Source organism: Caretta caretta, chromosome 1 (genome assembly GCF_965140235.1).
Source record: "Caretta caretta isolate rCarCar2 chromosome 1, rCarCar1.hap1, whole genome shotgun sequence".
Taxonomy (NCBI): Eukaryota; Metazoa; Chordata; order Testudines; family Cheloniidae; genus Caretta; species Caretta caretta.
In genome coordinates this window covers 229,047,014-229,335,371 of record NC_134206.1, presented here as the reverse complement: position 1 = coordinate 229,335,371, position 288,358 = coordinate 229,047,014, and the positions used below count along the sequence as shown (strand labels likewise).

The 288,358-nt window shown below is 41.8% G+C and overlaps 4 protein-coding genes across 8 annotated transcripts in view; 3 read left to right on the top strand and 1 right to left on the bottom strand.

Moving 5' to 3' along the window:
* The window catches only part of PRR5 (proline rich 5), a 128,852-nt gene extending 20,197 nt beyond the window's left edge, over positions 1–108,655 (top strand). For 2 of the 5 annotated variants that reach the window (XM_048825094.2, XM_048825104.2), the window contains exons 2-10: positions 19,738–19,874; positions 38,363–38,616; positions 53,900–53,980; positions 60,675–60,723; positions 61,724–61,781; positions 65,024–65,115; positions 67,874–68,014; positions 103,823–103,961; positions 107,257–108,655. In XM_048825094.2, the coding sequence (XP_048681051.1) occupies positions 38,486–38,616; positions 53,900–53,980; positions 60,675–60,723; positions 61,724–61,781; positions 65,024–65,115; positions 67,874–68,014; positions 103,823–103,961; positions 107,257–107,807 (1,242 nt within the window). In that variant the 5' untranslated portion in view covers positions 19,738–19,874; positions 38,363–38,485 and the 3' untranslated portion in view covers positions 107,808–108,655. Of the gene's footprint in view, positions 1–19,737; positions 19,875–28,826; positions 28,844–38,362; positions 38,617–53,899; positions 53,981–60,674; positions 60,724–61,723; positions 61,782–65,023; positions 65,116–67,873; positions 68,015–103,822; positions 103,962–107,256 lie in introns of those variants that run through there. The other 3 variants (XM_048825109.2, XM_075121325.1, XM_075121324.1) reach the window with 3 other exon arrangements.
* Positions 108,656–136,159: 27,504 nt separating this feature from the next.
* LOC142070650 (myb/SANT-like DNA-binding domain-containing protein 7) lies at positions 136,160–137,406 on the top strand. Its single transcript, XM_075124509.1, has 2 exons — positions 136,160–136,750; positions 137,338–137,406. The coding sequence occupies exons 1-2, from the start codon at positions 136,177–136,179 to the stop codon at positions 137,388–137,390; spliced, it is 627 nt and encodes a 208-aa protein (XP_074980610.1). The 5' UTR covers positions 136,160–136,176; the 3' UTR covers positions 137,391–137,406.
* A 21,478-nt stretch (positions 137,407–158,884) lies between these two features.
* Positions 158,885–286,756, top strand: ARHGAP8 (Rho GTPase activating protein 8). The gene is made up of 13 exons (XM_048825080.2): positions 158,885–159,197; positions 191,706–191,819; positions 201,325–201,465; positions 227,388–227,475; positions 229,961–230,092; positions 233,098–233,184; positions 238,227–238,325; positions 239,424–239,534; positions 253,568–253,641; positions 277,558–277,635; positions 278,299–278,427; positions 282,306–282,409; positions 285,727–286,756. The coding sequence occupies exons 1-13, from the start codon at positions 158,900–158,902 to the stop codon at positions 285,922–285,924; spliced, it is 1,653 nt and encodes a 550-aa protein (XP_048681037.2). The 5' UTR covers positions 158,885–158,899; the 3' UTR covers positions 285,925–286,756.
* Positions 219,398–221,481, bottom strand: LOC125624431 (uncharacterized). Its single transcript, XM_048825120.2, has 2 exons — positions 220,545–221,481; positions 219,398–219,956 (listed from the first exon to the last, which is right to left on the bottom strand). The coding sequence occupies exons 1-2, from the start codon at positions 221,125–221,127 to the stop codon at positions 219,415–219,417; spliced, it is 1,125 nt and encodes a 374-aa protein (XP_048681077.2). The 5' UTR covers positions 221,128–221,481; the 3' UTR covers positions 219,398–219,414.
* Positions 286,757–288,358: the final 1,602 nt, after the last annotated feature.

Sequence of the window (288,358 nt, the reverse complement as noted above, 5' to 3'; positions counted from 1 at the left end):
ATTTAAACTGTGGGGAATCAAGCTCATTTGTGATTTTAATACAGAACTTCTTTAATATGATCCAACATCCTTACTTCTGCGCTGCTGGTGGTGGTGGCTCTGCCTTCAGAGCTGGGCTCCTGGCCAGCAGCTGCCACTCTCGAGCTGCCTAGTTCTGAATGCAGCACTGCAGCAGCGCAAAAGTAAGGGTGGTAATACCGTGACCCTCCTACAATAACCTTGAGGACACCTCCCCCCTGCCATTTTGGGTCAGGACCCTTATAATTACGACACTCTGAAATTTCAGATTTAAATATCTGAAATAATGAAATTTACAATTTAAAAAAATCTTATGACCATGAATTTGTTAGGGCCCTCAATATCATACAAAGTGTTTGTAATGGCTTGGAGCTGATTTGGGCAATATTTATTAGAACTGGTTAATAAACCTCTCTTTTTTTTTCTTCCCTCCCCCCACCCCCGTGTGAAGATTTTGAATGAAAATGTTTCATTCAAAAATTTTTGTTCTCTCTTATTATTTTTTTTCGTGGAAATGTTTGTTCTAACATTGTCATTTCAATTCAATTAATGTTCATTTTGTTTCAATTCCAATAAAAATTTTGGTGTAATCAGTTTTTAAAAACAGAAATGAAACAAAGATACAATTCAAAATTAAACAAAATTTGTTTAATTTCTTTTTGAAATTTCCCATTGCAAAATTGAAAAATTGTTAGGTCCTCTGGAATCAGAACTTGCACCAGTTTAACGTAAATCAGTTGTTAAACTAATTTAGACAAACAGGTGGAAACCTGTTCTGTAGATATTCTTATTTTCATTTGAGTGGTTGATTTTGGTTTAGCTTAAACCAGCAGTTCTCAAACTGTGGATTGGGACCCCAAAGTGGGTCACGACCCTGTTTTAATGGGGTCTCCAGGGCTGGTTTAGACTTGGTGGGATCTGGGATCGAACCCCGAGGGCTTCACAGTGGAGCTCAGGTTACAGGCCCCCTGCCTGGGGCTGAAGCCCTTGGGTTCAGCTTTGTCCCTTCCCTCCCTCCCGGGGCAGCAGGGCTTGGGCTTTGGCTTTGGCTTTGGCCTCCCACTCAGGGCAGTAGGGTTCAGGCAGGCTCAAACTTCAGTCCCGTCCCGTCCCCCCTCCCCTTCTGGGGTCATGTAGTAATTTTTGTTGTCAGAAGGAGCTCGTGGTGCAATGAAGTTTGAGAACCCCTGGCTTAAACCTATTCCCAATCAGTTTAAGGGAAACAGGCATAAGAGCCCCAGAAGTGGTTTGCATTGGTTTATCTAAATCAGTTTAAAATCATTCACATCTTAAGTTATACTGTACAACTTCCTTGTGTGGGCAAACCCTGAATATTCCTATTGGCCTGATTAATGGAGTTATTTAGTGCATACTGCTGAAAGCAATGGAATTTGTTAATTCTGCCTTCAGGACACTTTGAAACTTTTACATGTTGCCTCACCTCCACCTCTTCTCTCCTTACCTAACTGTCTGGAGGTCTAGCACTTGGGGCTTCCTTTGTGAGTTTAGTCTGCTTACTTTTTGTGCCTGCAGTGTCATTGATCCCTTGTTGTGTGTTATGGTCCTGTGCAGTCCTTTCACATGCTCTCTTAAGACTCTCAACAGAGTTAAAGGCCTCAATTCTGCACCTTCTGAAGTCAGTGCAGCTCTGTGTGGAAACAGATGCCTGCCTATATACCAGTGATTGGCAACCTTTGGCACACGGCCCATCAGGGAAATCCACTGGTGGACTGGGACGGTTTGTTTACCTGGAGTGTTCGCAGGTTCGGCCGATCGCAGCACCCACTGGCCACAGTTCGCCATTCCAGGCTAATGGGGGCCGTGGGAAGCGGCAGCCAGCTCACCCCTCGGCACACACCGCTTCCTGCGGCCCCCATTGGCCTGGAACAACGAACCATGGCCAGTGGGAGCTGCGATCAGCCGAACCTGCGGACGCTGCAGGTAAACAAACCATCCCAGTCCACCAGCGGATTTCCCTGATGGGCTGCATGGCAAAGGTTGCTGATCCCTGGTATATACTGTCACTTGCAGGATCAAGCCCTACTTGTTCACTTGCTGTTTTACTCAGTAACCTACTTGCATGCAAGTAGATCAAAATATCAGAAGTCAGTGGAAACTTTGATAGACAGGAATACAAAAAGACGCGAAAGTCATGGAATCCATCTCTCTCAGGAATGCCATGGCAAATTAGCATGGGGAGAGGAGGATTATCCGCCCACCAAATTTAAAGAAACAGCTTGAAAAAGACCTTGTATGACAAAATCGTGATCTAAAAAATTGGTGTGAAACTTGGGCCATGCTGGGAATTAAGCCGGTAAGTCCACAATGGTTAATTGCTTTTAGACTTTTTTTTTTTTAACTGTTCAAGTATTGAATGTTCTTCGTGGATCAGATCTTCCAGTCCAACTGAGAGATGCTCAGTACCTGAGGGGGCTTTTATACATCTTGCTGCCCCGGGGTTCTGGGGCACCTCAGTGCTGACATCTACCGTCGTCTGATGCTGATGCTGCTCCAACCCTCTCAATAATGGGTTGGAGCAAAATGATGCAGTCATGGTTGTCTATAAAGGGCATGCTATCTAGTCTGTCTGTCTGTCCTAGTTATCCCTGTCATGGTCCAAGGCTCCATTATGCTAGGCACTATACAAATGCAGAACAAAAGGATGGTCTGTGCCCTGTTGAGTTTACAGTCTAAGTAAATGAAATGTTGCTGGTCTGGGGGTTACTGCTCTCTGTTTCCAGTGAGAGACATGAGTTCATTTCCCTCAGGTCTCTGTTCCCCAGACTGTCAGGTGGTACAAGTGCTGGTTATGGAGCATATTCAGCCCCTGGAAGCGGGAAGGAATTTGAGCAGAGTGGCTGAGTGCAGAGTTGTGTTGACTAGCTTTGAAAGTAGCCTTGTGTGGTTATTCTTAGTTGAGGATAGAAGGTGGTCATGCCTACAGTTGCGAGCATGGGGAGGTGAGCGTGGGGAGGATCTTGTGGGAAAGTAGAACGCTATAAAAGAGACACCATGTTAGAGTGCTTGGATCAAACTCCCTTCAGTGCTGCCTTTCCTTCGCACTGCTTATTTTTTCCTGTCCCTGTCCTCCCTCTGCCCCACCATCTAAAAAGAATTTTTGTGCTTATGAAGGTTGTGATTTCCACAGTCATGCAGCTTAAAGTCCTCTATTTAGCCACAGAATAAATACAGCGTACGGAGTAACATTACAGGCTATCCCATAACTACCCCTTACCTCACTCATCCGTGGGTTTGAGATAATCATCTCTAGGGGTAAGAGGTTAGTTCAGTTTTCATGCCCATTGATTTGTTAGCATCTCTACTGGGACTGCCAGTAATGGTGCCCACTTGTGCCAGTCATAATAGTGATGTATGCTGAAGTGGATGCTTGTCAACTGGGAACTGGACTGAGACCATCACACTTGTTTTTCATGGGCCACTCAACAGTCCTCAGTTGGTAACAACTTCCAGATTCAGGAACTCCTCACTTAAGGTCCCGGTTAACGTTGGTTCATTGTTACGTTGCTGATCAATGAGGGAACATGCTTGTTTAAAGTTGTGCAATGCTCCCTTCTAATGTCGTTTGGCAGCTGCCTGCTTTGTCCACTGCTTGCTGGAAGAGCAGCCCGTTTTAGCTAGCTGGTGGGTGGGTGGAAACAGGGTGGACCTGCAGCCCCTCTATCAGCTTCCCGCTCCCCTAAATTCACTGTGCAGCTGCTGCCCAGCAGGCTATCAATTGCTGGCAGTTCAGCTGTCCCTCCCCCCACTGCCCTGTGCTGCTCCTGCCCTCTGCCTTGGAGCTGCTGGGGGGGGGCCCTGCTTGCTATGCAGAGGAGGGGGGAAGAGGGAGGCTAATGTCAGGGTGTCCCCCTACTCCTGCCCACCCCGCTTACCCCTTCTCCATATAGAGCAGGGTGGGGACAGGACAGGGCTCAGGATGGAGAGAGCTTGCTGGCTGCAGCTGCTGTCTCAACTTCCTCACCTTTTTAAAGGCAATGCATTTAGAGTGGTGTCAGTGTACTTTAAAGGGGCAATGCGCGTCTCTCTCTCTGCCACACACAGGGGGTGTGTCTCTGTCTCTGTCTGCCATGCTGTCTCCCCTCCCTCCATTCCTGCTGCCTTGTAGAATGTGAGGATACTTTAACAACAATGTGTTAACCGCTCAGCCGAGTGCTAGTTCATCATTTAGCAGTAAGGCATTCCCTGGGAAATATCCCACCCTCTTCCACCCTCTAACTTTACCACTTCAACCAAGCTTCACAATCATCATTGCTTTGTAGAGTATTAAATTGTTTGTTAAAAACTTATACTCTGTGTGTGTGTGTGTGTATATATATATATATATATATATATAGTTTTTTCTCTGGTGAAAAAAATTTCCCTGGAACCTAACCCCACGCCCCCATTTATATTTAATTCTTATGGGGAAATTGGATTTGCTTAACATCGTTTTGCTTAAAGTCTCATTTTTCAGGAACATAACTACAACGTTAAGTGAGGAGTTACTGTACTATTACCCTCAGTTGCTTGGTTGGTTTGTGGGGTTTTTGTTTTTCAGTTTTAGTTGGCAATCCAAAGCACCATCACACCTGCCTGTCGCTCATCTGTCATGCTTGCCACCACCAGAACAGCTGTGCAGCAGCAGTAACCATCTGTCTGGCTGAGGACTGATTGCTAATACACAGATTCAGGAAGTAATTATAAGGAGAATTTAATTTGCTCTCTGTGCATGTCAAGGCCTAAGTAATGCAAAAAAGCCCCCACAAAGACAGACAGACAGAAAAAGTCTCCCTGTACCTCACCATCTGGCCATATAAAACTATGCAGCTGCTCTGTTAGTGACAGGCTGATGTCTCTCAGAGCAGCTGAGGCAAATGAACAGCATGGTGAGAATAAACCAGTGCACGTTAAGATTAGCGAACAATCCTGTCAAAATAAAGTGGAATTTAGGACAGAACCTCCTAAGTGCTCTGAAACATTAAAATTTCCTCTGTGATTTGTTTGCCTTAAGCCTAGAAGCCAAATAAGGTTTCAACACACACAAGCTTCCGGAATCAAGTCCTATACCTTTAAGTCTACAGTGGTTGGTTTTGAAAAATTAAACCGACACCAACTAGTCAAAGGACTATGATCTGCACAAGACACAGTGGGACTGCTCACATGCTTGAAGTTAAGCACCTGCTTTACTGCTGTGCTGGATTAGGACCTAAATCTAGTAGCCAGCATTGTCAATTCTCACAATTTTATCATGAGTAATGTGATATTTTATGTTTTTTCTGATCGCCCCATCTTCTGGAATCATGTGACTATAAGAGAATCTTAGCATTCATTTTTAAAAAGAGTATGTTTCTAGCCTTTATGGTTGCAGAGAATAGCTAGAAAATGTGAACCCTAAGATTTTAGATACTAGAGGGAAAATAAACCCCAAATTTAGTATTTTTAACCCAATCTCATGATTTTTGAGACCTGACTTGTGACTTCTGAATTCTTGGGGTTGGCAATACTGTGATATGGAAGATGGAGGGGGCGTACACCACAGGCCCTGGGGCATGGTGAAAAGATCTATGCAATCCTCCTTTTGCCTCCTGTCCACTGCAAGGGGTGGTGGGCCCCTAGACTCCTCTGAGAGGTTTCATTTTTATATTGGCCTACGGGCTGATCCAGCGTCCACTGAAGTCAAAGGAAAAGTTTCTGTGTACCCAATAAAAATCCAGACCTTTGCTAATTTTGATTTTTACTTTGTAATACCAGTAATGAGTTTAGCGCAGAGCATTTGTCAGGGATTGATGACTGGCATGGAGTAAATGGCCCCCTACTGCTCCAAGGGCCATCTACTCCTCCCATGCAGTCATTAATCCCCAGGAAATGTGTTGCACCTCTGCTGTTGTTGCTTAGTCTAATACTGTTTAGAACCCCATAAGTGCCTGTATTCAATTGACCGGCCAGGTGATTATTGAATGACACTAGGCACTACAATCCCTCAGTGCTAGCTTTGCTGTGATTTTATTCCTTGGTGGGAGAGGGAGCATGAGGATCTACCCAACTGTCAGTGTTGAATTAATAGTTCCTCTTTATTTTCCAAATAAATCATAAGTAATTCTTCCTCTACTACTGTATTTAGTCCACCAGTTCTGGAACTGTTGCAAAGTCCTGCCCATGGTTGTCATCATGGAGGTAATTCTTGAAAATTTATGGGGCCAGGGATTTCCTGACCTATGTCAGGCAAACAAACCTAAACTCCTTGTTCATTTCAGCCTTGAGTTTGGCCACTCCAGAGATCTGGTAGAGAATGTGAACTCCAGATGATACTCTACAATTAACACCCTGCTTTGTTCTACATTTGTAGGCAGGTGTGCCCTGGTGGGTATCCTCCTGACCAAAATTTTGATCAGGGATTTCCTTTTATTTTCTTTTATCTGGTTTCAAAAAGGTTTGAATGTCAGGAATTTATGGATTCAGGTGGCAGCATTAGATACTTCAAAAATCGTTATGGGGAAACAAGTCCTGGCAGTTTATCCTCATATTGCTAAGGTTTATTTATAAAGTCAAGAGGTTCAGACCAGCCTGCTGCTGTCCCATACATAGTTGGAAACTTAATCTGGTCTTTTTTTGTCATGTCTCTATGTGACACTGTGCCAGAAAGGGTTAAGCAACTATCAGGCTAAATGACCCATATTCAACCTTTAAAGACATATTAGAAAAGTACATAAGTGATAATTTTTAAGGAATGGCCCTAACAAAGCCATGTGAGATAGACTAGAGCTTTGAAATGCAGACCTGTATTGTTAGAGAATTAGAGGTAAATATTAATGATATTTGTGTTTGCCTATATGCTTTTTAGATGTTAACAATGTGATTTTTTTTTAAGCTTGTAGATGGTAAAGTGCTATTCCTGTCTTACTATGTTCTATTGATTCAGAGATCACAAGGGACTATTTAGATTGTAGATGAAATTTGGGAGTAATAATATCATTGTCTATATTTCTCTTTAAAGTTTGTTGTAAGCTGTCTATGAGCTGCTTAATGGATAATTACTTTATGCTGATGAATGCAACTAATTACATGTGTATACATAAGAAATAGGAGGTTTTGTGGTCAAAGCCACAATTTTTCACCCAAGGAATATCTGCTGTCGAGAGGCTTTCAATAGCCTGCCAAAGATCTATAAAAGAACTCTAGGGCCCCGATCCTGTCATCTCAAGTCTGCTTGAACCTTATCAGGGGAGGTTTTGAGTCATAAGACTGAGGTCTCCAGGTATCCTGGAGTGTTCCTGCAAATTCTTATGGAACAAACTCTATACATGAACTGCCTATTTGGATTATAACCTGTGGAATTGATTCTGAAAGAACTTTTTGCAACTCAGCAGCTCACCATCTCTACTATGAAACTGACCTAAGAACTATATTCGTATCTGTGTGCATAATGATCTTTTAACCACAATACTTGCTCTCTTTTTTCTTTTTAATAAATCTTAGTTTAGATAATAAGAATTGGTGCTAATCGTATATTTGGGTAAGATCTGAAATAGTCACTGACCTGGTTAGCAATGTGTCTAATCCCTTTGGATTGGTAGAACTTTATATATGATGAACAAGATTTTTATTAATCCTCATCATCTTTGACTTGGCTGTCTGGGTGGGGAGCCCAAGGCTGGATTGCTTTAAGGGAGCTGTGGGTAACCAGTAAAGAACAGTAAAAAGCTATTACCAGCAGGAGAGTGCGGTGGGAGGAGGTATTGTTTCATGGTCTCTGTGTATATAATGTCTTCTGCAGTTTCCACAGTATGCATCCGATGAAGTGAGCTATAGCTCACGAAAGCTCACGATCAAATAAATTGGTTAGTCTCTAAGGTGCCACAAGTACTCCTTTTCTTTTTGCGAATACAGACTAACACGGCTGTTACTCTGAAACCAGTAAAGAACTGCAGAAGCTGTTTTGTTGCTGGGTTGGTGAATGTAATTAGTAGAATAACCAACTGTTTAGAGGATCGTCTGCCCCATTCTTTGCAGTTTGCCCTGATTGAGCAATCTCAGTGTGGCACCACCAGTCACCGTCTATTTGAGCATATGAGGAGCTGTTTGTTGTGGGGTTTTTTGGGTCTTTTTTCCCCCTTGCCTTTAAAAGCAGCTGGCCATTACCTCTGCTCACCAGATATGTGAACATGTAGTCCTATCCATTAAGGAGCATTTCCTACACAGTCTTCTTGAACAAAATTGAGAACGGGCCTGGAATATCTACCAGTGGTGAACTCAGCCTTTCACAGGATGCTTCCTTTCCCTTTTTTCCTAATCCACACTGCCCTATTGAAATTTGCCTTCACTCTCTGGTTGTTATGAGGGCATTTTTGCTTTTAAGACCCTACAACATGCAGTACCTGCATGCATCTGGTATCCTTTTGCACCTCTTTCTTCTCTCTACCAGTGACACCAGCCTTGCTGCCCCTTTAATTTCATTCATTCATGCATTGGTGCTTTCTCCCATGCAACCTCTTATGCTGGACATGCCCTTTACTAATGCAATCTTTACTTACTTTACTAAGCCACCCCCCTTTGTCTTATATTCGACCTAAGAACTCATATCTCTGCTGTCTTGCCAACAAGAAGAAGGGGAGGAAATCAAAACAAAAAGAAACAAACCACAAAAAAAGCAATTTTTTTTTAAACAGGAACAGAGCCAGCAAGTTATGTACTTTCCTAACTGCATAATTGAGTGCTCTTATTATCACGGCTTTTTCCTCCTTCAGCCTTATTACCCTAACTTGTTGTGTTTTGCATTGTAGACTCTTCACAAATCATTCAAAGATATAATTCCTGTCCTGAAGTGCTTAATATATTCTGACCGATTTAACAGTAATCCCTTTATAGCTATTTATTAATTAATTAATTATTACCTGGACAGAACCAAACCCTTCCTCAGATCAAACAAAAGTTATGAAAAGGGTTTAAAGCAACCACAGCCAGCACAGTGAAATGTGGGTGCTTTTTGCTATTGCAAAGGCCTAAGAGTTAGCAGACAAAATCCCTACATCAGTTAGGACATGATCCAGAAACTCACTGACGACAGTGGAAAGACTCCCATTGATGTCAGTGGGCTTTGGATCACGCTTTTAGAGCACATTCAACTAGATCCGTTGGTTCTTAGGATGATAGGAAATGGAGCTTTTCAAGGAGATTTGTAGTGTCATGATACTGGTGGTCAATTCTCACATTTACTCAGCATTGCAAAAGTGATATTCTCTCTGTTTTGCCCCTGATTTCCATAGGATACTATCCGTCTCGCCATCTCTTATTTTCCCCAGTGTTTGTTTGCTAATTCCCAGCAGTACTGGGAATGGCAGATTGGATGAGAATGGGATAATTTGGTTCTTTAACTGTAACTGAGTTTTTCAATTATCCCCACTCTACCAAACCTTTAATCTCTCCATAAAGTTATCGTTATGGGTTGCTGCTCTTCTTGATAGGAAGCTCCTGTTAGCTGCAGACGTTAACCTTTGGAAGAATCTACTTGGAGTGTGGTCTGACACCTCGGTCAACAGAAGCTGAGCACTGGGATTCATGGATCTTTTAGAGAGCTGTTATGGTGATGATAGTTGTGGGCAGGACGGTCGAGAAGACCTATTTGAGGTAACAAACTGTTCCATTATAACCTTCCTCCACACAACTATTCATGGGAACTAGAAAGGAGATAAATAAGGAACAGGAATGTCTGTAATTCACTAAAAAAGAAAGACATTCAAAATGGAAAGACTTTCACCATTCCCTTTTTAACAAATCCATCCCAGTGCAATTTATGTTCAGCCTCTGGATAACCATATATGTCATTTTCTTTGTTTGTGTGTTGTTGGACTGTTGTGGGAAAAATTCTAAACAGGCAGAGCTCTCAGGTGCAGGGGATAACTCAGCTGGCAGTCTTTGTAAATAATACTGTCAATGCACCTTGAGATATCAGAGGAGGCTCAGCAGTTGCTCCATTGATTCCTTCTCCCCCCCCCCAAGATGCAGACTTTCCTTTAGTTTACTCTCAGCTGCAAGCTGCCTCATTTACCAGCAAAACTGTTAACACACTGCGACTGAAATTCTTCAGTTTTAGTTCCTCAGATGGATGCAAAGCAGAGGCCACTTTGCCTCTTCCCTAAATAACTAACAGACTATTCAAAGGAAACATCTAGAGTGCTTCATTATACTACCTTTTAGGGTCGAGTGCTTGTGCCTCTCCATGAGTGGTTTAAAGTTTGATTCTCTTACTGAAGTCACTGTGGGCCATTGACTTTATTGTGAATTCCATACACAGGCTGACTGCAAAACCACACCCTCAGATAGCAAATGTGTATTGAGCTAAATTAGAATATGCCCATTATCAGTGAATTTTGAAAAGTGCTGGGTGTTGGCCTGACTCTGAGCCCACTGAAGTCGATAGTCAATATTACCATTGTCTAAAGTGGAGGCAGACTTTTCAAAACAGACTCTAGAACCAGGTGTCCCGTGGTTCTGATTCTTGACTTCAGCTTGGCTCCACTCTAACCTCTAGACCTGGCCACTCCCTTGGCTCTGACCATTAGGCAAGACCGCCCATGACCCCAGTTGTGATCCTGACATCTGTGCTCATGGCTGCTGCAGGCAGAGGAGAATACAAATTTAGATTCAAATCCAAATATGTCATATAAGCCAACAAAAAAAACGCATCAAGGTGATTTGCTCAGCCCGGTGGCCAGATGTTTGACACATCTATCAAAGGGTAATTCTTCACTGCAGAGGTAACTCAGGTCATTGACAGCTGCATCTGAGCACTGGGGTAACCTAACCCAGGTGTGAGCAGCCACGCTGCAGAGCCACGCTTGAATTACTGTGTCCTCAATGGTGCTGTACTCATTCATGTGTGTCAAGTAGGACTTCGGGGGCATATCCATTGTGCTTCAATAAGCTGAGTTGCTTTATGATTCTTTCCCAGTGAACTGTGGGTGAATTTGTCTGTCCTTCTGGGTATATGGCAGGAATTGTGGGAAAGCATTGGAGTGATTCAGCCTGTGTCCTCGCTGCAAAGTGGGTGCGTTACTAGCCTGAGCAAAAGAGCATCTCCAGATGAACACCACCAAACTCGGGTCATAAGTTTGTGTGGACAGCAGGAGGGAGTTACAAGCAACACTCAAGTAAGAGTGCAGGCTACAGGGGTGCTGGAACAATTTTTATAGTGTGGGTGCTGATGATGGAAACCATGTATTTGGTGTGTGTTATTACTACTTCAAGCCAAGGGGTGCAGCAGCACCCCCAGTACCTCTAGTTCCAGCACCACTGTCAGGCTAACTCTTCAGTGAAAATCTATCCTTAGTGAATCTGTATTTCTCTGTTCTGTGTTGATTATTCCTTCCTGTCTAAGAAGGATGCTGTGGGGAGTGGGATAAGAAGAGGCATTAGCTAAGGAGAAGAATTAGTTGAGCTTGGAGTGTGGAGAGAGAGCTTGAGGTGGCAAGGAGGATCTATAGCCTCTGCCCCTGCCCTAGCTATGGACTAGATTAATGCTGCTTTTAGCTTTTTAAGGGTTTTTATAGTTCTTGCTCCAGATCTTTACCACTTGCTTCTTTTTCTCTGTCTCACATGTAATAAAAAGGTGACATGTTTTTATACAGAACTTTATGTGCCTCCCTTCTTTAGATGGGTCACTGGGGAATAAAACTAAGAGTTTTGAGAAGAAATTGTTCCCTTCAGGTTTCCATCGTCACCAGTTTGCAAAATTCAAGCTCCAGAAGCAGTTTATCTTAACTACAACAGCAGAAAAGGAGCTCAGAGAGAGATGGTCTTGGAATGGAGACAGGTTGTCATCACTAATTTTTAAGAAAATAAAAAAAGCAAATCGTATGATTAATTCCAGGTGCAATCCTGGCCCCGGTGAAGTCAATGGGAGTTTTTCCATTGATTTCAGTGGGGCCAGGATTTTAGCTTTCAATTATAATTTTCATGTCAATTTACAAAGTTGGTTAAGGATATGTTATTTTTAGGAAAAAAGTAGGGATTCCACCCAGGAGGAAAACCCAAATCTCATGTGTCACTCTTGAGCATAAATTCATTTTTGGAGTTATTTTGCAGCAAAAATAGTCATCTGCAAATGTGTTTAGGGCCTGGTCCAATGCCCATTAATGTCAATGGGAGTCTAGGAAAGGACTGAACTGAAAAAATTGAGGGCCACACTTGACTTCTTATAATCTTGGCTGTGATGGCTCAACAAGGTGCTCATCTGGGCGCAGTATGCACTACAGGGGGTCCCTGGTATAGGTCTCCCCCTTATCCATTGTTTCACACATCCGTTGCTCATCAATAGGGGAACGTGTTCCGATTTCACGTTGGTCCTGATCTGCATATCCATTGTTTGCAATTTACTTGCTTCACCTTTTGCATTGCTTTTCTGTGGGTGCTTACCACCCACTAGCAGCCAGTGCCCCTCTGGCCCCCCGTGCCTCCTGTCTGCCATGATCATCTGTTCAGCAGCGTATAAGAGGCACAGGGAGGAGTGGGTGGAACTGGGCGGGAAGGGGCGGGGCGACCATGAGTACAGTACTGTACAGTACTACGCATCATGAGTGGAAAATGTGTTAAAAGTGTTGAGTGGGCCTGTGTCTAAGAGGCAATGTAAAAGTGTAACATTAGAAGTGAAATTAGATGTTATACAGCGTGTTCCCGGTATACGTCGGGGATATGTTCTTGAAAAGGGCGACAGATACTGGGGACCCACTGGTACAGCAGTGGCGTAGGCAGGAGGGGACACTTGGGTGGGCCGTGGGTGGGTGGGCAATGATGGGGGGCGGAGAGGTAGGAGCGATCTGGCTGCCTTTCCCCCTCTCCAGCCAGCCTTGCGGGGGGGGGCAGGAGGGATAAACACTCTGGCCAGGGGCTCCTGGAAAAATGGGGGGGCCCCAGAAAAATGTGCGCCCCTGCATCCACACCCACTCCTCCCCCACACTTGGAGCTTGTCCTATTCTGCCCACCCAGTGCTCCTGCTGGGGAGCAGGATTAGGGCGCAGGGGCTTGCCCAGCTCTGGCGCTTCAGCCAGAGAGTGGGGGCCTGGGAGCCCCCATACACCAACCCCACTCCCTGGCAGGAGGGCTGGGCGAGTGGAGCGGGGCAAGCCCCTGACCCTGCTCAGTGCCAATGCTGGGCAAGCCCCCGCACCCTCACCCCGCTCCCCAGCTGGAACGCGGGGTGGGTGGTGTGGGGCAAATGTTGGGGCGGGCGCAGAGCCAGGATTGGGGGTGGGTGGGCCTGGATGTGAAGCGGGTGGGCTGCAGCATATCCGTCGCTCATCAATAGGGGAAAGTGTTTCGATTCACATCAGTCCCAATCTGTATATCCGTCATTTGCATTGCAAATGACAGATATGCGGATCGGGACTAACGTGAATCAGAACATGTAAAGCATATTGAAAGAGGTGAGCATGCAGCTGACATTGCTCATAGTCTCAGTTTTGCCTGCTACGACAGTACGCATATTTTTTAAGAGTGCTGATCGAATTCATGAAAGCGCTAGAAGTGCTACGAAATTGTCATCAATGAAGATAATGAAACAGAGAAACAGTACAATGGAGAAGATGGAACGTTTGCTGGCTGACTAGATTGATGAGCTCCATCAAAAGAAAATGCCTGTGAGTTTAAGCTTGATTCAGGAGAAGGCCAAAAGCCTGTATAACGGTTTAAAAGAGGGAGAGAGCTTGAGAGCTCAACAGTGGAAAAGGAGACCTTCAATGCTAGTCGTGGGTGGTTCCACAGATTCCAGAAGCGTGCCAATCTACATAATGTAAAACTCACAGGGGAAGCGGCTAGTGCAGATGAAGAAGCAGCTGAAGTGTTTCAAAAGGTGGCTAGTCTCCAAAACATTGACAGGATTGGCCTTCACTGGAAGAAGATGCCAACAAGGACTTAAATTTCTCGTGATGAGAAGACTGCTCCTGGATTCAAAGCCTCAAAAGGCCGTGTAACCCTTCTGCTTGGGGGAAATGCAGAAGGTGATTACAAGTTGAAGCCCTTGCTTGTCTACCACTGTGAAAACCCAAGAGCAATGAGGGGCTACATCAAGTCTCGTCTCCCCATAATTTGGAAGTTGAACAGAAAGCCTGGATGACACGCAGTATTTTCTGTGAGTGGTTTGTAGACCATGCTGCCCTTGAATTTAAGGCTTACTACCTACGGAGGACCATGCTAATTAAGGAGACGGCAGGTGAAGGAAAGCCCAGTATAAAGGAGTTTTGGAAGTCCTACAACATCTTGAACAGCATGTAAAATATTGATGCATCGTGGGGAGAGGTCACTTCACAATGTATGAATGGTGTTTGGCGCCATGCATGGCCAGATGCTGTCCATAGCTTCATGGGTTTTGATGCCGTTCCTGCTCTCCAGCAAGAAATCGTCAAGTTGGCGAAGGATGTCTGCTTCAAGGAGGTGGAGTTATTGGAGTCTCACGCTGAGCAACTGACAAATGAGGAACTGATTGAGCTGGACCAACAACGGATATCCGAAGAAAGTAAGGACGATGATGACGACAATGTAGGGCAGGAAGTCAGGAGTTTGACGACAAAGAATATCTCCTGTTTGTTTGGATTGCTGGATGATATGACAGAAATCATACAGACTGTTGATCCTTTTCGTGAATGGTCTGCCAAAGTCTCCAGGGCTCTCAATGATGCAGTGGTTTGCTACAGAGAGATCTGTCGTTCAGAGATTCATGCAGGAGAGCAGACGTTGATAAAATCCTTTTTTAGGACTTCTGCAACTGAAAAGCCAGCCATGGAAAAGCTAGCCCCCACCTAAGTTAAGCGTAATTGACACTTTTATATTACTGTATTTACTATATTAAAATGTTCTGTGTGTTTCAAAGGTGTTAGTAGGGTTCTACATTACTTAGTCAATGTTTTATGTGTAAAATGTGTACTGTATAACTTGTCATTGTAAAAAGGTACACTGTTTAAGCAAAAAGAGCATTGTTGTAGACGAGTGTGGAGACGTGAACGCATCTCCTCCCCTTATTCATTTATTTCTTATGGGGAAAAATTCCCCAGTATCTGTCATTTCGGTATCATCGCCCTTTTCAAGAATGCAACCTCAACTTATACTGGGGACCCCCTGTAGTTTATTAGAAGGCTTTTGAAGGTCAGCAGCAACAGGAGGCATGGAAGAGCTTGTGTGCTGGTCACTCCTTGTTGGACTGAACATCAGATACACTAACACCAGATGGCAGAAATTAGAAACTATGTGATTGCTCTGACTACTAGAACTAGGTAATAGGCCTAGTGTGCAGCACTTTCAATTCAGCTCAGTGCTGATTTGCAACACTTCTTGCTTAGTCCAGTCCTGGGAGGGACTGACACCAGCCAAGATGGAATTAGTTCATGCTGAAAAAATAAGCATGGTTCAACCAGTCAAAGAATATTATGCACTTGTAGTTGATTTTCAAATATAGACATAGTGATTTTATATGTATGTATGATTGTGTGTGTATATGTATATATGTGTGTGTGTGTGAGTGTATAGATAAATAAAAACACATAAGATATTGAACCATGTTCATATATCATATATTGTACTTTTGAATGCCTCCTCTCTACTCTGCCCACTAATCCGTCTCTGCTGGAGTTACTTCTAGTGGTCTGAATCTGAGCAACTTTCAAATAAATGCAATTTAAATAAAAATTTATTGTCATTTACTGTAGCTGGAGGTTCAGGATGGCCATTGCTCAGTCCTGGACTAGCGAGAGCTCTAAGGTCCTGTAGTTTTTGAACCACCAGGGCTGGAAATGGGTTCTTTATACCATTGAAGATCTGGGGATTTGCCCCCTCTGAGGTCGGGCACTTGTTTCTTTCCTTAGTTGGTCATGAGTTATTAGGTCTTAAATCCACAACATGGCTATGCCTGGAAAAGGTATTTTAGATGATTCTGAGCAGTTTGTAAAACACAGTAGTTCTCATTTTACAATTCTTCCAGTCTTTGTGCTGTTGGACTCCTCCTGGTGCTTTGGCAGTTTGGTTTTAAGGTGGAAGAATATATAAATAGTACCAGGACAATTTTAAAATGTTTTAAAACATTTCTACAATAGTTTCTCTGTAAATTATATAGAATAAAAGAAAAGATTTGATGGGCTTTATGGATTCTTTTTTTTATATGACCTGAGTGGTACACCATTTGATTTGCAACTTGTTCAGATGTGCTTAACTCCAATTTATGCCCACTTGTACCACATCATCATCATATTCATTCTTTTTCTCTCTCTCCTTCTGCCTTCACACTTAGGCACTTGGAGAGGAACAGGAGAGAAGATGAAAAGGGTTGCAATGATACATATTTAACTCACAAGAAAATTCTGATCATAAATGTACTGGCAGAATTGCTGAGCTATGATAATTAAAGTTGTTTGCTTAATTTAAATGAAAAACTAATGTAATGTTCTACTCTAAAAAGTGACTAAAATTGACAATGTGGCCTTATGTGTTTATTATCTTGCTTTGGCACAATTTCAGATTTGCTCAAGAATATGTAAAATAGAAAAGTCAAGATAGCATCTGTAAGCCAAGCTGTGTTTTTTAACCCATAAGAAGTAGACATTATTGTATACTTTTCTGACCAGAACCTATTTTAAAATAATAGCGGTTGTCATGAATTCTCTGTGCTTTTCCTGCTTAAGCAAAACAGGAAGGAACTTAAACATGTGCTTAAGATTAAGCATGTGAGCATTCCCGCTGAAGTCAATGGGACTACCTCAGGTGCTTCAAGTCAGGAACATGCTTAAGTCTTGTCCTGGATAGAGGCCTAAGTTGGACTCGTATTTAAGGAGTTTCTTTTATAGTAAACAAAAGAGAGCTCTCTCCCTGTCAAGACACCTGTGCACAACGTAACAGAGACATGAAATGACACCCCTTTAGCTTCACTGCTTATGAATAATAAGTAATGAAATAAATGCCATTTAAAATATATTAAATTTAAAAATGGGTATAAAAATCACAAATATAATAATTTCTCAAACTTGTTGGGAACATCCTATTTCCTTTACAGCAACATCTTCGAAAATAAGATCTGGGATCATCCTTAACTTACCTCTCTAAAAATGCCGAAGACAGCGTTATGTCTGTATAATTAACCTTACAGAGGACGGAAGAACTTTGGGAGGCAAATTTTCATATCATAACTTGAAAGCTGCAAATTATGTTTTAAAGAAGCCATGCCCCTTGAAAAAAATTCTTTTCATATCTGAAGAAAATCAAATATCTCTAAATTCTACTTTTTAATATAAAACAAAAATGCAAAAAATCCTCCAGTGGTTGCTTGAGAAGGAACTAAGTTTGTAGAATAAATTATACTTGTTGTTAAATATATAAATGTTATGGGCCTGATTTCTCCATTGCCATGCATCTTGTGTAGTCATTGACAAATGCCACTAAATGACAGCTGATAATGTTTTACAGCTACTTTTGCATTCACTTTACCCCAAGTATAAAATACTCGCATTCTGACTTAGTAGCATTTGATACCCACTTTGCACTGGTGTGAATGACTACACAATGTTCAAGGCAATGGAGAATCAGGCTCAGAAATATATATAAATATGCAGCTGCAAATGACAGGCAAAAAGTGAGGGCATTAAAAGAATGTAAATCTTTCATGCCAGAGTCTCAAGTAGCATAATAAAAGGCGATAGGATTCCATTTCTATAGATAAAACAGAGGAAGGGAAATCCAGACTGGGACTGTGGATTTTGTTAATAGCAATCTCAAAGGGGAGTGTAAGACCTACTCAAGAGAGGCAGGGCTCAGAATGCTGGGTCTGTCATTGCTGATAATAGAATTTCAAACAGCTTTTTAAAATACATTTATGCCTTCTCAACCATCAGACCCACCTCAAAGGTCTGTCTGTCTTGGATTTTTGGTTTGGGCCTGTGATCCCATACAATTCAGTCTGTTTTAAACTGGGCATCTGCCACCTCTTTGTTTTTGGAACATATATTATTTCCCATGTGTGTGTTAATGGAAACTGGTCTTGTCTTTACCAGTGGGTATAGCTATCAGCATTGGTATTAATGAGCCAATCTCCAGTAAAGAAGACAAAGCAAGAAAGGGAAAAGCAAACAGAGAAATGTCCATTTGTATCAGTGTTAATTAGGCTTGGCAGAATTTGATATTTATTAGCTTTTAATTTTGTTGGATAATTAAACCCACCAAGGTAGAGGAACTTCGTCACACTGGTTATAAATAAACCCAAGCGGGTTTATTTATAATCAGTGTGACAAAGTTCCTCCTCTACCTTGGTGGGTTTTGCGCTTATTGGCAGCTTTGCTCTCATTGGAGCTTCACGGCAGCCCTCAGTTTGGCTGTTTTCGTGAACCCACAGTCCAGGTCAACTCCTTCTGTGTCTGACCAGGAGTTGGGAGGTTTGGGGGGAACCCGGGCCCACCCTCTACTCCGGGTTCTAGCCCAAGGCCCTGTGGAATGCAGCTGTCTAGAGTGCCTCCTGGAACAGCTGTGCGACAGCTACAACTCCCTGGGCTACTTCCCCGTGGCCTCCTCCCAACACCTTCTTTATCCTCACCATAGGACCTTCCTCTTGGTGTCTGATAATGCTTGTACTCCTCAGTCCTCCAGCAGTACGCATTCTCACTTTCAGCTCCTAGTGCCTCTTGCTCCCAGCTCCTCACACGCGCACCACAAACTGAAGTGAGCTCCTTTTTAAACCCAGGTGCCCTGATTAATTGATTTTAGCAGCTTCTTGATTGGCTGCAGGTGTTCTAATCAGCCGGTCTGTCTTAATTGTCTCCAGAAGGTTCCTGATTGTTCTGGAACCTTCCCTGTTACCTTACCCAGGGAAAAGGGACCTACTTAACCTGGGGCTAATATATCTGCCTTCTATCTGACCCTGTCACACCAGTTTTTAGATTTTTATCAATTTGTATTTTCAAAGTAGGACAGTTTTGGGGTTTTTAGTATTTTTTTTTATTATTTTTATTGATTTAAATGTTCACGGTTGCTGGAAATCGGGTGGGGGATCAGACATTTGCTTAATGACAGTAAATGTTGAGATTCAAAAACTTAAAGCTTTATAGGCTGTTTAAACACAAATTGTCAACTTCACATGTCAAAATATATAAAGTAAATATCCTTAAATCAACAAATCATATGGTTTGTACTATTTATTCGCTAGTCCACTGGATTTTGAACTCAAGTTCTCAAACAACATTTTTCATGCTTTTTCTATCTGTGAACTTTGCTTATCGATGGAAATATGTTTGTTGGTTTGTGTGTATGCTGAAATTGATGTTGATTGACATTTACCTATAAAATTTTAAACCTTCCAAGCTTAGTGATGAAGCGTTAGAGTGGTGTGACACATACAGATTCCAAGGTCAGAAAGAGGCCACTGTGATCATCTTGCCTGACCTCTTGTATAACACAGGTCATAGAACTTCTTCTCCAAAATAATTCCTAGAGCATTTTTTTTTAGAGCAACATCCAATCTTGATTTAACAATTGTCCATGATGGCGAATCCACCATGACCCTTAGTAAATTGCTCCAATGGTTAATTACCCTCACTATTAAAAGTTTATGCCTTATTTCTATTCTGAATTTGTCTGTCTTCAACTTCCAGCTATACTCTACTCTGCACAATGGATATGAGCCTTTATTCATACTGTTGAGATATAATCCGCATCTTAGAACATGTGCAATACATTCTTTTTCATCTTCTTTTGCAGAGCTGCCTTTTTTTCAAGTTGCTAATCTTTTCCACCAAATTTTCTTGACTGTTGGAATTTTTCTGTGACACTTGGGAATATATTGCAGAGGTGCTGGACATCTGCTATTCAGTCCTGTGTTCTACACCCTTTAGCAGGTAAGCTACTGTCATTGCAACACCAATTATTTGCTGTTAAAATGTTTCCACTTCTCAAACATCCCTGCAGAGGGCTCAGCTTTGAAATGAAGAGCTGACAGTGCAATATAGAAGTTAAGCAGAATCTCCCACAGCAACTCCACATTGTATTATCTGCCATTGAAGAACTAGTGCATAACATGGCAGTATCTTGTAATGTTGGAAGTCAGCTCATGTCAATATGTATCTTTCTAGCCTTCTAGCAATTAAATATTGCACCAGTAACCTCCCAATTGTGAATCCATTCGCAGCTGAATTAGAGCTAACTCTATGAAAAAGCAGCATACGTGATTGGTTGAGGCCTTGCACTCTGGGGGGCGCCTCTGCATAAATTCAACTCATGGGCTGAGAAGCCCTATAACATGGAGCTGGAGAGGGAGGCCCTGTAGCCATAAAGCCAATCTTGAGTTGGATTAAAGATTTCAGACACTGTTCACCAATACACGGTTCATTCATGTGCATTGCTAAAACTGAGTCGAAGGGATTAACATTTGGGAATAGGGTTTTCAGGAGGTAGGGTATTTTATGGATTTCTTGAAATAATTTTCAGAAAACACCAATCATTGGGAGTGGGAGGAGAAAGAAAAGGGGGCGGGAGGGAGTAAGAGAGAGCGCATGTATGTGTGTGACAGAGAGAAATATGCTGCGGTTCCTTACCAATCCTTTTCAGCTTGTTAGTTCTTTTAACAATGATACCACATGTAGTTATCCTGATTTTTCTAGGCAATTAAATATTGCTCAGACAAAAGCTTTCCACTAACCACTTTCAAATTACTTTTCTTCCCAAACCATCTAAGAGATTTTCTCATCCCTAAGAAGACCTTAAAGAAAGTTTATCCCACTGATTTGACTAAACTTCATCAGCAAACTATAGGATCTAAATTTTGCAGTGGCTTCATTTTTTAAAAATAATGTGGCAGACTTCCCTGAAGGTTCTCACTGTAAAAATATTTAAACATTTTCTTGTAATACACAACCCCATAGGTGATGTTTTATTCTGAATTTATACCAGGCAATAAATGCTGGGGTATTCCTGGTGACATTTCTTATCCAGATTGTATTCATTCTCTGTTGTTTAATTCCAATGGTGAGGATTAGATTTCCATATATGAGTCTTATATTGTTATGTTCAATTAAATAATTTAGGGCAGATTGTGACTGCGGGTTTTCCAAGTAGGAGCCTCCTCAACCCCGTGTGCATTCCCCATGAGAACTAGATGCAATCATAGTCCCTGCATTCAGGGAAAAATGATGAAGGTCCACATTGTGTCTGGCCCTTGTACAGTGGGAGCAGTCAAAACCCCTCCCTTTCTTGTAAACCCCAAGCTATAGTAATAGTCCTTGTGTGCTCCTGACTGAAGGACTGCTTCTGGTTACTGCCAATAGCAGTGCTGGCTAAAGGCAGAGTGATGCCTCCAGTCCCCGATACCAGCAGACAGAACTTGCCAGCTGAGGAGGATTTCTCCCATGCCCAATACAGGGTTGTGGCTTAAAGCCAGAATTTAGCCCCTCAGGCCTGAGAATCTAACTCAGACTTCTCAGAGTAATAGTAATATTTTGCACATGTATTGTACCTCTCATGTGAGGATTTCAAGGCTACTGCCAGCCCAGTGGCCCCATGTGAAATGAGTTGGCACTGTGAGTAGCAGACAGATGGAAGTAGACAGGGGTCCATGTCACAGCTGGCGTTTATTGGTAGTCTCAGGTCAAAGACAGAATGGGCATGGACCCTCTCACCCTTAGAGGTGATTCCTCCAGACAAGGCTTGAGGTGGGACAGTATTGACAAGCCATTATGGGAAAAGTTTTATTTCTGCTGTCCATGCTGATCCTGTTCTGTGAGAAACCAGAGAACTTTCATTTCCACGTCTGCTAGTCTTTCAACTTTCTCCAAAGCTAATATTCACTGTAAAGTTTAAGTAAAAGCAACAGTGATGGCATATATTGTTGCTACCAGAACTCAGTCATTACTGGGTGGACTAAATAGGGACCTAGTCTTGTACTTATCCTCTACCTAGCAGTGATCTCCTTTTGAATGGTTTTACTATGAACAGACCGCCTTTGCATTATTTTGTTTTGAAACTTTTTGCATTTAAAATTGTTCTTTCATGATTAACTGTGAATCTCACAGTAAACAAACAGGCATATAAATGCCATCTATCTCTACCGTAGCATGCGTGAAACTAGTTAATTTATCATGGTTCACAAAAACATTACAGTGATGGACTATCAAGAGGGATCCCTGTTAAAGTGGGACATTATTTGACTGTGTGTGTTAAGTAAATTACCCTGCTGATGTGTTTGTCTAGTAGATGTACCAATAGTTGATGAAAAGACAGACTGCCTCCTGAGAATCCAGGAGTTTACAATCAGTTGTTTTCTTCATTGCAAAGACTGTAATTTCTCACTTGCTGGCAATACAATAATAGGCCCAGGCATTAAGTGATGCTTGTGGTATTAAGTGCAGCATTATAAGAAGATCTTATTTCTTACTCCTGCACATATTTTCATAGTTGTATTTATTATTATTAACTTGTTGTATGGGAGGGCCTCAAAGTCCCAATCAAGATCAGGGTCCCGTGGTGCTAAGCATTGTACAGAATACATATCTGAACCAGGCAGGCATTTGTCCAGTGTTAAGCCCAACAGCCCTGCTTTTCTAAGGTTTGTCCTCCATTCTGTAGTGAAACAAAACTGGACGTAGTTTTGAATGGTATCAAATAGGGGACACCCTTTTGTAAAGCGCGCTGCCCTGCCCCTACTAGCATGCATGTGAGGTCACGCTGGTGGGGTCACGTTGTCGGGTGTGGATCCATGCCATTCCCGGAAGTACCAAAATGTCTAGTATTCTGGGGATGTGTGAGTGGCCTCCCTAATAAAAACCTGGTCTCTGTTCCCATTAGCTTACATTCTAAGGTCCTGACCCTTACAAAGACTTACGCATGTGCTCAACTTTAAGCAAGTGAGCAATCTCATTACCTCAATGGGACTATCACGTGCTTAAGGTCAGGCAGGTGCACGACTCTTTCCAGAATAGGGGCCTAATTAGAAACAAGACTGCACCATGTTTCTTCCATTCACAAAGGCAGGAGGAAGGATAGTGTAACAGTAATAAATCATACGCTTGGTTTATATAGCTAACATAGTGCACAGTTGGATGATTGACATCATTTAATCTCTTATTATTTGATATCTTTCAAATTCCATTTCAAATCCTAACCCCTTGTGCTCCCTTAACATTTCCCCCACCCAGAAAAAGTGACCTTGGACTTACTGCCTTTTTTTATTTTATTATTTGTTTTCCTCCCTTCTACAGAAATTATACCCAACCAACCTTCTCCTAGGAAGTTCCATGGGGGGGGTCCAACCCACACAGTGCTCCTTGCTGGGTGCTCCAGTGCTCCCAGTGTCCTAAATCTGCAATATGGGTGAGGAAAATTCAGCTAGCCCCCCTCCCCTTACCTCTTTGTGCTGCTGGCAAATCACTGCTGCTGAATCTCTTGAAATAGCAACTAAAATATCTACCTACTTGAAATACCAGTTCAACCTGTTGACCAAAAAACCACCCCAAAGACAAAACAGTGCTCAACTAAGGTTGGAACAATTGCATCAGAAAATGATGCGAAACATTAACTGTGTGCATGCCATGACAGGTAAAGATATTGCTGTCATGGTTAGCCGAGCAGAAAAGCAGGCACATAACAGCCATAGGACCCGCATCCGGGTGCTGTATTTGCTCAGCTTGAAAAAGGGAAGCAGGATTTGAGATGCTGAAATTTAACACAAGAATTTTTTAACTACCTCTTTCAAAACAGGGATCTCACGTCACTGAACTGAATTGCCATTCCATCCAGCAGCCTCCCAGACACACTCTGGCTCTTTAGAACCCTTCTGGTATGACTACCCTGCAGCTGGGGATGAGATTTCCGACTTGGGTAGGCGTACCTGCACTAGCTTTGATTGAGCTAGTGCACTAAAAATAGCAGTGTAGTGGTGGCTACATGGGCAACAGCAGAGGTTTGCCACCCAAGTATAATCCCACCCAGCCCCCTGTACTCAGGTGGCTAGCCCTGATGCTGCCCATTTAGTGATGGCTACATTGCTATTATTAGCACACTGGCTCGATCAAAGCTAGCATGGGTATGTCTACCCAAATTGGAAATTATACCTCTGACTGCAGAGTAGTTGTACCCTTTAGGTGCTGTGTAACCATTAGGAATGGGCAGATAAAGAGTGTTCTTCAACATCATTCCAATTTGTCTCAATTTACCTTATTCATTTCTTCTCAAATACTAACTATAAAGCAAGGAGAGAAAAGTAGTATGATTTCCACATTTTTCTCCAACTTCAAACAGGATCTGTACAAGCAACTTTTGTAGGGTTATAAAGAAGGACAAATTGAGGCACAGAAGGGTTAAATAATTTGCCCAGAGTCAAAAAAGCAAGTCACCAGTAGTGCCAACTCCAAACCTTCAAAAATCATATTGGGGCTCAAAAAGTCGTGAGATTGATTTGAAAAATCACAAGATTTAAAAACAAACAAACAATTGGGTTCTTTTAATTTGCCTTCTGGTTTTTGATCCTTTTAAGGCACAGTTTTTCAAGCTTTTCTACAGAACCATGAGGGCTAGAAACACATTTTTTTGATAAAAAGTAAGAATCTCAGGGAATCCTAGGACTCCAGGAGGTGGAGCTTTGATGCCAAATATCGTGAGACTCATGATGAAAGCACAAGAGTTGGGGCACTCAGTCAGTGACAGAGTTGGGACCATTACCCATGAATCATGACTCTCTCTCATCCCCTAGTCTAATCACTAGACAATACTTTCTGAAATTTAACAATTTTTTAAAACTTAAAATAAATAGATAAATAAACATAACATTTTGAGGGGGTCAATTCATAGTTTGAAAAACCTCTTGACTAAGATTTTCAAAAGCTACTAGTGATTTTGGATGTCTCAGTTCTTAAGTGCCTTCCTTCTGGCACCTTCAAGCCACCTGAATATTTGTAAAGTATGGAACCATGCACCTTTTAAAAATTAAGGCCACTTTCAGGTCTTTATAGTTGCATGCCCCAAAATTGAGTCATCCAAAATTCCTAGCCAGTTCTGCAATGTTTTAAATTGCTAAAAAGTTTGAAATGGGAGGTTTTCTGTTAAAAGTGTGTGGTGGGGAAAGGATGGTGTTACGGTAAAACAAATGTTTCAGCTTTCAACTTTGCTCATGTGGAATAAGTTTGGTGGTTTGATCTGAGATTTGTATGTCACTTTCAAATGGCATGTTAATTTTTTGTACTAAATAAAATAAAGAAAATCAAATAGAGGAGCATGAATCAAAATCCTGGATCTGAATTTTGAGGAAGGGAGCAACTGAAATCTACATTTGAAATCATACAGCTGAATTCTACAAATGGCCTCTTGGCTTTATTACAGATTAAGCTATAAATTCATATTGAACTTGGAGTGTTTCTTTCTGAGCCAATCTCTAAAATATGTGAGTAATCAAATAAACATGATCTAAAGACGTTTAACATTTGGGGGATTATTTGAGGGTGTGTTGCATTTTGCTTTTAGATTTATTTCACTTTATAAGTCATCCCCTCTCCACCCTACTCATCTCTTCAGGCTGTGCTGTCTCATTGTGTTGACTATACACAGAAGCTGTAGAATGGGGAGAAGTGATGCTTTTACAGGAATGGAAACATTTTATTTTTAGCAGCTGTACTGGTCAGTCTGACTAAACAGGTTTCCTAAAGGCTGCTGCAAGCTGTAGTCTCTTATAGAGTCCTAACCACCTGCTGTAAGTTTATATTCAGCTATAATTACAGTTCTTGGTCCTTAGAGTCCCACCTGTCTGGGAGGAATGGAACAGCAACTCAGCAAATTCAGTTGAATTCATCTTGCAAGCAATATTCCCAGCAAAACAGTAAGAATTTTATGGCTGCAGGACTTTTTTAGTCTAAAGCAGGAATGGATTGAGCTCACATGGAATAAATATGAACTGAGCCAAACCACTGCACAGAACTAAAATCAAAACGAAACATGACCCAAGGTTTGGAAAAATATGGTTGCCTCCCTTTTTCTCCCCTTTCACTTTTCTTCTCTTTCCCCCCCTTTCCTTTTCCTCTTTTCTTGGCCTAGAAACAGGGAAAGCAAAATGTCATGAGAGAGGCTGCTGTTTAGGTATGCCTGGCGTCACTAAAATCAGGAAGAACTGAAAATCTTGCCAGAACGCTTACCTCATGTGAATTCCAGTATCAAAGATGTATTCTGGGAGTCCTTACTCAAGCAAAACTCTCATTGATTTCAGTGGGAATTTGACTAAGTAAAGATCACAGGGCTGAGACCATTTTCAGAAAAGCTTTGGGAACTTATTTGACAAGGATCTCTGAACCTTTTGATGTTTGGCATCGCTAGTCTGAAGCCTTTTGCAGCTTTATGAAATTGGCCAATTCATCTAGCTGCGCTGACTCATCTAGCAAACTATTTGAAGTGGCCGTGGCTGACGGAGCTTAAATAAGAAAACCAGAATTTAAAAGTAATGCATTTTATTGTGAAGAATTTAGAACAAAGCAATAATGAAATGAGGTTTGACAAACATGCTAGTTTTTCACTGAGGCACAGGAACTTCTAAGTTGTGAAGTTTAAAGGAGGTGGAGCACCCAGCTTGTGAATGTAGGCTCTGAATCATTGGGGTGCTTGCATGGGGTTAGAGTGTAAGTAGTGTCTGCCCTGAGTAGAGGCTAACATGCAGTTGCACCACCTCCAAAGTATAGCAGAGAATGAATACATGACTCAGACATTCTCTGTTCCTCCTCCACCCCCCTCTTGCCCTGATGTGGTGGGGGAGGGGAGGCACTCACTCCCCTTTTTGGAGCAGTTTACTCCTCCCTATTCATCTGGCCAGCTATTCTGGCCGAGCAGGAAGGAAGTGGGGCTGAGCCTGTGTTCCACACACTCCCCACCTCTTTTGTGCGGAGCATGAAACAAGTAGCGCCTACTCTGTTCACTGCATCCAGAATCACAATCTGAGCAGGGGCATGTGAGGGGCTTCCAGAGCACAGCAGTCCTTTGACACCCAAGCAACTGGAGAGTTTGAAACTTGCTCCACTAGAAGGAACAGCTGTGCTTTGACTCTGCAGCCTTCTCTTACCCATGCCATTAGGTCACTCTGACTGAAGAAGCTGTTTTTTTAGGAGCCATCGTAAGCTTTTAGATTGGTTCTTAAATTTCAATGCGTTTAAAAAATAAAATGATAAAGGCAATTATTTCAAAAGCAAATAAAAGACCAATTGCTTCCAAAAAGTGTAAATATTTACAACAAAATTAAATGACTGGTTTGATGTAATATGTGGTTTCATTTACTAGAATAGGTCAGGCTGAAGTCATCACTGGTGTGACTTCATTGGCTTCAGTGCACTTTTGGGCCTGAAATTTGGTCGGTCTTAAAACTGTTATTTGGTGATTAATTTGTTTTCTGTGTAATTGTCCACTATGACGTCTGTGCATCTCATCTATATTAACAAGGCAAGCAAGTATTATTTTTCCATTTTACAGATGTTGAACTGAGGCATAGAGAGATCACATAGCTTGTCCAAGTTCACAGAGGAAGTTCTATCCCACTGTGTAAATTACAAGATTAGCCTTCCTTTCATGTCCTCTGGACTATGAGATGCAGGGTTTTCAAACGCACTCTGTATTGGCCTAGCTCTATTCCACTGAAGCCAAAGGGAGTTTTACACTGATGTCAGTGGGAGCAGATTTAGAGCAAGGCCAAGCACTTTTGAAAATCCCACCCTAACTGTCATTTTCTTAAATATACAACATTGTGATCAAGAAATTAAAAAGCAAAACCATTAGGCACTCAAAGGTTCATCTACACCAGCGGTTCTCAAAGTGGGTTGGGACCCCATTTTAATGGGGTCGCAAGGGCTGGCTTAGACTTCCTGAGGCCCAGGGCCAGAGGTGAAGCCCAAGCCCCACCACCTGGGGCTGAAGCCAAAGCCTGAGGGTTCTTCCCTGGGCGGCGGGGCTCAGGTTACAGGCCTTCTGCCTGGGGAGGACTTCAGCTTTGTGCCCGCCCCCCTCCCGCGCTGGGATGGTGGGGATCGGGCTTTGGCTTTGGTCCCCCTGCCTGGGGCAGTGAGGCTTGGGCAGGCTCTGGCTTTGGTGCCCCCTCCTCGGGTCATGTAGTAATTTTTGTTGTCAGAAGAGGGTCATGGTGCAATGAAGTTTGAGAATCCCTGATCTACACAGTGGAGTAACGTGCACTGAAGAGTTTCTAAACTGGTATGTTAAAGGGTGCTGCTAGGGAACCATTAGTGTGCACCAGTGAGGTTTACATGGATCAGATGATGCTCAACAGAAAGAAAAGGACTAAATAGACCAGGAAAGAAATGCTAGTGTTAAACTTCTAAGTAGATTTTATAAACAGCGGGGAGCCAAATAAAAAGTTAAAACCCATTTGACAAAAAGGTACTTATTGTTGTCTCTTTAAATTAGTTTTTCTTATAAAACAAGTAAGGGCAGGGTATAGGGTCTTAAAAACTCCTGCTCTAATTGTTAGGTGCTACAAGCCTGCGTCTTATGTGTGTGGCTTTTTTATGACTGCACACCCTGTCATATGGGTGTATAAAATAGCATAGTCGTGGAGCCCAGTAGCACTGCTGTAAGTAAGGATCTGCTAGACTTCCCTTCCTAAACCCTCCTATTTGGTGTTTAATCATGTTTGTCATTTAATATCCTAGCCACTTCAGATATCATCAGGCTGAAACTTGTCACTCAGCACAGCTGCATTTTTAAAGATGTAAACTAATTCTAATTGGTTTGTCTGGTTTTGCTTTAGAAATTGGCACAAGCCTCAAATTTCTCAGGATTGAAGAATGCTTCCCACCCTCCAGTGACTTAAATATATCAGCTTGAAAATGTAAAGGTCAGTTAAATGTGGTACCAAATTACTTGACAATGTCTTTAAAGACAGAGCAGCTACGTATGTTTAACAAATTAAGAGACAGATTCTGAGCCCCCTACTCATTGTGAGTAGTACTTTCCTCCATTTCAGTGGGACTGTTCAGCGAGGAAGATGCTATCCAAGGGGAATAAGGGTATCAGAATCTGGCTCTTACCAGTAACTTCTGAGAGAATTCCTTTTGGGGAGAAATTTCCCCTTCTCAGGAACCATGGACATCTCCATACTTTGCTGTCCCCCATCCTGCACAGAAAGGTGTGGGGTTACTGCCTTTCCCCAGTCCCAGGGCTGAAGGAAAGGATTAGAAGGGAGGCTGTGTTCATTTTATAGAGGGCACGAGGACCTAAACCAGTTGTCCTTTAACGGGTAGGAGAATCCTCTCCTCTGCCTGACTGAACAATCTATGTCAAGCTCCAGCCGGGAAACCTCATAGGGTTTTCTTCACCTCCTCAGGCTTCCACACTTGGGTTTCTCTGTGAGAGAGGAAGTTCTGCTCCCTGGATAAAAATGCAGGATTGGAACTTACAGAAATGCAGGTTTTCTTCCAGGCTTTTTTTTTCTTCTTTTTCTTCTTCTCCATGTACCCTGATGTTGACACTGGCTTCCACTCTGAATGACAACTTAGTATGCACAATACTGACCATATATGCACTACACTGTCAGCCACTGCGACATGTGACTGGAGTTTGAGGCTTGAGGCTGGGCCTAAGGTGTGGGAAGGAGGGATCAGATAGTTGTGTAAATTGACAAACACAGCCAAAGGCATTGTTAAGAATTTTCACAAACCTTGTTATATAGTTTTCTAAATTTCCAGCTCTTACCTGACCCTCTCAAAGTGAGATGTGGGCTTTTCTTGAGCTTCGTTAGTGGTGTGACATGATGACCACAGTACATGCTGGGATGCCACAGAAAATGAGATCTGCTAATATTGTGACATCAGGGAACATGAAAGATTCAAATGTGGAAGTTTAAAATCAGTTGTGTGAGTCTGCCTTTCTTACCTTTGGTATTTTGAGCACCAGCATTTTGCTCTGTAGTTATTATTTAACCTGTATATAGGTGCTGTAAGTTAGGCTAAAATCCTGTGGGTGGTATCATTTGTATGAAATGGTTGTACAAGGTCATCACTTTAAAATGTGGCATACCACATCCTGCACTGCAGGAGTTGCAAAATCTCACCACACTGCTTGTGGCTGCCATTTTGGAGTTGCTCTCTTCAAGAAGCAAGACTTCTTTGGTAAGTTTTAAAATGTTTGGTTTCATTTATAAAAGAGGGTTCAGTAGAAGCTGTACTTTCCTCATAGGCCATCCTTCACGCAGACTATTCTCAAATGTAGCTTTGCTTTTGAAAAATAAATCTTTCCAAGGCCAAAGGGAAATTATATATGTTCTAAAAAACTAATCCAGATTGATGGCCAGGCTTTCGTAGCTCTTGTAGTACTCTGCACTTTGTTCCAGAAAGCTAAAGTACTTTTAAGGAAAAGCACTATGGGACCCAGAAAAAGAAACTCAAAGTGTCCTTCATATTTTTTGTCTCAAAGTATAAAGTGCTCCCACTTCATTGGTTAGTACTGTGCTGACCTACTTGAATTTCTCATGGGGATTGGCAGTAATCTTAAAGCAGGGCCTGTATTTCCAATAATTCTCATATGAACATGCTTTCATGCTGTTAACGGCTGGCTACCACTGCAACTTATTAGAAACTCAGCTATTTACCAAAGTGGGATCTTTGTCTTGGAAGGTCACCAAGATAATCAGAGCCTTCTTGGAAGACCTTGAATCAGAATTGTTTGGATGTAAGAAGGGTAATGCGGCACAGCACACAGCTCAGATCTCCCAGGATTCATATATTTGGAAGGCACTGTACCATGTATAACTGTAGAAGATAGTACAATGATACTTGAACTGCTACATCAAGGTCATAATGTTCAGAGATCCTATTAATATCATGCATGGTAAGCAATTTATAAAGAATTCACACAGCATTTGAAAAAAATCATAAACATTATTATCTTAGTTGCTTTTTAAGATTATTTTTCTACTATACCATGATCTTGTAAAAACAGATAAAAAACATTTTAAATAATGCAGTTATTTATTGGACAGAACTTTGAAACATCAGTTTATGTATCACTTTATATTCCATTTATTAACAAAGCCATGTGCTTGGTTTGCCATTCATACCATTTACACAGTTTAGAATGGGTTGTACTACAGTGGCTTTGGGTGAGTGGGTAGCACTGAGACCTTGAATTGGTGCTGCCCAGAGGTCTTAGTGCTGATCAAGAAACCCCTCTGTAAGTTATTAAAGTGAAGGATGATCAGGAGAATTACAAATGAAGATCAGTGCCTTAGTCTGCATCATCTATGTCACTTCCTCTTCCTCCTGTAACATTCCACCATGTTCATTCCAATTACAACTCTCACTTTAATTCTCAAACCCTACAAGGAGATAATGAGCAAACAGAAGAGCTGCTGGCATTGCCCCTTGATGGAAACACTTGGCACTTTTTGGTTGCAACATAACAGACAACAGCTTCAGGAACATGGCCTGATTCTTATTCAGTCAGAATATTTCCTGGGTGGAGGGGTTGGCGCAGAAGAGAACTAGCAATTATGTGTTGCACACTTTAAATATCAGCCCAAAATTGCTGTTTGGGGAATGAAAAGGGATTTAATGGAAATTTTAGCTATGGATGTTTTACAGTCATTTTTATGTATTTATTTTATTTGTATTGTATTATGGTTGAGTGTAGGGACCTCATCAGAGATCTGGACCCCATTGTGCTAGGCACTGTACAAACAAAGTAAGCGACAGGTTTAAGGTGTTAGGCTTCAGTGCAGCACTACGAACGAAGAGCGTAGAACCTGCAGCCATGTAGAGCCTCACTAAGGTGAAAGGGGGCTTTACCCAGTAGAGGGTTCATCTGTGCAGTTGGCAGTGCAGGATCAGGGCTCAATCCTTACATCCTTTCAGCTGGCCTGTGAATCTGGTGTGTATTATCACATTTTATGGATGGAGAAACTGAGGCAGAAAAATTACGTGAGAGCCTAAAGCCATAGAGAGAGTCCAGAGCTGGAACAGGAATTTAGGAATCCATGGCCTTTAAGTCCAACTGTTGTGCTAGACCACATTTCTCCACTTTCGTGCTCTTAGAGCTTGTTCATTTGTGCACGTACAATAATTTTGTTTTTAAAAAGTGAAGAGTATTCTTATATCCAGAACCCTGGCTGTTTACTTGGTAGTGTCCCAATACGTTTTCTCACAGACACTAATAATGAGCCAGATCCTCATGTGAGGTAAATTGATGTAGCCTGATGGAAGTCAGTGGAACTGCACTGACTTGGACCAATTGAGGAACACATCTAATATGTTTAAAGAGTGGTTGCAGTTATAAAAGTTAGTGCAAAATGGCAGCATGACCCAGACTGTCCCCTCTAATGACATCAGTGGAGGGGATCCTTCACAGGCTCATTTCCTCCTGCTTGGCTGGAAGGCGGATGCCACCTGTGCAGCAAAGTCTCTCCCTGCTCCCACCATGACTAGGCAAAAGCCCCTCATGTGGGGCTCTGCAAAGAGCTCCAGGGGGTTATGGGAATAGAGCTGAGGTTAGAAAGTGATGAATCAGAGGACAAGCCACTCTCTACAGTAGCACTTTATTGCTATCCTAGGACCAGCCGTGGTAAATGACAGCAGGAACTGCCCTAGTGAGCTGCCTTTATTTTCAGGTTCTTTATCATGGACTAGTTGCAAATTTGGTTTTGTACTTTCCTTACTCTCAACTGTTCTTTTTTTCCTACCAACAAGGGAGCATTAAGGGGAGATTATCTCCAAAGAGTTGATGTGTTCAGAGTCATAGTGCTTCCACTCCTCCTTCCTGCCAAGCAGAGTTTTCTTTCCCCTTTCATCTGCTGACTGCTGGTAGAACAAGATGCACTGTGCCTTTAAGAAGTGTGGTTTTTCAGAAGGCTAATTCCTTGGCTTTGGCATATGTTGAGGCATGTTCTCAGTTGGGCTGTCTGGTTTATAAAATCTAAAAGTGCATTCGTCTAGTGGGGTTTTTAACTATTTTCTGTAAAGAGGTGGCGTTCAACTTTCTGTTATTTAGTTGTACTCAAAAGAATAATCAGCATTTCTAGGGTAATTCCCCTTTCTCCCCCAACTCCCCCTAAAACGTGGGGAAAATAAAAGGAATTTGTATTTTTTTTATGAATTAAAAAGATATCTTTCTCTAATGCCAATATTTAATTAAAAAGACCCTGCAAATCTCGAATGAAATAACTGACAGGGCAAATTCTGTTCTGAGTTATGTTCCCATACATGCATCAATATCACTGCTGTGTTACGTTGTCATTGTGGTGGCATGCTTGGAACTGAGGGGAGAATTTGGCCCAACACAGTTGTCAGCTTGCTTTTATTTCATTGTGAATCTCCTGATATTTGGAGTGTTTGATAAAGCTCCTGCTCCTGGAGCCATGTGAATAATATGAAAATCTCACCTTGGTACTTTTTAAAAGTACCAAAAAACCAAAGTTTCTGGCCCACTTGGTGGTTCAGAAAAGCTTGAAAATGTGACCCAATTGTATCCAAAAAGCTCAAAAACTAAAAGGCAAATAAAAAGAACCCAATATTTATTATTTTTAAATTAATCTCATGATTTCTTTGTGGGGCAGAACCTGACTCAAGATTTTTGAATCTTTGGGATTGGCAATACTATAATTAAAATACAGCATTCAGTTGCAAAGTAACATATTCTACGAAGAATAGATACGCTTTAGGGTAGTACTTCAGTGATTTTTTTTTTTTTTAACTATTTTCCATGCAGGGCCCTGGCACTGGACTGCAGCAACAATGCAAATCATCTAGGACTGTCCACGTGTACTGGGAGACTAGTCTCCCTTCAATAAACTCACATAACTGTCATTACTCTATATCAAAGTGGATTTTTTAGATCCTGGTCCTGCAAGTGACTCATTGTGAACAGACCCTTGCACTCACACCAAGTCCCATTGACTTCATTAGGGTTTTGTGCAAGCTCTGGAATCCACCCATGCACAGTCACAGATTGGGTCCTCCTGGAGAGAAGAATACGTTTCCGAATATCAGACCAAGAAGAATGGCTGAGTGGCAGTGTTGTGTTTTTTTTTGTTAGCATAGGAGACTGGACTCAAGGGTTCAATTCCTACTCTGCGACCACCTCGCTGTGTGGTGTTGGTCAAGTCACTTAACCTTTAGGCTGCAGTCCCATGTGAGTTAAAAAGGGACAGTAATACTTACCTGCTTCACGGCTGTGAGCTGGGATTGAATTACTTAATGTCTGTGAAGTACTTGGGGGATGGGGGGGGGGCTTGGCTGTATAAAGTGTCAGGTTTTGTTGTTTGTATTTAAGATTAATTAATTATTCATTATGGAGCCATGGCAACTCCCCTCCCTTTCCTGTGTCACTAGTTGGTTTTGGTGATCTCATCCCTGCTCTTGTGCAATACTTAAGCCTTCAGAAAGTCCCTTCTATTTAAACCCTTTATTCTGAATTGAGTGGGGTTTTGGGGGCTGCTGCTTTTTTAGTAAGAGGTTGCAGAGCAATGGCAGCACCCCGTCCTTTTATCTCTCAAAGGCTACAGATATACTTACAGCAGTGTGTAGTGTAGAGACACTGCACACCCAGCTAGCATGTGTGTAAATAGTATAGATGGAGAGGTACAGCTTAGGTGAGTAAAGCTTCCTACACACCTGAATGCCCAGAGAGCTCCTGTGTGGCTCTGTACATGCCAGGCAGTGCCTCCCACCTATATGCTACTGTTTTTAGTAGCGTAGTGTGCTGCATTTAGTAGCGTAGGATCCAGCAGTGAGGAAGTGGGGAAAGTCCCTGGCAGCAAGGAAAGGCCTGCCGCCAAAGCGTTTCCCCACTGTGGGACCCTTTCCCTGCTGCTAGAGCCTTTGCAAGGTACATGTGTAGTCCCTGTAGTCTACACACCACTTTTTAAGAGTAGATGCAGCCAAAGTCAGCCAGGGAGCACTGTAGCTCCTCCCCTCTCTCCTAACCATACCTTCCTTCCTCTCTGCCTCTTACGCCAGGTGGCACTATGCTCTTCCTAGCATGCAGCTTCATGGCCTAGCAGCCAGTGGCTAGAGTATGGGACTGGGAATTAGAACTCTTGGGTTCTATTCACAACTGTGCTCTGGCTCACTGTGTGATCTTGGGCTTTCCCCTGTGTGCTTAATTTTAAATGGGTATAATACATTTTGCCTAATTCCCAGGGGCTTTCAGGCGGAATTAGGACTTGTCTACATGGGGCTGTTAGTGAAGTAAACTAGGAGGTTAATTTAAAGCTCACTAGCTACTCTGTTTTTACACCAGGTAGACAAGCCCTTAGTTAGTGCTTATAAAGTGATTGAGCTCTGTGACTGAAAGGTGCCATGTAAGTGCTAAATACCTTTCTGTTGTTATGAATGTAGGCAATCTTCATTGAAAGCAAAGTAGCTTATCTGTAAATCAACATTTGATCAGGTGGAGGCATAGATTCCATGTTAGTGGGAGGGAGAAGGAGTGTAAACAAAGCCTGCCCACTTCTACTGAACAGAGAAAACTGTAGTGGAAGTAGAAATGATTCTCATCCCTTGTGGTTTGCTTTGTGTGTAACACAGACTTTGAATGTAGTATTCAAAAGCAGAGGCCAGTTATTGAGACTGTTGGATAGAAGTGAGTGCAGTTCAGCTATTGATGTGGAATTTGAAGTTACAGAATGAGAGCTGTTTTCCTTATGTTAGCAAGTTTCCAAGGTTTAGTGTGATGCTGGGTACTGCTTTTTTCAGCAGCACTTCCTCTGGGCAGTTGAAAACATATCACAAGCACTGAGATTACTTAAGTGAGCAAGTGGAGCATTCAAAGGAAGAAAAGCAATTGAGAGAGGAGTTTTAAAATGATCATTGCATTAAAAGAATTGCTAATAGCTAATATACAGGCATAACCAATGTGCAGTTGCAAGCTTTCTTGTGCTGTCAAGAAAGGAGAAGGAACTAAAATTCCAAGAAAGATTTAATCCACATTTTGTAAAACCTATCAAATTCACAGCAGGTGAGAAGCGGTAAATGTTTGCCTCCAAAGGAGATTAGAAACTGAAACAAGGCAGAATTACATTAGCACAGATTAACCAGGTTATCAGATAGTCATTTAATTAAACAGAGTAAATCCTTGCTTAGCTGAACCACCTCACCAGAAAAACTCACCTTAATACAAATTATGTTTCCCAATTTCCCTCTTTGTTCATCCAGATAAATCAAATATCCTTCACCCTATTTGAACAAACAGAGTTCTGATTTATCTGTTTTAGGTCACTGATTTATATGCTGTAGAAGCTATCTCATTGTTTAGAATTCAGTGATATACTGTTGTGGGTGTTTTCCCTTTGCTTCCTTGTACATGGTGAATTGTTTGTTTGTTCCAAACGTTTAAACCCCTCAAACAGAGTAGAAATAACCAAGTCTTTGTACAAAGGTAGGTTAGATTTAGATCTTTGTCTTAAATGAATTTTTCTGTTTTATACATTATGATGCCCTTCTCCCATACATCAAGTATTTTGGGTGGGAGGGGCAGCCAACAGAAAATTAAACCCAGTCTTCGCTTGACCATTAATATTAGCCCAAGATAAAATGTGTTTTTTTTCCTTGTGATATCTGATCAACGCCCCCTCCCCCCACAAACAATATGCAAAAAGCTGAGTCAAATTTCAGGCAGGGGCAGGGCGGAGAAGGAATAAATAAATTCAGATTTTGACAGCGCTTACAAATGACTGATTCAGATACGGCATCTGTGAATTTCAAAATCTGTTTTCACTCCTCTAACTTATATTAATTTGTTATTAAAGACATACATATACTTAGGTATGGCAGAATTTGAAGGATAATATCAATGTTTATTTTTAAGCATTTTTTTCTCTTTTTATTGTTTACAGTTGTAGGAAATTATGGGTGGGGGTGTCGGACAATGGGCAGGGCAGGCAATAATTATTTAATGACAGTAGACATTAAGATTCAGAAAGTTAATGTTTGTAACCGTTAAAACACAGATTGTCAACATCACATGTCAAAATATGCAAAGTAAATATCCTTAAATCAAACTCTAAGTTCTCAAGTAGCATTTTTCTTCTGTACATTTTGATAAGTATCGATGGAACTATTTTTTCATCAGTTTACGTGTGTATGGTGAAATTGATGTTTACTGACATTTGATAATAAAAATTGAATCCTTCCAAGCCTACATATACTCTAAATGTATTCACAGATCTAGGCGGCTGACATTCATATACAAGAAAAACAAATGAAACAAATAATTATAAATGTTCTGTGCAATTTTATCCCACAAGAAGGTCCAAATTCTGATACCCTTATGCTGAATAGTATCTTACTCTGCGAGTAGTCCTTTTGGTTTAAGTTGGGCTGTTTGATGAGTAATCTGTTACTAACATGAATCTGGCCCCAAGTGTTGTCTAATCATGCTCACCTGATGCATGTCCAACCTGATGCTATATTACAAGCTATTTTCTTTATAGAAATCTTGTTACAAAGGTCCGTCAGTACTTAACTGATAATGAAAACATTTGTGATTTGAAACAAAATCTTGGTGCAACAAGTCAGACATTGGCTAGGATCTTCCAGCATCATTTTCATAAATATTACAGTGTCAGAGAGAGCAGGATGTTCATCCCTTTGAAGATAACTGAACTGGGGCTTTTGTTGAGACTAGTCATGCCCCGGATTGTGAAGCTGTTATTTCAGTTTAAAAAAATTAAGAAATCCCAAATAGTTAATTCTCATGTTCACTTTATTTATCCTCTGAAGTTCCTCAAAATGAAAGCACCAGTTTCTACTTTTTGGTCTGTATTCATTTTTCTTTCTTTTTTTTAATACTCTCTCTCTTGTGGCTTATTAGATGCTTTCAGCTTAAACAGCCTCTGACGCAAACAGTAGGTTTGTGCCGTGTGTGTGTGTGCGCGCGTGAATATGTGTGTGTAAGTATTGTAACGTGGCGGGGCATAGGGAGTTATGAAACTTTCCAATAAAGTCTCAGTGCGTCAGTATTGGTTGGTTGTTGTTTTTTTCCATTGCCCTCTGATTTCATTTCCAGTTATGAGTGAAGAGAGAGGGCTGGGGGGAAAAACCTCAAAAAACCAGTTGACTGAGGAAAGAAGCAATTCCCATGACAGGTGGAGTATGCAGCATGTTGAATGAGACTCTTCATTTTTGGTGCACAGGGGCTGGGGGAAGGGGAAATCTTTCCACTTTGGGCAGCTGCTGGTTTAAAGGGGATCCAGCAAACTGTTAAAGCAGCAGCAAGAAGTTTGGCTTTAATTTTTTTAAAGGACTGGAGAAATTATTAACCACGGTTTATGACATCACAGTTGATCTGATTAAAGGTTTGTTTTCTTGCTGGCAGAGGTGTGCTCTGTAGAGACTGGTTCTCTCTTCTTCTTTTTTTTTTTAAGTTTCTTTTTTGAACAACAAACGGAGAGAACTGCTCGCATTGCTGCTGCTGCTCCAGCTGCGCTTGTGTGTGTGTAAAAAGGATGGTGTATCTGTAGCTGCCACGCACAAACACACATTTGACCATGAGGACTCTTCGCAGGTTGAAGTTCATGAGTTCGCCCAGCCTCAGTGATCTGGGCAAGAGAGAGCAGGCAGCCTTGGATGAGCGGGGGACCCAGCAGCGACGGGCCTGCTCCAACGCTACTTGGAACAGGTAAGGTCTTGCTCGATGCACTTCCTCACCTGGAGCCTCTAAGCTCTCCGACAGCAGCTGGCATGATTAATTCCACAATTACCCTCTCTTTGTTTCACAGTCTGGGATAGTTTGTTCCTAACCGTACTTTATTTCAGGAATGTAACAACACATTGGCTTCTGCATTAATGTATTACTAAACGTGTCTCTGGTTACATGTAACAGACAGAAGCAACTCTTTGAGGCTGCTATTAACCTTTCTCTGAATGCCGACAGAAAAATAGACTTGCCCTCCTGAAGATGGTTCAACCTATTCTGACCGGCAGGAACTTTTTTCAAAGCACCAACATACAAATATGTTCTTACACCTTGCTAGACATTTTATTTCAAGGTTGATTTGGTTTTGTTTAAAAGTGTCTCTCTGTATATTCTGCTTTGCTGTGCTTTCTGTATGTTTTGGAAGGGGGAAAATAATCTATCAGGTTTACTTTTTTTTGTGTGTGATTTCTATGTCTATCGCTGTTTGTCAAAATATATAGCGGAACATTTTCAAGTAACTTAGGGGAACATTTTCCAAAGTGAGTGACTTAGGCGTTTGAGAACCTAAGTCCCATTGACTTTAATTGAGACATTGACTGCTAGGTGCCTAAGGCACAGATTTTTAAAGGTGTTTAGGTGCCTAACTCCCATTAAAATCAAAGTGCCTAAACACCTTTTAAAAAGCTGGCCTTAAGTCAATTTTTTGAAAATGGGACTTAGGCGCTTTTGGAAAATGTTACTGATAGGTATTTTTAAAAGCACTAAGATATATTTACAGCAAGATAGAAATCACTGGAGCGTCCAGGAGAACCAATTTCCTAATAGGATTGTGTCATTGTGCAAAAAAGATTCCAAAAAAAATCACATCTATCACTATGACTGTGCTTCGATCCATCCTTTAAGTGCGAGCAGCTTGTTAGGCATTGTAACAATACAAGACGCGAAGGAGACACTGTCCCAGCCCTGAGAAGCTTGCATCTTAAATAACACAAGCATGCACAGAGAAACCCAGATGAGGGTGTTAATTCAAGATCTGATATTGCCACCCTTACTCAGGTTGAGTAGTACTTCACTTGGCCCGTTGTCCCACGGGAAACAGTAAGGCTATTTGCAGAGTAAAATACTGCTTGGTGTGAGTAAGGGTTGCAGAATAGGGTCCTCGGAACTTTTTCATAATGGTGTGCAGACAGCTTTCACTGGCAGGGATTAGCATTTATGGGACTCCTGGGAGAAGTGAGTTGTCAGGACGGATTTGAAAGGAGAGGGGGTGGCTGCCTGGCCTAGTTGGATAGGGAGGGTTTAGGGGATGGTATGGAAGGGGACTTGTGGTGCTGCATGAGTACTGAGAAAAGGCAAATCTGTTCACATTTGCTGTCTCTGCTGTTGGTGCAAACACAGTCCAAGAACTGGTCAGTTAAGATGGGGTCTCATATATATATATTTATTTATTTTTGAATTTGGAAAAGGTGGGTACAGTTATGACCAATGGGTATTTGCCATCTGTGTGTGGGAGACTTGTTAGATCTCTTGTGCATTTAATCAATCACGCATCATGTATTGTTTAACCATGCATGTGTGAGTAATTGCTTGACTGGTTTGTGAACTCAGTGACCGACCTTTCGTTTTTGCCATGAGTCATCTTTCCCTTAGCTGTGAATACACTGGCATCCTGAACTTCCATAGCATTCATCTTTGAAATCCCTCTGGAGAAGCCAGTGGAGATGCTGCTTTGTAAGACCCACACTGCTTAATTCTGCAGACAGAGTGAGCATCTGTGTATGTGTGCCAAGGTGCTCTGAAGTCGTGATAAATATTACAAAACATGAGTGATTTTTAGAGACTGCAGCCTACGTGCAGGCTCTGCATTTCATAGTAAATAATAGAAGGCCCTCTCTGCAGCAAAGCAAGGGGATAAACGTAGCTTTTTCTTGCAACTTAATGCACCTCATATCCTGTCTTGGCTTTAAGGATCTCAGTACCTTAGCAGATATTCTACACACTCTGTAAAATTTATCTTCATAATTTCATCTCAGGACAGTTGAGGCTTCAGTAATGGGTTAGCTATTCATACTCTGAAACAATTCTCTGAAATCTGGTTAAGATTTTCAGATGTGACCCAAAAAAAATGCAAGATTTTGAAAAGCGACCTGTGACTTTGGGTGACTCAAAGTGTAGGTGCCCAACCCGAGACACTTTAAAAAGGGGCCTGATTTTCAGAGTGCAGGTGTTCAGCACTCTCTGAAACGCAGGACTCAGGAACTTTTTTAAGGCATCTCCAGTTGGGCACCTAAGGTTTGGGTCACCCAGAATAACTGGTTACTTTTGAAAACCTTTGCCATGCATGTGTTTCGTTTGTTTAGTTCCTTGGGTTTGGTTTGGTTTTCTGTAAAACAAAAGTGCCTTGTTTAACAAAAGCATTTCTAAGTACTGTCCTCAGACATTATCCTTTGGCTTACGGAAAGGTACTGCCTTCCTTATAGGAGAACGATTTCTGCTATTTCAATCAGTGAACTATTAAACATTCTTACTAATCAGGGAAGTGATAGGAAGCACCAGAAATGCCTTCCATTTTCATCAAGCCAGAATCTATTATGGTTAAACATTAGCTGCCATTTCCCCCTTAACTTTAGCATCTGTGCCTGGGTGGCAGTTTGTGGGTGTGTGTGTTTGCAAGAGGCTATGAGCCTGATTCAGTAAAGCTGATGCAGGGAGGTGTGAAATACAACCCCTCAGAATGCCCCTGCTCCAGCCAAACCCATTGCTCAAGAGAGGATACTCATCCTTTGGGAGGACAGGCAATGACCCTGACTCTGCCCTGTGTCAGAGTACTGTGGGAGGCCACATTTAGTTTTCCCAAGGTTCTCTATAAGCTTTGCCAGTGGGAGCTTCAGAAGAGAGCCACTCAAGTCAGTGCTCTCTCTAGTCATCCTCCCCGCAGACCATTTTCTGGCTGTGTCACCCACTTTTGAGCCCATGCTGCCTGCTCCAGAAGTAGAGTTTTGGCTACTTCATGTGCCAAAATGAACTGTCCGGCAAAATGTCCTTCATTAAGTCTTCTATGTTGATATCCGCTTAAACCCTTGGGATTGTATTTTTGACAGGGTGAATTCTGCCCTTTGTAGCTAGGTGAGGGCAAATTACAGGAGACTGGTTCCATGACTGTCATTGCCCAGCTCCCCGCTGGCACATTGCATTCCTAGCAAGGTTTCTTCCTCTGCAGGGATTTTCCTTCATCTCCACAGCTACAGTACTGTAAAACAGCATGAAACTGTCAAATCAAATGGAAGTAAGGCACTGTTGAGCTTCTGCCTACTACTACACAAACTGGACTTTGAGGGCACAGCCTCTTCTGTCCCTGCTTTCTCATGATCCCCAAAAGCAGTGTGTACCAACTCACCAGCCAGCCAACACATGTTAACTAGCAACTAGCAGCAGCATAATTGAACAATACAACTTCATGAGAGCTCACAAACTTTGCATTGGATTAAAATAATTTAGGTTCTTTTACAGGCATTGTCTTCAACTGCTTGTTTTCTGCTGCAGCAGTAAAGAGGGCTGAATACTGACTAAACCGATTGGACTGAGAAACCCAAGGTTTATAATCTTTATAATCTGATAGCCAAGGTGGGGCCCCTCTGAGGGCAAAGGAAATCCAAAGAGCGGTTTTCTTTATGACTTAGCTCGCATTGACTGCCTAATCAGTGGTTAATACTGGCTGGGTTCTGCTGTGGAAAAGCCTATCGTGAAATGACATATATTCTCCTTGGTGTTAGGAAAAAAAGGGAAAATGATGACAAGTTGAAGTAGGAGGTAGTGAATAAAATAAGCCAAAATATAAGGAGGAGGAGGAGATGTTTCTTACAATAATGAAATCAACAGTAAATCCAAGCTGAGAAACATTATTAGGAACAACCTGAATTAGTTTTTGCAGGAATATAGTATGCACCGTAGCTTGCCATTAAGTAGTGCTCTGTGGAGGGTGCAATGTTTCATCTTTAATTAAAAATCCCTGTCTCTTCAGATTACAGCAGGGCTTTACTAATGGAAGAAACCTTGAAATGTGTCAAACTGAAAGTACTGAGCTTTCAGTTTTGTTAGGACATTCTTCCCTTTCCCACATTGGCTAATTATTCATATATTCAGTATTTGTATTGACTTAGCTCCTTCTTCCCGGACCTTCTCAATGGGATCCCCTTAGAGAGAGAGTTTGGTTTGAACACAGGAACAAATGGGAGCCCAAAACTCCTTACTTCTACTCCTGACTCCGACACTAACTCTTTTTGTTTCAATTTGGGGAAGCTTCTTAACCCTCTGTGCCTCAGTTTCCCCATCTGCAAAATAGGGATAATAATGTTCATCTCCCTCACAAGTGGGTTTACAATTGATGCAGTTAATGAATGAATGGTTGTAAAGCACTTTGAAGACTTTCTGTTTAATAAATTCATTTATTTTCATTAAATGTTAGACTGAAATTAAGTTGTTTGTCAATGGGTGTTTGCAAATTGTTCCCTTTGAGCACAATTTTCAGAAGTACCAAAGTGACTTAGAAGCTCAAAAGTGATTTATGCACTTAGAAGCTTAAGTCCCCTTGACTTTTAGTGAGATTCACATGGTACTGTTTTTGTTCACTGATTGTTTAACTGGAACTTTTTGAACACGAGAATTACAAATAGCAATTACCGAATACTTGGGTGTACTCTCTCATACCCTTCTTTGCATATGAATTCGGTATTCATTTACAGACTAGCAATTGCCTAAAAATGTGCACAAACAAAAACTCATTTACACACCTTTGTTTGGAAATATAAAGTGAAAAGGTGGTGGTCAAAATGAACAGGTGGTCAAATTTCAAACTAAAGTTAATAGAGTTGGATGAGAAATAGTTTTCCCGTCTGTGAATGTTTTCAAGAGTTTGACCTTTTTACCTGTATCGAATCAGGATGAAAACTAGAAATCTTGAAAATATTCAAAACCTGAAAAACCAGTTTTATTTTGAGTCAATCAAAATTTTTTTTTACAATTTCTAAATATTTCATTTTCAGTTTGACCGTTTTTTCTTTGGTTCACCTTTTTTTCAGACTAATTAGTTTAAATTTGGAAACAAAAAGTTGTGTAATACCAGAAATTTCTCAACCTTTTTTCCAGTCAGAAAATTTGGTAAACCCGACCCTGTTGTACAGAGTTTCACTTGTGATGAATTGGCATTTTTCAACAAAAAACATAATTCACTGGAAAAATTCCTGACCAGCTCTGTTTGTGCGCCCAGGTTTGCAATAGTTCCTCAGCTCGACATACAGCTTTTGCCCATTGGAAAGAGAGGTATTTAATCTTAACTACATCTGGTTTTAAAACAATACAAATTTTAAATTTAGGATGATATTTTCAGATTTGCTGAGCACCCATTGAATCAATGGGCAGCTGTGGGTGCTCAACAACTCTGAGAATAAATCCTGTCCTGTCGGATAGCCATTCAACAGCGCAAGTGAAATGAGTTTGTTTGGTCTCAGGCTAGTTACACAATGGCCTGGAGTCCATATCTTTTAAAAAAACATCCCTTCTGCCTTGGTGCTAATTACAATGCTGGTTAGGAGCATCCGCAGAGACTCAAAGAACGAATAGGCTAGAATGATACTCTTAACCGCTTTGGGGTCCCTTTACTTTAAGGCATAGTGTTGGGGAAGCCAACCCTGCTCTTGTTTAATAACCTATCGCATGGCAATTGACTATGGCAATAGTCAGTGGAGCTACACTGATTTACACCAGCTGAGGAACTGTCCCATCAATCCATATGTATGTGCTGTCTTTCCGAAACTGTGCAACCCCCTGCAGGGTAAGGATAGGTGCTGACTCCGTGGGTGCTCTGGGGCTGTAGCACCCACGAAAAAAAATAGTGGGTGCTCAGCACCCACCAGCCACCTGCCGATCAGCTGTTCTGTGGGCCCCACTGATCAGCTCTTCCCCCCTCCCACCCAGCACCTCCTGCCCACCACCAATCAGCTGTTCAGCGGTGGGCGGGAGGCGCTGGGGGCAGGGGCGGAGTGTGAGTGGGAAGAGGCAGAGTGAAGGTAGGGTCTTGGGGGAAGGGGTGGAGTGGGGGCGGGGCCCCGGGGCCCGGAGAAAGCTGAAAGTCAATGCCTGTGAGTGTAAGTAAATGGTTGGATTTTTTTACTTCGTGTGGTGCTCAGATACACCCACGCGCATATGTGTGTGCACGTATACTCACACATACTACACACCTTTCTTGCACCCCATTCTCCCACTACATGACACATGAAACCACTTTGAAGTTAAAGAGAATTGCTTGTATTCTGAAGGAGAAGAATCAGTCCATGAGCAGTTGTGATGTATGAGAGAGAAGAAGCCACATCTTTGTACCTCGACACTTGGAGTGCATCAGTAGACTAAAACGGTTTTGAACTTGTACATGCAGTAGTATAAACAAGTGGGTTCTCATCTGAAGATTACAGCATTATTCAGCATTGGGGAGTTTATCTGTACACAGCAAGTGCACAGGTGGTTCAAGAAACAGATGGATTTTGTTGTCTTTTTTTGGGGACTGTGGTTTGGGTTCTTCCTCTGCTTTGCTCTTGTAAATATTTTATTTACAGTCCCAAAATATTATATATATCTAAGTTTAGTGCATGACAAGACATGATAATGGCTTTAAAAAGTACCAAAAATGAAAATTGTGTGTAGCATTGTGTACTATTCTATGGATAATAGCATTTGGCATTGACTTGTGAGGATGGCAGTCATGTTGCAAGGATGAGATAGCAGACAGTCATGAAGGTCATTAGCTAGAACCAAAGAGGATCTTATGTGCCGTTGTGCCAATGGCTCATGGGCCTGTCTGGCTTTGTATGTATCCCATTACCAAACTTCTGATGCATGCAGTTTGCCCGTATTTTGTATTCTTAATGAATTTCATATTATTGCTAAAAGCATAACCATTGCTTGACGACACTTGCAGTTCCGTATTGGCAATGTGTAAGTGACCAAATAACCAACCGTAGCCAAATTTATTGTCTAAAGTCAAAGCAGAACTATACAGAAAGGAATGAGTTAATAGCACACCAATCCTTCTGAGAAGCTTGTTTCTCGCAGCATGCAGTTCATCTTACACAGAAGGTGTGCTTTGAAATATGTATTCAAAACCACCTCCTTTTATACTAGACCTATTTACAAGTTAGAGGTCTTTCTGTGCACATTACTGAGTTCTAACCCACCAATCTGTATTAGTCCAGTACCTTTCCGATCTCTTGTTTTCTTCCTGGTGCTATCAGCCTGTGACAGTACCTCCCAAGCTTGTACCAGTGCAAAACATTCACGTATCTTGTCTTTGCCAGATTTTGTATTTCCCAGTGCCAAAGCTGACTTCAGCTTTGCAGGGTATTGTGGGATACATATCTCTTGATATAAGTAACCAGATCTGTGGAAAAAGTATGATACCATTCAGTTAGCGTAACTTTCAAACACCTGTATCTGCAGTGTAGCCCTGTCAGTCCCAGGATATTAGAGAGACAAGGTGGGTGAGGTAATATCTTTTACTGGACCAACTTCAGTTGGTGAGAGAGACAAACTTTCAAGCCACGCAGAGCTCTTCAGGTCTGAGAAAGGTACTTAGGCTATGTCTACATTGGCAGTTTTGTCGCTCAAGGGTGTGAAAAAACACCCCTCTGAATGCCAGAACTTCTAGCGATGAAAAGCGCCGGTGTGGATAGTGTCCCTTGTTGGGGGTGGTTTCATTTTGTCGATAAAGAGCAGCCACACAGCGCACCTTACAGTGGTGCAGCTGCAGCGGCAGAGCTGCGCCATTGTAAGGTGTGCTGTGTAGACGTAGCCTGCGAGTGTCAGTGCTAAATACAAGATGGAACAGATTGTTTATCATAAGTCATTAGCACTTACTCTACTGTTACCCAAGTAGAACATAAGTGGTGCGTAGTCCTTATGCTACTCTTGCACAGACTGAACTTTACCCTGTAATGACAATAAGTACTGATACTTAGCAGATCGTGGGCAACATTAAAATTCAGAATTTTCTGCTTTACAGTGATGGCAGAATCTTCTGTTCTAAAGATGCTACAGTCACTGCAGGTACCTGGCAAGGAATGTTGATTTATTTTTCTTAAATTTCAACTTTGTGATGTTATGTGCAAGGGGCTCAGGGCAATATCAGTGAATGTATGCATGCTTCAGAGACAGGTATGTTATAAAAGGGATTGAGGAATACATTTTATAAAGCATTTCCAATTTAGGTTGAACTGTTAAAATGTGAGCTGAGATTACTCCAGTATAGCGGCATTTTACGTAAACTGAATGACATAGATTACAATATAAAACCCCCTGAGGATCTGCACAGGTCCACCCAAGTGGAACAGCTTGTAAGATCAGGATCTCTCTGAGTAGAAACAGCATCCTTTCTCTGCCGGAGAAAGTTGAGCCAGTTTAACTAAGTGTGATTTTAAACCAATTTAGAAAGCCGGTGCAACCCCCATGGGACACTCATAGTTTGATTTAAACCAGGTTTATTTCAGGTTAGCTTAAGTCACTTATGAACACAAATTGCCACAAACACACGTAAGCCACTCTCAAACTGACATGAATGCCCACACAGCCTTTTTTACCTGTTTAAATAAATTGGTTTAAAATCACGCCTCTAATTAAACTTGTTTGACTTTCTTGTGTCGACAAGGCCTACGCGTTCTGTTCAGTGTCATTAATTAGGGCTTGCAGAACTTTCAGAAGAGAAATAAAGAAGTTTAAAAAGATTAATATAATAATGGAAGAAAATGAGGACACAAATACATTGAAAAAACACCACAACTTACATATTGACTGGGGTAAAGTTTTCAAAAGTGCTTAGGTCCTGTTTTAAAAGGTGACAGAGGCTTACATTTGTCAGCAAAACATAGTTAACACTGCTTGTTGGGGGCGGTTTAATTATGCCAGCGGGAGAGCAGCTACACAGGAGACCTTCCAGTGATGCAGCTGTCCCGCTGTAAGGTCCGTAGAGATACCGGAAGTCATTTAGAAATCTAATGGCTTGTCTGGTATAGCTAGAAATTGACTGGCATAGCTAAAGCGGAATAACTACTGCTCTCTAGCTATGTTGGTATAACTCCTCTGTGGGGACACTCAGAACACTTCACAAACAGCAACTCAGTCTACAGATAATAGCCCAGGTTAGGAGTGGCCTCCATGCAGTCACTCAAAGGCAAACAAAACCTTCTCCCTTGAGCAACTACGCAGGGTAGCTGTCCCTGTGCTCCCTGCATTCTGGCGCTATTCACTCTTGCTCCCTGCCAGGAAGCAGGACGATTAAAAAAAGGGGTCAGCCCCCTCACCAAGCTCACAGAGCAAAGCCAGTGTACTCCAGAGGGAGCCATCTGCCCCATTTGATGGATGGAGCAGATTGTACTCCCTTCATCCTGGCAGACTGTCTCTGGTACTCCTCCTGGGGCGGAGGAGGGGGCAGTATCTTAAAAGCCACAATCTGTGTCTGTCAATGTTCGTTGAGAGTCTTGCTCCATTTGAGAGAGCACCCTCTGTGGAGTAAGAGGCCTGCTGAGAGTCTGGTTAGAAAAGCCTCCCCCTCATTCAGACAAGATCTCCGAAGCGAGAGAGAGAGAGGGAGAGCTGTAGCGGTAGCCGATTTTTGCCGCAGAGAACATTCCAGAGTACATTTCCGAACCAGAAGAGTGTGTAGAGAGTGCTGGTTTTATTCACTACATTAATTGAACCTCACATCTTACTCCTAATATTAAACATGGCCACGTTGCTTCACTGTGTGCTAGGGACATTTGGCTACCAATTTTCAAATGATTGTAAATTGAGTGTCTGTTCAAGCCAGCCAAGATCAACTGTATTGGATTATTAATGCGTACGTGCGAGGAGAATTCAAACAAGGGGTACTTAATATCTTGAAAATGTCATCAAATGAATAGCAGAGGGAGAGAGAGGGTGTTGTTTTCTGTTTTGGTCAGCTTATACATTTCTGCATGGCTGGATCATATGCTCACTATCCCTAACACACCACTTTTATTTTCCTTTCCCCATGCTGATGAGGCCAGAGATGTTTAGCTGTAGGTCTCTTCACTGTTAAACACTCTGGCTGTCTCTCTACTATGAAAGTGAACCAGAGTTTGAGAGTGGTTGCCAAATCTCCTTCCTCCCAGTGCTTCACACTCAGCCCACACTCAAAGTGTTTGTCTTGTGGTGGACTTGACTTCTACACAGGGTCAACCATGCTTAATACCCAGTAGTAGTGCCCTACCAAATTCACGGCCATGAAAAACGCATCACGGACCATGAACTCTGGTCTCCTACCATGAAATCTGTCTTTTGTGTGCTTTTACCCTATACTATACAGATTTCTTGGGGGTTCTGACCCAAAGGGGAAATGCAGGGGGGTCACAAGATTATTTTAGGGGGGTCCTGGTATTGCCCCTCTTACTTCTACCCTAACTTCACAGTTGGGCAACCAGAGAGCAGAAAGCAGCGCCCTGCCAGCAGCAGCATAGAAGTAAGGGTGGCAACACCATACCATGCCACTCTTACTTCTGCGCTGCTGCCTTCAGAGCTGGACGGCCGGACAGTGGCAGCTGGTGACTGAGGGCCCAGCAGCACAGAAGTAAAGGTGGCAATACCAGACCAGGCCATCCTTACTGCTGCGCTCGCTGCTGCTGCTGCTGCCAATGGCTCTGCCTTCAGAGCTGGGCTCCCTGCCAGCAGCCACCGCTCTCCAGTTGCTCAGCTCTGACAGCAGTGCCACCAGCAGCAGCAGTGCAGAAGTAAGAGTAGCAGTACCAGCTCCCCCCGCTCCCCCCCCGCCCCCGCAATAACCTTGCAACCCCCTCACAACTCCTTTTTTGGGTCAGGACCCCTATGATTATAACACCTTGAAATTTCAGATTTAAATAGCTGATATCATGAAATTTATGATTTTTAAAATCCTATGACCATGAAATTGAGCAAAATGGACCGTGAATTTGGAAGGGCCCTACTCACTGGAGCAAAATATCTGAGATATTTTCTAGACTTTCTCCAGTAGTATGTGTATCTCTCTCCACTTGCTGCAACAGGTGTTGAACTCTGTTGGCCCAGTCCACACCAGTAGAGTAACCGTTTTCAACACCAATTTTGGGGGAAAGAAGATATCCCCAAAACCCGATTTTGATGTCTGCTCTCAAACATGGCTCATTTTTCTGGTGCAGGAGCAGCTGGTACTGGAGCCTTTTAAACCATGTAAAGGAACCAAGCACAAGCTTCACAAGGCAATGAGCCTCCTTGTTTATTAGCTTGTCAAATACCAACTAGCACACTTAGGCTAGGCAGATTTGATCCAAACTTTACATTCTAGAACTCAGAAACTTGTCATTTTTCCATTGTACCAGGTACACTGTAGTGTGACCTGAAGGAAAATCAGCCGCAGAGCTCTAAAAAAACATGCTTGCTAAGTCAGTGGTAAAACCAGAAACACAGGGTGGAGGTGTGTGTGGTGGTGTTTTCAGTTTTCTCAAAATCTTTTCCATCAGGTATTCTAAGGGTGAAATTCAACTCCGTGACCTACAGTGGTGGTCTGTTAGTACCACTGTGGATCTCTATTGCTATTCTGCACATTCTGTGTGCAGAAATGTCAGTGGGAGTTTGGCATGTAGAATAGAGATGCACTCTGCAGATTAGGGAGGAAAATTCAGCCTTGTGTTTTCAGACAAGCTGTGAGGTTTTTTGCCTGGTGCAAAATCAAACAGAAAGAGTTTCACTTTGTAGTTAGTAATTCCTTTTTTGCTTGGTAGGGTTAAGAAAGAAGAAAAGTGACACAGTGACAATTTCGAAGAGCCTGTTCCATAACCACAATAATCATGTGCTCTTATAATAATACTCAGCTCTTACATTGCATTTTATATCCACTGATCTTAAAGCACTTTATGGAGGTGGGCAAGTATCATTACCCCCACTTTAAATATGAGGAAACTGGGGCCCAGAAGCTAGCCAACATCACACAGTGGTAGATCCAGAAATAGAACCCAGCTCTCGTGACTCACAGTTAAATGTCCTATCCACTGGGCCAGAATACTTCTCGAAGGAGAAGTGTGCTACTAAAATCCTTCCTTTTTCCTCCCTGCAAAGGGAACTGAACTGTTCAGACACGTTTTTTTCTGCCAGGGTAACACTAATGTGTATGCATATTTTTCTGTCTGTGTTGGAAGTGATTACTCTTGGTGTATTTTTCATTTTTAAAGATAAACTGAGAGAGTTGCAGTTGAATTTAAAACCCTGGAGCTATGTCAATTTACATCAGTTTAGAATTTTATATTTCTTTACTTGTGTTACTTTCATTGTTAAAAATGAAATAAGTGTTGTAATCTCATTAACATTTTGCCATTAATCCTATCTGTTCATATTGTGCATTTGTATCCATCTAGAGCAGTGGTTCCCAAACTTGTGCTGCCGCTTGTGCAGGGAAATCCCCTTTGTTTACCTGCCGCCCCTTGCCACTTCAAGCAGCTCCCATTGGCCTGGAGCAGCGAACTACGGCCACTGGGAGCCACGATCGGCCAAACCTGCAGACACAGCAGGAAAACAAACCGGCCCGGCCCACCAGGGGCTTCCCCTGAACAAGCGGCGGAACAAGTTTGGGAACCACTGCTCTAGAGAATTAAACTAATCTCGTCACTTTCATTTTTATTCAGCCTTTAGTTTAATTTAACCAGCCAAGTCACTTCCAGTTTGTGACTCTCTTGCTGTAGCACAGTGCTGCAATGTTTGGGTGGCAAAATTTAAAAATAGTTGGAGAAGACATAACTGTCCAGGCTGTGTGCAGGAAACTTCCTCCCGCTCTTGCGCAGCTGCCTGAAGGCTATCTACAATAGCATTTGCTGTGTGTCCCAGTCTCTAGGGAGGGCAGGGACTGTTCACGTCTGCTCTCCCCACCCCCAGGAGTAGGTTCCCCAAAAGAGGACAGGGAATGGTGGGGATGAGTCAGGCTCATAATTCACCTCTCCCATGACTCCTCTTCACCCGAACCAATGCATAAAGCAGGGCTGGGGTGATGGGGGTGGGGAAAGCAATCTTCTCCATAGGATGGAGCATATGGTACACAGAGACACCCCTGTTGTGCAGAGATTCCCCAGAAGAGACTGTATGCCTGAAGTATAGTCTCCCCAGTGTTCCTCCTGGGATAAAGCTGCTTGGGGCAGAGATGTAAATGCCACAGACTGGACCGACATACATTTATTATTTTAACCAAAATATTTTCATGAGTGAAGAGCCGCTTTTCTCTCCATGTTAAACTGATAAGGAGAGCCTTCTGTGGGCAGCACAAACGGTCACCTTAGTAAGAATGACTCTATTAGGGAAAATGGTGTCAAACTGTTGTGGAATCATGTGGCAAAACAACAGGAGTAGCAGCTGATAGATATAAAGTCCATCTACATTTTGAGCTGGAGGTATAATGCCCAGCTCAGGAAGGCATATTTGTGCTAGCTCTGATCTAGCAGTGTGCTAGAAATAGAAGTGTAGCTGCAGTGGTGTGAGCGACAGGAGGGGCTAGCTGCCCCACATACAATCCTGTCTGAGACACTCGGTACGTACTCAAGTGGCTAGCCCCTCCCGCTGCTTGTGGTGCCATGGTTGCGCTCTATTTTTAGTGCGCTAGCTCAATCAGAGCTAGCACAGGTATGTCTACCCAAGCTGGACATTACAGCTCCAGCTCGAAGGATAGACATACTATTTGAGTTAACTTTTCAGCTTTGTCCTCAGAAACAAATTCTTTAAATTGTGATGCATGCCTCATCGCATCAGACTCAATCTGAACCCTTTATGTATTTCAGGACTGTGCTGGAGTCTGATCCTTATTCCTCTGAGGGCAGGTCTACTCATAAAACACTGCATCGGCACAGCTGCGCTGCTGTAATACTTTAATGAAGATGCTCAACACTGACAGGAGAGAGCTGTCCCGTCAGCATAGTTAATCCATTTCCATGAGAGGTGGTAGCTGTGTTGATGGGAGAAGCCTTCCTGTTGACAGAGCACTGTCTATACCGGGGGTTAGGTCGGTGTAATTATGTTGCTCAGAGGTATTTGTTTTTCACACCCCTAAGCGACGTAGTTATACCAAAGTAATTCTGTAGGATAGACCTGTCCTGAGTAACCCTTATGTGTGGAGGCCTCTTAAAGTCAGTGGGATTCCTAAGCATCACTAGTGGGAGTAAGGGCTGCCAGATGAGGCCCATTGTGTTTTGCAAATTTTCAGATCAGCCCTTCAAATTTGGGCAGACATGAAAATTATGATAGGTGGCAGCCTTAAGCAGTGTGAATAAATGTTAAGTGCCCACTTACACTTCTAGGCTGAGCTTAGTGAATTTGGAGGTTTCTGCTTTGTGCGCAGTCGATGTTGATCACAGCAGAAACACACAGGCAACATTGACAGTCTCTAAACAGCCTTTGCGTACAAGAGAAGTACAAGTGGAATTAAGAGTGGGTGCTGAGCAGGAATTATACCTGTACCTGGTTCATCACTATCTCTGTTGATGGCTAACTTCCATAAACATTAAATATCCCCTATTTTTTTTCAACTGGTTTTCCTCTACCTGGGGCAGGAGCATAAATCTTGGGGTGGGGCAAGTAGCAATGAATTGGTCTGTGTTACTGATGCTTTTCTGTCATAGTACTGTTATTTTTCTTAAGAAAAATGAATGAGAGATGTCCAGTGAAATTAGCCAAAAACACATCAAAGAGAGAACAGGCCATATTTTTTTCTTTGAAAGCTCTAAGCATTCTTGTGACTTGAGTAAATATATTCTAGTGAAATAACATTATATTTTTGGTCTGAACTTTGCTTTATGTTTACTCTTAAACTACTAATTATTGGTAAAGGAATCAAATAACCATAGTTTAAATATATATATATATATATAAATAATACATAGATACCATCACCTAAATTATAGTAATATATTTCCTCTGTGATGGGGCCTCTATTCTTGTGATTAAAATATATAGGCTTATATTTTCAAAAGTGTCCAGTGATTTTGGGTACCTTAGTTTTTGGGTGCTCATATTGAGACTTCTTAAGGGCCCTGATTTTCAGAAAGGCCATCTGCCTCTGGAAATCAGGCCCCTTTAAAGTGTCTCAAGTTCAATACCAAACATCACTAGTCACTTTAGGCCATGAGGTCTCTGGGAACTGACGTACAGCTTATCGTGGATGTGGTTACATTTCCAACGTATGAATAATGACTCGTTTCCTAATTTCTGCTTGCAGTATCCATAATGGAGTAATAGCAGTGTTCCAACGTAAAGGGCTCCCAGACCATGAACTTTACAACCTCAACGAAGGAGTTAGGTGAGTAACACAATCAGTGAGACGTTGCAGCAGAGTTTTTAGCTGCTGTTGTTGGCTAGTGATCATTGCTGACGACTTCCACAGTGAGGCCTTCTTTCTTCAGTTGTTTGTGTTGGAACTGATAAAGAATATCATTAATCTGTCCCTACTGGTTAGGTGTTGGTTCCTGGTCAGCTGTATTTACTGCAGGACTCTTGTCTGCACATCAGAGGGAAAAATTAAATGTAGTGACCTGCCTGTGTCATGGAAACAAATACAGTCCTATCTCAACCAGTTTGTAGCAGTCTAGATGACATTTAGAAAACCAGAGTGTAAATCCAGAGCAACTGTGTTAACCCGTAGTGGAAAGAAAAGGAGTACTTGTGGCACCTTAGAGACTAACCAATTTATTTGAGCATAAGCTTTTGTGAGCTATAGCTCACTTCACTGGATGCATAAAGTGGAAAATACTAAAGTGGAAAATACAGTGAGGAGATCTCCTCACTGTATTTTCCACTTTATGCATCCGATGAAGTGAGCTGTAGCTCACGAAAGCTTATGCTCAAATAAATTGGTTAGTCTCTAAGGTGCCACAAGTACTCCTTTTCTTTTTGTGAATACAGACTAACACGGCTGCTACTCTGAAACCCTTAGTGGAGTTACTCTTGATGTGCTCCCTTATACCTGGGACCAGAATTGGGTCCATGGTTTTCTTTTAACAGCAGGTTGGCTATTAATAATTAGTTTATTGATAAACCTGCTTCATATGTTTTGCTCAATTGATCATTTTGATGTACTTGCGGGAGAACAGTTGCTGATGATTCATACCTGAGCTGATTGAGGGCACATTGCAAAATCTAGACCAAAAGCTTCTATCATAAACAACACATCAGCAGGTCAAAACTTGTGGTGTAAAATATTGCATACTGTTGCTTAGAGGTTGGAAATTCCAGTCATGGTAGCATCCTCAGGGCTCCTGACCATTTGGAAATTGTTCCCATGGCTGCGGCAAAACACAGTCCAAAATTATCATCAGTTTCAGGAAATGTGTAGACCTTTCCTTTGTGAGGCTGTATTGTGCCTTTAAGGCACTAATTTGTGTTGGGGGTTTGTGGAGACCTTAACCAGTAGGAGCTCCGGGAGTAATACAGAGCAAGCATGGCCATTGGGCCACCCTGTAAGAGGATGTAGTGTATACTGGCTGGGGCAAGTGTAGCACCAGCCTCTGCACGCATCCCTCAAGATGGCTAGCAGGATTATCCTCACACAGTCCATCAGTGTGAGTAAGTGCAAGGTGGTGCCTGGACATTGCAGGAAAGGGCGGGGGATGAAAAGTAGGAATGATTCACTGCACATCCATCCAGTGTACATGCAGAGTCTGCTCCATGGATCTGTAGAGTCACCAAGCATAATCCAGTTTAGTCTTGCATAGCAAGAGCTTTCCTGCAGGGTTCACTTGTCAGAAAAAATTAACAGATTAAAAAGCCATGGTTGGGCTAAAACCCAGCTAGCCTCTTCACTCTTATTTAGAGGTTTGCTTCCTCTTAGACGCCAAGTTAGGTTGACCATCCTCTAACAGCAATCCTCCTTTTCTGTGACTATCCTGGAATTGTTTTTTACAAAGCTCCTTATATGCCCAATGTTCCTTCATAAAAACACTGCTGTGAGGGGAGTATAAGTGGCTTGGAGGGTTGTGCAGGGATCAGGAATATCTGTATCAAGAGGAAGCATTTGTACAAACGCCAACTGCTAGACAGTCTCTTAAGCAGATTAGGACACATTTGTGCACACGGCAGCAGCAGCTGTCTCTCCTGAACTGTCCACTTTCTGACTTAACTATTTTTCTACTGCACATCGTCAATACGCAGTTTCTGAATCCTTGTGACTATTTAAAATGAGAACTTCTTCTTTTTTCAAATTTAGTTAAGCACAATGAGGACTATTTGCATGCCTTGGTTCAAAGTTCATACGTCAGATATTTTTGCTGTAGCTGTGTCCAAAAATTGAAATTAATATTATTCTGAAGTGGGGAAAATGTAATCACCCTCTCACAACTCAGACATCGCTGCATTTTTTTCCCCCCCACAAAAAATATTTAGGCAAAGACCGCGACTGGAAAATTTCCCTTCAGATGCTGTATTTTCTTCACAGTTACAGGATAATAAGAGAAGTTATTTTCCAACTATAAATAATGCAGGTTCTACTGGCAATTATTGTAATTAAATCATGGAAAGAATTGAGTTGCATCATAACACAAATATTAATATGTGGGGAAATAAGTTACACCTACAGCATTTGTGCATCTTCCTGTTGACTCCCAAACCCGTGGGTGTGTTTGTGCACATGAGTACTTACATGTGGCATAATCTGTTTTGTACATGCATGTGAAGGTTTTCTGTGTACACACAAATATCAGATCCTCAGCGTATTTAAATTTGTGTAGGACCATTTCCTTCAGTGGAGCTACGTTGATTTACACCAGATGAGGATCTGGCTCATAAAATGTATGGGTACCACTTCATGTTTGAAAGTTTGACACAAGTGTCACTGGATAGGCCTTTCTTCCTTCTTTCCCACCTACCCTTTTCTTCCTCCTCCTTTCTCAGGGAAGATGCAGAAAACATCACAATGGATCAAGGTGATTTTTTAATAAATACAACATACAGCTGTAATAAGATACATGTCTTCTCTGCAGTATTAGGGCTTGTAATTAATACAATTTGAATAAGATATATTTTTGCAACATTAGATCTCGCATACCAACATGGAAATATTTTCCCTTTAGTTCAGTATGTAAAATTTCTGTTCTCCATGATTTGCAGTTTTCCCTCGCCAAAATCACCATTACATTTGACACTGATTGGTCTCTGGGTTGGCAGTCTTGGCAGACCATGTAGCAAGTTACTAGCAGAACCAGAACTAGAATCCAGGTCTCCTGGTCCCACATTGTAAACCTTGGTTCTCAATCTTTTCCATACCGTGATCCCCTTTTCCATACATCCTGGGACTCCCCATCCTATTCAGCAATATGGGAAGAACTGGGTAGGTCTGACTGCCCTCCCCCTCCCCCAGATCCAAACTTGCCCCCTTCTGATCTGGGGTTTTGTTTTGGGTCAGCTGCACAAAATAAAAGTTGTTGGGGTTACAAATGAAATGCACACTATGGTGATAAAGCAGATGGTTCACCAAGTTAAGTAGCTATAGCTCTGAGTGCAAATACATTCCAAGAAAATGATAATCAAACCCAATAGTGTTCTGAACCCTGAATACTGCTATTAAAGAACCATAGAGGGCCTGGCTTCATTTATACCAAAGCTCCGTTCCACCACCATGGAAGTGTAAAGATGCCTTAAAGAGGACGTAAATTACGTTTAGAGCCAAAGGGACTGATTTTACTTCACTTGCACTATTGTAAATGATGAGTGACTCTAGTGGAGTTACATCGTTGTAAAACAGGTTTAAGTGAGGGAAGAAATAGCTCAAAAATATAATTGATTTACATCCTGAACTCCTTAACACAGCTTTTATTCAGTCCTTATCAGTTGGTTCAATGGGAGTTTGGCTGAGAAAAGGCTTAAGGTAATGTCCCATAATTCATAGACTATCAGGGTTGGAAGGGACCTCAGGAGGTCATCTAGTCCAACCCCCTGCTCAAAGCAGGATGAATCCCCAATTTTTGCCCCAGATCTCTAAATGCCCCCCTCCCCCCAAGGATTGAACTCACAACCCTGGGTTTAGCAGGCCAATGCTCAAACCACTGAGCTAGTATACTCACCTTAATTTTCAGCCAAGTTAAAAAAAATAAAAAATCATTCATGAAAACCTATATATAGAATCTCTCTGCTTAACTCTTTTTTGTATCTGTGACTGTGTGATATTAATAACCATATAGTGGAGACCTGCGGGAGTTCTCTTTTCTTATTCCTTTAGTTGGACGTCATTATTTACACTCCTCAAAAATTAAGGAAGAGGAAACTGTGAGGAAGCAGGATAGCCAGTATTAAAGATGATGTATATCTGCCTCTCCTCTGAGCTTCAGGATGCTAATTGGATACAAGCAAGGCAAATTTCAGCAGCATTTCCTTAGTTGTTGAAAGATTTTGTACCTGATAAAAGAATCTTTCTTTGCATCTTTCATAATTTAATAACTAATAAAGTAAAGGTCAGCTATAATAAAGAACTAGATTTTTTTCATTCTGAGTAGCATTTAGGAGTTAATTTCAGAGTCAACCAAAGAAGAAGCAGCAGGAAGATATAAAAGTGTATTTTATGTGAGTTTATATTAGCATCTTAATTTGTAAAGTCTTTAAACAGACAGAGTAGATTTAGAGCCAAAAAGATACAAGCCTCACAGGAGTGCAAAATGGCTCTTGGTAAAATCAGAGCTGTTTAAAAATCAGGTCTCATATCTGATCAGCAATCTCATTTGAATTTAATCAGCATTTTTACCTGGACTCCATCACAGAAGTATGTGTAGTCAGACATAGCTGTTCAGTACTGACCATTGCCCATGGCCTGATGGATTAGTACAATATATTTTGTTAAAAAAAAGAAAAGAAATACATTTTTGCAAACAACTTTGTTGGGTTCGGTTCTGCTTTGGTTCTGCTAGTAAGCACAGGTACTGAGAACATCAAACACTGATGTTCTAACACTGCCCAAGGACCTCAGCGTTTCATGGATAATTAATTGAAGTCAGCAACAAAGTACCCGTATTATTAGAGATTCAAAGGGGAGAAAGCACTCTGTGCTCTCAGTTCTGCCTTTACCCTGTAAGCAGAGATACTAACGCATCCATAATGCTGCTTGGCATACTGCTTTTCACTGCTCATGTAAATGCAGGCTGTGTACTTTTTAGCTTTATTTCTTTCTCGTTTGAACTATTAAGTACCAAAATTTTAGTTCATCAGAGCCTAGGGTTAGTTTTCTAATCAAGAGAATGCCATTTTATAATCAACATTTGGAACTCCAGTAATTAGCCATCACATCTAATCAAGGTATGAAGCTGCCTATGAATTAGCTATTTACAAACCACCTAATAGAATCAACAAGGAAGCTGGGACTGGAGTTTGAAGAGCCAATAACTTGAAGGGAAGGTTGAAATAAAGCAAGAGATTGCCATATAACGTCTCCAATATTCTTTTTCTGAGCTGTGATACCAAGGTTATATTGCAGAGTGAGGTCTGGAGTGGTGGTGTTTCTTTCATATGAGAAATAAAATCTCTGTGGAAATTTACTGTCCTTTCATTATAGACTAGATTCAGCCAACCTTATTTATACTGAGTAGTGCCTTATTCCATGACATGTCCTATTGAGTCAATGGGCCTGCTTGGAAAGTAAGCTACTCACCAGGAGGCAGAATCGGGATGGGGGGGGGAGGGAGATAGGGCAGAAGAGGAGCATATAGAGGGGAGTGGTCTGGGCTTCAGAAATAGGGCATGTTTTTTTTAAAAAATATATATATATATATATATTTAATTATTTTTCAAGGCCAGAAGAAGAGAATAAATGAAAGGGAAAGGTGACCATACACAACAATGTCTTCATTCACATACAATGAAACTTGTTTTGTACAACCACAGTAAGGACCAAAATATTTAATTGACGTGGGTCTTTAACCTAATTTCACATAAAGTCGTACTGAGCTCCTTCAGTGATTACATGGGGCCAGATTTTCAAGTGTTCAGCAACCAAAGGTGTGACTAGATTCTCAGAATTGTTCAGCACCCAACATGCATCATGGGACTTTGCTGCATAGGCCTTGTGCTGGTTCTCTACACAAGGGCGAATTTCACCTTACATTGGTTCTGGCATTAGAGCTGGTGGAATTCAGTTGTTTCATTTGATGGTGGTTTATGGGAATTTTATTTTGTGTAGGTTGGCACTCCCACAGTTTGGTTTAGAGGCTCTCATTTGGAGGAGTCCCCGAACTCAAAGTGATATGCTGCATTTTAACCTGATTTTGCACTGACGCCGTGTGAAACTTGGATTTTTAATTTAAATGACCCAGATTCACTCTGGATGTTTGTGACACTTGGCTCAGTTTCAAGCTTGTCACAAAACCCAGAGAGTTTCACTGGGGTTTCAGGTTTCTTTATGAACACTTTGCACAACTTTGTTATTTAAGTCTCTTAGGGCCCAAACTTGCAGTCCAGAGCTCAAAAAACTCAGAGCGCACCTCATTAAGGCAAGCCAAACTCTCATTCCTTTGGAATTACATCATTTCTAAATTGGCCAGATTGCTCAGAGCCACATACCAGCATAGAATGCTAAGATTTTTCATATTCTTCCATTTCTGAAGTGGAAGTGAAGTGAAATTCTGGTCTCAGGTACATAGGCGTAAATACAGAGTAACTCCAGTGACTTCAGTGGTGTGATACTAAATTTTCACCGATGCAGCTGAAGGCAGAATTCAGCCTCTCTTCTTTCAGTTAAGAAAATGACTCCAGACATACGTGTATTTGTACCATAACTATATTCATTAATATGTCTAAATCTCCTACAATAAATATTTCTGAGCATTTAGAGATGTTGGTTTAAGGGTTTATTATAGAGTGTTATCCCTGTTTAATATGCTTCTAATTAAACATTTTTGGAAGGAAAGATATACAACTTAAAACACTTTGTAAGATCAGCAGTCTTCCTCTCTTATACACAATGTACATTGGGTACAATTTGTTGATTGTATAAATTCTTTTTTTATTCTCTAATACAGGCAACTACTGAAAACTGAGCTGGGATCCTTTTTTACTGAATACCTGCAGGTTTGTGGGGTTTTCGTTTTTCATTTAGCTTCTTACATTTGTCAGTGCTGCTGAGTAAAATTGTTTGTCTGAACAAGTAGTAGGCCAATCCTTTATCTTTCTGTTATCTTAAAGTTAAGGGTAAAAATAGGATCTGTTCCCCTTCCATCAATTTTCATGTCACATTGGTTGAAATTTCATACCAGGTCAGATACTGAAATACTTGACCAGAGGTTTTGTACCACATGTATTTTAAGGACACTATTAAGGAACTTTATTGGGGTCACTTATAAAGGAAGGATTCAGATCATGGCTACAAAATGGATAAGATTTGCCCCTAACTGTTACAGTGGGATTCCTATAAATACTATTTTATCCAGTATTCTGACGTGATCTATTATCCTGATTCGAAGCTCTCTAAAGGCTGTGGAAAGACTCCTGTTGACTTCAGTGGCTTTGGATCAGGTCCTGTTATGAGCATTTATTGACTGATGAGATTTGGTTGTAATATTTCATTTTATAGTGAAAGCCCACATCTAATATAATAAATCTCAGCCTAATACAGATTTTTATTAAACGGATCCTTTTCAATAGGGTCCAAATATTTAATGTAGGTAAAAATTCTGTGGGATTCCTCAAGTTTCTTGTGGTATAATTAATCAGGAAGCCATTTATTAATAATTATACATGATCTTACTTTTAAAATACAATTTACTACCTCCCTTGCTGATTAAATGTTGTATGGCTTATGCTAATGTTTGTAAAAAGCTTTGATATCCCCAGATGGAAGTTGCTATTCGCTGGAAGGGCTAAGAATATGATCATCATCATCATTTTACAAATGTCCTAGTAGATTTAAACAAGAAGATGGACATAGAAGTAAAACTCCATTAATCAACAGCAACCCTTAAACCAGCTTTCTTGTGGGAACAAAACAAAACAAAACAAAACAAAAAATCCGCAATGGCTTCCAAGAAATACGGAGTTGTAGAAATAAAAGGTGTGTGTATTTTATTTACAGAATCAGCTGCTTACAAAAGGCATGGTAATACTGAGGGACAAGATCCGGTTTTATGAAGGTAACTCAGACTTCAGCAATGCTGCAGCTGTTCAGTGGGCTTGATCTAAAACAGTGGTTCTTAACTTGGGGTGCACGCATCCCCTGGGGGTGCAAGATGTCCTTTCTGGAGGTGCGAGACATGCCTGATTATTTTTTTTTTTAGAAGGTAAATCATTGAAAACACAAATTAAGCACAGGCACGCAAGTACAACTACTTTGTTTCATCAAACCTCTGTATTTATTAACATTATACATTTTTTAACGATTACTGTAATATACAAACAAAAAACAGATCTAGGTTTAAAGAACTGACCTACTTCAACAATTTTTGATATGGGGTGTGAGAACATACTTTTAGAACCAAAGGGGTGCAGGCTGCAGTAAAGGTTAAGAACCACTGATCTAAAGCATACTGAAATCAATGAGATTCCTTTCACTGACTTCAATGGGCTTTGGATCAGGTCCCATAACAGCAGGTTGTTCCAGTGTCACTTACAGTTTCATGTTCCTATTGGCTTCCACCAAGGAGAAATGTTTGTCTAGCACATCAGCTAACCAAACTTCCTGTTCGGATGTTTACATTTTCATCCAGTTATAACCTGTTTAAGATTAAATGACTGTGGAAAACTGAATACAATATTTTATTAAATGACAATGTAAACCGTGCAATCTCAATTAGCTGAAAAGTCATGGGAACACACTCTGATCTCACTTACACCTGTGTATATCCTGAGTAATTCTGCTGTCTTGAGCAGAGTTACTCTGGGTTTACATTGGCATTAATGAAGTCAGAAGCTGGCCCTTTGTGTTGTCGTGGCTCCATTTGCCTCTGTCTTCAGTTAAAGTGGTTATAAATGTCACCTAACTGAGGCAGCTATTATTGAGATTTCTTTCATATTTGAAAGAATCAATCCAAGTATTAAGTAAATTAAATGCATAGAGAAGGAACAAAACTTCAGAGTATTGGCCAGATTCTGCTCACCTGTACACCAGTATAAATCTCGAGTATCTCCACTGAAGACAGTTTTCCACTGGAATTACTCCAGATTTACATCAGTGTAACTGGGAGTAGAATATGGCCCTATCTCTTCACACAAACACTCTAGTTTCTCTCACTTGTATTCACTAGAGATATGTAAATGTGGCAGAAGAGATGTTGTCAGATCAGTCTTTTAATGAGTCTACATGAATGCAGAAAGAAAAAAAAAACTCTTAAAATTGCTAGGACAAATTCACTGGCAGAATTATAGTATGGTCAAATACATTCTGCTTACCTAGCCTCCAGCTGCTATTTTACCTGAATACAGTATTCTTCATTCCATGGCCTACACTGTTGTGCAGCAGTTAGAGGTGATTTTTAAATTGGCTGTGTCACCCAGAGGCAGCTATATTTCATTAGCGGGTGAAGTAATTTCTGAATATAGATTATAAAATAAAACATCTGAAAACCTTTTGGAATCCAAGACAGTTTTAAAGAAATGTAGTTTTCTTTCAACTGCCCCACAATGTCAAAATGCCTCTTAGTCTAAATACACCATTTGATCAGTTTCCTGGTGAAAGCCATTGGCATTACTTACAGCTATCTCTGAATTTTAAATGTGACCTTTCATTGCTGTCTGCTTATTTGATTGGATCAAGACTGTTATTGAACCCAAATCTGTTAATGAAAAGACAATTCCCCTGACCACAGCAAACAGAAAACATATTTGACATTACATTCCTCAAACTCCTCTAGAGCTGAACATAGAGTGCTTTAATTATTTAACATAACCCCTACAAAATCACAGACAACTGGACTGTAAGGATTTCAAGGTTTTCACAGCTTGCTTGCAAATTATAAATCAGATTTTTCAATCTCAAACTGGTAAATCAAAAGGAGAAACCAGTCAATTTTTTAAATCACACTGTATAGGTACATTTTTAAAAAGTTGATATTAGATTTATATAAAATATCATTAATATTTAAGATGCAAAACTGAGAAACAAACATTAAAATGCAAGGTTTCTGAGTTTCATTTCAGTTACAGGAGAAGCTAGCTGCATGTGTAAAATGTCAACAAACTCTTAGGCTAGATTGCTAATTTGATTTAATGCCATATATAGTTTACTTAAACAGGTCATTAAAATGTGTGTGGTGTAAAAATACTGTGGGATCATGGAAAATATTATGTGTCTGTTTCATACAAGAATGACCACATCAGGCCTATGTTTACATGAGCTGAGTTTCCTTTATCCCTGCAAATACTGTAGGAAATCCAACGGCCTTTGCTTGACAGTAAAACAAACGTTCTCAGAGGACATGAAAGTCAAATTCTTTTGTGTGAAATATGCTAATCACCAATTGATTCTAAGCATGCTTCCACATCCCACAGTAAAAGGCCTGTCTGGAAAAATGCAGTTTACTGTTCAGATAGAGGAGCAGCTGTTCTGAGTCACTGTTGTTGCTGCATTGAAATTCATTGCTTTACAAAGTAGACAGTGCTGAGCAGACTGCCCACAAAATATAAGAGATGAGCTAAGGTAAAGACACATTTCCAGCAGGAATAGGGTTGCCAACTTTCTAATAGCAGAAAACCGAACACCCTTGCCCTGCCCCTGCCCTGCCTCTTCTCCTAGGCCCTGCCCCCTCTCACTCTATCCCCACTCCCTCTCTCATTCGCCTTTCCCCACCTTCGCTCACGCGCTCATTTTCACCAGGCTGGGGCAGGGGATTGGGTTGTGGGAGGGGGGTGTGGGCTCTGGGGTGGGGCTGGGGATGAGGGGTTTGGGCTGCAAGGGCGAGCTCCGGCTGGACACAACACAACCACACGGACAGCATTGCACTGCTTCCTACAGATCCTGGAATTTTCAGACCGTCCCCGCGGCTTATTCCTTGCTGGGGTAGGGGTGGAACAATGTGGTGGAATCTCCATGTGGGGATCTTCAGCGATTTAATCCCCTATCTTCCCTCCAGGGAGTTTTACTGCAGGAGGCGGGGGCAGTCTGGCTTTGTTATATTCTGTACAGGAGCTCTCTGACTAAGCTTTGTGCAGGAAGTCCCTCTATTCAGTCAGAGCGTTTAATTGTGTGATCCAGAAGACACACATACTGACTGATCCTATGTACAGGCGGGAGAGATACTTCTAAAATAACTGTCAGTGAGCCCCTTTTGTTCTGCAGGAACTAGTATATTACACATCATTTCCTGTGTTGCTCAGTCAATGCCACTGACTAACTGTTCACAACATAAAACAAGTTAGTGAAGCGCTTATGTTTTTACAGGACAGAAGCTGCTGGATACCTTAGCTGAAACCTGGGATTTCTTTTTCAGTGACGTCCTGCCCATGCTTCAGGCTATTTTCTATCCTGTGCAGGTGAACTGTTATTTTGTTACTTTAGAATCCAGAAAAAGCCGTTTGATGGATTGATCAACAAATTGGCACAACTGTCAAACTATCCCAGAGGGGCCAATCTGTTAGTGCAGGTGTTCTGTAAAGTCAAGTCATTTGCATGAATGGTGAAGTACTCATGTGAAAAACATGAAGGGGGAACTTTGAAAAGAGGAACTGCATGCATTGAGGATGTTTAGTCCTTATGTCAGCTCACACTACAGCAAAAGGATATGAATAGTAAAATGAAGATGGGCAATCAGTGAAGCAAGCACAGCTGTGTTGACTTCAGCATGTACATCTCCAGCTAGGCCTCCTGCATGTATAATCTGAAGTGCCTGCACTTGGTATAGTGTTAAAAATGTCAATGGAAAATTTTATACTCTGTAAGTCATTTTCAGACACTTCCAGTTTTGTTATTGCTGTACTTCGTTGCTGGTGTAAATTGGCTCAGATTCATTGAAGTGAGTGGAGTTGCACTAATTCACACCAGCAGAGAATTTTACCTGAAATCATTTTATACACACTTAAGGCATTTGAGTTCCTTGTGGGGAAAAAGGGCCTGGTTTTCAGAAACATCCTCCTGTTTTTCAGGGTTAACTTTGCATCTACAATTAATTGATAAATCAGTTAATTGGGTGTCTAAATGCTATCACTATGATCATTTGCACTTGCAGGCACAAAATCCTAGTTCTGTGGAAAAGTTGAAACTATAAATATGTTGTTTCTGCAAGTAAAGGAAACATCTGAAAAATTCCTTGAAGCATGTAAAGTATACAGGGCCACATTGTCCACTGACTTGTGCCATGTGTAGCCATTTAAACCAGTACAGTCACCAACTAATCAGAATATTGGGTGGAATTTCAAAAGTATTTTGGCACCTAGTGGGATTTTCAAAAGCTGCTAGGTAAATCAGTTACCTATGTCCCTCTCAAATCAATGGAAATTAGGCACTGAACTCACTTAGGTGCTTTTGATAATCCCACTAGGCACCTACTTACATCTTTAGGTGCCTAACTTTCTTTGAAAATCTGCTCCTAGGTAAGTTAGAAACACAAGTCCCATTCTCTTTCTGTGGAAGTTGTGACTGGGATTTTCAGAGGAATCTGAATGTGTATCTGAGGACCTGTATGTCCTAGGGATAAGCCCGTATGTCACCAACTGAAGTAACTACACTAGTGCAAACCCTAGTGCCCTAGTATAGACAAGGAAATGGGGGCTAATCCCTAGTACAGACAAAGCCAGAGGCTGCTATTGCTGCTAGAAACATGTTTTTTGGGCAGAAGCTGAGGTCTTCCCTAGAGAAGAAGTAGTTGCATGGCATCATGATGTGAAGTATCAGCTCTGCTTCTGCCTTGTATGCTGAGACAGTAGCACAGGCAGGTTTTGAGCAGTGGAGGAACTAGGGGGCCGAAGGGCCTTTGGTGGTACCCACCTGCAGTTATACCTATTGACTTGAAAAGGTGCCCCACACAAACCTAAAGGCTATCCGCGGGCTGGTCGCCCCCTCTTCATTAGCTCTGCCACTGTGCTGAGTGTTCCCTGAATTTTAAAGAAGAGTGGAGCCACCACTGGGCAGGGCTGGGAAGTCCCAAACCTAGACAAAGTGTGAATTCCCACCCTGCACCCAAGTCAGAGGAAATAAACAGGAATTCAAACGTTGCCCTTGTTAAAATACTCTTAAAACTTTATACTACTGTATTTAGGATTCCAAAATATTCTTACAGGGTGTAAATTCAGGAAAGAGCCCCGATTACATGTGTATCCAGATGTGGCAAAGTTACCACTAACACACTTCTTCCTGGCTGGATGTCATGCTACAGCAACATTTGCCTCAGGTTCCCCCACTGTCCTTTGGCCGTGCCTGGACTCTCTGACAGTCCTCGTCTGTCCCTCTGGCGCTGGACAGCCACCCCAGCCCTTCCAGCTGAAGTGCAACCCAGCTCTTCCCTGAGGGAACCCCCGCAGCCTCTCTCCTGGGAGCATCCCTCATTCCCTCTGCCCCTTCACTGTTCCTCTGGGTCCAGCTCTCTGGGTCCAGCTCTGGCTTTGGAGAAGTCAGCAGGTAAGCTCCTCTGCAGCTCCCCTGCCTTCAGTTGTCTTTGGTCCTTGGCTCTGGCTGTCTGGCTTAGAGCCAGCAGGCAACTGCCTCTGGTGCTCTTTGACCTTCAGCCCTCTCCAGCCCCGGTGCTCTGGCTTGGGGACACCAGTCAGCAAACCCGTCTTGCTGCTGTCCTGCCTTCAGCCTTCTCCCAGGCACCACATAAAGTCTCCTGGCTCTGGCAGCTCTCCCCTCCTATCCTTCCCCTGACTGACCCAGGCCCTGACTCACCGGGTCTCTCCTCCCCTAATATCAAGAAGTGCCCTCTTGTAAACACAATTAATTGACCAAACTGGAGTGTGCTGATAAGGCTCTAGCACACCGGCCCTGCTCCCTCTCAAAGGGCCAGTATCACCCTGCGACGCCAGGTCTTGGACGGATTTGTGGATTACAGACTAAATAATTCAGTCCATGGCAATGATAGACAAGTCATACGAAAGTATCATGTGAGTCCACACAAAGATTGTGGATCTACAGATTGGTTTGTTTTGTTTTTTGACTATCCCAAATATTTCCTTTGAATTTGCATTGAATTTACCATTGCTACTACTCGTAAAGATTTAAGAAAAGCACTTATACTTGGGATTCTGACCGTTATTTTTAAATGGCTCATCATCCTTATTGTGGTGATTCTGTTCATAGGGGAAGGAGCCCTCGGTTCGTCAGCTGGCTCTCCTGCACTTTCGGAACATTATAACCCTCAATATTAAATTAGAAGATGCCCTGTCACGTTCCAGAGCCAGGGTTCCACCTTCAATTATTCAGATGCTGCTAATACTCCAGGTAAGGAGTTTGGGTTATATTTTAAAAATCTCTCTTTCTTTGCTGTGTTGACAACATTTTCAAAAGTGGCCGCTGATTTTTTGGGTGCCCAGTTTGAGACATCTCGACCCTGGATTTTAGAGGCACTGAGCATCCACTAGTCCAGGTGAAGTCATGGAACTGTAGTTCTCAACATTGCTGAAAGTGGAGTTTGTGGAAATTCAAACTGTGCAAAGCAAAAATTAAGGGACCCAAAAGTAGAAGCCACTTTTGAAAATTGAGCCTAAATGCATAAAGTTTTGGTATCAGGTTCATATCTGTGGCAGTAACACAACTTTCAAGGAGTGCTATGGGCTGATGCACTAGTATTTCTGGAGATTGGTGGTTTCATCATAATGCTTAGTACAGATTTGATCATGTCAACAAATTCTGTCAAAATTGCTTGCTAGTCACAGATGTAAGATTCTAGGTGTTGGTGTTTTCTTTAAATATTTATCAAGTCCTTGGTCAAGAAACTAGGGATAAGGAGAAAATTACATAGATACAAATTAGGGCTGTCAAGCGATTTTAAAAAAATTAATTGTGCGATTAATCGGGTGATTAAACAATAATAGAATACCATTTAAATATTTTTGGATGTTTTTCTACATTTTCAAATATATTGATTTAAATTATAACACAGAATACAAAGTGTATAGTGCTCACTTTATTTAAAAGCACTGTAAAAAACAAAAGAAATAGTGTTTTTCAGTTCACCTAAGTACTGTAGTGCAATCTCTTTATCATGAAAGTTAAACTCACAAATGTAGAATTGTACAAAAAAAAACTGCATTCAAAAATAAAACAATGTAAAACTTTAGAGCCTACAAGTCCACTAAGACCTATTTCTTGTTCAGCCAATTGCTCAGACAAACAAGTTTGTTTACGTTTGCAGGAGATAATGCTGCCCACTTCTTGTTCATAATGTCACCTGAAAGTGAGAACAGGTGTTCACATGGCACTGTTGGAGCTGGCATTGCAAGATATTTACATGCCAGATATGTTAAACATTCGTAGGCCCCTTCATGCTTCAGCCACCATTCCAGAGGACACGCTTCCATGCTGATGACCCTTGTTAAAAAAATAATGTGTTAATTAAATTTGTGACTGGGAGAGATTTGTATGTCGCTGGCCCTATTTTACCCGCATTCTGCCATATATTTCATGTTATAGCGATCTCGAATGATGACTCAGCACATGTTCATTTTAAGAACACTTGGCTGAATGAGAAGTAGGACTGACTGGAGTTGCAGGCTCTAAAGTTTGCATGATTTTGTTTTTGAGTGCAGTTATGTAACAAAAAAAATCTACATTTGTAAGTTGCAGTTTCACGATAAAAAGATTGCACTGCAGTACTCGTATGAAGTAAATTGAAAAATACTGTTTCTTTTGTTTATAATTTTTACAGTGCAGATATTTGTAATAAAAAATAATATAAAGTGAGCACTGTACACTTTGTATTTTGTGTTGTAATTGAAATCAATATATTTGAAAATGTAGAGAAACATCCAAAAATATTTAATAAATTTAAATTGGTATTTTATAGTTTAACGAAGCGATTAAAACTGCAAGTAATCACGATTAATTTTTTAATTGTGATTAATTTTTTTGAGTTAATCGCGTGAGTTAACTGTGATTAATCGACAGCCTTAATACAAATAAATGAAACCAGGGAAACTGTCAGAAGAAAAATAAGATATCCAGAAAGAAAAGCAGCACCTAGTTTGAAAAATATTCAAAGAATGTGTATGTTGGTGAACACTTGATGAAAGAAAAAAATCACTACAGAATGCGTGTTAAAGGGAAAGGTGGCACTTCTTAAAAACTGGGGCAATTGAGACGTTGTGGTTAGTAAATTTTTATATACAGATGAATTAAGAACAAATGAAAGGAAATACTTTTTCACTGCTGTTAGGGGTCATTGAATCAAATACTGTGGCTGATCGTATTTTAAGGGCTGCATAATTTAACAACCAATGATACTACCTATATTACTCTGTTATGGGTAATACTGAGATAAGTGTAACCAAATCCCATGCTTCATGACCTCTGCTGGATCAAGAACAGGTATTTTTCCTCAGTACCATATTGCACAGTTGTCTAGGTACATTATTTCAGCAGGGCTTAAAGTTGGGGAGGTCGCACACCTGGCAAAAGATAAAAATTAAGCTGGGTCACTGAGAGCACACTTTAAGCACTCTTACCAAAGCTGGTGCTCCCAGATTATGAAACACCCCTCACTTTTTTTCAGACTGTGTTAAACACTGGTTTTCATTTTTTTCACCTTCCCCTTTAAGAATCAAATATTAGCCGCTGCTAGGATCCTGCTCCCATTGAAGTCAGTGGCAAGACTTTCATTGACTGCAATAGGAGCTGGATAACATCGTATATTAGAAAATTCAAAGGAGGTGATGGAATGATCTGCCAGGAACAGTGCTGCAGGGAAGTTTATTGCACCCCTCCCTTGTCCTCCAGCAGGAAACATTCACAGGATAACAAGCGCTGTTTTTTTTATTTAAAGGAAAAGGCCGAATTCATCCCCTGTGCAACTCCACTGATTTAAATCTATAATTACGTGGGGATGTATTCCTCCCTGGATGTTTATTCATGTAAATCTCTCACTTATAATCATACAGCAGGAAGATAGTGACAAAAATTGTTGTTTGCCAATAGTTGCCTGGCTTTGCGGTTTAAAATCTAGGTGAAACCAAACCAAAGGCTTAGTGTCAAAGAGGATCAGGGAATGAGTCAGTTTCTCTGTTTACATTTATAAAAGCTCATAGTCAATTCAGAAGGAAGAATGTTTCCCAAACCGAAACATCAGAGAAAACAAAAGCTATTTTTTTGTACATTTAGAGGCAACTGTGCAGTGTTTTAAACTTGTTGAGTAAGATTCAACCCTGTTGTGGGTAGAGGTGGGGCAAGGATAACAATGCAACTGTCTGGTTCTCATGCAAGATTACAAATCACATGATAAAGTTTTATGCTCAGACTTCCCAGAATGATGGAGAGTATTACAGACCTGTCTGAGTCACCCTCATGGATCACAAGTCTGTTCTAATTGGACTCAGCCTTTGTGCTTCCAAGCCAGCTGGGACTGGGCAGCATCAAATCAGTTTCTAGATCTGGACCTCTAAGGGTGTGTCTACACAGCAAAGAAAAACCCATGGCTGGCCCATGCCAGCTGTCTTGGGCTCATGGGGCTGTTTTATTGCTTTGTAGACTTCCAGGCTCAGGCTGGAGCCTGGGCTCTAGGACTAGGGTGACCAGATGTCCCGATTTTAAAGGGACAGTCCCGATATTCGGGGCTTTGTCTTATATAGGCATCTATCACCCCCCATCCCCTGTCCTGATTTTTCACACTTGCTGTCTGGTCACCCTGTCTACGACCCTGTGGCGTGGGAGGGTCCCAGAGCTTGGGGCTCCAGCCTGAGCCTGAACATCTGCCCAGCAGTTTTTCAGCTCCTAAGCCTGAGCCCTGCGAGCCCAAGTCAGCTGACCCGGGCCAGCCCCGGGTGTTTTATCCCTGTTCAGACATGTCCTAAGGTACACTCCTTACAGGTCTTTAGGCAACACACAAAAGCCTGTATGGTCTCTCCACTTGAATCCGTGCTCAGTTGTCTGAGCCCTTGGACCCACTCCATGTGTCAGTCAGGAAGGCCCCTTCTGCGGTCCTTCCATTCTCTGGCAGTGATCAGATTAGGGGGTGGAGAGAGACGTGGCAGATCCTGCTTTTACAGAATGTTTCTGTTCCCTCTATCAGGTGACCAGCTAATCAGCTGCAGATTCTAGTCCCGTGGTTAGTTGGGAAGTTCCAGCCATCTAGAGTTCAAACTGGGAAAAGCAATTCCCTCCGGCTGGCTCCTCTCTCTAGCAAAACGTTGGTCCAGGGGGTGGGCCCCCTTGGTTGGAACACAGTTACTTACCACTGATGACTCTTTTGTGTTAGTCCTTCTGGGAATTAGGCATTACACTAAGCTTCCCTGTCAGTGGAAGGCCATAATTTGATACAGACATGTACTAATCCATTACATCTGGTTGGATCAAAGACTAGAAGCACTCTGAAGGCAATGGGATTTGTTTGTGGTGTGGGGTAAATTTGGTATTGGTCATGTACCTTTCTTCATTGGTAGCTGGAGCCCTGTCTGGCCAGAGGAAGACAAAATAACACAGGACTTTTTCTTCATGGAGGGGCAATGTAGGTTTATAAAGAAGAGTGGGAAGTCATGAGAGACTCTGACGCTTATTCAACATATAGGCCCCAATCTAACAAAGCATGTAAACACATGCTTAACTTTGACCACATGAGTAATCTCACTGCCTTCAGTGGGACTACTTGCATGTTTAAAGTTCAGTACATGCTTAAGTGCCTTGCTGGATTGCAGCCAACCCAGAAGACTTACCACAAAGGAAAAAATAGTCCCTTTGGAGCATTTCTCAGTGAGAAGGTCTGGAATGAAGTTGGTCCCTGCATTTCCTCCTAGAGAGTAAACTTTTCTTTCAATCAGGTCTTCCAACCTCTGAGCCATAGGCTACATTTATCTTCAGCCCACCCAGCAGCCTCATCCTAAGGAGTGCACCCCAGCCTGTGATACAGTTTCTGCACCAATTCCCTGGGATAAGATGGCATAAGATGGTATATGAATTGGGATAGAAAATCTCACAATCCACCCTGCCACATCCCTGCCCTTCAAACACATGTGTAGATACCACCATTTCTCTGTGAGTAAGGCATCAGAGATATGAAACTCAGGAGCAGAAAAAGGAGAAGAAATTAATGAAAATGTAGTTCAGGAATCTGAATTTGGGAGTTGAGACAAACTGGAGTAGCTAGATTATCTAAAGAGCAACAAAGCATATCAAGGCATTATAAAAGGTCAGATACCCAAGTGGCTCATTCTGTGGGTGCCACATGACAAAATCTTATATCCCTTCAGCACTTTGAAAATATGCCCATGGAAATGTGGAAAGAAGTATGTTCACTTTTGGAATAAAATTGTAGGGTGCCATCACACAGCAGTAGCAAACAGCACAGCTAAGGCTAACATTTAAGGATCAGAAAGTATTCCTAGAGCTAGGTTTTCTACTGGATGTATGCACCACACCATCAACCTAATCTGGTCCTACAGCCAGTTTAACTAACCCTGGAAAGATCACCCCAGTATCATCTGGTGGCCAAGAAAGAGTTGATTAGATGGTGAAATCCTTGCCCTATTAAGGTATTCATCCAGAGGCTCTTATGGCACTCAACTTCTCTGCTGTCAGCATGACAGGAGAAAGTGTGGCCAGTTGCTCTGCACTAATCCTTAACTGCAGTGTTAGCCCCCATAGCCATGTATAGACAATGTAAATTAAAGCAGCCCTCAGACAGCTCTAGTTGGGCTATTGGGCCTGCAAGAGCAGCATCAGGATCAGGGGAGTGCAAAGAGGAACTTAAGGCACCTTTACATGCACACAAATAGAGACACTCTCAACCTCCACTCTCTGGCCCTTTGTGTGGAATTAGAAAGCAGGAGAATGAGTCAGAAAGGAAGCAGGAAAATGGGGGTGAAAAGCACAGAGATTAGGGAAGAAAAACTCCCAAAACACCAGAGAGACAAAGTGGTCACTGCGTGATTTCCAGAAGTATTTATACAGAGGACTAAAAAAACCTCTGACTTATTTTGAAAAACATGTTGTATACAGGCCCTTTGTTTGCCACTGTGACTGGAACATCTTATCACTAAGTGTCCTAGTTTAGGCCTGAGAAAGTCTGCAAAGAGTGGTAAGAGAATATTGAGCTGAACATCTCTCATTTGACATAAGGATAATGTGGAGTCCATACAGAGGGTTAAAAAAAAAAAAACCTCTCTGGGCAGCACAAACTATTAAAAAAGATATAGAATACAAAGTACAATATCTCTCGTATTGGGGGATGAGGTCTTTTTACACAGCAGGTCCTAATAGAAAAATAAAACCCTGTGGTGTCGTGTGGCTTCTCTGAGCTTCATTGAACTCTTGGGTCGGTCATCTTCATGTAAAAGCAGACAAAATAAATAAATACATCTGCCCAGTGGGACCTATTTCTTGTCTCTGTAATGTGCCTAAATGTTCTCTATATCCCATCTCATTTCAGATGGGTGCAAAGGGCATTTCAAAGGCTGTAATCAAATACAAAGAGTGCTGTTTTCCCAGCTGGGCAGCAACACAGCAAACTAATGACAATGTAGCAGTTAGAGAACAAAATGACCTGCACTCTCCTGAGCACGGCTGTTCTTCGGAACTCAAGCTTTTCCAGCACTGAAGGGAGTATCAGTTGAGGCCACTTCATTACGGCCTTGAGGTTTATAGTTTGGCAGTCTTTTGTCAGGAGTAGCCTTGCTGAGTCTTTGAGACTGCATTATGGGAGACAGGCAGGTTATAAGCCAGTCAGGGTCGCAGGTGGTTTGGGGTACCAAGATGTTTATAACTCTTTGTTGGTGGTTTTTGAAATAGGGAACCTATAGTGTTTAAGGATATGAGAAATGGATACATACAAATACACTACAGGGCCTAAATATAAAACAGCATTTCTTGAAGTGTACCTTTTCCCTACCTTTTGGGAAATATGATCCTCTCCTCCTTTCCCACAATGGAGACCTCTGTCTGTTGCCTTCTTTGTGTTGTTTCTCTGGGCTTTCAGCCCCATAGATAAAGATGGCAGTGATTGCTACCCATGTAAGAACTATCCCAGCCAGATCTGTAGCTGGTTTAAATTGGCATCACTCCAATTGACTGCGACATCAGTTGATTTACATGAACTTGAGACTATACCCTCAAATTTCCACTTCGGAAGACTTTGTATGTAAAAACTATGTGCACTTGTGAACTGTGGCCAGTGTAATGCAGTGTAATGCTCTCTATTAGCAAATACAGAGGTCATACACAGTAGGTATGGCACTGTTTCATGCCCTGTGATGGATCATGTGTTGCCATGCAGTTATTTGTGTCTTTGCAGAGAGAGAATTTTTTCAAAGAGAAATGTGACTTTTTCTCCCTGCAGAGTATATTATTTCTCTTTGCTTTTGCTTTATTCATTAACGCTGTAATTTTTCTATATTAATTTGCTAGATTTCCAGTGATGAGAATTTTTTTTGCTCACAGAATTAGAAGTGACCTTGTGATACTGGCATTGTTTCACTTACAGCTTATTATATGACCTCAGTCCTTCACAGTTCAGGCCAGGAATGCTGCATGTATAAATGCAAAGGAAAAAGCTGTGATTTAGACATTGTGTGCAAGAAAAATTGACCTGACAGTACTAAGAGCACAACTTAGAGTAACCCAGATGCTGCTCTAAGTTGTGCCTTAGGGCTGGACTGTCACCCAGTGGCCCCAACCTCTGGGAAGCATAAATGTACCTAGCTCTTATACAGCATTTTTCATCAGTAGATCTCAAAGCACTTTACGAAGGGGGTTCAGTATCATTATCCCCATTTTACAGATGGGGAAACTGAAGCACAGAGAGGTGAAGTGACTCGCCCAAGGTCACCAAGCAGGCGAAGAGCAGCTCTGGGGTTAGAACCAGGTCTCCAGAGTCCCTGTCCACTGCCCTATCCAGTAGGCTATCCTCTCTTAAAACTACCTTCACATTCCTCTCTCCTGAGCTGTGCCCCGCAGTGAAGAGCTGGCCCTAAGCAACTGGTCCCTCGAGCCAAGTTCTGCTTTCAACTACACCAGTATAAATCGGGAGTAATTCCAGTGAAGTTAATGGAATGACACTGGTGTAAATGAGATCAGGATCAGGCCCTGAGCTCTTGAGGATGTGACTTAATGATAGTGGGTGGCTAGCAATTTTCCGCTTGCAAGCTGTAGTTTTATATTTAAGGAGGGAAACCACTCAGAGGCATTTTTCCCCTGGTATATATTTAGCTCTGTTTTCACAAGGCTTTGAAAAGACGATTTTCTTATTTCAGGAGTTATCACAGCTGAGTTCAGTGCTATGCCCTCAGGCACTGGGGTGGGGGAACAACTGTGGTTACTATTAGCCATTCTACAAGCTATAATGAAAAAACCCAGATTATTTCTCAGAGGTAATTCAACCTGAACCAAAATTCCTGTGACAAACTCTAAGAGAACCAGGCCTGTTCTACTCATGTGGACTCTGCTTAAACCCAGGCCAATGAAATTCGCCCACAACATGGGTAGGTTTATTTTCCTTTTTAAATTGGATCTTCACTGAAAATTAGCAAGCAGCGCATACCAAAACACAGTCGGTTTCCTTTGTTCTTTGCTTTAACCAGGACGGAAAGAGGAAAAGGAATACAGATTGTCCTCTGCTCTTTGTTCTGCGAGCAGATGACGCACATGCACCTGCTTCAAGTGTGTTGTGCCATAATATTTTAACTCTGCATATTCCCCGTTCTTTTAATGCAAGAAGAGCAGTGTGGCCTAGTGACTAGTTCAAGGGAATTAGACTTGGGCCTTGTTTACATGAGAAAGTAGCTTCTACTTAATGAAGTTGGTTTAGAAACCAGTTTAAATCAGTGCAGGCTCCTCTTGTATAGACACTTCTTATGTCCCCTAAATATCAATTTAGCTTATGTGCTTACCTACACAGTTGCATTGATCTGATTTAGTTAAACCAGTGCAAAAGGCTGTGTGGACATCATAAAAGTGGCTTATTTCGGATTAGCTGCAGTCCATTAGAACAGGTTTAACCTGAACCAAAACAAGCCACACTTAAACCAAAATAAGTGTGTCCATGCAGGAGTTTGCATCAGTTTAACTAAACCAGTGCAAGTATGTGTGTAGACAAGTGCGAAGTAGGTAAAAAATCAGCTTATGCTAAAGCAATATAAACCACTCTGAAACTGAAGTAAGAGTGTCTGCTCAAGGGTTTTGCTCCAGTTTAACTAAATTGTTTTTTGACCAGTTGAGTCAGTTGGTACAAATGTGTCTGTAGAAATTTCTTGTGTAGTCGCATTTTGGTCTGTATTCCACAACTGGCATCAGAAATAGTATCGGCGCTTGGGGCACTGGAAAACCCTGATCTAACCAAGGTCCTATCACCTGGCAAGGTTATGGTTTGAAGAATGAAAGAGATTCCAGCAAAGTGAGAGGCTCTTTTGGGGTGTTGCGGTGGGGATAGTAATGCTGTAACCCAGAGGGGAATCTGGACTGTTGAATTCTTTTGAGGTGAATAGCCAGATTGATTGAAATACTGGCTGAGGTCAATATTTACAGTCCCGTGCACCAAGGTACATCCCATTCTAGGGCAACCCCATTCACATGACACCATTCACCTGACATGAATAATAACCAAAAACACATTTGCAGCAGTAAAAATGCAGGCTCATGCTGTTTGTAGGTTTTTAATTTTAACAGGGTATAATTCACATTCGCCTAGCATTTCTGAGAGGAATCCCATCGATTTTCCAGGGAGATCTGCTTTCAACCCCAACTGCATGCAGAAAGAGTTCTTACATCTCCTTGACCTTGCACTGTAGGGGCAACAGGGCAATACACTGCTTAGTACTTTTCAGTTTAGCAGAAAACAAGAGAGCTTTCAGCAGCAAGCTTTTTCTGGGGGGCAGCTCACCATTTTTTTTCTCTGAATATCTCTCAATCTCCTATTGCAGCTGTGGATAATGGGTAACATTATGTTTTTAAATCAAGGTTGCATGTTTTTTCTAAAAGAGACACTCTATTTCAAATAAGAATTAAATCAGGGAAGGTCTATGGCCTGTGTTATGCAGGAGCTCGGACTAGATGATCACAGAGCTTCCTTCCGTCTGTGACTATGAAATATTACAGATTCTGAAACGTGAGATATACTGCACCGAGCTGCATCGTCTCTTCCTTCTCCTTCCTTCTCTCATTCGCTCCCTTACATTCTCTCCTATGCTGCTCTTTTCCTCTTCTCTTCCCACATACTCCATAGGCCATAAGGGGAGATGCAGACAGGAAAGCTGCTGAAAATGCAGGATGGCTGAAAGCTGTGCTTCTCTGCAGGCAGCTCTTTCTCGGATCCCTGCCGATTTTCTCTCTCTCCTTTTCTTTGAGCATGTCTGTAAAAGTGGGTCAGAGCCCGGCGGAGGCTCTCTGCACAGCTACCACTTGCATGGAATGGGAGCTGAACACAAAGGCTGCCGTTAGTTGCTGTGGTTAAAAAGACTTTTTCAGTAATGCCGGTAACTGCTGAAGCCTCACAGAGTCAGGAGTGACATAAGCTAATTACAGTGGAACCCAATTGTAGATAGTGAACTTGGCTGTAATGAAACTCCATTTACAGTGTCTAAAATGAGAGTCCCAAATTGTTTGCATGGCAGGGGGTCAGGAGCAGTTCTGATTAGATGACTCTGCTTAGAGGGGCAATTCCAGCTCCCCTGGCCAGGGAAGGGGTTGTCCCCCAGCTGTGTAGTTTGCCTGCGCTGCACTGAGAGTGGCAAACGTATGGGAAAATCCTACAGTTTCAGAGGAATGAAACCAACAGGCTCCTATAGAAATATGTAGGGTTCTTTGCAAATGTCTCTAAAATTATGTGGCATTTAATCTAAGAATGAAATTCTCTCTGTAGGTCTCTAGAACCATCCTATAGAATTTCATAGCAGGGATACAACTCTATGTGTATTCCATAGGGACAGGATTTGAGGGAGAAAGGATCTGCTCTCCTTTCATGACCCTATCTGCCTATCTATCATCTGTCCCATGCCTTTCCTACCCCCATGTTGCCTGGGAGGGAGGCCACTGGCATGGAACAGGTAATGCTTGAGGCCAAAGGTTCCACCACTATTTGGATTCTCCTGTCCACTATCCCACAATGGGAGCACATAAGGGGTGTGAATGGAGGCCAGTCAGTAGTCTGGTACAAGTAGCCTCTGTTGAACGGCTCTACAAGCTTGGAGGGAGAGGTCTGTGAAATCATGACTGGTGTGGAGAAAGTGGATCAGGAAGCATTATTTACCCTTCAGATGGCACAAGAACTAGGGTCACCCAATGAAATTAATAGGCACCACGTTTAAAACAAACAAAAGGAAGTACTACTTCACACAGTGAACAGTCAACCTGGGGAATTCATTGCCAGGGGATGTTGTGAAAGTCAAAACTATAACTGAATTCCAAAAAGAATTAGATAAGCTCATGGAGGACAGGTCCACCAATGGCTATAAGCCAACATGTCTGGGATGCAACCCCGTGCTCTGGGTGTTCTTAGGCCTCTGACTGCCAGATGCTGGGGCTGGACGGCAAGGGATGGATCACTTGACAATTGCCATGTTCTGTTCATTCCCTCTGAAGCACCTGGCATTGGCCATTGTCAGAAGACAGGATACTGGGCTAGATGGATCATTGGCCTCACCCAGTATGGCTATTCTTATGTCCCCCTTTTTGCCCCCTCTGCATGTGCCCAGCATCCAGCCCAACCAACTAGAGCTGGCAGTGGGCATGATGATTTTGTTCAGAAAGAAGCTGTATTGTTGAATTATCATTATTTTATTTTATTTTTTCTAGAGAAGGCTCCACTGCACTTATATGGTGATCAGTAAAGGGCATAGATGTGATATATTAGATATATCATTCTGTGTAAGTAATGTTTTGTTCCATGGTGAGTGTGTAGGGTTAACTCTTATGCAGTAGTAATTATACATTCTTGCCCTTAGCTCCCTAGGTGCAAAAGTAGCAAACATATGCCGCTCTGTGATATGTGAAACGTACTGTGTAATTCATTACCTTGCTGCTACCTGATAATTACAGGCAATTAAAAGGTAAACAGTTAACCATGTGACTGAACAGTGCTTAGATTATGTGAGTGTTCTTTGAATTAAATCATTACCAGAAGTGAGACTGCCTGCTTTCCCATTGTTTCCAATTTAGTTAGCATCTAGTTTCAGCAAAATATCCTGTAGTGGTTTTTAGCCACCTTTAAAATTGATTGCCGCTGACTAACTGGCATGCTACCACAGAGTTTTTTTTATGGTAGATGGTCATTCTCAGATTGACTATCTCTTCAATAACAGGATGGGAGTGGTTTAACAAAAGGAAAAAAATTGAATTACCTTTCTCATATGTAATGAGCTGTGTGCTGGAACCGACAGCTCTTAACTATGGCACTTAGCAGCAGCCCTTAAAACTAGATCTTTTAGTACTACCAAACGCATCGTTTTGCACATGTTATGTGAGGAATTGTTCTTTAGTTCCTAATCCAGATACAAGTTTGGAAAAAAGCAAACCAATCTTTGCAGCCAAGCTGCCCACCTGCAAGGGAAGCACTGTATTTGAACCGGATGAAGTCACCCTCTCAATCAGCTTAACCCTTAGCAAAGTACATTAGTTACTCTCCAGGTATGTTTCACTTAAGGACTGTCTAATTTCCTGGGTTTTACCTAGGATACTAGGAGCCAGGGGTCGGATGGGGGGAAGGCATCTATTGTTGCTTAAAGTCAGGGTAAGCTCGAGACTCTGGAGTTCTGAGTGATCTTTCAAGAATCTCCTTTTTCTCTCCAGCCCTGCCTTCTTGCTGTCATGGAACAAGACTTCACTGTACAAATATAACAAAAAGACAGTCCCTTCCCCAAAGATCTTACAATCTAAGTAGAACACAAGAGACAACAAGTGAATATAGAGAGACTGACGGGGGAGCACAGGGAAACAAGGCAACACTAATAACAGAATTTATTTTGTGACAAATAAATAATGTGATGATGCTAATGATTCAGGAGTAGTCTTGTGATCCAATAGCATCCTGGTACTATGGGATCCTTGATGGGCTCCGAGAAGAAAAAGATAGACATGTCATTCCTCCTGTATACACTCATCTGCCCTTGATGTGGCTTCTCAGTATGTAACTCAAGAAAACAAGAAACTCTAATAAGCAGTGGGGAATTTCCAGTGTTTTTCAACATTTCTGAATCACAAAGGGGCCAAACCACAGCTGGTATGAACTGTAGTTCTGCTGAAGTCACCAGTTTCCAGCAGCATAGGATCTGGACCAGTAGTTTTGTCTCAAAAATAATAGAATGAGCTATATTTATGGTAACCTTGTAGTTTACATGAATAAAGGCAGAAAAGTTGCTCCTTGGAGGCAGCCTTTTCATACTGTGCAGAAATCAATAGGAAAATCAGTCAACTTTGAACAAAATGTTACATTGATTTGTAAAGCCATATTCTCAGCTCGTGTACATTGGTGTCATTCCGTTGATTTCAGTGAAGCTACACTGATTTATACCAGCTGAAGATCTGGCCCAAGTTGTGCAGTGTAGCAGTAGCTACTGACCCTTGTTGTATGACGGGGGGGGGGGGGGGGGGGTTACCTTTTGTAGCCTTCATTCCTGTCAGGTGACTGCAGCCAGGAAATAAGGATCAATCTCTTATCACCACTCATCCATATGTACCCTTATTACATACAATATTTACATTTTTGGTGTTACATGTAGTTTGGTTGCAAATTAACTTGCTTGTCCTTACTTTCTAAGGCAGATGAGCTCTAGGATTCATAGATGAAGATAGAAAACTGTTTCCCATTCCCCAGACATGCTAATGTTTAAAAGGGATACTCGGGAGAAAGTTTCCACACTAGAGCTGGTTGAAAATTTTCGGATGCAACATTTTGCTGTTGGAAAATGCCAGTTCGTCAAAATCAAAATGTTCTGAGGAAATATGTTGACTTTCATTAAACTTTTGATGGAAACCAGGCAGGCTGCTATGGGGCCAGGGATCCCACAGCTGCCAGGCTCCTGGACTCTGTGGCAGTCCATCTGACAGGGAGCTTGGGCTTCTTTGGGAATTAGGCAACCCAGAAGGACGATTGCCTGGGGAGTCGGGCAGCTAGCTCCCTGATTCTCCAGGTAGATGGCTCTCCAGGCTTTCCAATTTCCTGGGCAGCCAGTTCTCTGGGCTGCCTGACTCCCTAGCTCACTGGGCACTGGTATCCGGGCTGCACAAATGCCCAGGGAATTGGGCAGCCTGGGGACAAAACCAAGAAATTCCATTTCAGTTTTCCCAAAATGGACTTTTTTCCAGCCTTTCCCTGCAATGAAAGTTTGTGCATTTTTTTGTGGGAGGGAAAGAGTGTTTCCAGCCAGATCTAGTCCATGCCTTCTACTCGAATGCATCTGAAATACATTGGAGTAGGAGAGAGAGTTTTGGGTGGGATTTAGTGGGGAAAATTTGTAATTACTGGGCTATAGAAATAAGAACTGTCCTAGTTTAATAGGAGCATTTGATATGTGTACATTCTCTCTGAGAACTGGGATCCTCAGATCTCCTTCTCCCTCCCTCAGTCCTTCACTTCCATCTCCTAGTTTCTCTCCCTGCCTTATTTTGATCTAGGATAAAATTTTCGAAACTGCCTAAGTCCCATTTTTCCAAATTGACTTAGGTTAATTTTATAAGTACGTCAGAACCTAAGCCTCATTGAAACTCATTGTGATGTAGAGACCCAGGTCCCAGAGTCACAAAGGTATTTAGACACCTAATTCCCTTTGATTTCAGTTGGATCTATGCACCTAAGTACCTGTGTGTATCTGGGCCCAAGTGCCTAAGTCAGCTTTGAACCTGGGACTTATTTTTTTCTAAATCATTCAGATGCTTCTGAAAAGTTTTATCCTAAATCTCACTGAAAGTGAGCATAAGGAGTGGAAGAGGTGTGAATAAAGGAAATGAAAGAAACAGTAACACCTTATGGTGTGTTAATAAGCCACACAGGTCAGGATTTGTTTGTATTTTAAACGATGTCCCTTCACTGCGCACAGGGGTGTTGTTAGTGGGAATCATAATGAAATTTTGTGTAATTATCAAAATGGCAAAAATTTTAAATCTAGGTGGACAAAGAGAGATCTCCCATTAATCTTTTCAGACAAACTTCAAAGGGCAAGAAAATCAGTGGGATAGATTTAGTTATTCACGGAGGATGAAGCAGCAGAGTTCCTTTCGAAGGCTGAAATCCATCAATATAAAATACTCATTAATGTTTTAAAGGGGAAGCGTGGGTGTGGAAGGCATGAGTCTGAAGTCTTCACAAGTCCTTGGCAGCAGTCAAGTTTGCATTTGCAGCATTTCCAAAGTACTGCTTTGGATATCTCTTCAAAAAGAATCTAAACAAACTGAGGGAGGATTCTTCCTTCAGAACTCTGCAATCATCCCTTCTCTTTGGACTCCTACCCAAACCCAAATGCAAGATGTATTTTCTTTAATTAGTGTGGAATGACAATGTCTTGGAGCCCAGAGTGGGTGAAAGACTTGAGAGCTTAAAGTCAAAATGCTTCAATTCATTAGCAATGGCAGACAGGCATACTAGGTATGAATTAGCCTGAACCTCAGGAGGAACCTATAAAGAGATGATGAACTTTACCCTCTGTCAGGGTCTGGGGGTGCAATCCAGATCAGTAAGGGGTTGAGACACCTCTTATCCTGTAACCCTGGGTTCCTCACAATGCTTTGCTGCTGTAGCTCCCAGCCTGGACACTCACAGCCAGCCTATCAGTATGCAGGTCATACCCTGCATATGTGGGTGCTTAGACAGCCCTGGTTCAGCAGCTCTGACCCCAGCAGCCTGTCTACAGTCCCACAACCCCACTCTGGCTTCCACTAGCCTTGGCTACAACCAGCAAGGTGACCCCAACACATTGCCAGTCCTGAATTTCTCTGAAACAGTGTGCTCTGTAGCATCCAGTCCATTACAGCGTATTAACTTAACTGGGGTAAATATACCCTTCCATTCAAACACAGCACTGAGCTGGTTTATAGTAAAAATAAAACAAATGTATTAACTATGGGACATAAGCTAAGTGATGCCAAGTAAAAGGAATAAAGTTAAAAAGGGTTACAAGCAAATAAAAGTGAAAACATGAATCTAAAATCTAAAACTTAAGCTAGCAAGGTACAAGCTTTAGTCAAGATGCTTTCTGTCACCAGTCATTCTTCTTGTAAGCTGTGGTTGACTTTCCCTCAGTCAGGACCTTCCACAGAAGTACAAGATGCTGGCTTCCCTTGTCTTCCTAGGCAAAAGATCTTTGACTAAGTAGGTTTCTCACTTATATTCAGTTCCCAGAGACTTCTACACACACCCCCTTTCTCAGCTTGTAGGAAAAGATGTTGTATGCACTGTAGTTGTAGCCATGTTGGTCCCAGTATATTAGAGAGACAAGGTGGGTGAGGTAAAGTATTTGATTAGACCAACTTCTGTTTGATGAGAGAGGCAAGCTTTCAAGCCACAAAGAGCTCTTCTTCAGGTCTGGGAAAGGCACTCCCAGCGCCACAGCAAAATGCAAGGTGGAACTGATTGTTTAGCATAAGTAGTTCCACATATTGTAAGGGACCATTCAAGGTAGAGTGGCCCATTAACACCTCTGCAGGTAAAGGACAACAAGAAGGGGGTAGTGGGTAACAGATTGTTGTAATAAGCTGTAAAACAAGTGTCTCTGGGCATGGCCACACTCGAAACTTCAAAGCACTGCTGCAGGAGTGCTCCCGCGGCAGCACTTCGAAGTGCGAGTGTGGTCGTGTGCCAGCGCTGGGAGAGAGCTCTCCCAGCGCTCATGGTACTCCACCTCCATGAGGGGATTAGCTTAGAGCGCTGGGAGCAGGGCACTGTTTACACTGGCGCATTACAGCGCTGTAACTTGCTGCGCTCGGGGGTGTTTTTTCACGCCCCTGAGCGAGAAAGTTGCAGCGCTGTAAAGTGCCAGTCTAGCCATAGCCTCTGTTCAGTTCATGGTTTTTAGTGTCCAGCAGAGTAATGAGTTTAAGCTCCCAGGCTTGTCTTTTGAAAGTGTTGTGCAGGTTTCCTTTGACAATGAGGACTGATAGGTCAGATGTAGAGTGACGGCTTTGTGAAGTGTTCACCCACAGGTGATAAGGTGTTTTTGTCTTGTATCATTTTCCTGTGTGAGCTCATTCAAGAGAGTAGTGATTGTCTGGTTTCACCCGCATAGTTGTTGTTGGGGCATTTAGTGCACTGGTTGAGATACACCACATATTGTGATAGGCATGTGTAGGATCCATGGATCTTGAAAGGTGTGTTTATGAAGAGGTGGTGTTGATCATTGTGGCACTGGAGATATGTCTACAGGTTTGCATGTGTTGCTCGGGTAAAGTCTCATGCTGCTTTGAGTTGGTGCATTCTGGTACGTGGGGAGCTTGCTTCTGATGATGAGCTTGGGGATTGTTTGAAGGCCAGCAGTGGGGGTTCGGGAAAGCCTCATCCTGAAATAATTCTTTCCCAGACCTGAAGAGGACCGCTGTGTGGCTCGGAAGCTTGTCTCTCTCACCAACAGAAGTTGGTCCGGTAAAAGATATTATCTCATCCACTTTGTCTCTTTGTTTCAAGGGCAGAATGACCTCATGCTGTTCTTCCCTTCCTGTGGATTTTTCATCCCATTGCGGATTTCTGTGTAAATGGGGATTTCATTGTTTTTGGTCACACCTTGCTTAATCTCTTTGGAGACAGGTAGATAGCTGCCTTCTCTTGTGTCTGGGAGGGAACCTCTTTCTCCCTGTTTGGCCACTGACTTTAAAGTATAATATCATTAAGTATCCATAATTTCTCAATGTTACATTTCAGAATTATCTTAATCCCCAGTGTGTCATTAGCTTTCAGAAAAGGCCTCACTCTATACACTTTTATTGTAATGTAATATTGTATGCAATCAGTTCATTCAGTTGCTTATCACTTGAGTATCAGCCCCCTGTCTTTATAGATTAATAAACCTTTGTAATGTATTCTTTGAAAAGTAAATATTAGACCAACCTTCTCTCTCTCCTGCTGTTAGCTTGATATCTTTGTTTACCTGGTATGTATATATACACCTTTCATTGTGTCTGCCTGATGACCAGGCTACTGGTCAGAGAAGAAACACATTCCTTTGTCTAGGGCAGACCTGTTTAACAACTCCCCCTGACATACCTGGTTTACACACTTTAGTCATAATTCTGGCATATATCCATAACTCTTAAAGCACACTGCAGACATACATCATGGAAGAATATTAATGATCGGTGATTTATTAGTTTTCAAAAGATACATCACGAGTAATATTTTTTTAACAAAATATGCCAATAGTGTATTGGATGTGAATACAGGGGTGCTGGGTGTGTGTGTGTGTGTGTATGGCCTGTAATACAAAAGGATCTATCTGTGCAGAGACCAACTTGATTGCACCTGAAATGTATTTCACAAACACCTCTGAAAGATTTGGGGACATAGATCGGTTAGCCTGGGTATTGCTATGGTGAAAGATCCACACGAAGTCACCCAACTATGCATAGCTTTATTTAATGTGAAGTCACGTTAGTTATTTGATTGTAATTGTTGTAGTCCTATTCGCTGCCTAGAGGAGACACTTGCTTAGGAATCCGAGACCCTCCAGCCTAAAAACTATATATGGCAGAAATGTGAACCATTATTTCTGGTGGCTCCTTAGCAGGAAAATGGCTGCTCATCTTCTAAAGGATTATAACTACTCGTGTATTTAAGGTTTCAGTATAACTTCCTTGTTTTTTAATTTTCTTATGTTTTTTTACCAGTCTCACATCTTTTCCTTATCTTCTGTCTTCATAGTGTCATATTGTCTGAAGTGTTTAATAAAATGTGAGGAAATGTTTTCTTGGATTTCCATAGATAAGGGGAAAGCTATTTTTTCCTTTATGTGCCCGATCCTGCCTGAAAAAATCCCATTGCTATCCTTTCTTCTGCAGAAAAGCCATTCTGAAAAAAACTCCTCTCTGACTTTATATAAACTATATCTGGGAATTCCATTTTCCTTATCTTTTGCCTCTGTCTCAGTGTCACCAACTAATGAATGAAAGCGCAAGAGCAGCTGCTTATATTGAAATTAGAGAGACAAGGTGGATGAGATAATATCTTTTATTGGATCAACTTCTGTTGGTGAAAGAGACAAGCTTTCATACTTATTCACACCTCTTCTTCAGGTCTGGGAAGTGTACTCAAGTGTCACAGCTAAATACAAGGTAGAGAAGCTTGTTTACCGTAAGTATTTCAAGGGATCACTCAAGGTGAAGGCAAGTGGCCCGTTAAACAATGGCTGAACAAGCTGTTCCAATTGGTCTTTAGCTGTGACACTCTGAGGGCATTTCCCAGACCTGAAGAAGAGTTCTTGTGCAGCTCGAAAGCATGTCTCTTTCTCTCCAATAGAAGCTGGTCCAGTAAAAGATATTACCTCACCCACCTTGTCTCTCTAATATCCTGGGACTAAGATGGCTACAACCGCACTGCACACACAGTGAAATTGACATAACTCTGCACTTCCTGAGAATAAAGTGAAAATGACAAGATCTTTATTTCTGCAGCAGTTGCAGGAATCTGGAACACTTACTTCTGTCAATATCACCATGCCCAGCCTGTCTGCTTCTCCACTTTTGCTACATTGTGACTATGAGAGAGGCAGAGATTAAAACAAACATGTAACATTAAACCCTTCATGTACTAGCCTTTTCCAGGATACCAGCTACTTAGGAGAAAGTGTAAGGCCACATTTTTAGTGGGCTTCTAAAAATGTGACCAAACTATTTGTGGATGCATCTGTATACATGTGCAAAAAAAGGGTACTTGTATCTTCAAATGAGTAGTTAGAGTAGTCCTACATGCAGCTAAACTGATCTGTGGCATGCGGGGAGGCAGTGGGAGGGTCTGATTGGTGGGGCCACCAGCGGGCACTGGGGAGAGGGGGAGGAGCTGATGGGGGCTGCCAGGAGGTGCTGAGCACCCACCATTTTTTTTCCCCCGTGGGTGCTCAAGCCCTAGAGCACCTGTGGTTGCAGAAGAACCCCAAGTATGAAAAACACATTTTAAGTGGATTAGGTTTAGCTCACTTATGGAGAAGAAGCCAAAGTTAAGATTTTGGCTTGGAGCTATTTTGTTGTTGCTACTGAGAGTGTAGTTCCTAAAGGTTAAAAAATGTCAGTGTCATCTGCTTTGGATGAAAGTGAAATGAGTCAGCAAAAAGAAAACATAGAAGAAAGTAACTGAGAGTTTCTTTCCAGGCTGGGGAGCATGGACGAACGGTTAGAGGAGGGAACTGGGAGTCAGAACTCCTAGCCTCTTGACCCATCTCTGCTCCTGATTAGCGTGATGGGCAAATTCCTTTACCTCTCCGTATTTCAGTTTCTCCTTCAGTATAAATGATGCTTACAGTTCCTCGTAGATAAGTTATGAGGTTTAACTCATTTTTTAATGCCTTGCGATCCTTGATGGAAGGTGCTCTGGTTGAAATCTGGACCCTACTGAATTCAATGGCAAAACTCCCACTGACTTTTATAGGGCCAGGATTTTACCCAATGTGTGTGAAACTATTATTATTCCCTTTAAGATATGGCCTGCCCAGGTTTCCAGCCCTGCATTTCATTGGGCCAGATCATCAGGTGGTGTAATTCAGTGTAGCTCCTCTGACTTCAACAGAGCTATGCTGATTTACACCAGGTGTGGATCTGACCACTTATCTGGTATTGCACCCCCTCAATACATGTATAATTGTCATGCAGCTACATCAATGAAAGCAGTTAACAGCTTCATTCTCTCACCCATCAAGAGGGTTCAGTTCTTGAGCTCCTTCCTCTCACTGATACCAGTAATCCTATCAGCCGTTGTTGATCTCCTGCCAATATTTACAGCATGGGTAAATAATTACACTCATGTTCTAGAAGAAACTAGAGATATATCATTAACTCGTTAGATATGCCAAGTGTTGTTCTTGGTTTCAGAGATTACAAAGGCAGAGAAGAATCTGTTTAATATATCATGTTGTAGTGAAACCACTTGTGAACAATAGCCACTGAAAATTCTGTCTTTTCACAACCATCATGAGTTTCCTTTTTATGGGTTTGTTATCATTAAACTTTTATGGGTGAGTGTTTAGAAGAGGGAATATTGAATATATTTAATATGTTTTTAGGGCCTGATTCAATGCCCGTTGATGTTGATAGAAGCCTTTCATTTGATTGCAGTGGACACTGTATCAGGCCCTCTGTCTTTTGCATTTCAGCACTGTATGAATGCAGAGTGTATAGAGGCACAAAAGGTTGGTAATATACTCTGTGGCTTAGATAATGTTTTGACTTTTCAAATTTGGGGCCCAGTCCTGCAACCTTTAATCACATAAGTAACCCTTACCTATGAGAGTATGGCTTTAATAGCAGTACTCTTGTGAGTAAGGGTTGCAGGAGTCATTCTGGATGCATTTTCTTGGCTTTTAATTTTATACTAGAGATTTATATTGAGAAGCTAGATACCAATTCAACCAGATAAGAATAAATTCTTTGTGAAAAGCAAGTGGACAGTGAAAAATACGTACACAGTTGCATACCTGTTCAGAGATCTGCATGGGGATTTAGACTCATGATTCCCACTAACATGAACAGTATATTCAAGAACACCCCACTTTTGTTTCTCAACCAAGAGAGTAAGTTGTTCTGAGCATTGACTATGTACCTTGGAAATAATTTTCATTGGCACTAAAAATTATTTAATGGAAAAAAGTGTTTGTAAAAGGGAAATTCTCTGCGTCTGATTCGCCCCTGTGTTATTCCAGTTGTGTGTTGGTGTAACTTGAAATCAATGAAGTTACATGCTCAGAACAGAGATAACACAGCAGTGAATCAAGCCTTGTAATTTTAGACCATCATATGTCATTTTAACTACAGTGCCTTCCTCTTTTCTTACAATCAAATCCATCCCTATCACTTTGATAGGCTGTTTATTTCAATCTTGTTATTTATGTGGTCCCAGAGTGTACATCACAGCTTGCATCACTATAGCAGTGATATGCTAATAACCATGTCTGAATAACAGAAGTTTTTACTGTAGATGTTGTTTTGGGTCTGCCTTGCAGGTTAAAACTGAAGACGAGATAGAAGACAATCTTTCTTTAACTGAATAGCAGCTATTAATATCTCGTGTCTGTCTGTCAGGTAATCATTAAGTGTGTGTGAGTGTGCGTGTTATCTCTGTAGTTTCTGACAGTCATATTAGCCTGCTCTGTTAAGAATTTGCAGTCATTTCTGTATAAATATTCTCTCTCCCCCTCCTGGGATCTGCTGCCCTTAAAACCTATGTAAGGCAGGAAGTACTTATCTTCCTTACCTTCTTTCCTAGGTGTTTAAGGCAAGATAGGGGACTAGCTAACTCAGTAGATAGCAATGTTAGTCTGTATCAGCAAAAACAATGTGGAGTCCCTGCCTTACCAAGTGGGGGGTCAGTGCTAACGAGGCCAATTCAATTAGGGTGGACGTGGCCCACTTGGTAAGGCAACTCCCATCTTTTCATGTGCTGTATATTTATACCTGCTTACTGTATTTTTCACTCCATGCATCTGATGAAGTGGGTTTTAGCCTACAAAAGCTTATACCCAAATAAATTTGTTAGTCTCTAAGGTGCCACAAGGACTCCTCGTTGTTTCTTCTGTATCCTGTTACTAGTCACTTCTAGGGCAACTGTTGAAATCTGGTGCAGGATGGTTGTAGACTGAAAGTTGTTAAAGCTGGTGGCACTAATTTGTGTATTTGGGCCTGATCCTGCAAACATTCCCGACCTAGTATTTTCTTCCTCTATCACATAGTCCCATTAATTTCAACAGTCTGTAAGACTGAGCCCCTCAGTGGCAGGATCAAGATGGAGATCAAGCACTGAAGGGTGAGTAACCTTTTCATGCCTAGACGTGGATCCTCTCCAGGGCAGGAGTGAGGCCTGTTGACAGGAGTAGTGTGAGGTGAAGCATGCACTGTTGCAACCTGTTGTTCTATGATAGGACTTTGTTCTCCAGGACTGTCAATCCAACAATAGTCATGATTGCTATATTGACTTAAATAATGGAAAGCCTGGCTTTTGGTCCCATTGTTTCTCTGAGCTTTAGTTGAGAGTCGTCAGGTACCTGGGATATGATTCTCCTCTGCTTCAGCTTCTTTTCACCTGTGATGGATCTGCAATGGGCATTCTTCAAAGCATTACGAAATACACTGCATTCTTAGCCATCTTTCACATCGTCCTGTGACGAGACTGAGAGCCTGCCGTTGGAATTCCTGCTTGCTTTGCCCAAATGGATCTGGTAAAAGGCCATTTCAAAAAATGTCCTTTCAGTTTATTAAAAATGTATCTGGCAGTTGGTCATTGTTGAAATCTGAGACCATCTCCTTTTGCCGGTGCTTTCTTGTAAAAACTCTGTAGTCAACTAAAACATTAAAAGTTCAAGTAAGAGTCCTATAAATACTTAATCAATGGCTAATGTACACATCAGTGCATCTAAACGTGCAACCTATTGATGCCCAGTGATTGGAGGATACTGTAATAACAGAGCTTTAGTCCAGAGCTGCTGGTCCTTGGTACAATATGTAATTAAAATAGTCATTTAATAGTTTGTTTAAAAGGCAAGTGAGGGTGACTGAATGAAGAGTCCTCTTTGGACCAAGATGTGGATACAAGACTACAGGATACTTTTAGGAAATGATGTCCCTTTATAAATATAAGCCAAAAAGTTAGTTGTTATTGATCAGCCATGACCATTTGAAATTTAAAAGTGCTTCACTAATATTTTCATTAATAAACCTCAGTGTGGGGTTGAGGGAGGATCCAAGGAGCAGCTGTGTAGGCAGCCTGGGAAAGAAGCCAGGAAATCAGGGGGAGCCAGGAGCTGAGACGTGGTGCGAGGTAGCTGGGATGAGCAAGGGGCTAGTGGATGGAACCCAGGAAGTAGCCGGCGGGGTTAGGAAGGTGAGACCCAAGACGTGAGGAGTGGGGTGGGAGGGGGCAGACAAGAGCTGAGCACTAGTGTGACGAAGCCAGGAGGAGCAAGGGAAAGGAGCCGGTAGACATTCTGGTCAGTGTGTGTTATGCATCTCACTCAGGTGTGCCATAGAGGATGAGGATCTATCACAGCTCTCACTTTGAGAGCCTGGCTGTTAGTTCAAGTGGTACATTCAATCCCCAGTTCAGTCCCCGGTGTTAGCCAAGATGGTGGCTGTCACTTAATTTTTAGGGTCCATCAGTTTCTGATCAGTGTATCCTGTTAATGCTAAAGGCCCCTGCGTCGGTGAATCAGGATTTTTACCGTTCCTTTCAATATATCTGCCCAGGCAATACCATGCCTATGAGGAGTATCTGAGGTGAAGCTTGGACCTTTTGTGCTCCATTACTTGGGCCAAAAAAGCACAACATGAGCTAGGTGAGAAGTGTTGGGGGATGAGACACTTGTTTATATTTCCTTGTTTTGGCCTAGACAGATGTAACTGAGTTATGTATGTGGAGTGAAGAGCAGTAGACAGTGGTCTCCCATTTAGGATGTGGGTTATTATGGGGTCATTCAAAAGAAAGCAGCAAAGCATATTAATCATACTGAGGCACACTGGCTAAAAACTTTTATTCCGAAGTATAGAGGGGATTGATTATGGAGGCACAGAGCGATGTGTGGTGAGGAGAGAATAGAGCCTAGGGTTTGATTTTATGCTTGGTGGAGAGAACCAATTGTGTGTGGGGATTTGTTTGAGGAGGGATATTGTGCAGTGACAAATAGGAGTGAAATGAGGACTGTGCAATGAGATGATCCACATTGTGGATCCCCGTGCTTGGAATGGCCGGGCTCACTGAGGCAGTAATTCACAAAAGGGAACCATATGGGGGCTGGTGCAGCAAACTCCACTTCTCAGAACCACTCAGTACTTTTAGTTAGTGCTGACACTCTTGGGGGTGGGTTTACAACACCAGTGCCTTCCCCTCACAAGGGAAATACTTAGGCCTTTGTCTCTCTTCATAAAACAAGTTCCCTAATACAGATAATGATTAATCCCCTTTTTCAGGGGATGTAGCAGTCCCTTTCCCTCAGGTGTTAAACAGCATAACCCTTGTCCACTGGATAAGAAAAGCTACAACTGGTCCCTTTTTACACAGAGTAAATAGTGCACAATAAAATAAACCATCTTCCTTTTTGTCACTCTGCAGAGTTTCGCAGATCAGCTCCCCTCAGAGAGAGATTCTGTGTGTGCTCACTAGAACACCGCCTACAGCTCTCTGTCTTCTTTCATCCTTTAACAAGCCCCAGGTGATTGGCAACTCCCAGGCATGCCTTCCCCACGCAGACTTTATGGCTGGGGTTTTCAAAGGAGCCTAAGGAAATTAGGTGCCTGGCTCCCATTGAAATATGATGCCTGATTCCCTTAGGCTCTGTTGAAAATCCCACCCTGAGCCCCTCCCTGCTGGGCTGGGGATGGGGCACATACATTGTTTATTTCTCACATTTTGTCTTGACTAGGAATATTGAAACTTGGGTGAAGCTAAGAACTTGTCTCACAGTCTTCTTTTCTAGCACATCACTTTTGGCAGCTGGGATGCTATTGGGTCATCTTTTTAATTTCTTTGTTTCGTAATTTAAATAGGTTTTTTTCTTACAGTAAGAAATGAGTAGGGAAAGAATGGAGAAAAGAGAGGTAAACAAAAATTACAATACAGTTACACATGGTCGGATTCTGCCATCCTTACTCAGGGCTTGTCTTCACTACAGTGCTACATTGGCGCAGCACGTCTTCACCAGGAGACACTCTACCCTCGAAGTAATTACTCCACCTCAATGAGAGTGTAGCCAGTGCTATAAGTCGATATAACTTACAGCGCTCAGGGAGTTGCTTTTTCACCCCCCTGAGCAATGTAAGTTACATCGACGTAAGCAATAGTGTAGACAAGTCCTCACGCTGAGTACCACCTTACTCCATGCGTAATGCCACAGATTTCGACGGGACTGCTCAAGAAGTAAGGTGCTACCCATTGTCATTCAGGGTGTCAGAAGCTGGCCTTTTACAAACATAAAGGAATACTGCGTAGTTTTTAAAAAAAAAAAAAAAGTAGAAATAAATGTCTTGATTAAGATTGGTTGGTTGCCATGGTAAAAAATAAGGGAAAGTCATGACTTCGATTTTTTTTAATGAAAAATCACAGAATCCATTTAATAAATATCAAGTTCATGGCATAGTTACAAGTCATATATCCTTTATTTTACTATAAAAATTGCTTTAAACTATTTAATACTATTCAAATAGTAGTTCAAAACCATTAAATGAGCCCAGCTTCTTCATATTGGACACACAGAGAGCTAAATTTATAGAAGAACCTTAGGCCAATTCAGGAAGGCATTTAAGCCTGTGATCACATTTGAATTTAGGCACATGCTTACATGCCTTCCTGAATCGGGGCTGTAATTGTGACCGTTATACAGACGTTATACAGATCTAAAACTAAGCATAATAAATCCTTAAATCTTCGGTCACCCTTCTGAGTACGTCTGCGCATTATATTCTCCAGCTTTACTTACTCACACAGTCCATGGTAGTAAATCCATGTGTCGCTTTTTCAATTCTTTAAAATGGATCAGTTTCTACCTTCTGCCTGTGAATTCCTGTTGATTTTGATCGTAGTTGTGCTTCCCAAAGAAATAATTTGCTTTTCCTTTCCTCTGTGTTTTGCAAATGAAGGCCTCATATACTCTTATAAACTCAATGGTTGGTAGTTAATCCACTGGATTTATACCAGTTGACACACAAACTGCCACACTAGCCATGCTTAACTGTGTTCTACGGGTCTGCCGTTCTTACTCTGGACAGTTTCTCCACGGTGCTAACTGGCTGTTCGCTCCACCCCCCTCTTGTCTCCTCCCTCACAGTCTCTTCTCTTCCCGTGACTCCACCCATCTTCCTCTTATTCCCACACGCTTTTCCTCCCTCCCTTCAGTGTCCTCTCTCCCTTCTCTCTCAGTTTAGTTAATTGTCTCCCAACAAAATCCCACCCAAAAGACTGAAAAACACCCAAACAAAATGAGAATAAGTATCTTGGCACTAACATGGGAGACACAAACCATGACCGTGTTCACTCTGCTTGTGTATCATGTCTAGAACCGGTCAGAAATTTTCTGACAATGTTTTTCCATCAGATATCTGCCTGGTCATCTCCTAGGCTCCTCCAGGCTACTGGCTCCTTAGCATCCTGGACTCCCAGCTTACATACTCCCAGCTGCAGGGCAGCCTGCCAGGCTCTCTGGGGCAGGGACTGTCTCTTTCTTACTTGGTGTTTGTACAGCCCCTAGCTTATGGGGACCCAGATCTCGGTTGCGGTCCCTAGGCCCTGTCATAATAGAAATAACAAAAAGTTCTCTGTAACTTCTGGGGAAGGTGCAATTAATGATTTAATCTAAAGTAGTGAAGTATGGATTTTGATAATGTTATTAAACTTTGAAAGATGTGACTCTTTCCTTGATGCTGAGTACAGATCTTTTCCACTTTCAGTATCATCCATATCTTCAGGAATTAAATCTCCATCATCCATCCTTCAAAAGATGATTGAGAATCTGACCTGAGTTTATCAGAGTAATCCCACTGAAGATGCCAGAATTACTTTTGGATTTCACAATGGTGTAACGCAGATCAGGATTTGGCCCAGTATGAATGCTCCCTCTTTTTCTTCAGAAATTTTAGCATGTTTGCCTCTGTATGACATTACAATATCTTGGTCCTCAAACTGAGAAACAGAGACCTTTGAAAGGAATTAAATAGATGCATCTTACACTCAAAGAAGCACAAAACTCTCCAGATAAATGAGACTGGGTTCATGAAAAGTAACAATTATGTTTTAAAGAAAGATGTTTGCATAGTTGCAGAGCAAATACTGTATTAAAGAGCAGATCAAAGCTACTGTTTTACTGATGATGATCAGCATTTTAGTCTCTAAAAAGAAAAGGAGTACTTGTGGCACCTTAGAGACTAACCAATTTATTTGAGCATGAGCTTTCGTGAGCTACAGCTCACTTCATCAGATGTTTACCGTGGAAACTGCAGCAGACTTTATATACACACAGAGAATATGAAACAATACCTCCTCCCACCCCACTGTCCTGCACCAGCACCTGCACCAGGTGCCACAAGTACTCCTTTTCTTTTTGCGAATACAGACTAACACGGCTGTTCCTCTGAAACCTGTCATTTTAGTCTCTCTCTCTAATGCATGGAGCACCAGCCTGTAATATTATTGCCCACTGGATAAAGCAGGCCAGTTTTTAGCATCAGGATCTATCTTTTGTTTTATTCTCATGCATTGATGTGATACACAGCATGGCATAACATGGTAGCTGGAAGAATTAAAAGATGCCAATCCAGGTACGTACTCTTAAGAACCAGAAACATATACCATACCTGGTTATTTTGGTGAATATTAAACCATGCTGAGAGGCACTGTGAACACAGCAGTTGCCTGATATTTCAGTAATAAAGCAAAGAGAGTTCAGAGACATCATCTGATCTAATGGGATTATGGAAGACCTCTCATCACGGTTTTTCTTATGTCTTAAACTAGCCTACTGCATGCTGTAGTACATGCCTGCAGCCATACCACTTCTGGGCTGTGATCTTGTCAGCTCTCAAAAGCTAAGCAGGGATAGGTTTCAGTAGGACTTAAATAGGAGTTGGACTCGTAGGTGAGATGTAAAACTGCTGTTGTGACCATTGTGGTCATTGGAGAGTGCTCTGAATTTTTTGCAAAAGAAAGCTTGTGAACCTGCAGTGTTACTAACCAAACCGCAATCTGGATTATTGCATCTTGCCTAACTAGATTCCCCCTCCATTTACAGTTAGATACCTGTGGGCTGATACTCCACTGGTGTAAACTGTAGCTATGACAATTTACACCCACAGAAGATCTGTCTCCCCTTCACTTTCTGTCTTAAACTGTTCTCCTTTGTTGCTTTGTGCTGTTACACAGCCGCTGCTCCCTGTCCCAGAGGTAGTTGCGTTTCAATGCTGCCTGAAGCCATTCCAGTATGTAGCAATCTCTGCAAAGCACTCTGAGATCTCACTGTTTGAAAATTGCTAAATATAAATATAAGACATTCTCACCACGTTGCCAACTTTCATGATTTTATCATGAGTGTTGTAATATTTGATGTTTTCTTGAACCCCAAGCTCCTGGAGTCAAGTCATTACATGAGAATCTCAGTTTTCAAACATATAAAATAGTAAGGTTCTAGCTCTCTTGAAAGTGTGGCCCAAATATACCCTAAAAGCTAAAAACCCAGAAGGGAAGAAAAAAACCCCCAAATATATCATTTGGCTTAAAAATCATGAAGGTTTTTTCATCTCTTGATATTGGGGACAAGGAGGGTCTGACTCAAGATTTTTCAGTGCTTGGGGTGGACAATACTGCTAACACAGTTTTTAGTCAACTCAGAATTAACAGCAGACATCAACATATCTATATAAACTGCACTATACACACTTCATTTAAAAGAAGAGAATGTTCTTCACACGTGGTATTTCCATTCTCCTTAAAGAAGTGACTTCATTGAGGTGCCTTTGCCTGCTCTCTCCCCTCGTCTCCTGTGTGTCCCCCTGGAAGGCTGTAGACATCAGGCTGCACAGGATATTTAATATTGTTCATTCTTTTTATTTCAGTCGTGCTTAGAGATCCAAACCACGATGGGTCCTGTTGTTCTAGGCATGATACAAATACACAGTGTGAGACAGACTCTGTTGTGAAGAGCTTGCAATCTAAACAGACAAGACAGATAAAGGGTGGGAGAAAGTTAGTCTTATTCCATTTTACAGATGAGGAACTGAGGCAACAAGAGATCCATTGATTGCCCAAGGTCACAAAGGAAGTCTGTAGCAGAGCCCGGGATTGAATCTGAGCCCTGGTTCTGTGCTTTAACTAGAAGACCATCTATCCTCCCTCTCCGTACCCTTTACTGGCACCAGCAGTGCAACTCCTTAGCAGGTTTTTGCAGTCTTGAGCTGGTGGTTTCAACATTTTGTTGGGCTCTCTCTCTTGAATATTCTAGGAGTTAGGTGTCTGGATTTTCATTTTCCCACGTATATTAGTAAGACAAGTGTAACTTATCTCTGGAAGTAAAGGACCCCAGACATGGCTCAATGTCCAGGATAAGAACATGCATAGTCAAATGGATACATTACCTGTTTCAGTGGATCAGCTGAGAGTACACTGACTGTAGATCTATACTGTGGTCACCTATCCAGACATTAAAATATACAATATGGACTTCCCCACATATAACTAAATATAAACCAAATCCCTCCAACCTTCAGCCCACTACAAAAGCCAGAGGAAATTGTTGGTCTTCATAGTTTTTCCAGAAGGTTAAACAATTTAAAACAGCCAGCTGTCCCCTAGAAGCCACAAGGATCAGCACAGAGATGGCTCAGCCACTTGCCTCCTCAGGTGCCAGAGTGAGACTGAGGATCTTGTGTTTAGGTGACCCTTATGAAATGAGTTGGGTCCTCTGCAGGCAGTTTTCAGTGGACAAATGTCACCTGACCAACTGTATGCAACAGAAGTTGGTCCAATAAAAGATATTACCTCACCCACCTGACCAACTGACAGTAATTGCAAGCCTTGCTGGCAGACTCAGAGAGGCCTGAAAGTACCATGGTGTCAGAAAGCAAGAGATGGAGGGTCTGGTCTAGTGGTTGGAGCAGTGGAAGCCTTGCCTAGTGGTCAGTGTGGTGGCAGCCAGAACAGAAACTGGAGACATACTCAGGAGCAGGAAAGCAAAAGTAGGGCTGGGAGCTAGGCTAGAGCAGGCTAAAACCTGTGGAGTCTGTCTCCACTGTCAGGCAGGGGAGAGTTCAAAGTTATGAAGTGATGCTGTGCAGACTGAGCTGCTGTTTCTCCTTTGAGGCTTGTGTATCTGTCCTGAGAGTCACCAGACCAGCTCTTAGCTTTTGGATTGGCTGCAGCCTAGCTCAAAAATGACTCCTCGCCGCATGTGGCTTAATCAGGCTCTAGTTCAGGGACAACTCATCCCCACACACATGGATACTGCAACACCCCCTCTCACATTGAGGAGGTTCCCTCCAACACATACAGGTATATTGGTGGTCCAGGGCACATGCTTATGCATGGTGCTGTGCCTGTTCTTTGGATAAATACAGGGCTCTGGAGCATTCAATCTGGCACTTTTTCACACACCAAAAATAAATAGTTTTATGAATTCATCGTATAGCCTGAAGTCCATCATACTTCTGGTATTGAGAGAGACTACATACAAATTGCACCACGGAAAATAGTGTATATATAGTCTGCTATTTAATCTCTAAAGGCACAATCCCCTCTCAGAGAATTCAGGAAGTTCTGTAACAATAGTTTGGGAGGGAAGGATCCTGCAGGTGGTAACAATGTATTTGTGCCAAGAGACAAAATAAAAGAAAGGTCATCACATCTCCAGAGGGAGCCAGATGCTCTTTGGCTATTCAAAAAGTATTGAAAAATGTCTGACGACTGAATACAGAGCTGAGGGCTAAGACTAATTGCTGCCTATGTAAACAGCTGGAGTTTTAACCTCATTCAAAGGTAACGGCACTTTGAGGTCTCCATGCTTGAAAAGTGGGGATGCAAATAAACTAAAGTAAAAATGAGGGCTGGAGATTAATGTCCTTCTAGTTCTTGCAAGTGAAAGAAGGAACTTTGTGACTGAACTGGCGGTGAAATTGAACTGTCAGATACTGTTGTGAAAGGGCTTGTGGGAGGAGAGAAGATCTCATAGTACTAGTGAACTGATATTTTTCAAGTGCTTTTTACAATAGCAGGCAGAATCCTTCTCCAATCCCAGGGGAGAGTAGCAGTGCTATGACAGAGTTGTAGGGCTGCTACTCTCCCCCAGGATTGGAGAATAATTGCTAATGGCTCAGATACCTCCTCAGTCAGCTCCTACTCAGGAGGTACTGAGGAGATATCTGAGCCATTAGCGATTATCTTCAAAAAGTCATGGAAGACGGCAGAGATTCCAGAGGACTGGAAAAGGGCAAATATAGTGTCCATCTATTAAAAGGGAAATAAGGACAACCTAAACAATCAATTTGCAAACATCTAGAAGATAATAAGGTGATAAGTAACAGGATGGATTTGTCAAGAACAAATTGTGTCAAACCAACCAAATAGTTTTCTATTGACAGGGTAGCAAGTCTTGTGGACAGGGGGAAGTTGTAGATGTGGTATATCTTGACTTTAGTAAGACTTTTGATACTGTCTTGCATGATCGTCTCATAAACAAACTACTATAAGGTGGGTGCATATGACTGGTTGGAAAACCGTTCCCAGAGAGTAGTTATCAGTGGTTCACCATCAAGCTGGAAGGGCATAATGAGTGGGGTCCTGCAGGGATCAGTTCTGGGTCCAGTTCTGTTCAATATCTTCATCAGTGATTTAGATAATGGCATAGTGAATACACTTTTAAAATGTGTGGACGATACCAAGCTTGGAGGGGTTGAAAGTGCTTTGGAGCAGTAGTTCTCAACCAGGGGTACACGTACTCTGGGGCTACTTAGAGGTCTTCCGGGGTTATATCAACTCATCTAGCTATTTGCCTAGTTTTACAACAGGCTACATAAAAAAGTACTAGCCAAGTCAGTACAAACTATAATTTCATACAGACAATGATTTGTTTATACTGCTCTGTATACTACACACTGAAATGTAAGTACAATATTTATATTCCAATTGATTTATTTTATAATTAGATGGTAAATATGATAAAGTCAGCAATTTTTCAGTAAGTGTGCTGTGACACTTTTGTATTTTTATGTCTGATTTTGTAAGGAAGTAGTTTTTAAGTGAGGTGAAACTTGGGGTTCAGAAGACAAATCAGATCCCTGAAAGAGGTAGAGTAGTCTGGAAAGGTTGAGAGTCACTGACCTAGACCATCCCTGACAGGTATTTGTCCAATCTGTTCTTTAAAACTTCCAGTGATGGAGACTCCACAACCTCCCTTGGTAACCTGTTCCAGTGCTTACCTAGCCTTGTAGTCAGAAAGTTTTCATAATACCTAACCTAATGTTTGTGTTGTTCCTCTCTCTCTCTCTCTCTCTCTCTCATTATAGCTTTTTGAGTGTTTTTCCTCTTATTTTCTGTCTGCTCAGATATCCACATAATTGGTTGAATAGTGTAAAAAAGAGATTTGCAAATGTACATGATGAGTTCATTCTGATGTTACTCATGAGGTCACATTATGAGTTTTCAGATTGCTGGTGGACTCTGTTGTAGTTAGTAAAATGACTCTGAATCCTGATAGCTTCACAGAATTTAGCCCGACTGGATATTTAACGAGAAATTCATCTCAGAAGTTTATTCTTTATGGGCCTTCTCTAAAACCCACTGAATAGGGATGCAGCCCTATTTGCTCTTGATTAGTCGTCATTTATTATTTTCCTTTTAAAAACTTTCAATCATCCAGTCAGGGAGCAGAGGTAATACCATGTGACTTCAGTTATTAATCACACAGTACAAATAGCAGAGTTGAAGTGAACCATTCACAGACATTTTTACAGGCTGAAATTTGTTCTCAGAAGCTATTTGTTGAATATTGACAGATAACAAATACATCTACAAAAATGGGGGATCATTTCATGAACAAGAAAGAGTATCCATTGTGTAATTTGGGAGTTCTCAAACTTCATTGCTCCATGACCCCCTTCTGACAACAAAAATTACTCCATGACCCCACAAGCGGGGACCGAAGCCTGAGCCTGCCCCAGCCCCGCCACCTGGCTCGGGGGGGGCGGGGGTTGAACGAAAGAGCTTCAGTCCCGGGTGTGGGGCCTGTAAACTGAGCACCATCACCAAGGCTGAAGCTTTTGGGCTTTGGCTTCAGCCCCAGGTGGTGGGGCTCGGGCTTCATCTTCAGCTCCCGGCCCCAGCAAGTTTAATACCAGCCCTGATGACCCCATTAAAACGGGGTCGCGACCCACTTTGGGATCCCGATGCACAGTTTGAAAACCACGGGTAATTTATTCAGAGTTAATAGTTCAATCTGCATATTTTTGTTTCCTTGTTTTCCTTTGAGAACACTTTTTGTTGATGTTTTTATGATTATTTCAGGGTTACACCAGAGACACACACTGTAATACTGGATTGATTTCTGAAATCTTTACTCAGGCAAAACTTGCATTGGCTTAAAAGTTTATGCTAGAAGACCTCGTTCCTGCCATGAGATCTGTGTAGGCACAACCCTATGCCCATGTGGAACCCCAATGAAGTCAGGGAGTGGGCCTCCACACAGATGTAGTTGTAAGGTCAAGAGCTAAGAGTGAAATTCACCTTTCTGCACAAAGCCTCTGCCACAGATGTAAATTTCAGCCTGACTGACTTGAATGGGAGTTTTGCCTCAACAGTAACAAGATTTGGGGGAAGGGGAAGTGCGTGGAAGACTAGAAACAACACTTTCTTACAAGTATTTTTGATGAAAATCATAAAAATCTTTGACTATGTATTTTAACAGGTTCTGTGTTTTACTTTTTTGTCTTAGACGTCACATTCCTGTTTGTATTGCTTTAGATGACAGGGACACCTTGTGGTACTGGCCACTCAAGCAGCATCTCCAAGGGTTTACTAAGCATTCAGTCAGTTGGTGCTTGTAGGTCACAATTTAAAAAAAAAAATACAGTGACAGTTTTAATCATGATCCACAGTGTCTATTCTTCAGCCTTGGTTTCTGAGAGACTATAGGTCTGATTCTCAAACTGCAGAATGTGAGCAGCTCCCATTGAAGCCAGTGGCTGTAGAGTCAGAACTCCCATGTAACAAATGCATCAGCTAGTTTGTCAAAACCTTAATGTATGAATTTTGGTGCAATATTTGCAGTATGTGAAGCTATCAGTGAGTGTTACAAATTTTGAGGGCATCAGACGTCTTTTACGAGATGCTCTGCAACCACGTAGGTTTGGGCCCTTGTTTAGAATCCGTAAACCTTTGCTCACCTAGGAGAGGGTCTATGGCAGTGTGTGGAGTACAGACATTGCACGCCTAACTGGCATGGGAATAAATGACAGTATGAATAGTGAGGTGCTGGTTAGATGGACAAAGTAGAGCGCTCTCCATTCCTGATTCCCAGGGTATGTATCTTACATGGCTCTCTACAAACCCAAGCCCTGTCTCCCTCATTTACACTGCTGTTTTTAGTAGCGTAGCATCCCGCTGCCTCCTTGCTGATGGAGCCTTTCCCCACCGCAGAGAAAGTCTCTGTCAGCAAGGAAGGCTCTGGCAGGGGGAGGCAGTGTGGAAAGGCTCCAGCCATGGAGAGCCTTTCACTGCCACGTGTAGCTACAGTCTCCAGTGAGTGTGAATGCAGCCTGCCCCTCACTGCAGCATATAGCTACGTGTAGCCTACACGCCACTGCAAATGTAGATTAGGTCTTAGAAAGCACAGACGGTGCCACTTGAGTATGTAACCAGAGTCCTGGACGGGTGGGGCTAGTCTGTGCAGCCGTAGTTTCACTGCTATTATTACTGAAGCTAGTTTGAATCAAAGCTAGCTCAGGTAGGTCTGCAAGTCCTGCAATCACACCTCCCGGTTGCAGTGTAGCTATACATACCCTAAGGCCTGGTCTACACTGGGGGGGAATCGATCTAAGTTATGCAACTTCAGCTACGTGAATAACTCGTCCCCCGTCGACTCCGCTTCTCACTCTGGTGGAGTACTGGAGTCCCAGAGTCGACGGGAGAGCGCTCTGTGGTCGATTTATCGCACTAGACTAGATGCGATAAATCGACCCCCGCTGGATCAATTGCTGCCCGTCGACAGCCCTTAGACTGTAGGCTCCTGGCAGCAGTCTTTTTGTTATGTGTTTGTACAAGTGCCCAGCACAAAGGGGCTCTGGTGTATGATTGAGCTCCCCACACACTACTGCAATACAAATAATAACCATAAAATAAACCAATGTAATACAGCATGTGTACTTTTGGCATATAATGTAATCAGAATACCTGCTAGCTCTCTGCTTTTGTGAGCAATTTGATCTTGAGACTTGGGAGACAATATTAATCTTCAGTTTTGCTCTTTCTTTCAGGGGGTTCACGAATCTAAGGGAGTGACTGAAGACTATTTGAAACTGGAATCCCTGATACAGAAGGTGGTTTCCCCTTACTTGGGCACATATGGTCTGTATTCCAGTGATGGACCCTTCACACACTCTTCTTGTATTTTGGGTAAGAATAACAGGGGCTTTTAAAATGTCATCAATTTGACATAGTGCAGATGGCTAGCCAAAAAGCTTTGTAAATACATCATGCTGACGCCCATAAAACAGGTGATTGTCGATGCCAAAAAAACGGACACGTCATTTTCTTTATGGTGTGTTGTGGGCACACAAAATTCCAGCTAAGCCTGACCAAGCCTCCTCCAGCTTTCAAAATTCTGAAATAAAATTTGTTATAAAAGAAGTTTTATGTTCTATGGCTTGTGTTATGCTGGGGGTCAGACTAAATGATCATAATGGGCCCTTCTGACCTTAAAATCTATAAATAAATTTACATCTCTCTGTATACCGCTTTCAGTTATAAGAGTTGAACTCAGGGTGCTTTATGGACAATGTGAGATAAAAGGAGAGAGGATGTGCAGACACAAGAAGTGCATGCAGATATCACTTTGCCTAAATGTAGCCAGTGGGGCATTGTGCCTTTTTCTCAGTACCCAGCAACCTTATACAACTGTTTAGGACAGAAGGTGACGGTGAAGGATTATCAAAAGCACTCAGTGTCTTCCATAGAAGATTCCAGCTGATGTCAGTTGAGCTGGAGTTAGGCCAATACTGAATGCTATTCCATTTGAGTAGTTTATACTGTTGAAACTATAGGGAAATACACAAGCACTGCAAGACAGAATAGAAAAGTAGTAATTGTACCTATAGTTGTAAAAACAAGTAATTTGCTATCCAGTTTGGATATACTTTAAATTGTGCATTTTCTGGGCAATTGATTTAATCCATTTTCTAGTATGAAATTGTCAATAGGGTAGTTCATGATTTGCACATGAAGCTGAACTGGAAATGGATTGTGTTGCAACAGGCATTTAAAGAAACAGATCGATTTTACGTGAGTCAGTCTAGGCTGGTTATCTTCAAAAAATGATGATTCAAAAGAACCATTTTGTATTCATCACTGCTATTAAAGGGACATGAAACAGTGTAATAATTGGGGCTGCTTATAACACCAAGCACCTAGGGTGCCAGTAGCATGCCCCGTGATCCTGACTTGGAGTCAAGCAGTGTAGGTGCTTCAGCAGTTAGGTCTCGTGGGCACTAGTCCTGGTGGGTCCCCAAAACCACTCAGACACATGGCTAAGGTCAAGGGTATTTTTCTAGGCCTGGAAGAGGGAAAGGTTGCAGATATCCTATGTACAGAGCCTAAAACAGTTCAAAGTGAGCAAGGATCGCATCTCTCCTTGGGGCCCCTTTGCACAGGCTACCTCCCCAGCCACTGCTGTTTCAGCTTCCCTGCAGCGCCTCACTAGCCATGCAGCTGCCACTTCCAGTCAGAAGTGGACCACTTCCTTATCTGACCTGGAGGAAGGGGATGTGCAATGGGGAGAGGGCTGAGCGGAGCTGTAGTCTCTTGCTGAGCGGATCCATCACAGTGGCCCAATCTGACATCTTTTGAACACCAGCTTTTACAAAATCCAGGAGCAATAGAACTATTCCCACAAAAAATTGATAAAATTCCCATGAAACAGTTTTTAAAATCAATAAATATTCCACTACTCTATTTGAAACCCAAACGTTGAAGCGCTAAGGCCTTATCTACACTGGGGATTTGCCAGTGCTGTTGCATTGTAGTGATACTCCTGGATGAGTCATCTGCAGGAACTGAACCCAGGTTCAATGGATTTAAAAGCATAAGTGTCTACTGCCTTTCAGCTAATAGACCTGGACCTGGTCTCTATACTAAATTAGAGCAGCCGTAAGCCTTAATTTATGCCTAGCTGCCAAAAGCCCCATGGGGACATTCTGGTAGGTGGGGAATCAATAGAGCATAGTTTCACTCTTTTCCGCAGCCATAGCCCCCGTACATTGAGATGGTGAAGTGACAGGAGCAGCAGGGCAATCCTTTGAGGACCAAATGCAGTAGCTGTATGATTGTTCCCGCTCAAAGAACAGTGGAACCTCTGGAAGGATGCTTAAAAATCATTTCAATCTTGTATGAATGTTTCATGAAAACGGCACAATTCCAAAAGGTTCTTAGGTAGTGTCAAGAATGCAAAATTGTTGCCACCTAGTGGTCATTGTAAGAAAATGGAGGTGTGGATTAACTGAATTCTAACAAAAAGAAAAGGAGTACTAGTGCATCCGATGAAGTGAGCTGTAGCTCACGAAAGCTCATGCTCAAATAAATTTGTTAGTCTCTAAGGTGCCACAAGTACTCCTTTTCTTTTTGCGAATACAGACTAACACAGCTGCTACTCTGAAACCTGAATTCTAACAATTAGCTGTAAAAATCTAGAATACTGTGAAACCGAGTTCAGATTTCTTAGCCCAGTCATGAGATAGGTTCTGATATTATTTTGGGTCACACAGCACCAGGGCAGTACATTTAATCTCAAATTAAGTTTTTAAACCAAGATTTTCCACAGTGTTTACTCATTTGGGGTGCCTTAAAGGGACTTGATTTTCAGAGGACAGGTGGCTGGTGCATAAATGCTCTGCATGGATTTTATATAATTAAATAGCTTAATTATAGTTAGCAGCACCATCTTCTCAGTGCACTTTTTTGCTCATCCTGGAGGAGCTGATTTGATGAAAGAACAAGCTCAATTAAACCAAAAGAGAGCTCAGCCGCAACAGACACAGGACAAAAAGCTGGGTCTCAGATCCTCACAGTAAACTTTGACTCCCGTCCTCTCTTCTCCCTACATGTGAGGAACTTCCAGTCACATCCATAGCCATGCACGTCTAAGAGCAGAATTTCACTTCTGGTTTGTCATTAAATAAAAGCACTGTCACAAACTCTTCCAAGTTTATCACAAGTCGCACAATAGCTGGCATTCTTCTTAAACCCCTAGTCCTTGGAATCATGTGAATATTAGAAAAGGAGGACTTGTGGCACCTTAGAGACTAACCAATTTATTTGAGCTGTAGCTCACGAAAGCTTATGCTCAAATAAATTGGTTAGTCTCTAAGGTGCCACAAGTCCTCCTTTTCTTTTTGCGAATACAGACTAACACGGCTGTTACTCTGAAACATGTGAATATTAGAGAATCTTATTTTTTTAAGTTAGTTTTTAGCCCTCATGGTTGTGGATAAAGCTTGAAGATACTATCCATAAAGGTTCAAAAACCAGAAGGTAAATAAAAAGAACGCAACATTGATTCTTTTAAAAAGCTTATGATTTTTATGTCAATCTCATGTTTTTAGGGCCCTGACTCATTATTTTTGAATGCTTGGGGTTGGTGGTGCTATAAAAAACATAGACTTCAGAGATTTTAATTGAGATTTGTGTCTGTTTACAGAGAAGCGGTTCTTCAGACGTTCCAAATCAGGTGACATCCTCGCCAAGAACCCCGTGGTGAGATCGAAAAGCTACAATAACCCACTGCTGACTCCCGTAGCTGAGTATGAAACAGAGGGTATTGCAGCCAATGGGACTGGCATCCGAAGGCACTCAGTTTCTGAAATGACCTCATGCATGGAGCTACAAGGGTACTCCAATCTCACAACCATCGTGGACAATGGTTCCAAAAGCTCTATGACAACCACGAAGAACTCACTCTCAGGAGAACAAGAAAGGCCCACTGCCAGTTCAGTGCAATGTTCCAGCAAACTCAATGCAATTGAGCAGCAGCAAGGACTCTTTCACACCATGGGTGATCAAAACAGGGCTTTTGAGCTGGCCAGGGACCCTGCCTTGATTCCAGTCCCTTCTTCCAGCCCCGAGAATATAGTGGACCAGATTTTGGAGTCAATTGACTCCGATTCTGAAGGAATTTTCATAGATTTCGGCCGAGGTTGTTCAAATTCATCAGCGTACAACGTGGATGTGAGCAGACAGAGCATCGTGTGACGGACAGGAGACAAAACCTTGGTTTTATTATTATATACAAGTAACTGGTATGTTCGGCTACACAGCAGGGAATAGATATACATACAAGGCCAAAACCTCAGCTGGTGTAAATCATCAGCGCAGTATTAAAAATCAGTGGAGCTACAGTGATTTACCCCAACTGGAGATATGGCCCCTAATATTTTTTTAAACCACCAACTATTTTCTTCTCATCAGTCTGCAGTAAGATTTCTTACGGTCTTTGTAAGATTATGGATTGTTTGTGTTCGTTTGTTTTCTGAATGGAAAAGAGTCTAATAGAAAGCTGTTAGTGCAGCTGGATATGTACATTTACTAGCATAGTCCATTGTATGGCTGCATTCACCTTTATTTGTAGTTGTCTTGAAAGATTCCTGTAAAAGTGGAGGTTGCTCTTTGAACAACACGATTTTGGCTGGAAAAAAAACCTTTAAAAAAAAAAAAAAAAAAAAAACCCCGAACAAACAAACAATGATGTGGTCATAAATGTAGCAGAATACAATGATTTATAGTGACTTTTTTTTTCTTTTCTTGGTATGTCTTGTATGGACTCCTCTAACCACTGTGAGTTAGGATTATTAAGAAAAAAAGGTAAAATAAACAACAGTGTGCTACATAATGTGATGCAGGGCCTGGCAGCCAATACAGTGTCTAGGTGAGAGAGAGATGTCCTAAAACTGGATTTTAGGACTGTGTTAATTTGCTTTTAATGAGACACTTCAAAGAATTTTGTGCATTGTAAACTCTTGGACCACTCTCCACTCTATGCTGAGGTCCCAGCGGAACACAAGTTACTTGTTTCCTGTGTAAATAAAGTTATGGGCTTTCAATGGAAATCTTTATTATTTATCTTAAAGGAATACTATGCAGCAGGTATTGTAATTAGGCACTGACATTTAAAGGATTGGCGTATGAATCAGCAGCGCTTCTGAGGATGCAGTACCTTCTCATACCAGTAGTCCCGTGGAGTTAATCTGTTGAGATGTGTGAAAATGATCTGCGGATCAAGCCCCCAGAACGGTGCAAAGGAATTTAGCCACTTGACATCCAATGACATTAATGTGCACTGGGCAGTTGCATCCCAGTGCCACCTAGGGTTTTGACCTAATGGTTTTAAAGTAAATGTGGAGACAACATTACAGTTATCACATTACAATTACCTGTCCTGGAGGAGTGAAGTCCTATAATTAACCACAGAACGTGGTCGATAGTCCAAGCAGCATTTGTGAAAGCTTCCCTAACTACTTCATCGTCATGCCTTAGTTCTGGTTCAGGAGACACCTGCATAGTTGCTTAGTCTCTTACTGCTATGGCTGATCTGTCAAGGCTGAGGTATATTTGTAGGGAGGTGCTCCGGACATTGCACTGCTGCCACCCACCCTGCTTGTTCTGCAGGTAAAAAGGACTTTTCACTCGCACTAAATTTATTTAAAAGGGGAAAAAAGCATTTTTTTCCTAGACAAAGCTTTCCTAGGGTGGGATGTCTCTTTAAGGTAGTCAGGTTTAGCCCTAACTGTGACCAGTGAGCTGCCTCCCAAGTGAGGGGCCTAAGCCCAGGTGGTAGCCTGCAAGTCACCTGGCCTTTACACGAAAGGCCAGCAAGCCACTGAGTTGAGAGTGAGACCTGCAGGGAGCAGGTAAGTTCTTGGAGGAAAGGCTGCCTCAGCAGATGGAACTTGGTTTGTTTGATTTATGTTGAACTGTTTTTGATATGGAGAAATAAAACTCAACCCTGAAGCGAGAAGAGATTGAAATCCTGCTTTTCTTGGGAGTGTCATTTGATGTACTGGCTGGGGAGTTAGCCCCACTGGTGAACAGCAGCAAAACTTGGTCTGTGGGTCTATTATTACTGTGGGTGATGCATGACAAGGAAAGAACCCAACTTACTGCCATTGTTATCAGGGCTGACAGTTAAAATAAGTATTTATTTTTACTTATAAGCTGCATATATTTGCTATGGGAAAACACTGACATACAATAAACATGGAACCCCGTGGTAGTGTTTTGGTAGAAACACTTCTCAGTAGAGAATCATGCTTTACATTTGTTCAGTGCTGGTCAAACTACACAGCTTTTTCCAAGCTTAAGGTCACTCAGGTGCTCAAATGCAGAACTGGGATATGACAATGACCAAGCTAGGTACATACGATAACTGGGCTCTGTATCTCTCTAAAGCTAGAGTTCCCCTGGAATTTCACTACCCCGGAAGCGGGACTTAAGGATGTCACTAGGATGATGTGTTTGAGTTCAGCAGGGCCAAGGTGGAGCAATGGTGCAGCTCTGCAAGATGAGTACCTTTTGCTGAATGATACAGAGAGTGGCATGGAGTTCAGACTTGCAAGTTCACGCCTGTCTCTGCCTCATGTGAAGATTAGCACTCTATGTGGGGAGGAGGGGGAATGTTGGCTTTTGGGATCAGAACTGAACCAGCCTGCACTTGGAGCCCCACAAGGTGAGCAAGAACCTATGTTCTAATGTACAGCCCCCCCAAATGCTTTGTAAATTGACTGACTCTTGAGATCATTGTAGCTTAAGTATGACCTTTTTTTCACTTCCTTCCCACTGAGAGACCCATTTCAGAGAGAAAGCAGGGAGTGCATCTAATATCTTATTGGAGGGGGAAGAAGGGAAATCAGAGACTTGTTAAAAAGAAAAGCTGAGCTGAATCTTGAAAAGAGTGAGGGCAGGTGACACAGAAAGCAGCAGAGACCAACTAAGTGCCACCTTGTTAAAGGATATTTACAAGGAAGTGGTTTCTAACTTTGTAAATGCTACTACAGCACAGTGTTTCTAGCACTGCATGCTCTCTTAGGTCATAAATAGTCTTCTGAGACACACACTCAACTCACCAGCAAAATATATTGCACCCCCCACCCAGCGTTTTCTGTTCTGAATGTTGCGTCTCGTACACCCTCTTCTCTATACACTGACTCCCTCTGAAAAAGAAGCACAAAAGTCTCAGAGGAGGAATGGTCCCATGTACCCAAGGGGAGCTAAGATACAAAATAGTACAGGTGGGGCTATGTGACGCCACTGATACACAATTAAAAGTCCTATTAATGTTGGCTGACATGCAGAAGAATGTTAGGATGTGGAACCCCACACAAGCAAAAAGAACTGGTGGAATAGCTTGAGAACGAAAGATGGGCTGTGTGGTAATGTTAGGTAGTGCCCTTTCCTGCAATCAGACTTGGCTGAATAATGTTCAGTCTAAAATCAGGGTTTGTTTTACCTAATAATAACCTGAGAACTATTTTCATTATTTAACCAGCTCTTGGCAACTGGTAGGGTTTTACTAAAACAAGGGCATAGCTGTGCACCTTTACACGGGCCCTTAAATAGTTACTCCCAGGACAGCTGAGGGAGATCTCCAGTCTCTGGCTAAAGATCTGACTTAGAACTTCCATGCACTGCCAGGGACAATATGACTGAAGAACCAGGAAAGGTCATTTTCTTGTTTGAAATAATGGGCAAATCACCAAAATAAAATTAAAAGTATCACTCAGTTTAAGGAGTTGCCTGTTGTTATGCAGTACTAATGAGTATTCAAAATCCTTCCATCAAGTCACTACTAGACACGCTTCTGCCTGATCATGGTTAAACTCGGCTAGAAGAGACTCCTCTTTGTTCTTTAACTAAGCTTGTTTAACATCAGCTGCTCCCCCAGGTCCAAAACAATTTCCTGTGTTTGAAACTCCCCCCCCACCCCACCCCCATATGCTGCAAACATATTGCATAACTCATCACCAGCCCCTTATACAAACTTTTCCTTGCTGATTTTTTAGGTAAAGAACCTTGCCTTCCACAAAATGGCCACTCAGCCACTAGACTACAGTTCCCAAAATGCTATAGGCTTAAGGTGAAAGTTCACACTACCCTGCCAGGCTATAAGAAATCCTAACTTGTAGGTGTGCTTTAAAGAAAGCTCCATGCTACGAGGGGGATGCCCAGGGCAAGTACTAGCTTCCAATCTTGCTGCTTACACTGTTGTATAAAGCAAGCCTACAATTTATAAATACAATATTGCCAGCCCCAAACATTCAACAATCATGAACCAGGCCTCCCAAAATCAGGCAATTGGCCTAAAATTCATGAGCTTTTTAAATGTTAACAAACATGTGGCTCTCTTTATGTGCTTTCTGGTTTCTGAGCCTGTAGGATACCATGTTTTCCAGCTTTTTCGCCCTGATTTTACCCTGGCCTTCCTATTCCCGAAATACTTTCTTGCCTACCAAAGACCTTGGACTGAGGAAAAAGAACTACAGGCAATCATCCAAACCAAAAAAGCCGTCGAAGTACTACTACTATTTGTATTACAGCAGCAACAACAGTTGGAGTCCCATTATACAGGCCATGTAGCAGCAGCTAGTCAGAGACAGGCCCTGGCCTGTAGCATTATGTTCTAAACAGACAAAGGGTGAGAGGAGAGACAGCAGCGCAGAGAAGGGATGTGAGCAGCAGGCCAGTGGCACAGCTGGGACTAGAACCCAGGTCTCTGAGGCCCCAGCCCCTGGACTATACTGCTTCCCTAAGCAAGGTAGCGTTGCTAATATATTATTCTTTGCTGTAGAATTATAGGTGCCTATTTCAGCATAATTCTAGGAAAAGTAAACGTCTCCAACAAAACAAGAAAAAGCCATTCGCGCTAACATACTTGAATAGTAGGTCAGACTAGAGCCGGGTGAGGGGGTGTCAAGGAGGTGGTTATGGCTGCTGTGTCTAAGCTCCCACCTGAGTTACAACAGTTTGCCCCAGCTGTCTGTGATCCTCAAAAGCCCATTTACCAACTGGGGGTAGCTGGAGAACCGTGTGCTCCTGCCTTTTTCCCTCCAACCCATCCTCTGCGCTGGGGACTGTTGGGAAGGAGGCCAGTTACACCAGCTCTTCGCTCACTGGGACTGCACTACAGCAGAGGACTCCCCGGCAAGGCCCTTGCAGTCCCTTTGCATGGCCTGAGTCATGCGCCAAGAGTGGAACGAGACAGAATCTATCCCGTTAGCTGATGCCAGGGAGGGATTCATGGATATCACTGGGAATGGGATTTTGCAGTTGAGTCAGATGGCTAAATTCCTGAAATCTGAGCTACGGAGAGAGAAGTGGATGGTCGTGTTTTGAAGGCAGCGATGCAAATCTTGTGTCCAAGGTGAGGCTTTTTAGTGTGTGAACAATCAGACATGAACTCTGAGGGGTGTTCGGTGTTGGCCTAATTCTGATCTCACCAAAGTCAGTGGTAAAACTCCCATTTGTTGAAATGAAAGCAGAATTAGGCCAATGCTGAGCAGTCTTGAAAAATCCCACCCTCAGCCCTGGTCTACACTGGGGGTGAATAACGTAGCTGAAGTGGGCGTACTTAGATCTACTCACCGCGGTGTCTTCACTGCGGTGAGTCGACTGCTGCCGCTCCTCTGTTGACTCCGCCTGCGCCTCTCGCAGTGCTGGAGTACAGGAGTCGACAGGAGAGCGTTCGGGGGTCGATTTATCGCGTCTAGACTAGACACGATAAATCGATCCCCGCTGGCTCGATCACTGCCCGCCTATCCGGCAGGTAGTGAAGACATACCCTTAGATTATTAAGGTTGAGGGATATACCAACTCATGCTATTCAAAGATAATATCTCTAGATTTGCAATAAGGATTTAGATTTGACCTATTTCACTGTCATAGTAACTTGGGCATTTTAATATTCTTCAAATAGGTAACTTGACTAGTAATTAAATAATGAAAACAGCCTATTCTTTCATAAATGTGCACTCTTCAGGTCCTGTATTACATTATTGGATTAGAGAGCCTGCCTGTACAAGATTGCCTACCTGAAATTGATCTTTGTTCGGGTAGCTCTGCCCATAGCCAGAAGAAAGAAAAATAAAGACTAGATGTATAAGTCAAAGGTGGAATTGCGGTATTTTACAGGGCTAATAAAACTACCAGAGGTTTATGCTATTTACTTTGGCTAAGAGAGGTAGTTGAGGCTATATTTACATCATTATAGTTAAAGTTGTGTTGGCATTTCCATCCCACAGATTTCTAACTCTGCCAGATATTTTATTCTGGAATGGAACCCAGTGTATAATGTCTAATTTCCAGCTGGAAAGACTTTTTAGTTCTTTAACTAGTGTCCAGAATGCTTTCCCTTTTAAAAAATATTTGATACGCCAAAATATTCAAACTAGTTTTGAGTGGGAAAATCAGTTTGGGGGCATGTTTAGAACACAACTACTGTCTTTATTAGGCAGATTGTTGTTTTGGTCAAACTCACTGGGCTGGGATTCAGGAGCTCTGGGTTTAGTTCTCAGCCCTACCACAGTTCCTGTGGAAAGCTGGTTTGGAATTTTTTGATGAATTTTTTGTTTTTGTCTGAAAATGACAGTTCATCAAAACCAAAACTTTGTGGGCAATCTCTCGGTTTCAATAAAACGTTTGGAAAGGCATCTCAGGTCCAGGATGGAAATTCTAGTCAAAATGAAAGCAAGAAAATAGCCCAAGCCCAGCAGTCAGGGCACTCCCCATAGATGTGGAAGCTCCAGGTTCAAGTCCCTGTTCTGAATCAGGCAGACAGGGACTTGATCCTGGGGCTCCCAAACCCAGGTAAATGCCCTGACCACCAGGCTATTGGTAATTCAGGAGTAGGTAATACAGGTGCTTTCTCCCACCACTCATGAAAAATTTCAAAATGTCTCGGCTATGTTCCAGGTGGAACAAAAATAAATTTCAAACTCTCAGTTTTTCTCAAAACAGAATTCTTTTTTTCTGACCAGCCCTAGTGCTATGCGACTTGGGCAAGAAACTCAACCTTTCCATGCCTCAGGTCCCCCTCTGTGAAATGGGAATAATAACACTTGACTTCTCCTACTCTTTGTCCTTTTTGTCTGTTTCATTTGTGAGCTCTTTGTGGCATGGACAGTCTATTACTCCACATTTATACAGTGCTCACTTTCTATTTATTTTTTATTACAAGTATTTGCACTGTAAAAAAACAAAAGAAATAGTATTTTTCAATTCACCTAATACAAGAACTGCAGTGCAATCTCTTTATCATGAAAGTTGAACTTACAAATGTAGAATTATGTACAAAAAAATCTTCATTCAAAAATAAAACAATGTAAAATTTTAGAGCCTGCAAGTCCAATCAGTCCTACTTCTTATTCAGTCAATCACTCGTAAGTTTGTTTACGTTTGCAGGAGATAATGCTGCCCGATTCTTGTTTGCAATGTCACCTGAAAGTGAGAACAGGTGTTCGCATGGCACTGTTGTAGCCAGTGTTGCAAGATATTTATGTGCCAGATGTGCTAAAGATTCATATGTCCCTTCATGCTTCAACCACCATTCCAGGGGACATGCATCCATGCTGATGACAGGTTCTGCTCGATAACAATCCAAAGCAGCAAAGCAGTGCAGACTGACACTTGTTCATTTTCATTATCTGAGTCAGATGCCACCAGCAGAAGGCTGATTTTCTTTTTTTCTTTTCTTCTTCAGATTCTTAAATCTTGGGTGGAGTGCTGTAGCTATCTTTAGAATTCTCACACTGGTACCTTCTTTACGTTTTGTTAAATCCACAGTGAAAGTGTTCTTAAAATGAACAACACGTGCTGGGTCATCATCTGAGACTGCCATAACATGAAATATATGGCAGAATGCGGGTAAACAGAGCAGGGACATACAATTCTCCCCCAAGGAGTTTAGTCACAAATTTTATTTACGCATTTTTATATTTAATGAGCGTCATCAGCAGGGAAGCATGTCCTCAGGAATGGTGGCCGAAGCATAAAGACGCATACGAATGTTTAGCATATCTAAGTTTTACCTTTTTTGTTTTTTTAGTGCAGTTATGTAACAAAAAAAATCCACATGTAAGCTGCACTTTCACGATAAAGAGGTTGCACTGCAGTACTTGTCTGAGGTGAATTGAAAAATACTATTTCTTTTGGTTATCATTTTTACAGTGCAAATATTTATAGTCAAAAGTAATATACACTTTGATTTCAATATCAACACAGAATACAATATGAAAACGTAGAAAAACATCCAAAATATTTAATAAATTTCAATTGGCATTCTATTGTTTAACAGTGCAATTATATTTGTGATTAATTGTGATAAATTTTTTAAATCGTGATTATTTTGTATATATATTATACACACACACACAAACAAAGGCATATAATATTTTCTGAATTATTCACCATACCATTTCTTATACATCCTAACATGTTGGGGTTTTTTGTTTGTAATCTTGGGCCACACTAAGTAGAGGTCTTCATTGAGATATCTGCAATAACACCCGAGTCCCTCTCCTTAGTTGATACAGTTAATTTAGACCCCCTGTAAGATGTATTAGCAATTTTTTTCTTCCACTGTGCATTTCTTTGCTTTTTTTTTTTTTTTTTTTTGACACTCAGTTTCATTTCCCATCATGTTGCCATTCACCAGCTTGTTTAGGTCTCTCGGAAGTTCCTCACATTCCTCTCTGTTCCTGGCTAATCTGAATAACTTTGTGTCATCTACAAATTTTGCTTCCTCACTACTCACCCCCTTTCCAGATGATTAATAAATATATAAAACAACATGGGACCTAGTACGGAACCTTAAGACACTCCACTGTTAACATTTTCCATGATGAAGACTGAACATTTAATCCTACTCTTTGCTCTCTGTCTCCTACCAGTTTTTGATCCATGACAATACTTTGCCCTTCTCCCCATGACCACTCTGTTCTTTAGTAGCCTCTTGTGCAGAACCTTGTTAAAGGCCTTTGGGAAGGCTAAATATATTTTCAATTGGTGCTCCTTTATCCAATATTTTATTGACCCATTTAAAGAATTTTAAGAAGTTAGTGAGACACAATTTTCCTTTGTGGAAACCATGTTGATTAGACCCTATCATATTATTTAGATTAGATATTAGAAAAAACTTTCTAACTATAAGGGTAGTTAAACTCTGGAATAGGTTTTCAAGGGAGGTTGTGGAATATACACCATAGGAGGTTTTTAAGAACTGGTTGGACAAATACCTGTGAGGGGTGATCTGTGTATGCTTGGTCCAGCCTCAATGTGGGGGATGGACTTGATGACCTCTCAAGGTCCCTTCCAGCCCTATGATTCTATAATCTTCCAGGTGTTTTGTTGTTCTGTTTATAATAATAATTTCAATTATTTTTCCACCTACAGATGTAAGGCTTCCTGGGCTACAATTCTCTGGATCATCCCCAGAGCCTTTTTTTTAAATATAGGTACAATATTTGTGCGCTCCAGTCCTCTAGAACAACAATTGTATTTGTAAGCAGCTCAGCACTTCATACTTAGACTCCTTCAGAATTCTTGGATGTATAGCCTCTGGGATAGTAATGCACTAAATGTGGATGGAGAAATTACTGTTGTATAGCTATCTCTTCAAAGGATCATTTTTTTAGGTTGCAAAATGGAGCAGGAAAACTCAATACCGAAGCTCCATCTCCAAAGAAAAGAAGACAATCCTGAATGGGTTTTGGAAACAGACAATGGACGAGTCACTGATGGGACCATGGGTGAAATACTGGCCACACTGAAGTCAATGGTGCTAAGATCTCACCCCCCAGTCTATTCCCATCACCACCACTGACCAACCTTGGGCAAGTCACTTGACCATTTTGTGTCACTGTTTCTCCTCCCACCTAATGTCTATTTCGTCTACTTACACTGTGAACTTCTTGGCACAGGAGGCAGGGGCTGTCTCTGTTTGGCTGCAGTGGGCGCAATGGGGCCCCAGTTTAAGTTGAAGCTCTTTGCTGCTACCACAACACAAATAATAAAGGGGGAAGATATGCAAGAGTTGATCTTAAACCATGTTTTGTAAAGTATCTTCAGAGCTCCTCATTTCACATTTTGTGCCTATTGAATAAACTAAGAACCAAAGACCTGGGCTCTGAGACTCATTGCCATAGAACCGTGCTTGCAGTGTGGACACACCCTAGAAGTCTCCCTGGGCCTTGGCTCCCCATCTGTAAAAGTGGGATAATACTTCCTTACCCCACAGGGGGGCTGTGAGGGTAAAGTCCATCACTGATTATTAGTGGGATGAGGCCCACACAAGTGCACAGATGCCTTGGGGGGACGACAACAGGAAGCTTAAGATGGGACTTCAGCTAAATAATGAATAGATATGAAGTAAAGTGTCCTCTGCTCTAAAGCGCCACAGTGAGTCAGAGATTTTCATAGTAAAGGATTCTAAGGAGAGGCTTAAATCCTTATTTTGAAGGGAGTATTTACATATGCATTGGCAGCAGAACATGTCTCATCTGGAGTGAAGAGAGGTGAAATCAAGAAAATCTATTCAAAATGATCTGGCTGAAGGATTTTATACTGGTTGTGGTGAGAGGGCGGGGAGGCTTCCACCCTCCCCCAGTCCACCTCTGTTTTACCAACTATGCTAAGAAGTTGTTTAGGCTAAAACCATACTCTGTTTTACTAAAGGTTAAGAGTTTCATTTCACCATGTCAAACTGGGATTTAACCATTCTGCAGCTGTGCTCTTCTACAGAGGTGACATACCTGAGACACACGGCAGCACTGAAGGTGCATTTTTCTCCATGTCTCTGGTAAACTGAAGTGGTTAACAGGAAAACTTTTCTGGGAGAAAAGCAATATGGATTATTACAGGAAAACAGGAACATTTTTTCCTGCCTGTGATCTTATCACACCCCAGCTGGTGTTGCACATAGTAAAGAGGGAGAGAGGTACACCATTGTGTCCTGGAATATGTGATGCCAAAAGTACCTAGAAAATTGGTCTTTCTAGCTTTATATTTGCCAAATTCCCTCCGTTCCCCCAAATGAATCAGCTCATAAACGTCTAGGACTATGTTCTGCACTAGGCTGCATGCACAGATGTGTGTTAAGGTATGGGAATCCATGAAGGTATCCAAAGAGAGAATTTGGTTTCAAAATCTGAAAGCCAGATGTGAGCATTCAGATATGTACTTTTTTTTTTATTTCTGTAAGTAAATAATTGCAGACTAGTGATAAACAGCTCTAATATCTTGTGGAGTGATTCACCCTTGGTCAAGTCCTGAAAGGCACTATTGATCTGAACTACCTAGGCATTTCTAGTGTTCACTCCTGTGTAGAGTTTGAGTGCCTCTTGGAGACAGTGGGAGCTGCAGGCACTCAGCACCACTCTGGATCTGGCCCCTATTGGTATGGAATTAACAAATGATGGGTAAACAGAGCAAAACCGCAGGAGTACATTGTGGGCAAAGAAACCTCACACGGTATGCAACGTGGGGGGGCATCTGGAAGCAGAAAGTACTTGGCTACTATCCAGACGCAATTCAGTTAAGCCAAATTTCTGTCCACAAGAATCACTAAATGATTAATCTACATGGAGAACCTACTTAAACAAGTTTCACTAGCAAAAGTGAGGAATCTCTAAATGTTGATTTTCTATATTGACTAATTGCAGTGGTGAAAAACAGCATGATATTTTAACCATATGAGAACAAATACACATGGTGGCTGTATCAAATCTTGGTTCAAGGCATAGGAATACTTGGAAAGCACTGCACATCTGATTTACTGCTAGATGGACAGTGTCATGCTCTTTAATGTAGATGTAATGTGTAACATTTTTTTCAAGTTTCCAAAATTTGTTTGCGCTTTAAAACTTCAAGGTTTTTGAATAGAGAAGGGTCCAAGCCATGAAGTTTGGATCCAGATCCAAACTCTCAGGGTGTTCAGAACCAGAATCTTTACCTCTATCCTTCCTAATTTGGCAGACATGGGGTTAATTTTGGTTTCTTTTCCTTATTTCTTCTAAAGCAACTGAAAATTATAGTGGTATTTTTGCATCCTTCCTTCCTTAGTACGTGAAATCAACCTAGAATTCTCTTTCATTGACTGTTAATTTCAGGCTATATATTTGAGAGCTGACACAGAACTAGAAACAGGGATCATATGAAACGGATTAGCTAGCAGTATCTCATGGTATCTGTGCAATTACCCCTTTCCGCTATAACTTTTTTTCTCAACAGAAATCAAACCAGAATCTCAGATCAACCGGAGCAGCTCCCTTGCGTAGCAATCTTGCCATATTGGTATTACAAAAAAAGTTCTATTGACTTATCCTGTCAAATTTTGGAATAAATGTCCAGGGCCCTTGTTCTCCATGCTGCTGCGGAGTCTGTGGTGGATAAGGGGGCAGAGGGGACGAACAGGATAAGGTGGCTGTGCAAGATGTTCCAAGAGTTGTTCCTGCTGGGTGATGATCCATGTAGCTGCCAATTTCTCCTCTGCAAAAATCCTGTGCTCCCCGTGAGCTATGTAGAGAAAGGGGGCACAGTCAGCTAGTGAGAGAGCAAAGTTGGTAAACAGCATCTTTAAGTAGCGTGTTCTCCCCTCTTTCATGGACTCTGACGTGTCAAACTACCAGATTAATGACTGCTTGGAGCAGCACATGCTCATCCCGCTTACAGTGAGTCCCATCACAAGGGTCACACAATACAGACACTGGCCAACAGCCAATGGCACCTTGGCTGCAAGTTGGCAGTGGTGCCATTGCTGGAGAGGGACCCTACTGCACAACTGGCTGGGGCACTGCAGTGCTGGGGCCACGTTTCCTGCAGGTACCCCCTTCTTGCAGCTTTTGTTGGCCTCAACCCAGCTGCACCAGATCTCTGCTGGTCCCATGAAGCGAGTAACTGCAGGCCAATGGCCTCACAGCAAAACCTGCATGGGCTCATATGACATTATTGACATAATCTGTAACTGTATAGATCACTGTTGCAACCGCTGTTATATATTTGCAGCAAATATTGTATAAAGGTTGTTGTGTAAGGGGTCTATGGAGAGGTTATGGTTTGCTGGTTATGATTATGCTGTCTATACGTGTGTATCATTTTTGTAGTTAAAATTATGAATATTGGCTCTATACTCTCTGTATTTCAAACATATGCTACGCTTCTGGGTGACACTCCAGACAAGTTGGTGTCAGCTCTGCCTAGCCTGCTTGATGGCCGATTAAGGACCATCAGCTATACAAGTGACCCACTGAGAGAAGGCAGATATACCTTGTGACTCAGCAAGGTATGCAGGGACATGCCTATGGACAGAACTCTGAGGTTCTTCCATGCCATGTGATGGCCAGCTTGTCTTTGGGACAAAGAAAGCAGAGACCACATGGCAAGAGACTACAAAAAGCTGCTGCAGCTCCTCCATCTGGTCTTCAATCCCGCTTCTTACCTCTGGAGGGACTTTGCTACAAACAGAAGCTCTACACAAAGGACTGATGACCCTTCCCAGCTGTGGATATACTCCAGAGACTTGATTTGAACCTGCAGTTTATTCCATCACTGCTACAAACCTGAACCAAGAACTTTGCCATTACTGTATGGAATTGATTCCATTTAACCAACTCTTGCTCTCATCTGTATCTTTTTTCTTTTACGAATAAACCTTTAGATTTTAGAGTCTAAAGAATTGGCAACAGCGTGATTTGTGGGTAAGATCTGATTTGTATATTGATCTGGGTCTGGGGATGGTCCTTTGGGATCAAGAGAACCTTTTTTCTTTTACTGCAGTATTGGTTTTCATAACCATTTGTCCCCATAATGAGAGGCACTGGTGGTGATACTGGGAAACTGGAGTGTCTAAGGGAATTGCTTGTGTGACTTGTGCTTAGCCTGTGGGGCAAATCCAAAGTCTTCTCTGTTGGGCTGGTTTGCTTTGCCTGGATGTGCAAAGGAATTCCATCCTTGGGCTGTAACTGCCCTGCTTTAAGCAATTTGTCCTGAATTGGCACTCTCAGTTGGGTCCCACCAGAACCAGCATAGTTACAGCTCGTGATTATGTTGCTTCTCTTTGCCATAGTTTGATGGGGGAAAGCAAACATGTGATGCTAGGTTCTATTTGCTTCTTCCAACTAAACAGCCGCTCCTCAACCCACAATATTTATAGCCCAGCCATAGATTGAATGAATCAATTTTCCTGCTTCAATACTATGTTATAGGAGTTCTGTGAAGTTACTACATTAAAAACGCTGATTATTATTGATTTAAATGACTGATTACTATGATTGCTTGTGCCTGGTCTGTCAATACAAATAGATCCTCTGCATTTCTCTTTTACATAAGCTTATCTTTGGCCATTGCTGTGTCTTTGCCCATTGCTATGATTCTGCAGTTCTTCTAGGGTGCTTCTCTCTTGAATAGCTTTACACTGGGTTTAACCTGTGCAACATGCACTGTGTTACTATCCAAACTGGTCACTGGATTGCACCATTGCTCCAAATAAATGTATCAGAAAGCCAATGCAACATCTGAGAGATGGTGATTCTCAGAGATTTGGCTATTTCATGACTATTTAAAGGCCCCTGTATTGTCTTTCCCCAAAACCTCACCAGAAGCATGCACCTCCTCTGCAGATGGGCCATGGGTCATTTGCAGGTTTAAACTACAGTAGAATCTCAGAGTTACAAACACCAGAGTTACTAACCGACCAGTCAACCACGCACCTCATTTGGAACCGGAAGTTGCCATCAGGCACCAGAGACCAAAAAAAAAGAGGGGGAAATACTGTACAGTACAGTACTTTGTTGAAAATAAACTACTAAAAAAAGGGAAAGTCTAAAAAAAAGATTTGACAAAGTAAAGAAACTGTTTCTGTGCTTCTTTCATTTAAATTAAGATGATTAAAAGCAGCATTTTTCTTCTGTGGTAAAGTTTCAAAGCTGTATTAAGTCAATGTTCAGTTGCAAACTTTTAAAAGAACGTTTTGTTCAAAGATATGAACATTTCAGATTTTGGAACAACCTCCATTCCTGAGGTGTTGGTAACTCTGAGGTTCTACTGTAGCATAAATGGTGGCTTCTGTGTAACTTGAAATCTTTAAATTATGATTTGAAGACTTCCGTAACTCAGCCAGAGGTTAGGGGTCTATTACAGGAGTGAGTGGGTGAGTGCCTGTGGTCTGCAATGTGCAAGAGGGTCACACTAGAGGATCATGATGGTCCCTTCTGATCTTAAAGTCTATGAGGTGCTTGACCAAGTCAGTCCAGAGGTAGTGCAACACAGTGCTATTGGGAAATCTGGTCTTGAGACTCTTACTCACTTCCCCACTTACACAACTGGGAAACTCTACAACTTAGCCCAATTTGATTTCCAGGAGGAGGGACCACCTGATATTGCAGGACAGTGATTCCTAACACACATTTTGGAGCACTACTGATGACCTCTGGAAGGCTGGCATCCAGCCCTTTGGCATCTGGAAACACAGCCATGATGTGAGGGCCTTATGAGGGGGTAAGAGGAAAAGTTGGGGGAATCCTTCGGTTAGTGAGGGTCTTGAAGGATCCCCCTGTGGAAGGAAGATAAATCATAGGAGGATATGGTAAGCAGGAGCAGATTCCACTTTGAAACGGCTGCATCATGCCATGTTAGAAAAGAAGCTAGGTCATTTTAACAAGCCAAAGCAGTTAGCTCATCCCCAAGCTCTCTGGTATCCTGACTTCTAGTTCTCCAGACACCAGTATGATGCTGCCCATCTCCACATGGATCATTAGCTTATTCCCTATACTCAACTTCACTGGCTCCCAATCCACTCCACGATCTGGTTCAAAATTGCCTTACTAGTTTTTAAAGCCCTGTGCACTCACTTCAGTCTGTCCTATGGAGACTCTGGTTCTATCAGATCAGGGTTCTCTACCCATTTAGTGCTGGTCTTCCCTCTCCTTTTTTTTTGGAGGGGGGTCATTGTGCAAGAGCCTTCTCCACTGCAGGTCTTGCCATTTGGGACTGCATTCCTGTACCTTTCTGCCTCACCAACTCTGATCATTTCATAATTCAGCTGAAAATATTGCCCTTCTCCCTTGTTTATTCCTTCCCACTGCTAGTCCTTCATTAGAGAGTTACTCTAAATAATATAGTTTCAGAATTAAGTAAGGTGTTTTGCAACTGGATTGAATGAAAGACATGTTGTAGAGCCAAGTAAAAGCTTAATATTGATGGATCTTATTACTGGATTTTCTGTTCTTTATTTACCCTTTTCCCCCAAGTTTAAAAGAAGGGTAACTATATAATGAAAAAGAAATGATATACTACTGTACTGAATCAAAGGCCCTCCCTTCATTGAGGGAATTCGCTCCCTTGGAAGTCAATGGGATGCTTGCATGCACAAAGGATGCAGGACTAAGCCCAGTACAGGGAGCACAGATGCTCTTTTTTGAAGAAATAGGGGTGCAAAGTTTATTTCATTGCAAAATACATTATGAAAATATGAAAGTTATGCTTCATAACCATACTTCTACTGTGATCTAAGATGCTCTTATTATGATATACCGATTTAAAAAAATAAATCTGTATTTTTAAAATGTATCCTAAATGAAATAAAGGCTAGATGTAAGCAGGAAATAACTTAGTCTTGCAACTTGCCAAATATACATGATTCATTCAGCCCATTTGTTACGACTGCTCAGTCATTCTTTGGGTCTCTCTGTTTGAATTATTTTCCAGACTTGAACTCACTGCTTACAAAATGGATTAGTGTCAATTAAGCGCGCAAAGATGTGTGGCAGTCCTGTGTTGACAAAAGGCCTATGCTGATCTTCCTGGCTCTGATATAATGGTGCACAGCATTTATGTCTGATGAATGATCGTGTTCAGTGCATATATCTTTGCATGTTGGCTAATGGCTTTTGAGGCTTTTATTTATATGCCATTAAGCAGAGGTACAATATTTTAATATAGATGGGAACTGCTTTATGCTTTGCATATATATTTTAAAAATAAGTATAATAATTTGTATGCTGACACTGTTTTTAGTCTTATTTTTATGTAGAACCTGAGTCAGCTGTGCTCTCTGTTTCTTAAATCTTTGAGAGGGAGCAGCAAGGAGGGATGGGGAAACCAAATAATGGACTGGGCATAAGAGCTCTCCTGCACTTTTTCATCAGCTGGGGTGGCAACCCACAACATATTTTGAAGTCTGCACACAATAATACTTCGCGCTTTACAAACATTTGATTAATCCTCCAAATGTCCCGGTGAGGTATGTGTTATTCCCATTTAACAGATAGCAAAAGTGAGGCAGAGCTTAAGTGACTTGTCTAAGCCCACAAAAAGAATCTGTGCCATAGCCAGGATTCAAACTCCGGCATTTCTGACACCTTGTGCCATGCTCAGAACACTAGACTACACTACTCTTACAGCTCTTTTGTCTGTGAGTGCTATTTAGAGAAATGTATGGCACATAAATCAAGGACAGCATCCAGCATATAAAGTTCCGAACCATTATTTGTATTTTAAACTAATTTGGGGATTTATTTTGTTAAAGGATAACAATATGAATCCTGTTGCAAGACTTTAAAAGATGTGGGAATCTACAGATATGGGAGGAGGAGAAAAGGACATGATTATGGAATATTAGCAAAAATAAAACTTTTTGGGGGCCAGGGAAAGAGGACAACTATGTTTTCCCTATATGTGCTATTGAAGAGAAAGTAAGATCTACTGATTAGAGCACAGGTCCATTCCTTGCCTTACTAGTGTAATCTTGGGCAAACCATTGTGCCTAAGAGATTGGTGTTTCTAGAGTGTTTATAGCTGGTGCCTCCTCTTTCACCTGATTCCAGCACTTAAACATAAACAATGGGGTAATTATCAAGGTCGATTGCACTATGGAAGGTTGCTTGTTTGAATTTTTGCCTTGGTAATTTGAATGGCAGTCAGAGCTTTGTAACAAACAAGGAAAAAGAGTAGTGTTTCATCCATGACCATGTATAGTAGGCATGTCAGCAGTGTGAAATTGCAAGTCTTTGACATACCTCTGTGCAGCGGTCCATCAGAACTATAAAAGGGCAGAATATCAGTGGGAAGTAGGCATCTCAAAGGCCATGGAAGAGATGCACAGTGTGAGCCAAAAAACATGTGCATAAGATCACATTTGAGGCTGGGATTTTCAACGAAGCCAAAGGAAGTTAGGTGTCTAAATCCCTCTGGAATTCAGTAGAAGGGCTGGACCATGGGCGGCCTGTGTGCACTGGACAGCTGCTAAGTTGCAGTCAGGAAACAAGTAGTGGAGTTGAGACTGAGCCAGGTCACAATGCCAGAAGTCAGGATCAGGCACCAAGTTGCAGGCAGATTGCAGAGTCAGGGTCGAGCTAGGTCAGGATACCAGGAAGTCAGGGTCAGAAACTAAATTGCAAGCATAGAGCAAATAAGAATGGAGATGGCTCAGGATATCAGGAAGTCAGAGTCAGATGCCAGGTTACAGACAGAAAGTAAATAGCAAAGGACAAACCAGGGTCAGAAACCAGAGTCTAGGGTCTGGAGCAGAAACAGGTGAGCAGTCCGCGTCGTCGCTCAGGCAGCTCCCCTAGTTTAAATACTATAATCGGCCAATCCGTGGTGTGGGGTGCCAGGGGCTGCCACTCAGGAGTTATTGGGCAATATTTCCTTCAGCGCCTCAGCATAAGCTTCCAGTGGGGAGGCGGCAGCAGTCTAGACCCCTCATGGTCCCAGCTTCTAGTCCTGCAGGTTCTTACAGTTGGGTACCTTAGAAAATCTCTGTCTAAATCCTTAAGGGTTTATTCTCATTTCTTATATGCACATATGACTCCCATGAATGTCAATGGGAGGAGTTCTATGGACAGGCACTGAGGGGAGAATAAGCTTCTTTGTACGCTCTTTGCTATTGGTCTTCCAGTGGTGAGGAATCTGCTAGAGATGGCTGTGAGGAGCAACCTTCTGTTCCAGACCTGGTTTTCCAACTCTACAAATTTTGGTGGTGTGTGTTTGTACAAAAACCCATACAAGAGGGTTGGAAGATTTGGATTCTGATCTGTCTGACTTCTAATCCCACCAAAGTTCAGTGTGTTTGGATCTGGGATTCGGATCTGGGCCCATCTCTAGAAGTCACATACTAATTAAGCCGGGCTGGTTCAAAACAACAGTATGACACAGCTCTTCAATACTCTCTTAATCTGTTTCTATGGCCAAAGAAGAAAGTAACATGGTCTCTCTGACATCAAGTACTTTGTTCTATTGCAGCCTGAATGTTTTTCATGTTATTACCTAGGGGTACATGAAAGGACTTCGTGCTTGTACAACTAAACTGGATCTTTATTATGAGAACTACTTATTGAAGTGCTGCAACTGCAGCTAGCATTCCAGCCATGTGAACACAGACTGACTTCTGGTGCCTCCTCTAAATTCTTCCCTCACGCAACCTGTTCTCCTCCCTCTAAATTCCGTGCAGGTTGCTACCCAATACACTACTAAAAGGGACAGTTTCCTTTGGATGAGAAATATGAATATTTTAAAAATACTGATATCTTAATACTAACTTACTGCAGTGCATAGCTAGATCATTATGGGGATATTAAATCAATCCAGAGGCAAAGAAAGAAGGAAACATCTCACATCACTGTGAGCTCCCCACCTTTCTGACCACTGCTAGCAGCAGAGATAGGGCCCTCCAGACTCTTTGGCCAATGGAATATTTGCTGCTATTGCAAAGGGGGGGGGGAGAGAGAATGAGATAGAGCAGTGGTTCTCAACCAGGGGTACAAGTACCCCAGGGGATACCCAGAGGTCTTCCAGGGGGTACCTCAACTCATCTAGATATTTGCCTAGTTTTACAACAGGCTACATAAAAATCCCTAGCGAAGTCAGTACAAACTAAAATTTCATACAATGACTTGTTTATACTGCTCTATATACTATACACTGAAATGTAAGTACAATATTTATATTCCAACTGATTTATTTTACAATTATATGGTAAAAATGAGACAGTCAGCAATTTTTCAGTATTAGTGTGCTGTGACACTTCTGTATTTTTATATCTGATTTTGTAAGTAAGAGAGTTTTAAGTGAGGTGAAACTTGGGGTATACAAGATAAATCAGACTCCTGAAAGGGGTACAGTACACTGAAAAGGTTGAGAGCCACTGAGATAGAGGAATGAGATGGGGATCCTGGAAAACGTTCTTAAAAAATACTCAGGAATTCAAAATTTAAAATAATCTGAGACAATAAAGGAAGATGATATGCTGATATCTTGCTAATTAATAACACCAAACAATAACATGACTGAACTTAAAATTATGCATGCTGAGCATACTCTCTACCTGACTTCTATGTTCATAGATTCCAAGGCCAGAAGTGACCACTGTGACCATCTAGTCACAGAACTCCCCAAAATAATTCCTATAACAGATCTTATAGAAAATCATCCCCTCTTGATTTAAACATTACCAATGATGGAGAATCCACAGAACCCCTGGTAAATTGTTCCAGTGGTTAATTACTCTCACTATTGAAAATGTACCCTTTATTTCCCATCTGAATTTGTCTAGCCTTAGCTTCCAGCCATTGGATTATTTTATGCCTTTCTCAGCTAGATTGAAGAGAAATATGTGTTCCCCATGTAGGTACTTAATGACTGTAATCAAGTCACCCCATAACCTCCTCTTTGTTAGACTTAAGGAGCTCAATCTATTTAGTTTATCACTATAACACATTTTCTAATCCTTTAATCATTCTAGTGGCTATTCTCTGAACCCTCTCCAATTTATCAACATCTTTCTTGAATTGTAAACACCAGAACTGGACGCAGTATTCCAGTAGCAGTCACGCCACTGCCAAATACAGAGGTAAAATAACCTCTCTACTCCTACTCAAGTGTCTCCTTTTTATGCATCCAAGGATCACATTAGCCTTTGGCCACTGTGTTGCACTAGACACTCATGTTCAGCTGATTATCCACCATCACCCCCAAATCATTTTCAGTCACTGCCTCCCAGGATGGAGTCCCCCATCCTGTAAGTATAGCCTACATTCTTTGTTCCTAGATGTATACGTGTACATTTAGCTGTATTAAAATGCATATTGTTGGCTTGACTTAGCCTATCAAGCAATCTAGATTGCTCTGAATCCGTGACCTGTCCTCTTAATTATTTACCACTCTCCAAATTTTTGTATCATCTGCAAACTTTATCAGTGATGATTTTATGCTTTCTTCCAGATCATTGATGAAAATGTTAAATAGTGTAGGGCCAAGGACTGATCCCTGAAGGACTACTCTAAAAACACACTCGTTTGATGATGATTCTCCATTTACAATTACATATTGAAACCTATCAGTTAGCCAGATTTTAATCCATTTAATATGTGCCATGTTAATTTTATATCATTCTAGTTGTTTAATCAAAATGTCAAGTCAAATGCCTTTTCAGAAGTCTAAGTATATTACATCAACACTATTACATTTTTAAACCAAACTTGTAATCTCGTCCAAAAACGATATCAAGTTAGTTTGACGGGATCTATTTTCCATAAATCCATGTTAATTGGCATTAATTATATAACCCGTAGAGTCCCACGTCAGCCGCTCCGTTATCTTGTCTGGGATCAATGTCAGACTGACAGTTCTGTAATTAGCCAGGTCACACCATTTATTCTTTTAAAATATTGTCAGAACATTAGCTTTCCCGGCATTCTGAGACTTATTGAAAATCAATGTTAACTGTCCAAGAAGCATCTCAGCCAGCTCTTGTAAAACTCTTGGATGCAAGTTATCTGGACCTGCTAATTTAAAAATGTCTAACTTCAGTAGCTGCTCCTGAGATACTAGTGGGATGGAAAGAGTGTTTTCATCATCCATATGATATGACTACATCATTTGCCTTTTTCCCCCCAATACAGACCAGAAATATTTTTTGAACACTTTCTGCCTTTTCTGAATTATTATTGATCATTCAGTACCAATATTACGATTCTTTTTGTTCCTATTGTGCTTTTAAAAACTCCTTATTGCCTTTAAGTCTGCAGGCCACAGGTTTCTCCTTGTGTCCCTTTACTTCCCCTATTAATTCTCTAGAATTCCTAGCTTCTGACTTATATTCATTAATTATATAGAAGTAATCAATTTTTTTAAATAACCAGTAAGTTAATTTTACACACTGTAGCCACTGCAGCTCTTTAACGTGGCTGTGCCGTCGCGGCACCAGAGCAAAAAACCCACCGCCATTGTCTACGCTGCCACTTTACAGCCCTGAAACTTGCAGCACTCAAGGAGTTGTTTTTTCACACCGCAAGCGAGAAAGTTTCAGCGCTGTAAAGTGGCAGTGTAGACAAGGCCGTAGCCAACACAAGGTAAGATCCTAATGAAGACCAGGCAATTTGTAGCTTTCACTTGTGTCAGCAGGTTGAGATAAAGCCTATGGAGGAACCTAGGGTTAGGGTGGACCTGCTAACCTGTTAAAACTACAAAATGTTTTGACTTCAGTAGGATTTACCCCATGTCCATTACAACGTTAGCAAATGTGGTAAAAACACATCTCTTTTCCTAGTAAAGACAAGGCCTCAGTGTCTATCCCAAATTCTGAAGGCCTTTGAAAATCTCAACTTCTATCTGTTACCACCAGTTCACAAGATAGAATATAAGAGAGAGCAGGAAACAAAATATGTAACAAAATATAAGTTTATGTAGCATTTCAGGCCAAATTTATCTTTTGTGTAAGCCATTGTAGTTAACATGCAATTATGTCATTGGGTATACACCAGGGATTAATATGGCCCATTAAAACTTGAAATCAAAACATCTACATGTTCCTCCCCCTCAACAATCACTATCAAAAAAGGAAATATAGCTTGATTAGTGGCTCTTAGTAGGGTTTAACCCATTTCTTGAAAGTCACTGATAGAACCTAAAGGTTTATCTCCAAACAGAAATAAAAATGTATGTTGCTTAATGTGTAAGATACAGAGCCAGAATCTTTCTCTAGTGGTTCCACAAAGATAAGCAGATCCTGATTTAGGGAGCTGAGAATGGCTTTGCCCTGATCCGTTTGCCCTAAAGGGGTTGTCTCACCTCTGCTGTCCTAATGCTTTATCTCACACAGCCATTGTGCTCTGGTCGTTTACTCGTTTAAATGAATTGGTCGAGCAGTCTGGATTACACTGGAATGGCACTGATCCTGATGCCTAGCGCTAATCCGACCTTAATTAGAAACCTTGCATGAAATGCATTTTAAATGCCATAAAAGATTAAGCCATTGTGATGATATGAAAGAAGTCATGGGGAGGGGGAGGGTTAAAAAAGAGATGATTAGTGGGTATCAGGTGTTTCATTTCTGCTATGCTTTTAAATAAAGTAAATTGAGCAAAAATTTTTAAAAAATTTTAATAGGGGGTCGAGTGACAAACTTGGGGCCAGACTCTGATTATTCTTGTGTGAGGGCCCAATCCAATACCCATAGAAATCAGTGGGTGTCTTTCAATTGACTTAAATGAGTTTTGGATCAGGCCCTAAGTGCTTGTGGGGAGGGAGAGCTGCAGAGAGCCCTTTATCTTCATATTTTCGTGCACTTACATCCAGAACAGCCAGAACTCAATTGCTAACATTTTCTGAGCCATAGTGCAACCAGCAGTAGGCAGGGACGGAATAGGTGGGGCCATGTTATGACCAGCCTCTTCCATATCACTTCTCAAAATGGAAACACCAATGAGTTTGCCCACTCAGAGGTTCTTTGATTTCAGTCAATTGATCGCCAGTTAATTTGACTTAGCTAACTCATTTTTATACACAAGGCTGGATGCTCTACAAATATTTGTGGAGTGTCCAGACTAGCATGCCTAAACATGTTAGCGGTCTCAAGCTAATTGGCAATAATTTACTTAAGTTAAAAACTCTAGTGTAGACACAGGATACTGAGAACAGCGTATACTATCCCTACAGAAAAGGGTGCAAATATTGACCTTCAGTGTATATTTCTAGAGCAAGTATCGCTGTGGTATCTAAATGCACTCAGATTTCAAGGACTATGCTGTAGCTTTAGATGCCAGAGTCACTCTCTCACTGGTACGTTGGGTCTTTTTGTAGCCACTTGTTTGTGGTACCCTTAAACAACGATGAGATCTCATGGAAAACTGTCTAATTAGTCCACTCCCCTAGAACTCATCCATAAAGTTACTGCCCCCTCTTCCTTCAATTCTTCCTTCAAGATCCGCTTCTGTAATAGTGCCTAGAAGAAATCAGCCATACAATCATGACTTGCTTGATCTATAACCACACATAGCTGATTTTATTCGTTTTTAAAAATGCATGCACAAACAAAACCAGAAACCACTTTCAAGTGACATAGAACTACCATGTTGCACAGTGGCTAACCTATATGAACATATGATCTTCTGTCTGTTACCCTTGTCCTCACTCCCCATTCTCCCATTTTGTTTGTCATACTCCATTTTAGCATCTTGTTTCCAAACAGACTGTAAATTCCTTGGGGTAGGGACTGTGTGTCTTCCCTGCATGCATGTAGGGGGAGAAGAGGGAGAGGGATGGGGGTATTCCATCTTGCATAATGGGGGCCACGATTCTGAGTAGAACTGTAGTATAAATAATAACTAGAGGGTTGCACACTTTGTTGCTTTCATAGGCCAAGGTCATTGCACAAATCAGGGACTTCTTGCATACCTTCATTCCCTCTATAAGCTCCTTGTGTACAGTACAACCCTCCCATTCCCACTCTATTTCAGGGACTCCCTGCAACCCTACTTCTCCCCTCCCACTAACCAGATGCAGCGGGCCCATGTGCCCCACCATTTCCCCCTTCCAGTTTTCTGATTTTGATGAAAATCAGTAGGGTTCTGCCCACTGATGCCTAAAAACCTTCCCTGAAATTCTGGAATTGATCAGATGTGGTATTCAAAAGTTATCACATTGCAGACAGGCAGAGAAATGGCATTGAGTTGTGAGAGAGCCTTGCTTTGTTTGATCATTTATTAGTATTATTATCTGTATCAATTACCAGTACATATTACATTCTCTACAGGTCTTTCTCTGATTCTTTATTACTAGCCGTTTGCATTGCATCAGTAAGTGTTGATGTGGAATCACAATATCACGCAGTATGGATGCAGCTTTTTGATACCAAAATCACAACATAGTGCCATGGCATCTAATCATGATTACTTTGCAGTTCAGAGCAAGCAAATCTCCAGCTGTTAAATGATGATTACCAGTGCCTTATGCCTGGACTCACCAGTGTGTGTCTCTGGCATTCATCTCCACAAAATGTGAAATGTGGTATGAAGATAAAATAACACTGTCAAGAAGAGACAGTGCTGGAAACAGATTTGGGGGGTATTATCTAAGCATGACTCCTTTCTGGATACTCTTCAAGCATTGTGATGTATAACCTTTTCTTCCCCCTTCATCACTCTTTCAGCAAATTAACATAGATTGTGATCATCTCATTGTGAGATTATGTCCCTGGTGCACAGACCTTTGTCAAATGGTGGGAGATGGTATAAAAATGGCTGAGTGATGCACTGACTTTTGACAATGACCTGAAAGAGAATTATTTTCACTAAGTATTTGATTATGAGTGAAATAACAGACCCAAGGAACATGTTGACAATGTATGATCTGAAATAAATATATTTTTCTTTCTCACTTTTAAAAGTAAATTTCTCATGCTATAGAGATATAAAAAATGGTCTGCCTAGAGAGACAGAAATCCTCTCTACCCAGAACAAGTGCAGCACAGAGCACAACAGATGTGCCTGCCAACACACCTCAGCATTAGTGTGGAGCAGAGAGCACGTGCTCAATGCCGGTTCAATCCTTGGCTTCTGGGTCAAGACTGCTAATGAAGCTGCGTGTTAGAACTAACTGTAATGATGGTTTTTGTGATGTAGGCCCCCTGCTGCTAGGATTAGACTGAGACCACTAAACTCAATTCATATAAACTCTATTGTTAGATGGCAACAAGACGTATTGACATAGGCCTGATCCAAAGACCACTCAAGCAAACAGGAGTCTTTCTACAGACTCCACTTGCCTCTGCACCAGGCCCATTATCCAGATTTGAGTTAGTAACAAGCAAAAGATGGAAGTTGCTGTGTCCTCACAGTGGGGGAAGCAGAGGGGGAATGTTATTGGTCCCCCTGACAAGACAAACAGGCTAAAATGCAAGTGAAGAGAAGAGGAGAATCAGGCAACTCTGTTTCTCTCTCCAGGGGATGAGGGGCTGTTTGTTTAGTGTTGTTTATCAACAATACTTGTGTACATGAAAGCGATGAATGGAGTACCACTAACATTGGATTACCACCTATTAAGGTCAGAAATTAAGCTGAGGTGTACAACTGAAGTGGACTCAAACCAAAGCTCAGGACACATATACATTTTGGGGAAACTATTATTGTTTCTTTGTATGACAGTAGTGCCTAGGAACCAAACTTTGCAATTGTGTAATATCATTCTCCAAAACCTAATGTGAACAGACTACAGATTCCCGTAAGAATGAAGTTTCCATTTCTTCTGCATGTTTATACCTCCTGTTATTTTCTAAATAACAGACCTGGTTTTGATCTCTACATCTAAGCACAACATCTTGGTGTGTTATTTTTTTAAAATAAATATTTAGCCTTTCTAATATGTCTTTTCCTCTCCAGAAAACTTCTTTAAATATGTCTGCCTTTCATCTCCAAAGCAAGGAAGTATGCTTTCATCTTGCATCTCTAGATGTACTTGTCTCACTTCCTTAAAATAAAAAATCTTATAGCCCAAATGCTGTTCAGAACCCTGCGTTCCAGTTCTCTCTGTCCTCAGTAATGTCTCTTTTTCCACTGTCCCTCTCTCAAAAAAGATGAAATTAGAAAAGGCATATACTTTTATACAGTATGTGGTAAAATAACTGCATTCAATGTATGACAAGAATAAAGATAAATGTACATTTTGGATGTGATGTTAGCCCATATGCTGTAGAAAATACACGTAAAATATGAAGGAAAGAACCTCTAGAAGTAGTAAAGGGATTTTATTGTCTTTAGAGATTACTTTAAAATTGGGTGAAACAAAATAATTATGCAAAATTGATAGTTAATTTGAAAGTGCCCTCTCCACCCAAGGCAATTCAACATATAGTACTGTGAAATACACAGCCATTTCTTGTTCTAATAGAAGCTGCCAGAGTCTCTGTTTTCCACAAAGATACTCTTTGAAATCACTGTTTGAAATCACATGCCACTATTCAACTCTGGCGGCCAAAATCATACATTTCAGTAAAATAATGTTGTTCCTGTATATTTACATTGTATAAATAGTATGAGGAATTTCTCTGCATGGTGTATGATATTTTACTGGTGGTAAATGAAAATGGTGGGGAAATTACTCAAAACCACCAGGAAGTGTGGCGTTTCAAAGGCATTTCAAAGTAACCTCAGCTATGCAAATTATGCTACAACAGTAACACATCACTGTTAATCATTTCAGCCTTTGTCTACACTGGCACTTAGTCGGCAAAACTTTTATCATTCGGGGTATTAAACCCCACCCTCCACCCCCCCCGAACGACAAAAGTTTTACCGACGAAAAGCACCGGTGTGAACAGTGCTCTGTTGGCGGGAGAGCTCTCTCCCGCCGACAAACAGCAGCTATACTGCGCGCCTTTTAGCGGCATGGCCGTAGCAGCACAGCCGTGTCGCTAAAAGCCTCGTAGTGTAGCCATAGCCTAGTTTTCTTTACTTTCAGGAGACGGACAAAGAAGAACAAAGAATCTGCCAGCAGCTTGGCTCTCCCAGCACAGTATTTAGAGATTCTGTTGTTGTTTATGCAGTGTACAGTGTGCTGGGTATTTTGATGCAGATTCATAAAGGGACTACTACTAAATCTGGCCTTTAGGCACTCACTTCCTTTCGCAGATCTGGCTCTATATGCACAAATAAAACATACACAGCTCCTTCCCTAATGATCTTACAGTCTAAGGCCTTGTATACAGGAGAATGTTGCACCAGTTTAATTTACATCAGTTTTTAAACTGGTTTAGTTAAACCCCTTAGTAGACATTCTTATTGTGTTTTCAGTGGCTTATTTTGATTGAGCTCAAACAGATTCCTAATCAATTTCAGCTAACCTTGAAATAAGTCTAGTTTAAATGGAGTGTGGAAATGGCTTTTTTTTTTATCAGTTTCACTTTGGGTTTGTCTACACAGGGACACTTGGGAAAATTAATCTGACTTAACTAAGCCCTGGTCTACACTAGGACTTTAGGTCAAATTTAGCAGCGTTAAATCAATGTAAACCTGCACCCGTCCACACGATGAAGCCCTTTATTTCGACTTAAAGGGCTCTTAAAATCGATTTCCTTACTCCACCCCTGACAAGTGGATTAGCGCTTAAATCGGCCTTGCCGGCTCGAATTTGGGGTACTGTGGACACAATTCGACGGTATTGGTCTCCAGGAGCTATCCCAGAGTGCTCCATTGTGACCGCTCTGGACAGCACTCTCAACTCAGATGCACTGGCCAGGTAGACAGGAAAAGAACCGTGAACTTTTGAATCTCATTTCCTGTTTCGCCAGCGTGGCAAGCTGCAGGTGACCATGCAGAGCTCATCAGCAGAGGTGACCATGATGGAGTCCCAGAATCGCAAAAGAGCTCCAGCATGGACCGAACGGGAGGTACGGGATCTGATCGCTGTATGGGGAGAGGAATCCGTGCTATCAGAACTCCATTCCAGTTTTCGAAATGGCAAAACCTTTGTCAAAATCTCCCAGGGCATGAAGGACAGAGCCCATAACAGGGACCCGAAGCAGTGCCGCGTGAAACTGAAGGAGCTGAGGCAAGCCTACCAGAAAACCAGAGAGGCGAACGGCCGCTCTGGGTCAGAGCCCCAAACATGCCACTTCTATGATGAGCTGCATGCCATTTTAGGGGGTTCAGCCACCACTACCCCAGCCGTGTTGTTTGACTCCTTCAATGGAGATGGAGGCAACACGGAAGCAGATTTTGGGGACGAAGAAGATGATGAGGTTGTAGATAGCTCACAGCAAGCAAGCGGAGAAACCGGTTTTCCCGACAGCCAGGAACTGTTTCTCACCCTGGACCTGGAGCCAGTACCCCCTGAACCCACCCAAGGCTGCCTCCTGGACCCGGCAGGCAGAGAAGGGACCTCCGGTGAGTGTACCTTTTAAAATACTATACATGGTTTAAAAGCAAGCATGTGAAAGGATTACTTTGCCCTGGCATTCGCGGCTCTCCTGGATGTACTCCCAAAGACTTTGCAAAAGGTTTCTGGGAGGGCAGCCTTATCGCGTCCTTCATGGTAGGACACTTTACCACTCCAGGCCAGTAACACGTACTCTGGAATCATTGTACAACAAAGCATTGCAGTGTATGTTTGCTGGCATTCAAACAACATCCGTTCTTTATCTCTCCGTGTTATCCTCAGGAGAGTGAGATATAATTCATGGTCACCTGGTTGAAATAGAGTGCTTTTCTTCAGGGGACACTCAGAGGAGCCCGTTCCTGCTGGGCTGTTTGCCTGTGGCTAAACAGAAATGTTCCCCGCTGTTAGCCACTGGGAGGGGAGAGGGTTGAGGGGGTAGCCACGCAGTGGGGGGAGGCAAAATGCGACCTTGTAACGAAAACACATGTGCTATGTATGTAATGTTAACAGCAAGGTTTACCCTGAAAGAGTGTAGCCACTGTTTTATAAAATGTGTCTTTTTAAATACCGCTTTCCCTTTTTTTTTCTCCACCAGCTGCATCTGTTTCAATGATCACAGGATCTTCTCCTTCCCAGAGGCTAGTGTAGAAAGAAAAAAAAACGCACTCGAGATGAAATGTTCTCCGAGCTCATGCTGTCCTCCCACACTGACAGAGCACAGACGAATGCGTGGATGCAGACAATGTCAGAGTGCAGGAAAGCACAAAATGACCGGGAGGAGAGGTGGCGGGCTGAAGAGAGTAACTGGTGGGCTGAAGACAGGGCTGAAGCTCAAATGTGGCGGCAGCGTGATGAGAGAAGGCAGGATTCAATGCTGAGGCTGCTGGAGGATCAAACCAGTATGCTCCAGTGTATGGTTGAGCTGCAGCAAAGGCAGCTGGAGCACGGACTGCCACTACAGCCCCTGTGTCACCAACTGCCCTCCTCCCCAAGTTCCATAGCCTCCACATCCAGACACCCAAGAACGCGGTGTGGGGGCCACCAGCCAACCAACCACTCCGCCACAGAGGATTGCCCAAAAAAAAGAAGGCTGGCATTCAATAAATTTTAAAGTTGTAAACTTTTAAAGTGCTGTGTGGCATTTTCCTTCCCTCCTCCACCACCCCTCCTGGGCTACCTTGGTAGTCATCCCCCTATTTGTGTGATGAATGAATAAAGAATGCATGAATGTGAAGCAACAATGACTTTATTGCCTCTGCAAGCAGTGATCGAAGGGAGGTGGGGAGGGTGGTTAACTGACAGGGAAGTAGAGTGAACCAAGGGGTGGGGGGTTTCATCAAGGAGAAACAAACAGAACTTTCACACTGTAGCCTGGTCAGTCATGAAACTGGTTTCAAAGCTTCTCTGATGCGTACTGCGCCCTCCTGTGCTCTTCTAACCGCCCTGGTGTCTGGCTGAGCGTAACCAGCAGCCAGGCGATTTGCCTCAACCTCATCATAAACGTCTCCCCCTTACTCTCACAGATATTGTGGAGCACACAGCAAGCAGTAATAACAGGGGGAATATTGGTTTCGCTGAGGTCTAAGCGAGTCAGTAAACTGCGCCAGCGCGCCTTTAAACGTCCAAATGCACATTCTACCACCATTCTGCACTTGCTCAGCCTGTAGTTGAACAGCTCCTCACTACTGTCCAGGCTGCCCGTGTATGGCTTCATGAGCCATGGCGTTAAGGGGTAGGCTGGGTCCCCATGGATACATATAGGCATTTCAACATCCCCAACAGTTATTTTCTGGTCTGGGAATAAAGTCCCTTCCTGCAGCTTTTGAAACAGACTAGAGTTCCTGAAGATGCGAGCATCATGTACCTTTCCCAGCCATCCCACGTTGATGTTGGTGAAACGTCCCTTGTGATCCACCAGAGTTTGCAGCACTATTTAAAAGTACCCCTTGCGGTTTATGTACTCGGCGGCTTGGTGCTCCGGTGCCAAGATAGGGATATGGGTTCCGTCTATGGCCCCACCACAGTTAGGGAATCCCATTGCAGCAAAGCCCTCCACTATGACCTGCACATTTCCCAGGGTCACTACCCTTGATATCAGCAGATCTTTGATTGCGTGGGCTACTTGCATCACAGCAGCCCCAACAGTAGATTTGCCCACTCCAAATTGATTCCCAACTGACCGGTAGCTGTCTGGCATTGCAAGCTTCCACAGGGCTATCGCCACTCGCTTCTCAACTGTGAGGGCTGCTCTCATCTTGGTATTCATGCGCTTCAGGGCAAGGGAAAGCAAGTCACAAAGTTCCATGAAAGTGCCCTTACGCATGCGAAAGTTTCGCAGCCACTGGGAATCGTCCCAGACCTGCAACACTATGCGGTCCCACCAGTCTGTGCTTGTTTCCCGAGCCCAGAATCGACGTTCCACAGCATGAACCTGCCCCATTAGCACCATGATGCATGCATTGGCAGGGCCCAGGCTTTCAGAGAAATCTGTGTCCATGTCCTGATCACTCATGTGACTGCGCTGACGTCGCCTCCTCGACCGGTATTGCTTTGCCAGGTTCTGGTGCTGCATATACTGCTGGATAATGCGTGTGGTGTTTAATGTGCTCCTAATTGCCAAAGTGATCTGAGCGGCCTTCATGTTGCCTTGGTATGGCGTCCTCACAGAAAAAAGGCGCAGAACGATTATCTGCCGTTGCTCTGATGGAGGGAGGGGCGACTGATGACACGGCTTACAGGGTTGGCTTCAGGGAGCTAAAATCAACAAAGTGGGTGGCTTTACATCAAGGAGTATTTCAGGCAGGACTTCACGGAGGGTTCCAATAAGAAATGGTGCACCTAAGTAATTGTTCTTATTGGAACAAGGAGGTTAGTCTGGCCTCTGATTGATACATGGCTAGATTTACCTCGCTGCACCTTCTCTGTGAGTGACTACAGTGTGACCTAGAGGAATGAATCCCCTAGACAGGGGAGGGGGTGAAGCAAATGAGTACAAAACAAATCTGGTCTATTTCTTGTTTTGATCCACTCCATCTATCTTTTACATCTTTGGCTGGCAGCAGACGGTGCAGAAAGACTGCATGCCATCCACATCTCATGGCTGCTCGGCAGAAGATGGTACAGTACGACTGCTAGCCATCCTCATCTCTTGCCTGCCCGGCAGAAGCTCGTACAGTATGACTGCTAGCAATCCTTATCACCTGCCTGCTCACCATAAGACGGTTCAATAGTCCTGCAGTCAGTCCTAAAGAGAATGACCTGGTCAAGTCACTCCAAATTTAGTCCCTGCGCCCATGTCTGCCCAGGCGCTCCCAGCCGACGTGGCCAGGAGCACCTCGGACACGACGATGACGGCTACCAGTCGTATTGCACCGTCTGCTGCCAGAAGGCAATAGGTTGCTGCTACTGTGTAGCAATGCCATACTGTGTCTGCCAGCACCCAGGAGACATACGGTGACAGTTACCTGAGCAGGCTCCATGCTTGCCGTGGTATGGCGTCTGCACAGGTAACTCAGGAAAAAAGGTGTGAAACGATTGTCTGCCCTTGCTTTCACGGAGGGAGGGAGGCCCGACGATATGTACCCAGAACCACCCACGACAATGTTTTAGCCCCATCAGGCATTGGGATCTCAACCCAGAATTCCAATGGGCAGCGGAGACTGCGGGAACTGTTGGATAGCTACCCACAGTGCAACGCTCCGGAAGTCGACTCTAGCCTCGGTACTGTGGAAGCACTCCACCGAGTTAATGCACTTAATGCACTTAGAGCATTGTCTGTGGGGACACTCACACTTGAATATATAAAACCGATTTCTAAAAAAACGACTTCTATAAATTCGACCTTATTCCGTAGTGTAGACATACCCTAACAGTATGAATTTTAAGTGGTTTAGGTAAACTGCATTAAACCCCAGTATGGACACTGTCATTCAGAATTAAAGTGCCATTAATTTGGTTTAGCTTAAATCACTTAAACTACTTTAATTTTGAATGATAGCGTCCATTTGGGGTTAATGCAGTTTATTTAAAACACTTTTAATTCACACCTTTTAGTTAAATCAGATTAATTTTCCTGAGTGTCCCTGTGCAGACAAACTTTAAATCAATTTAAAAATTACACCCTTTGTTAAACTGGAGCGGCTTTCTTGTGTAGACAGACCTTCAACCCCCAAACTTATAGTGAGCTCTGCACGGGCAGATCTGTGGATCTGTGCAGGTGTGGGTATCCACCTATATGCAGTATGGAATACACAAGTGAAAGTAACAACAAACAACTGGGAGAAAGTAGGGACAGGAGAATGAGGATTACAATAAAGCCACATAGTTAGCCATGTCTACATTAGCACTTACGTCGGCAAAACTTTTGTCACTCAGGGGTATGAAAAAAAACACCCCCGAGCAACATAACGTTTTGCTGGCGTAAACACTTGTGTGCACAGTGCTATGTCAACGGGAGATGATCTCTCCCATCAGCATAATGGGGTTACACGAGCGCTTTTACAGCAATACAGCTGTGCCGCTGTAAACTTGTAAGTGTAGACACGGCCTTATTTAAGTTTGTTATACATACATGCTTTTTTGATCTGATTGTGTGCATAAATATGTATAGGTACAAACTTTTTCTACATTGTCGAGTAATAAACACTTGCTTTCCTTTCACATAGTGCCCTCCCTCCCCACCATCCATAACATTATTTGCAGCAGTGAAAAAAGAAACTTGAATTAGTCATTAACCATATTAGCTTCATAGCCTGTTTTTTCACTATTTGAGTGGCTTTGTAATATTATTTTTATTATAATAAACACACCATAGTTTCAAATATTTTCCCACATATTCTTCCCCAATAACTAAGCAAAGCCTCTTCTATACCACAACTCCAGAGACGCCCTTCAGTTTCTCCTCCACCTAAATCCCAGTGACTGTGACCTTGTTACCTTTTATTTTTCATTAATTTTTTGGCGAAGGAGCTTAGCTGGAAGCCATTCCTACGTTTTGAATTGTGTATAGCCTCATTGTACAGTATATGTCATTTTACATGGTTAAAATACATTTAAAGGGTATGCTATCAATTCAAATATGGAAATCTTTCACTTTACTAAATGCATAGTGCTAACTCTGCTTATTGTGGGGGGAGTGCACGTGTGGGGAAACTCAATGAGCTGTATTGCTGAGAACAGCAGATTATTTTTCCTGTTCTCAAAGCAAATAGCTGTGATTACAGTTCATATTAGCAGTCTGCATTCTTTTAATGTATGTCAGGCTATGAATTTCCAATTTGGTTCCTTTGACACCTCACATGGGCTGTGTTGGGCTTTTTATTTCTAAGGCAGATTTTGAACAGTATTTGTCACAGCAAAGCTGTTGTTAGAACATATGCTACTGAGTGGAGTCTAAGTAGAGTGATGCTATATTCTGTAGTTTTTCTTGCAATGAATATTACAGTCGAACAATGCTTCTTGCAACAAGTTCTTCATAGTAAGCCAGGTTTATTAAGATTGGAAACCTACTTTAAAAGGTTAAATTAAAAATTGTGTAGTAAGACTAAACTCAAAATTATCACAATTTCATAACTTATACCAAATAATGGACAGGAAAGTCTGTAGTGGGGTATGAATTTTGAATCTAAAATGGGAGTAGTAATCTCATCAGGGCATAATATGTGACATAATTGTTTGGAAAGCAATTTGGGATATCTGTGGAAAGTGTTACACAACTACCATGGTCATAGATTTTTATTATTAATAAATAATATTTGTATCATAAGAAGCCCAGTTCCACTCAAATTTCAGGGCCTTTCCTAGAAAAACCTCTTCCTGAGCTTCCCTGGATTGCCACTTGTCTTTTTCCTACTGCTAAGTCCTTGATCTTGGCTCCTCTGCAACTAGCTGAGCCTGTCCCAACAGCTGATTGGCCACTAAAAAACAGCTGTCAGTTGCACCATTATCTGCTGCTCATCCTCTGTAGTCAGACATCCACCAGCCCAAGACCTCAGGTCCCGAGAATCCTGTCTTAATCTAGCTATGATTACAGCAAACAATGTAGGACTTGATCCTGTTAGACACAGAGCACCATCAACCACCAGTGAAGTCAATGGGAGTTGAGGGTTACTCAGCATCTTGCAGAATTTGAACCAATAACCTGCAAACCATATAAAATGCAAATATACTGAATGATGCAACATTTTCAGGCAATGCAACAGTAATTAGAGGGCTATATACTCAGGTGGTATAAATCAGCATAACTACTAACTTCAGTGAAGTTATGTGGATTTACACCAGCATAGAATCTGGTCCCTAATGTTTAAAAATAACTTTGTTATAGTTTATACAAAATATATGCACAGCCTCTCATATATTTGCCAGACACATTTGACACCTCACTGAAAACCTTTTATCTTTCAATCGGGCTAGTAATTCAGTATGACTTTCACTTTTTCAGCTGATCAAAGAAATCTCCATTTTATACATTGGTTCCAGAGTAATGTTTCTGTTCATTCTGCTCATTCTAGTATCTTTAGAGATTCTGTATCATTCACAAATATCCCTGGCATGCCAATCTGTGAACAGAGATTAACGTTTTACATACTCAGACAGGTCATTTCAACGAATCTTGTGTGTTACCAGGAAATAATAAAGCTAAATGACAATGGTAGCACACTCTGCTATTGCCAAATGCTCATTTTAGTTGCCTCTCCTTCCTTACAAACTGTAGCATCAACAAACCACATTTCATTCTAAACACAGATGCAAACAGAGAGACATGGAGTCTCATCCTTTCACAGCCTTAGTGACTGATAAAGTTTTAACATAAGTGAACAGGACAAAACCAATATTTCCCTAGAGTCTAAGTATAGTATGAAGAACAGTGCAATCCTGTGTTAAATAATTACAGACCCCTTTCTGCAACTCAGTTGCCCATCTTGCTTGAAAGAGGGATGAATTCTGAGTGTGCTTTTTGTCTAAACATCAATTATGATGCGCTACTTAAATAGGCTTTTGATCTGTTCTCTCACTGCATTTCTCAATCATCATTTACAACTATGGATAGCAGCAATTACTATAAAGGAAGTACCTTCATTAATTTGGACCAGACGCTTTGATCTGGCAAGTTACTAGTTACTGCTATCTTTGTCTCATATGGGTTGTTTGTAAGTGTAGTATAACGGCTCTTTGGCAACAAAAATGGTAAGATAAGGAATTGTATGTAATTGTGTTAAGTGAGCTACTGCAACATCGGTAAGGATGGTTTCAGGGTCTTTAATCATGTTAAATTAGTCTCATAAGCAAACTAGGGAAATGTGGTCTAGATCAAATTACTATAAGGTGGGTGCACAACTGGTTGAAAGACCATAATCAGAGAGTAGTTATTAATGGTCCACGGTCAAACTTGGAGGGTGTATCTTCTGGAATCCTGCAGGGGTCAGTCCTGAGTCCAATACTAGTCAATTATTTCATTAATGACTTGGATAAAGAAGTGAACGGTAGGCTTATAAAATTTGCAGATGACCCCAAGTTGGGAGGGATTGCAAGCACTTTGGAGAACAGGATTAGAATTCAAAATGACCTTGACAAACTGGAGAATTGGTCTGAATTCAACAAGATGAAATTCAATACAGACAAGGGCAAAATATTACACTTAGGAAGGAAAAAATCAAACGGACAATTACATAATGAGGAATTACTGGGTAGCTGGTAGCATTGCTGAAAAGGATCTGGGGGCTATAATGGATCACAAATTGAATATGAGTCCCCAATGTGTTGCAGCTGTGAAAGAGGCTAATATTCTGGTGTGTTAACAGGAGTCTTGCATGTCAGACATAGGAGGTAACTGTTCCGCTCTGCTTGGCACCGATGGGGCCTCTGCTGGAGCACTGGGTCCAATTCTGAGCACCACACTTTAGCAAACATGTGGACAAATTGGAAAGAGCCCAAAGAGGAGCAACAAAAATGATCAAAAGTTCAGAAAACCTGACCTCTGAGGCAAGTTTTTTTAAAAAGGTATATTTAGTCTTGAAAAAAGATGAATAAGGAGTGGGAACCGAGGGGGGACCTGATAACCGATTCAGCTACGTTATGCTCTGTTAGAGAGAGGATGGTGATCAGTCGTTCTCCATGTTCACTGAAGGTAGGACACAAAGTAATGGACTTAATCTGCAGCTAGGAAGATTTAGGTTACACATTAGGAAAAACATTCTAACTAAGGGGAGTTAAGCTCTGGAATAGGCTTCCAAGGGAAGTTGTAGAATTCCCATCACTGGTGATTATGAACAAGTCAAGAATGGTCTAGGTTTACTTAGTCCTACCTCCGTGCAGGGGGCTGGACTTGATGACTTCTCAGAGTCCTTTCCAGCCTTACATTTCTATGATTCTATATTGCTGAGTGCCAGGAGCCCAATTTTGAAACAGACTGTTTAGACCCTTACTAAAGACACAGTACAATTTAAGAAACTATATTTGGCAATCATGCAACAGATCCAGTAATGAATCAAACTGAAAATAATGCATGATTAAGTATTGGATAATATTGTGAGAGAGGGGGCAAAAAATCCAATTGGTTTCAAGACTAAGCTTGATACATTTATGGAGATGGTATGATGCAATTGTCTACAAAGGCAGGTGTTCCATCTGCAACTGCTGGTATCTAATACCCCCAATGGCTGGAGATGGGACACTGGGGAGGTGTCTACGCTGCTCTATATACGCTGCAATTAGACACCTACAGCTGGCCCATGCCAGTGATTTGGGCTCATGAGGCTGTGGGTAAGGGGCTGTTTAATTGTGCTTTAGACATTTGGGCTTGGGCTGCAGCCCAGTCTCTAGGACCCTGCAAAGTTGGAGGAGCTCAAGCATCTACACTGCAATTAAACAGCCCCTTAGCCTGAGTCCTGTGACCCAAGTCAGCGGGCACGGGCCAGCCTGAGATACCTTAGATCGGGAGGCCTCTGAGTTACTACAGCAAATTCTTTCTGAGTCATCTGGCTGGTGAGTCTTGCTGACATGCTCTATTTGGAGTTGGGAAGGAATTTTTTCCCCTGGTCAGTCTGGCAGAGACCCTGCAGGGTTTTTACCTCCCTATGTAGCATGGGGCACAGGTCACTTGCAGCTTTAAACTAGTGAAAATGGTGGATTCTCTGTAACTTGCAGTCTTAAAATCATGATTTGAGGACTTCAGTAACTCCGCCAGAAGTTATGGGTCTATTACAGGGGTGGGGGTGAAGGTTCTGCGGCCTGCGATACACAGAACGTCAGACTAGATGATCACGTTTGGTCCCTTCTGGCCTTAAAGTCTATGAATCTGCACTCCTATTTCCATTCAAAATTACTCATACTCCCTGAAAGAAGTTAAAAATCTAGAGAACCGTAGTGCAGTGGTTCTAAACTGGGGTACATGTACCCCTGGGGGTATGCATAGGTCTTCCAGGAGGTAATTCTACTCATCTATATCAGTGTTTCTCAACCCAGTGGGAGTCATAGGATGGGTTTAGGGGGGTCACATACCCCAGGCAACCCTCTAAAGCTATGTTACATGCTTCAGCCCCAGGTGGCAGGTCTTGGGCTTCAGACTCCTGAAACAGGTACACTAGTCTGGAAAGGTTGAGAACTACTGCTGTGGTGTGTATATATAGCTCTGGGATGCTTTAGTGACAAAGTGAAATAGACTGTGCAACACACATTGTCTTCATAGTCACACATACTGGGGCACTTATGATCTGGTATATGGTTTCTGTATGGTGAATGGTAAAACTCCCATTGATTCCAATAAGCGCTTTTGTAAATCCCACCTCCAATGTGCCAAGATTTCCTAGACCACTTTTTTAAAGAGTACTTGTTGTCATTTGGTATCATCAGAATTTCTTGGAAGGTTATGGTAACAATAAGTGGGTAAAGTTTTTTGTTGTCGTTTTTAAAAAAAACTGGGAATGTTTAGTCTTGTGAGATGATGTAGGGGAGACCTGATAAGAGTCTTCAAATATGTTAAGGGCTGTAATCAATTGTTCTCCATTCCCACTCAAGATAGGACAAAAGCAATGGGCTTATTCTGCACCCAGGGAGGTTTAGGTTACATATTAGGAAAAACTTTCTAATTATAAGGGTAGTTAAGTACTGGAGTAGGTTACTGAGGGAGGTGGTGGAATCTCCATCATTGAAGGCTTTTAAGAACAGGCTGGACAAACACCTGTTAGAGATGGTCTAGATTTACTTGGTCCTGCCTCAGAGGAGGGGGCTGGACTTCTTCGCTTCTCAAAGTCCCTTCCAGGCCTACATTTCTATGATTCCCTATAGTCAGAAGCACAGAATAAATTCCTTTATTCTCGAAGAACCATGAAACACATTCCATAGCCTTTACACTTGTGACCACCTCACTTAAGACTCCGCCTACTAATTCATCTGGACCTATGACCACTTCTTGTGTTCTAAATCTCTGAGCTATTTTAAATGAAAAGCTGCCACTGAATTGTTTTCCTTTTCCCCCTAAATGTAGTATGAGCTTGCATTTGGTCATAGCAAGTAATGGCCCACGATCAGTAACTGGTACCAAAGTGTAACCTGCCTTTACAGGTAAATAGATATGTAAAATATTGCAGTACCAATTCACTTTAAAACTTTTCTAACCTATCTTTTCTGCAAGATGTGAGGCATAGCCAAAATACATGATGGTATGGTGTGGCATAAAAGTTTTCTGGGTAATTGTTTGAGATGACCTGTACAGGTTAGTCAACTTCACTTTTGAGTAACATGGTTTCCCAAACACATGCCAATGAAAACAAATACTACCAAGTGCCATTATGTAGTGAGGGTTGTTTGTAGAGGCCTAAGCCTGGATTTTGCTCAGACAAAACTCCCAGGAGTACAAGTCCTATATTCTCCCCTAGTAAATATTTGTAAACCAAGGTGAGGCTCAGTATTATAAGTAAGCACTGTACCTTTCTTTCACCATCCTCCACACACAAACACTAGTATATGTTTTCTCTGCCCCCCTCAGCTATGCAAACTGTGCACTCATCTGGCAGTGACTACACAGAGGAGAATTATTGGTGGGCATTGAGGGAGAAGAGCCCCAGGAGAATTTGCATAAATAGGAAGATGTGTGTGCATAAAACTGTGATGAATGGATCCCTTGGCTTGAATATTAAGCAATAACTTCAACGGAGTGACTGGATTTAGAATGTTAAAACAAGTGTCATACATCTCATTGAGGTATATGTACTCGGTGTGCTTCTTCAACATTGACAATTATTTCTATTAATGATGCATTTGCAGTGCAGCCTGCTGGACTTCTTGGGCCAAATTCAGTCCTAACCCTGCACAATTAACTTCAATAGAATTCTGCTTTCATACACTAAGGCTGAGTTTTTTGCATATTGGCTTATGACAAAGCTTAGACTAAAGGGAATTGCACTTGTACGTTGGCCTTTAAAAAAATATTTTCACTCTTGACATGAAGCCTGATTGACAACAGTAAAGAATATGAGCCATTGCATTAGAACATCCCAGATTTTACTAAGAACACTCAAAATATGCAAATATACAGGAGGTGAAGCAACATTCTTATTCCTATTTACAATGCTTTTGATAGACAGAAATAATTCTCTTGTTGCTTGTTACTGAGAAGAATTATTAATTTTGCTTTGTCTGTAGAAAGGCAAAAGCTGACAATCATGTAACAACGTAGGTTGCATAAATTGATTGACTTTAGATGCCGCCCCCAAGCCCATAGCAGCTTGCACAGAATAAATGATTTCTTAATGATGCCAGGTTCCATTAGAGCAGTAGCTGAAACATAGTTTTAATTGACACATACCATGTCCTAGGAAAACAACAGGCAAACTCCCTGACCATTCAATTACCATGTAAATAGGAATGTACAGAACTCCTCTCATATCAGCATCTTGCTTTTTGTTGATGAAAATATGTTAATGGGTAAAAGCAGATTTTCATTTGAATAATAACTTAATGCTTCTTTGAATTTCAGATAGTGGATTAAGCCCTTTCTTTAAAAGTTTCCATTTTCCCTATAGTTCACCAGCTGCTCGTGGGGGAAATAATAAATAAAAAAACAAGTGGGAGTCTTCAAACATCCGCAGCTGCTAGGGTGCTGGGGGTTTTATAAGCCTGTTTAGGGAAATGAAACACGAGAGTTCCATTTTATCTTTGTTCAGAAGGCTATCGTTGGATGCAAGGGGGTGGGGGGGGAGAAAAGAAGAAAGCCAGTGACATGTATTTCATGATTGGGACCCATTTTCTTTATCACATCTTGTAAGCCCTTTTGGATCCTTGCCCTATTCATTGCCAGTTGGAGCTGATCCATCTCTCCTTCACATCTACATGGTTAAGATTTACAAGAACACTCAGAGAATAAACAGCACTTTCTTCTTTTTGACTTGACTGTAGGCGAAGCACTGGATCTGAGTAAAAATTAAGTGTTGTATACTGATCCTGAATTGTTAAACTAGATAGATGTTCACAGAAAAATGGTAATAGATGTAGCAGCACCGTACATTTTTCTTCATTCTGCATCATTCTCCATGCTCCAGATGGTACTTTGTCTCATTTCATTTTTTCAATATTAGGCATGTAACAAATCCTTTTTCTTTGTAGTCAGTGGATCCCAAATACTAGGTATTCTTTCCCCACATTCAGGATCTGAAGAGGATCAGTAATGTCATGGTCAAGCTGAAATTAGCTGTAGTTTGTGCCAAAGTGATTACTCACACCAATCACGAGGCTTGCTTCCACCAATAAGCAGAAATCAGACAACATGAGAGGCAACCACCAAGGCCTTCCCTGATTTCTTGAACAGCTCAACACTTTCTGCTTTTCAGATCACATTCCTCCCCAAATATAATACTATGCTTCCCCTTTAAAATTATAAACACACGAAAAGTCTGAATCCTGCATACTGATTTAAATAAGCATTTTAGTTGTACAAGGAATATGAGATTGAGTCCCAAGACAGGCAACTTTGAAAATTCCAATCCGAGCATCTCAATTTGTAGTTCTACACTGTAGTACAGGTGAGCTGCCTTCCTGTGTGTATTTTCAAAAGGTGTCCTAAGCATATATCTGCTTTTAAAATCAGATCTGATAACTGTAAATTCCAAAGTCCAGGAGGTGTGTCTACTGAAGCTGAGTGTATGGATGTCCTCTTCGCAGACAAAGAACTGGGGTTTTCAGAAGGGTTTGCGTGTTTTCCAAGATTAACACCATGAGGCATTGTGTCTTTCAGTGACTCACTCTTTGGAAAGGGAATGTGTGTCTTTTAGCCTAGCTGGATAATACTCTGCAATGATCTGTGTGCATACAGCTGTACTGCTGAAAATAAAGTAATGAGCTAGTAGATAACTTAGCTGTTTTTATTTGCTGCTTGAAAAAGTTATATTTTTCTTGACATTCTTTGTATTTCTCTTCCACATATCATTATTATCATAGATGAGCTGGAAAAAGGGTCTATTTCTTTGATAGACCATGATAGTGTGGTAAGATTTACAGTGTATCTAATTCTGAGCCATACCTACTGGAACTAGGGGTGCTGTTGCACCGCCTGGCTTGAAGTGGTTTCCATCATATCCAGGGTTTACAGTTTGGTTTAATGGCTCTCAGCACCCGCCCTACACAAACTGTTCCAGCACCCCTGCTCTAAGCATTCAAAATCATGAGGCAGTCTCCAACCAATCAAGAAATTTGCCTTAACAATCACGTCACTTTTAGCCTCTAGGTCACTATATAAAGAGGTCATTTAAAAAAAAAAATGATGCAACAGTATATTTTGAGGTTTAAGTGTCCTAAGGAAAGGAGAAGGGATCAGGTTGGGAAAGGCACAAATAAAGCATAAGTAGAATTGTTTGTTCCCTTGTTTCCCATTAATGCTCTTAGTGTCTAATCCCATACTGTGCTTTAGCGCTGCCTGATGTCTATTTATCCATATAATTGGAGATGTTAACCAAACTAATAGAAAATGTACTGCCATATGTGGCTGACATGACAGCTGGAGGTTTTATTAAAACTGGAAGCTGATTTGGGAAGAGTTCTGTTTTAAATTCTGACCATGATGGTGGCACTCCATTGACAACTGGACTATGCTTGCAACTGTTCACAGTGAGGACTGTATTTTAGTAGACAGATTTTCATATAGACTGCTTCCCATCTAATTCATGAACTGCCCACAGCATGTGACCACACAGTTCTTCATGGCCCACTATTTGTGAATCATTTATGGTTAATAGAGTATGCGTAATTTAGGAAGTTGTTAATAAGGAAGACGGGTGCAGTTTAGGTAAAATAGGGATGCTGTAGCCCTGTTGAAGGTTGCCACTTGGTAACAATAGTTAATGTTAACAAATTTTGAAAAGACTATAAAGCCTCATGCTTCAGGGTTTAAGACAAGATTTATTAAGAAGTAGGATGAGATCTTCGTGGAGGGGCAGATTATTCCATATCTTCCCACTGTGGGGCAGCTTATATATCCTTCTGAAGCATCTGATGCAGGCCACTGTTGGAGCCAATACTGGAGCAGATGGACCATGGGTCTGATCCAGTATGGAAATTCCTATATTCCTACTGCCGTCTTTCTTGCAGATGATATTTCTCAGCAAAGGTTTATACCAGTACAATTTGCCCTTTTCCTATCAAATCTTATTTATCACTACCTGCAAGAATTGTCCAATATGATGACTGGTCTTGGCCCTAGATGTTTACACTATCATCTTTTGCAAGTCACACTGACATCATTCATGTGTTAGTGTAACAGTGGGTTAATAGTACTGCCCATATCATATTACCTTCCAGTTCTCTTGCACAATTCTTCTACATGTCATAGTAAAGTCTCCAAAACTCTTTGAACACTTGAGGACAGATCCTCAGCTGATGTACATTGAAATAGCTTCACTAAAGTCACTTGAAATACACTAATGTACACGAGCTGAAGATCTGGCCTATGTTAAAGTTTATTTACCAAGAAGGTGGGTGACTCTGTAGGTTCACTGCGCTGCTATGCCTTTTCTCGCTAAATGGAATTTCCTGCTTGCAGAAATACAACTGTGACTTCAGAAACTTTTGTGAAAGCACATGTAAGAAAAAAATGCATTTCAGACAGCTCTTCAGTGACTTTCACTCCTACTTTTCTATAACAACTCTTTTTTTTGTATTTCAAGTACTCTGTTTTTGTAGCAACGTAATATGACTGGCTAGATTACTATTGGGGAGGGGGTGGGGGAAGTGTTTGAGGGGGAAGAAAAATTGAAAAAAACCCAAAATAACCAATTTTGTAGCAGACCTATCTAATTTTTTTATTATAAATGGCACAGCACGAATTTCTCTCCTTAAATGTATTGCTTAATTCACACAGTACCACAAGACTACATAGACTAGAAATTTGAAATTACATAGTCATTGAAATAATGCACACATTTGTAGTCCTATCCAATCTATGAATGCATCATTGTGATACCTGTCACATCATCATTGAATCTGACCTTATTAAGAGTCTCAGTGCCAATAATATATCTTTTGATGCTTGCTTTCACCTTAGGGGACTTATTTTTGTCTTTCTCTGAAGCAAATTTTTAAAAATTGAGAGTGATGTTGCTTAAATGAAACTGGGGGAAAATGTCTAGATGGCTAATAAAAATTTTGTTCTGGTAGACATGAAGTGGAGAAAAAAATAGAACATTTATACACACACAATGAGAGAGACTGTGTGTGTATATACCTACATACACACAACCATAAATGGGGGCTTTTTTTCTCTTTATGAAGAAGCAAAGGTTTTAAAATGGAGTAAGGCTTAGGCTTAGTTAGAACAGCTTTTATTGATTTACTCTCTCAGTCCAGCTCCAGGAAATATATTTCTATAGGGAGACACCATACCAGCTCTATTTACCTTCCCACCCTAGTAAATTACACAGTACGAGCTTAAGGGGCCCCAAGATTGAAACTTGTCTCAAACACCGAGCATGGGAGGCTGCTGTGAAAGTGAGTGAACTGAGGCAATTTTCCATGTAGCAGAAGTCTGAGAGCTGGTGCACGCTACAAAATTTCACTGGTATGATTTACCACACTCAACTTCGGGTCCTATCAAGAAATCCCTGAACTCCTGTTGGTGAAGTTTAAATCAGCCCCCTGGGAAGCACAAGCCCTCTGCCAGCATTCTTCCATTGGTACAATGCCTATGTGGATAGAGCATTGTTGTTGGGGTTTTTTTTTTTGGTTCAGTGCCTGAATTGAAGAAGAAGAAAACATATGGTTTGGGGGCAGAGGGTAGTGTTTTTTTTTTTTTTCTTGCCAAAATGAAAGACTGAAATTTCATTCAAGTCGACTCGAATCAATACTTTCTATATGAAATATTGACTTGTTTCAAAACAAAATGTCAAAATAGATCATTTTGACAATGCTGAAAATGAAATGCTTCAACATTTCTAGGGGGAAATCCTGGAAAAAATCAAATTTGCAAATTTTGTTGCCCTGAGAAGTGGTTTTTGGTTTGTTTGTTTTTTTGAAAATTTACTATTTGCACAAAACAAAAGTTTCTGGGGGAACTGAATTACTAATGCAGTAAAGAATATAAGCCATTGAATTAGGTCCTTCAGCAACAGTCCTACAATGCCACTGTCCCCACAGCACTGATCACTGTCGCTGAATATCTGAACTCAGCTCCTCTAGGGGTCATTGTGACAGCAAACCTGCAACCCACTTTAAAATCCCTCTCTTCCTACTAGCCCACCTTTGTAAGCACATAGGCGTGGCTCCAGGTAAAGCTACTGGTAAACCTCATGCTGCTGCCTGGTCCAAGAACTAAATCCCACAGGCCAAGGAAATCGGGGGGGAAATGGGGGGAATGGAGCAGCACAAGAGTGGCTATGGAATTACTACAGGAACAAAGATGCTTGTTGGGACACTGCAGAGGAGATGCAGAAGTTGGGGTATGACAAAGAAGAGTTTCAATGTCAGGCAAAGGGGAAGGAAGTAGGAACTGTGGCAGTGCTATACGAAAGGCAAACAAGGACAACAAAAAATCTGGTGCTGCCTTACAGACCTGCTACTACTATGCACAGGTAGATACCATCCAGCATCAGCCCACAAGTGATAGTGGACACCTCCTGACATCCAGAGGAAAGCACCCCAGAATGGTACAGCAATGAAGAGGAAGGGGTACCTGGAGGACACAGAGCCCATGAAGACACAGGAGCTCTTCAAGACACAGCTGAACTCAAAGAGAACTCACGGAGGAAAGGGACAGGGACTCAGGTAGGTGTAATTTATTCCCCACATTAATGCACACTTTTTTTCCCCCCACTTCTTCCACAGCCCCCAAAACTTCACCCCTTTCCCATCTCCCTCTCAAAATGGTGGTCAACTGCAAGCAGGCAGGGAACAAACAAATTCTGCTTTAATGTAGCCCAGTGGTTCCCAAACTTGTTCCGCCACTTGTGCAGGGAAAGCCCCTGGAGGGCCGGGCTGGTTTGTTTACTTGCCGCGTCCACAGGTTTGGCCGATTGTGGCTCCCAGTGGCCGCAGTTCGTTGCTCCAGGCCAATGGGAGCTTCTGGAAGTGGCGGCCAGTACATCCCTCGGCCTGTGCCACTTCCAGCAGCTCCCATTGGCCTGGAGCAGCGAACCTCGGCCAGTGGGAGCCGCGATCGGCCAAACCTGCGGATGCGGCAGGTAAACAAACCAGCCCGGCCCGCCAGGGGCTTTCCTGCCACAAGCGGAAGAACAAGTTTGGGAACCACTGATGTAGCCAGTTTCTTACAATAGTTTAGTTTTAAACTAAACTATTGTATCTGTTCAACCTTATATTTAGCTTTTAGAGTAACAGACGTGTTAGTCTGTCTTTGCAAAAAGAAAAGGAGTACTTGTGGCACCTTAGAGACTAACCAATTTATTTGAGCATGAGCTTTCGTGAAGCTCATGCTCAAATAAATTGGTTAGTCTCTAAGGTGCCACAAGTACTCCTTTTCTTTTTATATTTAGCTGTGACACTGAGTACCTTTCCCAGACTGGAGGAAGAGCTCTGTGTCGCTTGAAAGCTTGTCTCTCTCACCAATAGAAGTTGGCCCAGTTAAAGATATTACCTCACCCACCTTGTCTCAGTTTATTTTAAGAGCACCAGGCAAAATTCAACAAAAAGAAAACTGGACACAACTAAAAAAACATTCCCAAATAGATATTTTAGCAAAAGCCTTTGAGGATTTAAATGTCAGGCAGGGAAAAAAATGTCAATAAAATAAAAACAATGCAAATATAATTCAATGCATTCAAAACAGAAAAAAATACATGCAAACCAATACCTGAGCAATGAAATAGAATACATAAAAAATAACTGGAAGTAATCCAGGGACTGGACATTCAGAATACATGGTATTGCAGAAATAGCATTGTAAAAGTTATTTGATACAGATATTCTAAAGAAAAAACACAATATTTTGGTTTTCCAGTCCAAGATCAAAACAAATTACTTGCATTTTGTCCTTGGATTCAGAAAAGAGATAGATATAGCATGTTGCTGGCTCAGGGAGCTTGGCTTGGCCAGACTTACAGAACTAGCTGGAAAGCACAATGCTTCCCATTTTAGGAGCTTCTAGTTTAACTTGGCTTGGACATCTTTTTGTCTCCTGGCACAATTTCACCGAAACTTTCAAACAGTGTTTGATCTTTGCCTGAACATTTCTAGGAAAAGAGCCTTGTTTCTCCCATCCCAGTACACCTTTCCATGTCATAACAATGAGTCCTGGAGAACCATTGCTGTGAAGAGGGTGGGTAGCTTGCAGGACCAAGCAACCACACACTGTCTTGAGCAGTTGCCTTCTCTGGCCCTTTGGTACCCTCCAGAGTGATATATCTGCCAGGATCACTACTGCCTCTAATAATTTTAGAAGTGTTTATTACACTATCCCTACAGTTCTCCTACACCTGGCCCCAGACCTGTAATGGTCAGAAGTTTTGAAAAGTACCTGCATCTACTCACTACAGTGTGTGCCACTGCATGGTCCGGAAACAAACAGTACTGATTGTGATCCTGTTTATACTTTTATGCAGCTCCGTGGGGGAAAAAAATTAGGGAGTTGTGACACTTATCTTTTGATGTCTCCTAACCTCTTAAATCTCACAATGTCTGTCTCTATCAATGAAAGGCCATCCCTTCCACACCTGCTGAAAGACTGACCGAGATAAGGAGGAAAAAAGCAATGGATGAGGGAGGATGTGTTCGCAAAGCTACTCACGACTTCTGAGTTCAGAGCCCATGAGATCAGGGAAGAAAGGGAATGGATGCTGGACAAAAGGCACAAGGACCAAAAGGTGCACTCAGGTTATGTCTTCACTACCCACCGGCTTGGCGGGCAGCGATCAATCCAGCAGGGATCAATTTTATCACGTCTAGTCTAGACGCGATAAATCGATCCCCGACCACTCCTGTATTTCAGTACCATGAGAGGCACAGGCAGAGTCAACAGGGGAGCGGCAGTAGTGGACTCACCGTAGTAAGTCTATCTAAGTACGTCGACTTCAGTTACGTTATTGACATAGCTGAAGTTGCGTAACTTAGATCGATTTCCCCCTCAGTGCAGACCAGGGCTCAGTCTCAGAGGTAAACCAAGACATGCAGCTCTTCAGACAACACACTCAGCTGCCTCAGAGCATTGTGGAGAAAAGGATCCAAAGCCCTGCACCCCAACAGCCACTTCACTGTGTGGACAATACCTCCTTCCCAGGGGTAGAGCCATATCTCACCAACTCCCTGACTCCCCTCAAGGTGCCAGCATTCCTTGCAACAATAACCCTTCCACTCAACGCCACTGGACAAAGAGAACTGCCATGACCACACGTACACTAATTTGTGATGCAGCCCAGAGCAGCCAGCACCTTGCACTCTATTTTTGTGTGTCAGATTGTTCAAATTTTCTACTTCTTTAATTCACCGTGTTAACATTTTCCCCTTAGTCTTCCAAATATTATAAAATACACAACATACAGCACTAACACTAGGAATATTTGGCTCACAGAGGCTTATCCTAGTCATGAAATATCTCCATCATTCCTTTAATCTGCCAAATGTACATGCCACAGTCCGTCTGCACCCGCTCAAGTAATAGTTAAATGTTTCCTTGGTGCTGTCTAGCTACTCTGTGTATAGATTCATGGGACAGGGAAGCAAAAGGATACGACTTGAGTCCCTGAGAGTAACAACTGGCAAAGCAACCCCACCAATGCGAATAGGCTAGTATGGGGGAAAATGTCCCTACTGGCATCTTTACAAAACTTCTGTATACCTAAAGCATCCTGCACCTTTCCTGACCACCCAATGGTAACGTTAATGAAATGTCCACAGTAATCCACCAATGCTTGCATAAGCAGAAAGGCATACTTTTCCACGATTATGTAATCAGAAGCAAGCTGTGGGGGAGGGAGGGAAAAGGGGTGGAATGAATAGGGATATACATTGCATCTATTGCCCCAAAGCAGTTACAGAAGCCCATCTATTTCAGTGAATCCATCTATTAATTCCTGCATGTTGCCCAGAGTCACAATCATGTGCATCACAACATGCCCAATGGGCATGCACACATGGCTGACAACCACCCCTACTATAAATTTACCAATATCAAAGCGATTGCTTGCTGACCACTAACAATCCAGGATTGCAAGTGTCCACTGGGTGATTGCTCCCCATCTCTCCACTGCCAAGCAGCATTTGGTGAGCTCAGCACACAACAGCTGCAATAAACATGGCCTTCCACATCTGAACATTCTGTGAAGCCACGACTGGCTATGCCAGATTTGCATCACACTCTGACCCCACCACTCAATACTTGTTTCACAAGCCCAGCCCAGAACCACCTCTCCACCATGTGGAGCTGGTCACTATATGCCTGCAGTAGCAGGCGACTTTCAGTCAGTGTCTGTATCATCCACTCTCCTCAGTACTCTTATTTTCATTGTTGCATGGCCAGCTGCTGTAGTGATTGTTGTGGCTCCACAAATACCGAAGAATCAGTCAACCTGTCTCTAAAACAGACATGGTAGCTGCTCACAGATGTGTTTAGCATCCATGCTTTGGACTGCAAGGTGGCAGATACTGAAAACTGGCACAAAGGCAAATTATAGGATGGAACAGAGGAAACTGTCAGAATTTTAGAAAATGACAAAAAAAGAGACAATTATGGGTGGAAGTGGAGCAGAGGGACTTTTGGGACCTTCACTCCAAATTCCCTAAGAGGATCACTGACATCTCATAATACATCACCCCCTAATTTCCCACAAGGCACTGTCCCATGTGAGGGTGCAAGGGACACTGAGATGCCAATACAAGTGTGGTGCTGTGAGGATGTGCTGCAGTAGCCAGGGCAGCCATATGTAAAAGCGAAAGAGCAATGCCTGCAGCTGAATGCTGGGGGAATTGCTACTGGTAAAACTTTCTGGGGTTGACATGGCCTGAGGCTGAACACCCTTTTCCTCCTGAAGCAGCCCTGCCTTGGAGGCCATCAGTACTTAACCCCAAAGTCATGGAGGTGCTTGGCTCCCATCTACAATACTTTTACTTGTATTACACCCAGGGATAACAGTGTTACAACTGGGCCCTCTTGAGTCCGTTAGCATTGTAGAGGATAGGAGTTTAAATAAGAAAATTTCAGCTTCTTCCACACAGGAAGAAAAACTGAGTCGGTGGATCCACGGCTGGATTGTAAAAATCTGGGGCCATCACATGGGAAATTATAATAATACCTACCCTTTCCATAGCTTTTTCCATCAGTAGATCTCAAAGCACTTATGGAGCCCCACATCGTTCTTATTTTACAGATGGAGAAACTGAAGCACACAGAGCATGAGTGACTTGCTCAAGACCACCCAGCAGAGCAGGCCAATGGCAGGGCCAGGAATACAACCCACGTCTCCTGATTCCCAGGCCAGTGCTCCGCCCAGTTGACCGCACTGCCTCCCCTCCTAAAGGTGTCTCTGGCGCTGCCTCAGCCAGGCTGTGGGCCCTGAATGAAGTGACCCCAGCCCGCATCCCTCATTAAAAGCACAGCAAAAGCGAGCGCAGCGATCCTCACAAGCACGTGGGGACCTTACTTGTCCCCAAAACAAGGAAGGCCGCCGCTTACTCGGGTACTGCAGCAAGAGGTGGGGCGCTCAATGGCCAGGGGAACCCCCCCCGGCCCCATGCCAGCCCCTCCCCAAGCGGAGCGCAGGACAGAGTCACTGGCGGGAGAAGGGGCCGGGCTCGCCGTCCTTGCCTCCAGCTCTGCCCGGGCTGCGCCGGCCGGGGCAAGGCAGCCCCGGGGCGTGCACGCAACGCTGCGCGCTGCTAGCCGCCTTAAACCCTCACCCCGCGCCCGTCCCGGCCTCCCGCCCTGCCCCTCCTCCCGCCGCAGGGAGGCGCCGCTCCCCCGGGAGCCGCCTGCGGAGCCCACCTGGCTGGTCCCCGGCTGCGCGGGAGCGGGAGCCGCGGCCGCCCCAGGTGAGTTGAGGGGAGCTTCGGGGGCGGGGGAGCCGCGCGAGGAAGGACGCGGCTGGTTGGACTTTCCTCGCAGCGCCCGGGGCGCGAGCGCGCAACAGGCTGCGCCGCCCAGCGCTCGTCCCTGCGGCCGCCCGCCCGGGGGGGAGATGCAGGCGGGGGTGCCCTGTCTACACTGCGCGGGTTTCCCCCCCTAAAGCCCCCAGCCCGTCAGTGAGTTGCCCTCCTCCGGCCCCAAAAGGCCCGCGCTCCCGCGGGGCTTGTTTCCTGCCGGCTCCCCCCCAGCTCCCTGCTGCCGCGCCTTGCAGCGCACTAATAGCGCGTCCCTGCTTGTCGCCGGGAGCAGCTGCTGCTGCTGGGATTGGTTTGGGGCAGGGCGAAGGAGCTGTTGTTCCAGGCTGCAGGTGTCTTGTACTTTCTGGGATGGCGAAAGAAAGAAACAAAACACAACCCTCAGCCCCCTTGGCGGAAGTTTTTTAGAGACGTCCCCCTTTTTTTTTTTAGATTAAACGCTATTATTCTGCCAAATTCCTGCTGCCGGTGTTTTGGCCAGACGGTCGAACAGAGTTACCAACACCTTGGGAATGGAGGTTGTTCCTAACTCTGAAATGTTTGTTACCCTGAACAAAAAGTTGGGGTGGTTTTTTCAAAAGTTTACAACTGAACACTGACTTAATACAGCTTTGAAACTTTACTATGCAGAAGAAAAATGCTGCTTTCCCTTTATTTTTTCATAGTTTACATTTAACGCAGTACTGTGCCTTGTTTGTTTGTCTGAATGCTGCTGCCTGATTGCGTACTTCCAGTTCCAGTATGGTTGACTGGTCAGTTTGTAACTCTGAGGTTCTGCTGTAGGTCAAACCTCTTGGCCAGCCAAACAAACAAATACTTCCCAACAGGTGTGTTTGTTATCAGGCAATATAACAAACACACATCCTTTGGAAGACAGGTAGCAAAGAGTAAGATGCTTAAGTTTAAAAACACTTTTTATTAATATATATTTTAAGCCAAGCACAGTTTAATAATTTCTTACAGCAAATACTTGTTTTAATACTGCCATTTGAATCCCAGGCACTCCTGTATAAATACAAAGCAGTATATATTTTTAATAAAAGCTACTGCTAGGTTTTCATTATTTTCTCTGAGTAGTAGTTAATGTACAGAAATCATAATGTTGAGCTATGATTAAAGCCCTTTTTCTGCAATTGATATTATGTGGGTGGGCAGCCATGTCACACAGGTTCAGCAATCTGCCAGGGAACTAATAATTGCAGGTTCAATGCCTTAGATTTCTTTAAGAAAGAAACATAAGTGGGTAGAGATTGGGAACTTCTTAGCAGAAGTGTGTGCTGTGGAATGGGGGAAATAATTCAGCATTTATTGTAAAATATTTTACCTTCACTGGGGGACATTTGACTTTATGAGTTTCATTATAGCAGAGCTCGAAGGCCATCCCATTGCTTCAAAAAACTTTACTCCATATTGAATATATTTTATTCAGTTTTCAAGTTTTTAATTTTTTCACCTATATTTCTTTCTATATAAGTGACACTGCATATAAACATGTGCTCAAATTCTGTAAAAGAGTTAATAGCTTGCTAAAATCTTTCCTCCAGGATCCCTGCTTAATTCAGAGCACAGTATATCATATAAACAAAGAATGTATCATAATGCATGTGACCAATACATATATACAAGTGGGCTAAATTAAGGTTGCAAAGGCAAATCATAACATTAATGTAGCTCCTTGTGTGTGGTAATGTATATTACTTGCAAATTTAGTGTTGTTCAAAAGTGCTTGGCTGGCAGACATGAAGACTAAAGTCTTTTTAGCTAGAGACAGGAACAGGCTTCTCTCCACCTCTGGGCAGCCCACCTCAAGAATGAGTGGACGCTGCCATTCAGTATCTATCAATTAGGAATGTTGGAATATATGTTCAGTTTCGCCACTGACTTGCTGTGTGACCTAGGGCAAGTTGCTTAAAGGAATACATGATTTTGGCCCCAAAGTTATATTTCATAAAAGTAGGTCTTTAGTAAACTTAAGAACATCAGGAATGTCTCCAGAACTTTTAAACATTACAATAGAAAGTTGTCTTTTAAAATAAATAAATATCTTGAGTAATTTCAAACAAAATGTTGTAATACTGAGACACCTGGAAGTGAAACTGACTTTAATGAATTAAAAACAAAACTGACTTCATGGATTCCCCCACTCCCTGCCCCATTCTTTTAAGAGGAATACAAAATTGAGAAGTAAAATGGATTTTTAAAGTTTTTTTCAGTTTTAATAATACAAGTGTTTTAATAGAGGTAAAGAAACATACTTGTTCACAATGACACTGATCTTGCAAACACTTAAGCATATGTTTCAGAGTGGCAGCCATGTTAGTTTGTATCAGCAAAAATAACGAGGAGTACTTGTGGCACCTTAGAGACTAACAAATTTATTTGGGCATAAGCTTTCGTGGGCATAAGCTTCATCAGTGGGTTTTAGCCCACGAAAGCTTATGTCCAAATAAATTTGTTAGTCTCTAAGGTGCCACAAGTACTCCTCATTGTTTAAGCATATGTTTAATTTTAAGCATGTGGGTAGACTCCTGGAAATGAATGGAGTGCCTCAAATTCTTAAAGCTATCCATGTTCGTAAAGTGTTTGCAGGATTGATGCTAATATGATGAATTAGCATTTTTTTTTCAATTTTAGAAAATGGTGCAGAGTCAATTCCGCCATTGGTGTAAGCAGTTGTTTTCAGTCCAGTTGTACCATTTCCCCCGTGGCTGATAGAATTGGTCAAAAACCATTGAAATTCTGATTTTGGGGAGGAGGGGAAATCATGAAAATTTCAGAGCCGTTTTTCCTTGTTTTTTGACCAGCTGTATGGTTGGCTGATATTTGAAATTTGTATGAAATTTTTCAACAATTTTGACTTTTTTTTATAAAAGGCAAACATTTTTCATAAATTTTTGTTTCCATTTTTTTAACCTCCTGAATTGGTTCATATCTACATGTTCTCCATGGAAAGTGACCCTGTAAGAAAGAAAACAGAGGCTGAGGGCTGAGACTGAAGAGGAACATATGCAAACACCAACCCAACAGCATTACTTGATTCTATGGTATAAAGTAATAAAAAAAGACGTTATATTTACAATACAGATTTCAGTTGAGTCACAATAATAGGATAGCAAGTAAGATTGGCATATTAAGTCAGTCAGTACTAAAATGAATCCCCCCCCCCCCCTTTTACCCTGCCAGGATGCCTGCCTGGTTGCCTAGAAGCTCTGTTTACACTATGACTTTCAAGTGAGTTTGTAACCAGTTACTGACATGGTTGGCTTAAACATGGTTTGCATCATATGCAAAAAGGTTAATCCACAGTTTGCAAAAAGAAAAGGAGTACTTGTGGCACCTTAGAGACTAACCAATTTATTTGAGCATGAGCTTTCGTGAGCTACAGCTCACTTCATCGGATGCATACCGTGGAAACTGCAGAAGACATTATATAAACACAGAGACCATGAAACAATACCTCCTCCCACCCCACTGTCCTGCTGGTAATAGCTTATCTAAAGTGATCATCAAGTTGGGCCATTTCCAGCACAAATCCAGGTTTTCTCACCCTCCGCCCCCCCCCATACAAACTCACTCTCTTGTGAGGGGGTGAGAGAACCTGGATTTGTGCAGGAAATGGCCCACCTTGATTATCATACACATTGTGAAGAGAGTGGTCACTTTGGATGGGCTATTACCAGCAGGAGAGTGAGTTTGTGTGTGGGGGGGGGCGGAGGGTGAGAAAACCTGGACTTGTGCTGGAAATGGCCCAACTTGATGATCACTTTAGATAAGCTATTACCAGCAGGACAGTGGGGTGGGAGGAGGTATTGTTTCATGGTCTCTGTGTTTATATAATGTCTTCTGCAGTTTCCACGGTATGCATCCGATGAAGTGAGCTGTAGCTCATGAAAGCTCATGCTCAAATAAATTGGTTAGTCTCTAAGGTGCCACAAGTACTCCTTTTCTTTTTGCGAATACAGACTAACACGGCTGTTACTCTGAAATCCACAGTTTGTAACTGCAGTAGCTGATCACATGGGCCTAGGTTGCCATATGTCATAACACTGTTATTTTGCTCTGTAGAGGACTGGTACGGGTCCACTGTCTCACATACATTTGGCAGCACTGCCATGCAACCCTGCATCTCAGTGGGATTCTCTCACCTCCAGCTGAGCTGCAGGAATTTTCAGTAAATATTCATGGTTTTCCTTACATGAAAAATCCTGCTAACTCTTTCGTCAATTTAAAGAAAGCTTTCTGAAGAAAGGCACAATTTTTTTGTGAAAAATGAAAAATGTTGACAATCTAGACAAGCTTTCATTTAAAAAAAAATTGCATTTGAAAACCGCAAAACATTTTTTTGTTTGAAAAATTTCTACCAGCTCTAAAAAACAATGATCCTGGGCCATAGAACTCGTATGAGAAATTACTGACTAAAGCAAAATTAAAATGACCAATTTATAAACCTCTCTGGACTGGAGAGCGAGGAGTGGTTGTAAAGGATTTACCGACAAACCCTTAATTTTAGCAGTGCTGCTGGGCAAGCCGGGCATAAGACACAAACGGTATTGTATAAATTCACTAATCAAACCTGCCAACTTCAAAACTAAAAGCTCAATCGGTACCTTTTTACAAAAACAATCAGCGAAAAAGCTTTCAATTCATTTTTTTTATCAACTGTAGTCTGTTTGCTTCAAATAAGAGACTGGCAGTTAGTATTATTGTTAATGCTAAATAACGGCCTCTTTGTACTATTGAATTCTCTCTGGCCCAGGCAAAAATAAACTGTTTTAAAATAAAATATAACATGTTTTTGAAGACAAATGTAAATATAATCGCTGGCCTATAACTAGGGCCCTACCAAATTCATGGTCCATTTTGGTCAATTTCATGGTCATAGGATTTAAAAAATAGTAAATTTCGTTATTTCAGTTGTTTAAATCTCAAATTTCACAGTGTCGTACTTGCAGGGGCCGTGACACAAAAGGAGGTTGTGGGGGGGTGTCACAAAGCTATTTTAGGGGGGTTGTGGTATTGCCACCCTTACTTCTGCGCTGCTGCTGCTGCTGGTGGGGCGCTGCCTTCAGAGCTGGGCACCCGGCCAGCAGCCACCGCTCTCCAGCCACCATCAAACTCTGAAGGCAGCACAGAAGTAAGAGTGGCAATACCAAAACCCCCTACAATAACCTTGTGGATTCCCTTCTCCCCCACCCCCAGCGGTCCCCTTTTGGGTCAGAACCCCCAGTTTGAGAAACGCTGGTCTCCTGGTGAAATCTATATAGTATAGGGTAAAAGTACAAGACCAGATTTCACGGGGGGAGACCAGATTTCGCAGTCTGTGACGCGCTTTTCACGGCGGAGAGTTTGGTAGGCCCTACTTATAACACACCCCTGCCAAATTATAATTCCCTGCTCCAAAGCAGGGGGGCACTTGAGCTTTTCCTATGCAAGGTCTGTAGGATTTCTGAACTTGAGGAAAACATACGTTCGCCTCGGCTCGTTCTCAGAAATAGCCAACTGTTTTGGCTCAGATTTTCCAAAAGAATTCAACCTGAGGCAGTCACCCAGCATGGAAAATTTCAGCTCAAACCTTTCAAGTCTGGCAAAGTGAAAACAGGGTCTTATTATGGGAAGGGAATCATAATAGAGTAATAGATGGTGCTGCCAGCATGGACTATAATAAGGTAAATCCACAACACAGTATACCTTTGTTGCCTTTCAGAGGGGTCTGTCTTATGGGCTATTTCTCAGATTTATTCGTCCTCATGTTAACTTTCAAACTGATTTTTTTTAAATGTTAGTATGTTCGGGCAATATTTCTTTTTACTGTGTGTTCTTATCAAGGACTGTAGCTAACGCTTTTTGTGTATGCTAATGAATTTCAAACTTAAGATAGAGTTCACTAGAGACTTTGGGCTTGCTCTTATGTGGAACTCCCATTGAAATCAGGAAATATTCTGTGTGTGGAGAGTTTGCAGGATCTGGCCCATAATCCAACTAGCTGAATTTCATATAGATGATCAATTTAGAATTTCTGAGATTAAAACCAATCATCCGGGACAAATGTCTTATATGGGAGAGAATTTCTGAAGTTTTGCAGGTCACTTCTAAATGAATGCTTGGGAATAAAGAAAACCTCTTCCATCTTCTTAAAATCTTCTGACTAGGAGTTCCCTAAATGTCAGATAACATGCCTATTGGGAAACTTGTGTTTTCCATTCTGTTTTGAAACGTGCCTTGGGATACTGAATGGTAGCTTTTATTCCAGAGGTGAGAGAAGTTTCAGAGAAGATTCTTGGAATGAGAAAGCTGATGGTGTGTTTTTGTTTTGTTTTGTTTTTTCCATTTGTAAAGAGCCACTGACTTCTTTGGGAGGGGTACAGACCTGCTTACGGTTCTCCACAGGCCTTTTCCCCTTCCCATTCCTTTCCCTACCACCTGGGCTTTTTTTCTGCTATTAGAAACAAACCTGAACGTTTTCTAAAGAGAAAAATAATGTATCCTATTTTAAATGGACAGAGACAATGAGACAAGTGAATCTCATGAACTATCTTCTTTGTGGTTTGTCTGAACTCTGTTCCCCCTCTGTTCTGTTAAATGTCAGTCAAAGTTGCAAATGCCTGTGCACAATCAAAATTTTCTGATTGTTGAAGCAGTTCTTAGGGTATGAAAAACCTCTTAGAAGTCTGAGGCTCAGGCTAAAACTCTAAGGTTTGGCACACTACACGTGAAATTGGTTTTCAGCAAAGCCTTCAAAACAAAATTTTAACTCCATAACATCAAAGAATTTCTCAAACTCTCAGCAGCTCCTGCTTATTTATACTGAGCTTCAATAGATTTGAACTCAAGAGTTTTAACTCTGCAAAAGTTTACAATGCACTTGCTTGTGTGTATGTACCCCACTGCCATCTGCTGGGTAGAATAAATCTAAAAGTTGACTTTGTTGTGAAAAATATTCCATTAGTGCACTGGATTTGCACCCTACATTTTAGGAGCTGAAAAGTGACAGGTCCATTCCCCATGTTGCATGTACATTATAGATGGTCAGTCGATGACTGAGATATATATTTGCCACAGGATAGTACAAGGTCTACTAAAACTGAATTCATTTTAAAATGTGACTTTGCATTCATGATGAGTGCAGATGCCTGATTTTTTAGTTCATTAGAAGAGATTGGTACAACAAGCTATTGCAGGCTGAAAAAAGTGTAAGGAGTAGGCAGAGAGGGTGAAGTTAATGGCAAAACTTGGGATGATTTCAGTGAAGTCAGGATTTTACCTAGGATATACAAGTGTGTCTTCAACTAGGAAGACAATGTTCCTTACATTAAACCTTGGATAAATTACCCTTGCATCATCCATGCCAGTTCTTGCACTTTTATTGATAGGGGATAAATTAGTCCAGAGGAAAGTGGGATAGACGATTTAGGAAAAGCTACTTGTCAGGGTCTTGTCCCAACCCTTTTTAAATGTACCAAGTGGTGGAAAAATTCTTTGGAGACTATACCTAGCATGGATAGTTGCTGTATGTTGACAGCCTTGCTTTTCTCAGTAGCTGGGTGTAATATACATGTTGCCTTAATTGACAGATAGATTAAATAGGCTTGGCAGACTCACAGTTGTAGACCTAACTTTGCAGTCAGGATCTTGCAAGTCAGAATCAAAAGCTAAATTTTCTAATCCTGAGAAGGAAAAAAAAATGAAGAAAAAAAATGCAACAAAAATTGAAGGTTCCCTTTCAGATTCAATGGTCATCACTGCAGACAGAAATAAGAGTTAGTCCATTATTGCCGCACATCACATTAAAAATAATTAGAAATGTATAGGTTAATTTTTATATTATTACCTTAATCTGTGGACCTTGTTCTACCAGTTGTGACCTCATTGATTATGGTGACTGGCATCAGGTAACATTCCATTTGTAAACACTTAATTATCTGCTGCAGTAAGGATGCTTAAATGGGCACCCTGAACTTGAAAGCAAATCAGTTTCAAACAAGTGAATCTTAAGTACTTTCTACACATTGCATCTGTCCTGGGTCCCTCTGACAACTATGATTTTTTTCACCCACATTTTCCTATTTTTAAAAAATGTTTTTCTCTCTCCTCTGTCTGAAAGATCCTCAAAAGGAAAACCACTTGGTTGCAAAAAAAGACAGTGAAACCAACTGTACACAAAATGCCATCAGACTCATAAAATAAGCAAACTGTAAAATAGAGGGGAAACCTTTCTCTTATCTCTGCCAGCTATCCAATCTTTGGTGTTAGTTGTAGTAATAGTAGGTAAAGCAGTTTTTGACAGAAATGTGATTTTTAAATTGAAAGTGTCCATTGTAAAGTTACAATAACCTCTTGCTCCAGCCTCAAAAGTAGTAGGTATTAAATTATTGTAAATCGCTCTTTTAAGAGGAAATAAAACATTCCAAATAGTAGCCTACAGCTTAAACATGCAGGAAATGTGAATGAATTGACTCTAGAACCATATGATCTTTATCTGCCTTTGGGATAAGTTACTTAAAACATTTTTCTTCTGACGATTTTAAAATCAAATGAAGACAAAAATCTACAATAATGTTCAGAAAACATGAGCATCTACAGAAGTTGGACTAAATTTCTCTTTTTTTTGTTTGATTTAAAAAAATAGAATTCACAGATCAAAGAAGAGGTAGAAAAGCAATAATATGTGCCTCATGCATTCCGCTTTTCAAATGGGGCTCACCAAGAACTAGATTGGATACCGTTATTGGCATTGAATTATTGGCTTACTCTTTGAGTAGTCCTATTAATTTGAATAGGAATACTCAAGAAGTAAGACCCTGACTTACTGTGTACATCGCAATCTGGGCCAAAATGCTTTACAAGCAGTAAGGGCCTGGTTCTTCTAGCCTTATTCTCACTGGGCTAGATTCTACCACCCTTACTCGTATTGAATAATACCCAACTCCACAGTAGTCCCATTGAAATCAGTAGCAGCACTTATGAAGTAAGATACTACTCAGCATGAGTTAGACTGACAGAATCTGGTTCACTGGGATTACTTGTAAAGTGGCAGAACTGGTCACTCCTTAATCAAGATAAATAACACTTTGTTGAGTCCCTGATCTAGGAAAACAGTTAGGCACATGCTTAACTTTAATCTGACTTCAGTGGAATTTAAGCACGTGCATCAAATTAAGCACTCACTGTCCTGAATAATAATGCCTAGTTCTTATATAAGTCGTATTATCAGTAGATCTCAAAATGCTTTACAAATAGGGATTCTTTTTTGAATCTGGGATTCATGTAGTAGTATACCCATTTTACAGATGAGGCACAGGAAAGTGGGTGATTTATAGAAGTTTTACTGGTAGTAGCATGGGGACCTGAAGTGAAGAAAAAACATAAATATCAAGGCCCAGACAGGAGACCTAGACAGCATTACTGCACAGGCCCTTGGGTTTACTGGTGCTCAGAATGTTCTATTAGCGTTTCTGTTTATTTTATTTAAAAGTTAACTGCTAAGCAAATATTGAGTTAAGCAGCATGACTTTCTGTGCCCAATAGCCCAACTGACCAAACTAAGGGAGCTTTTCAGCATCAAAATGCCTAGCTGCCTCTCTAGGAACCTAAATACCTTTAAAATGTGGCCCTCAGATCTTCCTAAGGACTAGTGATGCTATTTTTGAAAAATAAAATTGGTCTAAAAATAGTTATTTCAGCTCTTAATGTGAACAAACAGGTTATGGGCCAAAGGCTAAAATAACAAACTGAATATGTATTGAACACTCTGTGAACAAATGGTGATGAAGTAAATATGAAAGATTGTGCCTCTGGAGATCTAGTAATATGCCAGCATCTGCTGAATATGCAGAAAATCCTCTCAAACAAAATATGTAAGTTTGAAGTTGCTTCAATAAACAAAACAACCCCCAAATAACTTTACTTACATAGTCAGTGAATATACTGTACTTTAAAAGGACCCAAATGTAGGAAAGATTAGAAAGACCAATAAAAGGTGCTGACCCTCAACGGGGATAAATAGTCATGGCTCCACTGAAGTCTATGGAGTTATGAGAATTTACACCAGCTAAGGAACAGCTCCAAAGGTTCTACCCTATTCCCCACTGCTGTGTGATCATTTATCGCTATTGTCTCCATCCACCCCAACATTAATTTTGCACCCTTGTTTTCTTCTATAATGAAAGTATACCCTTGGATGTGCATTGTTGCTTTTAAATACAGTTTATTAAATACTTCATACAATATCAAAAGGAATATAGTTATAGAAGGCATTAAGTTATAAGTTTTCTCATTTTGTGTCATGCTGACAGAGGAGAAGGGGGTAAACAATGTGATGTTATTAAATGTGATGATTATATGATGATGCAGGTTTATGTAAGTCTATGCAGAGCTTGCAATTTTGTATCTTTATCTGTAGTGCGTGTTGCAACTAGGGTTGCTACTTGCCAGGTGTCCAGTTTTCGACTGGAACACCTGGTTGAAAAGGGACCCTGGTGACTCTGGTCAGCACCGCAGACTGGGCCATAAAAGTCCAGTTGGCACTGGGCTGGCAGGCTCCCTACCTGGCTCCATGTGGCTCCCTGGAAGTAGTGATGTGTCCCTTGGCTCCTAGGTGCAGGGGCGGCCAGGGAGCTCCACATGCTGCTCCCACCCCAAGTGCTGGCTCCACAGCTCCCATTGGCCAGAAACCATGGCCAATGGGAGCTGCGGGGGCGGCACCTTTGGGCGAAGGCAGCGCGTGGAGCCGCCTGGCCACCCTTCCGCCTAGGAGCCGAGGGACATGTTGCCACTTTCGGGGAACCATCCGGGGTGAGCGCTGCCCAAAGCCTCCACCCCAATCCCCGGCCCTGAGCCCCCTCCCACACCCAAACTCCCTTCTGGAGCCTGCGCCCAAACCCCCTACCCCAGCTCCGAACTCCCTCCCATACTCCAAACCCCTCAGCAGTCTGCAGGAGATATGTGCATGTGTGGAGATGGGAAAATTATGCTTCTGTGGGATAAGTGGAGTAATGGAAAGCTTTTTTTGTTCATGTGGAAAACCTTTAAGCACTAGTATTATATCTAAAAATGTTAAGCATTTGAAGTTTAACATAGCTAAAAGTCTGGCTTTTTCTATTGTTCTCCCGTGATCCCCAGCAACCTCTCCAAAATATTTGTATTCTGTTATTCTGTAATTTCTCTATTGCCTCTCCCTGTGTTCCCCCTCTTCCAAAAAATCGTAACCACAAACAAACAATTAAAAGCCATATCTCTTAGTAAAACAAACTTGGAGTTTCTGGCCAAACAATTTTACAGATAATCTAAGCTAAAGAATATTAGGATAATTTTCAAAATGTCAGTAAAAGGAAGAAATTTCACACACAGTAACTTTAAAACAACACTGGGACTTAGCTTCTGTGCAGAGGGCTGCACAAGACAAAATTACATCTTTAATACTGAATTAGGAGAGCTAGAGCAGTAGTTCTCAAACTTTTGTACTGGGGACCCCTTTCACATAGCAAACCTCTGAGTGCAACCCCTCCTATAAATTAAAAACGCTTTTTTATATATTTAATACTATTATAAATGCTGGAGGCAAAGTGGGGTTTAGGGTGGAGGCTGACAGCTCGCGACCCCCCCGTGTAATAACCTTGCGACACCCTGAGGGGTCTCGACCCCCAGTTTGAGAACTCCTGAGCTAGAGGAACTTATGAGGCCCCCAGGCTGCATTTTGGCCACCTTGCATTTAACTGTAGTGGTAAAATTCAATGGTACCTTATAGTATAAATTCTCCCATCTTTAATAATAAGTTATGATAGTTTTGGAAAATTCTTGGGAGGAAAGAGTTCAGTTTTGATATTTTTGCTTTAAATAGGGAAATCAAAGTATTTCAGACTCCCCCCCCCCCCCTAAAAAGACTGTAGTTTAATGAATTTATCACAAAAATAGACAAATGGAAATAGGGGAACTGTGATGCAGTGGATATATGCAGTAAGCTTTAGTATGGCTTGGTGCTGAACACTGATTGATAACCAAACCGTGGGCTATGTGATCACTGTATGTAGAATGCATTTGGGAACTGTGCTCCTTTGCTTGAAATTGCAGTTTCAGTTTGGTTTAGCTGGGGGGGCTTATGACATGCTGGCTGAACTGTAACCATGTGTTGAAGATAAATTGAAATGCAGGGCTGTGTTACATATATATTCAGTTATTAAATAAAGTCATAATTTAATCTAGCCAGAGAAATCCCCACTGAATAATTCTGCATTTTAAAAAACTGTGGTCATGGTGTACCCACTCTTTATGCCGTAGCTTGTCAAGTTAATTTAATTAAAGTCCTGTCTTTAAAAATATACTTAAGTCAAAGATCCAAAGCGTTTAATCCCTTGAGACAGAAGCTCTGGTTAAGCATGAATTCAGCCCAACATAATTCTTCCTCATTATTGCCTGTTACAGTTTATTAATTAAATAGAAAGCAGATTCCTTATGATTGATCATTAATGTATATTATGATTATAACATCATAATCTTTAGTCAGTAAACACCTACACTGGTTCGGAAAGTGGTTTTGCAGTGGGTGATAATTGCAGCCACTTTTTCTGTCTCGATTATTTTCTCATAACAATAGAGAAATTTTTTTGCACAATTTTCTAACTACAAATGTATATTCATGTAGTTTTGCTGTGCCAGGTGAGTGAATGCATATGATAAGAAAATAGCTGTACAGTTTCAGATGACGAAAGAGCATTTCTAAAACTCCCTGCTCTAGTAATGAGTAGAAATAATCCTTTTGCTTCAATACTTGCAGAACTAGGAATAGCTGATACATGGAGATATTTACACCCAATAGGGAAACCATTTTCATTTCACTCGGGCTTACTTAATGTCTTCTCTCAGATAGTCTTGTTGCTTCTTACCACTGAAAAAAAAATATATAAAAAAAAATAAATGTGTATGTTCGCCCTTTGCATTCAGCTGTGTGTGGAGGGGAGGTCAGTAATATGGAGTCTGGCTATATTCTACTGGTGACTTATTTTCTTCGCACCCATTCACCCATCCGGGAACAGAGGTGGTTTCTAGTAGTAGTCAGGCTTTTCTTTAAGGAATCTTAGCAGGCAATAGTCCCAGAGAGCAACCCTGCCTCAAGATTTGACTCTAATCAGATACCAAGGTAGAGAGCAAACTCTCCTGCTGCTAGCACAGCTCTTTACAGAGCCTTGCATAAATATCTAAGCAACACAGCATGTCTTCCATAAACATAACATTTACTAAGCAAAAGATATGGGAAGACTATATATAACAGCCCCATCTCTTCCCTCGGATCCCCCCTACACAGTTGAATTTGGACCCAAAAGTTGCTTGGATCACCTTCCCTCCCTCCCACCCATTGTTCTAAAACTCACCCTACATTTGCCCATTTCCTCTGTCTTTCATGACTCTGCAATTTTAACCCTACCTAGAACATAACTGTTTTCTAAATACTTAGAAACTAAGACGCAGAAGCCCAGTTCTCCTATCACAGGATCTGAGTAACACCCCCATGTGGTGGGAGTAATAGGCCCCAGAACACCCTCTTTTTAAAAAACAAAAATTTCCAGGTTTTAGTAGATAAACCTCAAGACAGCCTTCAGAAGCCAATTAATCTCTCATACCTACCATGAAACATACTGTATACCCATATCAACAATATTAATCACCTAGAACAGATGTAAGTGCATAGCTCAAGACAACTAAATTTGAATTCTTGTTACTTGAAGGGAAAATAGCCCTTGAGAAGGATTTATTTTGGGCTCATGCAGTGAACAAGAATCTGGCTCAAATCAAGATTACTCTTTACATGCACGGTGTTTCAACAGGAATGTTGTAAAAAGTTTTATTAATGAAACAATGTGATAAACCTAAAATGCAACAAGAAAGGGATACCTTTTATTCCTGATGCTCTGTGTAATTGTAATTGAGATGCTGGCTCTCCTTCCCAGTATAGGTTTCAGAGTAGCGGCCGTGTTAGTCTGTATCCGCAAAAAGAAAAGGAGGACTTGTGGCACCTTAGAGACTAACAGTGGACTTCAAAACGAGTTCTGTTACCATCAAGTTCTCCTTATGTAAGAACAACTATTTAATATATTATCATATTACTCCAAATCTGGAAAAACTCGGTTTTGAAATACTGCACACTTTACCTTCAGGAAACATTCAGCCTTTAAAGTAAGTTAATAGAGATGTTAGGCATTAGACAATGACACCTCTACCTTCCTACCTCCAACCCAATGCAGCAATACTTACCTGAAGTGAGCATGTTGAATGACTCTAAAAAGCAACCAGACAAAATTTTGTCGTCTGTTCTCCCATACATTCTTTTTGAGATGAGAAAAGCAATTATGATTTTTCACACAACCTTCCTAAGCTTTTTGATTTGTGTGAGTGTTGCAAATAGTTGACACTTCAGTCCATTAGCCAAAATCACCAAGACCTTGGACAGATAGGTCAAGTTCAGAAATTTCAGTTGGAGTTAATGTATATAAAGTGGATCTGCATTCCAAATAACAGCGCGTGACTTTGTTTATACCATTTGCTGCTGAGAACTGGGACTCAAATAATAATATATGATATGTCTCTTTCTGTTTAATTTCTAAAATTCAGAATTATAGCTAAAACAGAATGATCATGTTTGACTTTTTAAAAATAAAATGCTTAATGCAGTAGCTATATACTTTTTTAAAAAATGAAGTGCTGATAAAAGTTATCTGATTGATAGCATCGGAAACTGATATCCTTTATTTATCCGCTGCATGAACAGTAGTAGTATAACATTACCAGTGCTTAATTTGTGCCAGGATGAACCCTCCGACCTCTTGGCTCGGAACTTCATAGCTCCAGCACCTCTGAGCTTGCTACATCAGTTATGAATGTAAAAAAATTACTTGAGACCCAGCACCTCTTTAATTACCAATTAAGCACTGAAGCTTACATGTACCACCACACAAATATGTCTCAATTGTAGATGGGTTGGCATAAAGGTTGGCAATTTCCCTGGGAAAAACTGGTTTAGGATAGGGTGCCAGTAAATACCAGTTTAAACCAGAAACGGTGGGGAAAGGGGAATTCTTATTAAAATAAACTATAAAAATGATTGAAATATATATAGCAATTTGATAATAGTTTTGCAGTAATATGGTCTGTTTAATTTTGATTAAAGGAAATAAACTAAATAAAAAAAGAGTCTCAACCTAAAGCTATATGTTACTGTCTTGGCTATGTTAGAGACTGAAATGTCTGTATTTAGGAATTCCCTTCCTTATTTAGCAATGAAAATTACCTATTTGTTTAGCAAACAAGGAAGGGGAATTGCCAGATTCAGAAGTTTCAAATTCTGTTTGAAGTAAATTGACAAATTAACTGTCTAGTCCTGTACCCTGTCTCTTGATCTGGGTGGCTGGAGTGCCACTTGACTCCAGTACAGTGACTCAAGTCAGAATATTCCAACATGAGCAAAGATGGAAGACCACTTTGCCCAATTCATGGCTATTTTGAGAAAAATTCATGAAGATGGCAGAGTCTTTGAGGAAAAAAATGTGTGGAAAGGAAGACAATATGAGGAAACGTTTTGAAAAATGCAGTGGAAAGTATGAAGAGACACCAGAACCACTGACGGTGACTAAATCTATTTGCATTGTGTTAGAATCAGACTCTGAGGATGAAGATATTGTTAACACTGCAATACCATTGCCAAGTACATCAAAAGAGCCAGATCCAGGTTGGCCAAAGACAATGAGGAGGAAATATAATGATTTTTCTCAAGCAAAAATGGATGTGTTTGTAACAAAAGCAACGCTAGAATTTAAACAAAAGATAGACTGGAAAATACCTGAATTTTTGTGTGCCTGTAATATTCTGTTATTGAACATCCAACTTTTCAAGCAATGATCAGCAACCTAAGGCCAGACTACAAAGCGCCCATTCTAAAGCAGGTAGCAGGGAAACTGTTAGATACATTTACTGATTGCTTTAGTGTGGAAGCATGCAACACATCACACGGAAAAGCATCTGGTCAGCTGAACAAGAAGAAATTGCACAGCCATGGTCTCTCAGCAGAAATCCTGACTTTCTGCCATATGTACTTGCATTTAAAATAGAAGATGCTCTATAGCCATAATCAATGTTTTCAACCGATATCAAGGAAAACGCTTCACCTGTAACGTGCTGGAAAAATCTGAAGAATACAGATGTTCCCTCTGACTTCATGGAACTGGTGGTGAAATTGCCCAGTGTCCAGCAAGGTCAGCAAGCATAGAACAAATCTTTCAAACTTTGGAAACATCCATTCAAAGCTGAGGAATCAGCTCGGTCTGTGCGTTACACCAAAGTTGGTCTGCTGCCGCCGAATGCTGTGTGGCCAAATGGACCTGGACTGGTAGTCTACAACTCGGCATGCTTCTGATTGCTTAATGTTTCAAGCCTATCATTCTGCATTATTCTTGTTTTCATGTAATTGAATGTTTTTGACTTTTGTTTATGTGATATTGAAAACAGACATATGAGTTATAACACGTATAACTTCCTTGAGAAAATACTGAACCAAAATGTATACAGACATTCTGATGTTCAGTATTATGGTTACATGCATTATTAGTATTGTGCCCACTGTAGTTTTACTTTCTATTTGTACAACCCTAAATTAATCTATGAATCTACTGCCTTATGTTACCACAATTTGAATATGTAACTAAAGCTAAATGTAATGTGGTTTGTGGTGTGCATTAATCAAACAGTTTTAAAATACATTAGAACCCTGTTTATCCAAGCCTCCATTATCCAACTCTCTGTATTAACTGAACGGGGTGGCGAGGTCAAGAGGCGAAGCCCCGTTGCCTGGGGCTGACAGTCAGAGCCCCACCCACTCTCCTGATTATCAAAAGTTTTGATGATCTGATCTGGCCCCAGTCCCAATTACATCAGATTAACAGGGTTCATTGTAGAAAATGCCTTAAACTGGTACTAACTAGATTTTCCCTGGGCAGTAAAAACATGGATTTTCCTGGTAAAAGCCACCTCTAATAAATACCATACCAACATCAAGAAGGCATTTAAACTTTCGTCTGAAATTTACTTTTTTTTCACATTTGTGATGGTGATTTGATGATGCTGACTTCTTTCCACTAGGATCTTGACTGAAGCTACCAACCTATGTCACCTAGGCCATTAAAACAGCTGTCTGATATACAGATTAGATTTCTGATCTCTGCTGACTCTGGTTGGATTCCGAGCAGTAAACTAGAGTTGAAAGGTCTGCTGAGATATCCAGTTCCATCGAACACTATGTGGTTTGAAAAAAGAAACACGAAGCAAAACAAAATCTGGCTGATGAAGTAGAAAAGGTGCAACTTATTTCTAGCGCATTTCAGGGGAGCTCTAATCTACTACTACTGATTACTGAGAGGATTTCACCCCTAAATAAAGGCGCCTATGGCATTGTGCTAAGAAAAGCTGCCATGACCTGGGTGTACAACCATTTTTGTATTAAAAGAATTGTGATCTCAGATAATCTGTTCGTTTTGAAACATAGCTGTTCTTTGTTTAGAAAGTGTTTCACTTTCTGTAGAAAGAAAACCAGTTTGTGAACTGAAAAGAGACATTTCAAGAGAGACTGTTTATCAGATAGCGCATTTTCTTGCTGTCAGAGAGCTGTGGTTGAGTCTCTGTCTTCTTTTTTGTTTTGACTCCATGTAACTCCAGATTTTTCTTTCAATGAATATGAAAGAAAGTGGTGCTCTCTGGTTGTCCTACTGAAATTAATTTTCCTAGATGCTGGTATGTTTCCAAGGAAACTGGCCAGTAACGTGGTAGGATTTAAGGGTGGAGGGCCAGGGCCTAGTTGTAATTAGAAGCTGCTGAAACATTTTTGGATGACAGGCTATTTTTCAACGGAAAAATTTTTCTTCATAAGTGAAAATGTTAGTTAGCTTTTGTTCAATATTTTTCATTTTTCATTTTTAAAGAATGCTGACTAAGTGTGAATATGCTCTTTCCCCAGTGGCTGGAGCCTCCAACTGGGGAAACTTTCTAGCTGGTAAAAAAGCACTTTGGTTTATTTTTTCTAAATTTTACTGTTGTTTTGCAAAATATCAAAGTTCTGCAGTTTTGTCCATTTTTTAAATTGTTGAAAAGTTTTGACCAGCATTACAACTGGCCAAAACCCACATTTTTTATTACTTTTTTTGTTGAAAATTTTACATTAGTTTTTTGTTAAAAAATGAATTTTTGATGAGAAATTCTGTCAAAAACTTGAAATTGAGTAAAATTTGACCAGCTCTGATAATTTTATTTGGCCTTCCCATTTGGGCCCTGATCTCATCGAGACCTACACACGTGTTTACCTTTGCTATTGTGAATTGTCTCATTGAAATCATAGAACTATTCACAGTAGTGAAGTTAAATGAGCCTTTGCAGGCTCACTAATGTCTTTGTTGGTCACTGCTGTGTCTGTTGGCAAATGTGCTGTATGGTGGCAAATAGCATGCTAAGTTTAAAATATTTTCACATTTAGAATACAACCATGCTGTGATCCTGAGAGATGACTTCAAGAGCTAAGTTGTACCAGTCCTGGTTCTGTGTTGGATGGGAGATTGTCTGGCTATGTAGACTCCCTCCTCAGGCCCTACGCTACCAGCACTCCCAGCTATCTTCGAGACACCACTGACTTCCTGAGGAAACTACAATCCATCGGTGATCTGCCTGAAAACACCATCCTGGCCACTATAGATGTAGAAGCCCTCTACACCAACATTCCACACAAAGATGGACTACAAGCCGTCAGGAACACTATCCCCGATAATGTCACGGCAAACCTGGTGGCTGAACTTTGTGACTTTGTCCTCACCCATAACTATTTCACATTTGGGGACAATGTATACCTTCAAATCAGTGGCACTGCTATGGGTACCCGCATGGTCCCACAGCATGCCAACATTTTTATGGCTGACTTAGAACAACGCTTCCTCAGCTCTCGTCCCCTAATGCCCCTACTCTACTTGCACTACATTGATGACATCTTCATCAAAAAAGGAAGAAAACAGATGAAAATGTGAGCTACAACACTTCAATAGAGTTGGAGCTAAAAATGAAGAAACACGAATATAGTAATACTTGTGAAATTTCAAGAAATTGAAAAAGAAGTTTGATTGTCTGAAAGTGTAACACAAAAAACTCTGTCTTTGTTAGACCAGAAGTGTCAGAACAAATTTCTTAGTTTTTTTCTTCTCCTGTTTTCATTTATATGAAAAAATATGTTGTTTTAATAGCATCTTGTTAACACATATGAGCCAAAATGTTCTAACAACACAATTATCCTGTCTGTGTGGTTATTTTCTGAAGAATCCAATAATAACCATTTTCCACTCTTTATAGTGGTTACTCCATTGTGGACTCTGAGAATACTGGCATCACACATGCTGATCGCACTGGAGTAGAATTTGGAGCACAGTTTTGTTGTGCCCACTGGCACTGCTCTGCTTTAGGGTTTGTCAGTGTTTCATTGCAAACCACTCCTTGCAGAGATTTATAGCTAGGCCAAAAAAGTTCCCTCCCAGCTAAAATTTGTGCTTCTTTTAAGTTTTATGGCACACACACAAAATAGAGGGTTTTTTTTTTCATGGGATATATTTTATCATTATGCATAAGGATTTATGCACATAAATCCCACTGATGCTTGGGAGAGGTAGACATCTAAAACTTGTGGCATACAGTGACATGGGAAAATAGGGCCAGATCCTCAGCTAGTGTATGGGGGCGTAGTCAATAAAACTAGGCTCATTTAGAGGACCTGGGGATTTGGCCCACTGTGAACAACCATTTTTAGTGGCAGTAGCTGGATTTTTTTTAAAATTGCTGCTGTTTTCTTCAGTATCATATAATTTCAGTATATTTCAAACATTGAAAATTGGGGACCATCATAAGTTGTACCTTTTGTGTACAAAATAAAAGTGTAGTTAAAACGGGGCAGTGTCAATTTCAGATTTACAACAAGGTCTAAAATGACCTATTTTATGCTTTTTTCCACCAGAAGAATTTGCCTGAATCCAACCCTATTTAGTCTAAGAGTACACAGTGGACTCACACTTTGTGAAGTGGTGAATAAAGCAAGAGCTGAAAGATACCAGGCCCAGGAATAGCCATAGTCTGCTTGCACAGGGCAATCTCCATTCTCATCCCAGGTCTAAAGAACAACAATCCAAAAGCAGGTTTCAGAGTAACAGCCGTGTTAGTCTGTATTCGCAAAAAGAAAAGGAGTAGTCTCTAAGGTGCCACAAGTACTCCTAATCCAAAAGCAGTGTTTCATTTGGTGGACATTATCATGGAGCTGGCTGTTCCAGAGGGATGGGGACTATTGCAGCAAAATTCCACTGCTTCACTGCACCTGCATCAAATACCTCATGACTGCTTCAGAAAGTCAGTGTGGCCTGGAGGATAGCACCCTGGATCAAGATTCAGAAGCCTGAGCTCTATTCCTGGCACTGGCGCGCCTGATGACTCAAACCGGAACAGGTACAGAGAAGGGCTACTAAGATGATCCGAGGAATGGAAAACCTGTCTTATGAAAGGAGACTCAAGGAGCTTGGCTTGTTTAGCCTAACTAAAAGAAGGTTGAGGGGAGATATGATTGCTCTCTATAAATATATCAGAGGGATAAATATCGGAGAGGGAGAGGAATTTTTTAAGCTCAGTACCAATGTGGACACAAGAACAAATGGATATAAACTGTCCACCAGGAAATTTAGACGAGAAATTAGACGAAGATTTCTAACCATAGGAGGAGTGAAGTTTTGGAACAGCCTTCCAAGGGAAGCAGTGGGGGCAAAAGAGCTATCTGGCTTTAAGATTAAACTCGATAAGTTTATGGAGGAGATGGTATGATGGGATAACATGGTTTTGGTAATTAAATATTCATGGTAAATAGGCCCAATGGCGTGTGATGGGATATTAGATGGGGTGGGATCTGAGTTACCCAGGAAAGAATTTTCTGTAGTATCTGGCTGATGAATCTTGCCCATATGCTCAGGGTTTAGCTGATCGCCATATTTGGGGTTGGGAAGGAATTTTCCTCCAGGGCAGATTGGAAGAGGCCCTGGAGGTTTTTCGCCTTCCTCTGTAGCATGGGGCATGGGTCACTTGCTGGAGGATTCTCTGCTCCTTGAAATCTTTAAACCACGATTTGAGGACTTCAATAGCACAGACATAGGTGAGAGGTTTTGCAGGAGTGTGGGTGAAATTCTGTGGCCTGCGTTGTGCAGGAGGTCAGACTAGATGATCATAATGGTCCCTTCAGACCTAAATATCTATGAAACTATGAATCATCTGGACCCATGGAAAAGAAGCCCTTGAGGAATTCCACCATGATTTCAACAATTTCCATCCCACCATCAACCTCAGCCTGGACCAGTCCACACAAGAGATCCACTTCCTGGACACTAGGGTGCTAATAAGCGATGGTCACACAAACGCCACCCTATACCGGAAACCTGCCGACCGCTATACTTACCTACATGCCTCCAGCTTTCATCCAGACCACACCACATGATCCATTGTCTCTGTCTGAGGGGTTGGAGCAAATGCGGTTGTATCGTAGAGCTTGGCTGTAGACAAACACCTAAAAGATCTCTATCAAGCATTCTTTCAACTACAGTACCCACCTGCTGAAGTGAAGAAACAGATTGACAGAGCCAGAAGAGTACCCAGAAGTTACCTACTACAGGACAGGCCCAACAAAGAAAATAACAGAACGCCACTAGCCATCACCTTCGGCCCCCAACTAAAACCTCTCCAACGCATCATCAAGGATCTACATCCTATCCTGAAGGATGACCCATCACTCTCACAGATCTTGGGAGACAGGCCAGTCCTTGCTTACAGACAGCCCCCCAACCTGAAGCAAATACTCACCAGCAACCACACACCACACAACAAAAACAGTAACCCAGGAACCTTGCAACAAAGCCCTTGCAACAAAGCCCGTTGCCAACTGTGTTCACATATCTATTCAGGGGACACCATCATAGGGCCTAATCACATCAGCCACACTATCAGAGGCTCGTCACCTGCACATCTACCAATGTGATATATGCCATCGTGTGCCAGGAATGCCCCTCTGCCATGTACATTGGTCAAACTGGACAGTCTCTACGTAAAAGAATAAATGGACACAAATCAGACATCAAGAATTATAACATTCAAAAACCAGTCGGAGAACACTTCAGTCTCTTTGGTCACTCGCTTACAGACCTAAAAGTGGCAATTCTTCAACAAAAATACTTCAAAAACAGACTCCAACGAGAGATTGCTGAATTGGAATTCATTTGCAAATTCGATACAATTAACTTAGGCTTGAATATAGACTGGGAGTGGATGTGTCATTACACAAAGTAAAACTGTTTCCCCTTTATTCCCCTCCTACTGTTCTTGTAAAGTGCTGGAAATGGCCCACCTTGATTATCACTACAAAAGGTTTCCCTGTCCCCGCGCTCTCCTGCTGGTAATAGCTCACCTTTCCTGATCACTCTTATTACAGTCCGTATGGTAACACCCATTGTTTCATGTTCTCTGTATATATAAAATCTCCCCACTATATTTTCCACTGTATGCATCCGATGAAGTGAGCTGTAGCTCACGAAAGCTTATGCTCTAATAAATTTATTAGCCTCTAAGGTGCCACAAGTACTCCTTTTCTTTTTACAGATACAGACTAACATGGCTGCTACTCTGAAACCATTCAAGGAACAGTCACTTTAAAAAACAAACACAGGCACACACAAAAAACCCAGAAAGAGAATTGATTTATATTTGTGCACATGCCACAAATACTAGTATCCTTCCAGTAAGGTGAGGGTGAATTTTTATGTCACTAGTAAAATAGACATATGATTTATGTGCCACAGTAGAGACTCATGCTATGGGTCCTTGATTTGCCACTATCTCTGAGCGGCACTCAGATGTAGTGGAGACTAGTGGGCATAAAGAGTACAGCTCACTGATCTTTGGTTGCCCAGCCCTGACAGAATTTAGAGGAGCAGTGGGGCTACTTTAATTTCTGTCACTGGCATAGAACATTATACCTGCTGGAGGAGGATTAGGCATGATGGCACTCCATTCCACCAGGCACCAGCCCCACTGTTGACGGCACAGAGTGCCCGAGGCAAGCAACAGTTGGGTTTGTTGCCCGGTGTGCGTCGCACCAATGACCACAACGGAGTGGAGAAGAAGTGAGTTTTATTTGAAGCTTTAAATAGGGCGCAGGGAGACTGAACTGTTTTAAATTTTGCAGCCCCACATGCAGATTACAGTATACAATTCAATTTTTTGCTTATTTTATTATATAAGCTTATATAATTATTTGTTGCTTTGTACAATACCATAGCTAATTAGCTAAAGCAGCTAGTTTTGGGTTTTTTTAGTAGTATTGCTTGAGCTTTGCTTTATTTGGTTTTATTTGTTACAGGTTTTTTGCTAAACATTTTTGCCTTATTTATATGTTTTTTAGGCCGAAGCTGGCCTTGGCTAGCAAGCCGTATGCAAACCTGTTTGTGTGCTAGCTTTTTTATAGTTTTGCAGGGTTACAGAAGGTTTAAGGAGCGGAGGGGCTTCAGTTTGCCTGGGCCTAGAGCAAGAGGGCTTTATTGACACTTGTGGTTTTTTACCCTTCCAAGTTACCTAGATTAGTGCTCAGTGTCACCACCAGCTTTTTTTTTTTGAGAACACTTAATAAGCTTGTAACTGAGGTTTTTTTATATTTTAAGGACAACAAGTGATTAAGCGCTGAGGAGTTAGAATTTTTAACAAGAGGATATAATGGGGTTTTTGTGGAGCGGGAGGCACATATTTTATATATGAGTGCTTTATAACAGGCAAGCAAGAGGAGAATGATAATACACAACACGGCACCTGTGAACAGGAGACGAACAATGCCTTCCCCCAGGTTGGGCAGCCATTTCCAGAGTGATTCAAAATAGTGAGCTCTTTTGGGGGGCTTTTTATTGGTTAAGAGCCTGTTCGGCTGACAGGATGTGCTTGTTAATATTTTGTGAATTTTTTGGGACATATGACATATGGGACATATGTATGACATACAGCATTTATTTTTAATTAGGGCACACATTCCGCCCTGTGCAGCCAAAAGGTAATTTAGGGCCTGGCGGTTTTGCAGGGACAACAACCGGAGTTGATAAAGTTCCGTGCTGAGGCTCCTCTCTATGGCCAAGGTAGTATTGGCGAACTTGGTGAGGAATACAGAAAGCTGGCAATAGAACTTGGCCAGGTTACCCACCCCATATGCTGGGAGAAGGATTATATTGAATTTATTTTTTTTATTAATGGGGTAGGGGGTGGCATACAGGGACTGTTGATGCCGGGGACGGCCCGACGGGAGCTGGGCCATGACCCGAAAGGGAGGGGTAAGGTATTCCAAATAACAGCTTCCGTGCCAACGGTGGGGTAGCCATTTATAGGCTGAGTTACCACAGACATAAAAGGACTGTCCATTGGCTACCATGCCATTGTGACCTAATTTGTGGACTGCGGCTTCTAAGGAGTTATAATATTGAAGCCCTTTGCCTGTGTTTTGGCCAGCACTGTTACATAGAGGAATAGTGGTATTTGCGGATGGGGACAAATAAAACTGACCGGTACTATTACCAGCAAACCAGGTATGGTTAGCAGTGGCCTCCTGGCGATAACAAAGGAGGCCCATGGGGATGGAGCGTAGCTGGGTGGGTTTGGGGGCATGGGTCGCATTCCAGTAGGGTTTTTAGGGATTAGTGTTGCTGCTAACCTTGGCCTTTTTAGTACAGTTTTTTGTTAAGGTGGGCTGCGTTTGCAACCGAGTGGCATTTGCTTTTATTTATTTGTTATAGAGGTCTGACCAGTTGTGGAGGGTTGCCCTTTAAGGGAAGCTGGCCGCATGGTAGGGGATTTGGGAACATATTTAGCAGTTGGACAGATTAAATTTCTGGGCAAAGGCGATTTTGAGGGCCTTATAGGTATTGACATTTAAATTAATGGTTTTTATTTTTTTTTTAGAGAGAGAGAGAGAGAGATGGGGAATACTAGGCAAATGACACCCACTATGAGGGACCTTATGGTGTATATGCCCTGGTAGCCCCTCTCTTCCCCCTGTGCTTATGTTTTTTTAAATAATAATTTGAGTTTAAGATTGTTGGAGGGTGACGTGGTGATGGGCTGGACGGTCCACCGTTTCGCTGGTGGAGGAGTAGGCACTGCCTTCAGGCGAGAGTGATGGATCCAGTTTTTGTGACCCTTGACCTTTGCCGCTGTGTGGGAAACCAGCAGGATGGTGTGGAGTCCCTTCCACTTCTCTTGGAGAGGCTTGTCCTTCCAAGTACGAACAAGCACGGAGTTACCTGGCTGCAAGGAGTGGACAGGGGCATTCAATGGAAGAGGCTGGAAGTCTTTGGTATACCTGTGGAGAGAAGAGAGAACAGCAGACAGAGCACATATACTGAGACAAAAAAACACATTTTATTTTTTACTTTTTTGCCAGAACCGGTGTTTTATTTATAGGCTATGCCCTTTTAAACATAATTTTAAAGGGACTAAGCCCTAATTTATTTTTTGGGAGAGCGTGGACACTGAGTAGGATAAGGGGCAGAGCATCGGGCCCTCAAAGGGAGGCTTCTTGGCACACTTTTGAGAGGTGTCGCTTAAGGGTTTGATTGGTATGCTTTATTACACCATTGGCCTGCGGTCTCCATGGCGTATGGAGTTTTCAAGGGATCTGTAAGGCATCTGACAGGTGTCGAATGATTTTTGATGTGAAGTGCATCCCATTGTTAGATTTTATTTATTGGGGGAGTCCGAAGCGGGGAATAATTTTTTTAACAAACTTGAGGGCCACTGTTTTGGCAGTGCAATTATGGCATGGGAAGACTTCAGGCCATTCGCTGAATCGGTCCACCAAGATGAAGAGATATTTGAACCCTTGAGTTTGGGGAAGCTTAGTAAAATTTATTTGCCACACTAGTCCGGGGCCTGGAGTGGGTTTTAGGGTAGCTGGTGTTACTGGATGTCCTGGCCGAGGGTTATTTTTTTGGCAGACTAAACAGTCAGCTTGTATTTGGGTAGCTAGGGGTCGGAGTTCTGAAGTCAAGAAGTATTTTTTTATTAGCTGAATAAGGGCTTTTTTGCCGGCATGAGTGGTTTGGTGTAGCTGCTGCAGTACTGGCCGGATTAAGCCCTTCGGTAGGAGGATTTGGGGGGGGGGGGGGAATGAAGCCTTTTTTTTTTTTTTTTTTTTTGAAGATTGAGTTTGTTAGCTAGTTTTTGGGGTTTTTTTAGAGTACTGAGGGGTTGGAAGCTCCCCCACTGATGGGATAAGGGTATGCATGTGGGCATCCTCAGCTTCCGGTGGAGTTAAGGTGGCGGCATGCTTGGCTTCTCTGTCCGCCCTGCATTGCCCCTGGCCACGTCTCAGTTTTTTTTTTGATGGGCTTTACAGTGCACCACCGCTACTTCCGAGGGGAGTTGTACGGCTTTTAGGAGCTGGAGAATTTGGGGCCCGTAGTTGACTGGGGAGCCTTGGGCCATTAGCATTCCCCTTTGCTTTTACAGGCCAGCATGGGCATGTAGCACCCTAAAGGCATACTTTGAATTGGTAAAAATGTTGACCCGCTTTCCCTTTGACAGTTTGAGCGCCGGGTCAGGGCTACCAGCTCAGGCAGCTTGGCAGAGGTCCCGGTGGGCAACCTCTCGGCCTCTACTTTTTTGACACTCGTGGTCTTTCACCCTCCCGAGTTACCTAGAGTAGTGCCCAGTGTCACCAACACCACTGTGCCCCTCATATGCTCCCTCTTTGAAACCCATGGGTCGGGGATATGGCTGGAGCAGGAGGCACCAGAGGATCATCACCAGCTTTCTATGGCAGGAGAGTTCCCCTATGCAAGGGAAATTCTCTATCAAATATCTCTTGCCATAAAGTAGCTTTAGAGGACTGGAGAATCTGGACCTATGCATTGCCATTTGGTAGATTACTTATTTAAATGCCCAAATGTTAAACAACAGCCCAGCATAAAGAAAAGGGAGAATCAGGACAAAAAAATAGAAAAGGAGATGACAAAAAAAGAAGAAAGTGGAGATACAGATGTCTGTGAAGAGAGGTGATGTAAGCCAGTATTAGAGAACATGAAATGAACCAACGCAACTTGAATATAGACTATCAAATACTTTCAGCAAACTGCTCATAAGAAATCTTTGGACTGTGTATTCTTAGTACACACTAAATGGTTAATAAATTGAGAAAATCATAAGCTCCTTGAAGATAGTCCATGAAAAGGAAGAGACGTTAAATTTGCTGTTAAATAAATTATTCACAACAGTTCATTCACTTTGTGTGTGTGTGTGTGTGTGTGTGAGAGAGAGAAAATTAATTTGGGATTCCTCAATATAAATGCAAAGTTGTTGTAGTTTTTGATTACCAATAATAAAATAATATTTGAAACCTCTCAAGTTCACCTTTGTACCATATGTCATATAAACAAATATTCAGCTTATGTATTATTCCCTTCTGAATTATTAGTAAAAGTCAGGAATTTAGGAAAAAATTTGAGGCAAAGCATTCTGTTTAAATTTGAATAAGAAACATATCTGACAGCTGAAGAAATAAAAAAGATGAGGCATCAAAGCGGCATATATATATTGACAAACATTGTGAGGGATCCCTTGCCTTTGTTTGAAATATCCATAGATGCTAGTTCATTATCAGACTACTTACTGTATGTGTGGCGGCTTTCATTTTTTATCAAGTAACAATCTTTTAGGGCTGTCAGTGAGTAATAAGATTGCATGTGAAGGGATACAAATTGTGGTATAGTGTAAAACGATTCCAAACTTCTATCATAACAAATTTGAGGTGGAGCGAGTGAGTTAAGTCTGGCAGTTTATCAGAAATGGTGATATTTGGCATAGAATGCTATTAAGCAGATTATGTTATCTCTTAGGAACTGAGAATGCTGCGGTCAAGAGGAAATCAATTTCCTAGGGTGCTACAATAAATTTATCTTTTATCTAGCAACTTTCTAATTGCAGCCCCCAAGGGAACAATAAGCCAAAAACCAGGCAGATAGTTTCTTCCCTGACCCCCTTTTTCTTCATCTAAATTGTTTTTGGCATCCTAATAACTTTGCACATTAAAGGTGTGGAAAACATTGAAGACTAGAGTTGTTGATGTCAAATATACAGTAAGGTTACTTGGTAAAAAGCAGACCTTACTGAGCAGTTTTGTGGGGATGTTTAAGTCTTTTTGCTCAGATTACTTTATTAAAGCTGGGAGTGGCCCAATTAGTACTAAAGTTTCTTCCATCCTGCAGGATCTGAAAGAAGCTATATAAAAGAGAAGGTTTTCCCAACTTGAGTCTTAAGGAGGTAACTGTAGTATGGAATATTACCTCTCCTTCTATTCAGGTTTTCATTTCTCCCCCCTATGAATACTATAGCATGCAACTGTAGCAGTGTTCAGAGGCTCTGTAAGTAGATTCATCTTTAACGCTGTTGTTCATGAGTACTTTAGCTGGAGAAAAAAAAATCCTCAGTTTGGAACTGGAGTTTTGTTTGTTTTTAAGAGTTTTATTATTTCTGGTTCTAGTAGTGGTGTTTAAAATTAAGAACAAAAGTTTAAAATACTCTCACATTCTTGTAACTTAAATTCTTTTTGGTCCTGATCCTGCAGCTTCTCTGTACTCGTGGTTTCCCTGTGTCCATGCAGAAAATTTCAAGAAGAGGGCCTTAGTTTATTATGTTCTGTAATATGGACTTTGATTTTAAGGTTGAGATAGGATGGAAGGCAGTGAGATACTGCTTCCCCCTCTTCAGCCTGGATATCTGAGAGGGTGATTGGGCTGTGATTTGCAGAACTTGTTTGAGATGAGGGACCTCAGAAAATGAGCAGAGCTGCTAATGGCCACTCAGTTGCTTTATTTGTCCTTAAGATTAGCTGTTGAGTTGGACATTCTGACAGCCCAGAGCAGGGGTGGGCAAACTTTTTGGCCCGAGGGCCACATCTGGGTATAGAAATTGTATGGCGGGCCATGAATGCTCACGGAATTGGTGTTGGGGTACAGGGTCTGGCTGGGGGTGTGGGCTCTGGGGTGGGGCTGGGGATAATTGGGTTGGGGTGTAGGAGGGTGCTCCAGGCTAGAACTGAGGGGTTTGGAGGGCGGGAGGGGATCAGGGCTGGGGCAGAGGGTTGGGGCTTGGGGACGGGGGGTGAGGGCTCTGGTTGGGGGTTCAGGCTCTGGGGTGGGGCCGGGGATTAGGGGTTTGGGGTGCAGGAGGGTGCTCCGGGCTGGGACCAAGGGCTTTGGAGGGTGGAAGGGGGATCAGGGCTTGGGCAGGGGTTTGGGGTGCGGGAGCTGGCTTAGGGGTGCAGGCTCCAGGCGGCGCTTACCTCAAAGAACTCCCAGAAACAGCGGCATGTCCCCCCCTCCAGCTCCTACGCAGAGGCTCAGCTAGGCGACTCTGCTGTGTGTTGCCCCATCTGCAGCTCCCATTGGCCGTAGTTTGTCCACCCCAGCCCAGAGTTTAAGTGATAGTGAAAGATAAATTGGTGGAATTTAACAAAGTAATAATTAGCTATATAGTTACAAACAGCTCAATATGATTAACATGCTGATTCAGCAAATCACTTAAATGCTTAAGTACTTGTCTGAATTGGGTCCTGACACACAGTTGTGTATGAGGCTATAAACAGTGCATGTTTAATTTAGGGATGGTCAAAAAATTTATGATGGAACATTTTTCTATTGTAAAAAGTCTGTTTTATCAAAATTGAAATGTTGTGAAAAGGTAAAAGCATTCAATTTTATTGAAACAGAATGATTTTTCATTTCATAACTTTAAAAATTTATATGTTTATATATTTTAGTTTTTACTAAACCGAATATCAATCATACAACACCAGTTAGAAGACCAATTACCAATGAGCAAACTAAGTACCAATTTCCAAATCAATTGGAATACAAGTTACAAAACCAAAAAACAATTACCAAGTCAATTACCATAATGAATTCTCAATGTGAATGTCAATTACCAGTTTCCAGTTGCTGTTTAGAATGCCAAACACCAATTATTTTACATTATTTTATTTTATATTTTTAAAAAAATTATTAAACCCTAATTTAAAATAATGTAAAAATAAAATGAAAAAACAAGATATTTCAAAACTGAAACAAAACCTCTTGATTCACCTAAAATAATTTTAAAAAATATTGTTTAACAGAAAATCTCAAAATTTTGACATATTATGATTTAGAAAAATGTTTTCCTCTGAAATGTCAGAATTTTTCATGGAATGGAAATTCAGCATTTCAACAGCCCTAGTTTAACACTCTTTGGGAACCCTTTTATAATCATCTCTGTTGGATATGCAGTGAATTTGTGTGTCCTGTTCTACCTTGCTCGTTTAATGAACATAATTGAAGAGGTGGGCCCAGATTCAGCCCTGCTGAAAGCAGTACAACTGCATTAACTGCTGTGGAGGTACGCCATAGCTGACTTTGGCCAGCAGTGGTTATGTTTTCATAGATATCAAATATATGTAACAAAAATAGCTAAGGCATCCAAAGGAAGAAGGTGAGAACTCTAACATTCCACACGTCTGTCCAAAGATTAGTCATAAGAAGGGCTTTTGAATATGGCAAATGTACCATTTAGTATTTTATGTATGACCATTCTAACGATGTGGGTCCTAATTCAGCAAAGCATGTGTTCAAAATAGGAATAACTTGTGCTTAAAGATAAGCACGTGCTTAAGTGCTTTGCTGAAATGAGCCTCCACTTCATACTGGGAATACTAGTAATATCTCAGTTCTCTAGGTTTCAGAGTAACAGCCGTGTTAGTCTGTATTCGCAAAAAGAAAAGGAGTACTTGTGGCACCTTAGAGACTAACCAATTTATTTCTCTATTTAGTTCTCTAGGGATTTTTGAAAAAACTATTTCTAGTGTATTCTTAAAAAGGGAAGAAAAACCCCCACAACCTTTTTGGGCTGTAGGAGCTACATGATGTGGCAGTAAGGAGCATGGGAATTGTTTAGGAAATCTAAACGGTTTGTGTGCTTGTTTACACACCAATGCTGAAGATGATCTTCCATATTATAGCATTGCTGATGTTTAATCTTGGGGCAGGGATGGCCAACCTGAGCCTGAGAAGGAGCCAGAATTTACCAATGTACATTGCCAAAGAGCCACAGTAATAAGTCAGCAGCCCCACATCTGCTCCGGCCCATCCACCCCCTCTTTCACTCTCCCCCCAGCTCCCAGCCACAGGCAGCTTGGCTGATCAGTGCCTCCCCCGCCCTCCTGATCAGCTATTTCATGGGATGCAGGAGGCTCTGGGGGGAGGGAGAGGAGTGAGGGCATGGTAGGCTCAGGGAAGGGGGCAGGAAGAGGTGGAGTGGGGTCAGGGCCTGTGGCAGAGCCAGGGGTTGAGTAGTGAGCACCCCCGGCACATTGGGAAGTTGGCACCTGTAGCTCCAGCCCCGGAGTCGATGCCTATACAAGGAGCTGCATATTAACTTCTGAAGAGCCGCATGTGACTCCAGAGCCACAGGTTGGCCACCCCTGGCTTGGGGGAAGGTTTGAGCGTACTCCTGCACTTTTTCTTCAGCCCAGCCGTAAATTTACTGGTGTTCTTTTTAATGCTATAAAGAAAACAACTTACAGAATCATGATGTTATTTTTAAAAATGAAAACAAAGGAAGATCTTGATCTTCTTCTGGCCTCCCTGCCAATTTGGGTCCAGATTTTCAATTTAAGAGAGTATTGTAGTTAATGGAGTAGGAATTTGGGAGACAGGACTTCCAAATCCCATTCCCAGTTCCTGACACAGAGTAGTTGTGTTGACCTTGGGTGAGTCACTTAATATCTCTGTGCCTCAGTAAAATATCTGAGGTGCTGTGTAGTTTAAGTATTTAATGTTATGTCTACCTGAAGTTTTCATGATTTTGTTTGATATGAAATAAATTTTGTCAAATTAGAGTTATTGCTGTAGCAGAGCAAAATAAAGATGGCAACTGTGAATGGGTATAGACTTTACTTCCTCCTGGAAATGATAGATAGCTGTGAGATGAATAAAAGGAATTATGTAGCCCAAGAAGAGAATACTGACAATTCCTTAATTCTGATGGCTGTAGTCACAATATATATTAAATATGTATTTTGAAGAAGGAAAAAATCCAAAATAAATAATTATATAGATGGTCTTTGCTGAAAATCCTGTTACTACACCTTGCATTACCTTGACTGCTAAATCAAAACCTGTTATAATCCTCTTTATTGTAACAACATTTCTACCAAATAAAAATGATTTGGTTCCAATTACAGGATTATGATTGGGTAATAGGGTTGTTTTCTTTAGACGTAGACAATGTAAATAAAAGCTGAAGGCTTTTTCACAGTGATGGTAACTGTTTATGTTTTTCTAGGGTTTATTGAGAACCGAGAAGCGTCGAATCCAGCAAATATCAGTCAGCAACAATTAGGCTTGTTCCTAACAGAAAACATGTCTGAAATTGATTTTGAGGAATTAGCCGAAATAGGTAAACATTTTTTTATTGCACTTCAAATAGTATCTTTGTAGAATTACAGATGATTTAATAGAGCGTCTTCATTAAGGGAGAAATTTCACAGGCATTTCGTAATAATATTTTGAGCAATCCAATATGAGTTATAGCCACTGTACTTCTGTGTACCCTATTAAAGCCATTGGGGTTGAAGGTTAGTTTAATACATGCAGCTTTTATGAATTATTGGTATATGTTCCCAGTGCAATTCTAGGCTATCGGAATATCACCATCATCACATATTGTGGCACAAATGGGAGTCATTACTCCAAAGAGACAAGTATTGAATGTGCATAGAGATTGCAGTATTGCATGTTATCTTCGAATATGTTAGAAGAATAGAGCAATATGACCCTGGTTTTACAGGGCTCATCATTTTGAAAAATCAGTGTTTAAAATACCCCAAAAACCTGACTTTTGAGGATGCCAGACTGAACCTCAGAGGAGGAACCTTTCACAATCTCTATTTTACTCTATCTTTCCTGCTCTGTCCCATATTATCACTTTGATTTCCCAGTCATCATGTACTTCCACAGCAGCTGGCTCCCATTTTAGTCCTGGGGACTGAGCCAAAATCCAGTTAAGTCAATGGAAATTAGAATCCCATTGATCTCAGTAGGCTTTGGATCAGGCCTTTCCTTTTCCCCCATAGCCAGGGTTAACAGTAGTAACTGCCAGTAGGAACTGAAGCAGGGTGATGAACTCCTATCATATATAGGCAAAACACAATAGTTCTGTTGTTCTCAGTTTGAAATAATGAATATTTTTTACTATGAGACATCCTTCCTCCTACCTTTGCCAAAAATTAAAGAATGGTTAATAAGGAATTATTTCAAGCAGTTCAAGGTAGCTAGTCTCAAAAAAAAGTTCATGATTTATAGTGGGGCCTCTTTAATCACTGCAGGTAACTACAGTACAAATGAATACACGTTTGCTTTACATCTGCAGTTCTTTACCATGTGAGTCTAAACCAGCCAGGGTTAATTATAAATTTTTACACTTAAGATTGCCTATATACAGTACAAAATAAGCTTAAGAGTGGCTGTGTGTTTAAAAAACTTTGGTTTAAATTTCTGGGTCTTTCATGTTAAAAAGCATACTGTATATTTAGGTCAATACAGCCTTTTGTATATCAGTTGATTCTGGTGAACTCACTGTTCGTAAGCACATTTGTTTACTAAACAATTCCCCCTGTTCTACCCCATGATGTTAATGTGTAACTCTTTCTATCCCTGCCCTGCTTTATTGTTTTTTGTTTGCTTACTAAGGTTGATTATACTGTGCAGAAACTTAAAATTCAAAAGCAAAACTGAACACAATTGTCCTTGTTCTGATTTTTAATATGATTCAAAGTTGGTTTTTTTTTGTTGGTTGGTTGGTTGCATTTTATAAAAAAAAAAATCATGTCTGGGTTGCGTTTTTATTATCCATTACTTCCCAACCAGCTCTCAGGGCATAAGTGTTCTGTCCTTACAGCCACTGCATCCAGCTGTTCAGAGTGGTATATTTTTGCTTTTGTAGTTCATCATTTTTAAAAGGTAGGAAAGTATAAATTTGTAGATAATGTTATGAATTTTATCTTTACATTTGTGTGGAGGTCACAAATAGGTTATTTTAATAGCTACATCTTTTTTCTAAGACTAGAAGTGCCACTATTTTATTTTCTATGGATTTTTTTATTGTGAGAGTTCAGGGAGAATGTAAAGATATTTAAAGAAAACCACACACGCATGCATACCTGTACAAATCCCAGGCCCAGCCATGAGTGTAATCATTTTTCATGTTTTTTAAATGCATTTTTGTTACAAAGCCATGTTAAAAGGCAAAATGAGACCAAAAAGCCCTCCACAACCCTAATATATTCCTGTTTAAAGGATAATCTGAAAGACATTGGAAATTGTGCAATGGAAAACAAACCAAAGAAATTATTTAGAAAGAGTATTTCCCCCACAGTTATTAGTTATTTGCACATAAATCTGATTGGAATCAATACCTTATATACTCTCTTTTCCCATATGTATCTCGGGTAGAGGTCAAGTTATATGAAATACATAGGTGTTGAGAATGCAAAATGTTGTTGTTGAAACACCCAAAAAGTGAAGTTAATAATGTTCCTCTTAGAGTGATGGTCCCTATTGTATTCCACTGAGGGGCACACCATGAACACCATGCATCCAGAGTTGGAGAATTTGAAAGTAATGTCTGTTGGTCCGCGCACATGCCCTGGCTCACCTTGTGCTTCCATCCGAGGTGATAAAGGGCAGGGCGGATCCGTCCACAAGGTATCCAGACCCGATGGTGGAATAAGAACTTTTTAGCCTGATCCCAGTGGTTCTGCCAGTACTAGCAGGGCTCCTCTCTTCCTCTCCTGACAACACGGTGGCTGCATCAGCCAGATCAATTCTCCACCAGATCAATTCAGACAGTTCCAGGAGCTGTTAAGGAGAGTCTAGGGGAAACTCCAGATCCCTGTAGAAGAGATCCAAGATTCCCAGCACAAGCGTCTGGATATCCTTCGCCAGTGAGAATAGCATTGCTGATTAGCAAAGCCATACTGGAAGCTGCCAGAACGGTATGGCACACCCCAGCCACATGCACAGTTACTCCCAAAGGAGTGAAAAAATGCTATGTTCTAGCCACAGACGCCACATTTTTCTCACCTCCACCCCCAAATTCCCTTGTAGTCCAGGCTACTACAGAAAGATCTAAACAACAACACCCTTGATCTACAGATAAAGAAAGGAAGTGCTTAGATCTTCTGGGTTGTAAAGTATTCTCATTTTCCAGCCTGCCACTGAGAATCGCAAACTATCAGGCATTGTTAGTCAAATATGATTTCCGTGATTACAGCAAATTCAAGAAGTTTGCCCTTCAATCTGCGGTAGATACAGCGGACGCTTCTCCACAGCAATGACTATAGAGAGTCATGTGTCAAGAGTCCTGGTTCCACTCTTCTTGTTTACCTAGGGAGCTCCAGAAATGAAGACCTTCCCTTCAACAAATCCCATCTTTTTAACCAGAAGACAGATGAGTTGCTACATACACTGAAAGAATCCATGGCTACTCTTTGCTCATTGGACATCTGCACTCACAACCTGAAGAGAAAATTCCACCAACATTTGTCCACATGATGGCATAGATCTCCTCAGTTGTACCCACAAAGACCTTATGAGCAATAATAACTGGGTGTTGAATGTCATCCAGAATGGCTATACGATTGAGTTTTTCATGCTACCTCCTCCAAAACCCTCCTCCCCATCCCCTTTGGGGCCCACTTTCACTACAGTATTCTTGCCCAAGAGATGAACTCCTTTTTACAAAGGGGATCAGTAGAACCCATTCCTCCGGAATATCAGGGAACGTGATTTTCCTCAATTTACTTCTGGATACCCAAGAAGAAAGGCAGGTGGAAACTAATCCTCAATCTTCGGCACCTCAATCATTTCATCTGCAAGCTCAAATTTCATCTGATCATGCTGGGAGAAAATGGGAAGTGGTTTACGGCTCTTGATATGAAAGCTACTTACTTTCACATTGATAATCACCATGACCCTAGACAATTCACAGTGGGCACCCATAATTTCCAGTACAGAGTGCTCCCCTTTGGGATAGACACTACTCCCAGAGTCTTCACCAAAATATTCTCTGGCGTAGTGGCCCACATCAGGTGTTACAGCCTCATGTTTCCATATCTCAGCAATTGGCTCCTGGCTGCCAGATCCAGGCAAGAAGCACAAGTGTCGACTTCGATGCTACTCAACCTCCTCTATTCTGTCAGAGTTAGTGTCAACATCGAGAAATATATCCTTGAGCCCACACAATCTCTGTACTTCTTTGGGGTTACCAAAAACTCTGTCACAGCTTGAGCTTACTTACAACAGACAGATTTAAGACAATGAGCGACATTATAGCTTGCATCAGGAACAATCCTCATGTACCCACCAGGACTTGCCCATCCCTCCTTGCCCCCCCCCCCGCCACATGGCTTCTTGTACTTACATGACTCCCTTCACATGACTGCACCTTTGCTGCCTTCAGACCTGACTCCAGTCTGTCTGCTCACCCAACCATCACTCCATGGACCTATAATGTTGACAATCCCCAATAAGGTACTGTCATCCCTCCATTGGTGGACAAACCCACATCAGGTGTGAATGGGGGTTTCCTTCCTTCCCTCGTTTTCAGACGACAGTCATCACTGACACATCTCTAGTAGGCTGTAAAGCCTACATGGACGATCACATGACACATGGAACATGGTGTACCCGAGAATCCAGCATGCACATAAATACCCTAGAACTCCAACCAGTACAAAAGGCCTGCCAATCCTTTCTTCCATTCATTCACTCCCACCACATTCTCATTATATCAGACAACACCATCCCTGTCTTCTAGATCAACAAATGGGGGAATGAGATTGAAGGCTCTGTGCGGCGAAGCGGTCAGTCTCTGGAATTGGTACATCAATCACCAGATCGTCTTGTCCACAGCCTATCTCCCTGGGACACAAAATGTACTTGCAGACTCGCCCTGCAGACATTTTTGAGATCAACCACTAGTGGGAATTTCACGATTCCATAATACACAACATTTTCACCTGGTGGAGGACCCTGACCAGAGATCTATTTGTTCTGCAGATGAACAGCAAATGGACCACATACTGCTACAGGGGATGCCTCAGCCACCACTTTTAGAGCGATACTCTCCTACTTTCCTTGTCAGACCAACTCATTTATGCCTTCCCTCCATTACCGCACCTGCCTTGATCTGATGAGACAGAGAGACAGTCATTTGATTGCCCCTTGCTGGCCTAAACAGTTCTGGTTTCCCAATCTCCTCCACATGTCATTCTGCCCACTGATTCCCATCCCCAATTCACCGATCAGTTGACCCAGTACAATGGCTAGATCTGACATCCCAATCCATGTGTGCTACACCTCAGAGTGTGGTATTTAGATGGGCCTCTACTTTATGTAAGGGGACTGTTGCCCCCTTACTAACATTCAGTGGGTGTGTTCTGGTTGGCTAGCTCCCAGTACTAAAAGGGGAAGGGTCTATGCGAAACCAGGACCCTGAGACTGATAGTCCTCAGGAACAATGGAGAGAGACCAATGCTCCAGGTCAGCCTGAATGACAGGGTGCGCAGGCTAATCAGGGAGTCAGGAGCCCAGGGAGGTCCCGTACTCCGTGTGAGCTGGATTTGCCTGGGTCAGACAGAGTGGGGCCAAGCTAAGGAGAAAGCAGGGGCCCGAGCTGAGCCAGGTCCAGAGGGACCAGAAAAGCAGCCCAGAGAGAGCAGACTTGCCCCGGGAGCAGAGCTGCAGCAACCAGAGCCAGAGGGGCCAGAAGAGCAGCCCACGAAGCAGGTCAATGCTGGGAGCAGAGTCACAGAAGCAGCCTGCAGAGCAGACCTGTCCTGGGAGCAGAGCTGCAGCAACCAGAGCCAGAGGGGCCAGAGAAGCAGCCCAGGGAGCTGGAGGCAGAGCAGCAGCAGCAGTGCAGACAGAATGGTGGAGCTGGGGCTGGAGCAGTGCGGAGCTGGGTGCGGTGAGCAGCTGGGGAGAGCGAGGGGGACCCTGGGGGCCCAGCGCAGGTTGACACCTCAGCCAAGAGACTCTGCAGGCCAGGCTTGGATCGTAACCCCGACAGGGCGGGGGCGACACTGGGAAGAAGGGTCCTACCACTTAGAGCCTGAGAGCGTGTGGCCACCACCAGAGCAAGTGTCCGACCCAAAGCATCCCCGCAGCACAGCCAGGGCCTGAGAAGGAGGCCTGGGACTTACAAGGAACAGCCTGTGAACTGCCCTGACATTCCAGAGACACGGTTTGTGACGTTCCCTGCCACACAGCGGGGTGATGTGTTTCCTTTCACCTTTCCCATTTTTCCTTCTTCTTTTTAAAATTAATTGTTGATTAAATAACTTGCATTTGCTTTAAATTGTATGTAGTGGTCAATGGGTCAGAGAAGTGCCCAGGACAGAGAGAGTACCCCGGAGTGGGGACACCCTAGCCCCTGTCCTAGGTGACCACAGCAGGGTTGGGGGTCGAGCCCCCCAGGAATCCTGGGCCCAGCCTTGTTGGAGTTGCGAGGACTCTGCCAGACAGGAGAGTGGAAGGAGAGTCCTCAAGGGCAGGGAGGCCACTGGGTAAAGGAAGTGGGAGCGAGGACTCAGATCCTTTCGCTAGCCCACTTCACCGGGGTAGTGCAGAAGCCAGGAAAGTTCCCCACAATAGCGGGACTATTCCCCCGCTTACATTTAGTACAGACATGTTCATTGGTGGCTGGTATAATAGGCCAGGGAGGCTGTGCCTCCTCTGGTGCTGCCTTGGCTGCCGGACCCCCGATTTTAGGGTTTTGGGGGGAAGTTTTTGATTTATTATGCCCCATGTAGGTTCCGGGGCGGCTGAGGAGGTGGTATGTGCTATTCAGCTTCCCGCATTCATCAGTAATCTCCTTGGACTCCAGAGAGAAGGTGTGGGGCACTCAAGGCTCCTCTGGCTGCGGGGGGTGTCTCGGTGTTGGGGCTGACCGCAAGTTACCGTGGCCTGTTATTACAGGATGGTCCAGGTAGAGCTAGTAGTAAACCGGCTTTGATCGGCTGGGCTGGCTTGCAGCCACTCCAACTGGATAAACAAGTGAGGAGATAAGCAGGGCCCAAGAGTGTTAAGTGTGGGAATAGAAAGCAATAGTGTTTCCTGCCAGAGCCTGCTTGTGGATGTATACACCCCCTGAGAAAGAGCCGATGATAAAAACGGCTATGAGAATTGCTTTAGACGAACAGTCTCACCTGTGGACCTTGGCCTTGTGGGTGCCACCCCATGCTGGAGCAGCGCCTGCTACGAGCCCTCAAGGACAAGGCTGGAGGGTCCGGGACTGTCCGTAGCAGAACAGGCGTAAGCATTGGTTCTTGCTTGCCTGCTTGGTTGCTGGAAAGCACGTATTTAGTAATGTGTGAAGGCTGGGAAGCTTATTATACTTTGGCAATAAAACTGGTTATACTTATACACCTGGTGTGGTTTCATTGAGTGTATCCGAGCCCCCCTTTGGCACGACACTCGGCTCCAGCCGTGTGGAGGGTAGGGGGCCTCGGGGCTGCAGAGGCAGGGCTAGCCTCCCCAAAGGGGGGCTCCACCCACCACCCATGGACGTGTTTTTCGGCTGTACAAAACATTCTTTCCAGAAGCAGGAAAGATTCCACTAGGCGATGTTACCAAGCCAAGTGGAAACACTTCTCATCTTGGGCTCAATACAAAGGAGTCTTACCAGAATCAGCGGGGATCCCCTCCTCCTAGACTACAGTCTCTCCTTAAAGTCATCAAGTCTCGCCCTCCGTTCTTTGAGAGTCCACCTGGTGGCAGTTAGCGTGTTCAACCCTCCAGTGGAAGGTTACTCTGTCATGCATCTGCTTACCGCAAGGTTTTGGAAAGGCCTCATCAGAACCTTTCCACCTGTCCAAATGATCGCACTCCAGTGGGACCTGAATCTAGTTTCTGTGCTAACAACACCATCCTTTGAGTTGTTAGCTTTATGCTCCATGTCCCTCCTTTCTATGAATGTTGCCTTCCTGGTTGCTATTACTTCTGTGAGATGGGTCGGCGAGCTCAAGGCTTTGATGACAGACCTGCCTTTCATGGTGTTCCACAAGGATTAAGTCTCCCTACGTCTACACCTCAAATTTGTCCCAAAGATGGTCTCCCAGTTTCACATCAATCAAACCATCTACTTACCTGTTTTCCTTCCGAAACCACATGCTTCTCCAGAGGAATGTCGACTCCATTCCCTTGACGTATGGCGAGCTCTTGCTCTCTACCTACAGAGAGCAAAACCAAACAGGAAGTCCCCCTGACTACTTGTGGCAGAAGCAGAGAGACTCAAGGGGCAAGCCAGCTCCACCCAAAGAATTCCAAATGGATTTCTGGTTGCTTTAAACTCTGCTACCAACTATCAGGCCTACCTCCTACAGGGGTGCGGGCTCACTCCTCGCAAGCTCAGCCTTCAACCACAGCCTCCCTTCAGGACATTGCACTTGTAGACGTATATATAGCAGTCTTGCAGAGTTCAGTGCACACCTTTTGCAGCACACTACACCTAAGTGCAGGATTCGGCAGCGGATGCCTCCTTTGACATGGCAGTTCTCTACACAACCATTCCATCCTTATCCTCGCACCCTTTTCCAACTTAGGTACTGGTTGTCAGTCACCCTCAGTGGAATAGTCACTTGAATAGCACTCAAAGAAGAAAAGGAGGTAACTTACCTGTAACAGGAGGTTCTTTAAGAGGTGTGGTCTCTATCTGTATTCCACTTCCTGCCCACATTCCCCTCTGCTGCAGATTGGTCAATTCAGAATAGAGAAGGAACTGAAGACACGGTCTGTCCACCCCGCCCTTTATTGCCTCGGACAGAAGCATAAGGCGAACAAGGGTGCATGCACAAACCAACAGACACTACTTTCAAATTCTCCAACTCTGGATGCATGGTTTGCATGTGTAACCCTCAGTAGAATACAGATAGGGACCACGCATCTCAAAGAACCTCCAGTTACAGGCAAGTAACCTCCTCTTCTTGATATAACTTGTATGATAAAGAAACAGGTGACATACAGTGAGCGATATGCTTTGGGAGGAAAATAATGTGTCTCTTTAAATATCAGCCTTTCTTAATTTAAGCTATCAAGTTACTTGCATGTTAGTATATTTCTCAGAATCATTCTTTTGACCAGTATTGAAATACTAATGGCTGTGACTTTTGCATTCAGCTCACAATGTGTTTGATCTAGGTATTTGTTTTCCCACACCAAGGCCTGTGCACGCTTAGGATCTTCTCTGTTTAAGTATCACACTTGTTTTTGGTGAAATGCCATGTCCATGTACAGTAAAGGGCAATATCTACCTTTCATTGAAAATTTCAGTGAAAGGTAGTTTGGGCCTTTGAGAGTCCAATCCAGTGTCCACTCAAGTAAATGGAAAGACTCCTATTGAGTTCACTGCGTTTTGCATCAGGCCCTTAGTGCTTTTCTTAGGCTGTCTAACCCACTGTGTCCCCCAGTACATTTAAGGTTTCAGACAGTGATTTTTCTGTCTCAAAGAGCTTACGGTCGAAGTATAAAACAAGGTATGACAGACAGACGGGGAAGCGTAAGGAAACAGTGAGACAACATAGGTTGTTATGACAAGCAGTGGTCACAGCATAACAACTGCCTAACCATTGTCAAGTTTTTTTGGGCATTGTAGCCAAGAAGAACTTAAAGGAGGGCAATGAGAGAGCTTTGCTGCAGATTTTCATGGGAGCTCCTCCCATGTATGCAGCCCAGCATAGGAGAAAATATGAACGTGCTTCTTTGAAAATGTAATAAATGAGTGAGTGAAGAAAGCTGTCATCATTGGCAGGATGGATCGTGGATCTCAATTTCGCAATATTATATGCAAGATAAAAGAAGGTTTTTTAGTAGTTGATTTTATAAATTCTTGCTTTCTGCTTTAGAATTACAGAAAGATGAGGCAGAACATGCAGTAATGGAGAAGCAAAAGACCTCCTTCACACCAGCAACATGTGAAGACACTGAACTAAGCATTAATCATCCATACTACGATGTTGCAAGGCATGGCATTGTACAGCTAGCAGGTATATATGTAAAAATTAAAATGCATGACATTTCCTAGATTTAGCAGATGTTACTCAACACCTTATTATATTATTTCATATTACACTCTTTAAAGTGATAGATGGGAATAGTGTAGACACTTTGGACCCCAGTTCAGAAAAGAACCTAAGCATATGCTTAACTTCAGACATGTGACTAGAGTTTAAGTACACGCTTCAGTGCTTTGCCAGTTCAGGACCATTGGCCACAATTGGTTTTGTTTAAAAACTAATGTACAAGACCTAAATATGAATAGATGTATTTGTTTCTAATCAGTGAAAATTTGTTTTGTTTTTCATTTCCTGTATGTTCTGAAGCCAGACACATGATCATTCTGTGAGCCCACAAGAAACAGAAAAAAATAACTGAGCAGTCTAAAGTGTTACTGTCTAAAATGAATGAAATGCAAAATGTAAACTTATCAATGTAAATGGTGAAAATGTAAATTTATCTCCTGACTTTCAAAGGTGAAGTCCAGGGGAGCTGCCAGTGCTTCACACCTTTGAAAATCAGGTCATTAGATTTTAAAAAATTCTGCTTTTAATAACGTATAGCATTTTATTTGTGACAGGTAAGCACATCTTTAAAATGTTTATCTTGATAGTGTCCCTTATGGGTTTTTTCCTTTGATTTGTTTTTGGCACTATTTTAACTTGCAACACAACAGTAATGCATAAGCCTGTGCTTATGAGTAACTTTAACATTTTTGCACCTAAACTACAAAGCCTGGCATTTTTTTACAGAATGAAATAATAACTAATAGTATTTCCCACTTGTCACCCTGATGAATCCCAAAATTCTTTACTTGCACAGGGCTAGATCATGAATTTCCCGAACAAGGATGAATTTAAGCATATCCTTCAATGCTTTCCTGAATCTAGGCCATAGATGGCAGTCTAAGAGTCATTAGTACTTGATCAATTGATTTACTCTGGAGATCTTGAAGTATTAGATGAGCCAATTCCCTCTGATATGGCCAGACCCAGAGATGTCTGGGTTGACACACACAGAGGGTGAAATCCTAGCTCTGTTGAAGTTGATAGGAATTTCACCATTGACTTCTATGGGGCCATGATTTTACCCGTAATATCTGTTGAAGATATATGTATATTTTCAGGTAAAACTAATTTATCTCAGCTTCAGCACAAACTTGATACACAATGTAAGAGTTAAACCCATGGCTAAGAGAGTACAAGATTCAAACTCTGTTAGGGTTGTCAACTTTCTAATCGCACATACCTGAACACCCTTGCCACACCACCTGCCCTCCCCTTCCTGAGGCCATGCCCCTGCCCTGCCCCTTCTCTGAAGCCACACCCCTGCTCCCTCCATCCCCCCCTCCCTCTGTCTCTTGCCCTCCCACCCACTCACTCACTTTCACCGGGCAGGGGCAGGGGATTGGGGTGCAGGACTGAGTGAGGGCTCTGGCTGGGGGGAGTAAGCTCTGGGATGGGGCCCAGGATGAGGGGTTTGGGGTGCAGGAAGGGGCTCTGGGGTGGGGTTGGGGATGAGGGGATTGGGGTGCAGGAAGAGGCTCCAGGCTGAGGCAGAGGGGTTCAGAGTGCAGGAGGGGGCTCAGGGATGGAGCAGGGGGTTGTGGTGCAGGCTCTGGGAGGGAGTTTGGGTGCAGGAGGGAGTTCCGACCTGGGGCAGGGTATTGGGGTGCTGGAGGGGGTAGAGGGTGCAGGCTCCAGCTGGGCATCGCTTACCTCGGGAAGCTCCTGGAAGCGGCTGGCATGTCCAGCTCCTAGGCGGAGGGGCCAGGTGGTTCCGTGCGAGGCCGCTGCCTGCAGGCACTGCAACCACAACTCCCATTTGCCATGTTCCCAGCCAATGGGAGCTGCAGAGTCAGCGCTTGGGGCAGCACACAGAGACCCCTGGCCTACCCTGCTCCTAAGAGCTGGAAGTGCTGGCCACTTCCAGGAGCTGTACGGAGCCAGGGCAGTTAGGGAGCCTGCCTTAGCCCCTCTGCCCCACCAACCAGACTTTTAGTGGTCTATTAAAAACTCCTGGATTGTTTTCAATAGCCACTGGGAGTTCGAGACTGATTACAGTAGACTCCCGGCCGGTCCGGGATGGTTGGCAACCCTCAATTCTATTGACTGAGCAAGATACTAATCTGACAGAACAAAAATACTTTCGGGTGTTTGTGTCAGGACCTCAGCCAGGGCTGACCTTAGGGAAAATGGTGGCCTGGGAAACTTGTATTTTGGTGCCCACTGACTCCCCGAGTTCCCCCACAAATCGCCTCTAGACCCTGCTGTCTCCTCCCGCTCCCATTATCCCGAGCTCCCTTCCACGGCCTCGCATCCTAGGCCCGCCCCTCTCCTTGCTTCTGAACCATAGCACCCCCCTGACCATGGTGCTCTTTGTGGTCTCCCACCTGTAAGGCCAGCCGTGCGCTCAGCTGACTCTGGGCTTGGTCTCATACCAACTCGCTGAGCTCAGCTGAGCGAAGTAAACTGTGCTCTCTGATTGGATAGAAGGTCCATTTAACCTTGTAGTAACAGCAGCACAGTGTTTGATCAATGCGTTCCACACCCAAGGCAGCGTCAGTCCTGCTTCTTGTACAGCTCTTGCTCCAGCCCATGCCTTCTCCTGCTCCAGCCCTAATCCCTACCTTCCTCTAGACTCCTGACTCTGATCGTTGGCTTGTCCCCTGACCACTCTTCTGGTTCTGCCTTCTGATTCTGCTTCGGCCACAAGGCCAGACTCCTGTTCACACCACTAGATCACACCACCCACACCCTGGTGTGTGACAGAGAAAAATACCAGGACATCAAAGCTCTGCACGAAGTCCCTGAAGCTAAATTAACAAAGAAGTGTGAAAGAGCTGGCGAACCTTTGAAATAGAAAACAAATTTAGAAACACAAATAGAGAAATTAACAGAGACTTTGAAAATATCAAGGTCATTATAATGTCCCTCCAGGAACCTCTACCACCTGCCTCCTTACACATCGCTATAGGATAATACTTCAGTAAATTAAAGGGATCATCTTTTATATTCAGCTTTAGCAGATCTGCCAGAAAATTGTCCATGAAGGCAATGCTTTTTTCCCCCTGTTATACCTAGCACCTGAATGTTGTGGGCCTGGATTTGAGAGTCTGAACTTTTCCTTCTAGCAATACATTATACTTTCAGTCTCTTGTTGTAAGAGAGGTTTTATTTTATGTTTGTGTACCGCATCTTCCCTGCACTCAAAGCCCCAGTGGAACTCATTGACACTTGTCATTTGTCTACTGTAGCTGCTATTAATTCTAACAGATACCTCAGTGTTTATCCTTCTTGGAGGATATCATAGAAATGTAGGATTGGAAAGGACCTTGATAAGTCATCTATTCTAGTCCTCTGTACTGAGACAGGACTAAGTATTTTCTAGACCATCATTATATGTTAATCATGACTTACAGGCACAGTGCCTGATGCACAGCTAAACCCTCTGAAAGATGCAGTTTGAACATGTCTTCTGAGATTTGCTTATTATTTTTATTTGCATGGCAATCTTAGTGATTTCTCCTGAATTAGGAAATTGGCATGAGAGGAAACCAGTTGTTGAACAAAATATCTAAACACCATGGAAGCAAACAGAAAATATGTCCTCCATATTCTGAGCCAGGCTCTGCTCCTTGAATAGGAGGAGTTTAAATGGTGGGGAAATTCAAAAGGGGCCAAAATTTTTGGAGTAAGTGGTATATATACTCTCCTCCTTGAGCCAACTCCTTTAAGAAAATCATGCTTTCGCTGTTGGTGAGCCACAGGAAACGAGAATACAAAGTGGATAAAGAATGTTAAGTAGCCTCTCTATTCAATAACAGTCTCACCTGACTTATATTTATTTGTGGATGTTCACCTTAGTCTTGTGACATATCAGGGGAGGGGCATGTGCTTCAAGATGGGTTGACCCATTTGTACTCCATTTCTCTGGAGTGAGAACCAGCATGGTTTAAAAAAAACCCCCTCATTTGCAGCTTCCTTGTTTCGTTTTAGAGCTCTCTTCTTAAGCATGTTTGCTCAAACTGAAATCAAAAGGCCATATATATATCCCTGGCTTACCTCCATCAAAGCAAATAGAAGTACACCAGGGATGCATCTGGTTAAAATGTTTACTTCTGTACAGATGATTTTCCTAATGTGCCGACCTTGGTAGTCAAAAATAACTGCTTTAAGATCAGAAAGCAGTGGTTTTAGCTGGCACGTCAGTCAGGAATAACATGCTGGAGCTTGGTAAGCACGTTGAACAATTTAAATGCAAAACCCAAGTGCATTCAAATAGCCAGCAGCTGCACATCAGAATCTTTGTTTAATATTTAAAAATCATAAAATTCTAGAGGAGAATCAAATAAGAAGAAAAGATAAAGGAGGCGGCGGGGAGGGGGAACACTTCAATTCAGCAAAGAGACGTCTCTAGTCCCTCTTCTAACTGGTGCTAAATCAAATTCATATGCTTGCTGGATTTAAAGCAACTCAGAAAGGGATAGTCTTTTCAAATCTCCTTCCCCTCTGGGAAAAGGACAGTTCCTTTTGAAAACAAAAATAATTTAAAAAAATTATTTGTACCTAGTTTATTATACACTTTAATCATTTCTCAAATAAAACAAATTATAAAATTTCAGTGTTTGGAGTGGCTTAGTTAAAGTAACTCTGCAAGCTGTTCTTTCCATTCTAATTTTGTGGTTGAAAGACAATGGAATATATTATAAATGGATAAGGAATGAGAGGACAGAATTAAATTGAAGATTCTGTGCAATAATTGTTCTGGCTTTTACTTTGATTTTATTTTCCACAATAATTTTTTAAATGCAAAAAATGGCCTTTCATTATGTTTTAATAACAATCTAATATTCCACCCATAAATTAAAATAATTTGTACCTGCTTATCATAACAATAGCTTTGACAAGATCCAAAAGATTCTTCGGAGTCTATTTCACACTGTAGAAATAAGAACAGAGTTAATCCAATTTCCACTGTCAAACAAAAGTGTGGTGGATTTTTTAAAGAGTTCTAGCTGTAATAATTGTTCAGACTGAAATTGGGATGTTTACAGATTGACTTGTCTCATTAATGCTGATATGCAGTTGGCTATTTTACATATATGTCAGCTTGAAACATGCAAATTATTCTGCTGGTCTAGTGATGTACCCATTTGTAAGCATATGAACATTTTTGGAATCCCACAGCAGTAAAGGCTGTTGCAGTACTGGTTGTTTTTACTTTAATATTGATTAGAAATAAAATTGAGATTTTTTTTTCTTGTGGTGCAAGTGGAGGAACATGTAAAAGCTACATAATACATGAAGCTCTTTCCCTTATTTTCCTCTGACTGCCAGAAGCTGAGATTGGATGACAGGGGCTGGATCACTTGATAATTGCCCTGTTCTGTTCATTCCCTCTGAAGTGTCTGGCACTGGCCACTGTCAGAAGACAGGATACTGGGCTAGATGAACCATTGGCCTGACCCAGTATAGCCGTTTTTATGTTCCATTATCCTCTCATAGTATGGCCTCTAATTATTTCTTGCATGACCTTGTGCAGTATTTTTGCATGTGTGCTGATTTTGTGTGTTTCTAGAAGAATTTCTGATATCTGCTGTCTTAATACTTAGATATGTGCTTTTGTCCTGTTAGCTGTTAGGCTATAGCTGGTAACTTGAGTTGAGTTGGTCTTGGTTTTAAATGTGCATGTTCACTAGCTCCTACCCCTTTTCCACTTAAAATGATTGTTATAATAATGTCTCCTCTATAAATTTCTCTTTTCCAGTCATTTTAATCGAAAAACAAAAAATACAACATTCACATAGCCTATACAAGAAAGGATGTGTTTAGATTCTATGAAATGCTTTTAAACTGATGCATGCATTAATCTTATTTGTAATGTCTGTATTCCATGCTATAAGGTAAAATATGTTTGTTTTAGAATTGTAAAAATGCCTCCTTTGAACTTGTGAACTCAGATGGGAAGAGAGACTTCCCCCCACCCATCCAGAAGGAGTATCAAAAATTAAGTGGTCCATTGTAGGACAAAATCTTTGTTGATTTCCCCATCTACTCATGGAGAAATACGTGCAGAAGGCTTTGTCTCATCTGTCTGAATGCTGGAAGAGGGAAATAAAAATAGCTTTCTTGCACTCTCACAAGGGCTGGAGTCAAGAAACAGTAAAGTGAGGTCCCCAGGGTCCTAAAAAGATTAAGTCCTAAAAAGACATTCAATGCTCACAGATTACTGTATCTCTGTCACGAGTCATCACAGGCAGAACTCATTTGTGTATATGTGCTTGCTTGCTTTCACCAGTAAATAGCTGTCATTTCTTTTTCCTAGTCAATAAACTTTTAGTTAGTTTATTACAGCATTGGCTATAGGGTTATCTGTGGTGTGAGATCGGGGTAAGCAACTAGTCTCTAGAAATGGAAGCAACCTGAATATTCTGTGATTTTTGCTGTAAGTTACCATTTATCACTAAGTCCAGCTTGCCAGGTGGCAAGGTAGACTGCAGAGCCCAAGGGGACTGCCTGTGACTCCATGGTAAAATTGCTACAGCGATCTAGTTCACATTTGTTACAGAACATACCATCATTTTGGGGTGTCTGCCCTGCTTTTTGACAGTCTGCCATGAGGTTTCCACACTTGGTTGTGAGCCACTCCAGTAAGTCTGACGCTGTTTTTCCACCAGTAGTTCATTAATTGTTTCAGAGGAAGGTGCAAAACCTCACACTTGAAGAATATAGGCACAAGGTATACATGTTCCATTGAACCAGCCTTGTATTTCTTTGCTCTATTTAATCCACATTTTCTTGGAAGCTATTTGTGAAACAGCAAAATATTGACTTTGTATCTCTAAAACTGGTGGTAACCCTCAATGCAATACCAGAGCATCTCTGTAACACGGAGGTCCAAATTTATTCCAGGTATAACTCCACTGACTTCAGAATTAAATCTGGGATGGGTTTGGCTCACTCTGCTATTTCAACTTCAAGAATGGAACCAGATGAAACTAAACAAACAATTAATTACATCAGAAAGCTAGTGGTGCCTTCTGCTTTTGTCTGACTGAAAGAACAAGATGTTTCAGAAAACTATATGGAAAATATATTAAATGTGATTGGTGAAAAGAACAAACATAAGGCCCAGATCCAGGAAATCACCTAAGCATGCACTTTAATCTGTCCTTATATAGGAAATCACTTGAGCATGTGCTTAGGTGCTTTCCTGAATCAAGCTAAAGCCATGATTCCAGGTGTAGTCTTTTCACAAAGAACTGGTTTCCAAATAAATGAAGAGCATGACTGGAATTCAGAATAGCGAACACAGTCAGAGAAAGGACTTGTGAAATGAAAACACTACCATTTTTTATAACTGTGAAATAACTATGGAATCTTCAAATCCATGTCCGTCTCAGTGCTCACTGAGTGGATCAAATATGTGTCCTAAATAATAAACAATTTGCTCCTGCTGCTTAATTAATTATGCCAAAAAAATAAAAGGTTTAGAACATCCATGGCAATTTTGGTGCACGTTAAAAAGCATTACGGTTTCCTAAGGAGTAAACAATTTAAGTGAAAACAACATCCTTAAAATTGTTGGCCAAGCGTCTCTGTAATTTTCTTTTACATTCTTTCTTCATCTAAAGATTCCATAGGGCTCACAGGGGACTTCTGTGGAGCAAAGACCTTGTGCTGGCTCTCTGCAAAGGGGAGAATTTCATTTCTAGTGCTCTTGGCTGGAATTTTCAGAGTTGCCTAAGGGATTCAGACTCACTTCCAACTCCATTCAAATTAATGGAAATGGATCATTTGAAATCTTCTAAGAAGCTTTGAAGATCTCAGCTCATAGTGCTGTAGCTAGGGGGGAATGTCATATTTTGGCTCTTGATTCACATGTTACGTGGTTTGCCATTTGCTAAGCTTGGTGGACAAAAGATAAAGTTTAGGCTGCTCTAGGTTATCCTGGAGACCCTTTTTGACCTCAACTAACCAAGTTTCAGCTAAAAGCAGAAAGGTAGCTTAGAACAACCATCCACACCATCCCTGACACAAACAAGGATTAGTCCCATTACATAAAAACATAAGCATGTCCATACTGAGTCAGACCAATGGTCCATCTAACCCAGCATCCTGTGTTCTGACAGTGACTGGTGCCAGATGCTTCAGAGGGGTGAACAGTAAAGGGAAATTATCGAATGACCCATCCCCTGTCATCCAGTCCCAGCAGTCGGCAGAGGTTTAGGAACACTAGAGCATGGGGTTGCATCCCTGATCGTCTTGGATAATAGCCACTGATGGATCTATTTTCCATAAACATATCTACTTTTTTTAACCCAGTTATAGTATTGGCCTTCACGCATCCCCTGGCTATGAGTTCCATAGGCTGTGTGTGGTGTGAAGAAGTACTTCATTATGGTCGTTTTAAACCTGCTGCCTATTCATTTCTTTGGGTTACTCCTGGTTCTTGTGTTATGTGAAGAAATAACACTTCCTTATTCTCTTTCTTCATACCATTCATGATTTTATAGATTTCTATCATATATTTCCCCCCATAGGTTTCTCTTTTCCAAGCAGGACAGTCCCCTTTTAATCTCTCCTCTTTCAGAAGCTGTTCCATACCATTAATCATTTTTGTTGCCCTTCTCTATACCTTTTCAATTTCTAATATATCTTTTTTGAGATGGGGCAACCAGAACTGCACACAGTATTCAAGGTGTGGCATACGATTCCTAACATTCTGTTATCTTTTTTGACTGCCGCTGCACACTGAGCACATGTTTTCAGAGAACTATCCACAATGACTTCAAAATCTCTTTCTTGAGTGGTAACGGCTAATTTAGACCCCACCATTTTGTGTGAACAGTTGGAATTATGTTTTCCAATATGCATTACTTTTCATTTTTCATCATTGAACTTCATCTGCCATTTTGTTGCCCAGTCACCTAGTTTTGTGAGATCTCTTGTAACTTTTCGCAGCCTGCTTTGGACTTAATTATCTGGAGTAATTTTGTATCATCTGCAAACTTTGCCACCTCATTGTTTATCCCTTTTCCCAGATGAATATGTTGAACAGCACGGGTCCCACTACATATCCTTAGGGCACCCTGCTATTTACTTCTCTCCATTGTGAAAACCGACCATTTATTCCTATCCTTTGTTTCCTATCTTTTAACCAGTTACTAATCCATGAGATGACCTCCCCACTTATGCCAGGACTGCTTACTTTGCTTAAGAGCCTTTGGTATGGGACATTATCAAATGTTATCTGAAAGTTCAGGTACACTATATCAACTGTCCACATGCTTATTGACATGTTCAGATAATTCTAATATATTGGTGAGGCATGATTTCCCTTTCCAAAAGCTATGTTGACTCTTCCCCAACATTATGTTCATCTATGTGTCTGATAATTCTGTTCTTTACTATAGTTTCAACCAGTTTGTCTGGTACTGAAGTTAGGTTTACCAGCCTGTAATTGCCAGGATAGCCTCTGGAGTGTGTGGTTTTTTTTTAAATTTGGCATCACATCCAGTCATTTGGTACAGAGGCTGATTTAAGCGATAAGTTACATACCACTGTAGATATAGGGTAGATCTGTAATTTTATATTTGAGTTCCGTCAGAACTCTTGGGTGAATACCATTTGGGCCCAGTATCTTATTTCTGTTTAATTTATCAATTTGTTCCAAAACCTCCTCTATTGACACCTCATCTGGGACAGTTCCTCAGATTTGTCACCTAAAAAGAATGGCTCAGGTGTGGGAATTTCCCTTCCATCCTCTGCAGTGAAAACTTATGCAGCGCTTCGCTTCTCCGCAACAACCTTGCGTTCCTTGAGTGCTCCTGTAACATCTCGATCATCCTCTGGCCCCACTGATTGTTTGGCACCCTTCCTGCTTGAGATGTACTTGAAAAAAATCGCTGTTAGTTTTAGTGTCTTTTGCTAGTTGCTCTTTAAAAAAATGTTTGGCCTGCCTAGTTACACTTTTATATTTGACCTGCCAGAGTTTCTGCTCCTTTCTATTTTCCTCAGTAGGATTTGACTTACAGTTTGTAAATGATGTCGTTTTGATTCTAACCGCCTCTTTTACTCTGTTGTTTAGCGATGGTGGCATTTTTTGGTGGACTTACTGTTTTTGTTGTTGTTCTAGGCGGGAATACATTAGCCTGAGCGTCTATTATGGTATTTTTAAATAGCTTCCATGCAGCTTGCAGGCACTCTTGTTACTGTACCTTTTAATTCCCATTTAATTAGCTTCCTCATTTTTGTGTAGTTCCCCTATTTGAAGTTAAATGCTACCGTGGTGGATTTCTTTGGTATTTTCCCCGCAACAAGGATGTTAAATTTAAGTACATTATGGGCACTATTACTGAGTGGTTCAGATAAATTCACTGATTGGATCAGATCCTGTGCTCCACTTAGGACTAAATAAAGAATTGCCTTTCCCCTTGTGGGTTCCAGGACTAGCTGCTCCAAGAAACTGCCATTAATAACATCCAAAAAGTTTATCTCTACATCCCGTCTTGAGGTAACTTGTACCCAGTCAATATGGGGATAATTGAAATCCTCCATGATTTTTAGGCTTCCTGATTTTGTAGCCTCCCTCATCTCCCTAAGCATTTCACAATCACTGTCGCCATCCTGGCCATGTGGTCAGTAGTAAATTGCTATTGCTGTACTTTTATTGTTCAAGAACGGAATTTCTGTAGATAGAAATTCTATGGTACGGTTTGGTACCATCCTGATACCATTTGGTACAAACTGGTACCATTATCACTAGGCTTAAATTATTTGAAATTAATAAAAATATGGGAAACTTCTATTGCTGCTATGGCTACCTTCCTAGATTTGGGCCCCATTTCTGCTCCCGTTGAAGTCAGTCACACAATTCCCATTGACTCTAGCAGGAGCAGAAGCAGGCCCTGTAGCTGTAACTGACATTGTAGAAAACATCATAAAATGATGATAGTATTTTATATTGCTTAACCAATACAAAAAATCCTCAAAAATAGTGCTTGACTTTACAGGAGTCCCAAGAGTTTATTTTCAGATTGGGATGAGCTACATGCATTATAAAATACCTTTAATCTGCAACATGCAGTTTGCAATTGCAATGCCATCCATGATCTTAATTAAAAAGTAAAACCATTAATTTTCCTACCTGTCCTTCCCTGCATCTGTTGGTTGGTGGGTTGGTTGGTTGGTTGGTTTTTAATTAAAACTTGTACTGAGGATAGAAAGTGCTGTGGAATGTGCACCTATTGCAGGTGCTCAGCATAGATTTGAAACATGGACAGAAAATCCCAGAGGTTTTCCTGTGATCTTATATTTTAATTTGCACAAATCTTAATCTGGACTGTACACATTATACTCTCCTTCTCCATGGGGAAGCATTTTCTGTCAGCACATAATGCTCAGGAACATTTTGGTTTCATAGTATTAGGAGAACTGGCTCAACACAGTCTGCTCCAGCTGATAGACCTGATGCTGTCACAGCCAATAATCTGCTGAGGTCTCTTCCTTTACACACTCTTTGCTTTAGGTGCATGATCCTGAGTGGTTGATCCAAGGGAAGCACTTAATATCCTCACATGCCTCAAGAGAGGAAATCAATTTCAATCCCTGAAGTGGTTGAGAGCGCAATTTGGCTTAATGACTTCAGAGACTTATATCTGAGTGAGAACTATGGGCCAGATTGACAAAGGTATTTAGGCACCTAAAGATGCACATATCCCCAAGTGGGATTTTCAAAAGTTTGAAAGCAGGTTAGGTGTTTAGTTTCAATGGGCGTTTAGTGCCTAACCTGTTTAGACACTTTTGAAAATCCCATTTGGCATATAGCTGCATCTTTAAGCACATAAATACCTTTGAAAATCTGCTCCTTATTCTGCAACTGACTCCATGCAGTCAGATCCCTGCCCCTGCACAGAGCCCCATTGAAATTAATGGAATTCTGCAGGAGAGTAGGGCTCTGCCCATGCAGAGTTAATTGCAGTGTTTGGGCTCCTTAAGGACTTCAATATTGGACCCCAAAATAATAACAATCTTTGCATTTACATAGCACCTTTTCATCTGAAAATCTCCAAGTAATTTATGTGGTGATTTTCCTTTCAAACTTTTTATAGGCAGGTAAACGTACTGAAAATGAACATAGAAACAAAACAATTATTTAAGAAAGAACTTGAGTTTTTAGCCTTCCTACATCTGGCTATTTCTAGCTATCATCTGGCAGTTTCATGCTAACCAGTAGGAAGCAAGAGAAATCAAGACGGTTAGAAACTCATCCTTAGTTCAAACCAATGGGAAAAAGCACTAGAAATTAAACTTAACTTTAAATTGGTGTTTGTGTGTGTGTGTGTAACCATATCTATATATATTTGCAGTGTGATGAACTTAATATTAACAGGATACAGGCCTAAAATAGGGCCTCAGATCTGAACTGCACCGTACTTTGAGAAGCTCGGGATTCAAACTTTGTGGCACAGGCCCACCTGCATGACTCATATTTCTTCGGTGAATACAAATGGTCTCCAGAAACTAGAACACATGGGCCTCCTCTTTGAGAAATGGTACTCCTTTGCTCTCTGACCCCCTTCCTCTTCTTGAGATGAGTGTTCTCATTGCAGACCTCTTCCCCAGTGTTAGATGGAATCTAGTGCTAAGGCCAAACCTCTTGCATCTCAATGGGGCTTTTTCCACCCTTTCGTTCCCAGTTCTTCTGGTTTCTTTTTGGGGTATTTAGAAGTTGTAACTCTGAAATGGGAGGAAAGATGGTCAGAAGTGGTTTTACTTGAATATACTCATCTGGACAGGGGAATGGCAACAGATGCAAGAAGCACCATTTTTCAAAGAAGGTTGAGCAGGTTATCCATTTTCATCTGAAATTCCTGGATGCCATCAGTCCATGAAATAAAGAAAAATAAGTTAAGTTAAAACAAAAACACACTGACCTGAAACACTTCAAAATATATTGATACATCAAGGAATATTGTTCAGATTGCACTTCTTTTTGCATTGATTTCCATACAGAATGAGCATCCTTCTCTTCTAATTTACTTCTTGTCAATTTAGCAGGAAAATGAGGCCACCATGGCGTAACTTTTACTTTATTTATGTATTTTAAATTCTATACATGGTAAAATAAAGGCCTATCTGTATGCTCTAGGTGCCCTTGACACACTATAAAAATACATCCTAAAAACAGAAATTTAAGATAACCTATCACAAACCCCACTCCTCCTTGAACTTTTACAGTTACAATTCCCTGGAGCTCCAAACCCCAGTTTTCAAATGTGGGGGGGGAGGGGAGGAGGCACGGGACGTGAGGTCATCTGAGTCAAGATAGTTCAGACTGAATGGGGTAGTGAATTCCAAGCTGCAAGGTTCTCACACAGAACATCTGGCCAGCAGTCTCAGTCATACCAGTGGAGCTCCAGTTTTGTTTTGGTCAGCCATTAATTTTTAAATGATGGTGGTTTTCTTCAAAATTTTATTAACAAGTTAGACTTGTATGAAAAAAAACAGTTTTTCTGTGTCTCAACATTCCTGTGAAGTTGGTATTATTATTATTATACCCTGAATGCAAATGGAGAAACGGACACACAGAATGGGTAATATACTCAAGATCACACAGTAAATCAGGGCAGAGCTGGGAATAGAATCCAAGAGTCATGAGTCCCAGTCATCTTTTCTGATTGTAAAGTAACTGTGCCTTCTACCGATGAGCAGTGTGGGTGGTGGACCAGGGCTCATGGTTTGGGGCTCATGAGAGAAGGAGTCTCTGCTTTGCTACAGGCCTGCTAGGTAACTCTGGGCAAGTCATTTCACCTTAGTTTTCCCATCAGTAAAACTGGGAGAATAGTACCTACTTCCTTTGTAAAGCTATGGGTTATAAACTCTGTATAAGAGGTAGGTGGTGGATATTCTAGCCTTTAGTGCAGGTGATCCAATGCAGGCAGGAGTTCAAAAGTAACAAGAAGAGACCTTATTACCTTAACTGGAAACCAGGCATAGATTTCTGTTGTTTATGGAGGTGATTTTTTCTGACAAAGAAACTGTTCTACCTGTTTCCAACGGTAGCTAAGACTGGATGCCCAAAGGAAGGTGTAGAAACCCCTCATAGTGCACCTACTTCTGCTAATACAATATCATGTCTGTCTTATATACCTGTATTATATGAATGCTATATAGTAACATATCTGTCAGACATGAACAAATAGGTCAAATAGTGTCAGGATTTAGGGAAGAAAAGTCTTTCGGTAACGTTTGTAATTTCATGTTTGTTTATCATTCATTTTAATGCTCATTTGTCAGATTTGAATGCCTTTGTAAGTGCTCTGAGCATTTCAGATGAAAGGTACTTAACAAGTCCCCCCAGGAAATAAAATAGTGACCTGTTTTATAAACAGACTACTGATTACCTGAGTGCATGCACCAATTGTTCATTGTCTTATTCTCTCTGAAGTAGTACGTGAATATTCTATTTAGTATTTTAAACAGGATTTTTTTTACATGAAAATTCCATTAAATATTTATTTCCCCTCCCCCAACATAATGGGAAGGCTTTGAAACAAGATACTCTTCTGCAGCGGGTCTCTGAGGTACGGTAGAATATATACAGACAAATCCAAACATAAGTAGATTATGAAAATGTCCATGTATTGGACAAAAGAAATACAGGATGGGTTTCTTTTAACAATACAAAACCATTCAGTACAAAAGGAATTGCTTGTCTTATGTTGATTGAAAGTGTGTTAGTACCTACTAGACTGTCGACATTATTTATCCATGTAAAATTTGTATGGCTGTGTTGCTAAGATCATTAGCTTAGTGCTTCTGCTCTGGACCAGCATCAGTTGCACAAGTTAGAACAGCCCAAGAACTAGTCTTAAGCTATATAGTCCTAGCTTTTCAGAAGATTTAAGTATTTATTTACTAATTCATTTTGTTTACCAATTTCACCCCTGTTTCCTTCCCTTCACTCTTTCTTCCTTTTCTTTGGCTTGCTCATTACCAACCATTTATCAGATGATTGTTTGCAAGAAACTGGTAATGAAGAATACCATTTATTTATTCTGCTCCCATGACATCAAAGCCAAACTTTCTTGAGACTTCAGGGTATGTCTACACTACGAAATTAGGTCGAATTTATAGAAGTCGGTTTTTTAGAAATCGGTTTTATATATTCGAGTGTGTGTGTCCCCACAGAAAATGCTCTAAGTGCATTAAGTGCATTAACTCGGCGGAGCGCTTCCACAGTACCGAGGCAAGCGTCGACTTCCGGAGCGTTGCACTGTGGGTAGCTATCCCACAGTTCCCGCAGTCTCCGCTGCCCATTGGAATTCTGGGTTGAGATCCCAATGCCTGATGGGGCTAAAACATTGTCGCGGGTGGTTCTGGGTACATATCGTCAGCCCCCCGTTCCCTCCCTCCCCCCGTGAAAGCAAGGGCAGACAATCATTTCGCGCCTTTTTTCCTGAGTTACCTGTGCAGACGCCATACCATGGCAAGCATGGAGCCCGCTCAGGTAACCGTCACCCTATGTCTCCTGGGTGCTGGCAGACACGGTACGGCTTTGCTGCACAGTAGCAGCAACCCATTGCCTTCCGGCAGCAGACGGTGCAATACGATTGGTAGTCGTCCTCGTCGTGTCCGAGGTGCTCCTGGCCACGTCGGCTGGGAGCGCCTGGGCAGACATGGGCGCAGGGACTAAATTTGGAGTGACTTGACCAGGTCATTCTCTTTAGTCCTGCAGTCAGTCCAATTGAACCGTCTTATGGTGAGCGGGCAGGCGATACGGACTGCTAGCAGTCGTACTGTACCATCTTCTGCCAGGCAGGCAAGAGATGAGGATTGCTAGCAGTCATATTGCACCATCTTCTGCCATGCAGGCAAGAGATGGGGATGGCTAGCAGTCGTACTGTACCATCTTCTGCCGAGCAGCCATGAGATGTGGATGGCATGCAGTCCTTCTGCACCGTCTGCTGCCAGCCAAAGATGTAAAAGATAGATGGAGTGGGTCAAAACAAGAAATAGACCAGATTTGTTTTGTACTCATTTGCCTCCTCCCCTGTCTAGGGGACTCATTCCTCTAGGTCACACTGCAGTCACTCACAGAGAAGGTGCAGCGAGGTAAATCTAGCCATGTATCAATCAGAGGCCAGGGTAACCTCCTTGTTCCAATAACAACGATAACTTAGGTGCACCATTTCTTATTGGAACCCTCCGTGCAGTCCTGCCTGAAATACTCCTTGATGTACAGGCACACCCTTTGTTGATTTTAGCTCCCTGAAGCCAACCCTGTAAGCCGTGTCGTCAGTCGCCCCTCCCTCCGTCAGAGCAACGGCAGACAATCGTTCCGCGCCTTTTTTCTGTGCGGACGCCATACCAAGGCAAGCATGGAGGCCGCTCAGCTCACTTTGGCAATTAGGAGCACATTAACCACCACACGCATTATCCAGCAGTATATGCAGCACCAGAACATGGCAACGCGATACCGGGCAAGGAGGCGACGTCAGCGCGGTCCCGTGAGTGATCAGGACATGGACACAGATTTCTCTGAAAGCATGGGCCCTGACAATGCATGCATCATGGTGCTAATGGGGCAGGTTCATGCTGTGGAACGCCGATTCTGGGCTCGGGAAACAAGCACAGACTGGTGGGACCGCATAGTGTTGCAGGTCTGGGACGATTCCCAGTGGCTGCGAAACTTTCGCATGCGTAGGCGCACTTTCATGGAACTTTGTGACTTGCTTTCCCCTGCCCTGAAGCGCATGAATACCAAGATGAGAGCAGCCCTCACAGTTGAGAAGCGAGTGGCGATAGCCCTGTGGAAGCTTGCAACGCCAGACAGCTACCGGTCAGTTGGGAATCAATTTGGAGTGGGCAAATCTACTGTGGGGGCTGCTGTGATGCAAGTAGCCCACGCAATCAAAGATCTGCTGATATCAAGGGTAGTGACCCTGGGAAATGTGCAGGTCATAGTGGATGGCTTTGCTGCAATGGGATTCCCTAACTGTGGTGGGGCTATAGATGGAACCCATATCCCTATCTTGGCACCGGAGCACCAAGCTGCCGAGTACATAAACCGCAAGGGGTACTTTTCGATAGTGCTGCAAGCTCTGGTGGATCACAAGGGACGTTTCACCAACATCAACGTGGGATGGCCGGGAAAGGTGCATGATGCTCGCATCTTCAGGAACTCTGGTCTGTTTCAAAAGCTGCAGGAAGGGACTTTATTCCCAGACCAGAAAATAACTGTTGGGGATGTTGAAATGCCTATATGTATCCTTGGGGACCCAGCCTACCCCTTAATGCCATGGCTCATGAAGCCGTACACAGGCAGCCTGGACAGTAGTCAGGAGCTGTTCAACTACAGGCTGAGCAAGTGCAGAATGGTGGTAGAATGTGCATTTGGACGTTTAAAGGCGCGCTGGCGCAGTTTACTGACTCGCTTAGACCTCAGCGAAACCAATATTCCCACTGTTATTACTGCTTGCTGTGTGCTCCACAATATCTGTGAGAGTAAGGGGGAGACGTTTATGGCGGAGTGGGAGGTTGAGGCAAATCGCCTAGCTGCTGGTTACGCGCAGCCAGACACCAGGGCTGTTAGAAGAGCACAGGAGGGCGCGGTACGCATCAGAGAAGCTTTGAAAACCAGTTTCATGACTGGCCAGGCTACGGTGTGAAAGTTCTGTTTGTTTCTCCTTGATGAAACCCCCCGCCCCTTGGTTCACTCTACTTCCCTGTAAGCTAACCACCCTCCCCTCCTCCCTTTAATCATTGCTTGCAGAGGCAATAAAGTCATTTCTGCTTCACAGTCATGCATTCGTTATTCATTCATCACACAAATAGGGGGATGACTACCAAGGTAGCCCAGGAGGGGTGGTGGAGGAGGGAAGGAAAATGCCACACAGCACTTTAAGCACAGCACTTTAAAAGTTTACAACTTTAAAATTTATTGAATGACAGCCTTCTTTTTTTTGGGCAATCCTCTGTGGTGGAGTGGCTGGTTGGCCGGAGGCCCCCCCACCGCGTTCTTGGGCGTCTGGGTGTGGAGACTATGGAACTTGGGGAGGAGGGCGGTTGGTTACAGAGGGGCAGCAGTGGCAGTCTGTGCTCCAGCTGCCTTTGCTGCAGCTCAACCATACACTGGAGCATACTGGTTTGGTCCTGCAGCAGCCTCAGCATTGAATCCTGCCTCCTCTCATCACGCTGCCACCACATTTGAGCTTCAGCCCTGTCTTCAGCCCGCCACTTACTCTCTTCAGCCCGCCACTTACTCTCTTCAGCCCTCCACCTCTCCTCCCGGTCATTTTGTGCTTTCCTGCACTCTGACATTATTTGCCTCCATGCATTCGTCTGTGCTCTGTCAGTGTGGGAGGACAGCATGAGCTCGGAGAACATTTCATCGCGAGTGCGTTTTTTTTTCTTTCTAAGCTTCACTAACCTCTGGGAAGGAGAAGATCCTGTGATCATTGAAACACATGCAGCTGGTGGAGAAAAAAAAAGGGACAGCGGTATTTAAAAAGACACATTTTATAAAACAGTGGCTACACTCTTTCAGGGTAAACCTTGCTGTTAACATTACATACATAGCACATGTGCTTTCGTTACAAGGTCGCATTTTGCCTCCCCCCACCACGTGGCTACCCCCTCAACCTTCTCCCCTCCCTGTGGCTAACAGCGGGGAACATTTCTGTTTAGCCACAGGCAAACAGCCCAGCAGGAATGGGCTCCTCTGAGTGTCCCCTGAAGAAAAGCACTCTATTTCAACCAGGTGACCATGAATGATATCTCACTCTCCTGAGGATAACACAGAGAGATAAAGAACGGATTTTGGTTGAATGCCAGCAAACATACACTGCAATGCTTTGTTCTACAGTGATTCCCGAGTACGTGTTACTGGCCTGGAGTGGTGAAGTGTCCTACCATGAAGGACGAAATAAGGCTGCCCTCCCCAGAAACCTTTTGCAAAGGCTTTAGGACTACATCTAGGAGAAGCGCAAATGCCAGGGCAAAGTAATCCTTTCACATGCTTGCTTTTAAACCATGTATAGCATTTTAAAAGGTACACTCACCAGAGGTCCCTTCTCCGCCTGCTGGGTCCAGGAGGCAGCCTTGGGTGGGTTCGGGGGGTACTGGCTCCAGGTCTAGGGTGAGAAACAGTTCCTGGCTGTCGGGAAAACCGGTTTCTCCACTTGCTTGCTGTGAGCTATCTACAACCTCCTCATCATCATCATCTTCTTCGTCCCCAAAACCTACTTCCGTATTGCCTCCATCTCCATTGAAGGAGTCAAACAACACGGCTGGGGTAGTGGTGGCTGAACCCCCTAAAATGGCATGCAGCTCATCATAGAAGCGGCATGTTTGGGGCTCTGACCCAGAGCGGCTGTTCGCCTCTCTGGTTTTCTGGTAGGCTTGCCTCAGCTCCTTCAGTTTCACGCGGCACTGCTTCAGGTCCCTGTTATGGCCTCTGTCCTTCATGCCCTGGGAGATTTTGACAAAGGTTTTGGCATTTCGAAAACTGGAACGGAGTTCTGATAGCACGGATTCCTCTCCCCAAACAGCGATCAGATCCCGTACCTCCCGTTCGGTCCATGCTGGAGCTCTTTTGCGATTCTGGGACTCCATCATGGTCACCTGTGCTGATGAGCTCTGCATGGTCACCTGCAGCTTGCCACGCTGGCCAAACAGGAAATGAGATTCAAAAGTTCGCGGTTCTTTTCCTGTCTACCTGGGCAGTGCATCTGAGTTGAGAGCGCTGTCCAGAGCGGTCAGAATGGAGCACTCTGGGATAGCTCCCGGAGGCCAATACCATCGAATTGTGTCCACAGTACCCCAAATTCGAGCCGGCAACGTCGATTTAAGCGCTAATCCACTTGTCAGGGGTGGAGTAAGGAAATCGATTTTAAGAGCCCTTTAAGTCGAAATAAAGGGCTTCATTGTGTGGACGGGTGCAGGTTTAAATCGATTTAACGCTGCTAAATTCGACCTAAAGTCCTAGTGTAGACCAGGGCTCAGTGGGAATAGGAGCAGTACCTAAGTTTAATTTACTTTGAAGCTTGAGTTTAGGCAGGGTCATATGTGAATTAGGCCCATTAAAATAATGCAGAGCATCCCAATCAATTTAAGAGAAATGTGAGCTGTAGCTCACGAAAGCTTATGCTCAAATAAATTGGTTAGTCTCTAAGGTGCCACAAGTACTCCTTTTCTTTTTGCAAATACAGACTAACACGGCTGTTACTTTGAAACCTGTCTTCCCATTGTAGCTATATAGCCCCCTATTACCACAGTATCTGAGCATCTCACAGGCTTTATTATATTTATCCTTCCAACCCCCTTGTGAGATAGGGCTGTGCTATTACCTTCATTTTACAGATGGGGAACTGAGGCACAGAGAGACTAAGGGCCACATTTTTAAAGGCATATTTAGGTACCTAAATATGCAGGTAGCACCTAGGCACCTAACTCCCTTTTGAAAGTCCCCCACTAGGTGCCTATCTGCATCTTAAGAATCTGACTCTTATGGTAAACCTGGACTCTGATGCAGGTCTGACACCTACCATCCACACACACATCAATCAGGCCTGAAAGATCTCAGGATTTGGGCCTATAGACTCAGCCAGAGGTCTGGGTCCAAGGCCTAGCTCGACTGTGATGCGGGTCCCAGTCCAAGGATTTTGCACTGTAGATGCAGCTCAAGTTTGGGTTGCCAGATATGGGTCTGGAGAGTCTGCCAGCACTCTCCCACAAACCCCCAGCCTGTGTTTCTCAGCCGTTCCATCCCAAAAATTCACACCCAGTTACTGTTTGGAGACAGCCCTGTGGAGCAGTCCACAGCAGAACCAGTAACAGAGGAAGTGCCTGAGCATTGCCCTAACTACACCAGCATAAGCCCTATGCCTCTTGTTGAGGTGGTTTTATTATGTCAGCATAGCAGGGGAGTTACATCGGCAGGAAGAGCATTTCAGTGTAGGCAAATATCAGTGTGTATACTTCTGCTGTTTTGTCGACAAAACTGTGTAGTGTAGACAAGGCTTTACATACCTGTGATGGGATCCTGAGGTGCAGCCAGGGACTGTGGGACTTTGTGCCCCCTTAACTCTCCAGCCTGGGCTGTGTCTCACATTGCTTTGCTAGAGACAAGCAGAAAACCCCTCCAGGCACTGTTATCACTCAGCACAACAGCATGTGGAGCTAGATTGCATAAATGTTCCCAGAGCCACTCATGAATCACACAGAGAAAGGCACCAGCCAAATCCCCCCACCTCCCAGCCTCGTACCTCAGGAATATACCATCTTGCAGTGCTCAAAATGAGCAGTGCAAATTTATTAATTGGTTCATCACTTCATCAATGGAAAGTGGATATACACCAGCCTTTGGAAATCGGAGCAGATTTACCACACACTTCAGGCACACTCATTGGTAAAGATAAACAGTAAAACAAATTTATTGACTACAAAAGTTAGATTTTGTGTGATTATAAGTGACAGGCAAAAAGTCAGAGTTAGTTACCAAAATAAAATATAAGCATGCAGTCTAAACTTTCAGCCCTATTAGACTGGGCAACATCTAGATTAAGCAGTTTTTCTCACCCCACTGCAGTCTTTAGTATACGGGTTTGTCCCATAAACCTGGGCCAGTCCCCTCTGTTGGAGTCTTCAGTCTTCTGAGTGTCTTTGTTGTTTGCAGCATAGGTGGGGGAAGGAGAAAGACCAAGCATGGGGTCCCTGTGTTCTGTTTTAGTCCATGTGCTTGGAGAACACAAGTCCAGACGTGTCTGGGGGGCATTGCTGAGTCCCCAGGCAAGGTTGAGCAATTCACCTGGTGTAGCCTTATGCAGGTGAGTCATTGAATTGTAGCTCCCTTGCTAGACAATGGCTGTTGATGGTTGTTTGACACCCCACACAGGTGTTGGTTACTTTCCTTGCTGTTGTCTCTTGAGAGCTAATATGTGACTGATTCCCCAATTTACAGCGTGTTTTAGTGACAACCTACAACACAATCTCATAACTTCATACGCACTAAAGATATAGATATTCAGATAGAACAGTGACTTTCAACTGAACATAACCTTTTCCCTGATACCTCACATGGCACGCTTTATATGCAATATCACAATTATATACAGATGAGGAATATGGGGATTACAAGATGCTCCCTCAAGGTATAGTACCTTATAAATCAGACACACTTGCACTGTCCCAGACTGCCTGTACACTGAGTCAAAAAAAAAAAAATGTCTGTGATGAGTCCAAACAAAATCAGGGTCTGTATTTGGTCCAAGGGTAGCTGAAATCTGAGTCCAAATTACAGAGGAGGGTGGCTGCCTGTCTGTGTTAGGTGTCCCAATGGCTGGCAGTTAGCCATGTCTGTGCATGGGCTTAGGGTGCATCTCCATGCTAAATCAGCATCTTGTTAATTTTTACCACAAGTTTTCATCCATTGTGGCTGGTGATCTGCCTCTGTGGTTGACCAGGGCCTGCATAATGATGGAGTAGTGTCTTTTGCGGTTTACGTACTTGAGCTCCTTACAGAGGGCTAACTACGGGCACATGAGTCCCACTGATAGCCCTAGTGCAGTTTGGAAAGCAGGTCCTCTCAAAGTCAGCAGTTATTTCGGGCACACTTTTAATGCCCACCACCTTTGTGCACATCCCAGTTCTGATCACCTCATGAACCTTCACTGCAACAACCCCCACAGTTGACTTGCCAACTCCAAACTGGTTCGCAACAGACCTGTACTCGTCTGGGGTAGCCAGCTTCCAGATGGGTATGGTGACCTGCTTCTGGACCACCACATTGATCCTTGTGTGTGTTGTGGCACTGGAGAGGGTTAGAGCATGTTGTTCACAACCCCCTCAGGAATACCTGCTTTTTCATGTGAAAGTTCTGGAGCCCCTGCTGTTCACCCCAGGTCCACATGATGATCCAGTCTCATGGTCTGCACTTGTGGCCCTGCTCCAGAAGCGCTGGTTTGGGGGGAATCTGCAGCTGTGGCAACAGGTCTGAGCAGCATCAGCTGGCATGTTAGTGTCCCCCTCCAAGAGGTGTGTGTGACATTGCACTCCATATGTTTTATGGAAATATGCTAATGAGTGTGAATATAATGTAACTGGAATATGCTTCATGCAAAAGGTCTCTTGTAAGGTATCATTACAAAGCTTATAATCTACTGCGTGTGTTCATCCTATTTGCATGTATGTATCATTATTTTATCTGAAGCTAGAAAGACGAAGTATTACTCTAAAGTCCTATTGTAACTATGCAAAGTGTGAGCCGTTAATAATGGCTTGAAATCTTGATGGCTCCCATTAACTAGGACAATTGGTTGTAAATGGCTCTGTTTATTCGCAAACCTTCCTGGGTATGCGCAGGCCAACCCTGAAAGAATGGAGAATGAGGTCTTACAGTGACATGTGATCATGTCACCTGGTACTGGAATCCATCTTAAACCTGGTGCTTTTCCGTTTAGAAGGAAGGGTGGGAATCCAGAGAGAGACAAAGGATTCCCGCCTTCTGCCAAAGCTATAAAAGGGGGTGGAACAGAACAGAGGGGGCTGCAGTCATGAGAAATCCCCTAGTTACCTCCTGAGCTGGGACTAACAAGAACTGTACCGGAGACAGGATTGGGCCCAGACTAAGAAGGCGTCTAGTCTGTGAAAGAAGCTTATTGGAACATCTCTGAGGGTGAGATTTACCTATATTCAGTTTCTTAATGTAGGTTTCAGAGTAACAGCCATGTTAGTCTGTATTCGCAAAAAGAAAAGGAGTACTTGTGGCACCTTAGAGACTAACCAATTTATTTGAGCATGAGCTTTCGTGAGCTACAGCTCACTTCATCGGATGCATACCGTGGAAACTGCAGCAGACTTTATATACATACAGAGATCATAAAACAATACCTCCTCCCACCCCACTGTCCTGCTGGTAATAGCTTATCTAAAGTGATCATCAAGTTGGGCCATTTCCAGCACAAATCCAGGTTTTCTCACCCTCCACCCCCCCCCACACAAACTCACTCTCCTGCTGGTAATAGCCCATCCAAAGTGACAACTCTCTACACAATGTGCATGATAATCAAGGTGGGCCATTTCCTGCACAAATCCAGGTTCTCTCATCCCCTCACCCCCCTCCAAAAAAACACACACACAAACTCACTCTCCTGCTGGTAATAGCTCATCCAAAGTGACCACTCTCCCTACAATGATCTCTGTATGTATATAAAGTCTGCTGCAGTTTCCACGGTATGCATCCGATGAAGTGAGCTGTAGCTCACGAAAGCTCATGCTCAAATAAATTGGTTAGTCTCTAAGGTGCCACAAGTACTCCTTTTCTTTTTTCTTAATGTAGTAGGCTTAGACTTGCGTGTTTTGTTTTATTTTGCTTGGTAACTTACTTTGTTCTGTCTGTTATTACTTGGGACCACTTAAATCCTACTTTTTATTCTTAATAAAATCACTTTTGTTTATTATTGAGCCCAGAGTAAGTGATTAATACCTGGGAAAGCAAACAGCTGTGTATATTTCTCCATCAGTGTTACAGAGGGTGGAAAATTTATGACTTTACCCTGTATGAGCTTTATACAGAGTAAAACAGATTTATTTGGGGTTTGGATCGCATTGGGAGTTGGGTGTTTGGGTGCTGGAGACAGGAGTACCTGCTGAGAAGTTTTCAGTTAAAGTCTGCAGCTTTGGGGACGTGGTTCAGACCCTGGGTCTGTGCTGCAGCAGGCTTGCATGTCTGGCTCAACAAGACAGGGTTCTGGAGTCCCAAGCTGACAGGGAAAACAGGCTCAGAGGTAGTTTCTGCATGTCAGGTGACAGTCCCAAGGGGGTCTCTGTGACCGAACCCATCACAGTGTGTTTGGCAGGTCAAAAACAATTGACAAAATGTCCACCAGCATATCACAGATGCTCTGCCTGAGTCCCAAAATAGGACTGACAGCGTGATCTGGAGAAGTTCCTCCACTGGATCGGGATGATGGGAGCGTGAGGACGCAAAATGGCTTGGCTGGATGTATTGGTGGGCTCAAACCATTTCTGGTCAAGGCACGTGGGATGGATAGACAAGTTCTCCCACAATCCACTACAAACCAAGCCCGAGAGCAGGTGCAGCTGGCAAGGAACCCTGGGATACACTTCCAGAAGCAGAAGGTCTGATTCGAGTCTGTGCAGTGCAGTTTGGACACATCAGTACAGTTGGGAGGCCTGGGGTTATTCTGCAGCGTGGACACTCAAGCACGAACTTGGAAACACCAATCTGCAGGTGTGGGTTCCACAGACTCAGGTTTACTATTCAGTGTGGACATACCCTAAGTGATTTACCTATGGTCACACAGGAAATCTATTGTAAAGCAGGAAATTGAACCAAGGACTCCCAAGTCCCCGGGTAGCAAGTGAATGACCTACTAGTTATCTTTCCCCTTAGTAGTACAAATATAAAAGTTACAGCCATTATAAATGGCAAAAGATAGGCATAAAATGTTTAAACAGTCTTGCCCCCAGGTGGATGGGGAAAGGGAAGCCAAGTTAAGCCAGTCTGAAATGTAGGCCCTTAATTTTCCTGGACTTAATTCTGCAGGGGGTTGAATGCCTCCTGAAAGGAACTCAGTGCTCTCACCTTCATTTGAATATGGCATTCTTTGCTTCTGTCCCCAACATCCTATGTACGCTGCTGAACAACTTCTTCAAATCACTCCAGTAGTGAGTAAAGGAATTCCTGTGTATAATTTGTCAATTGATGGCAAAGTTCGCAATATATCTGGAATGGAGATGGGACTTACAAAGTTCACGTCTTTTTCAGAGTTTGTAGGTGTTCAGATCCAGGGTTTTGCTTCATATCCGCATCTTGTTTCAACATCCTTCTGCATATGAAATGAGCTATATAAAGGTCTCCATTAACTGTGTTTGTTTACCAGGTGATGACAATTCTGGGAGGAGGGTGATTACTTTCAGTTGCTGTCGTATGCCCCCTTCCCATCAGCTCAATCACAGCAGACTCCTAGAGTAAGTTTCTCTCATTTCACCTTCTCTCTCTCTCTGCAGTTTACACTGCTTAAAATTTTAAATGGCATGTCTCATGAGTTCATTTGTAGGTGAATGGGCTTTTTTTGGTCGAGTATGGAAAAAAGTGTCTAATACATGTTAGCCGGAGTACTAAGCCTCTGAATCAGGTGAGAAACTGTCTTGGAAATCAAGCCCCAGCTACTTAACCAGAAACAGCAGGGTTTTTTGTGTATTGTAGTTATATTATTAATCAACTCTCTATGGGTTTTTCTATTGTAACTTATTTTGAGGGACAAACAAATAAAAAATTAAAATATTTTTAGTACTTTTCAAACTTACTATTTGATAAATTGTATCAGTATTTATTGAATATTATATTTGTCAGATACTTTTTGTGGTATTTAACCAGCTGCAGGAACAGCAAAAGCTGTTTTTATTTTATTTTCTCTTCTCAAAAAACATTTAGTAAGAATGCTGTTTCATTGTTTACACTACAATGCTTTTTGCCTTTGATCTTTAGATGATTCACATTAATTACTAACATTTAATGAGCTAAGTATTTCATTAAGCTTAGTATTTCATTATCTCATCTTATAATGGTGTTGGTTTTTCTTGGTTCAAGATGTTGTAAATGATTATTCCTTTTCACAACATCCTTTTTAAAGATCGGTTGTAGGAAGGTAACAGAGATAAAATGCTGCAATCTGGAGGACCTAGTGTGGGATTAGAACCAGGACCTGTCTATTATCCCATACTATTATCCCAGCATTAGAGATGGGAAGCTAAGGCACAGAGCAGCTACATAATTTGCCCAAGGTCAAACAGAAAGTTTATGGTAGAGCAGGAAATTGAACCCAGGTCTTCTGAGTCCCAAGCCAGCAGTGGACCATCTTTCCTTTTTAGGATCAGACCAAGCAAGTTAAGGTTTGAGGAAAAACTGTTCAGACTGGGGCCAGCATGGCAGATATTTTGCAAATGAAACCATGTTGGAATGGATTTGGTATGGCAGCGTTTTCACTGTCATTCTTGGAAATGCTGTCCCAGTAAGTAATGCTTCTAGGGATAGTATTGCAGGCTTGGAAATGGCAACTGGCTGTGTAAAAACAGGGGGCAGATGCTCAGCTGACATAAATTGTCATCGATCCATGAGCTGTGGTAATTTGCACCAGCTTAAACTCTGCTCCATTATTCTCAGAAGTACTGCATTTTAGCTAGGGAATTATATAAGGCCAGGAGGCTCAATAGATTGCCTGGGCACAAGGGCATGTTTGGGGATACTGTACCTTTATTTCCAGAGACTTCCATTTTTTTGTAACGCCTTCTGAATGATTATTGTCATGATTTCCATTCAAGCAACTCCTAAAAGCCTTAGCCAGGGATCAAGATCCCTGTACACACAAATAACGCAAAGACAGTCCTTGTCCCAGATAGTTCACTGTCTAAGACTTTTAAAATAAGCAATGGAAAATAAGCAATAAACAAGGGAGTAGAAGATGGGAGGACAAGAGCAGAGTAAAGTTAAATGTATTTGCATAGATAATAGTCACAGTGAGCTCAGAACTTGCAGACTCCCACTAGCCTAATGAATGCCACATGGAACTACACATTTTGTTAAGTGAAAAGAGCAATTAAGAAACGTTGTTAAGACTATGCACAGAATAATAAGCAAGAATTGATAATGTAATAACACGGGTAAATTAAAATCTGGTTCAGAGAGAGGTGAGTCGAGATGGTTACTACTCAAGTGGCATTGTTGCCTTGTTTGAATAATTCAGCTGTGGGGAAAAAAACGCCTTGTCCTATTCTCAATTGTACAACAAAGGAAAAAGAAAAGTACCTTAAACTATACCATAAAAGAATCAATACAAAGAAACCTACTTATAAAAACATGCAATATTATTTCAAGATGGGATTACTTAAGTGCATTTCCTTAAATTATCTTAACACATAGGGATCTGATGATGAAATCCCTACAAAAGAAAGCCAGACTAACTTAAGGAAGAGAGAAGTATCTGATGCCAGCCACAGTAATTAGAGCTGGTTAAAAATTTTCAAAACATTTGATATTGACAAAAAATATTTCACAAAATTTCACTTTTCACCGTTTTTTGACAAGTGTTAATGCCATTATTTATTCAGAACATAGGAATTCAGAAAGATGAGAACACAAAGCTTTTTCATTATTTCCAGAAAGCATGCCCAGGTTTTTTCATCATTTGATTGCCTGTCAGCACTGCAATCTTTGTACCTCTTGACTAGGCACGTTCTTTTAATGTGGAACATTTTCCCCCTGAACATGAAATCACTGGCATCATGATACATAATGAATGAGTGTATTAATATTGATCATGAACATTAATTTACAAACTTTGGCGTGCTGGGCAAAAATAGTGATTTTGGTTCTTTGGACACTTTTCAGTTTATAAATCCATAAAAATACATTAGAAATCACTTTTTAATACTAAAATATTGCCTCTCTTCTCAGATACTTGAGGTATACACTCGACCAGTATGTGGAGAATGATTATACCCTGGTCTACTTTCACTATGGCCTGAACAGTCGGAATAAACCTTCTCTGAACTGGCTGCAAAGTGCCTACAAAGAATTTGACAGGAAGTATGTTCTTCAAATGTTCTGTGTCTGCCCTTTCTGTGGGTAGGATCCAACTATCGCATCCTGTTTAACTTCCAAGAAGGAGGCATATTCTTCACGAAGACCCAACAAGCTAGAGGTCTACCTGTTAGTCTTTCTTTGCTATTGAGATCAAAGAGTTAATTTCCATTACTGTAGATTAGATTAGAAATTTCTACCATGAAGAAATGATTAACAATGAACATTCTAGGTATTGGAAACATTATCCAGGGTGTAAAAATCCTGCAGACCCATAATGAGGAGGCCCAGCCATTCTGTGGTATATTTAAAAAGATGTTTGCAATGCATCGACATTGGTTATTTGTGATTTTCTCACAGTTGTGATCTAGCAGCTCATACCTTACATAGTTCCTTAGACTAAGCTGGGGATAGGAAAAATAGAAGCCAGCTTCTGAAATTCTAGGCCAGAATGTATTTCACTACATAGATTTTAAGGTCAGAAGGGACCATGATGATGATCTGTTCTGACCTCCTTCATAACACGGGCATAGTTCCTTCGCTTTCTGTTTTACTATGCAGTCTACAATTGTTAGATAAATTGTATTGCAGACCTGGGAGCCAGGACAGAATCCCTGTTCCAAAAACACAGGCTTCTAGCAGTGGAGCTAAAAGTGCCCCAACTGGCAGCAGTTCATCTTTTACAATCTCTCTGCTCTGGGCAAACAACTAGAGGGCGAAGTGAGAGAAAACAAACACACGCAAATGCCTCCCTTTTCCCCTTACTCCCACTGTCAGAAGCAGCACTGTTTTACATTTTTCACACACCTCTGAGCTTTATGATTCTGGAAGGGATTAGAAACAGATCTACCAAAATAACCACAAGAAAGATGACTATTCTGGTGGTAATTGTAACCTGACCAAAGAGAAAAGTTACCAGACATCTCATGGCAGATCCTGTTCTCATGAGTGTTGCAGCCCAATTTTGCAAATTCGAGAGGCTGAGATCAACACGCAACCTACCACCCTTTTGAATTTCATACACTAAAAACTGAAACTAATACTCACCACAAAAAAGTAAAATTTTGCCTAGCAGCCATCAAATATGGAGAGCGATGTTGTCATCTGAAACGTCCAACTGCTGTCATGAGATATCACTCTCAGCTCAGTGGTAGACTGAGGGAGTTTGCTTTTGCTGGTAGATTCTCAAAATGGTGAGTGCAAGATAGTCATTTGGTTCTGAGACTGGAGAGGGACTTCTGTTATGTTCACTGTGGATCTTTGCTGTGCAAGGGTCTCTCCCTGGAAAGGAATGACCATGTGAAATTGCAAGCCTGTCCTGTCACACACTGTCTTGGCACAAAGCCATGCCAAATTTACAGCCTCCATATGGAGGAGAAGCAACAGAGGGGAAATATCTTCAGTTGTATTGGCTTCTGAAGTGTGCGCATCTTATTCACACAATGTGGCCTTCATTTCTGCCCAACCGCATTCTCTCCATTCTCCTACCCAGCCAGAAACTTAGAGAGCAGAAGGGAACCAGATGAGAGGGGGTAATTGGGCAAAAGCAGGCAACCTTACACCCATTATTTGAATCACGGTTGGAATTCTTAGCACATTGACATTGGGAAGCTCACAGCAATATTCACAGCCCAATATTCATGTTCAGTTGTGCTAGCTAAAGGAAAAACTAAACAAATACCCTGTGCACTTTTTGCACTGCATTTTGTCCCTGTACTCCTCTCTCCCCCAATTGGCGAGTGTAACAAATAAAAATAGTCAACATAAATGGGTTTTAAAGGAAAAATTTCAGATAAGTTATTTACAACAGCGGTTCAAAGAAGTCTTTGGGGGATGTAATTGTGCTACATAGGTGAAGAAGAAGAATATAAATATGTAACTTTGCACAAAAGAAATGGGTCCACCTGTTACCTCCAAGTATAAAATAGACTCAAAATATGAACTTCATCTCAATAAAACAACTGCTTTTTATTATTCAAAGTGTTCCCAGGTGCACAGTTCCAAACTTTGTTTGATTCTGGCCTTATAAAAACAATACTGGTTTTCTTTCCCCACTCAAAACCACTTGGGTGCAATTAAAATAAAAAAGAAGAAACTGCGTTAAGTGCTTGGTTGCTCCTACCCACCTCTAAATATATAAGCTGTTGTGCAAAAGTGGTTTTTGCAATTCTTGATCGGTGGAATGTGATCCTTTAATGGTCAGCATTCAAGAGGGACCTTCCCTATTGGGGAAAATTTAGAAGAGAAAAGCAGCAATTTATATACAAACCAATGTACTTGGCCACTCATTGTCTGTATCTCCTTTGATATAAGATCTTATTCCTTCATGCAGCCTAATTTCCAGCCTAATGCTTGTCCCTACTATGATCCTGTATTTATGACATCAGATACGTCACTGCAGGATCAATCAGGATTATGGGGGAAAGAGAGATTTTGTTTTAAACACATTGGAGCCGGGACTCTGCTGATGTACTTCAACATAGTGCCATTGGCTTCAGATGAGCTATATCAGTTTACGCTAGCTGGTGTTCTGCCCCAAATATCTTCAGTGATTACTAGCAAACCAAAGCAAACATAGCAAGAGAAATAAATTAATGGATGTAGGTTTTAATTCTGAAAGAATAAACATTTTCCCCAGTATGAAACTCAATGATAGAAAAGAATGGAAAATGAAGTAAAATACTTATTTCTTTCACTGGAACTTTCAAGAAGCTCTTTTTATCATTTACAGAGATGCTTCCCACCACCACCATTATTAAATCCACAAAACAACCCAGACATTGGTTAGCAACGAAATAGTGTAATCTTGGCCTACTTTTGTGCCATCAGGACTGACCAGCTCCTTTTTTCATTTTACATTCAATTTCCTCTGAATTAGATTTTTTTGTAGTGTACTTGAAAGGAATATATTTAATGTTCCAGTAATAAAACCTTTTCATTCAATTGCCTCTACTTTATGCTGCAGCATATGATATTAAAAGTCTTCTAACAATTTAATTTTCTTTTCACAGGTATAAGAAAAATCTTAAAGCACTCTATGTTGTACATCCAACCAACTTCATAAAAATTCTGTGGAACATTTTTAAACCTCTCATAAGGTATAGGTGATTTCATTAAAGAGAGTTTCCTATATAGTTTAGGGGGAAGTTTGTCTTTTAATAAGTATTTTTAAAAATACACTGCTCAGATAAGATACCAGACACATATTTAAAGTGTGGCTTAATGTAATATATTTTAAGAGGGAATCAGAGTGATATGTAAAAATAGTTTGGGATTTTTTTTTTTCCTTTTCTGTGAAGATGCAGAGGTCTTGATTCAGCAAAGCACTTCAGCATGTGCTTCGCTTTAAGGACATGCTTACGTCCATGCTTATTCATCAAAGCACTTAAACATGCATTGAAGTAAATGTGACTGAAGCCCATGGCTAGATCGTAAGCTCTTTGGGGTAAAGGCTGTCTTTATCTGTGTTTGTACAGCTGCTAACAAGATGGGGTCCTGGGGCTCTCAGGCACTATCACAATACAAATAATAACTAATAAATTACCTAAACCTTTAAGTATGTGCTCAAGTGCTTTGATGAATGGAGATGGGATTACTCTTGTGCTTAAAATTAAACATGTACCTAAATGCTTTGATGAATCTAGGACGTAGGAAGTAATACAAGCACCTTGGAAGGACAAAATCACCTTGACAAATTGGAGAATTGGTCTGAAATCAACAAGATGAAATTCAGTAAAGACAAGTGCCAAGTACTTCCCTTAGGAAGGAAAAGTCAAAGGACAACTACAAAATAACTAGGGTGGCAGTACTGCTGAAAAGGATCTGGGGGCTATCACAAATTGAATGATGTGATGCAATGTGATGCAGTTGCAAAAAAGGGTAGTAACTTTCTGGAGTGTATTAACAGGAGTGTCATGTGTAAGACACAGGAGGTAACTGTCCTTCTCTACTCGGCATTGATGACGCCTCCTCTGGAATACTGGGTCCAATTCTGGGCACCACACTTTAGGAGAAATGTGACTAAATTGGAGAGAGTCCAGAGGAAGCAACAAAAATGATAAAACGTTTAGAAAATCTGAGCTATGAGGAAAGGTTAAAAAACCTGTGTATGTTTAGTCTTGAGAAAAGAAGACTGATAACAGTCTTTAATTTTATGTTAAGGGCTGCTATAAAAAGAGGACAATGATCAATTGTTCTTCATGTCCACTGAAGGTCGGACAAGAAGTAATAGGCTTATGTGTAATAAGGGAGATTTAGGTTAGATATTAGAAAAAAACTTTCCAACTATAAGGATACTTAAGTTCTGGAATAGGCTTCCTAGAGAGGCTGTGGAATCCCCATCATTGAAGGTTTTTAAGAACCTTTTTGGACAAACACCTGTCAGGGATGCTCTAGGTTTACCTGGTTCTGCCCTAGCACAAGGGGCTGGCCTTGATGACTTTTCTAGGTCCCTTCCAGCCCTACATTTCTGTGATTCCGTCTCTCCAACCCTACATTCAATGCACAATAACTGGCTTAACTACTGGGACCAGAAAGTGGCTTCAGGATTTGGTGCTTACTGCACATATCTGTACATACAAAACTTTCCCTGAACCTCCAAGCCTGTGCGAATTATTCCTGCCAGAAGCCGGAACAATCTTTCAAATGGGGATTGGAGGGGTGGTTAATGGAGCGGCAGTGGGCTAACATCAGTAGGTATCCATTTAAGGTATTGCTTCCTAGTTTTGGGGACGGTTATTTATTCCAAGTTATTTATTCCAAGTACTCACTCCCTTCTGAGTTTGATAGTATGTCTATATTAAGATGAATATTGTTCTTGGATCAATGGTTTTAAATTCATCTGCCTACTGAAATGTGTGTAATATTAATATAGCATAAGCATTCATATCAAATAGAAAATTTTGACCAGGGTTTGTTTAATATAGTTTCTTCTTCTGCCTTTGTTATGGTTAAGGTTTCAGCACAATGCATTATTCTTATGTTGATTTTATTTTGATCATTGTGCATCTCAATATTTGTTTTGGATCTATCAAGGTTCCTTCCCCACTCTGAACGCTAGGGTACAGATGTGGGGACCTGCATGAAAAACCTCCTAAGCTTCTCTTTACCAGTTTAGGTCAAAACTTCCCCAAGGTACAAAATATTCCACCCTTTGTCCTTGGATTGGCCGCTACCACCACTAAACAAATACTGGTTACTGGGGAAGAGCTATTTGGACACGTCTTTCCCCCCAAAATACTTCCCAAAACCTTACACCCCACTTTCTGGACAAGGTTTGGTAAAAAGCCTCACCAATTTGCCTAGGTGACTACAGACCCAGACCCTTGGATCTCAGAACAATGAAAAAGCATTCAGTTTTCTTACAAAAAGACTTTTAATAGAAATAGAAGTAAATAGAAATAAATAAATCCCCCCTGTAAAATCAGGATGGTAAATACCTTACAGGGTAATTAGATTCAAAACATAGAGAACCCCTCTAGGCAAAACCTTAAGTTACAAAAAAGATACACAGACAGAAATAGTTATTCTATTCAGCACAATTCTTTTCTCAGCCATTTAAAGAAATCATAATCTAACACATACCTAGCTAGATTACTTACTAAAAGTTCTAAGACTCCATTCCTGGTCTATCCCCGACAGAAACCAGCATATAGACAGACCCACAGACCCTTTGTTTCTCTCCCTCCTCCCAGCTTTTGAAAGTATCTTGTCTCCTCATTGGTCATTTTTGGTCAGGTGCCAGCGAGGTTACCTTTAGCTTCTTAACCCTTTACAGGTGAGAGGAGCTTTCCCCTGGCCAGGAGGGATTTCAAAGGGGTTTACCCTTCCCTTTATATTTATGACAGGATCTAATTCAGTATTTGAAATTTTGCTGTTATAATTGTGTAATATTCTTTTTCAATAAAATTTGTGAACAACATTTAAAAAAACAACAACCGTGAAACAAAGAATGAGGTTACAAAAAGTTGAAAGTGTCTATACATTCTGCAGATGAAGATTTGGTCTACATAAAATCCAAAAACTAGAAAGAATATTATCTGCTGCAGATTATTTAAGTGTCAAATACTGTCCCACACTTCTGTTTAAGGAGGATTCCACTGGTTTTAAAGTAACATAAAATGCAGGGAAGGATATGTAAAATAGGTGCATCTGCAAGTCTGTGTCATTTGCTAAATTGTAAAGCACTGAGTCTCAGGCTGTAGAGCTCTTTCTCTTTATTAATGCTGCTTTGCTAGTTGGTTTATTCTCATTAAAAATTGAAACCTACGTATACATAACATTAATTTACCAGGATCATATGCGTTAGGAATTTTCTGTACCCTTCAATGTGCCTCTGCTTTCAGGTTATTTCAGAGTGATCTTATGCTGGCAGTTTATACTTTTTAAAAATCAATATCAAGCCAAAGTTCACTAAAGGAAAAAGGGGGGAAATACCAGAGTTTGTATTTCATAACTTCTGCTCAGTTGTTAAAATAAGGCCATAACTCAAGAAAATGTCACTGCTAATTTTTCTCACAAAAATACTGAAAGAAATTTAAATGTCATAACTCAGGTATATCTGTTTACACTTGAGACTTGTTTTAGGAGTGTAGCATAAATGAACAGAGCATTTGTTATAAGCAAGTGGGTGACTTATTAGGTCAAAGAACAAAAGTAATAAGAAAAAATGTAGAACAGTTGTTTGAATATATTTAAGGAAAAAATAAATATTTATTTGAAATTTTCTGAGCCACAGTAGAATCTGAGTGATCTCTTCTAAAGTCCAAGGGAGACTGGAAAAGAGGGCATTTAATAATTCTAAGCATACCCCCCCAAAAAACCCATAACAATGGGAAAAGGGTGCTGTTCTCCATGAATGAACTTGTAAAAGCCATGAAACTGTAAAAATAGCACAATATGATCTCATTCAGAAATGATGATGCAGCAGTTTTACAGAACAAAAATTCCTGACTGCCTGTGAATGAACAGCAAATTGCCCATTTTGTAAAACTGTATTACTAGAGTGAGTTCTTAAAGACATTGCTTTTTCATTTAATGCAGTCTATATTACAGTTAGCTAATTGCCTTGCATAAAATGTTGAAATCACAGACCATATTGGAAAAAGCATGCTGAAAAGCCCAAATGAGATGGTACACATTCAGGCTGAAATCTGTTAATGTTGCAAAACTACTTCCCTGCTAGCAAAATCTAGCACTTCCTTTTAATTAATACCTTCTAAATTACAGTATTAACTTTTTTAATTCATACTTTCTTCCAGCAGAGGGAGCTTTTGTATATATGTTCAATGACTCGGCAATGAGCCAGTTACTACTGCAAGAGTATTGGTCTCCAAGTACTCTCTCTTATAGAAAAGAGAGGAGTGTGTCTTATACCACATTTCTGTTGGTTTGCTTTAATTTTTATTACAAGACAAATTTTGTTTTACAGAAAAAGAGGCTTATTTCAGAGTGTGTTGTATGTATTTTAAATCATACTTCGAACACCTGAGTCAGTAAATGGGCCTTTACAGACTAAATTTTCAACTTTGACTAGCAATATTTCATGTCACAATTTTGGGAGCTCCATTTTATGACTCCTTAAAGGGGCCTGATTTTTCACAACACATCTTTGAAAATCAAGCCTTTTTAAGGTGTCTACAGCTGAGCATCCAAAAGTTGAGACACCCAAAATCAGTAGTCATTCTTGGAAAATTTAGGCCTTCCATCTATTAGATAATATCTACTGTCCTTTTAATAGAGAGCAAGATTAAAGTGACACATACATGTTTTTCTATCAGCAATGTATCATTCTTTCCAGAAGTTTACATAAAAAGTGTTCTATAACATTCCTTTTCAAAAAGTTTTCTAGTGCCTTACGAAAGCTGTTATTCAGCAGTTCTCAAACTAATGTTTTTCATATCTATGCAAATCGCAAAACATTCAGATGGAAGTCAGTTATTTTTTTATTCAAATCAGACTCTCAGAGATGCAGTGTGTATGTCTGATCATGTGAAAATGAAATACATCTTGTGTCTCCAGCTGTTTCAGTTATAGTTTAATTTTGAGTTTCATTTGCACTTACATTCTGTAATAGAAAACAAACCTTTCATTGATGTTCCTCCCATGCTGATTGTATCATTTTTTCCACTATTTTGTTTAGTCATAAGTTTGGAAAAAAGATCACCTATTTGAACTATTTAAGTGACCTGAGAGAGCATCTCAAATATGACCAGCTTAATATTCCTGAAGATGTTATTCGGTATGTAGCAAATTAATAACATCTCCTGTGATACGTATTCTGAAATGGAGAGTTGTGTAATATTCACACAGCTATGCCTCCCCCACAACTCTGTTGCGGGGGGGAGATAGTTCAGTGGTTTGAGCATTGGCCTGCTAAACCCAGGGTTGTGAGTTCAATCCTTGAGGGGGCCATTTAGGGATCTGGGGCAAAAATTGGGGATTGGTCCTGCTTTGAGTAGGGGGTTGGACTAGATGACCTCCTGAGGTCCCTTCCAACCCTGATATTATATGATTCTTTGTTTTTGAAATAAGATCTAATCTAATTTCTATAACAATTAAAAGCCTAATTTGCTATTTGTCCTTGGCTAGATTTGGCTCTGAAAACTGCATTGTCAGCAAAGACATCCTGTAAAGATGTCGAATGTTTACAAAAGAGAACACTGTATAGTTCTCTACAGGTTCAGAATATCCTCTTAGCCTCAGATGCAAAATATTTTCTTAATATAATTGTACTCGCTGTGTCTTCATTAACAAAACCTTGCCATATATCATTACCGCTTATGAGTAGCGCATACAATTCACTTATTGTATACATGCATAATGCTGTTTATTGAGAAGAAAAAAAATCTTACCTGTTACTCTTGTGTACTGACAGAAGGTTATTTTAGGTCACTGCTGAATGAAAATAACTGGAAGTTTGTTATTCTGAGTGTTACTGCTGTGTGGGGTTTTTGGACGCCTTTGTATAAAGATGTAATAACAAAAAGCATAGTACAGCTCTACGTTTGTAAAAAGGATTGCACGAGAGGGTTGTGCTTCTGAGCCGCAACTGTGGTTGAATTTTTCTTTTAAATTAGAAGAGGGGTCCTATCTCTTGGATGTGTTTGTTACTATATTTTATTGATTGAAGCAAAACAGCTCTTTCATGTGTTACTTAATGATTCTCCCACAGATGCTTTCAAAGGGTCTCACAAATACTAAAATTAAAAATCACTGGAGGTATTTGTGGGTCTTACAGAAGATCAGCATTGTGAGAAATAGGAGTGATCAGGCAATCAGTGTGTATTGTGGTTTCACTCTTGGGATGTACAAAGTCAATGATTTTTGTTGTTTTCAGACATGATGAAAATCTTCGGGATAAACAGAAGGGGAGACCACCACCTTCAGCTAAGGTTCCTCCACCAAGACCTCCTCTTCCTACGCAGCAATTTGGGGTCAGCCTACAATAGTAAGATTTCTTTGATCGTACCTCTGAAATAAACTCTGGAATGTACTATATCACTGTGGATTCACATCACACAAAATCTGGAAATTAATTTACCACCAGGGTTTTTTCCCTCTCTCTATATTCTCTCTCTCTCTTTAATAACAGTGAAAGCTGGTAACTGTAAGGCCAAACAATAACGCCTGGTGAATTCATGGCATTGGGTAACTCCACACTGAAGGAAAAAAAAAAAAAAAAAAAAAAACCCCTGCACCAGCAAATCTACAGATTTAGGCTCGGGGGCTTGTGCTACGGTGCTAAAAATATCAGTGTAGATCTTCCCACTTGGGCTGAAGCTCCAGCACTGAGACTTACCCGCTTTACCAAGTTTCAGAGCCTGAGCTGCAGCCCAAGTTGGAATGTCTGCACTGCTATTTTTAGCACTGTAACATAAGCCTGGGTCTTTAGGCCCCAGCTCTGAGACTTACTGCCATGGGTGGGCTTTTTGCAATGTAGACATACCCCTAGAGTCCTTGGGAGCTCGATGATTTGCCTACAGTAACTTGTGCAAGCTTAGATGATATGTAATTCTTCAAGTGCTGGTCCCTATGTGTATTCCACTGTGGGGTATGCATGTGCTCCATGTGTCTGAAACTGGAAGTACCTTGTATGCAGTGTCCGTTGGTCTGTGCTTGCACCCTTACTCTCCTTAAGCTCCGTACTGGTGGTATGGGGGTGGTATGGACCAATCAACTCTCCATTTCCTTCCTGATACCCGTGATGCTTTCTTGGGGCGTCCAGAACTGTAAGTCACCCTATCACCCTTCTGCCTTAGCAAAATAAGAATGTGTTGGTGCTACGCTGTGCAACAACTCTCTGCAATCCCAGTCTGTTAGCCTGCCAAACAAACTCCTTAGGACTCTGCCAGTCCTAACTTTGCCTTTCAGGTAAACCCTTGGTGTTCTTCAACTCCAAAACTGTCCAGAAGCATCTCCTTGCAGCTGTCAGACCCTGTCACTAAATGCCCGCAGAAATACAAGTCTGCCATCTCCAAAGAGAGAGAATACACCCCAGCTTGTTGACGCAGCTGAGGATGCACACCACACTTTACTGTAACAGCACTGAAATTAATTTATAATAAAACAAGAATAGGTTTATTAATAAAGAACAGAGATTTAAGTGATAACTAATCAGAGATAATAGAAACAGAAAATGGTTACAAATAATACAAAAGTATAACACACTTCTAAGAGACTACATATAACCTTAGCAGGCTCAAAGCTTTGTCTAAAGCAATTTTCTCACCTATAGCTACTTCTCAGCATCACCAACCCACATGGATGGGGATCCAACATTCACAGATGCAAAGAGCCTGACCTCTTTGTGCCCTCAGTGATGGATAAGATGATGTCTTTTTGCTTCTCCTTCTGTTCCCCAAAGTTCATTATCTTTGTCCTGAGTCAGGATGGCCACCTGGGGTTCACACTATGATGTGTCTTCCAGTGTGCTAATGCCATGTTGTTTCCTCTGCTTCCTGATAACTGATGTTTACCACAGATGCAAATGAACTGCTCATTGTCTCTGGCATTACCATGCTCAATTTACATGAGAGAAATAGGAAAATCAATCTTCCTTTGTCTGAGACAAACCTATTTTAAACATGTAGTTCCAGCATACATACATGACTCTTAAAACACCATCCGTACACACATCACACAATGATACTAAGGACCACTGTGTCACCAACTTTCATTTGATAATTCACAGCACACTCTTATTAGATAAATACTATGAGAGTGGTGTGTTAGGTGTAGTATGTGTGTTAGGCCTGATAGGAGTTACAGAACAGTCAGTCCTCTGCCAGTTGGTACTGGAAGGTTCTTAGGGTCTCTCACAGGGTAGCTGGTCCCTGTGGATACACTAAGTCCAGCTGCCCTGTGGACAGACTAAGTCTAGTCCCTCCCCAAAGCAGATGAGTCCAATCCAGCCAATTAAAGAGGGCTGGGTTACAACTGGGCCTATAAAGGGGCTGCTAGTAGGCAGCTGGAGGAGGAAGGTCTGAGACAGGCTGCACCCTAGGGAGGGAAAGCCACACTGGAGTGGAGCTAGCTTCTGTGGTGCGTCCCTGGAGCAAGAGGTTAGGCGTCCAGGGAAGCAGCCCTGGGGCTGCTGCTTCAGGAAGGGGGCAGAGTGACTGAGGCTGGGAATCTGCCAGGAGCTGGAGTGCCAGAGATCCCTGGGAGGGGTGGCCCTGAAGCCTGGGGTCAAGGACTGAGTTGAGACTGTTTTCTGTTTGTTTGATAACCTGTGTAAAAGAAATAAGCCTCCTTGACTGAGACTGGGTGTGGCATCGCATGTTTTAGAGCTGGGGAGAAACTCTGGCCTGGTGACAGGGTCACACCACTGCATGGCCTAGGCCGGAATCGCCAGTGTCCAGAGCCGATCTTTTATCTTTAACCTGTACATATTTCCAATATTTATTAACATTTTTACTGTAGATACCGTTAGTATAGTTTATTCACTATAGTTCACTGTTAGTTAGAATTCCCTCCCCATCCCCCCAGTAATTTCCCTTTCCCCCCTGTACAGGATTTAGATTAAGCTCAGGTTACTGGAATTTAACAACTGCGTCTCTTGTCCCCTCTTCAGTGAAGGGTGACAATCAAAGCGGTCTTTATTGCCTCAGAGAGGCTCATAGTTCTGCTAAGAGCAGTAAGTTTCTGCTCCTTTCCCAGCCAAACTCGATGGGCACAAGAACTCCAGCTTCGAAAATAACTTATGGAGCATGCAATGAGACCCCGGTCAGACCCAGGCCAACGGGACTCCCCTGTTCATTGGCCTCCACTACAGCGATAGTGTACAGTGATAAGTCAGAACTTCCAGTACTAACAGTACCATCGGGATTATCTTCCTCATCTCCGGAGGAGATGGTCTCTCCGGCTTCACTTTTCCTCCAGATGACCATAGTCAATTCCAGGATCTGTTATGAAGAGTGGCAGATGAGCTCCAGATCTCCCTGGAAGAGGTTCAGGATACGTGACATAAGCTCCTACACATTGTATAGCGGACAGGATCCAGTTGAATAGCACTTCTGGTGAATGAAGCCATACTGGAACCAGCCAGGGCTATATGGCACATGCCACCAACTTGTGCCCCTATTTCCAAGGAGGCAGAAAAAATGATAATTTCAGCCAAATAAGGGAGCAGAGTTTCTGGTTACCCACCCTACCCTCAACTCTCTGATTATTCAGGTGGTCATTGAAGGATACAGGCAGCAACAGGCAAGAACTACCCCTGCAAATAAAGAGGCTAAGCATTTGGAACTCCTAAGAAGGGAGGTAGTTACATCAACGAGCCTCCAATTTAGAATATCAAACTACCAGGAGCTGCTGGCCAACTATGATTTTTATGAACTATTCAAAGTTCCTGGACTTCAAAGAGAAACTCCCTCAAAAGCACAATAGTTCCTGATTCCCAAGAAAAGAGAGAGGTGGAGACCCATTCTCAACCTGTGACAACTCAGTGTGTTTCTTCACAAGCTGAAATTCCACAGTCATACTGGCATCTAGAATTCCATCTCTGGACAAAGACACATGGGTCACATCTCTCGACATGAAAGATGCATACTTTCTTGTGGACATTCACCCTTCCCGCAGATGATTCCTCAGATTTATGGTAGCAGGTGAGCACTACCCGTGTAGGATGCTTCCATTCAATATAGCAACAGCATCCAGGGTCTTTACAAAAGTGTTTTCAATAGTAGTAGCACAGGTCAGATGTAACAGCACCACCATCTTCCTGTCTGTAAAGGACTGGCTTCTGATGGTATGTTGTGTCCGGAAGTCCTGGCTTTGACTTCATCGCCACTTCATCTCCCAGCATCCTTGGGAATCGAAGCTGACTAACTTGAACTATAGAATTCATAAGATCAACTCTGGACTTGGTCAGGGCAAGGGCTTACTTCCCTGTGGTCAGATTCCACCCCATGAGCAATCTGATAAAATAGATTATGGACAGTATGTGCCTCATGCTGCTGGGGCACCTGGCATCGTATCCTTCGATGATGCCTTTTGCCACCTCCATTGCCTGAAAGCTTGGCTCTGAACAGTATATATTCCAAGCAGACACAGCATGAACACAGTGGTGACTGGGACTTGGGTGTCTTTCCACCCAAGGTGAAAGCCTCGCTAATGTGGCGGAAGAACGTGAGGGTTGGAGTTCTCCGCACGCACCAGACAAAACAGTAGTTTCAGATGCCTCCCTGATAGGGTTGGGGGGAGCTGCATGGATGTTCACGCACCCAAATGCATTTGCATAATTCATGGAAACAGAATGAATATAAATCTTCTGGTACTAAGAAAAGTCCAAGAAGCCTGCAAAGCATTTTTACCACTCATGCAATCCTGACATGTCCTGATAATATCAGATAATAACAACTGTCTTTTATGTAAACAAGCAGAGAGCAGTGAAGGTATATCCAGAACCACATCACCCTGTCAGCAGTGTACCTACCGGGTGCCCACAATTTGCTAGCAGACAGCATATATTTTGCCACCAATCACAAATGGAAACTACATGACACAGTGGTGGACGCTGTCTTTGCTCAGTGGGCAACCCCTACTTGGGAACTGTTCGCATCCCAGATGAACAGGAAATGTGATACATTCTGTTCCAGAGGAGCTCAGGAACAGGTTTCCAAGCCCAATGTTCTTTTGCTGTCCTGGAATCGCCATGTGAGAGATGCCTTTTCTCCCATCCTGTTAATAATTCAAGTTCTGTGGAAGATCTGGTGAGACAGAGCCCTAATCATCCTTATTGCTCCCAAGTGGCCCAAACAGTACTGGTTTCCAAGCCTTCTACAGATGTCAACCCATCTACCCTCTAGCATTCCATCCTTCCCAAATCTATTGACCCAGAGGAATGACGAGCTCAAACATCCCAGCCTGGACTCTCTTCATCTCAGTTTGGTATTTGGATGTAGATCACCTGAGCTCGGAAGCCATTGAAGCTTTTCTTAGTAATAGTAGAAAGGATAACACTTCCTGGTGGAATCTAGCCAAGTGGAAATGTTTCTCGATCTGGCCCAGCAAAACCCACGTTTCCAGAGACAGCACGCATTCCAACTATTTTGGATTATCTCCTGGCTTTCAAGATGATATGTCTTTCTCTCTGAGTTCGCTTCAAGTCCATCTAACAGCAATCAACACATGTCACCCACCAATTGAAGGCTAATCCATCTTCACTCCTCCGTTGACAACTTGGTTTCTGAAAGGTGTGATTAGAAACTTTCCCTCAATCATAGAATCGTAGGACTGGAAGGGACCTCAGGAGGTCATCTAGTCCAGTCCCCTGCCCTCATGGGCAGGACTGAGTATTATCTAGACCATCCCTGACAGGTGTTTGTCTAACCTGCTCTTAAAAATATCCAATGATGCAGATTCCACAGCCTCCCTAAGCAATTTAATAAACCCATTCATGTCTGAATTCAGTTCCGATCACTCAAACTATTCATGCTCAAGTACGCAAGGCTATTTATCCCAACTATTAGCCAAACCCCTATCAAAGAACCTTCTTGCAAGTGAAATGGTGCCATATAAAAATTAAAAGCAAAATAACAAAGCCTCTACGCATTCTAAATGAGAAATAAATGTATCAATTTAAATTGGATTTATGGAGAAAGGTAAACTAATGAGGAGGAATAATGACACTTAATGGGAGCCTTAGCAAATGTAAAACTGAAAATTATCAAATTTGTTTCAGTGTCTTCATGAGTGAACTGCTCTTAGTCATTCTGTCTCCTCTGAAGATTACTGTAACTTGCATCCACAATCTGTTAGTGATCTCACATTTCTCTAGCAAAGTGGCAGGTTGCAAGTCTTTGTCTCACGAGGCAAGATTGGTCATTTTCTTAGGAGATAGAAGGTAGTTTTACAATCATGTGTAGCAAATAGGAATGCACATCTGCTGACAGCAGGGTGACTTGGTGGCTACTGTGCTTGTGAATTATTCCATCACCAGATTGCAGCAGGCAACAGCAGAGTTGCACCTTGTATTGGAACTTAGTAGGACAGTGCACTTGGGCCCCTGTTCCGCACTTGATAGCGTGTGGACTGCTGCACTAGAGGTTGGTTTGTCATCCTACAGTAAGGGGAAACATTCTTCCCTCAGTTACAACAATGTAAATCAGATATAACTCTTCAGTGGAGTGTAACTGAGAGCACCCACTCTATACTTACAGGCATTGGTTATATAATAAGTATGATTGTAGTAGAAGTGTATTTTGTTCCAGTCCAACAAAAGTATGATTGTAGTAGAAGTGTATTTTGTTCCAGTCCAACAGCACTCGTATTGTCAGAGGTATACATGAGGCTAGAGGGTACTGAAGGAAACCTGCTCATGTTAAAGTTTTTACTAAAAAAGTTTATAGGCTGGTGGATGGAGTTTATAGGCTTAAGGTTTGATAATTCCAAGATGCTGACTTAACCAGTCAGTAGGAATCCTGTATACTATTTCATAGTTAAGGGATTTTCCTTAGTTCACTGTTGGCTAACTCTGCTCCCATTGGAGATAATGGTAGCACTCCCACTGATTTCTCTGGAAACTGAGATAGGTCAACCCTGAGAATTCCACCTTAAAAATCAAAAATGCAAGGGCCCTGCTTTATAATGTTAACATTTATCTCAGGCTGACATTTCATATTGGTTCTGTCTCCTAGCAAGCAGGCTGCCCAGAGTTGTAATGAAAACTGGGATATCAAAAAATGACAAGCATTGATTCAGGGTCCCTCACTGTTATCTCAAATGGTAGGTAAAGAAGTATTTTGTTTCGGGTGTGGGGGAGAGAGTTGGAGGAGATGTTCACGTTGGGTTACTGATGCATGTCTGGGGCAGTTCCTTTTCTTAGAGGAGTTCATTAGGCCATGCAGAAGTTTTTAACGTCATAGGCCAGGATTTTCAAAAGAGCCTAAATGAATTAGACATCTAAATCCCATAGAAAGTTACTGGGAGTTAAGGGCCTAACTCTCTTAGGCTTCTTTGAAATCTCAGACATAGTGAATTGGTCTTAATTTATAAGGGAGGCGAAGAGCTTATTATCAGCTTGTTTTATAGCTCTTCATCCTTATGCTGTCCTCAGTGGCCCAGAGTCCTGTTTCTGAACATTAAATGGGTACACTCAATCTGTTTCAGCCCCAAAAATTTCTCTTTCCTTTAAGGAGAAATGTGATCTTCATGAAGATTCCCTGGGAGAATTGCAGGAGAGAGGGCAAAAAGACAGATTTTGAATCTGTTGAGAGAACACACCATGTGTGGTTATATAAAGATTTTATTGGCGTGAGTTAAGGATCACCATATTATTCATGAGGACCACAGGCAAAAAAAAATTATACAGGGCATTCCAAATGAGTTCCAATAAAACTTTTATACCATACCACACTCTTAGGTATTTTGTTTATGCCACATATTTTACAGAAATGCTATTTTAGACATTTTTAAAGAGTTTTTAAAAATTTATTGGTGCCACTTTTTGTAGCATTTTGTCCTTAACTATGGGCTGCCTTCATTTTATGTGTCTGTCGGCATAGATGGAAAGACTTTTTATTTATTTATTTTTTTGAGGGGAAAAAAAGACCTTTACAAAGTATACTATTATTTCATCTAAATAACTTTCCTAGAAATCAAGATGTGAACAGTGGAAAGGAGGGAGTTGAGGCTCAACTGAGAGGGCAACTGATGACTGGACTGGGATATTGAATGACTTCACTTATTTCCTTGCTTATTACAGTTTGCGTTGGTGCTGCCTAGAACCTTTAAGTCAAACTTGTGCTTTGTGCTCTGTGGGCAGAAAAGAATATGAAGTAGGTCTCTGGCCCAAAGAATATATAGTCTGCCTAATGTCCTGATCCTGCAAATGACATTCAGCAGGGCTCCATGAAGGTGCAGGAATCTGTCTGCATGAGTCATAAATAGGATCAGGGCCTACAGGTGGTAACGATTTTTAAATGGTCAATCTATTTATCACCCCCTCTGCATTCTGCCACCATAATTTAAAATAACCCCATATAGCATCTCTGAGGATTTATGTATGAGAGGAGGGATGGTCATGGCACTAGACTGGGACTCAGGAGATATGGCTCAATTCTTGGCTCCACGGTGACCAGAAAGCAAGTGTGAAAAATCAGGACGGGGGTAAGGGGGTAATAGGCACCTATATAAGACAAAACCCCAAATATCAGAACTGTCCCTATAAAATCGGGACATCTGGTCACCCTACCTGGCTCTGACATACACTTCTCCTTCAGGCCCTGATTCAGGCAGAGCCCTTAAGCACATGTTCAACTTTAATTTACTTCAGCAGGACAGAAACAGGTGCTGAAATTTAAACACATGCTTAAGAGTTCTGCTGAATCAGGGCCTTAATCTCTGTTAGCTTCAGTTTCCTATCTGTGAAATGGAGATGACAATATTGAAACTGTAAACTCTTTGGGGCAAGAGCTCTCATTTACTGTCTAGCACAGGGGGCCCTGAACTTGTTCGGACCCAGAAACACTACTTTAGTACTGTCAAGTTCCTTCCCCACTCTGAACTCTAGGGTACAGATGTGGGGACCTGCATGAAAACCTCCTAAACTCATTTTTACCAGCTTAGGTTAAAACTTCCCCAAGGTACAAACTATTTTCCTTTTTCCCTTGGGCTTTATTTCTGCCACCACCAAACGTCTAACAGATATATAACCGGGAAAGAGCCTGCTTGGAAACGTCTTTCCCTGCAAAATCCTCCCCAAGCCCTACACCCCCTTTCCTGGGGAAGGCTTGATAAAAATCCTCACCAATTTGCATAGGTGAACACAGACCCAAACCCTTGGATCTTAAGAACAATGAAAAAGCAATCAGGTCTTAAAAGAAGAATTTTAATAGAAGAAAAAGTAAAAGAATCACCTCTGGAAAATCAGGATGGTAAATACCTTACAGGGTAATTAACCCTGATTCAAAACATAGAGAATCCCTCTAGGCAAAACCCTAAGTTACAAAAAGACACAAAAACAGGAATATCCATTCCATTCAGCATAGCTATTTTATCAGCCATTTCATAGAATCATAGAATATAAGGGTTGGAAGGGACCCCAGAAGGTCATCTAGTCCAACCCCCTGCTCGAAGCAGGACCAAATCCCAGTTAAATCATTTAAACAAACAGAATCTAATGCATACCTAGCTAGATTACTTACTAAGTTCTAAGACTCCATTCCTGATCTGTTCCCGGCAAAAGCATCATGCAGGCAGACAGAGCCTTTGTTTCTCCCCCCCTCCAGCTTTGAAATTATCTTCTCTCCTCATTGGTCATTTTGGTCAGGTGCCAGCGAGGTTATCCTAGCTTCTTAACCCTCTACAGGTGAAAGGGTTTTTCCTCTGGCCTGGAGGGATTTTAAAGGTGTTTACTCTTCCCTTTATATTTATGACAAGTACCAATAATAAATAGTATTAAGAAATACATTTAAAATCATCCAAAGGTGCTGCCTGGGATTTTCTTAGAATTTGGGGCATCGGGGATTAAAAAGATTTACCATTTCCATTTAAAAATGGCTACCATGTTTAGGCAGATTGTAAGATCCTTGGAGCAGGGACCTACTTTGTATTCATTTATGCCTATACAGCACAAAATACTCTGTCACTGTGTGATAAAGAATAGCATATCAATTGAATTTCTAGTATATAGGCCAGATTGTTCTGGAGCCAAATACTACCTATTTCTTTGATCTAAAATAACTCTAAAGGTTTCAAATTCTGCTTTTAAAAAAAAGTTGTCCTTCTGAAAACATAGAATGAATTAAGTAGTGAAGCTGATAATTAACTGCATGCATTTCATCATATAGAAGAGTTGTCCTCTTCCAGAATGTTTCATCCATGCTTTGTTTTGGAAACTAATTTATTGAGATGAGGCCCCAACTCAAAGTCAGTGATACCACTCACATGTTCAAAGTTAAGCATGAGCTTAAGAAACTTGCTGAACTAGGTTCTTTATGCTCAGATAAAGTGGGCACTGAGTATTGTGGGACATAAAGACCTGCTGTTACTCATCACTAAGTTATCGTATTTATAAATCCAGGAATTTCAAATAAGATCCATATACAGTACACAAGAATACCTATAGAAAGCAGGACATATTTTCTGTTCATTCACCAAGCCCACCTCCACAATATAAAATAGATAGACACAGATACTGGTTATGCAGAACTATTAGCACTCCCTTGGTTTAAATGGAAAGAGGCAGCATCACTGTTGCTGTTCCGAAAGAAACCATCATTAAAGATTTTATTAAAATGCAATGCAAGAAAATAAAAATCAAGCCACCTTCATCTTATATTGATCTGATGAATACAATTGTAATGCATGAATGAGGTTCCAGTTTTCAACGCTTAAGTAAAAAAAATCACAACATGTGCCAGGCTGTGGCATTGTCCTTTGCGTACACCCTGTACACGCCTGTTGCTCTACTCTATTGCCTTTAGAATCAAGGAACACCACAGCTGAGCTCCAGTGCAGAGCCTAGGGTTGACCTTGGCTAGTTATTGGCTTCATTCTCAATTGTCTCCGTTTGGTTTTAAAAATCTCGTTGTGGGAAGGGAGGAAAATTTTTAGTTCATCTAGTGATTGCCACGGCTGGGGCAGGGGAAGAGGGGAAATGCAGGAATTGCAACAATCGCACAGCTTCAGCTTGTTTTTAAACACTGAACCGTTATCACAAACATTTCAGGGTGCTCTCCTTTTTGCTGTAATCTTTCCTGTTTGTGTATGCTGTGCATGTGCAATCAGGGGGAAAGAAAAATTCTAAACTGAATCTCAGCATGTCACAGAGGGGAAAAAATGAAAACGAGAGAGAGAGATTATCAACCAAGAATACTTAATGGTGCTTGAGAACAATGTTCAACACCTTAAGTGAGTTATCACTAGTCCAAAAACTAGAACTGAATCATTCACCATGTAACATGCTGCACTAACTAATAATAAAGTCTACTCCAGAAAATACTTTCCCTGACTAGTGTGTGAGTGTGTTTTATAACTGATCCCTTTAAAACTGGCATATTGTTGTAATATGATTCAGACATATGAAAATATTCTGCTGTATGGCTGCTATTTAAACAGGAAGTGTAAGATATCTTTTATTCCAAAATGCCAGTAGTAATTGCTGCTCTTCACATATGCATTGTCAGCCATACAACACAAATCCTATGACCGTGAAATTGATCATAATGAACTGTGAATTTGGTAGGGCCCTACTTATGACAGTGTCATGTGGGAAGATCAGAAGCCTTACTAAAACCAAGATATAGCATGTCTACTACCCCCCGAACTCTCCACGTCCAACCACTAGGCCAGTAACCCTGTCAAAGAAGGAAATTAGGTTGGTTTGGCATGGTTTGTTCTTGAGAAATCCATTACTTATTACCCTATTATTCTCTAGGTGCTTACAAACTGATTGTTTAATAATGTGTTCCAGTGTCTTTCCAGATATTTTTCAGAGTAGCAGCCGCGTTAGTCTGTATTCGCAAAAAGAAAAGGAGGACTTTTGGCACCTTAGAGACTAACAAATTTGTTAGTCTCTAAGGTGCCACAAGTCCTCCTTTTCTTTTTTCCAGATATTGAAGTTAGGCTGACTGGTCTGTAATTCCATGGATCCTCTTTGTCCCCACTTTTAAAAATAGGTACTACGTTTGCCTTCTCCAGTCCTGTGGGACCTCACCAGTCCATCATTTCTGAAAGATTATCGCTGCTAATGGTTCCAAGATTGCTTCAGCTACTCCCTTAAATACCTAGGATCAATTTCTTCAGGCTCTGACAACTTGAATACATCTAACTTATATACATATTCTTTAACCTGTTCTTTCCTTATTCTGGCTTATGTTCCTTCCACCTTGTGTTTAACATTGTGTTAAGCATCTGATCACAATTAACCTTCTTAGTGAAGACTTAGGGCTGGTCTACACTACTGTGGTAAATCAATCTAACTTACGCAACTTCAGTTACGTGAATAACTTAACTGAAATCGACATAGTTAGATCCACTTACCGTGGTGGCTACACTATACTGTGTCAAAGGGACAGTGTCTCCAGTTGACTTCCCTTACGCTTCTCAGGGAGGTGGTGTATACAAATCAATGGGAGAGTGCTCTCCCATCGATTTAGCATGTCTTCACGATCAATTGCAGCAGTGCCAATCTACCAGTAAGTGTAGACATGCCCTAAAGAAAAATAGGCATAAAACTCCTCAGCCTTCTTTCCGTTACTAGCTCTACTTCCCCTTTAAGAACTCGACCCACTCTTTTCTTTTTTCTTGCTACTAAGTTATTTATAGAACCTCTTCTTATTGCCTTTTATGTTCCTTGCTGGGCGTAATTCATTTTGTGCCACAGCCTTTCTGATTTTGTTTGTACTTCTTTGTGCTATTCGTTTTTACTCCTCCTTACCAATTTGTCTACGTTTCCACTTTCGGTAGGATTTCTCTTTTGATTTTCAGATTATTAAAGAGCTCCTGATTCGGCCACATTGGTCTGTTACTGTTCTTTCTATCTTCCCTTCGCATTGGGATAGTTTACTGTTGAGCCTTTAACATTGTCTCTTTGAGAAACTGCCAGCTCTGCTGAACTCCTTTTTCCCTTAGCTTTTCTTCCGATGGGAATTTACCTACCACCTCTCAGAGTTTGTTAAATATACCTTAACTAATTTAATTCATTTATTTTTACAAATAACAAACAAACCACATAGGTAGCAGGAGAGAAGAAATCATAATATAGCTGAAATTAAAAAAGCATACCCCTCCACAGGAGCTGTTCCAACTAATCATAGTGCTGGGAGGGTATGGTTTGATGCGTGTATGATCCTAGATGAACATCTTACATGTCTGTGTATCAGCCACAGTGATTGCAATCTCTCAAAGATCATTAACACATTCACAGACCTATACATTTCTTTGCCTTAGTGCTGAGAGTTTGATAGTAAACATGATTTTGATTTCAGATAGGAAACACAACTATGTATGTAAATATATACCATGTTTAAACCTGAGATCTTCCCTTTTTGATTGTTGAGTTCTTTAAAACACTGGTGGGATGCTCAGCAAATACTGACCATCTTTTTGGTATACTTTCAAAACCTGTCAAAGACAAACATATTTTTCTGTTGTTTTTTTTTTAAATAAGGGAGATAATTGCAGAATTTTCTCATGTGTCTAGAAAAAAAAAACCCGCTGTGTTCGATTTTAGCCTCAGCTGCTTACTCATGAAAGAGAGAGAGAGAAATCTTATTTCATGGGAATCATTCAGAGCATTAATAAACTCAACCTCACTGCATCATGTTGCCTTCAAAAATAAATAGTACAATATCCTTTTAATTATACATACACAGTAGCTTAAAAGGAGACAAATGACAAAGAAAAATCCACATGATAAAAGCCTGCTAAACTTGCAGCATCCCTTGATCAAGACTTATTATAAAACATTCACAGCAAACTCCTCCTCTGGCTGTCTTTAAGCCTTCTTTAAAACCCTTCCACTAAAGACATACAGCAAAATCAATCAAAAACATCACCGTTGTCGTCACTGCATCATTGTTATAAGCCACCCTGCTGTGGCTTGCTAATCTAAGAGAACAATAACCAGAGTGAAAACAATCAAAAGCGGGTTAAAGTTAGACTGGAATATCGTTGTCTTCTTGTCCTTGACTCTGTTTCAGAACAGTAAACAGCACTTACTTATTACTCAACATGGGGGGGGGGGGGGTGTATAGACAGATAGATACCAGGAAAAAAGGCATTTAGGCATGGCTCTTTGTGTAAAAATCTGACTTTCTAGTTTCAATAGGCCATTGGTTTGGGCTGGGGTTAGCGTTAGAGCATTGTGGGAGGAGGTTCTTTTTTATAATTGTAGAAAAACTCTTGAGTGTGGTGCAGGCACCTGCTTAATGTATGTATAACATGCATCTCTTTAGATTTATTTGGAGGCTGCTCCTTTCTTTTAGTCTATAAATGTCATTTAAATGCGGTGGCACTTTTCTTTTCTTCCAACAGTCTCAAGGACAAAAATAAAGGCCAACTAATTCCACCAGTAATGGAGCAAACTGTGTTCTACCTGAAAAGTAAAGGTGAGATCTGCTTTTATTTGGCAGTGGGTGGGGGGAAACATCTGCACAAGGGTATCATTATGAAATTATACAGATCTCAGGGCCCAATTCACCAGCGTTCTTAGGCACATACCTAATTTGAAGCATATGCCTAGATCCCAAAGAAACCCGTGGCTTCAGTGAAAACTAAGCACATGCTCAAGTGCTTTGCTGAATAGAGACCTCAACTGACAAAAACTCTGGTAGGGCTATTTTATTATTACATAGTTGTCCCGTAAAAAAAAAAATGTTTGTGGGTTTTTGGTTTTGTTTTTTTGCTTTCAGGTGCAGGAAATGGCAAGTGAAAAAAGAATGCTTGAAATACACATCCTGGCCCATATTGTGCCATTGATTTCTTTTTAAGTAAAACTCCCAGTAAAAATCAATGGGGAGTTCATATTAAAAAAAAAAATAAATCAATGTCATAAGAAACTCAAACTTTAAAAAAAATCTACTTTTCAGGAGTGAGCCTGCAGTCCTCTCTCAGCAAAATATTCCCATTGACATCAAAGTTCCTTTGACTGCAGGTCAGATCCTGCATTTATAGTTTATAAAATGTATATCCGTTACCAACTAAGGGCGGCATTGTTGGTTGCCCTATACACCCATGCAGGAAAATATGGGAGCATGAGATGCCAACTACCCAAAAGGTTGTTACGTCCCTTCCCAAACAGCTGGCCAAGGAGTTTGTGGGGAGTGTCTTGGCTCCACCCTAAATGCATCAGCCAGTGCAGCTGATCAGCGTAAAGAAGCAGCATTGTGTGACAGATACAGAGTTCATGTAGTTTACTTCCCACTAGAGAAGAGGAGGTGTGGTGGACAGAGACCAGTTTCTGACTCTCAGAGCATCACATTCTGGTTCCTGGTCTGCTTCTGGCACATTGCAACTGTGCACTTTGAGCCTTTATTTTTAATAATACTTCCATAGCATTTTTTGTCCAAAGATCTCAGAGTTTCACAAACATGAATGAAGCCTCACAGCAGCCCTGTGGGGTAGATGCCAGGATCATCCCTGTTTTATGGATGGTTAAACTGAGACATGGCACTGTTCAGTTACTTGCCCAAGGTCACATAGTAAGTCAGTGGAAGAAAAGGAATGTAACCCAAGAGTCCAGATAAGAGCTGTGTGAAACTTTTAACAGCAGAACATGGATAGATCCAAGTGAAAAAACACTGGCTCGGATTCTCTTTTAAAAGCCAGTCTTTGGGCTTAGCTTGCCAAACGTTTCACTAAGGATGGGAAACCTTTTGAATGGGGTTAAAAGAAATCTTGGCTGATTTTTGTTTGTTTACTTTTTATATTTTGTTTCGCTTCTGGTGGAAACCATGTTCAGCTCTGTTTTTGCACCCAAAATAAGGCAGTTTTATCTGAGATTTCCTTTTTTTAAAAGTTATTTGTTTCGATGGTACACCAATACCAAGAATAACAGTATGCATTCAGGGTATAATTCACCCCTTTTCAGAAGTGGGCCCACACAAGGCCTATGCAGCATGTAAGTCCCACTCTAGATTTTGTGCTGGCCTTCTGAATGGAGTGAATTTTACCCTCAGTATTCATGTTCATGGTCAGTAAGATTTGGTTTGAGTTTATTAGATCATTTTAACCCAGAACTCAAATGATTCAAACCTGTTTGAACTGCCTCTGGAAAGGATCCGTACTAATCACTGCAAAGAAAAAAAAAAAAAAAAAAGCCCCTTCTCGCACTATTGGTGGCTTCCTGACTGAGATACTGGCTCCATTGAAGTCAATGACAGAACCCCCATTGACTTCAGTGGAGCCGGGGATTGACCCATAGTTTCTTGGTCTAATCAGGAGGCCATGTAAGCTAACATTTTAGTTTATTACACATTAAATAAAAATCCATGTTGTATTCATACCTACAGTAAAATTAATTCATTGGCATATTATCTATATGTCCAAATGAGGGAGATAATGAACGAATACCTACTGCTGATTGGCAAGAAGTTGAAGACAGCATCCATAAAGGTATATAGAGCAGTTCGTTCCTTTCCTCTCAGACATATGGATGCCTTCAATCACCTGCAGTATCCAGAGGTCAAATAATGGAGAGCGGGCCAATTCTGCTGTTATACTAACCTCATACCTTCAGTATGTGAGCGCCTCTACTGGGGTTTTTAGTGAGAGCCTTTGGATCCACTTGAGTTCCTCTTTTTGGAGCCTCACTTAACGGTAAGTGGGAGTAATGCTTCCAGGCCAAATTAGAAGATGGAACCATTCCAAGTGTAACGTGCCAAATGTCCTGCGGCTAGGTGTAGAGAATGAATCCTGTTCGCTGCTAGGAATGTGCTAAGGCAAGGGAATTAGCAGCAACTGCAGACTATCTCTGTGATTGTGATTGTAAATAGGTAATTTATAATCTCCAGAAGCCACAGTGCATGTTCCCATACAGTACACCCACCTCCATATGACGAAAGCAGTTAGCTCTACTCCAGACACATCCCACCATCGAGATTTTGACTGTTACTTCAGTTTAATACATTTAGGATGCTTACTTCATACTAATCTTAATAGACTAAATCCCTCCCTCATGTGACCCCACTGAAGTGTGCTGAGTTAAACCGAGGATGAAGTTGTCTTGAATTATGACAAATTTATTGTCTTGAAACTAATTATAAAAATACAGTTAGATCAATTTACATTTTCTGAGAGTTTTTGGCTGTGTTTTTGGACCGGTGCATGCACACGGACTTCCTCTTGAATATTTTAGAGGTGCAGCAGGAAATGAAGGTACTGTAACCATGATTATCCTCTGACAACGTGTCTTTCCATAACAGTCTGCTGGGCAGATTTGGTACCACACCTCCTGTACTTCTTATTTTGTTTCTTTCTTGATGCTCTCTCTAGTTCACTGCTACACTGACCCCATGCTCTCCCGCTTCACCAACTTCTGAGTCTGGCCTAGATACCCTCTGTCTGCTATAGCAGCGACATCAAAAGCACAAAAGAAAAAGAGCAGGCTTTCAGTTTTCATTGTTGTGATGAGGGAAAGCACTGGGTCAGCCTTGTCATTGCAAAGTCTTTTCCAGATGAAGTGATTTTGTCACCCGGTGGGCAGTAATAATCCTTGAGCTTTCTCCAGACCACATCCTTTTTTTTTTTTTTTTATTCTTTTAGCTAAAAAGTAACTATAATCCACCAGTTTGTTCAGCACATTTTGCAGAGCCTGTGAAGGGTAGGGGTTAAGGAAGTGTGATGATTCTTCTTAACAAAAGTTCTCAGTCTGGATACATTTAGTTCCTCTGTAACTTTTTTCAAAGCTACATATTCTAGCCAAGCACGCCCAAGCCTAAGTACTTCTCCTTTTTCCTTTCTCTTTGTTCTGGATTAGGCTCTAGGCACCTGCTGTGGGGATGGGCTGTCCCAGTGCTCCGCTATCCCCCACTTAAGCACAGATCTGTTTAGGGCTGCCATGTTTCCAGCCATAGGGAGTTCACTATGAACCATGTTTCTAAGAGACCATGGTTTGTGAGTTGGGAAGTTTTCTGACATCTGCAGCCTCCTAGCACATGTAATGCAGTCAAAGTGTTAACCAGTAGAGAGTGGGCATGCACTTTTGCACCTGCTTAAAAGAGCATAGATTTCATTGTACCTGGTGTTCACTGCAATTTTAATGCCTTGACTGAAGCTAGAGTCTCTCAAAGACTTCCATTGACTTCAGTGAGCTTTAGATCAAGTACTTAAAGTTTGGGGACCTCAGAGAAGCAGCCTGCCATCAAGTTCTGGCAACTCAGGGAGTCTGGCTAGCAGTTCTTCCCTGCACACACAATAAAGGCTACAGTTCAGTCTCAGGCACAAAACCAATTGTGTCCAAGTCCACCTGGTTGGAATCCTGTCCTGGCTGACAAGATTCCTGTGGCAAAGCACAGGCTAAGCAGAGCAGGAGGTAGCCCTGATGATCTTTTAGGGTGCTGCACCAAACCAGAACAAGTCTCCACCTCTCAAGCTGCAGCAGTCAAGCACTAGGTAGAAGGGAGTCCAAACTCCCTTTTCACACAGAGAGACAAAGTAACCTTCACTAGCCTGAAGAGAGAGGATCTCCAAACTCAAATCTTGTTCTGCCAGCCCAATTATTGAGCTAACAAGGGACTGTATGTTGATAATCACTTAACAGGGATTGGGAAGTTCTTAGCTTTTAATCACACAGGAACTTTTTAAGGAATCCCTGTCTGAGGTGTCATTATTATGCTAATAATGTTGTTAGTATTATTTTAATTTAAATGTATATGTTTACTCATTGCCAACAATATCCCCAAAAGCTTGCAGTTTGAAAGATAGGCACACAAAATGGGGATGAAGTGGGAAATGCAGAGATTGGGACAACTTCTCACTTTAGGGCCTAACGGAAGTCATGAGTTTTTCATAATTCATAGATTTCAAGGCCCAAAGGCACTATTATGATCATCTGGTCTGATGTCATGCAGGACAAAGGCCACTGAATTTCACCAAGTGAAGTCAACATCTAAGGGATAAAATTAAAGGGGGAAAGGAGCTCACCAGAGCTAGCAGTTTCTCAAAGAGATAATAGTAAAGGCACAACTGCAAACTATCCCAATGCAAAGGAAATATAGGAAGAATAGTAAGAAGCCAATATGGCTCCATCAAGAGCTCTTTAATGACCTGAAAATCAAAAATTAATACTTTAAGAAGAGGAAACATGGACAAATTGCTAGGAAAGAGTACAAAAGAATAGCACAAACATGAAGGGACAAAATCAGAAAGGCTAAGGCACAAAATGGGTTACATCTAGCACAGGACCTAAAAGGCAATAAGAAGAGGTTCTTTAAATACCTTAGGAGCAAAAGAAAGACAAAAGAAAATATAGGTCGTCTGCTTACCCGTTGTTAACTGACATCAAGAAGGCTGAGGTGTTTAATACGTATTTTGCTTCAGTCTTCACTAAAAAGGTTAATGGTGACCAGATACTCAACACAATTAATAGTAACAATAAGGAAGAAGGAAGTCGAGCCAAAATCAGTAAAGAACAGGTGAAAGAATATTTAGATAAGTTAGAAGGTGGCAGGAACTGATTAAATTCATCCTAGAGTCCTTTAAGGGACTAACTGAAGCAATCTTTGAACAGTTAGCAATTATCTTCGAGAATTCATGGAGGACAGGTGAGATCCCAAGAGGACTGGAGAACATAAGAATGGCCATACTGGGTCAGACCAGTGGTCCATCTCGCCCAGTATCCTGTCTTCTGATAGCGACCAATGTCACATGCCTCAAAGGGATGAGAAAAACAGGGCAATTATCAAGTGATCTATCCCCTGTCGTCCAGTCCCAGCATCTGGGACTCAGAGGCTTAGAGACGCCAAGAGCATGGGGTTGAATCCCTGACCATCTTGGCTAATAGCCATTGATGGACTTATCCTCTATGCATTTTGAACCCAGTTATAGTTTTGGCCTTCACAACGTCCCCTGGCAACGAGTTCCATAGGTTGACTGTTCATTATATGAAGCTGTTCTTATGTTTTTTTTTTAACATGCTCTTAATAATTTCATTGGGTGAACCCAGGTTGTTGTGTTATGTGAAGAGGTAAATAACACTTCCTTGTTCACTTTCTCCACACCATTCATGATTTTATAGACCTCTATCAGATCTCCCCTTAGTCCTCTCTTTTCTAAATAGAGTAGTCCCGTTTTTTTAAATCTCTCCTCATATAGAAGCTGTTCCATACACTTAATCATTTTGTTGCCCTTCTCTGTACTTTTTCCAATTTCTAATATATCATTTTTGAGATGGAGTGAGCAGACCTGCATACAGTATTCAAAGTGTGGGCATACTGTGGATTTATATAGTAGCATTATGATATTTTTTGTTTTATTATCTAGCCCTTTCCTAATGTTCCTAGTATTCTATTAGCTTTTCTGACTGCTGCTGCACATTGAGCAAATGTTTTCAGACAACTATCCACAATGACTCCAAAATCTCTTTCTTGAGTGGTTACAGCTAATTTAGACCCCATCATTTTGTATGTACAGTTGGGATTATGTGTTCCAATATGCATTACTTTGCATTTATCAACATTGAACTTCTGCAATTTTGTTACCCCGTCACCCAATTTTGTGAGACTTCTTTGTAACTTTTCACAGTCTGCTTTGGATTTTAACTCTCTTGAGTAATTTTGTGTCCATTTTTCCAGATCATTTATGAACATGTTGAACAGCACTGGTCCCAGTATAGAACCCTGTGGGACACCACAATTTACCTCTCTCCCTTCTGAAAACTGACCATTTATTCCTATCCTTTCATAGTATCATAGAATATCAGGGTTGGAAGGGACCTCAGGAGATCATCTAGTCCAACCCCCTGCTCAAAGCAGAACCAATCCCCAGTTTTTACCCCAGATCCCTAAATGGCCTCCTCAAGGATTGAACTCACAACCCTGGGTTTAGCAGGCCAATGCTCAAACCACTGAGCTATCCCTCCCCCAGTTGCTTTTAACCAGTTGCTGATCCATGAGAGTACCTTCCTTCTTATCCCATGATTACGTAGTTTGTTTAAGAGCCTTTGGTGAGGGACCTTGACAAAGATTTTATGAAAAGCCAAATATTCCATACCACTAGATCACCCTTGTCCATATGTTTCTTGTAGGGTGTCAACAATTCTAATAGATTATAAAAGCTGTGTTGATTCTTCATCAACAAATCATGTTCATCTGTTTCTGATCATTCTGTTTTTTACTATAGTTTCAACCCAACTGAAGTTAGGCTTACTGGCCTGTAATTGTCAGGATCTCCTCTGGAGCTTTTAAAAAAAATTGTCATCACATTAGCTATCCTCCAGTCATCTGGTACAGAATAGGTTATGTACCACAGTTAGTAGTTCTATAATTTCATATTTGAGTTACTTCTGAACTCTTGGGCAAATACCACCATGTGGTCTTAGTGACTAGTTATTGTTTAATTTATCAATTTGTTCCAAACCCTCCTCTATTGACACATCAATCTGAGACAGTTCCTCAGATTTATGACCTAAAAAGAATGGCACAGGTATGGAAATCTCCTCTACAGTGAAGACAGGTGCAAAGAATTCATTTAGCTTGTCTGCAATGGCCTTTTCTTCCTTGAGTGCTGCTTTAGCACCTCGATCGCCTAGTGGCCACACTGTTTGTTTGGCAGGCTTCCAATACTTTGTACTGACAAAAACTAACAGCAAACTTTTTTTTGTCTTTTGCTCTTCAAATTCTTTTTACCCTGCCTATTTACACTTTTACGCTTGACTTGGCAGAGTTAATATTCCTTTCTATTTACCTCAGTGGGATTCAACTTCCAGTTTTTCAAGGATGCCTTTTATGCTTCTAACTTCGAACTATTTTGGTCCTTTTTTTTTTAATTGGGGGTGTAGATTTAATTTGAGCCTCTATTATGGTGTTTTTAAAAGTTTCCATGCAGCTTGCAGGCATTTCACTCTTTTGACTGTTCCTTTTAATTTCAGTTTAACTAGCTTCGTCATTTTTGTGTAGTTCCCTTTTCTGAAGTTAAATGCTACTGTGATGGGCTTCTTTGGTATTGCCCCTCTACCAAGGATTTTAAATTTAGTTATACTGTGGTCACTATTACTGAATGGTTCAGCTATATTCACCTCCTGTGCGCCACTTAGGACTAAATCAAGGATTGCCTTTCCCCTTGTGAGTTCCAGCATTATCTACTCCAAGAAGCAGACATTAATGGTGTCTAGAAACTTTATCTCTGCACCCTGTCCTGAGGTGACAAGTACCCAGGAGATAGATGAAATCCCCCATTGTAATTGGGTTTTCTATTTTGATAGCCTCTCTAATCTTCCTGAGCATTTCACCATCACCATCCTGGTCAGGTGGTCGGTATTATATTCCTATTGCTATACTCCTATTATTCAAGCATGGGATTTCTATCAATAGAGATTCCGAGGTATATAGCTTGATTCATTTAAGATTTTTACTGTATTTGATTATGCTTTCTTTCACATATAGAAGCACAAACATAGAACATATCTTTAAAAGGGGGAAGAAACAGGACCCAGGGAATTATAGACCAGTCAGCCTAATGTCAATACATAGAAATATACTGGAACAAATTATTGAACAATCAGTTTGTAAGTACTTAGAGGATAATAGGGTTATAAGGAATAGCCAGCATGGATTTGTCAAGAACAAATCATGCCAAACCAACCTAATTTCCTTCTTTGACAGGGCTACTGGCCTAGTGGTGGGTGCGGAGAGTTGTGGGGGGGGCAGTAGACATGGTATATCTTAGTTTTAGTAATGCTTCTGACCTTCCCACATGACATTGTCATAAGCAAATTAGGGAAATGTGGTCTAGATGAAATTGCTATAAAGTAGGTGTGAGAGATATGGCAATGTCCTACAATATACTGGACAAACCTTATTGAATTAAGTTTAAGGATCTTCGGAGTACATTGTATTAAAAATGCAAATGTTTATGTATTACTGCGGAATTGTATACATCTCTAGGTAAGAAACATGAGCAATGTGAACTCTGGGAAGTGTTAGGAGCTTCAAAGGACTATACGAAACAATGTGAACTTATACAGTTAAGTGAGTGGAAATACCTGGGGGAGGTGATTGCAAATTCCCCATCTCCAGACCTAGCCTTTTGAAGCTACATCTTGAGGAGAAACCTATTGTCTGACTAGTCACCTATTCTCAGTCTCTAAGGATCAAAGATCCAAACTGTATAAAGGAGACAATCCCAGATTCATGGGGGGAGTGTTTGTTCTCAGCCAACGATGAGATCTACTTGCATCATCCCATAATTATTTTTTCTCCAAATATTAAGTAGTTTTGTTAGTCCATAGCATAAGGCCTTGTCTACACTACAGAGTTTTGCCAACACAAGTTATGCCAATGAAAGAACAACAGTATAATTACATAGCTTGCGCATGTTCACACAATGCTGCTTCTGTTGGCCGAGCACATCCACAATTGGTACTCTAGCACTGACCGAGAGAGCAGTGCCCTGTGGGTAGCTATCCCACTGTGCTACTGGCCACCTTCTACAGCTAGGAGTTGTGGAAAGGCAGAGTGGATTGCAGTGCATCATGGGTGTGGGCTTAATGTCCCATGATGCAGTTTTTTCTGTCCCATCATTCCATGGGCTTCCAACTGCATTTCACAGTATTTTTCAACGGCCCCTGTTTACGGTGCACCTGCCATCTCTGTCTGAAAGGGTGGATCCTGCACTGTTCTCTACTGTTGTGGTCCCTGTTATGAACACATTGCAGATGGTCATGCAGTATATCATGAGCTCCCCATCTGAACAGGAATCAGAAGTGCCTGACCTGTTGTGTGCTGTGGAAAGAAACACCAAATTACTTTTGGCATTCTCAGAGCAGTGCGCACCATCACTTTTGGGCTCGGGGGAAAAAAGGACTGAGTGGTAGGATCATGTTGTTATGCAGGTCTGAGATGTTGAGCAGTGGCTGCAGAACTTTCGGATGCAGAAAGCCACCTTCTTCTTCAAGAGGTGTCCCTGTGGGTGCTCCACTGGAAGTGTGGGTGTGCCCCTGTTCGGAGATTTTTACAGCAGTACCCGTATCGGCCGCGCATGCGTGGAGCCTGCCTTACATACCAGTCCTGTCTTAATAGTGAGCATGTGCGGCCAAACTCCTCAGTTCCTTCTCTACCGTCCCCAGCCAGAGTTGGACCTATAGCAGACTCATTAACTTTTCCTCTTAGTTTAGTACTCTAGTTACTAGATAAGTTCATCCCCTTAAAAAAAAAAATTGTTCCTGCTTGTTCCTCTCAGCCTCCAGCCGACGCTAATATGCCTGGCTCCCCAGGATTTAAGCGGTGCACTATGTGCAGGGACGCCATCCCTATCTCGGATGGTCACTCCCAGTGTATAAAATGCCCGGGGGAGTCCCTCATTCCTCAGAAATGTGCCCATTGTTCCAAAGTAAAATTCAGGACACATAAAAACAGAGAACGCCGCCTGAAAATGATTCTTGGGCAGAAGTCACTCGGACCTGCTTCTCACCCAGGTATGGGCTCCTCAGTGAACTGCAGCCCTTCCATATCCAGAAAGGACAAAAAAGGAAAACGTCTGCCTTCCTCACCCAGAAGGGAAACATTGAAAGCAAAAGGGTCGCTGAGCAGGTCTATTTTTCTATGCAGACCTTCCCCCGGCTCAGCACCTTTGATGTGCCGGTTCTCCGGGCATTGCGCTAAACCCGCCTGTGGCTGCGGCAACGGCAACAGTGCAAGCTCCCAGTGCCGAGACTTCAGGCTTCAAGTTGCCTACCTCTCTCATGGCACTGTCCAGCACCGCAGTGGACACGGTGCCAGCACAGAGGACCTTGCCGGAGCAGACCCGGACTGCGCTTACCTCCTTGGCACCGCCGACCTCAGCGCATGCATTGAGCGCTATGGTGCAGAGAACAACCCTCCAGTGCCGCAGGCACTCCTAACGGAGGGTTTCTCTCACACAGACTCTCCGGCACTGCAGTTCGTTCATTCACCGGACCTACAGGTGTCACCTAACCTACAGTCACCTCTACTTGACACCTATTTTTCTCTGGACATTCACATGCAGTCCGGACACCTGTCTCTGTCTGTATCTCACTTTTCTAGTGATGAGGAAGCCATAGTGCAGGGAGACTTTTCACCATTCCAGTTCTCCCAGTCACAGAGCCAAATCAGCACTGGTCACAGAAAATCTAGGTCTTCGTTCATCAACGACCTCCATCCCTGGTATACAAACCTGTGGATGGCACCACCTTCCCCGGTCATTGGCAATACAGGATCCCTGGGCACCATATAAGTGATTCCACTATGATCGTCAAGATGCCAGAAATAGGAGCAATGCCACCTTGCCACCACCAGTGCATACGGCTACGAATGAGACAACAACAACAACAACCTGTTACTTCACACTTCTATGAACACACTACAAATGCTTCCCCAACCCTTGTGGAGCCTGTATCCGCACAGGATGAGGCTATACTGCCTCCCCCACCAACGCTGTCAGATGACTTCTTAAAATTTCAAGACCTCTTCAAAAGAGTCGCCAATGAGTTGAGGATTAATCTGGAGGAAGTTTTCTGAAAACCAACATGAGTTGACTGACATCCTGCAACCTTCCTCCACATCCAAGGTTGAATCATAGAATCATAGAATATAAGGGTTGGAAGGGACCCCAGAAGGTCATCTAGTCCAACCCCCTGCTCGAAGCAGGACCAATTCCCAGTTAAATCATCCCAGCCAGGGCTTTGTCAAGCCTGACCTTAAAAACCTCTAAGGAAGGAGATTCTACCACCTCCCTAGGTAACGCATTCCAGTGTTTCACCACCCTCTTAGTGAAAAAGTTTTTCCTAATATCCAATCTAAACCTCCCCCACTGCAACTTGAGACCATTACTCCTTGTTCTGTCATCTGCTAGGTTGCCTTACCTATAAATCCAGCCATTATGAATCCTGCCAAAACCATATGGCAGACACCAGCTATGAGCACACCTACCTGTAAGTGAGCTAGCCGGAAATATTTTATTCCTTGCAAAGGATCTGAGTTCCTTTTACTCACCCAGCACCAAACTCATTGATAGTAGAGGTAGCTAACCAAAAGAACAAACACCAATTCCCAGGTCTACCCCAACTGATAACGACAGTAAAAGGCTGGACCTGCTTGGTCGTAAAGTGTACGCTTCATCCACATTACAATTCCAGATATCTAATTATGCGGCTGTTCTGGCAAAATATGACCACAGAAATTATGAGAAACTCATGGACTTTATTGATGACATTCCAGAGGACAAAAACCCATCAGTTTAAAGCCATAGTCTCTGATGGAGAAATCATCTCCTGTACCACACTACAAGCTGTGCTTGGTGTTGCTAATACAGCTGCGAAGTCCACTGCTACAGCAGTCGTGATGTGTCAAGCTACATGGCTTTCATAGTCTTCTTTTCCTTGCGAGGTTCAGAATACCATTGAAGATCTCAGTTTTTCACCATCAAAAGGATTTGCTAGTAACACCAAGAATGTGCTTTACTCCATGAAGGACTCAAGAGCGACATTACGGTCTCTCGGTATCCAAACCCCTGCAAATAGGAGGAGACAATATAGATACCAACCTTATCAACATCCACGCTACCCAGTGTATGCTCAACAAAGTCATAGACCACATGAACAACATCAGTGACCAAGATATCAATGTCGCCACGCCATTTCATTGGCTCCATGTCAACCCCCTCCAACTAATAAGCAAATGTGAAGATGTGACCGAGGGTATAGAAAACATTATCCCTACTTCAGTGCCCATTCCTTCCCCCTTCCCCCCCGCGTCCGTTTTCAGGGACTCCTCTCATGAACAACTGCTCCACCAAGAGGTGCATCATCTCCTCCAATTAGGAGCAGTACAACCAGTGCCTAATCAACACAGAGGAAAAGGGTTCTACTCCCATTACTTTTTAACACAAAATAAAACTGGGGGATGGCGACCTCAGATGGCGACCTCATTCTTGACCTCAGATGCCTCAATATATTAGTTAAATAAAATTTTAAAAAGTACAAAATGGTGACTTGCAACCATAATTCCAACACAGGAGCAGGGAGATTGGGTTTTCAGCCCTCGACCTGCAGGATGCTTATGTTCCTGTGACCATACATCCTGCACATAGTTGTTGTATTCACTTCGTTCTGGGCTCACAACACTACCAGTCAGGGTCCTACCTTTCCGCCTCTCGACTGCACTTCGTGTTTTTTCTGAACTCCTCACGGTCATAACAGCTCGTCTCAGAAGGCAGAGAATCATAATTTTTACTTACCTCTACAACTGCCTTTTCAAAGCCAGGACCCTCCAAGAAGCCATTCAGTCCACACAACAGACAATCCAATGTTTCCATGCTCTTGGCCTATGAATGAAAAAAGAAAATCTTCACTCACTCCCACCCAACAACTGGAGTTCATAGGAGCACATTTCAACTCCCACAAAAGAATATCCTCTCTCCCAGTACACCTTTTTAACACCATCAACCTTTTCATTCCCAAGCTGTGCAACAGTCCACAAGTGGCTGCACGAGCTTGCCTACAACTCCAAAGCCACATGGCCTCTTGCACTTTTGTAGTCAGGAACACTCACGCCTAAAACTCTGAGCGATACGCAATGCCTGCCTCCAATTTCTCCCCTTCATACAAAACCAGCATGTCAGGATGATGACGGACAGAATTGCCTGCATGTTCTATGTAAACAGGCCGCGGGGAGGGGGAGAGGAAAGACCCCACTCCCTTTGTACAAAAGCGATGAAATGATGGAACTGGTGTCTCAGACACAATGTCTGAATATCAGCTGCATACTTACCTGGCGCTCTCAATACCACCACCATGACTTCAGCAGAAGATTTCCCACAGACCGCGAATGAGAACTAGACAAGGAGATAGTACAATACCCAACCACAGACCTTTTTGCACTGCAGCAAACAAGAAATGCCCCAGATTTTGTTCCAGAGCGGGACTAGGCAAACACTCCTCGGGGGATGCGTTCGTGTTCCCATGGAACACTGACCTAATGTATGCATTTCCCCAATACCACTCATACACAAATTATTGATAAAAATACGAACACACCAAGCCAGAGTCATAATGATAGCCCCACATGGCTCGGACAGACATGATACCCTTTCCTTACCAAGATGTAGCTTTCCGCACCCATCCCACTACCCTCTGCCCAAATCTCTTGTCCCAACAATAGGGTCTACTACTCCACCCCAATTTAATCATGTTACACCTCAAGATTTGGCTTCATGGTTCTCTCATGCCGAGCGAACTTGCTCGGAGCAGGTTCAAAATGTACTCCTTCATAGCACAACAAATTCTACATGCAACACCTGCCTTCGTAACCGGACAAGATTTACACACTGGTGGGGTGTCACAAACACTGCTCCTTTTCTCCATGCCTCTCCTGCTAATCCTCGACTATCTGTTAGAGATTAAATTCTCTGGAATCTCCCTGAGTCCCATCAAATGCCACTTGGCCGCAATTACAATGTTCTATGATGCCATCGATGATAGGACTATCTTTGCTCATCCCATTACTAAGTGATTCCTTAAGGGACCCCAAACCCTGTACCCAGACATCAAACCGCCTAATCCATTTTAGGACCTCCCCTTAGTTTTAACATGCCTATCCAAAAACCATTTGAACTATTAGCCACATGTTCCTTCCTACATCTGTCTATGAAAACTGCATTTCTGGTAGCGATTGCCTCTGCAAGACGCACAGGAGAAATTGCAGCACTCACGGCAGATCTGCCATACACCATATTTTTTAAAGACAAAGTCACCCTACGCTTACTCCCCGAAATTCTCCGAAGGTGCACTCATCTTTCCCTGTCAATGAGCCTATCCATCTCCTTACCTTTTCCAAAACCACATGCGAATTCCTTTGAATCTATGATGCACACTTGGACATGCGCAGAGCTTTGTCCTTCTACTTTGAGAGGAATAAAACCTTTATGCATTCCGACAAGCTATTTATCCCCATTGCAAAATGCTCTTAGGACTCATTTATCTCTAACCACTGATTTTCCAAGTGGATCTCGAGTTGCATTTGTCTCTGTTATCAACTACAGAACGTGACTCCTCCTACCTTTATCAGGACTCACTCCACCAGATCCATGGCAGCCTCAATGGCCTTTCTGCATAACATCCCCCTTTCAGGACATTTCCAGAGCTTCCATTTGGGCTTTTGAAAATGCGTTTGCAAAATATTATGCTCTTACACAGGGACCCATCACCGATACGCGTGTGGGCAGAGCTGTTCTATCTACTGCATTCCTTCCAGATCTGAAGTCCTTACCTCCTTGAGAGATACTGCTTTTCAGTCACCTACAGTGGAGCACCCACAGGGACACCTCTTGAAGAAGAAGAGGAGGTTACTCACCTGTGCAGTAACTGAAGTTCTTGGAGATGAGTGACCCCTGTGGGTGCTCCACTCCCCACCCTCCTCCCTTCTACTTCGGAGCTGGGGTGGCCTCCGTTGTAGAGAAGGAACTGAGGAGTTCAGCCGCACATGCGCACTATTAAGACGACTGGTATGTGAGGCAGGCTCTGCGCATGCACGGCCGATATGGGTACTGCTGTAAAAATCTCCAAATGGCGCAGGGGCGCACCGACACTCATAGAATATCAGGGTTGGAAGGGACCTCAGGAGGTCATCTAGTCTCGAAGAACGTCAGTTACTGCACAGGTGAGTAACCTCCTCTTCCTGGAACTGTGTGCAGTGTTTGCCCCAGCACTGCAGCACAAGAACACCAAAATGAGAGCTGCCCTCTCTGCAGAGAGGCACGTGGTGATCACTGTGTGGAAGCTGGCAATCGCAAAATGCTACCAGTCAGTTGCAAATCAGTTTGGAGTCGGGAAAGTGTACTGTTGGGTCTGCATTAACGCAAGTGTGCAGGGCCATTAAATCGCATCCTGCTATGAAGGACTGTGACTCTTGGCAACGTGCGTGAAATAGCGGAGAGCTTTGCGGCAGTGGGATACCATAAGTGCGGCAGGGCAATAGCTGGCACGCATATCCCAGGTTTGGCCCCAGACCATCTTGCAACTGAGTACATCAGTAGAAAGGAGTACTGCTCTATGGCATTGCAGGCGCTTGTGGATCACTGTGGGTATTTCACTGAAGTCAACATGGGGTGGTCTGGCAAGGTGCATGATGCATGCATCTTCAGGAACGCTGGCGTGTACAGGAAGCTGCAAGCTGGGACTTTCTTCAGAAGATTCCAGTGGAGGATGTTTAAATGCCCATAGTGATCCAGGGAGACCCAGCGTATTCCTTACTCCCATGGCTCATGAAGCCAGGGATTGAACTGGGACATGCTCTGCATTGTAGCCAGTGAGGGCTTCTCCCCTTCCCAGCTGGTAGAGAGCAGGAAAGTATTTTAGCATTTTGTATTCCTTTGAACCTATTGTCTCTTCTGTTTGTTTAATAAAACTTGCCCTGAATCAAGCCATTGGCCTGCCCCAGCTTGGTGAATCTGCCCACTGGCCTACACTTCTGTCAAGTTTGTATATCAAATAACATTAAAAATGCAACACCGGGTAAGTGTGACAATGGCTAAATATACATTTCAGGGTTCTTGGCTTTTGCATTTTTCACAAAAGTTATATTTTTACCAGGATTCACTGAGACACTATAAATTTCAAGTGTGGTTGAGATCTCTGCAGAAATCTCAAGATAAAAATAAACGTTGTAATAAGAACCACTTACATTTTGTTGGTGCCCACATATCATAAATAATCTCTGCTCAAAGATATCAGCTGTAACTTGAACCTATTCATTCTAAAATCCAAGGGCTAGACTGTGCAACTTAAGCACAGAGCAGTCACACTGCCCCATGTGGAGACAACCACTGCTACACCCCTGTGTTGAGTGCAGTATAACTAACCCGCTCTCTTTCTGTTGGTCTGGACTCATGGCCTCACCTCCACCCCATGTATCCTCGTCACTGTACACCCCTGTGGAATAGAGATGGAGCTGCCCCTGTAACCAGCAAAGCCCAGGTTTTGCTCTTAGACAAGGTATAAAATATCTGCCTTACACAAGCAACACACAGAGGAAGGAAGGTTACTTATGCCATTTCCTCAAATCTTTACGGTGTTCCAGTGAGAGGGCAGGGCAGAATCTACCCTTAAGTGGTTGGGAGAGTTTTAAAACAAAGTTTGGGTATTTTATGTATAGCGTTTCAGCCAGCGTGGTGCTTTCTAATATAATTGCAGGCCCATCACTCCTTTTAGCAGTAAGAATTTAAATAATTAACTCTCATTTTGAAAGAGGAATCTAATGAGTTTCTAATTTCTCTCTTTCTGGCAAAGAATTTTTCAACAAAGTTGTAACACAGATTTTTTTTTGTTAATTTTTTTAAATCAGTTTTGACCCTTCTTAAATATTCCTATGTGTTCTTCCTATGGCACAAGAAGTCTCGGGGTGTTGTAGAAGATATTTTTATCTGCACTCTAATGATTTTAGTTCTGAGTATAACACCATGTCCTATAGGTATATATTGTGCCATTACAGGCCATGACATTGCACTGTAAAATTCTGTCTGTGGCAGTAAAATCCCTTTTATTTAAAAGGCAGTATAGAGTATCAAGCTATTTCCAATTATGGTTATGGAATAGTTTGAATACTGCTGTTTGTTACAAACAGCGAAGTTCCCAAGCTATGCAATTATTTGTCAGTGAATACACATGGTAGGACAATACAACCTCTTCCCCATTCAGATCACTGAACCATTCTATATAATGTCCAACTTTTTTTATTTTTAATTCTGGACTTTCTGAGCCAGATTTTCAGGTGCTGTTAATTAGCACAGCCCTGTTGATCTCACTGAAGCCAAGCTGATTTACACCAGCTGAAGATCTGCCATTTGGAGTGGGGTATATGGGTGCGTGACATGGAATTGCAATGGAATGTTTCTAAATTGTTCAAAATCACAAGCAAACATTGAAAGTAAACTGTTTGTGTCCAAGGTCTACACATTCAACTGCTTATTCTGTAGGGCTGGAATATGCTATTAATGGCAAAGTAGTTTAACTTGTCTACCAAGGCGAGTATCTTTCTCCCTATGAAAGTGGAATTAAACTCCTGTCATAAAGTTGTGTTAAACCAGACCTTATACCTTGATTTATGCAGGCCTAAAAAGAAATGAATTGGTCTCACGGGAGGGAAAAAAAAAGTTTTGAAGAAAATGCAGCATTCTAAGCAATAATGCCTCAGAGTGGGGACAGTGTTTGCTGAGGGTACTTTTTTGCCCTTCCAGTCCTCTTATTGGTTCTGATTTGTCTGCTGCAAAACACAGAGCATTCTTTGAACATGCTTGACAGACCTGGTGCTAAATAGTACTAAGTTACTCAAAAAGGTGATTGTGTCTCTTGCTCTTAACAATATAATATGAAGGACCCACACAGGTACAGTGGGGTCTGAATGCTAAGTTTACTAACTATATACATCATGCAAGGCTACATATATAGACACTTCTGTTCTGGCAAGATACTTGGTGGCTTCTGAGAGTGAGATCCACAGGAGGAACAATAACTTTTTTAAAGGGATACTATCGTAATTCTACTTGATTTTGACCACTACAAAGGTCAAAAGGAATCAGTCAGAAAAAAAGCTGTCTTTATTCCTACAAAAAATGACTCTTCCTCTACCATCTTTTTGCTAAAGTTATGACCCATGCTTTATAAAAGGGTTACATATTTTCCACCTGAGGAAAAACACTGCTGGTTTTGGGAGAAAAGAAAATCAGGCAATTCACTTCCCAAGTGAATAGAGAAATTGGTTGCAGGAGTTTTGCTTTAAGGCTGGCTGTGCTGATTTAAAGGGAATCAAAACTGTTTAATTTAAATAGTTGTATGTGCTATTTAGTTTAAATAGCTGGAGGGTGTGGGGAAGTTAAAGGGTCTGGAAGAAACCTACTTTTGGTAACTGTCTGGTTGGTGCTTGTGGTAAAAACAAAATCATCATTTATTGCTTACATTTTATTTGTCTTGAAAAATTACCTCTGAAAACAGCATAGGCGACATCAATATTCCATGTTTCTGTAGGTGAAGCTTAAAGTCACTTTTGCCCATAAGACCGCTAAGAAACTTACCTGGCAAAAGTTTGGTATTAAGTATAATTATTATAACAATGAGGAGATTCAGTCCTAGGCATGCACAGCTGCTGTCTGCACTTCAGATTAATGTATTCAATTAGACCCAGGAAAGCTTACTGTAAAGCATACCCGATAAAGGAATAAACATGTTAAAAGTGGATGTTTATTACAAAACAGTTTAGAGGGAGAGCCATCAGATAAAGGCTGTAACTGTTAAATAAACTCATTAAAACAAAATAGTGAATAATTAGGAGATCCATCCCAAGGAAAACTTGTCTAGAAAATACTCTCTGCACCTGTGGCAGCTAGGGTGAAACTCTCAAATTCTCAGGAAATTATTGTATTGATTGTTTGCTAAAGGCAGTGCCTATTCTGCTTACCATTTTCAGAATGTACTTTCACACAGGTTGAGCTATAAATTTAACAGAGCAGTTGATGTGGCTTGCAATAACTTTATTCAATTTAAATATGGTTGGACGGGAGTAAAACAAGCATTCAGATAGCTGTTTGGTCCTCTAATACTCTATATTGTCCCTCCTAGCCTCTGTGTAAGTGGGTTTTCTGGTATATTGTCATTCATAACTCTTCCAGACTTGACCACATGTTCTGAAGTTTAGTATTAGCCCCATATCCTGCAAATAGTCATGCCCATGCTTACCTTTAATTTTAGATAAGGGCATAAATATTTGCAGAATTGAGAATTAAATTTCTAATACATGTTCTTGTACATACTGTAAGTATTAGTTGGGTGTCCATTCAAATTCCATTGACTTATTTCTATTTAGGTTTTACCACTAGTTTACATTGTTGATCCTGCTATTTTATTGACTCTCACTCTCATGAACATCACTCAGTAGATGGCTAAAAATAATATATTAACCTACGTTTTATAAAGCGCACCCTTACACACCAACTCGGGTGAATTTATGATAATTAACATAAGAATGGCCATACTGGGTCAGACCAAAGGTCCATCCAGCCCAGTAGCCTGTCTGCTAACAGTGGCCAATGCCAGGTGCCCTATAAGGAGTGAACCTAACGGGTAATGATCAACTGATCTGTCTCCTGCCATCCATCTCCACCCTCTGACAAACAGAAGCTAGGGACACCATTCCTTACTCATCCTGGCTAATAGCCATTAATGGACTTAACCTCCATGAATTTATCCAGTTCTCTTTTAAACCCTGTTATAGTCCTAGCCTTCACAACTTCCTCAGGCAAGGAGTTCCACAGATTGACTGTGCGCTGAGTGAAGAACTGCTTCCTTTTATTTGTTTTAAACCTGCTGCCCATTAATTTCATTTGGTGGCCCCTAGGTCTTATATTATGGGAACAAGTAAATAACTTTTCCTTATTCACTTTCTCCACACCACTCATGATTTTATATGCCTCTATCATATCCCCCCTTAGTTTCCTCTTTTCCAAGCTGAAAAGTCCTAACCTCCTTAATCTCTCCTCATATGGGACATGTTCCAAACCCCTAATCATTTGCTGCCCTTTTCTGAACCTTTTCTAATGCCAGTATATCTTTTTTGAGATGAGGGGACCACATCTGTATGCTGTATTCAAGATGTGGGCGTACCATGGATTTATAGAAGGGCAAGAAGATATTCTCCATCTTATTCTCTATCCCTTTAACGATTCCTAACATCCCGTTTGCTTTTTTGACTGCCGCTGCACACTGTGTGGACATCTTCAGAGAACTATCCATGCTGACTCCAAGATCTTTCTCCTGATTAGTTGTAGCTAAATTAGCCCCCCATCATATTGCATGTATAATTGGGGTTATTTTTTCCAATGTGCATTACTTTACATTTGTCCACATTAAATTTCATTTGCCATTTTGTTGCCCAATCACTTAGTTTTCTGAGATCTTTTTGAAGTTCTTCAGTCTGCTTTGGTCTTAACTATCTTGAGCATCTTGAGTTTAGTATCATCTGCAAACTTTGCCACCACACTGTTTACCCCTTTCTCCAGATCATTTATGTCATCAATTATTAGCTCTCATTACCCACTAAGCAGAGGACCTTTGTCTTTCTCTTGCTCCTAATTGATTTTTCTGTCCCTTGCTAGGTATAATTCATTTTGTGCCTTTACTTTTCTGATTTTGTCCCTGATGGCTTGGGCTAGTCTTGTCTTTTGTATTTCTCCTTAGCAATTTGTCCATGTCTCCACTTTTTGTGGGATTCTTTTTTATTTTCAGGACACTCGAGTTCCTGATAGAACCTCTTTCCTTCGTATCAGGCCAGTTTGCTGTTGAGCCTTTAATATAGTTTCTCTGAGAAACTGCAAGCTCTCCTGAGCTCTTTTTTCCTTTAGATTTTCTTCCTATGGGACTTTACCTACCAATTCTCAGAGTTTACTAAATAATTACCACAAAAGGAGATTATTTCCTCTCCCACTCAACATACTACTTTTTAAAATAATTCTTAATACTTTGTATCAATTATTCACCAGGCTGGGTGCCATTTATATGGTTGCTTCTTCCTTACATTAAAAAAGAATGTCAAACTACAAAATAAGTCATTTCTCCAAGCTAGCATTCATAGAATACAACATTTCTAAAGCCACCTCCCCAATGAGCTGTATCATTCACCACCGAAGACAATGACAAGCCTCCTAAATTGACTTACGTGGGTACAGGATCAGGTCCAGTGTCAACTTATTTGGGCCTCCACAAGTACATACAAACCCCCTTCCAAGTCTGCAAAAAAAGGCTCTTTGCAACCAAAACCATGCCTGTCAATTCTCGTCCTTCTCACACACGGAGACGGAATTTACAAAATGAGCGTAACTTGCTCATTGCTATTTCAGTGTGAAGGTAAATAAATGCTTATCTTAAAATAATACAATGCAAAAAATCTGTTTTTCATCTAAGTCTCTTTCCTCACTCTCTAGCAGATATGCTGGTCTCCTCACAGTCTCAGAAACTAGTTTAACACAGGACTAAGCTGGCAAATAGTACTTTTAAAGGTAGATGTTATTACTAAAAATGATGAATCCAAGCATAATCTACACTTTAGAATTCTGAGACAATAAAATCTCAATTCATATTATGAATACAATTTTTGAGAAAGAAGAGAGTTAACTGTGCAAATACCTTGTCATGTATATCAGTTAAACCATAAGGACTTACGTAAGTGTCACCTTACAAAATCAAAGATCTATGAATCCCACATCAACTTCACTAGCTGCTTTGAACTGCTAAAAGCAATGAAGAAGTTAACTGCAAGACTAGGCACTGGGACAAGTTTTAGGGACGTCTTCTTTTCTGTTTCTTTGCATAATGGGGTACAAATAAGTAGAATACGTGCCTCAATAAAAGAGAATGACAAAATGTATTATTCAACCAGTTAAACAGGGGCATCACCACTCCAAGCATATGTGCAGTAACTTAAGATGCACTAAATCACAGTCTGTGCATTCTGGATTATATTCTGTAATTAAAGGACTAGTCATAGTACTGTATGACTGCCTCAATACCATATTTTAACATATTGCCTAAAAACTAGAGCTGATCTGAGGACAACAATTCAGTTTCACATTAGAGCAAAAATAAAACCTTCAGAATATTTTCACACAAATGGGGTGAGGGTAGAGTTTACAGAGGCCCAGGACACCGTGGTGGAAGTGAATATAAGACGGACTTTATTTTCTGCGTACACACGCTTATATCTGCCTGCTGTATACCCCCTAGTGGCTCTCTCTTTTCACAGCTAACACACCAGAAAGGTAGAAGAGAAAGCAGGGACTTTAACATGGGTCTCCCACATGCCAGGCCAGTGTCCCATCCACCAGGATAGAGAGAGTCTCTCCCTCCCTGATCTAAAAACCTGCCTATCAGAAGTTTTGTGGAAACCAGTACATCTCTGCAAAACATTTAAGCTTTGATGAAAGGGCATATTTCAGCAAAAATGTTGTAACTAGTTCTACTTAAAACACTCTCAAACCAAAGTAAGGCCCCTGTTCATGCTAACTCTTATGAATTTGCTTAACTTTAAGCACATGACCATTAATTTCAATGAGGCTACTTGCATGCTTTAAGTTAAGCACATACAAAAGTGTTGGCAGGACATTGCCTAAAAGTCTGTGCACCTCCCACACAGAGCAGCCATCCCTTCAAGCAAACAGCTTTCCTCCTGCCACAGAAGATCAAGAGACTTTGAGTTTTGGTGGACCAGCAGGGAAAGTGATTCCAGAGCATGGAACACCCTGAGTCAGATTCTATCCTGTGCCTTGCAAGACATGCAGATTGGGTGGAGCAGCACAGGCTGGGGAGAGGGAAAAGTGACTTCATGCCAAATTAGAAACAAAAAATACCTGAAATCCCATAACTTGTTCTTGTCCCAAATTTTGCAAACTGAAGAGATTCATAATCGTTCACATAAATGTTCTGTTTTGAAATGTTTATCTAAAGCTTTGAATGTAGGAAGTTCACTGCATTCTTTTCTCTGTCTTTTGGGGTAGTAGATGCCTTTGTGGGAAATTTAGGGTAAAATTTGCAAAATCCCTATATGATTAAAGTCCCATTTTCAAAAGTGACTTAGGAGCCTAAATCCCAATGATTTTAAAATTCTAAGGGCTTGTCTACTTGAACATTAATTGATGGCAAACTGGGATGTGAATCTACCCACACTGGCCTCCTGCACACTAACTTCCATGTGGACCCTGCTGCTGTGTGCTAAAAGTTCCCTGGTTCATTTTTATCTACCCTGCTTTGAAACAGGAATAGATTGAAGTGCAATAGGGAACTTTTAATGTATGGCAGCAGGGTCCACACAGACACAGCTAGTCTGTGGCAGGTTAGTGTGCGGTAGATTCACACCCCAGCTTGCCACGAACTAAGTGTTTGTACAAATAAGCCATTGGGCACTACTATCTTTGAAATGGGACTTAGTCTCCTGCGTCATGTGAGCGCTTTTGTAAACTTGACCCTGAAAGAAAAAAATTAATTGCAAAGTGTTTAATAAAACCTTGAGAAAAGCAAATGTTATTTCCACAAAGTATGCTAAAGGATGAGCTCAGATTGCTATTCCAGGGTAAAGCATGTTTGATTCTACATCCTGGCTTTATGGATCACAGTATGCAGGTACTTCTTCAGAAGAACCTCGCTGGACTCTAAACTCAACAAAATGGCAGTCTTTGAAAAATGCTTGCCTCTGAGTCTGTCATGTGTACCTGTCACCAAACCCACTCACTCTGTTCTAATAGGATTGAAACCCATCAAAACAAGCCAATGAACGACAGCTTTCACACAGAGCACCTTCATTTTATTTTTTCAGGGCTCCGAGTAGAAGGCCTGTTCAGAAGATCAGCCAGCATACAAACTATCAAAGAGGTTCAGAAACTCTATAATCAGGGTAAGTCGCCATCCTCCCGTTGCTTTAAATTAATAACACTCTAAAGGCCAGATTGATGTTCTATCTGTTGGTGACACAGTATCGCTATCTTTCATGTAATTAGTTAATCATAAACCCATTTGTAACCTAAAATGTCATATTAGTGTAAGCAGTAATACAGAAACCTGAAAGATAACGACAGGCATTTAAAGCTTTCTGAATAATGAGTCATCAATTGATGTCAAAGCTGGAGTTTACAAGATCTGCAGCAACTAATGAATTATGAGGCTTAAGTCAAAAAATGGTCTAGTTTTTCATAAACACTTGCATTGCCTCAATGCGTGGTAGGTTACTGCAGTTAGTTACAAATTATCCAGTGCAGTATCTTCTTGTCATTTTGTCTCTAGCGTTTTTCCATGGTTATGACAATGAAATATAATTTTACATAACAATTTGTGAAATGTGTTGAATTCATTTGCTGAAATGTCTTTTTGAGGTGAGTCTCTTGAAGCTAGATTAATAAAACTCCATTTAAAAAAGTACAACATGACAATGTTAAGATTTTGCAGAAGCTGAAAACAAGGAGGTTCTCTTTTTCTAACTGTGGTTTGGAACAATTTTTAAACAATAATAAAAGAGATGTTGAAACATGTAACTAAGGAATCATCCTTTTTGGTCCTCTAGGGAAGCCTGTGAATTTTGATGACTATGGAGATATCCATATTCCTGCTGTTATCCTGAAGACCTTCCTCAGGGAACTCCCACAGCCTTTGCTAACCTTTGAATCCTACGATCAAATCCTTGGAATCACCAGTGAGTATAAATCACTTATCATGTCATGAGTTTTATATTTGTAGTTGATCTGGGTTTGGCTAATTTATAATGACTCTGTCACTAATCCATGACATAGTAGGATTTGTATCAGAACATTCATCTCCTCTAAGCCTCAGGCACTAGACCAGAGGGCTCAAAGTCCCGGCCTACGGGCCATCTGCGGCCCGAGAACCTCCCCAGTGCAGCCCATGGAGGAGAGACACATGCAGCCACGCTGCCAGCTCTGTCTGCTGCAGGCACCGCCTCCCACTGCTCCCATTGGTGGGGGGAGAGGGACAGAGATACCATCACTAGTTGCCGGGCAGAGTCAGCCATGGAGGCAGTGTCACTTTTTTCCATAATGACTATAAACAGGTCAAAATACCGAACACAACTATCTGATACCCACCTTACTGCAATCCTGAAGGTTTCAACTGCTCAGTCACTGAGGCCAAACATCAACAAACTGACAGAACTGAAGCGTTGCCAGGTGTCTGGCAAACACTAAAAACTCTCTGGCAGGCAAAGAAGTTGTATGACAGTTTTATTATTTCTAAGAAATTTGAAATAAAAAAATACAATATAAATGTTTTCTTTTCTAAACACCATCTTCAGTGACATTATTGTCCCACTGGGAGGATTTGAGGACTGGCACTGGCCCTAAGGTAAATTGAATTTGAGACCCCTGCACTAGACTGATCTGATAGCAAGTTCAGCGTTCCATCCAGTAGAGGGCAGAGGTAAAAATCCATGGCCCAGACTTTCAGAAATAGGACCCTAAAGTTAGACTGCAAGCCCATATTTCGGCATCTGCCTGATTTTCAAAAGTCCTGAGCTGCTAACAGCTTCCACTCTGTCAGGTGCATAAAAGTTTCTGAAACTCAGCATTTCTGAAATTAGACCAAGGGCCTAAATACAGACTTAGCAGTCTAATTTTGGATTTATATCTTTTAAAATTTTGGGCCATGTTGTAGAAGTACAAAACAGCATATTATTATATATTTATAGTACAGTATATTAATATGCACCTTTTCTTCCATCCTTCACCCCGCTTTGCTCTATTCCCTTTGCCCATACTAAAACCCATTGTTCTGTTCTTTTTGTACGTTTTTTATATGGTGCTTTGCATCCTGGAGGTTTTCAAAGTGCTTTTCAAAACTATTTACTGCTCCATACACAAATCACTTCTCTGCTAAAGTGCAACTGCCTTTGGGGATGGAAGTTGTCAGCCAGATGGGGGATCAGTGTGCAGTGAAGAAGTTGAGCAAGGGAGGAATTTGGAACAATGCCACCAGGGCAAACTCCACTCTTATGGAAGCATGCTGTGTGATATGTAATGTCCACACAGAGCAGGTAGGAGCTTGAAGATTTAGCCCCAAAGGCCCACACATAGACCTCTTGCTTTTTAACCAAGGTTTACTCATTTATTTGTACTGCAATCCTGCATCATCAAGAATTAGGTAAAATTTCCAGTGTGCTTTACTCAATTACTTCAAAACATTGGACCACACTCAGTTACACCAGTGCAATCCCAGTGTCTTCATCTGCACTAGTGAAATTGTGGTAGCAGAATTTGGCCCAGCCTATGTATATTTTATTGAAATTTTAGTAGAGCTACTACTCTGGAATAAAATATTAGGGAACAAACCAGAGTGACTTAAAGCTTAGCGAGGGGAATATATTAATTATCTAAAGGGCTGACATCACATGAATCTACTGGTGATAAAACTTCAATCATGTGGCCTTTTTCCGGGCATTGGGAATTTTTTATGCTGACAGAGTGAGTCTATATATTCCAGTATGTCTGGCATTTAGTACACCCTGCTTGGAGAGACATATATTCTGCTATGCACTAGTTCCATTGTAGGTGGGTTCTAAATTCTGATAAGCATTGAGTCAACAGAACTTCCAGTCACAAATTGTGAAAGAGGGTTGTTCTAACCAGGTGCTCTTTGAGGTGGGGGTAACTAAGGCTTGGCTGTTTCCAGAACAGCTTGTTACACTCTGTTAATAACTGAGAGACTCTGCTGTTGAAAAGCTGAAATTATTATCAGTGGCAGTCTCTGTTGCAGCTGGTGACTATGATAGTAAACTCTTTCAGGCAGGGACTGTCATTTGGTTATGTGTTTTGTATAATGCAGTGGGGTCCTGATCCATAAGTATGGCTCCTAGGCATTCTTTCAAAACGAAGAAGAAGAAAAGTTGAACGTGTCCCTGTTCCTGCAGCTACTTACTCACATGAGCAAAGCTAAATATGTGCATAATCCCATTCGTGATAATCCAGGGTACAGTGCAGATTAAATCTTGTTTAAAGCTTTCATGGAGTTCTATGCAATTTATTATGTGCAGGTCTTTTGGAGAACACCTTAAAATATATTCTAATGTTCATGTAATTGTAAGTGAAATAGACTCACTAGGTGGCTCAGGGTGTCATTTACTTTCTCCTGGCAGTCTTAAGTTCAAACTCTATTTAGCTCATTAGTGAAAAGGAGTTTAATGATGTCAAGCTAGTTTCTAGAAAATGCATATCCACAGAAATCACCATCTTGCGAGTCTCTGCCTAGGACTTGAACATGGAGGATTGGTGCAGGGTCACAACAGAGGTATGTTTGCAGGTATATGAGTAAGGAGAGAGCATTTTGAGTGGCAGGGGTCTCATTGAGAGTTGAGTCAGGGAATAAATATAGTAGCAGCTGTACCCAGTACAGAAAGAGAGGTAATGGGATTCAAATTTAGGACCATGAAATTTCCCTGTAGCAAAGGAACAGCTTCAGCTAACTCATATGCTAGAGAAAATAGTCTGAGAGTTATTCTCAGGCTCTGAGTTGTGCTGTCCAGTGATTATATGAGGGGCTGGGAATCAGGAATCAGATTCTATTCATAACTCTATCAGTGACTAACATCATGATTTTTGAGTAACTTCACTTCTCTCTCTCAATTCTCTTGTCTGTAAAATGGGCATAATAATCCCTGCCTACCTCACAAGGATGGTGCGAGGCTTAATTAATACTTGGAAGATGCTTTGAAAATCTCAGTTGAAAGTGTCTTTGCAATCTAAAGGCATGTCACTAATTATTATCCTGTAACAGGGTACAACTCACCATTCCAGCACCTCCTGCTGGCTGTCTTGGGAATTAGCTCTGCATGTTAGTGCACCCTCTTTGGGTGGTGCCTCACCATCACTCCTGCTCCAGAACCCACATCTCTCCAAGGACCACAGCATCCTCTTTAGTGACACAGCCCTCCATCCATGCCACACACTGTGCTCCCCGCTTCCGGGGGACCTGCAGTCCACTGTTCAGCCACTTTCCTCAGTGGCTACTGTACCAAATTGTCTGGCCACTTCCTTGTGGCCCCAGTATCCTCATTGTCCTTGCCTCAGCCTGCAAACCCCAGCAACCAGCCAGGAAACTGTCTCTTGCTCCCCAAGTCCCTGCTAGCAGCACTGCTGTGTCCATGGTGCTGGCAGTTCCCTCAGCCCTCCAGAGACACAGTCCTTCCTCCCTGGGCTCCCAACAGAAAACTGTGCTCCTCAGCCCTTCAGCTCCCTTTTTATATTGGCCTGCCTGGCCCTGACTGGCTGTTCCCTTCAACCCCTTTCTAATTGGCCACCTCCAGTGCAGCCTCCCTAGGGCTGCTTTTAATCCCTTTTCTGCCAGTGAGGGGCAACTGCCCCATCACATATCCCAACAAAGGGAAGTAGTGTACACAGATTGAGCTGAATTCAGCTCTCACTTACAGAGATGTAAATCCAAAGTAACTTCACCAGATTTTTGCAGGTGTCACTAAGTTTATAAATTGTCCTAAAAAGAAAATTGCAACCTTATCTATATTTTGATGCCTATTGGATTAGATTACATATGACCTTGATATTACAGGTGTGGAAAGTAGTTTACGAGTGACGAGCTGTAAACAAGTAATCCAAGGACTTCCTGAGCACAATTATGTTGTTCTGAAATACTTGATATGCTTCCTTCATATGGTGAGTACAGGCAAAATTCCCATAATTCTGGCAGACTTTTTGTAAAAGTCTGTTTTTGCAAAATTCAACATTTAAAAGAAAAGAAAAAGAATTGGAAGAGTTGGAGAAATGCAAAAAGGATGTTGTGCATTAATTGTCAATGCAGCAGCTTCAGGCTGCAACACATATCCACTTCTAATAAAAGCCAGAGTTGAACAATGACCTCAGTGATAACGTCAGTATAAAACTCTGTATAAATCATTGAAACCACGGTCTAAATAGACATAAAACCACACGCTTGCTCATGTGTTTAAAAGGGACACTTCCACATTTCTAGTGCTTTTGATTTTTTAATCTTTTTTTTTTTACTTTCCCTTTTTGTGTGAAATACCTTTTTAGAAAAAGCTCAAAAATGACGTCTTCCCTCCCCCAGCAATAAAATAAACAAGCCTGTAAAGCCTTTAGTGCCTGAGAAAGGTGTTGGATCAGTAGCCCCTGGAGTCCAAAGTCATCTGTTTATTCACAGAAGAGAAATAAAGCAATAGTAGCAGCAATGCAATCTCCCTTCCTACTGCCCAATTTTACCATCTTTCTGGGCTGACCTTTTCAAGCCTGGATGCTTAAATTTAAGCCCCTTCATACATATTTATGAGGCACCTAAGTAAAGCAGGCTGATTTTCAGAGTGCTGGGCACTCACAAATCCCGTGGAATTCTCAGGCACATTGCTGATTTATACCATCTGATGAATTGGTCCTCAGGGCTTGTGAGCCACATTTCAGAAACAAGTTATTTTAATGCCTCTTTATAGCAAAACCTCACCAAAAAGCAGTATTAAAGGAAACACACTGATCCAACCCTGACGCAGACAAAACTAGTGGGTACCTTTCATACCTACATGTTCATTTATCATTACTTAACTGAACTCCAAAAGCTATTATAAAAATCCTCACGTCATTTGCTATTATTTCAGCAACTGATCTCTCCTCAGTGTTATGAATCGTGTAAGTGCCTTTGTTCCAGTACTAGATGCACCATCTCGACGCACTTCTTAAGAGCTGAACACTTGAGGTGTTAATGAGGTGTGCAAAAGTACTACATAGTGTTTTCTATAATTGGGCAACAGAACATAGCATTTATTTTTGAGTGTGCCTTGTTATGTAAAGCACAGAGTCAAGTTGATATTAGCACTCAGATCTGCAATTTTTGCTGATCTGTAGCTTTTAATCTTTCATGTTTGAGGGAGTATTTGCATTCATAAAGGTCAAGGGAATGTGAAACAACCTGGAAGCTGGAGATTTCTATTCATCATAGGTCAGGTGTGCTATGCAAGCAGCCATAATTCAAACTTGAACACACTGCTCTTCCAATAATCCCAGTTTTTACTTGTGACCATCACCCTTCTTACATATAAGAGGTAATTTAATTCCCTCACAAGTTCAGCCTTGAGTAGCGTAAGAGGTACTTGTGGTAATTTTATGAAATGGGATGAAATGTAATCAGGAGACAGTTTTTAAAGATGGTAAATTTGATTCAAGCTTCTCAGCAAAAGACCAACACTTTGCTATGCAGTCTCTACCCCCTTAACGACCGATCTTCTTGTGACCAAGGGACACTACAACAAGACAATGTGATTCCAACAGCAGTAAAAGACCTGAGTTATGGGAATGGCTCCAAGTCCTTTGACCTTAGACTAGCAGTAAATGATTCCTTCCATAATGAGCCCAGCATACTGAAAAAGGAGCAAACTGTCTATTCCCCACTCAGGAATATCTCAGGCTGCTAGAAAATGATCATTTTGGGCAACAGCAGTACCTTACCACTAAGAGCAAATCTGAGTAGTGGAAAATGTTGCATGTTTGTACAGCAGCTAACACAATGTCCCACAATTGAGGTATCTAGGCATTACCATAATACAAATAACAAGGGGAAAACAAGCGGTGTTTTCAAGACTCAGGCCCTAAATGGTGCCCACAAAATTTACATGCATGGATGCTCAGCTGAGTTCACAAAATGTGTGTGCGTGCACAAACGAGTATTTGTATGTACAAGTTTCCATTGGCATGTGCAGTAAATTGATTTATGCATGAATAGATGAGCTTAGCGGGCTCCAAAAACTGCTTATATGTGTGCAAATTATTTTGCAGAAGCACTTTTTTGGGCTCCAGTTATAAAAATACGGTGAAAAATTTACAACACAGCCTTGTTAATGAATACATAATTCAATTTGTTTGTCAGGAAATGGGTTGTTTTCCTCTTTACAGAATGACATGCAGGCTAGTTTGCAATTACTCAGTTTGAGGCTAAATCTTGAGTTTGGTTTATGTGGTGGTAAGGGGCACATAAGCCCCAGATGGCTGAGTAAGCCGGCTCTTCACTGGACAGATCAATACTGCGTCCAGGTCTGCAGCATGGGCACTATAGCAGCATAGCTACAACGCCGTGACCATGCCACTGTTACCCTGTAATATAGATGCAGACTACAGTGACAGAAGAGGTTTTTCCATCACTTTAGGAATTCCAACTCCCTGGCTGACAGTAGCTAGGTTGATGGAAGCATTCTTCTGTCAACCTAGCTGCATCTACACTGAGGGTTAGGTTGGTGGAGCTACGACGCTCAGGGATGTGCATTTTTCACACCCCTGAGCGCTGTAGCCATGTCAACTCAAGGGAGGAAAACTGGGTTGTGTATGGAAAGCCACCAGACGGGATCAATATCTGCTTTCTCAGGTGGAGGATCCTTAGAACTTATGCAATGCCAAGCTGCCCTCCATGAATCCTGGTCCTTCTCACTCCTGGCAGCTGGGTCTCATAGCTGCAGTAACCCCCAGGCTTACTGCTACCTTTTCACAAGGGTGTGTCCTTACCTTCTAACCAAGAAAGATTAGATTTTGGAGGGAGATTGGGAGTGGTGTCACTGTCCTTATTTCCCCTCAAGTTACAATGGGAGGACCGTTGTGATCTTTGGTCCAATAGAACCTGTATTCTCCAAGTCATCAACTGGTAAAACCCTATTTATGGCTGCATGGCCTTCCTATGCCACTAACTGTCAATCAGCCCCCTGTCATGGGATTGGGGAAGCACTCTGCTTTTTTAGGGACTCCCCAATGCCATTCCTCAGCACCTGGGTGGCGCAGAGCTGTGGACTCAGCCTTGAGGTGGGGCTTGGGCTGGGCAACTGCATAGCTACTATGTGCTCAACCTCGAGGTGGGCTAACCTTTCAGGATCCATTTAGGCCCTGTGGTTATAGAATATTCACGCCAGGCAGCTCCATGTGGAATTTGGCACTTCACGTTGCTTGCATTTGTCACTTTTGGTGGTATGTATGTTTTTTTCCAGGTATCCCAGGAGAGTATTTATAACAAAATGACTGGATCCAACCTGGCATGTGTCTTTGGGTTGAATTTAATCTGGCCGCCTGAAGGAGCTTCTTCCCTGAGTGCTTTGAATCCTCTGAATCTCTTCACTGAATTACTGATAGATTTCTACTCCAAGATCTTCAGTTCACGAACAGTACCTGGTGATATCTTACCTTAATGTTCACAAAAAGGGAAAAGGAATATGCCTACCTTAGCAGAAATCTTCACATATAAACCTATGAGAATTTACTATACACAGGATTTTACAGAAACAAGTATATTTCATATACAGAGCAAAATCCTTTTCTCAATTTTGCATCACCATGATTTTGCAGATATCAAAGATGTTAGGGGAAATATGCTTACCGATACTGTTTGTATGTGGATGTGTGTATATAAACATTCACAAACCTACAGGTCAAAGTGGCATAAACTTTCCTCTTTTCATAATCTTTAGCAATTGTTAAATATTTGTTAGTTTAAAAATTCATAACAGTAGATAAGACTGTCATTTATTTAAGCATCCTGAAGTTTCCTACTTTGTGGCATTTTTTTCTAGGGCGATGCTAAGTCATCACTTGGGCCATAACTTCTGGACCATCATACCCCTTCTTGCAGTAGGGCTATACAGGCAATTTTTTCCTCTGGAAAAAGTTTCTTTTGAAGTCTTCAAATATATACAAATTATAGATCAATTTTTCAGAATTTCAGGCACTCATTCCCACATGCACAAAAAGAGTGTGCACTTGTGTCTGCGTTTATGTGCAAGTACCATGAAAACCAAAGTATTTGCCAGTGTCAGTTAGGTTATGCATACATCTGTCTCTGTGCTTTTAAATATCTAGTATGCCTGTCCAACCATTGTAGTTGCATGTGCAAACTAAGTGGAAAATTACACAAGCACTCTTGAGGTTTTAAAAATCAAGTAATTTGTGTTTTTATTTTTAAAGAATTTCTGTTTGTATCAGTATATAGTTAATACAGAATGTAAGAAAACCTTGTTTGAAAAAGGCATTGAATGTTTTCATTATTTGCTGTATGCTCTTCAAGTTTTTTGAGTTGTTAGAAATCTGCTCCTAAAATCAGTCTCTCCCACACACACACACCCAAAAAAAAGAGAGAGAGAAAGAAAGAAAACCTTAACTCACCCTGAACCCTGGAAAATACTCCTGATGGCACTTTTATCTAATCTAGTGTGTGTTATCGGTGGGATGACATTAATCCCAGTGGGAATAATTAGCCATAGTAATGTAAGGGGGAGTTTCTGTGTTTTCTCTCTAGATACTTGTATTTGAATACCACTTTACAGTTCTGCTCCCTCTGTCTGCTACTGATCATTAGTGGAACAGGATACGGATGTTGTCCTTGTAACAGCAAAAGGGACTGAAGCAGTGGTGACCAAAGTAAGCAGTATTTTCCCAAACGTCTGCTTCTCCTGCTCCCATACAAAGCTGCTGAAGGAGACGTACCCTTCAGGATATAGTAAAGACAATGATCCATGGAGACCAGTTTGGTTATCCCTTCACCTTCAAAAACAAAGCAACTCTTTTCCTTCTAGCGGTTCTAGCTAACTGGGGGCTTGTGCTTCTAGTCTCTCATCTTGATAGCTACTAAGTATCTATCTGCCTGTCTGACAGATGCAGGCTTCCAAATCCTTGTGTGAGAGAGCAAGTAGTGATTTATTCTTTTTGGCAATTTAGAGAAAATAGGAGAGAGTACCCATCGAACTATGTCAGTCCTATGTTTGCCCAGTAGATGTCATGTACAGCATAAGGCTATAAAAGGAAATTATTAAAATGTCAATAATCAAAAAGCTATAGAACAAGCTGTACTGTATGTCACATCCTTTTAAAATTTAAATTATGGTGTAATTTTCTCTTAATTCATCAAGTGTTTCAAAATTTGGGCTTTTAAATATCTATTGTTAAGTGTCTGTTCTTTGTTAAAAAAAAAAAGAGGCATACTTGTGGCACCGTAGAGACGAACAAATTTATTTGGGCATAAGCTTTTGTGGCCTAAAACCCACTTCATCGGGTATCAAGTGGCCAGTTTGGCATGACTTTGCTACTTACATATAAAATGTTGCACAGTATAAAGAGAATAATTAAGATGAGTTTATGAATTTAATGTTGTTGCACTTTCAGGAAAATGAGGTTGCAAAGGAGGAAATGTGTTCAGTCTCTGTTTTATGTCATAAATTGTTAAGACAAATACATTGCTGTGCAGTGCAGTACAGCACAGCAATTTGAAGATACTATTCTGTGAATTGGCACCAAACATTTATATCAGAGGAACTTGGCCTACAGGCCAGTGCATGAAACTGAGAATTAGAAAACCTACTTTCTAATACCATTTCTTGCCCAGAGTGAGAGAGCTATCCAGTGGCAGTTATTTCACCTTTCTAAGTCTCCAATTCTCCTTTAGTAAAAAAAAAAAAAAAAAAAAAGCCTGCTTTTTTTAGAGTGCTTTGAGATTACTGGCTGAGAATTACTATAGAAGTACAAAATGTTATCATTCAGATTTTTCCAAAATCCAACTGGTCAAAATGGCACTTCCAGTACAGTACTAATGGTTTTCAAACATTGGGGAATGTTGCACTGATCAGTGATTTA

Bases quoted from the DNA above. Each gene is read 5' to 3' on its own strand.
- LOC142070650 (XM_075124509.1), top strand. From the start codon at position 136,177: ATGCAGAGCTCATCAGCAGAGGTGACCATGATGGAGTCCCAGAATCGC. The intron at 136,751-137,337 runs GTGAGTGTACCT...TTTCTCCACCAG, and splicing joins AGGCAGAGAAGGGACCTCCG to CTGCATCTGTTTCAATGATC.
- ARHGAP8 (XM_048825080.2), top strand. From the start codon at position 158,900: ATGCCAGCCCCTCCCCAAGCGGAGCGCAGGACAGAGTCACTGGCGGGA. The intron at 230,093-233,097 runs GTATGTTCTTCA...TTCTTTTCACAG, and splicing joins TACAAAGAATTTGACAGGAA to GTATAAGAAAAATCTTAAAG. The intron at 239,535-253,567 runs GTAAGATTTCTT...TTCTTCCAACAG, and splicing joins TTTGGGGTCAGCCTACAATA to TCTCAAGGACAAAAATAAAG.
- LOC125624431 (XM_048825120.2), bottom strand. From the start codon at position 221,127: ATGCAGAGCTCATCAGCACAGGTGACCATGATGGAGTCCCAGAATCGC. The intron at 219,957-220,544 runs GTGAGTGTACCT...TTTCTCCACCAG, and splicing joins AGGCGGAGAAGGGACCTCTG to CTGCATGTGTTTCAATGATC.